At 36.6% G+C, this 233,204-nt stretch overlaps 4 protein-coding genes across 7 annotated transcripts; 2 read left to right on the top strand and 2 right to left on the bottom strand.

Annotated features, from left to right (window-relative positions):
- The first annotated feature begins 6,237 nt into the window (after positions 1-6,237).
- Positions 6,238-18,493, top strand: LOC126820627 (transmembrane protein 169). The gene is made up of 2 exons (XM_050548713.2): positions 6,238-6,329; positions 8,930-18,493. The coding sequence occupies exon 2, from the start codon at positions 8,965-8,967 to the stop codon at positions 9,574-9,576; it is 612 nt and encodes a 203-aa protein (XP_050404670.1). The 5' UTR covers positions 6,238-6,329; positions 8,930-8,964; the 3' UTR covers positions 9,577-18,493.
- Positions 18,494-19,885: 1,392 nt separating this feature from the next.
- Positions 19,886-185,542, bottom strand: LOC126820601 (F-box/LRR-repeat protein 7). 4 transcript variants are annotated; one of them, XM_050548667.2, is made up of 5 exons: positions 185,348-185,542; positions 179,727-180,008; positions 177,229-178,956; positions 26,532-27,299; positions 19,886-22,168 (listed from the first exon to the last, which is right to left on the bottom strand). In XM_050548667.2, the coding sequence occupies exons 1-5, from the start codon at positions 185,379-185,381 to the stop codon at positions 21,435-21,437; spliced, it is 3,546 nt and encodes a 1,181-aa protein (XP_050404624.2). In that variant the 5' UTR covers positions 185,382-185,542; the 3' UTR covers positions 19,886-21,434. The 4 variants fall into 4 exon arrangements, with proteins under 4 accessions (XP_050404624.2, XP_050404628.2, XP_050404625.2 ...); XM_050548671.2 differs by lacking the exons at positions 177,229-178,956; positions 179,727-180,008; positions 185,348-185,542 and adding exons at positions 37,400-37,546; positions 41,206-41,436; XM_050548668.2 differs by lacking the exons at positions 177,229-178,956; positions 179,727-180,008; positions 185,348-185,542 and adding an exon at positions 100,287-101,791.
- Positions 185,543-208,165: 22,623 nt separating this feature from the next.
- Positions 208,166-213,610, bottom strand: LOC126820618 (probable cytosolic iron-sulfur protein assembly protein CIAO1 homolog). Its single transcript, XM_050548701.2, has 4 exons — positions 213,531-213,610; positions 212,149-212,341; positions 210,223-210,500; positions 208,166-208,835 (listed from the first exon to the last, which is right to left on the bottom strand). The coding sequence occupies exons 2-4, from the start codon at positions 212,262-212,264 to the stop codon at positions 208,228-208,230; spliced, it is 1,002 nt and encodes a 333-aa protein (XP_050404658.2). The 5' UTR covers positions 212,265-212,341; positions 213,531-213,610; the 3' UTR covers positions 208,166-208,227.
- Positions 213,611-213,837: 227 nt separating this feature from the next.
- On the top strand, positions 213,838-220,877 carry LOC126820623 (ras suppressor protein 1). The gene is made up of 8 exons (XM_050548706.2): positions 213,838-214,063; positions 214,597-214,647; positions 214,943-215,063; positions 215,883-216,001; positions 216,435-216,517; positions 217,031-217,145; positions 218,095-218,227; positions 218,899-220,877. The coding sequence occupies exons 1-8, from the start codon at positions 213,955-213,957 to the stop codon at positions 218,987-218,989; spliced, it is 822 nt and encodes a 273-aa protein (XP_050404663.2). The 5' UTR covers positions 213,838-213,954; the 3' UTR covers positions 218,990-220,877.
- Positions 220,878-233,204: the final 12,327 nt, after the last annotated feature.

Here is a 233,204-nt window from a genome sequence, read left to right as displayed (position 1 = left end):
TTTATATCCAACAAATCAAACGGCTAATCTATTATTATTATTATTACAGCATATTTATAGTGCACCCTTTCATATAACATGTTCAGGGGCACTTTACAAAGTGACAATGTAAATCATAAATAAACAAGATTAAAGCCTGATTTAATAAATGTGTTTTAAGTTGTTTTTTTAAAGGAAACTAAATGGTAGATTATTCCATAAAACAGGTGTTTGATAACTAAAAGAGCGCTGACCATAAGAGACTAGTTGAACAGTTTTGGGGCTTTAAAAGATATCACTATACAAGCCAGTTTTTCAAAGCTCAAATTAGTAAAAATTGCTATGCGTTCAGTAATGAAATAGGAACGCATCAATGAATATTTACTCTTGCGTGTGAGCGTAACCTTACGGACACGATAGTTCTTAACAAAATCGCCGATCGGTAGTCAAACTTGACTAAGCGCGCGGACACTTGATGAAAATATGAGGACATATTCATATATTTTCTAATTTATATATATTCACCACAACAATAATTATATCGGTCCATGTAAATGATGTTCACTTTCATACTGTGTCACAGATTCGCAGTACTTTGTACGTTCTTGTAAAATTATTAATAAATAACATGAATTCCCATGCGTAGTAGTCCTACTCAATTTTACTCATGTTATAAGTGTTTTCTGACCATCAGAATTCTACACCCCCACCCCCAAAACAATATCGATATGTACCCCACTGACTATAATGTTCTCAGCATAAGATTAATATAATACTTGTCCACAAGATACAGTCTAAAGCAAAGGTTACTTTAAGTGGTACAGGGTGGAGGTCCTGACGAGGACAGCTGTCTAGTCTATTGGACGGGACAAACAAGAGGCCCCGTGTACACATTGGCGTGCACGTAAAAGATCACTTGGAATTCAATATAAGAGTAAAGCTTAATAGCGCTGTCCGGGCAAAGTTTCCCTCATAGCACAATGTATGGCATAAGCCCGTCTTCATCTTCATTAGCCCCGTCGGCGCAGAACAGTAGGACTTTAAACCCCATTTCTCTCCATGGGTGCATGAAGATATCAGTATCCATGTAAAATAACTCTTGACGGTTGAAATTTCATATAAGAGATGTAGTGCCGCTATTAAAGCAAAATTTCCCTTCTGGCATACTGCATTCATTAGGCATTTCAATGCGTTTCACTGGCAAATCCAGATTAAGATTCTGTCGATCCCTGCACGTTTATTTTCCCACCCCAAAGCCCCCCCCCCCCCCCCCCAAAGAAAAGAAAAAAACCCACCAGCAACCGGTACTTTCAAGACCAGCAACAGGATTTCGAAGAAGAATAGGCGGGACCGCCGATGTCCTGCCAAAATGTACCATCATTATATTACAAATGACTTGGGTAAAGATTTAAAAAAAAAACCAAATTATATTTCAATTGACATTGGTGGAAATTAAAATTGACTTAGGTTAAAATTATAAAATAAACCAAATTATATTAAAATTGTCTTTTGTGAATATTAAAAAAAATAAATGATATTATCTTTCATGTCCCTTATCAGCCGCCGTATGCTTATTATATAGTCCATTGTACGCGCTTTTTTTTTCTATTAATATTTTATCGTTGATCAGCCAATACTAATTATTTCCGCACTGTCTTGTATGATATGATTTTCTTCGTTCATGACCCGTGTACTGATTTCAAAATGTTCATTATGTCTTATATATTGGATAAAAGAACCCCATATTTTCACGACAAGGTAATAACATCAATATTTAGTGAAATGGACCAACACTGAATTCAAATTCGTGATTTTAATTTCGAGTATTATTGAAAATAATTATTGAATAAGAGGGTTATATTGGTTATTGATCCTTTAACGTCTCATTTGATATACATATATATATCCAGAAATATTAACACAATCCTAAAGCTGCACTACTTTGTTTCACGGTAAACGATGAAAAGATAAAAGGTATGCCGACACAAACTGATTTCAACACTGGTTTAATAACATTTTAACATTTTAAAGTACTTTTCGTCCGTCTTGGGACTATTCATAAATAATGTCATTGTATAAAGATGGGCAGTATATTATATTTATACATATTTACATAGTAACACGGTGGTTTTAATTGGCTATAGTTACCATTGTCTATGGTTACATAGTATATCGTTAACTAATAGAAAACATATACACACGTGTGTTAATCTGTGGTATATGGGTTCAATTTAGGAACAATGAATGGAAGATAATCATGGGATAGATTTAAGAAAATTAATGAAGCTAATGGCCAATTGTTACTTATTGACTATTAAGTCGAGGAACGTATTTTTTAATAAAATGGTTTTCCATTAATTTCCTTTTCGTGGTGTCATCGACTTTCATTTTATAAAAAGGGAAAATTTGGAATTTTACTTGTGGGTGTTGTGCACATTTAAAGATATGTCTATTTACAAATAAGGGCCCATTTTCAATATTACAATCCCGTCGATGGTTGCGTACTGTATCCCGTAGATGCGTGGACGTCTCCCCTATGTAAAAATTTAGACACCCATTGCAAGTCAAGACATATATGAGATTTTTTGTGTCACAATTCATATTGTCGTTGACACTAAACGTAAATTTATGAAAATTATATTTGTTAATTGACGTAATATGGTCGCAACATTTACATCGAAGATCCAAGCATTCAGATACATAAAAGCCGGTCCTTGTGATAGATGAATTGAATTTTGCTTTGGTTAGGAGGCGTTTGTGATTAGGTGGCTGTCTTTGTGATTTAATGAAATGAACATTATCACATTTCGTTCTGAGGTTGTCGTTTGATGCCAGGAGTGACTTGCTTTCGTACAATGTTTTAAAGACGTTGGGATGTTGGGGGTTATGAGTAGCGACAAAGGTAATGATATTATCCGAATCGTCTTTTACTTTAGTAGCCCTCAGTGTTTGGATATCAATTGCCAAAGCCTTATTTATCCCAACTTCTATTACCTCGAGGGGGTAATACTGTTTCAATAAATTTCTTTTTAGCTCACCTAATCTGAAAACCCGGAGATCTTCATCTATCACAGATATATTATGTAAGATTTAGATAAAGAGCTAGCCATTCTTGCTATAATAGTTCGAAAATATACTCAGCCAAATTAAAAACTTGACACTGATGAATTTCAACACATTTTTTTTCTGGTAAGTCAAATAAATTTTAAAGTGTTTCTAACGATAGTAAGTAGTAAGAAGCCTTTAATTTCATAAAATTGTAAAGTCACGTGGATCACGTGACTTTTGAGCATATAAAGATGAAAAACCTGAAAAACACGTGCAAACACAAACTCGTGAGGTCAATCGATGCAAGTTTGCTTAAACTGAACACGCACACGTAACTTGAACTGGAAAAACAAATTAAAATTGTTATTTTCATCTTTGTTAGAAAATGTCGCGCCTTTCAAATGTAGAACGTCTACGTGCTATAGGTAGGCTCTATGCTGGTCAGTCTGTGGTCACTATTGCAAGAGCCTTTAATTGTTCACGCCAGACAATAATTAATCTTAGAATGAGAGTGCTTCAAACTGGAACTATTGCCGACCGCCCAAGGGCGGGAGCGCCACGTGTGATGTCGCTCCAGGAAGATCAAGCAATACGATTACGTCATTCTAGCAACAGATTTGTCACTGCAACCTCCACAAGTAGAGAGATGTTTGGTGGAAGGGTAACTGCACAAACTGTTAGAAATCGCTTGCAGGCTGCTGGTCTTCGAGCTCGGAGGCCCTATAATGGACCAATATGGACACCTCTTCATCGCCGTTACCGACTTGTATGGGCCACAAGACACATAAGATTTACTCAAAGACAGTGGAATTCGGTTGTCTTTAGTGATGAATCTCGATTCACTTTGAGATTTGCCGATGGCAGGGTCCGAGTGTACCGCAGACGAGGTGAACGTTACGCTCAAGTATGCGTCAGAGAAGTTGAGCGATTTGGTGGCGGCAGCGTCATGGTTTGGGGTTCTTTTTGTGCACATGGACGTTCTCCTCTTGTTGTTGTCCAAGGGAACTTAAATGCTGTCCAGTACAGGGATCAGATTTTGCAACCTGTTCTTCTTCCGTTTATGCAGAGACATGGGCCTGGACTAACGTTTCAACAAGACAATGCTCGACCCCATACAGCAATTGCTACCCAGAATTTTTTAAGAAATTCCGGTGTCCAAGTCCTGGATTGGCCGTCGCTTAGCCCCGACCTTAATCCTATTGAACACATCGGGTACGAACTAGGTCGACGTGTTCGTCAGCAAGTGAATCCACCACTGACGTTGCAGGACCTTCAACATGCTCTTGCTGAGCAGTGGCGACGTCTTCCTCGGGTAGTGTTTACTAATGTTCTGAGATCCATGAGAAGACGTTGTGTGGCTGTACGAGACGCTAGAGGAGGCCACAACCGTTACTAAACACTTTATTCCGATTGTTCTCCATGTCTGTGAATTTCATTTTGGGGGGTACTGTGACATCACGAACGTTATCAATGTCAAGGACTTTCGGCGAGACGTATTCTTGATTTCTGTTGATGTCAAGGTCGTCTGTGCACAACATAACACTAAAATAGTTGCCTTAAACCAAACATTAAAAATCTAGTCCCAAAAATCCCGAGTGTCAAGTTTTTAATTTGTCTGAGTATAGATCACGCAAAATGAATATATTGAACATTCCATCGCCTTTGAAGGTTTGGCAAGATGTGTGCATTAGTTGCATCCATTGGCCCACGCAGTTTTGGTGATGCCAGAGAGAGAGAGAGAGAGAGAGAGAGAGGGAGAGAGAGTTTAACGTCCAGTCGACACAAACTAGGTCATTTCGGGACTAAAACATGGTTCAATTTTAATTCAATAATTCTCTTGTGCGTGTAGAGGTCTTTGGCAGTGGGGGGAAATCGGAAGACCCTGGGAAAGCCCACGAGGTAAGACAGGCGACCCTACTCCTTGTCACGTACAATCGGGGAATCAAAACACCGATAGTTAACTCAGTGACATACCTATGATACAGCGCGTACGCGCTTACCATTTAGCCATCCACCGTGAATCCCGGGACCATCCCCTTGATACGATAGGTTCATATATAGTGCATGTACCCAGAAACTTGAGAAAGAAAGACGTTTTTAATGTGTGAATTATGTCGTCACCCTGGTATTTTATAATAGTGTAAATTCTGAAGATTCAACCATTTTTTCATGCGTCAAGTGTCTACTGGAGTTTTGAAAATATATTTTACCGTGGGATGTTATTATACTAATGAAACGTTTAGTAAGCTGCCCTAATGGCGGTGGGGTGTTCGGTAACAAAATATATCTCTACATTTCAAAATCAAAGACTAGGCGAAAGAGAGAGAGAGAGAGAGAGAGAGAGAGAGAGAGAGAGATGTGTTTAACGTCCACTCGACACAACTAGGTCATTTCGGGACTAACATATGGTTTAATTTTATTTCAATAATTCGCTTGCGCATAGGGGTCTTTAGCAGTGGGAGGAAACCAGAGGACCCGGAGAAAACCTACGAGGTTGGACAGGCGACCCTACTCCTTAAGTCACGTACAACCGGGGAATCGAAAGCACGCTAGTTGACTCAATGACAGACCTTATGATACAGCGCGCACTATACTGATGAAACGTTTAGTAAGCTGCCCTAATGGCGGTGTGGTGTTCGGTAAAAAAAAAATCAAAGACTAGGCCTACACAATATAAAGCAAAATAACATCGGTATAGTAGGCTATATTCTAAGGTTTTATATTATATGACGTTTACGGTGATATATTCACAGAAATGCCACAACGGTATCACCATCCATCAACCAATAGTTTTGTTAAAGAGTAGACCGTTACAATTTTGGCGAAATGACTAATATGTGTGGACGAGTTAACTGAATAATTTGTGTGGCCGAGTGTGACATATTATGGATGACTTAACCTTACAACAATTCCTATATCTGTCAATCAAGACGTCAAATAAGTTTATTGACTTTATGTAAATTTTCTCACTACAGACAAAACACTTATCTAAGTAATCAGTTATCTCGTCAATTCTCATTTGAAATATTCATGAATTATTGTCAAAAGGTGAAATCAAGCAGGATGACTCATCGTTCGTTAACGTTGAAGCGATCGAAGAAGCCGACCGGAAATTAACATTATTCAATTTTTTGTCGCTTATATCATTAAAATATCTTGATTATCCAGTCATTGTAAAAGAAATTGAACTTAAAATAGTGTCTGGTTATTCTAGATTTCTACATGTTGACATTTTGTCTATTGTTCAATCTGTAAGACGTCGATAAAAGATGAATTCTGTTGCTTACATCTATCATTCTAAGGTAAAATGGTTTCCCTTGTTTATGATCGAACTATCAGAGAAAATATGCAGTTTGCAATATGAATAAAGTTCTCTGTTGCTAACCTCGGTATTTGCCTACTATCATGTTAATGCTGTCTGAACAGCAGTGAATGGAAAGCATCATCAGTCTTCATTCAGTCACTAAGTCAGTAACATACTTACATAGGGACTGACATAGTTCAGTTTTCCTTCTAAGTTCCAGAGTTCCCACTCTGGTGACTGGCTGGCAGGGATTAGTAGCGTACTGACTCACTGGAAACCAATTGGTCTAAAAAAAGCAAAATGTATTCTGCTTAAACTTTGTCCTTGTGAGTCACTACCCGTTAATATTAAGTTCCAAATATTTGGTTAGGATAAATCCCGGTTGAGTTGGCACTATTGAAATTGGTGTGCAGTCATGATTAGTCACCCTTTTAATATCCCCTGAAATTTCAAGTTGTGTAACTGCTAGCACCTCCAAGATTTAGTAGCCAGACATTGATTTATTGAACTGTTAATGTTATTGGCATGTTCATATGTGTAAGAATGCATGTTTTGACTTCTGGAATTTGATGAAAAGTATGCTACATAAATTGTAGCCTCAAATGCCACTGTCTGGGCAAAATTCTCCTTAGCCCACAATTACATGTATGTAGAAAAAATAAACAACTTATCACTGATAGTGGTAAAGTATGGACTCCATTTTCCCATTTGTCAAAAAAAAAAGGGGGTGGGGTGGGTGGGTTGAAAAGAATGAGGTTAAAAAGGCTCACAAACTCATTCTCCTTTATTTTTTAATCAAACTGCATTGGTTACGGGAGCAGGTCGTTTCATCCCACTACCGGTTCACCCCGGGCTGTTTCATCCGGGCTGTTTCATCCCAAATTTACACGGGTCCTTTCATCCCACTTATATCGAGTCGTTTCATCCCACAAATTTAAAAACCGGTATTACATGAATTTTTAATATTTTATTTATACATTAATACCAATAACAATATGTCAATGCAATTTTATCATGAATAGTTGGTTTCACTATAACTATGGAATTGTTTAGTTTCATTAGCTTCTGCGCAATTTAGTTGATTATTTAATAATACGTATAGAGCCCATGATGTATTTTGGCGAGTGATTAAGCTGTCAATATGTAATTATAAAATACCTTTTTATAAAGAAGATAAATGATGTTAGACATCATAAACTAACAAACAATACGAATAAACAATACGAATATACAGCGGTGAACTAATCTCGGTCGGTAATCAACAAAAATCGACGAGTAAAACTTATTCATTCCATACATTATTGTTTATTTAACAATAAGTAAGTGTTTAACAGTTTATTTAACAATAAGTACAACTCAGTTAATTGACTGCTATTATAATAACAAGGGGGATGAAACAGCCCGGGATGAAACAGCCCGATAAAAAATTAGGTTGGGATGAAACAGCCCGGGGTGAAACGGTTGTGGGATGAACTGACCTGCATCCATTGGTTACCTACATGTACATGTCAATGTATAAGTTTTCGATTGAAGTTTAAGATTCTTCTATAAATTTTCAAGGCATACATTAAATGGTATGGCACCATTTTCTTTGAACTTTCAGTCTAGGAAACAGTTTCTCCACCACTAGGGCTAATAAACATGGCCGTACATTGTAGGCTATTCCATGCAGTTTGCTATTATTTCAAATTCTAACTGTCAACTATTCTTTTAGGAGCACGCCAAACTTAAGCCTACACAAGACCTTGGTATTCTGTATCAATCCTAAACTCTGTTCTTGCCAGTCCGTCTGTCGTACACAACTGACACGGGGATACCATGTCAGAAAATCCAGTGCATCTTTCTTAGTCAACACCGCGAGCAAAACCAAGACATGGCTTAGAGAGCCAGTGCCAAAAGCTGGCAGTGGACATATTAGCCGAATCATTTGTCTGAATCGTTCCGCTGAATCAATCGGCGCCAAATATTTTTTCGGCCGAATGGGTGGACACACCAGTCGATTGTATCACCTTTCACATCACATGATTAAACATGGTGGCGTCTATGTGTTCAAACAATCACGTGACTTCTCAATATGGGTGGATGATGAGTGGTGATTGGCTAATGAATTCTACAATCATAGCCGAATCATTTGTCTGAATCGTTCCGCTGAATCAATCGGCGCCAAATATTTTCGGCCGAATGGGTGGACACACCAGTCGATTGTATCACCTTTCACATCACATGATTAAACATGGTGACGTCTATGTGTTCAAACAATCACGTGACTTCTCAATATGGGTGGATGATGAGTGGTGATTGGCTAATGAATTCTACAATCGTCCGAATGTTTCGGCGATGCGGACACATCAGGCGAATATAATTCGGCCGAATGAAAATTCGACCAAATATACCAAACATGTTTGATTCGGGTGAATTATTCGACGGCCAAATAATAGTGGACACACCAGCCAAATGTGGACGCCGATTGATTCGGCCGAATCATTAGGCTAGTGTGTCCACCGCTTTATTTAGTCCTCTGAGCCAATGGCATTGTTCAGAATTTTAGAAAAATCCTGTTATTTACCCTTGTTTTATTGTGTGAATTATATCTTTTAGAATTGAAAAATGGAAAGTGAATACATGTAGAAAAGATGGCTGAAGAAAAAGAATGGATAGAATTGACCAAACCACTGTCCAAGAAACCATCATCAATAGAAACTAAGAATGGTCAGCTTATTACTCTGCCTGGAACTGTAACCCAGGGTTACCAGACAGGAGAAACAGTGGACGTACAGCTGGATCTATCAGATCACGAGTTGAAACGACTTGCGAACAAAGAGAAGAGTGAAAAATGTGGTTGTGGCTTGAGACAAGGGGTCCATATAGTTCTATTTTCTGTAATATTTGTACCAATATCATGGATTATGTCCCTTTGCATGGCGTTTTATATGGGGGCCATTACGTTATATAACATATACCTATATTACAGTGAGGAAAGAACAATATGGCATAAATTAACCGTTTGTCCACTACTTATACTAACATTCCCGTTTACTGTTGGGTTATCTGCCCTTGGCGTGGCTTTTTACGCATGTGTACTTCAAGTTTCATGGCGTTACAAATCGTGGTTGAGAGAAGTTTTAGATTTTGAGAAAGGATTTTATGGTTGGTTGTGCTTAAAGACTGATCTACCCCACTGTGCTCCATATGATGTTGTGATATTAGATGAATCAGTTTTAACTCTACAAGATCCTGTTACTTAAACTCGACTATCTCTAAAATCGATAATAAAATATGCGACTCAGCACATTTTTATACGCTCTAACGTGGAATAAGACTCGTTGAAAAATCTGTAAATGTATAATATTTATTGGAGTGGCTTGTATAGATTGGTCACTTTAACAGAAGGACTATTTATATGGAATACGATCACTGGTTTATAATAAACGATGTTTCGACAAGTGTTCTCTTATAGAAATGTTACACCATATGATTGTGTTCCTTATAAATGATCGTTTTGTTCTTCTTACAAACTGTTTGGCTGTTGTTGACATTATTGTTACCATATTTTTCGGAGTATAAGTCGATACTCTTTTTCGCAGAAGTTCGGCCTTCGTCTTATGCCCCGCTTCGACTTCTGTACGGATGAAGGTAAAAAAAAAAATGTCAGTTACCATCTCTCCACAATGCCGCACACACTATCGTCTAAAACAAAAATACTTTAAATTACACCTGATTTTTTATTTTTAGGCCTATTTAATATTATGGGCCAATTTATCTTGGCATACACCGGCACAGTATACAGTCATGAATTTCAATAATAGATTGATACCGTAGAGTTGAAAAACATCCGTCTTATATACCGCTTCGACTTATGGATGGAGGTTGGAAAAACAGTAAAATATGCCGATTCGACTTATACTCCACATCAATTTATATCCCGTAAAATATGGTAAACATAATCTCCAACCTTTGATAACGTAAGTACTTCCAATCTGTAGCCAAACAAATATTCATTTGTGCCATTAATACACCAATTATGCCAAATTGGTACATAGAGACTTATAGCCACATTGGTATACAGACAACTCATCCTAAGACAACTCATCCCAATATAAGACAACCCATCCCAACTTTAAAACATGGGTCAAGATATAAGACAACTCATCCGAACAAATATAAGTGCTAGTTATATTTGTTTTAATGCAATTGCTTTCTTTGAAGACCACTCAGATCATTCTGATTTTGTTATAAAAATGTGTTATCTTAAAATTGATATTATTGTTTTAATAAAATTGATATTGTTGTTTTAAATTTTAAGTTGTTTTAAGTTTTGGGCCCTCTGTATACTTATCATAGTGTATACATTTCAATTCCTTCTTTGAACCATACATATATATAACTGAAAATGTTGGCCCGAGTCGTGCTGATTGTTTCCATATCATTGTCTGATAGAAATTTGTCAGAATATGACATATCCTTATCTTTATGTATGAGTTTCAGTATAGCTGATATCTTGGGATGAGTTGTCTTCCAACTTGGGATGAGTTGTCTTCTAACTTGGGATGAGTTGTCTTGAGATGACTTGTCTTTGGGATGAGTTGTCAGGTATTCAGAACATTGATTTAAGATAATTATTTAAATTAACAACTATTATTTTAAGAAAATTGGACATCAAATTTAATAATGAAATTACTTTGAGATCTCAAATAAAATGAGTAGTCCCAGATTTAAACAAAATATATTTTTACCTGATAAACGAGACTATCAAACTACAACATGCTTTTGGACATGGTTATCCAGAGACTATGATGTTGTCAATCAAAATGAAATAGACCATGTGTATTTTTGTGTATGAGCTTCAGATAGTTGTAGTAGACCAGAGAATCATTTGAAGAGCCCCGGGGAAGAACGATCTAAGTCACTTTTTCAACGAACCCCAGTTAATGGTGCCATCTGGTAGCAAATTGTATAAGCTTTCTGTGGAACAATCAATTTCAGGTAAAAACAATTGGCGTCACATCGAACCAAGGCCCCTCTGAAATGGCCTCCCGGACAAATAAGTTCATCGTACCCTTTATTTGACCTTAATTTGGCTGAAAAGTGGAAGTCAATTGTTGTACTGGTAATTATGATTAGCACTAAACATCATTTTGAAGTTGTAACTAAACCCACTCATTGTTCTGTTTGCATCAATCATTCTCGTCCAAAAGTCTGTTTTGCCTTCTATGCGAAAAGACGAAAATGTGACTTAGATCGTTCTTCCCCTGGACTCTTCATTTGGATATAATCCCTCTGTGAGCTTATAATAACTCTTGCGTTTAAAGTTTTTTGTTAGCAATTTCCAAACTTAACCCATTCCACAAAGTAATTACTTTAGCATTCAAACATCCAGCTTTGACTTGAGCATTCAAACACCTGGGAACTTGATTTTAAGATTGAAACACCCAACTTGATTTTAACATTCAAACACCAAACTTGGATTTGAACATTCAAACACCCAGCTTGGTTTTGAGCGTTCAAACAACCCACTTTGATGTTTGCATTTAAACAACCAGCTTTGATGTTAGTATTCTAACACCCAGATTTGTTTTGAGCATTCAACACCCAGCTTTGAATAGAACAATCAAACACCCAGCATGGCATTAAGCATTCAAACACCCAGCTTTAATTTTATAGAATTTAAACAAATAGCTTTCTACATTTAAATGAGCAATCTGATTTTTATCAGGGATCAAAACCTGTGATGGAAATTTATGTTCATTATACAGAGCCTTAGGCCTAAATCATTAATGTTTAATGATTTTTATTTTATGCCATATAGTACAGAACTTAATTTCTTATATTGAAATTTGTCATAAGCTTTTAGAATGACTGAGCCATATACAATATCAATCTGATTAAGATACATTTCTATGTTTCGTTTCGTTATTTTATACTTTCGATGGGCTACACTACATGAAGATCTGACCAATTGTACTGGGAGGTCGCATCAGGGGTCATACGAACAACTTCTGACCCTATAACGTCAGACATTGATTAATCAATCAGCGTTGACGTTTCTATTGGTTTACCCACAGTTCTATGCAGAGCACGCCAAGAACTCGTCATAACAGACTGTTTCATTGGATAATCCCTCACATCAACTAGAACGCCTGTTATATAACAACTCTCCCAGATCCTAGTGTCGTGAAGACAAGTAAAACGAAATTTTGAACTACAAAAAAACGAAACGAAATAGGGTCTGTGTTTTAATCAGATTGTATGTACATGTATTCTTTTTGTATTATATAATATAGGCATACTTTACTTACAATGTAGTATTACAGTGTAGTATATCACTGCTTACTAGTCATAATAACACTTTTAATATTATATTTTAATGAGCTTTCTGTATTTAAATGGTTTCATGCTGTTGTATAATTGTTATGGTCTGAAGAGTTATTTCCCCTTACTAACAAATTTCTAACAATTGTACTGGGTCCTGTTTCTTGAAATCTTAACTACAGATAAAATCCAAATTTTAGTACATACTTCAGTTTTGATTGGCAAAGCACTAAAATCAATCTAATATTATCCAATCAAATTACTAAAATTTGGATTTTATCTTAGTTAAAATTTCGTGAAACAGGCCCCAGAATATAAAGTTATTTAGACAAGCAAATTATTTTCTCTTAATAATTTAAAAAATCCACATGACATCCTTGGCTTTTGCATCTTACAGTGAATTAAACTCAATAAATCATTATTGTCAATGATTTCCTACCAGGGGCCTGTTTCATGAAATTTTAACTAACATAAAATCCAAACTTTAGTAATATGATTGGATAATATTAGATTGATTTTAGTTAAGATTTCGAGAAACAGGGCCCAGGATACTAGTAAATTCAGGGTATTTCATTATTACCACAAATATAGTTTTTGAAAGGATACTAGTAAATTAAGGGTCAATTAAAGGGAGATAAGTCAGTAGTTTGTCATTATTTGATTATTACCACAAATATAGTTTTTGAAATCTACACCTATCTGGATTTTTACCCATGTTATTATACAAAGGGTGTGTTTTTTTTTATATTTTTTTTGTATTAATTTAGTTGATTGTATATATATATATATATTGTGACACTTTATCAATGGCAAGGGAGGGGGGGGGGGGATATATAGGCCTAGCCGGTTTCCCAATTCTATTCTTATTGAATGAAATTTAGTTTTAAAAAAAATCATTGTCAACGGCTTGGCTTGGGACAGATAAAACATGAATTTAATGTCATATAATAACCAATCGGATTAAAATACAGATCTGTGTATAAAAATTGGGTTAATGCTACAAATTTTGTGTTTTTTTGACTGGTTAGCTAGTTTTGACTGGTTAGCTAGTTTTGACTGGTTAGCTAGTTTTGACTGGTTAGCTAGTTTTGAAGTGAAAACTCATACATGTGTGTGGTGCTGAAATAATTTGGCAATGACATGAGTTCAGATTGAATGAGGCCCAACACACATGTATAATATATGGTTAGTTAACATATTAATGCTCAGTGTATATTGCACATGTTGCCAAACTAATTATTGCTCATAAAATCAGTTTATTATTTGACAGATGAGATATTTGGTAAAATGTCATTTCTACCTCACTAATGTAAAGGTGCACAATATTTTTATTTATTTAGCTTTCTGGATCAGGTAATGTGAAGTCAGATATATTTATCATTAGCAGTTCTTTTTGAATGTTAAAGATACATTATGGAAGACTAGATACAGAGCTGGCAGTTAAACTATAATAGTTAAAAACTAGATAATGTAAAGGGAATATGCTCAAAATTTCAGTCAAATTGATCCATTGTGAACCGCGATATTAGTGTTTGAAATTTAGGCCTAGCCTCGATCATCATTATTATACGATTAAAAACATAGTCTCTATTATCCATTTTTGGATTAAATCATCAGTGAGCGTTGAGCAGGAAATTGGATTCAAATCCAGTAAATATCCAACACATAAGATGAGTTGATTATGATCTGGATAAGTTAATTAATGTCTAATTAATAGTTTATATAACATTTCAGACCTAAAGAAAGACCCGCAATAGGCTGATTTAGCTCTTGCATAATGCATGTTTAATATAAGCTGACTAGCAGAAGTCAAACTTCAATGAAATTTGTTATCTTAGGTAGAATTTAGTATTGGGTATAGAAGCACAATGGAAAGAAATACTCCAAAACATGACATAAGGCCACTCAAAATTGATTTTTTGCTGTTCAGGAATACCTATCAAGAGTTTGCCTCCTGTTTCTTGGGGAAAAATCTAACTTAGACACAAAGACTATTTGGTTGTTCTTCTCAAAAGGTTTCAGTTCCTTATATTTTAGTTTGGAAATTTGGAATAAAAATCGTTCACATGATCAAGTGGCTAATTATTTATTAAGACACTAAACAACTAAAAATTAAATCTTTATGGACAAAATAAATAATGAATGATAATTAGTTTAGTTCTGAAAAATTAATATTTATAAACTTTCACGGAGGGTTAAAATTTGGAGATTCAAATTCAGTAACAAATCAAAGCAACCTATATAATGTTCTTTCACAACATTTGGTGCTGGGCTTAGTTTTTATTTTTTGATTTCAATTTTAATTAGGTGGTATGCAGGGTCTAGATTTTTTTTATAAATAGAACGTTTCATCATACATAGTTTATATTTAAAGTGATAATATTTTTACAGTAGATATCTTAGAGCTTTTGGGGTGTGTTATTTCTTTTAGTTCAAAGACCTTTATTCAAAAAAAAAAAACAATATAACTTAACTATTTTTATAACCCATGCTTTTCATTTGTACTATAGTTTTGACTCAACCAGTGAAATGCCAGTATCCTTAAAACAGTTTTGGTGAATCAGGCTGCTTGAGAAATAACTTAAAAGTGAGCAGACAAAATAAGGTTTTGTTTTTAGTTAAAGATACATTATGGAAGATTAGATAAAGAGCTGGCCGTTAAAAACTTGATAATGTAAAGGGAATTTGCTGAAAATTTCAGTCAACTTGCTCCATTGTGAACCAAGATTTTAGCGATTGAATTTTCGGCCTAGCCTCGATCATCATTACTAAAGTCGATATGATAAAAAACATAGTCTTGATTATCCTATTCATGATTAAATCTTGAATGGAAGTCGAATAGCTAATCGGAACCTAATCCAATAAACATCGCAGACTAGCGAGAGTTGATTATGGTCTGGATAAGTTAATTAATGTCTAATTAATAATTTAGATAACATTTCAGGCCTAAAGAAAGACCTGCAATAGGCAGATTTAGCTCTTGCATGATGTATGTTTAATCAAATAGTTAACAGTTCAGAAATCTCTCATTTTTGAAGTGTATAGAAATGCTTGTTTTAGTAAAAATCAAAAGGGTAACAATTGTTCAGATATATATCTCATTTGAGGTATACACAAAACTGGCGTGGTTTCGAATCCCCAGTTGTACGTGACAAGGAGTAGGGTCGCCTGTCCAACATCGTGGGTTTTCTCTGGGTCCTCCGGTTTCCTCCCACTGCTAAAGATCCCTACGCGCAAGCGAATTATTGAAATAAAATTAAACCATATGTTAGTCCCGAAATGACCTAGTTTGTGTCGAGTGGACGTTAAACCCCATTTCTCTCTCTCTCTTGTTTTGCAAAGTTATTAGAAAAGCAAGTTTTCATGATTATCATTGGCATTATTTTATTTGATATTTGGATGCAATAAATGTCTAAATATTGTATTATGCTTCAATAATTTTAAAATATTAGTGATTTAAATTATTACATAGATTATATGTGAATTGTGGGTTTTATCCACAGGACTTGTCACTTTTTTTGTATATGTCAAATATATTTATAAAATGTTGTGATTTTTTTCTGTCCATCCACTCTAAATATTATTTTAATTTTTATCTTGTGTTTTGTATCAAATTATATACTGTTTATGAACAGATATCTTACTACCATTTTATGCGCTGAGAAGTCACTTTAAGGCTAGATCTATTTCTTAAGGCCAGCTCAATTTTTGTCAAGGTTGCTGTGAAATGTAAATACGGTTAAGGCATGTGATTGTTGGCGAGATTGTAGGTTAGGGTAAGCATTGGGACTAGGTCAAGGGTTAGGGTTGGGGTTGGGATTAATGCTAGCCCTGTTTACATCTCGTGACCTATGCCGAAAAAATTGAGCTGGCCTCATCATTTAGCACTAATGGTCACTATGAGGCATTTCGTTGTAACATGGTGTCACTTTTCTGTGATATCACCCTTGGTGGGAGTGGCCGTAAAAAACTCCAGGAACGAACAAACGAACCATAACTTCAGTGTGTTCCAGGGCAGTGTTATAGTGAAACTCTTGATTACAAGATAAAAACATGTCTTCAATGGACCTAAGTATAGACCGTGTAGAGAAACCCTAATTGCAGTGTTTCCGAGCTTAGTAGTTGGGGGTCCATGAAGTCAACGTGGTCCGAGAAAAAAGATAGCCATGTAAAAATTCAATATGAATTGTTGATATTCGGACAATGGATTTCAGTAACTGATGTTCGGGTCACTTGAATAGGCATGGCAATCATCTGTTATGGGTTGATGTACCACGTCGAAAGTCCACGGTTTTGATAAGAATGACTATTAAGATGACATGTTTTTGATTTGTATTGGAAATCTGACTGTACAGAGTAAATGCCGATGCTGTAGTCTCAGAGATTTTTTAAAATTCCCAAAGGGATCCGCAAGTAGAACGAGTTTTGGAACCACTGTCTTAATGTATAATACTTCAGAGCCAATAGAACCAAAATAAGCGTTAAAGTGAAGCCTTAATATTATAATCAAATTGTAATTAATATGTTTAGTGTTGTTGCATTACCATTCTTAAAGTTGCAATTTCATATTTTTACGTTATATTTTTAAAATTTATTAAAATAAAGCCTTAAAATAGATGGTATCTATAAACAGTCCTACCTTGTTAAAGAATAATCCTATTAACCCTATAATTCACTATTGCCGGTTGAGAAATTGGCGAAAATATCATAGAATAGAAAACAAGGGAGGTAATTGTGTTATTTCCGGTGTAAATGAGTTTTAAGTGTGAGAATGACACCTATGATCGTATAATAGTGAGTTGACAACATATTGAGCAAAAGACATAGAAATAATTATATTTTGACTTTCTTAGAAAATATGAAATTGTAACTTTAAAATACGGTGAGAATAATATTGTACTGAAATAGTTTGAAAAACTTTGTGTATGTGGTAAATCTTTTGCTTGGTCTAGCTTACTTGTTTGATTGCTAAAAATATAATAGACACTTTTATATGGATTACTTATAACTTCAGTATTTATTGTTTCAACGTTCCTGATGACGTAGTGGGTGAGACACTGGCTCGCTAGCTTCGAGGTCGTGTGTTCAATCTCTGCATTGGCCGAGAAAGTTCATCGGGATTTTCCGACATGGTTTCTCCTGGTCATTGGTGCAGGATGGAGGGTCTGACAAGGACAGCTGTCTAGTCGTTCAGATGGGACGAAAACCCAGATCCTATGTATACATTGGCATGCACAGAAAATATCCATTGGCAGTTGGAATTCGATATAAGAGTAGGCCATAGTGCCGCTGTCCAGGCAAAATTTCAGTCATAGTACACTGTATGGCGTATGCCTGTCTTCAACAGCCCAGTTGGTGCAGAAAAGTAGGATGTCAAACATGATAATGATTCAATAACTATGGATAAATCTTGAAAGGAAAAATACAGAAGTTTAATAATCCATGTTATGGTGTCATGTGTTTTATTCCTCTCCTCAGTTCCCGCTAAATGATTATCATCTCCATGTACAGAAACATGGGATTCTGAGAACCTGGGCCCTTATTCACGAAATTTTAACTTAAGATAAAATCCAAATTTTAGTAGATACCTCAATTTTGATTGGCTAAGCACAAAAATCAATCTAATATTATCCAATCAAATTACTAAAATTTGAATTTTATCTCAGTTAAGTTTTCGTGAATAAGGGCCCGGTTGTATACTTTTAACCCACATTTTAAATGGATTTCGATGTAAATGACAAATATATTATGGTTGTGTCTCTCTATTGCCTTGTTATCTGACTATATTCTATTAGACGTCCCACTTTCTGTATTTTAATATGTAACGGCATTAAATGCTTCTCCTTTTTCTAACTTTAGTTTGTTGTTATTTATTATGATAGTGTTTTTATTATATCCAACGAAGAAATGAAGTCTAGAAGATTCTACGGTGAGTTTTGTGCTCGTTATAGCAGTAGTACGATTCGTTCACCCTCCGTGCGCCGTACATTTGTTTGGAAATACAATGTATATATTTTGACAAGATACGAATGGGAATAGGCCAGTTTTGTGTCTGGTGTACCTCTATATCCCACAAGAATGTCCCGACAGACAACTTTTGGATTCCTTGGTCCGATAGACAGAGTTTGGAATGCTTTATCCGACACACAACTTTTGGATTTACTGGTGCGACGAACAACTTTTGGATTGCTCCGTCTGACAGACAACTTTTGGATTGCTTGGCCCGTTTCCTATGCGTATTCCGAGTAATCGACGTCGATTGAGCAGTTGGGAAGGGACGAAATGGTGTGGGATTCATCTCCAGATCTTCCCAGGGGCTAAGACGATTGCCGCATGCAGTAAGCATTTTTATCTACAGGACCCGCTGTGTTTTGGAGGGTTTTAAATATTTGACAAAATTTTATTCATGGATAGTGCCGGAAATATATTGCATTATTATTATTGCCCCAAAATAGATCGTTTTAGTTGGACAATGGCTTATTTTACCAGAAACACACCCCGTTAGATATCTTTTGGAAAGATACAGCACAATTCAATTCCACCTTATGCTACGGGAGCTGCCATTATTATAAATCTGTCTCAAAAATTCCGCTTGAAGCATTTCGTTTAGCATGTTCATAAAACTACCTGACCTTTTGTTTGTCTTTAAGAAAAAAAAATTGACACCGATATAATGGGAAGCTGTAATATCTTCATATGTATCAAAGGGGGGGGGGGTGTCCGAACCGAATGATTAGCACGTGCGCGCTGTATCATAAGTTCTGTCATTGAGTTAACTGCATGGTTTCGATTCCTCGGTTGTACGTGACAAGGACTGGGGTCGTCTGACCAACCTCGTGGGTTTTCTCAGGGTCCTCTGATTTCCTTCCACTGCTAAAGACCCCTAGACACAAGCGAATTATTGAAATAAAAAATTGGACCATGTTAGTCCCGAAATGACCTAGTTTATGTCGACGTTACACCCCCCCCCCCACCCTGCAGGGGATATGACTTCATTAAGAAATGATTATCTATCCATAGTACATATACATTTAACATGTGGGTGTTGGTGCATCGTCGTTGATGTTGTCAGTACCAAGATTCCAAAAGGGTTCGTACTTGTCCCACTATGCTAATGAGTCATATGCATGCACACAATGATCCTGTTAAAATATCAGGAACTTGTTGTAACGGTCACGTGTTATCCTCTATTTGTCGAAATTCAGTGCCGCCATTTATATCCCAAATCATTAAACAGTGTACAAATAGTTCTTTATATTTTTATTGGTTTTGATTTGTTATAGAAACATGTCTATAACATGGTTACTATAGAAACACATATAGCATTTTTAACATGTTTACCATGGAAACATTGGTAACAGTTGATCATGATTACTATAGAAACATATCTATAACAGGGGTTTATGATCTGTATTTAACTTATATATTTACAAAACAATGTTGTATTTATTAACAATATATACATTTAAATTTATACAATTTAATAATATATTTGTACATATGTACTCAATTTCCGTCTTCATCAGAACAGTAGGACGTGAAACTCCATTTCATTTGTATTCAATTCTTTGTCAAAGAGGCGATAAGCTAGAATAAGTTGTTGTCATTAATCAGCTTCTATCATACTAAATGTTTAATATGGATATTTATTTAGAAATTTCTTAATAGTTTAAGCTCCGGTACTTGCAGTATTCTTGATTAAAAGCTATTTAGGAACTCGAATTTTCAAACTGCGTATTTGAGGAATGTGGAGGATGTTTGTAAGATTCGATGTTCATAATTTAACAATATTTATACCCTTAATTTCGCGTTATATTGGGGCAGCCTAGTGTTACAACAGAGTTGATGCCGACGATAACCCCCAGTTACCATTACTATTACCCCAGGGCCGTTGATTGAGATAATAAAAATACAGTACCTTAAATACTCAGGGGCAATTTAAACACGTTATTCAGAACTCAAAACATAGCTATAGACAGAAGGTTCCGACTTCACTGTTCGGAAACTATAAAGGAATGTTTTCGAGTTTATTTTGCATACTAGTATTTCTGGATTTGGGTTGCTTTACCATCCCAATCGCTCGTCCGTTCTTAGATATACAGAAATATTATTTCAAACATTTCAAGCTATATCAAATAGAGTGTTTTGCTTTTATTCAACGCTTTCTTTTTTACTTTGTGGTACTAGCACCATACGGTGCCTAGTTACCACTGGCGTTCTATTCGTCTCCTCTTCTGGACAGTCCGTAGCCGTTCATGAAGGGAATCAACCGTTCACGAAGGGAATCAACGCTTGCTTTCACCTAGAGGTGTCTAACTACGACTGGCATTCTCTTCTTCTGAACAGTCCGTAACCGCGTTCATGGCCCAAATCAACCTTTGGTGATTACAGTATTGACAGAATCTCGCTGGTAACCACGAGGCTGTTCTGGGCGTAGTCGAACTTATTGTTAGAGATTCTTAATAAAATTAATTAATTGTGGAGACATAAATATCTCAGAGCATGAAAAATACATTAAACTGAAATAAAAGAACATTAAAGGAACTTATTACGCTGATTAAAAATACATTTAAAGCTGTTGATGTAACCTGCACTATTTTGTTCGTATGGCGTTTAATAAATAAATTATTTAAAAAATACAGATCTTGGGGGGGGGGGGGATATCCAAAACACCACAGGGGACTCTTGTAAGGGATTATAAGTTATTCGTTAGACCCATTGTTCAACGTTACTGGTATAAGTTATTCGGTAAACGTACACAGAATATAACGAAATAAACACTTGTGGATTTCTTTCAATAAAAAGCTGGGTTTGTGTGCTCTATAATACAACGTCTACAGTACCGCTTCACTAACTTGTAACCCTCCACAGAAATATTACAATCCTGAATGTTCAATTGTTGTAGTCCCCGACAATGATAAGACAACTGAACGACACCCTTGTCCGTTATCTGATCACATGATTTCAAACTTAATTTACGCAACTGCGGACAGTTTTGAGATAGCACCAATAAGCCTTCGTCGGTTATATCACATTTCCCAACGTCCAACGACCTCATCCGCGGACAATTCACAGAAAGTAGTTCTAGAGATTCATCAGAAACCCCTTCACACCCGCGAACGTTTAAATAACGTAATTTAGAACAGAACTTCGCCAAATAGCGCACACCAACGTCTGACATACGATCACATTTAGCGACACTTAAATATCGTAAATTTTCTCCTAGTTTTGAAAGGTCTCTTAGTCCAAGATCTGTGATTTTACGACAGTCTGAAACACTGAGTTCACGCAGAGTGCTGCAGTAATTGGCTAGATATTGCATGGATTCGTCAGTGAGGCGCACACAGCGTCGTAAATATAGAAACTGCAACTGAGAACAATGCATGGCGATGATTCCCAAACCTTCGTCATCCAGAGCAAAACAATCCGTCATATCTAAATATCGTAGGTAAATCTGTTGTTGGTGACGTGGTGTTCCATGTGATACAGCTCCTTCCAGTAAACTTATACACGTGACCGATGAACAACCTATAAAAATACAACAGCAAAAGATTAATTACTTGCTTTTGTTCATGAATATCACAGAACGGGTAAACCGAAACAATCAAAGCTATAAAAGAACTTTTTTAATTATTAAAATAATTGTTCTTGATTATCATTTTATAACCCTCATCATTTACAGCTACCCGAAGCTTACAAAAGACACACGTAATCGTCTTCTTTTTGGACCGGAAGTGTAGAACAACGGAAGTTAAATAGTTATGGTTGTCAGGGTCGTTCTACTGTATGATATAAATACACATCAGGTGCAATGATTGTTAGTTTGTGATAATCGTTAATAAGAATAAAAATATAATTTAGGGTAGAAACAGATATAGTCAAGAGTTTACCACAACCAAGGGAGATAATATTTAAACAAGGGGAGATAATAAAGATAATTTTATGATTAATGAATGACATTATAGGAAAAAAAATGTTGGAAGTAAATGAAGCCCGAGCCAGGCAGAGAAAAGGGATGAAAGACTTACCTTAATGAACAGAATATCTATCATAATACCAATTAACATTTACTTTAGTTTAAGTGTATTAAGCCCTGTTCACACGTCATACACACGTCATATTGTCCATCTCATAGTATGGCCAACATAACATTACCAGAGAATATTTTGCCAAAGTTTTAAAACATTCACAGCCTCTTGTTAGCCATTTGACTGCACATTAACATTATAACTGAGTGGATACTAAACCTTTATCTTTGAAACATTCCTTATGGCATCATCTGTTATTTTATCATACCACCTGTGCATGTGCATTTCATGTCTTCATTCAGTACGCACATGCAGACGAATGTATATAGTTCATCCGGTATTGGAGCATGGAGCATGATCTAAACTTTGATCCACAAAGCTAATAATTTGAAATTACTTACCGTGAAGATTTGGTTTAACAAGTGTTAAGTAAGAACAGATTACAAAAGATGGCGTGCAGAAAGTTGAAATATTAAAGAAAACAAAAACATTCAAAGTTAGCGAATGATTAAAATAGATATAACTATATCATTTCTTGGTCATTGACTTGCTTTAAATAACAACCATAGTCTTCGCTCAGCGGCGAATTTCTTACGATTCAAGCAAGATGCCGAAATTAAATAGAATGTATTTGTTAGAACCGATAGTTAGCTTTAAACAATGCCAAAATCTAACTTTCTTGAGAGTTCAACTTTTCCAGTTTTTAATATTTGTTTTACAGCCGAATAAAAATAGAAAATATTTTGTAGATTTTGGATCTGCAAACCAAACTTTTACAGGGAAATGAAACAATAGCCCAGAAAATTATTGCTAACATTATGTTGTTGAATTTTTGAGTTATGGGCCTTTGTTTTAAGTCAACCGTTCCAAGAAATAATATGTCTATAGCATTTGATAAGAGATAATGATCAGGCCAGTGCGAATAAGACATGCATGTGAACATATCATAAAGCAAATTAAGAAATCTATTTATAAAAACGACTAGTCGTTGGTATAGAAAATATACCTAGTAGGTATCAATCAACACATGAATATTTTTTAGCTTTAATCCATTTTTGAAACCGGTTTTTAAACAAGAACGAGCGTACTATTGACCGGGAACCGAGCTATCGATGCACATTTGTCCAAGGAACAAGCAGGCCCAGTACTCGAATTGACAGATGATTATCGCCCCAAAGAAACAGTTTTTTTAAGCAAGGAGGAACGTACTATGGACCAGGAACCGATCATGACGTCATCGCTACCTTCTTGTGACGCCAATCGATGTGCATTTGTCCAAGGAACAAGCAAACCCAGTACTTGAATTGACAGATGCTTAGAATTTTAACGATGGGTATCGCCCAAAGAATAAGAAGAGCAGCAAGACGAGTAGCGCTCGAAACATAGTTTCTGGTCCTAAAATGTTTCCATATAATTTCTACAACTCTTCCAGGACTAGATAGTTTTTATAAATAGATACGGTACCGGATATAAAACTAATATAGAGAAGTCAGCAATCGTGAAAAAATTAACCATATAGCTACAAGATATATTATACCATTTCACGATAATCTTTCACTATATATATATTTATCAACTACAATAAGATTGCGCATACAACTTGTGCTGATAAAGGGTCGAATAAATTACTTCTACAACTGGTAAGAAACAGGAATCTAGTCCTTCGGATGGGGTTAACGTAAATAAAACCTTATCAGTTCCAATTGGTTAAAAAGTAGGCGGAAGCACCGCGCTGATCGGATACAATTTTAGCCATAAATCATGCCCGTCTGATTTTATTATTAATTGTAAAATATATTAGAAAGGGGCTGTAATAGTTTTATTTATCTAATATCTGTTTTCATGGCACTACGGGTATCTATATAACTAAAAGTAACTAACTATCTATACGCCCATAGCTTAAATAAAATCCGTCGTTTCAACCCTCTTAATCAATATTTAAAAATAGATCATTTCAAGATTAGGAAATTTTCTCCCAATTATTGCTTGTAGTTTTTATGTAAATTTGTTAAGTTGGCATCAACACGTGTTTTACAACCAATCAGGGAGCTAATATATAGGCCAATTTATTTTTGCGAAAATCTATTAAAGATACATCCCAATGTAAACAATATGGTTTTGACACATGGAAGTTATTCGATTAGGTATTGATTATGAAATTTTGAAGAAATTGAAGGCCATCTAAAAGTAAGAAAATCAAATATTATTTACCAAATATTTGCTACTTTCGATTGCGGTCACACTCTTACATGCGTTCGGAAATATTCGTTTAAGAAATTAACAAGTTTGGCAAATCATTAAAAAAAGATTATGATGACAAGACATTTTACCAGCACGAGTTTTATGCAATCAAATGAAAGTTTCCACATATTCTTTACATCATTTTAACCAAAACGCTTTCAGTTCAGTATAAACTGACCAATGGCCTCGTACTTGGATTTAAACTCTCAACCAACGAAAAGGCTGCATTCTTAAAATATTTTAGTTTATGTTTTCGTGAATAAGGCCCCCTGGGGCTTTTAAATAATCATGAATTTAGTTCGGGGTGCAATTAGTTAACTAATGGCGAAGCCATTGATCATTATCCAAAGACACATCCTTACTAGATCCGTGCTTACAGCAAACTTGGGACTTAAATTGAGGTTTTGATGCAAAATGATTCTGAAGAATACATGTCAACTCTGTACTAGTCTAGATGTTATTTAAATAGCATGCTAATCATACGAAATAAATATACCACAACAGTCTATATTCTATTTACACCATAGTATACACTGTAAAGGACGGAGAGCAGGGAGGTCGTAATAATCTTTATGCAATCTCACTTAAAAGTCATCGCCAATCTCCGTTATATTACGCTTGTCCTCGGCAATGACCGTTACCTTACGTTTGGCTTCCGGTCTTTCCCGTGACACCCGAACAAATAAGGTGCTGAATCAAGCAGATCTTGTGAACTTCTCGAATGAGAAGTGGTATCAGATGTTATTGAAAGTTGATATTTGAACTTATTTGGGTCCATGGTCACCAAGAAGACTGTGCTCACGTTTAATGTTTTGGGTTGACATAGTGATCTGACTAGCAGTATTCGTTCAATGTTTTGAGTGGACCGAGTGATCGGTCTACAAGTATTCGTTCAATGTTTTGGGTGGACCGAGTAATCTGTCTAGCAGTATTCGTTCAATGTTTTGGGTAGACCAAGTGATCTGTCTAGCAGTGTTCGTTCAATGTTTTGGGTGGACCGCGTGATCTGTCTACCAGTATTCGTTCAATGAACTATCGGAGACCTTACTGCTCTCGATCCTTTAAAACATTTAATCATGAACTATAGCCACGAGCAGAATCTATAAAATTAAAAATAAAAGTTGAGGTAGTCGTATAGAGAGTCATTTTCAGAATCATGAAATTTTAATAAAAATAATTTCATATTGTAATAGCAAACTCTTTAATCTGAACGTGAAAGTTTAATTCAAGTAATTTCATATAATAGCAGTAAACGCTTTAAACAATTTTCTTTCGTGCTAATTATGGAAATAAGCACTAGCGATTGTAATTTATATACCGCCAATCTGGTCGATATATCATACGTTAACCAAAGCATTTTGAAACTGAACATGTCTCTCTATACAGAATACGACGTTTCTATACGTTTGAGAAAGATACCATTACTGGGTAGTTTTCATGACGATGGTTGGCCATGTTTGAAGGTTTCGGGATTTGTTAGAATCCGTGGTATACTGCTAACTATTAAAGGGGAAAAACGAACGAGGCCTGTTATTAAAGGGGAACGAGGCCCCTACGTTTCAGCATCTGAAAAATGACATATTTTATTATGTTTTATGGTGGCGTTTGGGAACAATAATTACCTGTAAGATCGAAATGTTCCAGATTTACACAGTTAGAAACCAGCTCAAATACAGCTGTGTTCGTTACATTATGACATCCCTGTAATCCAATATGGCGGAGTTCCGGACAGCGTTTAGCGATTGTCTGAAGACCTTTGTCCGTTAACTGTTCACAGCCGTTTAAATTAATTCGTTCTAATATCACACAGACATACGGCGTATTATAACCTAAACGCTTCGTCAGAATTTTCAAAGCTTTGTCCACGTTAATGTTTTTGTTGTTGATGACGATCTTCGTCCATAAAAATGGCTCCCACACATATTCGTACCACTGACGAGAGACCCGAGAACACCGACACAGATGGTCACTGGGAAGGTAGGATAAAATCTTTAGCACGATGTCATCTGATAATAGTTCGAAGGGAGATGGTCGGGTATGTTTCCCTTTAGAGGAGAGAAACAACTTGGTCGTATCCTGTAAATCTATAGTGACAGATTTATTCACAAGTTTGTCTCGTGGACTGATATGTTTTTGTTTATACGTTGCCGTGGTTACTGGGCTCTGACGCTGTTTATTGATGTGCATCTGCACGTAATGATTGGAAGACCTCGGGGAGTCGAGATTACTGGCCCAGGATACGCTTTTTCTACCAGAGTCTTCCGATGTTTTGTCCGATCCCGCGTTATCTCCCTTGAACGTGGACATATTGGTTTGTGGGTAGTATGATGCCACATCTGACGCGATACCGGAACTGGAGTCATGAGCTGATTCGACCTTGTCATTTGGATCTGCAAATAGAAAAACAGAGGATTTGTGAGTATAAAAAGAAATTCATGTATAAGGATCGCATAATTGTGACCACATCAAGGGTTCTATCTATCGGGAATGTTGAGTTAGAGTTATCTACTCTTATCCCACGTGCTGTCTTACTAGGCGTGTTGGAATTCACCCCCACACTAGACGTCCTGAATATAGGCTCTTCCATAAACAATAACTGTTAATGGATCTTAAAAAGGTTTAATCTGGGATATCACTTCGCTGGAAGCGGATATGAAATACAACTAGTGCACACAATTAACGACGTTGTGTTTATTGTGTCATTGTTGTGCGATGATATGATATCACTTCGCTGGAAGCGGATATGAAATACAACTAGTGCACACAATTAACGACGTTGTGTTTATTGTGTCATTGTTGTGCGATGATATGATATCACTTCGCTGGAAGCGGATAAGAAATACAACTAGTGCACACAATTAACGACGTTGTGTTTATTGTGTCATTGTTGTGCGATGATATGATATCACTTCGCTGGAAGCGGATATGAAATACAACTAGTGCACACAATTAACGACGTTGTGTTTATTGTGTCATTGTTGTGCGATGATATGATATCACTTCGCTGGAAGCGGATATGAAATACAACTAGTGCACACAATTAACGACGTTGTGTTTATTGTGTCATTGTTGTGCGATGATATGATATCACTTCGCTGGAAGCGGATATGAAATACAACTAGTGCACACAATTAATGACGTTGTGTTTATTGTGTCATTGTTGTGTCATGATGTTAAGTTTTATTGTTTAAGGCACCTGTAAATATATTGTTGCTTGTACTATATTTATTGTCCGGTTTTAACGGTCTCGTTTTGTGGTCAGTCAATTTGATTTTTGTAAATGGTGTGCTAGTTCTATGTTTATTGGGCCGTCTAGCTTTAGTGTCTTTCTGTGGTTTTGTTAATTGACGGGTGCCTAATGATCAGTTTTATTTTATACTTTGTAAACAATGGTATGCTAAATTGATAATGTTGAACTTGTTGTTACTGTATTATCTGTTAAAATGTGTTCAGTTTGTTAAAGTAGCTAAGTCTCTATATATCATCTAAAGTCTTCGAAATTGAAAACACGAATTATTTGTCAATTTAAATTAACATTGATATGGGCTTCTGATATCCAATATTTAAGACAAAATACCCATCGTGTACCCTAATGCGTTTCAGTGCCATTTGTAACAAGGGACTCGAAGAACGAGGCTAGACATATTCCACAATTCATGTCGAACGGTGACGTCATATTCTTATCTGGAGGCTGGAAAAAAACCAGACGCTAGAGATTGTCATTCGATTGAGACTTCTGGCATAATTCTTGCTCTGTATTATCTGTTAATATCTGTCTGGCCAAATTGTTAATAATTATATTAGATTTGTAAGGCGTTATCCTTGTTAAAAGCAAAGGGGCAAATTAAAGCACCGATTTATAGAATTTGTAGAAAAGCTTCGTATTAAGACAGTATTTATTGTAATCCTTATAAGACATACAGAAACAGATTTCACAAATTAAAAACACTTATACTACTTCTGAATTTATTAATATGCAATATTAATAAATTCAGAAGTAGTATATGCATATAAGTTTTTTTTTAAAGTATTTATTGGTTAATTAAAGATAAATTATGTAAGATTTAGCCATTCTTGCTATAATAGTTCGAAAAAAGATAAAGTAAAATGAATAATTTGAAAATTTTATTCATATTAGCGACGATATTAGCCTTTGAAGGTTTTACAAGACGTGTGCAGTAATTTTAACCACCGTACTGGTTGTTCGAAGCTAAGTCCCGCTCCTCCATTTTAAGCTTAAATCAATATATCGCTGAACTATTCTAATCTATTTAATATCGGAGAAATCGGATGCCATCGAGTGTTGATTATGGCCTGGATAAGTTAATTAATGTATCATTAAAAATTTAATTAACATTTCAGGCCTAAAGAAAGACCTACAATAGACAGATTTAGCTCTTGCATAATGTATGTTTAATTGTTACCTATTTTTGTAAATTAACCTTCTGTATATTATATTCATCATTATTTGTTTGAAAACGTTGAGAAATACCCCGCTTTAAGTAAAATAGTAATTGTTTTCCATATAAAGTTTTTGTGCTTATTACGTGTGTCAATTGCTAAATGCCGCTCAAAGAAGAATATAGTATTTGTGCTTTGGTGTGAAAGTTCAGTGTCCAAATCCTTTGTTTTTTGTTTTATTTCTCGTACAATAATCGCCCAGGTGTGATAACTCAACCAGATGTGATAACAAGCTCTTGACCATTCGACTTAAATTCACTTAAAGAGCAGATTGTCTCCCATTCTTGCTCCACGTTTAGTCCCACGGTGGTAGAAGATTGGTTAATATTGACTCGTACAGACAAACATAGCAGCCATTGTTCACGTTCTTTCATACTAACAACATTAGTTGTCCACGACCTGATTCATGTCGCTTCGACTGGGTTAAATGTGCCGACTTTAAACAAATTCTTCAAATTAATCAAAGAGGCCAAAATGATCCACCAAATAACCTTATGTAACGTGATTATACATATTAGTAAGTGCAGTTGTACCACACCACGCGTTAACAAAATACACAAGACAAGACACGCCATATACACAAACATTACACATTAAATGAAATAAAAGTTGAACGTCCTACTGTTCGGCCCCGAACTTGGCTAATGAAGACGGACCTACGCCATACAGTGTGTTATGAGGGAATTATGCCCGGACAGCGGCACTGCAGCCTACTCTTACATAGAATTCAAGGGATCTTTTACGTGCACGCCAATGTGTACAAGGTTTGTCGTCCCATCCGAACGACTAGACAGATGTCTTTGTCAGGCCCTCAGTCCTGCACCACTGACAAGGGGAAACCACGTCGGCGCGCTTTACAGTCCCGGTTTTGTAGTGAATATTATAGGAGAAAGGTAGTGAATATTACGGGGGATGATATGAGGATTAAATTCATTGCGTTATTTATATACCATGGGTCGTTCCCAAAGTGCATTCCACAGTTCCGCAAGGTTCCGTGAGACAAGTGGGAATTCATGGGTTCCACGAAACAAAAATATAATACAAAAATTCATGGGTTCCGAGAGACAAAAATATAATACATAAATTCATAGGTTCCGCAAGATAAAAAATTCAACATGAATCCACATTTCCAGTCAATCTTGGAGTCTCAGAAGCCAAAGAATTCTTCCCATTAGTTTTATTAAACTAAACCTAAATATAATCAAATCAGTATTTGTATTTGTGAGATGTAAGATATTACGTTTAATGATGACTTACTGGATCACGTGGATAAGTGGGTAAGACGCTGGGCCGCTAGCCTGGAGGTCGGGTATGCGATCCCTGCATTGGCCGAGAAAGTTCATCCAGATTTTCCGGCGTGGTTTCCCCTTGTCAGTGATGCAGGACGGAGGGCCTGACAAGGACAGCTATCTAGTCATTCGGATGGGACGAAAAACCGAGGTCCCGTGTACAAATTGGCGTGCACGTAAAAAATCCCTTAGCAGTTGGAATTCGATATAAGAGTAGGCCGTAGCGCCGCTACTCGGGCAAAATTTCCCTCATAGCACACTGTATGGCGTATGGCCGTCTTCATTAGCCCAGTGTAGGAGCAAAACAGTAAGACGTTAAACTCCATTTCATTTCATTTCACTTATTAATAAAAAGAACATTTTATAAAATTCTGGTAGCAAATCCTTGACAGAAACCTAATCCAAAATGTCCAAAAACTTGAGAAAGATCAAGAATGTTTGAAATGTAAAATATTATGTAAAATGTCACTGAAGGCGAAGAAAGTTTTGTCACTATCGATTTCCAACATAAAAATTTGACATTTTCACCGTTTCTTTTGTTTAATAACATGTATATCACCATGGATACGACATCCTGGGTAAACATTGCCAATAGCAACGGTGTTGAATCGCCATAAATCCACAACTATTGGGTTAGAGTAAGCGATTTAAAGACAGATTTTCTAGATTTATTTCCTAAATCTGTAAGAGTAAGGAATTGTGACGAGATTATCCGGTATTTTCCTCCAAGTTTATTGTGTTTAACCCCGGCTTTATTTCCGGTCAACAACCAATATTACAGATTTAAAATTCCAGTGTTAGATCTTAGGATGAAGGCTCTGAAATATTCTGATCCAAAGGTGTAATAAAAATATTCGCAAATTATTATCAATATGCATGGAAAAATATTATCAAGAAAATATAAATATCTCAATAAAATATCAAGTTTCAGGTCTTTAAAACAAGTTTGCCAACGACATGTGTAAATTATGATTGGGGTGATATGTCAAAAACAGAGAAACCAAAATGGTGGGAAACTTTCACCAACAGTTGCTGTTAGAGATTATAAAAGATTAACGTTATTGAAGAATACAGGGGCGTTGATGAGAGAAAGACTTTAAGAGAAGGCATGATTGTGTGGGACAAAAATGGTTGGAGAATTATGACCCAGAGAATTATCAACAGAATATAACTGTCAATACAATATTATATTCAGGTCTTTGGGTGGAGGTATTAGCTATGAATGTCAATACAATATTAGTTTCAGGACTTTGGGGGAGGTCAATATGAATGTCAATACAATATTAGTTTCAGGACTTTGGGGGAGGTCAATATGAATGTCAATACAATATTAGTTTCAGGACTTTGGGGGGGAGGTCAATATGAATGTCAATAAAATATTAGATTCAGGGGTTTGGGTGGAGGTATTAGCTATGAATGTCAATACAATATTAGTTTCAGGACTTTGGGGGGAGGTCAATATGAATGTCAATAAAATATTATATTCAGGTCTTTGGGTGGAGGTATTAGCTATGAATGTCAATACAATATTAGTTTCAGGACTTTGGGGGGAGGTCAATATGAATGTCAATACAATATTAGTTTCGGATCTTTGGGTGGAGGTGTTAGCTATAGTTTAAATAGAATATTATTTCCTTGACTAATATCAAAAGGATTAGGCACAACTTTCATAACCTTAGAGTAACCCTTTCCTTTAATCTAAGTCAAAAACCTACGACGTTAGTAAATCTGCCTATTGCAGGTCTTTCTTTAAGCGTGAAATGTTATATAAATTATTCATTAGACATTAATTAAATCAGTTTATATACATTTATATTACATTGTTATATGCGTTGCGACCCATTTATATCCATTTATAGGTATCAAAAAATAGCGATTTAGCTTCTTTAAGGTATTTTATATATTTAATTAAGGGGGTTGGGGTGTGTGTGGGGTGCATGGCCCAATGGTTAGCACGTGCGCGCTGTATCATAAGGTCTGTCAGTGAGTCAACTGGCTGTACGTGACAAGGAATAGGGTTGCCTTTCCAACCTCGTGGATTTTCTCCGGGTCCCCCAGTTTCCTCCCACTGCTAAAGACCCCTACGCGCAAGCGAATTATTGAAATAAAAATGAACCATGTGTTAGTCACGAAATTTACCTAGTTTGTATCGAGTGGACGTTAAACCCCATCTCTCTCTCTCTCTCTCTCTCTCTCTCTCTATATATATATATATATATTTAATTAAAAACCAGCATTTACAAAAAAAAAAAAAAAAAAACCCAAATTTTCGGACACCCACATTTATAAGTCCATCACATAATCCAATCCCGAAATACAACACCTCAATATGAAATAGTTGAAATGTCAGTGACTAATGAGAAAAATTAAGACGTAGTCGCTAATGACGAAATGGGTGTATCGCGAAATTTATATGGCGATTTCGTTACAGTAAGAGTAAACAGTATAATTGGAAGTCATTTTGTAATCGGGGATACCATTCGTCGTTGGTAATGAATGAATGAATTAATTAAATGGGGTGAAACGTCCTGCTGTTCTGCTCCGACTTGGATAATGAAGACGGGCATACGTCATACAGTGTGCTATGGGGGGGGGGGGATTTTACCCGGAAAGAGGCGCTACGGTCTACTCTTATATCGAATTCTAACGGCCAAGGATCTTTTACGTGCATGCAAATTTGTACACGGGGTCTGGGTTTTCGCCCCATTTAAACGACTATACGTTGTCCCTTGCCAGGCATTATGCACTGCGCCACTGGGGGAGCCACGCCGGTCTCCCCCGATGAACTTTCTCGGCCTGCGATAATTACTGGATTAAAATCCAATCTGCAGCTCAACGCTCATTCATGATTAAATAAAAAAATGGATAATCGAGACTATGCCTTTTTTTATCATACCGACTTTAGTAATGATGATTGAGGGTAGGCCCAAAATTCAATCGCTAATCTCGGCCTGCAATAATTACTTGATTAAAATCCAATCTGCAGCTCAACGCTCATTCATGATTAAATCAAAAACTGGATAATCGAGACTATGCTTTTTTTTATCGGACCGACTTTAGTAATGATGATCGAGGGTAGGCCCAAAATTCAATCGCTAAATTCTCGGTTCAGAGTGGATCAATTTGACTGTCATTTTCAACAAATTCTCTTAACATTATCTAGTTTTTAACTATCATATTGAGAACTGCCAGCTATTTATCTAATCTCCCATAAGGTATCTTTAAGACTCTTTTATAAAACAAAACATATTCATTAACGGTAAGACATAAAGAAACGGGGGAAAAGAAAGAAAAGAAAATCAGAGAAAATTCAGTTTTCATGTCCATCAGCATCACATTGAAGCCAAAATAAATTCAATCCAAACTTGATCTCTTCCGAGGAAATATTTCAAGCATTTTACTAGCATTTATTTTGTGCGGTTTATTGAGAATTGTATCGAGTGGTAATGTTCATAGAATCAACATCATCTTTAGATTAACACAACATAAATTCTCCAGCAAATGTTAAACATCGTGCTTACACATTGCTAGCTTCCACTTCAAGGATACACGAAGGAGTCCATCGTTTAAATATTTCCCTTCTTCCTGACAAAATATCGTTTACTTTTGTATTTTTTTGCCAGAGTATTTGAATCACCCGTTTTAAGCTTTTCCCCAGTTCCCCAATGTTGTTGACATTTTGATTTTTTGGATGTTTTACTTGGCGTGATTGACCCTATGTCCCCGAGATTGAATTCATCCTACTTCTGCCAGGAGACTACATGATGTCTTACCGAGGTGTCGGTCTAGACTTAAACTAAGCTATTGGGGTGGGAAACTAATTGTAATATAGAAAATCACTTGATCAGATCAAACAGACTTTTAATCTTGATCAACCTTAATTTAAGCTTTTGCCACACCTCCTTTAGATTAATTTGTTTCTTTACAATAGTTCCTTTTTTTAAAAGGAGGAAATTGCTAACAAGCGGGACCCTTAAAACCCTTCTTGGTGATATTTTAGGTATCAGGTATCAGATTTTTAGATTTATTTGCTAATCAACAATAAGGGCTCTAAAATAATCACTTAAAAAAAAAGAAAGAAAAAAAAAGCTTTTTCAGTAAAGGGTTTAACTAAGAGATTGACATCAAGCAGAACCTGCGAAACTCCCTTTCACAACTAATCCCTTCTCCGTGAATTTCATTGATGTACATGTATTTAATAAGTAAATTGTGTGTGTGTATTACTTCTCATAATGCTAACTGATATACTAATATATATGTATGAACAATATTTAATTGATATTATGTGTAATGTAATAATATAAACAAACAATTACAATTATAATATCAATTGCCATGTGTTAATCTGTATCCGCCATCTAATATATTTATACTATATTTAATGTAATAATATAAATAAACAAATACAATTATAATATCAATTGCCATGTGTTAAACAGTATCCGCTATCTAATTATATTTATACTATATTTAATGTAATAATATAAATAAACAAATACAATTATAATATCAATTGCCATGTGTTAAACAGTATCCGCCATCTAATTATATTTATACTATATGTAATGCAAATACCTATATACATACACACATTAAATGAACAATTACTCATCATTCATTCATTGGGTAAGATTAGATGAAGAGCTGACATTTCTCTCTATAATAGTTTTAAAAAAGATAATGAAAACAAAATATGCTGAAATATCGAATTTTAGACTAGTCTCGGTCGTCATTATTGACGTTGGTATGATAAAGTCTCGATTATCCATTTTTATGTTAAATCATCCATCACAAAATATATTCAAATCCAGTAAATGTCGCAGGCTAACGATGGCAGGAGAGTTGATTAAGGTCTGGATAAGTTAATTAATGTCTAATTAATCAATGAGATAACATTTCAGGTTCAACGAAAAACCGATAATAGGCAGATTTAGCTCTTGCATAATGTATCTTTAAGAACTAGTTTTTCCTTTCTATCTTTATTAAGTTAATCAAGACAACCTTATAAAATCGATTACGTACACCCTTTTTTTGACAAGTGGGAATATGCTAAGTGTGCTCTGTGTTAGAGCAAGGGACAAAAGAAATACATATGTCTTTAGCTTGGATAACCTTAACTTAAAATTAAATGGAATTGCATCCTCAAAAAACCGACATTGTACATAAGTTGCCTATTCCGGAGGTATTATTCGAATAGAGGCTATTTATCTTAGCCATGTTGTAAGTAAAACCCCAGTACCTGCTAGCAACAAGTATTACCATACGAAAAGTCGGTACCCGGTAATCACTATTAGTTACCATTCTAAAAGTTGGTACCTGGTAATCACTATTAGTTACCATTAAAGTTACTACCCGGTAATCACTATTAGTTACCATTAAAGTTACTACCCGGTAATCACTATTAGTTACCATTCTAAAAGTCACTACCCGGTAATAACTATTAGTTACCATTCTAAAAGTCACTACCCGGTAATCACTATTAGTTACCATTGTAAAAGTTACTACCCGGTAAACACTATTAGCTATAAGTCGGTACCCGGTAATCACTATTACTTACCATTCTAAACGTCGCTACCCGGTAATCACTATTAGTTACCATTCTAAACGTTACTACCCGGTAATCCCTATTAGTGACCATTGTAAAAGTTACTACCCGGTAATCACTATTAGTTATACCATTCTAAAAGTTATTACCCGGTAATTACTTTTAGTTACCGGTAATCACTATTAGTTACCATTCTAAACGTTACTACCCGATAATCACCATTAGTTACCATTCAAACATCAATACCTGGTAATCGCTATTTGTTACCATTCTAAAAATCACAATTTGAAGATTTGATGGACCAATGTATCGGACCAAGGCCGTCAGGTGGTAATACGTGTGTCTGTTTAGGAGTTTGGATGGGCAACGCCCAGAGATCGTAACTACACAGTTAGATGACATTCAGTTGCTGTCCGACAATACTACCTCCACCCCCAAATAAAATTACCATGCATTAGTCCCAAAATAAATGAATACTTCCATTCGTTTTTGTATTTAGGAGGAAATCATAATGACGAGAATCCACTGTTGTATATATACATTTTAATCTACTTCAAACAGCATTACAGACCAAAAATAAACAAATATTGTGTTGATGAGACTTAAGTTCAATTAATTTTTAATTTATATATTTAGAGGAAATCTCACCAGGACAAACTGATAAGATAACTCTGTTGTATTTTATACATTTTAATCAACTTTCTGGTTATCAAAATATATTCTGGTAATCAATATATATATTCTGAGTTGATGAAAATAGGAATTAAACACAGCTGGGGATTAACTGGTTCTATGTCCACTTTTTTGTTAAATTGAGAAAATGAGTGTGAAGTTTGGCGTCACTGAATTTTGAAATTCTATGAATTTTTACCAAATTTCCACAGTTAATGAAGATATCAATATAAGAAGCTAGCAGAGTGCGTGGTATTTCTTGATGCAGTGTGATTCAATTTGGTCAAACTGAAATACGATAAATAGAGATAGGACTTTGTGGTTTGCAAACTGTAATGAATTTGTCAGGAACATGGAGATAGATCTTTGTGTACCAAGAAGGTCTGAATCATATAGTTGTAAAGAGGTGTTTTTCCATAAATCTCATAAAATTCTGATAAATATCAAACAGCAGACATGCACAAAAACCCAAGAAAAGGCGATTGAAATCTGGAACAAGTTTAAAATATGAACAGAAACTTACCATGGAAGTATACTCCGTGCATTTTTAATTCTGTTGAATAATAATCCATGACGCTAAGGCAGCGTCCGCCATCCTCACTTTTAATACACTAAAACACAACTCAACGCTGCACAACTCACAGGAAGGATATGCCTCACCAGAAACAAACTATTGAAAATTTTCGAGATCAATTTGTGGATATAAAAAATGAAAAATAGAATTTTGGAACTCGGAACTGGTGTCCCTAAGTCAACAACACCTGCACCATTTTTTCCCAAAATTTTCAAACAATTTCATTGACCAATTTTGTGCTTAAAACAAGTCAACAAAACTTTAAAAAGGAATCCACAATTTTAAGCTGCTGCTCAACCAAGATTTATCAATTTTCTATAATCTACGTAAAACATAAACACGAACAAAAGTGTCACAAAGTTTGCAAGGGGAATTGGGTCAGCTTTAAAGAAAGGCGTATATTTATGGAGAGAATTACAGACGACTTTTTAGAAAGTTAAAAAATATGCAGGCTCTAAATCAAATTCTTGCTAAACGATTTGAATCCTACAAGACAGTAAGAAATTAATTGGTGTCTTTATTTTGGTAATATGTTGCTTTAGGGATTAAACATAAATATAAAGTCAGGGTCACACTATCAATTGTTTGTCAGAAAATCGTAACGGTTTTACAGTTGTCCAACCTTGCGTCTAAAAGTTGACAGCCTTAAATTCTGAAGTCAAAAGGCTGCCAAGGGCCCCGATTTATAGACTGTGCTGATGGTACCATACTGGGTTACGAGGTCTATTCTTCACTTTTTATCTTGTGGGCAGTTCGTTTGTCTCCGGAATTAACCGGGCTAGTGCACGAATTGGACAACTCTTAAATCGTAACAATTGATTAACAAAATATATCTACAGTGTAACCCTGGCTTTACGATATTGAGATGTGGTTTTAAACAAGCTAAAACATGCTGGATTATACGAGTAGATATATGCCAATAATACCCCACTACCCTTTATACCGTAATTATTTAAGGTTTAATGCTCAAATTACGACAGCACAGGCCTATACATATGATACTTATACTTATAATGGAAGCCAATTAAAACTATATACATGTAGTATGGACATTAAGGTTATGTTACAGTGTCTTAAATTGACAGTAAAAAAACATTTGTCAAGTCCTTTAATATGCAAATGAAAGAGGAAATTCCACGATTAACAACACTCGAAATAACATAGAAATAAAGAAAACTAAAATAACAGACTTGTCAGGACAAATCGTCATTTTTCATCAATCGGCACAATCTCGGCAAAACTGTTTTCAGCTCAGAACTTCTTTAAAATACAGTGAAAATAATTATACAAGAATAAGGATATAGGAGGATTCAAAGACAAACAACACCATGCCACAACAGAACAATAAACCAACCTGATAAAACTGCAATTCGCCATCAAGATTTGAAGGAAGAGACTAAGAAAACTAGAAGCTAAAGCTCTAGGAGATTATTCGACAGACCTTACCTGCTACCGTATAGAATTATAAATTGCATGTCATTGTTTAATACCTTTCCTAACCAACCTTTCAATCTGCTAAGAGGTTCAAATTAATCTTCTACAAATCACCCGGATTTGGCCACTACTTCATTCAATATAATTGTTTAGTAAACCAATTGTAGGCTACTCTATAAAACTACCAAAATACCTACCCTGTCCATGGTCACTGATCGACCTCAAAAACTACCAAATTCGACTATATACAACAACTAAATTCACGAGCAAAAAGGTTTCACAAGTCTAGACTGTATTAAGAGAGTGGGAAATCGAATGTTGTTTAAGATGACTTTTGTCGTTATTGTTGTTTTTTTTTCAAATAAAACGTAATATTACAATACGTTTTGGACCATCTGACACCACATTACTTTAATAAAATTTAAAACTTGGAACATAGTTAATTTTTTTTTCTTATTCTGTTTGGTCAACAGTCTAAACTTCCGAGGGACCATTTTTACTGATGTGGAGGCTTACAGCTATTGCTTGGTTCCCATTATCGTGGTTTTAATCGCGGTGATCCTATCAAGTCTTATCAAATATTGAGGTCAGTCGTAACAATCGTGTTGATCGTATCAAAACGTATCCAAACGTATCTGCACGTACCAGATCGTGGACTCAATAGGGGCAATCGTATTGTAATGCATCGCACGACAGTGGGAAGCAAGCATACGTGAAGCCCATGTTATGTGGATACATGTACAATTAACATTCAAGGAGTCGCTTGAAAAAAAGACCTATTCTACAAGGCGGAATCGAGGTCAATAAAGTGCAAAAGAAGCGAATTATAAACAAAATTCAAAATGTCTACCTTGATGTGAGACAACAGAGTCGGTGTCTGTAAAGACTCACATTTTATTTTTAGAATTTAATTAAATTATTCAAAACAGTGAATATATATGTATATATAAACAATATCTAGACAATCAACCAAAATGCCACATAAACCAAAGTGATATTAAAATAAATCATCCAAGTTTACCTACATTTATCATAACCCTAAAGCCTTGAATAGAATATAGGCGGTTAATATATGGAATATAATAGAATATAGGCAGTAGATATAATAGAATATAGGCAGTAAATAATAGAATATAGGCAGTTAATATCAATATATTGAATATAATAGAATACGGGTCAAATTGATTATACGATTATATAGTCAAGCATACTTCATAAATATGATGCTGTTTTTCTAAATATATAGATAGCTCTGTAAAATACGATATCTTTAGATATTAATGATTTATTTTTTGGAAGCAATATAATCAACTCACGAGATTTGTAAAATCCCCTTCTAAATTCGTATGGCAGGCTCATGAATGAAATAAGAACATGTTGTCTCTCTTCCTATTCGAACGAATAGACACTTTCTTTGTCAGCCCTATCGGCACCACATCTAACGAATGAGAACCGGTTTGTAATAATCCAAACGTTTTTTCGCAGGCCCCAGTCATTTTAGTTGAGGAACTCTTGTATAAATCTTGGATACTGAAAATACCTCTTTCACAACGGCATCGAATTTTACAGAGCTTTTTGGTATTTGCTATCTTTACAATTATTAAGTCAACCATGCGATATTGATACATTCCTGTCTAACATATTTTCAGAAATATTTCTATTTAAAAAAAATTATCAAAGAATGAAAAATACATGAGATAATTTGGTTATTAAAAGTTGTTTTTGTAACGATACAGACATCGGAAATCCCAAAACTCTATTAAATAAATGACAATCTAATGAAAGTAGTATAAAAATTGCATTTCGTTGTCTCCTCTGTTACTGCAAAACCAAAAATGAAACGATATTGCGATCCAAAACATTTCTTTATAGAATGAAAATAAAAATAATATTATATTTCCTTTTCGTTTATTCGGCTGTTTCATTTTGCACTACATTGTAATGCATGATCCAACACATGGAACGAAATTGCCATTTGATATTTAAACAGTTTGCTTGAAAGGTTAGTCTGACTTTATAATTTAAAGAAAACAAACCAGCATTCCGACAATAATACTAGCTTCATATTTTACAGACAGCTAAATACCAGTTTAATACGCTTTTTGGCAATTACATATGTTTAATGATATATAAGCTCTGTATAAAGTCTTTACTGTTTATCCAGAGTTTCGATTTGTTAAACTTAATAAGAAAATAGAAAACTTTCAGAATGGAAAGTTCTCAATTTAAATTAGCAAAAAATAACCATTTTGAAAAGTTCGAGCATGCCATGATCAATAATTCAAACTCAAAAAAGAGGAAACTATATAAAGAAAATGTACCTTAATGATTTTTACAAGTAAATTGTTTGAAAATGATATCCAAAAACAGAGAATCAATAGTTACACAAGAATATAGATTCTCAGCTAAAAACCAAACATAAAAAATGCACAGAATTCCAACGGAACGATTCGAAGATAAAATAATAACATAGCAAACTACTGGAGTCCAAAATTTGCTAAATCCATGGAGAGGTATCCTTCTATACGTCAATGAGTCAGGCAGTCGTTTAAACTAAGAAACCTTGGATACTGCTAACGATTGAAGATGTTAGTCTTACAGTGTTTGAACAGTTGAAACATGTCAACAGCAAGACATCCCTGTAGCCGATACAAGGAATGTTTACTGGTAACAGATCTAGCGAATAACTTCAGATTTTCTTACTTCAAAGAAAGATCAAGATAACAAACACGATCAGCTTGTCCACAAATCCCCTTTCATCACCCCCACCCCTTTTATTACACTATAAATAATTACTGTGAAGTACATTTGAGCACAAATTCAACATTGTCCTTGTCAAAACCCCATACCCTTTACCGAACCCTTAGAGAGTCCATTGGTTTAATTCGGCCAAAACCAAACAACAATTATATTTTAGTATGTATTATGATGAAAGAAGACGAATTAATATGGGGAAGAAGGAGAGGGTGGGTTTAGGCGGAGGCGAACACTCGACACCCTTGACCAGATCCCAACAGGCCTATTGGTCGAATCGAATTCGGCACAAATCGAGTAACAATTACATTTTTAGCGTGTGTCATGATAAAAGAAGGCTAGTTTTAGTTTAGACGGAGACGAATGTGTGAGCATTAAAGATGAGACGATATTTATAATCCTAGAGTACACGTGGGATTTTACAGTCAATATGAGTCGTGATATACAGGGACGATATTTATAATCTTAGAGAAGAGATCAGACCTTACTGTCAATACAACTAGTGATACAAGTTAAAGCATCGATACACTAACTTCACTCTTAAGTTAAATCCTTTTTATATACCAACTTTTACTGACTCTCCAACATTTGATCAATTCCCAAAGAACATAGGCAATTATTTTTAAACTAATAATTCGATAATGTTGACACGTCTTGGGTCCTATTGATCTGGGGACATGTTTATTGCACAATAAAACTGGGAACAGGAAATGTTTATCCCTTAAATATGCACTGGGCTTTGGTGGTTGAATATTTGGTTGTGCTTTCTGTACCTGGTTCAAATTGCAATTATATGATCCGTATCTTGTCGCGATGTAGTTACTTGGACACTGTCCTTTAAACCTTTTGTGTCTGATATTGAAATGAGTTCAAGATATCTCGTTAATAAAAGCAAGTCTCACTACCTCAAGTAAAAATAGATGGCGTAACAAGATTTTTTGCGTAAAACGAAACAGTAATTTGTTTCAGCAATATAGCGGGGTATGGTCAGATGACCTCACTTCAAGAACACGTGATTTAATTCTAGTCAATAAAACACTACCGTTAAAACTCAACAAGTTCTTTAAAATGTCAACAAACTTAAACAAAGAGATATTTAGCTTTCGGTTTAATTGTTTTGTTTCTGGGGTAATTTTAGTCGACATTTCGATTTGATGGATGGAGTTAAATCACGAAATACTAGTACACGAGAAATTTATCTCAAAAAACGATATTAAATTCCCGACTCATTCGGTATATCATCTATTATTCTTGGCTAGTCCCGTATAGAAAGGCTTTACGTAAGACATGTATTCCTGTTAAGATTTAACGAAAAGCCGTTCGGGCTCTCGAACGCCCTTCCAACCTTCCGCCACGCAATAAACCAGGAATTGATTTGTCGCATTGCTATGTAGCTTTGATACGGGAGGTCATGATTGTTGTTTATCAAATATTGTAGTTTATGAAAACATGTGATACGGATGTTGTCTACAGAATATCAATAAATGTTTCAAACATGCCACGATCTATTTACCCCATTTATTGATGCTAGATGGAATAAACATACCATACACTAAGCATGAACTCTAGTTATAAATAATAAAAAGTACTAATTAAAATGTTTATTGTGACACTCCCAGGTTACACGTGACAAGGAGTAGGGTCGCCTGTCCAACATCGTGGTTATCTCCGGGTGCTCCGGTTTCCCCTCGCTGCTAAAGACTGCTACGCGCAAGCAAATTATAGAAATAAAATTGAACCATGTGTTAGTCCCGAAATGACCTAGTTTGTGTCGAATGGATGTTAAACTCTCTCTCTCTCTGATTTGATTTAAATCGTATATGTCAAGTAGATTTGGCTTCTGAAATCCAAGACTAAATTATTCCGTAGACACAATATGATATCTTAATTCACATCTTACATTTTAAACGTCATTTGATGATCGAAATATTCTATAGAGCTTTATTGTGCTTTTATGACAGTATACTTCTGAACTTCATTGATAATTATTACTCCACAATTTCAATAACCAAGTTGTGTGTCATAAGTTTCGTTGTAGTTTATTGCATTTTAAAATATAATCCAATCAAAATGTACCAGGTGTATAAAACAAGTAACAACATAGTCTACTCTGTACACGACACTCGTTAAGGACTCGGGTAACATACCATTCAATATTTTAAAGAGTGTTTAGAACAGACGTATTTCACCCTTGTTCAGAGTTTATTTGTAAATCTGAATGGGTACTTACATCCTAATTGTCAGTCACACTAGTTGACACCAATTATAAGCAAATATTCATAATGTATTTTTTGTTCAATACAAAATCAATTCAAACACCCTAAACATGTCTATTCAGTTGATCATGGAGTGTAAATATACCTTGGATAATATTCAACTCAAATCTATTTCAATTATCACCTCGTGTTGTTGGAAATTTTTTCGTTTCAAAATAGAACAGCTTTTTAAATACATTACTAGAATAAAATTATTATTGTGAACTAGAAACCAGTTATTGAACTGTGATACAAGATAAGATCAGAATCATCACAAATTCTATAAATAAAAAAAATCACTAGTCAGAAAAAATAATTGCCCTTCAATGTGGACCCAACCACCTCGTGTTTCCCCAAACTGTATACCAAAATTTAAATGATTTTAAATCATATAATTTAGAAATTGTAACTTGAAAATATTTTAGAAGATCAAACGATTCGTACACAAGTTTATCAGTTTTTTGTAAAACTGAAACAAAGTTTACGATTTTATTTTATCTGAAAAGGAAGTTTTCAGAGTACATGTAATTAAGTAGAACTAGAACTATAAAAAGTGTATTAAACATTTGTTAGCCATTAAATGATTATCCTATCTCGTACACGGAACTTGTCACTAACTACAACTATTGCATAAAAAATACGATTGTTATTAACATGAATTTAGGAGAAGGTGTTTCTAAGTTGCTAAAATTTTATCCAATCTTATTGTGTTATACTGTAAAAAAAAAAACACGTTTAAGATAACAAAAGTGATTCTTTGAACTTGAAGAGACGGTAGCTTTAAATTTTAAAAAATGAATAAATTTGTCGATAGATTGGTAATAAAAACGTATATGCGGTCAAATGTGAGATCTACCGCGTGATAAAGAGCCTGTGTAGCTAGGATATCAACACCGAATAACTGACAGGTATCGAGGTATATTATGTGTAGTTATTTAATCAGTTGGGGTGTTCGGCAAACTTTCAATATGACTCATTGCACTTAAATCAGTTCAATTAAATTCCGTGGCATTCATCTGACCTTTGAATAAAACCAAATATGCCAATTCAATGAAATGGAGTGGTGTTTCTCAACGCGACCGGGCTAATAAAGAAAATAATGAAAGCGGTTCTGAACCATCCACCAAACAATAGAATATTATGTAGTTATTAGTTTGATCAACTTCGACTAAGACTCATTTAATTATACTATACAGAATTCAATGCAACCTTAAAACTTTAAGGAATTCTTATGATTATTTATTTAAATAAATCCTGTTCGGTGGGAAAATAGTTAAGTGTATTTAATATAACATAAAATACAAAACAAACAAACTTCAATTTTAAAAAAAATTTTTAAAAAATAAAGTCCAGAAAACTTTAAATTCTATTTTTTTAAACCACCTCAAAAGTACTTGAAGCCAATATAAAGTAGCACTTGACGAGTTATCTCCCCACGAAGTGCTTGAAAAATCGTATAATAACTAATTTCATAATAATAAACAGATAATAGTAAGCGTGTTTATTAAGTGTTTTATAACTTTACATATGACGAACATATCCAATAAACGATAATGTAAGTATTTTAATATTGAAGAATAAACACTCCCCGATAATACATGAAGACAGGACGACAAAATAAGTAGTTATCTCCCCTGACTGTTGCACGCTTGTGAATCGTGCAAATAAATCCATTTTCTTTTCGCTGTTTTAGTATTTTATTTCTAAACATACACAAATACAAATCATTTGGGAAATTGACTACGGGGGTAAAACACACATTAGCCCAACCCTACTCCCTTTCGTCCCACGGCTAACTTTCTAATGGATTTACATGTACATATATTTTGTATAATCTTTGAATGGCATTTAGCAAATGGACATAAGGTACTCAACACAGTTCTATTGATAACTATGGATATAACAAGCACTATCTTATATAGATTTCGCTAGTCGTTATCAAGCATACAAATTCACACGATTGCTAATTTATGGTTTCTGTTATCATTGTTAATGTACCTATATTTTCACATTTTTTACTTATTTGAATATTGGTATATGCTTGATAATGACCAGTGAAATCTTGTCAAAACATCGTGTGTATATAATATAGTGATTGTTATCCATAGAACTGTGTTGTGTTATACAGATATTTGAATTATATTCTAGAAGCGTGTTGTCTTCATCGTGACTAACTTATTAGTTTAACATTAGCTGGACAAATAACTGATTAAAAAATATACAAATAATCAGCTGTAAACTTGTCAATCATCCAACCATTGATATTCTATTTATATAATATTATCAAACTCAGAATTGTCTGGTGTAAATTTAATTTGTCGTCATGACAGGTTAAAAACAAAACCACAACATCAGTTGGTAGCTGTGTGAATTTCCCTAATCAATCAGTAGGTGACAAGGAGTAGGGTCGCCTGTTCAACCACGTGGGTTTTCTTCGGGTCCTCCTGTTTCCTCCCACTCCTAAAGACCCCTACGCGCAAGCGAATTATTGGAATAAAATTGAACCATATGTTAGTCCCGAAATGACCTAGTTTGTGACGAGTTGGCGTTACCCCCCCCCTCTCTCTCTGTCTAGAAATAATAATTATACATGTTTTTTTACATGACACTCGTCACTGTTTATGGCTAATTAAAGAGCGAGGGGGTATGGAAAGAGAAAGTATTTCCTGCCAAATACACGACACTCGCCAGTACCCATATAACCAATTTGACTGGGATTCTTTAGGGGGAGTTTTGGGGTGTTCTAGAAAACGTAAGTATACCTCGCCTCGGACACGACACCCATAGCTCCATGGAGTGGCAGTTTATCATGGTGTGTATAATCCTGACCTGCCTTAAGCTGTACAGGTATGTCTCTATAATCAGGTGTGATAAACGATGTTTATTCTACTTTATTAAGATAGATGGACGTCTTGTTGCCGCCAGCTATAGTTTTATTTCTATTTTATCATCAGAGGATAAGTTTTACAATACGCCTTCGCTGTATACTCAATGTTAAATTTTCTTAACCAGAAGCTGTTTTTGTATATTTTTATTGATTTGGGTTTAACTTTCGTTGTAAATAATATAAAATTAATTAAATGGAATATTAATTTCAATTAAAAATGACGTAACGAAATTAAACAGACGTCATATAGAACAGGTTATCCAGCCTGAAACAAACACCAGAATGGGAATGCCATCGTTTTAATATGACCGGCGATTTTAAAAGGACTAACAAATATCTCATGTCTTTTTAGAACACCCCACGTCACTTATTGTCGAAATATCGATGAATGAGATATCTATCGATTCAAGTTTAATAATAAAAATTAATAAAAATTAATTTGTATTCCCTAAGCCTAGCGCCATATATCGTGTATATTATATCGAATGGACATTATTATCGAATATATATATTGGCACATTGCTTGTGATAGTTCCATATTGTGTATACGTATATAGAATGTACATTATTAGCGAATATATATTGACACATTGTTTGTGATAGTTCCATATCGTGTATATATAAAATGGACATTATTATCGAATATATATTGGCACATTCCTTGTGATATCGAACTTCAATAAAAACAATTCTCATTCTCTAATGCGATAACCCCGGTTCTTTATAGACAATAACCCAAATAACATGTCATAACTTTCTGATATTATATTGATCTCGAATCTATATACAATATAAACAGTCACACATCATATAGATCTGTACAAAAAGGCTGAAGTCAGACATGAAAGTGTTTCTATTGTCCGGGGGTTATTGATGTGGAACTAAGCCATATTGATCCAATAAAAACACTATATTTCTGTATAAAACCAATCTTCTACTTGGTTACCCCGCATATTGACTCGTTTATTCATAACCTTTATAATACCTTAAACCTACTTTCCTTCATATAGATAATAACTGAATTATATGAGTCTTAATAGATTTCAAATAAAAGAGACGAATTCGTGTAATCATTTTGTAATTATGAGTAAGTAAGATTTAAAATAGTATAGAATGTTTTAATAATAAAATTTTTGAAGTTGGATTTCGTTTTTGTGGTAGAACAAGTATAAATGTAAAATAGTCAATTTTGATTTGACTCAGAATTCTAGTCAAAACGTACCTCAGTAATATTCAGTAATTGTTATATAGAGAATACTAATCAAAACGTCCCTCAGTAATATTTAGTAATTGTTATATAGGGAATACTAATCAAAACATCCATCAGTAATAAACAGTAATTGTCACATAGAGAATACTAGTCGAAATGTCGCAAAAAGAGAATTCTAGTAGAAACGTCGCTCAATAATAAACATAGAATTACTTAACAAAGACTAAGGGTAGCCCTTTCGAATCGTCGCTCAGTAATATACAATAATTGTTATATAGAGCATACTAGTCGAAATGTCGCAAATAGAGAATTCTAGTAGAAGCGTCGCTCAATAATAAACATAGAATTACTTAACAAAGACTAGGGTAGCCAAGCCGAAACGTCGTTCAGTAATATACAGTAATAATTGGTATATAGAAGATTCTAGTCGAAACGTCGCTAGGTAATAAACAGCAATTGTTCAGTAGAAAATTCTAGTCGAAACGTCATTCAATAATAAATATAGAATTACTTGATAAGGACTAGGGTAGCCCAGCCGAAACGTCACTCGGTAATATACAGTAATTGGTATGTAGAAAATTCTAGTCGAAACGTCGCTCAGTATTAAACTAAGAAATCTTGATAAAGACTTGAGTAACCAAGCCCAATTGTCGCTCAGTAAAAAACAGTTGATATATTCAATATAATAATGTCCTGATTCCAGCCATTGGAATAATTTGTTGAAAATGTCAAGTGTCTTGCTATGTATATTTAATAATATATGATATAAAGTTACCACATAATAAAATGGAGTGATCAAATTTAATTGTATCTTGTGGTCGATAATCAGTGGTTATTTCATGTCAAGTGTCTTGCTATGTATATTTAATAAAGTTACCGGATAATAAAATGAAGTGATTAAATTGACTTGTATCATGAGTCGGTAATCAGTGATTATTTCATGCCCTGTGTTAATATTATATAATCATCAGGTTATAGTATCAAATCATAATAATTATGACAAGCAATTTAATCATGCGACGTTATCACGTTAATTCAAGATTAAATCAGTTAACATTATTAAGACGTATAGATATAATGTAACTAATCATATACAATATTTGCAAGGTACGATTATCACACACCATAACTGATAAAATGACTGACTGATGATACAATTCTCCGTTCTTACAATTCTTATTTAATCTTTCACAAGTACCAAATATTTTAGCCCTACTGGTTCTAGTTGTTTTTTTCTAATGGACCCATTTGGCTTTCTGGCTAGCATGCATCTGATCTGTTGCCTTTGTGTGTGTGTGTGTGTGTGTGTGTGTGAAAGAGAGAGGGGGGGGGGAGAAGGGGGGGGGGGGAGAAGGGGGGGGGGGTAGAGGCAGTTAAAGTGGAGTGAGACCACTTTCGAGCTATTCTGAACTACCTATTATTTGGTATGAGACCACTTTAGGGTTACATTTGTATTATTACATAAATGAAACGAAAATAGGGTTTAACGTCCTACTTTTCTGCACCAACTTGGCTAATATATATATGACATAGTATTAATCATTTATATCAAAACAGAACCCATAAGACTAGATTCATCAAGAATTGATTATATTCGCAATAGTAGATCCATTGTAAAAGTTTATCCCAACGATGCCTGTATGCAAGTTTTACTAGCGATCAATACGAAGGTCAACTTCAAGCTGTTGTCTACAATCAAAATTTAATATTTCACAAATAACTACCTATGTTTATAGCTTGACATTTTCAATTTATCATAAAGGTTTACAACTATTATTCTGCTTAGACGTTCACCATTCATAAATATTCTAATGAGTTTATTTATTGATAAAAAACACAATACAACAAAAAACATCAAATTACCCACCATAGCATTGGCAAAAGATGTTATGCTAAATATCTTCAGTTTATATGATTTTAAATGGAATATTAAGTTATCACAATAGTCCCGCATTAATCTTTGAATGGCATTTAGCGATTGAAAAATATAACACAATACAGTTCTATGGATAACAATCACTATGGTTTCTGTTATTATTATTCAATGTACCTATATATAACACTATCATACTTGGTTTCCTCATTTGTAATTTCTATGCTTGATAACGACCAGTGAAATCTTGTCGAAACGTCGTGTGTATATAATATAGTGATTGTTATCCATAGAACTGTGTTGTGTTATAGTCCCCATTAAAGATACGTTAGTTAAGAGTTTAATAAAGAGTTGGCCATTCTTGTTATAATAATTCAAAAATAGATGATAAAAAAAAGAAAATATTGAAAATTTCAGTCAAATTATTTCATTCTCAGCCAAGTTATCATTGTTTGTAGTTTTGGCAAGATGTGTGCAAAGTGGTAACCAGGGCACTGGTATAATCGGGACTTAGCCTCGCTTTCCCATTTTTAAATGGCAAACCGTTTTAATCTAGTTGAAATCTTGAGTATCCGATGCCATCGAGAGTTGATTATGGTCTTGTTTTGTTAATAAATGTCTAACATTTCAGGCCTAAAGAAAGACCTGCTAAAGATACATTTACCTCTTGCATAATGTATGTTTAACTAAAGGCATATTTCGGGAAACACGGACACATAAAACCTGTGCGGATCCTTCTGACAAATTTGTTTCTTTAGTTTATTGCATAGAAACTAGGTATGAATGAAAATGGAGAAGTTATAATGTTTTAATAACTAGGCCTACCGACGACAATATTTACACTAGATATACAAAACTCACGTTTATCCTTCATAGATATTAAAATTCAAATTTGAATTAAAAATATTAAATATTTCAGGCAAAGGACCACCAGTGTTTGGTTTATATTAAGTCAATATTTGACATGAAAGAAAAGAAAATGTTAGTAAAAATAATGCCGACGGGAAATAAGGTCTAAATGATACTAAACTAATATTTACTTAGACATTTTGAACCCCCTAGAAAAGTTGTTGGGGTATTGTAAGGTAAATCTTAAGTCCCCTAGAAAAGTTGTGGCTGTATTGTGTCGGGGTATATAAGTGTTGTATATAGTTGTAAAGGTGTTTCATATAATAATATGTATATTAGCCAAGGGTATGATATAGTTACTCATATTACATGGTAATAAAATGTATATTTACGCATGTACATATTCCTTGAGCACCGGATACAGATTCAGAATATATTAACAGTTTAACAGATAACATGAAAATGTTTAAGTACTTTATAAAATTGTTACTCGCAGTTTATTATGGTATAAACGAGAAATTGCACATTGAATAGTAACCCAAAGACATGGTATTCTTATTCTACTTAAATCACTTAATACCACTTCTCGTGTTACTTCAGATGCCCGTGTAGCTGCTGTGACATGTGGGAGGGGGAAGTGGGAGAGGGGGGCGTTGACACATGCCAGTACGGGAGCGGAGTTGCGTTCCGAGATGATATTGAATAATTCCGAGCGAAATACGCGAATTAAAGCATTCGATTAATAAGGACCACATTCAACAGAAATAACTGCATCTTAGAATTGATCGGTAATGGGGACAGTTGTTATAATTTAATAACATTTTGGGGAATAGTAACCTCAACCCTAACCCTTACCCTTGTAAGAGGTGTAATAGGTAAATTGGGCCCAAGTTCAATCTTCTAAAAAAGGGTTAGGGTTAGTATCCCCCCAAATAGTCATTTATATAAAGCGGCCATTGGAGACTCCGGAAATTCCCGAACCTCTCCAACCGGCCTATTATTAGCAACTTTTAAATTTAGAGATGTTTCTAATGCAATAAAGTTTTTAACACCGCTGGTCTCCATGTGCTAAATATTTCATCTCTCATCTCAAAATATGTGTAAGTTTCAGATGGTAATCGGTTAATATAATTGCAATACCGACAAGGAGAACGATAACAGAAAACGCTGATAAATAGTGCTGTTGTTCATTTTTAAAATTTAAATCTTATCTAATTTAATAAATCATTACAGGTGTTTAACACCTTTGTCCTATACATCATAAATATGAAAACACCCCATAAATTATCTACCTATGTCATGTAACACTGTAACGCGAAAATATTTTATCATTCATATCGAAAATGGTCTAAAATTTTAATATAATAAATTGTTGAACATTTAAATTTAAGATTTATCTTGTCTAATAAAGTGTTTAACACCTTCGTCCTGTACATTATTAATATAGAAATATGCCATAAATTATTTTCTTGTTGAGCCATTTAACGACTTGTTAGGTAGCGATATTATGTACTTGAGAAGTCATTAAATTATGTTTTTAAAGGCTAAATCTGTCTAAAGCGTCATTAAATTATGTTTTTAAAAGCTAAATCTGTCTAAAGCGTCATTAAATTAACTCAAGTGTTAAATATATGCTGTTTTATTGTGTAATATACGATGTCTTACAACTTCTCAGCATAATAACTTACATGTACCAATAATATTTCATTATTGCGCATTTATAACACAGGTTGCATTTTATACATTTCACTACATACCACCATCAGAGAGAGAGAGAGAGAGAGAGAGAGAGAGAGAGACTAGGTCCTTTCGGGACTAACACAGGCTTCAATTATTTTATTTCAATAATTCGCTTGGAGGGGTGTATGGCAATGAGAGGAAACTGGAGGAAATCCAAGAGGTTGGAAAGGCGACCCTACTTCTTGTCACGTACAAGAGGGGAAAGAAAACCACGCCACTTGATTCAATCACAGATCTTTTGATTACACGCACACGCGTTAAACCACCAGATCACCCACCCCGCGATGAACCTCCATTAGCCTCTCTGCCAATAAAGTTAATAATTTTTATACACGAGACGTGGTGCCGGGTGTTCGCACACCAATGTTTACACGGGACCGCGATTTTTCGTCTCATCCTAAAAACTATACGTTGTACCTTGCCAGGTCCCTTGTTCTGTACCACTGACAAGAGTGAACTACGCCGGAAAATCCCTATGAACCTCCTCGGCCAACTAAGGGATCGATCACGGGACCTCCAGGTTAGTGAGCCAACGTCTTATTCACTGGGCCACATCTACCCTTGGTAAATATCCTACACAATCGTACGTAATTGAAGAATAATTATACTTAATTGTCCTGAATTAAACGTTAAGATGCCTTAAAAAATATAATTGCTCTCTTGTCAAAAACAGTTTGTCAACATGAAAAAGAGCAGGTAGCGACATGCAGATACCAGAAGAGATTTTTAAAAAAAATTTGATCCACTAGAAAATTTCGTCTCTAAAGAAAATTTGATGTTAAAATTTTTGTCAAGATTTACCGAAGCTTGACATAAGTTACCTCGAATTTCAAACAAGATTTTAATCTAAAGTGAACTCTAGTCTTTTAAGAGTGTCCTCGATCAACAAGACACTACTTGGTCAAATATGTGCACATGTATTTAAAATAATTATATCTCTCTTAAAATCCTGATTTTTTTTTTATTTGTGTAACATAAAGTGGTGTTTTTTTTAGATTTAGGGCAGGAATGCTTAAGTCGCTGTGATTTTGATATGGTGGTATAATAATAGACGGGCCATTAATGCGAACTGGCAAGAGTCGTAATATGTAAACTTGTTTGCAGCCTAGAATTAACGTGACATGATCTATTAAACTGCTTAAGCATTAATAAAATGGAAACATCAACTTGTTAGCTTAATTGGAAAATTAGAAAAGTTATTTTGATAAATCATAATCTTCGCCATTACAGAATTCATGTCCACTTTAAAATAGAGATTTGTGAGTGCCTTGTTAAACGCGACTATGGTCTATTCTGATTCCCCCTTCAAAGTCTCTAGATTAACAGATAAAAATCAAATTTGCATTTTAATAGTGCAATTTAACCATTCATTCATCTGGAAAACATAACTGAATAAATTAATGGAAAAAAAATTCCCAAATCTAAAAAATCCAAAATCTGCACATAGTGAAAAAATGACATCTCAACAGTGCGTAGATTATACACCCAATTCAACATTTTTTAAAATGGACGGAAATAAGAATCAACGCAGATATTAAAAATTTAAAACAAAGTTTCTATGATACAATATGCCAATCGCTGCATTAATTATAGATAAAATTGAATTCAACATTTCTTAAAATGGACGGAAATAAGGATCACTGGATATATTAAAATTTTTAAACAACGTTTCTTTGAAACAATATGTCAATTGCTGCATTAATTATCAATAGAAGTAAATAATATAATGTTTCTATATTATATTACAAGTCAATATTTTACTTGCTTCATTAATTATCAACAGAAGTTTAGATGACACTAAATAGTCCAATCTAATGTCAACCGGACAGAACAATTATTCCAGTAATGAACACAAGTACCAGAAATAAACAAAAGGAAATAACAACATAAGGTTTTAATATTTTATAATATCCTTTCTCTGATTGAATACTGTATTTCTTCCATGAATTGTCAACACACGTCTGGAAAAAGAAACTCATAGTCTCGAACAAACCAGACTATTTAAGACAATGGAAACCGTACAGAGAAATCTTCTCACCTGGTTCTGCATAAATAATTGATGACGGTTCTGATTAAAATGACTCATGTTACTAATTATTGCAGTTCTCATAAGTAGCTTGTTATACACTAGATGGTCAATAGCTTGTTATAACTAGCTTGTTATAACTAGGGAATCAATAAAATAAGAAAAAGAACATTAATTAATGAACCGAAGACTAACACCATTAGGACTGAACAATAGCCTGCTACTTTTCAATTGGAAAATTATTTACAATCAGGATGTCGATTGTTAACATTACACATCAAGTACAACTGAAAACCAGAAACTGATAGCTGTGAAATTCCCCACACGACACCTAGTCACTACTCATTGCTATTATTTTTGTTGTTGATATTTGGGAATAACAGAAAAATGTACATCCATATCTACATTTGTCGAGCATCTAAAATCAACCATACTTGACTATATCATTATTTGAAGACAGCACAGGGACATTATTGACTGACGAAGCGAGTAACCTTAGAAATCATTTGATTGATGTTCTATCTGCACGTCGTCTTTCTTCGTCAACGATCTCAATAGTTTATCTGATTTTACCTGCACGTATCGTAACAATCGTTAAATAATATCGATTTATCCTAGGTTAGTTGGTGATAAGGAACCAGTGGAAGTTTAGGAAACAGAATCAAACAAATATAACAGGAAAATAAGGATTCAAATGATTAATACTAATAGCTTGTTATAACTAGGGAATCAATAAAAGTAAAGAAAGAAAACAGTAATTAATGGCACGAACACTAAAACCATTATGTCTAAGTAATGATCCGTCTACTTTTCAAGGAATTAAATGATAAATAAATAAAAACACAAAGACCATTTATATGGAATACAATAACATAACACTATTTGAAACGTTAACATCAGCTAAAAGTCGTAAATTTTGTCCCTTTTTTATTGATAAGAAGCTAAACATTTTTTATTTGCACCAAGTAACTCGTGGACATTTTTTACTTGACATAAATCAGAACATCTAAATTCCACTGTCCAAGTTATAAATACCAATAAAACAATACTAAACGACAAGAAAAACTTTCAAAGGGCAATAAAAGATGACATTATTATTATACATATAATATTCATATTATAAATGTACCATGTGTCCACTGTGTTACCCTGTCTAGGTTTACAGATCAAATACCACAAACAATAAAACATATCTAAACACCAATAAAACCCTTTAAAAACTATAAAAAGATGCTATAACAACGTCTTTGATGCCATCAGATTTATAAAAAGATGGTGGCTAATACCTGTACCAGGTACATTGTGATATGGCTGTCAATCATTTTTACACCTGTATATGTCATGTCAGGTCATATAACAATCACTTAATAACTACATATATGTCTTTACTGTTATACTCTCTTTTTTAGATATACCTTTTTAGAAACACCTGCTACTTCTGTTCCAATGATTTTTTGTCTATATGGAGGGTTCCTGGATTTATATAATATGTTTCTGGGCCCCTGTGGTCGGATTGTTTTAATGATTTAATAATTAAATCCCGTTTTTTAAATTTCAGTAAAACATGGCAGAAGAGAGTCTGGTAACAAACAACACGTTCAAGATGCTCTGACATTTGGAAATGGAAACTAGAGTCGGCTGTGGTGCCGCTGCCAGGATACAACTGCCCTCAAAGTACTCTACATGACGTATACCCGTCTTCATAAACCCGGTTGGTGCAGAAGAATAAGATGTTAAACCCTATTGCATGGTCTCAGTTCAAATATACAATTACAACCCTGACAGCTGAACATTCCCCGTGGATATAGTATATGTACAATTGAAGATACCATTACAATTATCCGTGGATATAGTATATGTACAATTGAATAGTGTATATTTTACAATGTGACTATCAAAATGACAAACACAAATACTCAGAACGGAACATATCCTAACGACCAATTCTACACTGATAAGGGCAGTAATTTTATCTCGTATTCTCGTGTAATTTAACGAGATTTTAATCTGACGGTATTAGTTTCCTGGTGTAGTGAAATCACGTGGATATTATCACCCTAAAAATATGTCATACATCCACATATTTGTTAAACTAAATTAAATAAATATAAGCATGGTAGTTTTATCAGCGGTTCCAAAGGTTATTTGTAGGGGGGCATCTTAAATTCTTATTTAGATTTAAATATCTAATTTTGTCTGTTGGTGCTCATTGGTTTTAGCTTTCTGAAATACGTGTCAGGTTATTGCTTTATCATCTGGGCACATTGTATTGGCAAAAATAAAATAGAATACATAAATATAACCATAAAGATTATTGTCCAATATGATTAGAAAATCAGTCAATTTCGATCTGTTTTATTTCCGATGAAACAAAATATCCGAAACGAAATTGTAATTACTATCTAGAGTAATTTAATTGTAACCAGTTGAGACTATTGTTGGTACAGAGAATATAGACAAGATTATAAGGAAGAGAACTAATGGATATTTTTTTTATCAAGAATGTTTCATTATTTGTGATTCAATGTTATAAATGTCTGTCATTTTTAAAAAAAAAAATGTCCGATGTCACATACCTCTTTATCTTGGACTTTACTAATATCTCATAGGAACAAGACGTTTAGCCTCAAGCACTGTATAACCCTATTATAAACTGGATGAAAGGGAAAGGGATTCTTTATGTATAGAAAACCAACTTTATGACCTTATGATAATTGGATGCAGACCGCTATGTTATGTATATATGCTAACATTACAATAACTGAACGGGGGACATCTCATTCTAGGTAGAAAAAAACTATCTTCATAAAGTCAAACAAGTTAAAAATCAAAGGTGACCATGGTTATAAATTTTACATCCAATTTGCTGTTTATTTATCTCATTTTTGTTGTCTTATAAAAATATTTCACACTTTCAAAAAAAAAATTTGGGGTGCTGAATGAAGTTGTTACTGTCATTTCAGAACTATTAAAAACAAAAATTGACATCATTAATTTACATTTCGTTGGAAATTGTAAACCTTAATATTTACAAAGTGAGAGAGAGATAGAGAAATGGGGTTTAACGACACAAAGTAGGTCATTTCGGGACTAACATATTGTTTTTTAATTTTATTTCAATAATTCGCTTGCTCGTAGGGGTCTTTAGCAGTGGGAGGAAACCGGAGGACCCGGAGAAAACCCACGAGGTTGGACAGGCGACCCTACTCCTTGTCACGCACAACCGTGAATTCGAAACCATGCCAGTTGACCCAATGGCACGCCTTTTGATACAGCGCGCACGTGCTAACCATTCAGCTATCCAACCCCCCTATTTACAAAGTAGTGGCTTCCATAAATGTTTTGTTTATTTCACAAATCGTATTGCAAACGTGACATGCTGTCTCAAATCAATAGCAATACCCAGCTAGCACAAGATTTTCTTTTTCAAAGACCAACTTCATTACAACTTATGACGAAACATGATTTCTGGTCCTGATTTTTCTGTAATCCATCAACCATGACTAAATCTGTAATCCCATCTTCAAATCACCTTAAACACTTCCAAATCTTTCATCCAACTTTTAATTTCTAGTGTCAATATGTCAGCCGCTGAAGGTGCTCAAGTTGTCGACCATTTTAATTAGTTATGTCAATATCTCCTAAACTTGATCAATTGACGTTTGAACATTTTTACACCTGAATAAAGTTTTACCTGTAGATCTATACACGTGACGTGTTGATTAACATCTGGCCTTACAATCTTTCTTTCAAGAATTGGTCTCTGAATCTATGAACGCTACATCAATGGATAATTCCTCTGATTTGTTAAGATACATAATAAATTTGTTTTTGATATGCGTGATATGGGGTTTAACGTCCACTCGACACAAACTAGGTCATTTCGGGACTAACATATAGTTTAATTTTATTTACATCATTCGCTTGCGCGTAGGGGTCTTTAGCAGTGGGAGGTAACCGGAGGACCCGGAGAAAACCCACGAGATTGGACAGGCGACCCTACTCCTTGCCACGTACAACCGGGGATTCGAAACCACGTTTTGTTTTGGACGCGATGCAATTATGTATAAAGATGTATAAAGGTGCCATGATTACTTTCTGCTCCGAAACATGACCAAAATATTAACGATACATTATGGGAGATAAGATAAAGAGATGGCAGTTCTCGCTACAATAGTTAAAAACTTGATAGTGTAAAGGTAATTTGCTGAAAATTTCAGTCAAATTGATCCACTATGAGCCGAGAAAGAAGCGTGTGAAATTTTTGCATAGTCTCGGTCATCATTACTAAAATCATAAATATAAACAGCATAGTCTCGATTATCCGCTTTTATTGATTTAATTATCAATAGCCGTTAGCGGCATATAGGAATCTAATCCAGCCAACATCGAAGGCTAGCCTTGACATTGATAATTTAGATAACATTTCAGGCCTAAAGAAAGACTTGTAATAAGCAGGTTTTGCTCTTGCATAATACATGTTTAATTTCTGCTCCGAAACATGACCAAAATATTAATAAATCTGCACAATTCCTTATTAGGAAATAATGTACAGACGTTTCGGGGATTTTATCATTTCCAAAGAGATGTCATTTGATTGTACGATGTTTCGGGAATTTATTGCCGATTTCCCAAGAGATGTCACTCCAAATATCAGTAAATCTGAACAATTCCCTATTAGGAAATACATGTACAAAATTTACGGTGCTCTAGGAATTTAAAAAATGGAATTTTGTGAGAAGAATGTCATCAAAGCTTGTAAATTTCATGTTAAATGTTGGCTTGAAAACGAGGTAAATTAACAGAGCTTTGACAAGTCTTGACATTTGGTACGCTATTTACCCTTCTCATTAACAACATTTACTAACGCCGTGAAAATTCGTTTAATGTTCAACCAAATAACATGAGAGTTAATTAACATCTTTTCAAGATCCTGAGACTAACACAGCAATTTTCATGCGGACTACAGGCGTCATTTTTGGACTAAAATAGTAATGTTGATAGACGATTACAGACGTCATTTTTTTGACTAAGATAGTAATATTAACAGACGATTACAAACGCCACATTTTGACTAAGACAGTAATATTGACAGACGATTACAAATACCATTTTTTGACTAAGATAGTAATATTGACAGACGATTACAGACGCCATTTTTTGACTAAGATAGTGATGTTGATAGACGATTACTGGCGCCATTATTAAATTAACATAGCAATTTTCAAAGACGATTACAGACAATTTTGACGGAAGATTGATGATGTTCTTTTGAAACTAATATAGCAAATTTTCATGGAAATATTACAAAGGTCACAGGGACGTTCTAATTTACCCTATAAATTTCATGAATTTTATTTATGAGAATATCGTTTGACCTAAAGAAATTTACTCCTTGTACACACTTTACTGACGCCATTATGAGACTTACGCACATGTAGCAATTTTCATGGACGATTAGAAAGTCCACAGAGACGCAAGCTAATTTTATTAAGTGTGGCTAAACTATAAAGTTAAACGATGTTTATGTGGGAGAACATGTTTTGTGACCTAAGGTAGGCTAAGAGTTTCCATGTCTAATTTGATGAATATCTACCCGTCGAGTCAGTCATCTAAATAAAGAAATAACGCAATATGGCAATTTATACTTTTAATGGTATCATAAAACATAGTTTATGGGCTGTAGTGTAAATTCAAGGGAGATTTAATTCAATAATTGAAAACATTATGTTATTTATAAACAAATAACCGAACTAGAAGTGGTAACATGTGTTTAACAAAGACTAAAAGTCAATTGGTGAGGCGATAGTTTGCATAAGGGTTATAGAAATGAAATGAAATTGGGTTTAACGTCCTAATGTTCTGCTCCGACTGGGCTAATGAAGACGACCATACGCCATACAGTGTACTATGAGGGAAATTTTGTCTGGGCAGCGGCACTATGACCTACTCGTATATCGAATTCAAACTGCCAAGGGGTCTTTTACGTGCACGTCCCACCCGAGCGACTCACGAGTGTTATAAACCGTAACACAAATGGTTTCTTAGAGTAAACATGCAGAAATTAGTTTTTCGCTTGTACACAAGACTAAAAGCTAACTGATGGGCGATAGTGTGTTCAAGAGTTAGAAACAGAAATATAAACGTATACACAAATTATATTATTTTTTTCTTTCTTGTATAGACTAGTCTAGATATGTGGCTAAATGAATACCTGTAGAGCAATGAACAATATTTAGTCAGTAAATGTAATATGTATGCCTTATAGTCTGAACATATCAATTTTTATTACAAATATATTGTAAGCGATAGCCTCTCATTCTTTTCAAATGTAAATACAAAACTTCACGAGACCATAAAATATATAAATAGATTCTGTTTATGATAATCAGAAAATACAAAAAAAAAACTAACAGTAATAAATATCGTATTTAGTAGGACACATTATTATTTCAAAGATATAGCCAAGCTTGTAATCTATTTTTTGCGTGATAAAGACGAGAGAAGCCGCGTCGCAACGTCGCCAGAACTCAAAAGTTAAAAAAATCGGATAGCTACGCGTACGTTGATAAAGCTAGTGTACCTTCCTGATTCATTATTAAGGACCACTATTGGTTTCTGTGGTAGGGATTGACAAGGGACAAGGGAAGTTATCCTTTCAATTTAAACGCTCACAACAGATGAGGGGTGGGGGGTGAGGATTGAGGAGGGTGGGGGACAAGAAAAAATATCTTTATAATTTAAACACACACACCGGTTTCTGCTTTTATTGGCAGTTTTTGCAGCATAGCTATTATTGTACATTCTGTGGCTAAGCTTGAAAAGGCCGTATTTTATATAGTAAATTATAAAAATTTGGTTATCTTGTCAATCTTTTGCAGCATATTTTATTGTACCACCCATGGTGACTAAGCTTGTTATAAAACAGCCAAATCTAAAACAGTTTCACAATAAAATGTAACTTGTGTACACCAAAGTAAACTGGACAGCAGAGAAAATGTAAAAAGAAAAAAATAGGATAAAAAAAAAGTCAAACAATTTATGCAAATTAAAGAGAAACCTATCCTTTAGCAATTTCAATAACAGCTTTAATTAAAGTCACATTCTAGACTTTGTGTGTTTTAAGTCACGATTCAAAGAAATTCACCGTCTAATTACAACATTCTAGTTTTCCTACTTAACCTGTTATTTTACATCCAGGTAACCTTTGACCCCCGTGTACAGGTAATATAATAACAACAGGTACATCTCAGGTAAAAGTGAAATCTGCTTTGTTTGGCATTAAGTAATTGAAAAGTATCATTTACTTGATAAACACGAGAGTAACATCGTCGAAACGTTGCATGTTATAAACCAGTAATTGTTATTCCATAAATAGTTTTTTAGTGTGTAAATGTGAAATATCTGAAATAGAATATGATGTAGACACTATGTTTTTTTTTAAATATCGTGAAAGAATGTGAATAACAGACACAAGATCGGGTGTCAGTGTACACAAAAGGCGTTGTTGTGCATGATGTGTGTAACGTTGAATTCAGGTTCATAAAAAAACCTTTGAAAAAGAAAGAACAGGGCCCCGAAGACCTCTACGTGTCTTTGGCCAAACTAGAAGCAAAAACGAAGGACAGAAAATGTTGTGTCTGCACTACAGGTGCTTTTTTATGTTTCTTGATCAGTTTGGAACTGTTTACATATTCGCAGTCGTGGCGGCAATAATAGCGACGAATACTTAACGAATGCAGAAACATTCACATGAATAACTGACAACTAAGATGTATATGCATAATACAAGTAAACAGTATTTGTTATGAAAGCTATAATATGGATATGAATATTATAAATTGCAATATATACAACAAGTAATAGTTACACATTATATATACTTTGAATATGCTGTTTTATGTTCATCTCCCCATCGTCAATTGCATTTTTCGGACAAAATCTAATCATCGCTAAAATAAACCCACATTGATTATTCAACATTTAATTAAGAAAACCAATTTCAAATAATATAAACGGTAGATATGTTTTATTAATAATAGTTTAGCAGTATGCAAGCTTATGAAGTATGCTGTGTTTATCTAATACACGCTATGTTCCGTTGCTAAAATGCAATCACATCGATTATTTAACATTTAATAACGAAAACTAGATATGTTTTGTTAATAATAATATGCACATTTATGAACTGTACTGTATTACTAGAGAAATGAAATGAAATGAGGTTTAACGCCCGCTGCTCTGCTCCGAATAGACTAGATGGAGACGGATATTACTATAGAGTATATTATTTATATAATGCACGATATTATTAATCTCATAACATAATGAATAATCTATGTTTTGTTAATAATAATTTAATATTATATATGTTTATGAAATGTAATGCATAACTATAGAGTAGGTCCTATATTATTTATATACATGTAATGCACGATATTAATAATTCATAATTTATGTTTTGTTAACAGCAATTCCATAAAATAATGCACAACCTATGTTTTGTTAAAAAATAGTTTAACAGTATGCATCTTTCGGAGCTGCAATGTGCAAACCATAGACATTATTGTTTATGTAATGCGCGATATTAATAATATATATAATAAGATAATGCATATTTCATGTTTTTTTTTAAATAATAGTTTATCATTATGCATGTTTATTAGCTGTAATGTGCAAACCATAGAGTATATTTTTCATGTAATGAACGATATTAATAATATCATAACATAATGCATAATTCACGTTTTTTAAATAATAGTTTAATATTATGCATGTTTATGAAGTTTAATATATATTTATGTAATGCACGATATTAATAATATTATAATATATTATTTATTTTTTTTGTTAATAATAATTCAACAGTATGCCTGCCTATGAAATGTAAAGTGTTAATGTAATGCACGCTATGTTCCGTCGGTAAAATGTATGTAATGTGCTAAACTGGAGTATTTATGTCTGTAATGCACAATATGCTTTTTGTTGACAAATACTATACATGTAGGTAATATGTATTCTATATGTATATATCACAGACAATAACTCTACAATTGCTATAACTATATCTAAACATGTAGATAATATATATTCTATATATAAGAACTTTACAACTGATATAAACTGTATATAAATATGTATGCATTACAGCTATATATATATCACAGATAATAACTTCACAATTGATATAAACTATGACTATATACATCATACACATGATTAACTATATTAAATTAAGTTGTAATAAAATCGTCGGGACTAGACGGGTCGACAGGAGACTATTATATAACCATTACATACTGTTATTATAATATTATCATATATATTTCATAAGGTGTGGTATATTAAACTCTTTAGTACTGAGATCGAGTTCTCAACGGAGCAAGGTCCTTGATCAGATGTGGCATATACTATTTAGTGCAAATCGAATACTGCGATCAAATTCTCAACTCTGTCTACACGAGGCAATGTATATGTTCTAATTTATCTGTTTAGTATAACCTGAATCAAAGTCTAAACTGGTTAAACAAGGTGTCGTACACGGGGCAGGATATTATATTTACCCTTTTTTATATCATGGGACATTACATACATCTAAAAACAATACTTAGTTAATGATGATCAATCATCAGAAACATGTCACTTACTACCACGAAGGTGACCTTCATTAATATAAAATTTATAAAAATGATTATGGTTGATTACGGTTATGTTAAACTTATGTTCGGGATAAAAACTTATGTTCGGAATAAAAACTTTTATGTTCGGAATATAAACTTATGTTCGAAAAAAAAACTATGTTCGGAATATAAACTTATGTTCGTAATAAAAACAAACAAGATATGTTTAGTTCATTTGGGGACTAACAATGTTTTGTTTACTTTAATAAGAAAAAAACAAGACAACAAATATTTGAAAATAGACAAGAAAAAAACACCAATGATCAACAAAATACCCCTTAAAACAATGATACACAATAAAGTAAATTGTAACAACTTGGTCTATATTTCTTAAATACGATATGACAAGCCAGAATATCGAGTTGTCAATGTCTGTCTGTTATATTTCTCGTCTCCATCAAAAATATTTTAAATATATGTGAAATGTTCAAGTTTTCTCCTCTAAATATTTGTCTCACATTCCAAACAAAACTACAAAATTATTGATATCCATTTCTGGCGTTGTTCCGCTTGAAGGTTACGATCGTGTAAGTTACGATCATGTAGGTTATGGTCACGTGGATTACGATTATGTGTTTTCTGATCAAGTGGGTTACGATTATGTCTTTTCTGATCAAGTAGGTTACGATCCTGTTTAGGTTACGGTCATGTAGAGGTTACGGTCATGTAAAGGTTACAATCAAGTATATGGATTATAATCATGTAGGTTACGATCATATAGGTTACGATCATGTAGATTACGATCATATAGGTCACGATCATGTAGGTTACGATCATATAGGTTACGATCATGTAGATTACGATCATATAGGTCACGATCATGTAGGTTACGACCATGTAGGTTACCATCATACAGGTTACGATCATGTAGATTACGATCATATAGGTCACAATCATGTAGGTTACGATCATGTAGGTTACGATCATACAGGTTACGATCATGTAGGTTATCGTTATGTAGGTTACGATCATGTAGGTTACGATCATGTAGGTTATCGTTATGTAGGTTACGATCATGTACGTGTAAATTACGATCATGTAGATTATCTTCCTGTAGGTTACGATCATGTACGTGTATTTTACGATCAAGTAATTCGATAGTACAACTGTAAAACAAGAACCTGGAATCCTATCAGGCCTTCTATAAATATAAGGATACACTGCCTCGTATACGGCACTCGTTATTACTTACAGCGACAGCAAGTGGTTGTGCACGTAAAAGAACCCTTGGCAGTTGAAGAAGAGTGGGCACACTACATGGAGTATGTCATTCTTCAGTATCCCGGTTGGAGCACAAAATAGAGACGTTTAACACCATTTCATTTCATTTAAGAAATCGTAGATACTTGGTTTTGTATATCCTCGGCGCCTTCATCAGACATACCCGACAAATTGTTTAATAATACAAAAAAGTACCATGTCATTTTAATTTTGAGTATAATATTGAGCATGAATATAACTCGAGTTACCTGAGGACACGATGGAAATTATCGATTGAAGAAAGCGCAAAAACACACACATTAAATATTTCATATATATGTACCTACCTAGTCCAAATAAATCATTTAAAACACCTGTCCAATTAGTGGCTATCGGTGCCTTTGATCTATAATTCACTGGATACATTGTATATGATATATACAGGTATTTATAGGTAATCCATGGTTTATCAGAATACAACTGGGCACTATTAGCTATATATCCTACTCTTGCTACTGTCACTGTTATAACTGATATATCAGGTCGCGTACACACGATACGGGCTATACAGCGACAGACGCATCAGAGGATATAATAGAGTCACGTGATCCCAGGTAAAAATTACCATATGTTGAGAGCGAATTAGTATAATGTTAAAGAAAGGGTTAGAATAGGTATTAGGGTTTTAGGTATTATGGTGTTAGACAGGTAGCACCTTATATATAATCCCTATAACTACCTATCACTATAATATCGTATACCTGTATTTAATACCTCATACCTGTAATTAGCGGGCAAATATTGATACCAGGTAATATGAGGATAATGAATACCTATCGACAAAGTTTAAATCGTTTCTAATCACCCACGACATAGGTTTTTAAATACCTAATAATTTACTAAAGACAAAACTATGTTTCTAATCCCCCCACAACATAAGGTTTTAAGTGCCCAATAATTTATTAATGACGAGACTAATATGTTCCTAATTGTCTAGATTATAAGTTTCAAATATCTAACAATTTATAACTTAAGTGTCTAATCACATATTCCAACAGATTTATAAATCAGAGATCATAATTAAAGCTGGGTGGGAAATGAACATGAAATGATATGGGGTTTAGCTTTCTTTTTTCCAGCACCAACTGGGTAGATATATATGTACATGTCCTATTTAGGGAACGGGGTTTTACATAGGGTTGCACCTGTTCCCCAGCTCCATTCAGATAGCCTGAATGAGACATTGTTATAAAAAATATGAAGACGGACATACGGCATACTGTCTACTATGAGGGAAATTTCTCCAGGACAGCTGCGTTTCCGCCTACTTTTGATCGAATTCCAACAGTAATATTCAAACAGATTTGTAAAAAAAAAGAGTTCACAATTAAATCTACTGATTAGGTGGGTATATTTTATACCCCGGTTGGTGCAGAAAAGTAGGCCGTCATTCATTCATTCGTAGATGTTTTAAACTAAGAAAATAAAACGATGAGCTTTTCTTTGAGAGCAAAAGTAAGCTTTACTCAAATTCCAGTCGATCGTTGCCTATGGTAAAATATTCAGTTAAATATCAATGACTTCGGCGTAGATTAAGCGAAAAATCTGTAACTCAGCGGAGAGAGAGAGAGAGAGAGAGAGAGAGAGAGATGGGGTTTAACGTCCACTCGACACAAACTAGGCTAAATATATTACTGACAAGGTATAAATATATATAAGGGGTGACGTTTTCTAGTTATTGAATAACAGAGAAATGGTTATATCCATATATACCACGTGTTATTAAAGAGAAGTAGTTATATCCATATATACCTTGTGTTACGAACTTATTGTTACTCAACTTTATAACTCAGATATTTCTAGCCTAACCTAGCTGACATTTAAAGAATTAAGAATAATTTGTATCGATCACCCATTTGAAATTTCAAATAAGCCATCATTGGATAAAACAGGGTTAAACCACCGATTAATCTGAACGTCTTAAAACTTAAAATTAAGAGAAGAGCAAAGTTTCTGATTATCAAGAGTCTGAGATGGGTTAAACCAGGTTTCAACCAGTAATTAAGCCATTTAGAGATAGACATAGTTTCTGATAATGAAAATTCCGAGATAGGTTAAACTGGGTTTCAACCACTGATTAAGCCATTTAGAGATAACAAAGTTTCTGATAATGAAAATTCCGAGATGGGTTAAACTGGGTTTCAACCACTGATTAAGCTATTTAGAGATAGACAAAGTTTCTGATTATATGAGTAATTAGAAACAACATTGTATCAGTTTAAAGACTTATTGTTATCAACTATATATCAGTAAGGGAAGTAGACTCGACTTATCTAGACGTATTGTGGTCAATAGTATATCAGTAAGGAAAGTAAACGTATTGTTTACAATAGTATATTAGTAAGGAAAGTAGACTTGAGTTATCTAATCTCAGGTATTTGGGAATATTTAAAGAGATATCGCTGATTTAATAACCTTTATGTTTTATCTATTAAGAACGGTATTTTAATCTTTTGTTATATAACCCCACCCCTCTCAAACATTCCATTATTTAATATTAACCATTTAGTGTTCATTTCGCATATAAATATTTGATTGTGTGTTATAACATTAATCATGGTGTTGGTCAATTTCTAGCGGGGTTGTCCTTGTCAGGTGTACATAACCAAGGACCTGGTAGAGAGAGAGAGAGAGAGAGAGAGAGAGAGAGAGATGGATTTAACGTCCACTCGACACAAACTAGGCCAAATGGTTAGCGCTTTTCGCGTTGTATCATAAGGTCTGCCATTGAGTTAGCTGGCGTGGTTTCGATTCCCTGGTTGACAAGGAGTTGGGTCGTTTATCCAACCTCGTGGGGTTTCTCTCCGGGTCCTCCGGTTTCCTACCACTGCTAAAGACCCCTACGCGCAAGCGAATTATTGAAATAAAATTGAACCATATGTTAGTTCCGAAATGACCTCGCTTGTGTCGAGTGAACGTTAAGCCCCACCCCCCTCCCCCTCTCTCTCTCTATCTATCTAAAATCTACAATGAAGAACTCTATAACCGTTTTTGTCTTCTAGGGCGAAAGGCCCCACCTAGACGGATATTGGCTACGTATACATGTTTTAAATAAGATTCTGACACCAACAACATTAAATCAACAACGGGATTCCATCTTTTAATTCCAAATAAACTCAAACCATCTTCTAGATCTTTGCCAATTGTTATTTTTTATTGGGGATTCAAATATTCCGCAAATGTTACGACAGGATTTTCTAGTGGGACGTTTTCAGTAGAAAAATCATCCATTTATCTCTGCCAGATATTGACATCACTGAAACGTTATTCTAATACATCCGAATAAAAAAAATGACCGCACAGAAACCACAACGAATACCAGAAATAAAAAAAAGTGTTTTTATTGTTTTATTGTAGAAAGTTTTCTCTTCAGGTAAACACACGTAGATACATCGCATTGATATTTTACCTGTTCATCTACAGAAGATCAAAGGGACCTCTGTTTACACCTAGTACAAGGTAAATACTCCTTTTAACAAAAGATAAACAAAAACCGTCTACTGCCTTGACAATGCAGAAAATTGTTGTTTGATTTTGGGATGTTACTTTTACTTGAGTTTTTTGTTTTCTGTAAAGATTCTGCATTTCGCACATTTTCAATAAAACGAAAAAGGAACCCAAGTAATAAATACATGACGAACAATACTAATGTCATCTATAGAAGACATCCCGCTTGTAATTTGACGAGATGAAGACAATGCTTATCATATAATTAATTGGCATCATTAACTGGTTAACGAAGATCAACACTATGGAAGACCAAACAACTCTTTATTCAGTTTTTTAGTCCTTATTTCTTAATTCATAGTCCTTAATTAAAAACACTGAATAACGAGCTGTTTTGTCTTCCGTACAATACAGCGATTGACTTTATTTTCAATTAGAATTAAGAAGGGTTCTAAAATCACAACTTAATTGTTTGCGCTACTTTATATAGTTTATATGATTAAATGGTCGCAATATGATTTTAATTGAAATTAAATGAAATGGGGTTTATCGTCCTACTCTTCTGCACCAACCGGGAAAATGAAGATGTGCATGTCTACTTTCAGTTCTATACAAAAATGCGATTGAATGGCGGCAATTAACATAATTATAAATGGAATGGGGTTTACCGTTCTACTTTTCAACACAGCCGGAATAATGAATATAGGTATAGACCATGTGGGACGAGGGACATAATGAAGATAGGTATAGACCATGTGGGACGAGGGACATAATGAAGATAGGTATAGACCATGTGGGACGAGGGACATAATGAAGATAGGTATAGGCCGTGTGGGACGAGGGACATAATGAAGATAGGTATAGGCCGTGTGGGACGAGGGACATAATGAAGATAGGTATAGGCCGTGTGGGACGAGGGACATAATGAAGATAGGTATAGGCCGTGTGGGACGAGGGACATAATGAAGATAGGTATAGGCCGTGTGGGACGAGGGACATAATGAAGATAGGTATAGGCCGAGTGGGACGAGGGACATAATGAAGATAGGTATAGGCCGTGTGGGACGAGGGACATAATGAAGATAGGTATAGGCCGTGTGGGACGAGGGACATAATGAAGATAGGTATAGGCCGTGTGGGACGAGGGACATAATGAAGATAGGTATAGGCCGTGTGGGACGAGGGACATAATGAAGATAGGTATAGGCCGTGTGGGACGAGGGACATAATGAAGATAGGTATAGGCCGTGTGGGACGAGGGACATAATGAAGATAGGTATAGGCCGTGTGGGACGAGGGACATAATGAAGATAGGTATAGGCCGTGTGGGACGAGGGACATAATGAAGTTAGGTATAGGCCGTGTGGGACGAGGGATATAATGAAGATAGGTATAGGCCGTGTGGGACGAGGGATATAAAGAAGATAGGTATAGGTATTATCGTATGGGACGAAGGACATACTGCCGATATATATAGACCATACCGCATGGGACGGGAGATAATACTGAGGATAGGTTGTGGGACGAGGGACATAATGAAGATAGGTATAGGCCATGCCGTGTGGGACGAGGGACATAGTTTAAAGCTCGTTTCTATTAATAAGTGATACAGCAGACAATATCCCGTAGTTATAGCCACGCTGTGGGCCATTTTAGATGGGTGTTCGCTTAACAGGTAAAACAAATTAAATGAACAATAAAAACGTTAGAGAGGTGTGGGATAATTCAGTTTATAGACCAGGGTGCTAATTTAACTAAATACCAGACACCTCAACCCAACAGGCTCATCTGGTGACCGAATTGTTGCCTCTATGATCTGATAATCTTGGTTAAGCTTAATCCACGACTAATCCACCTGTAATAGATTATCAGCACACCTGTAAACAGAGGTCTTTAATCTAGCCGGACCCAATCCAAGTATGTATTGATCGAGGTGATAAGCCAACACGACACTGGAAGGTATCCCAAATTTGGATCTGGGCAGCGATTTCCTTTGTCGTGTTCCCTCTTCTCTCAACCACTTACTAACTTCCATATCCCCATTGTTGAAGGTGGGGAGAGAGAGAGAGAGAGAGAGAGAGAGAGAGAGAGAGAGAGGTGAAATAAAATGAAATAAAATGGGGTTTAACGTATTACTGCTCTGCTCCGACTGGGCTAATGAAGACGGACATACGCCATACAATGTGCTAATAGGGAAATTTTGCCCGGACAGCGGCACTATGGTCTACTCCTATTTCAAATTCAAATTGTCAAGGGTTATTTTACGTGCACGCCAATGAGTACACGGGACCCCCAGGTTACCGAGCCAGTATCCTATACACTGAGCCACCGGGGCTCCTGAGGAGGTACATGTAGATGGGAACAAGGGCTGTAGGTATGGGTATACTTATAAGATGAAAGACAGGCAGGTAGTTATAATGGAGGCTAGAATAGCATCATTAGACGTGTTCTTATCTGGATAAATACTATATAAACACCAGGTTAGCGAGCCAGCATCCTACTCACTGAGCTTCCGTGGCTGCTGAAGTGGGGGGTTGAGAGCAAGGATTGTAGGTATAAGTATAAATGTAGGATGAAAGTAAGGCAGGTAGGTATAATGGAGGCATCAATAGACGTGTTCTTATCTAGATAAATACTATATAAACACCAGCGTCATGGTCCATTTAATGTTTAACCATGAGATAAATATATTCTATAATAATCTCTTTCTACTTCACGACATGGCTACCATAATTATATCTATATACTAGAGCCTCCATCCCTTATTTAATATACTGAAAGAAACCCTCTTCCATTCCTTGGCTGTTTATCTGGTAATCACAATGTACTGGTAATCATGCATACTACTGTATGAACACAACTCAACCATCAGGAACATGGTCATACAAATTTGAAATAGGTCGTTTAGTCTTAACGATTGGAAATCGAAGGAAATGAAATGAATTGGGTTTAACGTCCTACTGTTCTACTCATATATATTGGCCTAATGAAGACGAGCATACGCCATATCGAATTCCAACTGCCAAGGGATCTTTTACGTGCATGTCAATGGATGAGACCTCGGTTTTTGTATTATCCGAACGACTAGACAGCTGTCCTTGCCAGGCCTTCCGTTCTGCAACACTGACAAGGGGAAACCACATCGGGAAATCCCGATGAACTTCGTTGGCCAATGATGGGATCGAACACCCGATCTCCAGACTAGCGAGCCAGCGTCTTACCCACTTAGCCACCGTGGTTCCCGGAAATCGAAGGAACGTAGGTAGTCAGTAACATCGCTTATGGGCAAGAATACCCCCCACCAACGTTAACCATCAGTGACGTGACCATACAAATGGGTTGCCAACTCTTAACGGCTGGAAATTGAAGGAAAGTAGTCGGTAATGTCGCGGTACTGGCAAGAACCCCCTCCCCCTCCTTTCCACATACACCCCCACATTGCAGCCTGGACACAGTAAATAAACAACCGTAATTCATATTATCCAGGTAAAGTCTTGAGACGATAATCTATATTATGTAATAAACCAAAATCTTGTTACAAGAAGATAACACGAAGCAGGATATGCATACTCTTTCCGGGAGTCCTCTGTACAAATTGTTTCATCCGTGAAAGTTATGTTCTCTTGTTGTGATTTGTTAATATAACTGACAACTTTAATCACTCTGACATTGTCTGTGCTGTGTAATATTCATACATAGGTCACATTTCTATGTAGGCTACACTATAATGACGTATGCTTGGTGTGTAGCGCAGTGTGTATAGCGCTGACTACCAAAGTTCTGGGTCCGATGTCGGGACGGTCCTCGGGATTTGCGTATCTGGTTTCCTTAGTCAGTGGTACAGGAAAATGGACCTTGCAATGACAAACATCTGGTCGTTAGTGTGTGAGAGAGAAATGGGGTTTAACGTTCACTCGACACAAATTAGGTCATTTCGGGACTAAAACAAGGTTCAATTTTATTTCAATAATTCGCTTGCGCTTGGGGGTCTGTAGCAGTGGAAGGAACCCGGAGGACCCAGAGAAAACCCATGGTGTTGGACAGGCGACCTTACTCCTTGTCACGTACAATCGAAACCACCGCTGCTGAAGGACGTTAAGTTGCATTATCTTCCAAGCTGACCTACCATTTGATCATGCAACACAGGTTTATAGACTATCTCCTTTCAGCTGGTTGCTATAGTTTTTATAACAATTTTCCCAACTTTATCCCCTCGTCTTATCTCTATAATATCATCTATATAATATGTATGTATGGTATATTATGTCTTATATACCACCTATGTCTACAGATATACGATATACCCACGTTATTTATTGTAACATTATCATCAACCACTGAACCCGAACTACAGCAGTATTTAAACACGACGTGATCACAAACATTAAAGTTTTTTTACAAACCAAATGTAAGATGTTATCACGGTGAGTTTTTCTATATAAAACCATTAAACTCAACAATACAATAGATTTAAATGCCCTCCTTCGACACTTGGTGATGTAGCAGAAATGATGTCATGACATGGGTTTTTAAAAAGTCCTAACTTTATGCACCAAAATGGGCATACACCATGCAGTATGCTATGAAGGACAATTATGGCGTTTCTGTTTACGCCTCTATAAATTCCTACAACCAAGTGTTCTTTTACGAACGACTAGACATACATGAGCCGATCCAAATTCATTTCGGTATTACAGCCGGAAATAGGTCTTTCGACTACTTTTGTTGAAAGCCAAATATTTATATGAAGTGTTATCAACTAGACGTAGAGATCCACTTCACATGAATTGAAATGAAATGGAGGTTAACGTCCTACTGTTTTGCTCCGACTGGGCTAATGAAGACGGGCATACGCCATACAACTGCCAACGGATTTTTTATGTGCACGCCAATGTGTACACGGAGCCTCGGTTTTTTGTCCCATCCGAACGACTAGACAGCTGCCATTGCCAGTCTTTTCGTCCTGCACCAGTGACGAGGGGAAACCACGCCACAAAACCCCGATGAACTTTCTCGACCAACACTGGGAGCAAACCCGCGACCTGCAGGCTAGCGATCCAGCGTCTTACTTACTTAGCCACCGTGGCTCCCATCAGTTATAAAAGAACTTACTACAGTAACATTTTCAACCTTCAGTTCAACCGATAAATCACATGTAGAATATATTCAGTAACTAAGATTGAATGATAAATACAAGCATAGACAACGATCACTACATATCTTTAGGACTTTAAAACGGGAAAACATTAAAAATCAGCCAACCCAGAAAATTTATCGACCACGAAAGAATAAAAACCGTTGCATTGTAAGACAGACCTATACTGTTTCAACCTAGTAATTCTCTACGCCTTTTTGCAGGGGGTTGGATGGTCGAATGGTCGAATGGTTAGCACGTGCGTGCTGTATCATGAGGCCTGTCATTGAGTCAACTGGCGTGGTTTCGAATCCCCGGTTGTACGTGACAAGGAGTAGGGTCGCCTGTCCAACCTCGTGGGTTTTCTCCGGGTCCTCCGGTTTCCTCCCACTGCTAAAGACACCTACGCGCAAGCGAATTATTGAAATAAAAAAATAAACGGTATGTTAGTCCCGAAATGACCTAGTTTGTGTCGAGTGGACGTTAAACCCCATTTCTCTCTCTCTCGCTAACCATCTTGATTTTTTAAAACAGGGTTAAATTCAATATACAAGCCTGTGTATCATTTTCGTAAGTGATTTCCACAATTCATGTCTGCTTACTTCCAGATCCTCAAAATGAGGAATATTCCCCACAATATGACAGCCACTGTTCTGTAATACACTCCTCTACAAGTGAGCAGAAATAGCAAGGTTAGAAAGGAGGAGGAGGGGAGGGGGGTGTCTTTAGCCTCTTGTGTTGTCTTCTATCCCGTAACACCGGGTCCTAAAACTGAAGTTCTATCTATTGGCCGGCAGTGTATACCCACTCAACAATGCGTTATACTAATTATTGGCTATGACCCTCTACCCCCTTAAATCCCCCAAATATTAAACGCACACCACCAAACCCGAATTAAAAATTTGATTGTTTATAGATAATTTAATGGCACAATGTCAAACTTAGAGTCATGTCAGTATTAAGGTATTAGAAGTTTTGGTGAAATCTATAGCTCCGTTGGACAGCTGATTCACACGTGATCGACAGGTACAGGTAACTTGTATTACAATAGTCTATACATGCTAATACCCACGTTTCCTTAACAAATGCTTCTGATGAATACGAGCTATTGTTGAAGATCTACTAATAGGCTTTCATATCATAATACCCCCGTTATACCTGGTCCTGGGAACCTAGACACCTGTCTTTATATTATTATATATATTACCTGGTTTTCAATTAGATTGTTTACTAATATTCTAACTATATGGATATACGCAGCCAATATTGTTGACTAATATTAAGATCTGGTTCAAATTGTGTTTTTATTCTACAGGTATTCTACAGGTATTCTGCAGGTATTCTACCTATTATGATATACACATCCAATATTGTTGACTTATATTATTATTTGATTAAAATTATGTATATTACACTAAAGGTCAGAGAGAGCAATATGTCAAAACTTCCATCATAATAATACAATACATCTCAATAATACTATAATATAATCTTTATACAGGTCAGTGAACTCAAAGAAAGCTTGCTTATTTTCAGTATAAAGCAATTATAGATAAGTTATTGGGTATAATGTGAAAGCAACCCATGTCAAATATGAGTCCATTGCATGCTTTAAAAAGGGCAGCTGTAGACGAGCGTTAAGGGCAATGAACCCTCCAATAGGATGTCCCCTGTTCAAATATCTTTGAGAACCGAGAAGGATCGTGGGTGTTTGTCAGGGCTGTAGGGGTGACAAGAGCAGGGATGACAAGAACAGTGTGTTATACCTACTAGGTAAAAATTATCATCCATTTTGGCGGAAAAAAAATGAAAGCCAGTGTGAGCCCTGTTACCTAGTCTTTTGGACGGTATGATAAACCAAAGTCCACCAGTGTAGTCCTACACATTGGCTTGTTCGTAAAACAATCCTTGACAGTTGAACTTCGACGAAGAATAGGTTGTGAAACGCTGCTGTTTGGCTAGACTGGCACACATGACCAGAAGCAGTAACCGTGTGTTAATCCCAAAATGTCCAAAGAATCATGCTTTAAACAGTATGCCTCATTTTGTACCTGGCACTCTGTTGTGCAATACTCTTTCATGGATTTTTGCACGCCTGTCTTAACGACTTTCTCATTTAAACAAATCATATTTACTTGTTAATTATTGTTTGGAGAGTTACCCGAAGTCACCAAAAAAACCCAGGTAGCGCGTAACTCTTGTTGGCTTTATATTTGTAGCCTTTCTTAAGTATAAAAAAAGGTTCTGTAAAAGGAATTGAAATCCTATTTATCGAAGCCTAATAGCTTATCCCAGATGTATTTCAACTTTTAAAGTTGTATTAATTGCAAATACTTGACATTTAACTCGACCTCGGGAGATTTAACCAGTTTGTAACATATCCAGTGGTAATGAGCTGCTGGGGAAATGCCAGACCACTTTATCTTGTTTCAAGCCAAGACCTAGTTCATCAGTACTTGCAAAAGGAAATGAAATGGGGTTTAACGTCCGATTTTTATGCACCAACCGGGATAATGAGGACGGATTGGCAAACGCAAGGTACACCAACCTGAATAATGAGGACGGACTGGCAAACGCAAGGTTTCGCAACCTGGATAATGAGGACGGGCTGCCGAAGGAAAGTTTCACCAACGTGGATAATGAGGACGGTCTGGCAAATGCAGGGTTCACCAACCGGGATAATAAGGACGGACTGGTAAACGCAAGGTTCACCAACCTGAATAATGAGGACGGACTGGTAAATGCAAGGTTCACCAACCTGAATAATGAGGACGGACTGGCAAACGTAGGTTCAATTATTTTAATCTATTGAATTCAGTTAACAAACAGGAACCTTTTGATTTTGGACCAGGAACTGGTCGCTAACCGCCTCTCCTTGTTCTTCTTCTTGGGGTCACGCTCTCCGAAAAACCCTAGGGCTCCGACAATTCAAGAACGATCGACAAGAAAATTGGCATGCTTGTTATTTCAACAATTCGGCATCGATTTTGGTGAATTAGATTTTTGAATGTCATCCAACAACATGGTCAGTTCCTGGTCCATAATACGATCGTACTTGGGTTTTTGTTCTGTTAATCGAGATTATGCTGGACGGCTTTCTCGTCTATTGATCGATCATAGTTTAGCTAAGTACAAACGAATGTGTTTTAGTTGGAATCATAGCTGGTTTAAACAATATTTTATTTCTATTATATCATGATTATTTACAATACTGATATAGTTTGACGGAACTGAACACACCTCGCGGGTTCTTTCAGACTGGACTCAGTTGCATTCCAATCGAGGGTAGTAGCAGACGACACTTTGTATTTGAAGTAGAAGGACACAAGATGTCTGGCACCATTTTATTTTTGTTCTTCAATTCACCGGATTTTTATTTAACAGGTTAAGTATGTTTGATCGATTGTACTTTTCGCCAGGGGGTGGGGCAAAAGCCCTGGTCACGCCACTTGGTGGTAACAAATGACCTCATGCCAAGATGCACCTTAACAATCTATTCGTTTTAAACAGAATGTCGTCCTGGTAACCTAACAAGAGTAGCCTAATCAATGACAAGATTCGTGGCGCCCAGCACCAGATCGAACTTGGCAAACAAGCGCAAAACACATCAAACCATTCCACATGTCACCCAATTTAAAGATCCCTAAAAAAAATTGAACGTGTTCGTGTTGGAATAGCTGCACGTAATGTCATGACAACCTGACGTATATCTTAACCCAACCTAAATCAACATTATCTCACGTCAGAGCCATCTTATACATCTACGGTATCCTATAAATCTAACATGTTGTTTGTTTTAAGATCAACTTATCTGTATTCTTAAATTTCTGTGTTTGAATTAAATGTTTTTGGAGGAAATAAAATGAAATATGGTTTACACCCAACCGAGTTGGCTTAAGAAGTCGACAAGTGCTTAGAAAATTAAATTTGTTACACGTACCAGAATCGTCTTGTAGTTTAATATCTAAGGGGGCGGGGGGTGTATGCTTGACAGTGTCAAAATGGGGTGATGAAGTGTGCTTTGAGGCAAATTTTGCCCAGAAGCGACACCAAGGCCTACTCCCAAATGTCAAGGGATCTTTAAAGTTCACACCAAATTGTACACGGGAACTCGATTTTTCGTCCCATCCAAACGACTATACATATTTCATTGAATCATCACACACACTATTGAACTGCTAAACTAAAGCGAAATAATCATGTGTAACATGTCAAATAAAATCTTAAATCAACCCTTTTTGTATCTCAATATAGTCGTAAAAATACTAGTACATTTAAACTAAATAAAGCTATTTATTTATAATCTTAAATCGACGCCATTTTTATTTCAATAAAGTTGTAAAAATAATCATGTGTAATGTCAAATATAATCTTAAATCGACGCCATTTTTATTTCAATAAAGTCGTAAAAATACTAGTACATTTAAAGTAAATACGTCTATTACTCTTTAGCGAATAGGGCGTCAATATCATGTCTTATAATAAAAATTTCTAGTCATTGTATACAGCTGTATTGACTTAGACGTATTAAACTTGAACAATTACACCTGTAGAACATTAATTAAACAAACATTGACCTTTACTCAATTAAAGAAATGACATTATCATCTTAACTGTACCACCCAAAAATACTGGAAATATTCTCAGGCATGTATTGTGGGAGTATGAGAGGGGTGCGAGCATCTAATGGGCGACAGGCTGCGAACCAACGAAGTTGTAAGGATCAGGGTTGGGACCAGAAGGCGTCCGGGTAGCCATGGAGGATCAAGGTTGTGGTAATTCAACATTGGACCAGAAAGCGTCCGGGTAGCCAGGATCAGGTTTGGGATAATTCAACATGGGCCCAAAAGGAGTCCGGGTAGCCAGGATCAGGGTTGGGATAATTCATAAAGGAACCAGAAGGCGTCCGTGTAGCCAGGATCAGAGATAAGTCAACATTCGACCAGAAGGCGTCCGGGTAGCCATAGGAAACATCTGACCAACTCGATCACTAGGACAGTGTCATCCAATACGCTGGATCATTAAGAAAATGTCGTCCAATCACGACTGGCCTTTTATGGCAAGTTTCTTCGGAAATACTAGTCTTTAATGTAATCTTAGATGGAAGCGAAAGTTATCCCCCAGCTATAGCATTATTAATCGCCACAGAACACATATTCTGCTTTCTGTGATATACATCACTTGTAGCAGTTCATGTAGCAATTGGACACTTCAGATGTGTATTTTACGCTAACAGATACAGATCCTTTAAACCATAGAAATATATACTGTATATATTTCTATGTTTAAACCGAGGATCGTTGTCTTGAGTTTCCCTTCTCTTGGGGGTTTGGGTGGCCGAATGATCAGCGCGTTCGCGTTGTATCATAAGGTCTGTCATTGAGTCAACTGGCATGGTTTCGATTGTAAAGACCCCTACGCGCAGCGAATTATTGAAATAATATTGAACCAAATGTTAGTCCCGAAATGACCTAATTTGTATCGAGCGGACGTTAACCCCCTCTCTCTCTCTCTCTCTCTCTCTCTCTCTCTCTCTCTCCTTTTGCAGTTTAAGTGCAACCCGTCATTTTTATTTCCCGAAAGAACGAGTCCTTTATTGAAACAAAGGCAAATTAAATTAAACTGAAGATTTCCGCATATTTTGTTTCTAAATGATGTGAATCAGGATATAAGAAACCAACGACATGATTTATATTCAAAACATCCATTGTACACCCCCACGTAACACATATTTTAAATGGCTGACTTCACTACCGTTAATCTCGACAAAATAACTGGCATGAATGAAACCCCAACTTCTACTTGCATAAGTTAACTTAATGACCTTATTTTAGACAAGGAAATTAATGAGTTATTCAAGACACGCGGCAACACGTGGGTTACGAATGTAAATAAACATACGTTACTAAAATACACCCATAAATATTCGGTTGATTCTTTTATTTTGTGAAATAGTTATATGTATTAAAGGAGCTAAGTCGCTAATATTTTGGATATAGAAATGGACACAAATGAGTCGCAACGCATATATAATGTAATATGAATGCATATAAACTGATTTACATTCGATCCTTTCTGTTTTACTGTAATTTCTAATCAGTTACGCTTTGCGAAATACGCCAGAAGTCTCAATCGAATGGCAATCTCTAGCGTCGGGTTATTTTAGTCTACACCGATAGTATGTATTGCGCATACTCTCCAGATAAAAAAATGGCATCGCCGTTTGACATGACTTGAGGAATTTGTCTAGCCACGTTCCTCGAATCCTTTGTTACAAATGGCGCTGAAGCGCATTATGGCACACGATTCGTGTACCAATGGTAAAATGTTTATTTTGTCTTAAATATACATTATGCAAGAACTAAACCTGTCTAATGCAGGTCTTTCTTTAGGCCTGAAATATTACCTAAAATATTAATGAAACATTAATTAACTTATCCAGACCATAATCAACCCTCGATGTCATCGCTAGCCTATGATACTGGATGTGAATCAGATCTGCTGCTCATTGATGATTAAATCAAGAAATGGATAATCGAGACTATGCCCTTTATCGTACCGCTTTAGTAATGATGATCGCGGCTAGGCCTAAAATTCAATCACTAAATTCTCGGTTCAGAGTGGATCAATTTGACTGAAATTTTCCGCAAATTCCCTTTACATTATCTAGTTTGTAACTTCAATAATGTATCTTTAAATACTGGATATCCGAAGTCCATCCGTCTATTTCACAATCATTTAGTTGTTAATACCAATATCGTTTCTCAATGAGAAAAACAACTACAGGCCGAAATCAAATGACTTCCTAAGGATTTATTAATGAACTTTCATGAGGATAAACAATAGATCAGCGACTGTAATCAATGAATGTGTATATATGTAGATAATTATAGATATATATATAGAAACACGATATGATATAGTAGGCCATCTATCATCATTGATAACAAAAAATTTCAATGGAATGAATGAGTATAAGCTTGTACTAGACACTATTTTATGGTAATACGTGAAATAAATATGTTAATTTACACTCGCGAAATATGAGAAGCTTTTATTACAAATGTCACTTTTTAAAATACGTTCTCATAAAATCTAATTTATTCTTTTCATCTTTTGTCGGTTAGATACTCCTGAAGTATAGTATACTAATATCTTATACACATATAATTAGGCATATAACTTTATAATAAGTAAGACAAGCCTTGAAGGCGGCGAGTCAAACAGTATTTTTTTATTTTATAAAATGAAATGAAATGGGGTTTAATGTCCTACTGTTCTGCCATCGACTTTGCTAATGAAGACCGGCATACGCAATTAATGTGCTATGAGGGACATTTTGCCTGGACAGCAGCGCTACGGTCTAGTCTTATATCGAATTCAAACTATAAAGGGTTTTTTTACGTGCAAATTCTTTAAAACAACATTCTAAGTATAATAATGACTAATCAAGTATACTAATATCTTGGAGCGAGAGAGAGAGAGAGAGAGAGAGAGATAGGGAGAGGGGGGGGGTAACGTTCACTCGACACAAACTAGGTCATTTCGGGACTAACATATGGTTCAATTTTATTTCAATAATTCGCTTGCGCGTAGGGGTCTTTAGTAGTGAGAGGAAACCGGAGAAAACCCACGAGGTTGGTCTCTTACACTCAAATAATTAAGTATCACTTTATGTAGCGTTACAGTGAAGATAGGCTTGAATGTTACACTTGAATGGTTTTTTTTACGATTTTCAAAAATCTAAAGTATATTGTATATTAACGACTAACCATGTATGGTAGGTTCTCATGCCTAAAGTAAGGAAGTAGGGGCTGATAGTCGGTTCTGTTTATTTCAAATATTCAAGAGTATGCCCCTTATGTACTGAACCCTTAATACACGCCGCTTTTTGAAGTCGTTTTGATAAATAGCATAGGACCTATATTGTTATTCGATTATATACTTAATTAATACATAAATGACTTTTAATAATAATTTATTGAACCGTACACCACTTGACTGTAACTTAATTTATTAATTTCGACCTAATTATTCTGTTCATTGAGCCACAATTCATCATTGAACTGTTGATAGAAGATACTCTCAATACGGTAAACACTGTAAGGGACGTAACTCTACTTTACAAGGTGATCTCCCCTTGACAATTAAAATATCGAAATACTGCTGAAAGACAGGACGAAGATTACTAATTAATTTAAACTTGATATACGAATGTATATAATGTATGTGCAGCCAATAGTTTACCTAATAAAGACGCGTTAATCCACATAAACATTAATTATTAGTATTGAAATGGGAGACAACTCCTCTGTTACAAAGTTTTAAAATATCTTGATCACTGCTACTTTTTCTTTGAGCCAAGAGTTCTACGGAAACATTACTAATACTCCGGTTATAGGTAGTTCATCTTGCCGAAGGATAGCGGGGTGACAAAATATAAATTATCCGTGAATGAAGTTATTACTGCTTTTAAGGAATGCTATTTAGAACTTGTTGCCCACATTTAATTATCACTCTGAATAATTTCATATGTTGGTGCACTGTTTAAGATTGCTTGAGAAAAACAACAGCCCAGCTGTGCCACGCAACAGTTCACACTCCCTCGTTAAGTACCTATGTAATCAACTTGTGCTCGTGTTTTAGCGTGGATTAAGTTTGTTAGTCGACATGTGGCCAGAGTTTACGGCTCAAAACTCGCCACCAAGTTAATATGAATTAGATTTTAAGATGGCGTGTTTGGTTTTTCATCAGTAAATAAATAAAAAGACGGAGTGAGTTGTTTGTTATCGGCGCACAAAACTTCAACAATCGCAACTCGTAACTTTCTACTCGACTCCACGGGTCAAGAGGTCAGCTGACGTACAACGTGTTACAATAAATAAACACAGACAATATCTACTCCCTTTGACATAATCCAATAAATTTGTAGTCTCGGTCACCCAGAACCCCCTAGTCTTCAACGTAATATTCGTAGAATATTTGTCTGGATGATAGAGGCTAATAAATTTGTTGTTCATGTCTTATTCTGTTTATCTGCACAAACACAAAAAAAAAAAAAAAAAAAAAAATGAATAAGAAGAAAAGCTATTCATCTCATGACTAATATAGGATTTTTGGGTTTGTTATCCTTTTTACAAAAAGGCGAATATTGTTACATTTACAGTTGTTAGAAAAACTTGATACAAAAACATAAAGAAAAGACGTGGTGTTTATAGCGTGCTTCTTTTCTACGCCAAGTGGTGTAAAGAAGTCGGTATAAAAATAAAACAATATAATAATGGTCAGCCAAGGCGCTCTAAACATCTATTGTAACATAGGCTTATCATTGAAATGAAAAGAAATGGGGTTTAACGTTCTACTGTTCTACTCCAACTGGGCTAATTAAGACGGGCATACGCCACACAGTGTGCTATGAGACAAAGTTTGCCGGGGCAGCGGCATTACGGTCTACTCTCTAATATCGAATTACAACTGCCAATGGATCTTGTATGTGCATGCTAATGTGTACACGGGACCACGGTTTTCCATCCCACCCGAAGGAATAGATATTGTCACATGTCAGAACGTCTGTCCTGCACCAATGATAAGGAGGAACCACGCCGGAAAAATCCAGATGAATTTTCTCGATCAAAACCGGGATTGAACACGAGATTTCCACGTTAGCCATCAAACGTATTACTCATGGCTTCCGTTTATCATTGATAAATCCTTTACAACCAATGGTGATTCCAAATAAACTGTCCTTGGTTGAAATAAAAGGACAGAGTGAGTTATGTAAAGAATATGACGATAATATCATGGACCTTATAATGATAATATATTTTGTCGTTTCCTGATGGACAGGGAGTTAGAATTTGCTTCTCTGTGATTAATTTCGTTTCCCAAAATAACAATCTACGGTAGATTTGTTATGATTTCGTTTTTGTATACTACCAGCTCTAATGCCTAAAAGAGATGCGTTACTGGGTAAGGCCCATTATCCATGTATGCGTTCTTGTGGCGTTTCCGCGCGCGTTTGTACCGTTACATGAAACGGTCCCATTACATGAAACACCGCGATCTGGTAGGTGTAGATACGTTCGGATACGTTTCGATACGATCAACACGATTGCTACAACTGTCCTCAAGAAATAAGCCCTGATAGGATCACCACGATTAAAACCACGATATCAATCGTAGAAAGAATCGTGATATTAAGAACCTAGCATTAGGCAAGTAATATCCCAAATTAATTAACTAAATGAACTGGGTAAGTATCCGCATCAGTGAAATAAAACCGTCCAGGCCTTGTTTAAATGATGAATGTTAGATGACAGAAGGTTTTATATTAAAGGTGATTTATCAAGATAGAAATAATCTTACTATTGTTATAAACAGACAGACAGGGATGACTATTACTGAGACTTAATATAATTTAGGGATTATTTTGATACATTTGGGGTCGCTGAGGGACGCGATCTCATGATTCGTTGAGAAAATTGGTTGATTTGCTGCATCGGCATATTACAGTCTCTTGTCGTCAGCGTTGATCTCTATTTGTCAAAAAACGGTTTCATTAAGTTCAGTAATTCAACAAATTTCAACTGTCAAGGGTTCATGTACGTGCACGCCGACTTTCAAGTGTTCCTATACGTGCACGCCAACTGTCAAGGGTTCCTGTACGTGTACGCCTCCTGTCAAGGGTTCCTGTACGTGCACGTCAACTGTCAAGGGTTCCTGTACGTGCACGTCAACTGTCAAGGGTTCCTGTACGTGCACGCCAACTGTCAAGGGTTCCTGTACGGGATTTAACGTCCTACAGTTTTGCTCCTACTGGCTAATGAAGGCGGGCATACGCCATGTAGTGTGCTCTGAGTGACATTTTGCCCGGACAGCGACGCTACGGCCTATTCTTATATCGAATTCCATCTGTCTGGAGTTCTTTTACATGCACGCCAATGTGTACACTAGACGTTTGTTTCTCGTCCAATCCGAACGACTATACGTTGTCCCTTGTCACGCCCGTCGTCCTACACCACTGACAAGAAGGAACCACTCCGGTGAGTCCCGATGAACTTTCTCGCCAATCGAGATTCCAGTAACGTGACTGCAAGACAACAGCTGTCCCGCAGACATCGTACTTTACACCCAAAAATACAACGACGAGGTTTAACTCCCGCTTCCATCCACTGTGACATCGCAGACAAAACTATCCACCTGAATATCTCAAGAAAGCAAACTTCCAGCAAGTGGTATTTGATTGGTTGAAAACATCCAATGAACAAATACCACGGTGTTTAATCTTGTACCAACTGTATTGATACAGGATAAACTATTGGTTTAATGATTTTAAAATAAAAACAGAGAAAAGAATGACAAAAAAAGGCAAGAAAAATGTGGCGTATGTTTTTACTGTCGACTCATGTTGGATTCCAAGAAGAAAAACGAGACAGAAGACTGTAAAAGACAATGGCATGCTTTATTCAAAAAGGCGACCTGGAATTAGTATAAGCTTGTACTAGACACTATTTTATGGTAATACGTGAAATAAATATGTTAATTTACACTCGCGAAATATGAGAAGCTTTTATTACAAATGTCACTTTTTAAAATACGTTCTCATAAAATCTAATTTATTCTTTTCATCTTTTGTCGGTTAGATACTCCTGAAGTATAGTATACTAATATCTTATACACATATAATTAGGCATATAACTTTATAATAAGTAAGACAAGCCTTGAAGGCGGCGAGTCAAACAGTATTTTTTTATTTTATAAAATGAAATGAAATGGGGTTTAATGTCCTACTGTTCTGCCATCGACTTTGCTAATGAAGACCGGCATACGCAATTAATGTGCTATGAGGGACATTTTGCCTGGACAGCAGCGCTACGGTCTAGTCTTATATCGAATTCAAACTATAAAGGGTTTTTTTACGTGCAAATTCTTTAAAACAACATTCTAAGTATAATAATGACTAATCAAGTATACTAATATCTTGGAGCGAGAGAGAGAGAGAGAGAGAGAGAGATAGGGAGAGGGGGGGGGTAACGTTCACTCGACACAAACTAGGTCATTTCGGGACTAACATATGGTTCAATTTTATTTCAATAATTCGCTTGCGCGTAGGGGTCTTTAGTAGTGAGAGGAAACCGGAGAAAACCCACGAGGTTGGTCTCTTACACTCAAATAATTAAGTATCACTTTATGTAGCGTTACAGTGAAGATAGGCTTGAATGTTACACTTGAATGGTTTTTTTTACGATTTTCAAAAATCTAAAGTATATTGTATATTAACGACTAACCATGTATGGTAGGTTCTCATGCCTAAAGTAAGGAAGTAGGGGCTGATAGTCGGTTCTGTTTATTTCAAATATTCAAGAGTATGCCCCTTATGTACTGAACCCTTAATACACGCCGCTTTTTGAAGTCGTTTTGATAAATAGCATAGGACCTATATTGTTATTCGATTATATACTTAATTAATACATAAATGACTTTTAATAATAATTTATTGAACCGTACACCACTTGACTGTAACTTAATTTATTAATTTCGACCTAATTATTCTGTTCATTGAGCCACAATTCATCATTGAACTGTTGATAGAAGATACTCTCAATACGGTAAACACTGTAAGGGACGTAACTCTACTTTACAAGGTGATCTCCCCTTGACAATTAAAATATCGAAATACTGCTGAAAGACAGGACGAAGATTACTAATTAATTTAAACTTGATATACGAATGTATATAATGTATGTGCAGCCAATAGTTTACCTAATAAAGACGCGTTAATCCACATAAACATTAATTATTAGTATTGAAATGGGAGACAACTCCTCTGTTACAAAGTTTTAAAATATCTTGATCACTGCTACTTTTTCTTTGAGCCAAGAGTTCTACGGAAACATTACTAATACTCCGGTTATAGGTAGTTCATCTTGCCGAAGGATAGCGGGGTGACAAAATATAAATTATCCGTGAATGAAGTTATTACTGCTTTTAAGGAATGCTATTTAGAACTTGTTGCCCACATTTAATTATCACTCTGAATAATTTCATATGTTGGTGCACTGTTTAAGATTGCTTGAGAAAAACAACAGCCCAGCTGTGCCACGCAACAGTTCACACTCCCTCGTTAAGTACCTATGTAATCAACTTGTGCTCGTGTTTTAGCGTGGATTAAGTTTGTTAGTCGACATGTGGCCAGAGTTTACGGCTCAAAACTCGCCACCAAGTTAATATGAATTAGATTTTAAGATGGCGTGTTTGGTTTTTCATCAGTAAATAAATAAAAAGACGGAGTGAGTTGTTTGTTATCGGCGCACAAAACTTCAACAATCGCAACTCGTAACTTTCTACTCGACTCCACGGGTCAAGAGGTCAGCTGACGTACAACGTGTTACAATAAATAAACACAGACAATATCTACTCCCTTTGACATAATCCAATAAATTTGTAGTCTCGGTCACCCAGAACCCCCTAGTCTTCAACGTAATATTCGTAGAATATTTGTCTGGATGATAGAGGCTAATAAATTTGTTGTTCATGTCTTATTCTGTTTATCTGCACAAACACAAAAAAAAAAAAAAAAAAAAAAATGAATAAGAAGAAAAGCTATTCATCTCATGACTAATATAGGATTTTTGGGTTTGTTATCCTTTTTACAAAAAGGCGAATATTGTTACATTTACAGTTGTTAGAAAAACTTGATACAAAAACATAAAGAAAAGACGTGGTGTTTATAGCGTGCTTCTTTTCTACGCCAAGTGGTGTAAAGAAGTCGGTATAAAAATAAAACAATATAATAATGGTCAGCCAAGGCGCTCTAAACATCTATTGTAACATAGGCTTATCATTGAAATGAAAAGAAATGGGGTTTAACGTTCTACTGTTCTACTCCAACTGGGCTAATTAAGACGGGCATACGCCACACAGTGTGCTATGAGACAAAGTTTGCCGGGGCAGCGGCATTACGGTCTACTCTCTAATATCGAATTACAACTGCCAATGGATCTTGTATGTGCATGCTAATGTGTACACGGGACCACGGTTTTCCATCCCACCCGAAGGAATAGATATTGTCACATGTCAGAACGTCTGTCCTGCACCAATGATAAGGAGGAACCACGCCGGAAAAATCCAGATGAATTTTCTCGATCAAAACCGGGATTGAACACGAGATTTCCACGTTAGCCATCAAACGTATTACTCATGGCTTCCGTTTATCATTGATAAATCCTTTACAACCAATGGTGATTCCAAATAAACTGTCCTTGGTTGAAATAAAAGGACAGAGTGAGTTATGTAAAGAATATGACGATAATATCATGGACCTTATAATGATAATATATTTTGTCGTTTCCTGATGGACAGGGAGTTAGAATTTGCTTCTCTGTGATTAATTTCGTTTCCCAAAATAACAATCTACGGTAGATTTGTTATGATTTCGTTTTTGTATACTACCAGCTCTAATGCCTAAAAGAGATGCGTTACTGGGTAAGGCCCATTATCCATGTATGCGTTCTTGTGGCGTTTCCGCGCGCGTTTGTACCGTTACATGAAACGGTCCCATTACATGAAACACCGCGATCTGGTAGGTGTAGATACGTTCGGATACGTTTCGATACGATCAACACGATTGCTACAACTGTCCTCAAGAAATAAGCCCTGATAGGATCACCACGATTAAAACCACGATATCAATCGTAGAAAGAATCGTGATATTAAGAACCTAGCATTAGGCAAGTAATATCCCAAATTAATTAACTAAATGAACTGGGTAAGTATCCGCATCAGTGAAATAAAACCGTCCAGGCCTTGTTTAAATGATGAATGTTAGATGACAGAAGGTTTTATATTAAAGGTGATTTATCAAGATAGAAATAATCTTACTATTGTTATAAACAGACAGACAGGGATGACTATTACTGAGACTTAATATAATTTAGGGATTATTTTGATACATTTGGGGTCGCTGAGGGACGCGATCTCATGATTCGTTGAGAAAATTGGTTGATTTGCTGCATCGGCATATTACAGTCTCTTGTCGTCAGCGTTGATCTCTATTTGTCAAAAAACGGTTTCATTAAGTTCAGTAATTCAACAAATTTCAACTGTCAAGGGTTCATGTACGTGCACGCCGACTTTCAAGTGTTCCTATACGTGCACGCCAACTGTCAAGGGTTCCTGTACGTGTACGCCTCCTGTCAAGGGTTCCTGTACGTGCACGTCAACTGTCAAGGGTTCCTGTACGTGCACGTCAACTGTCAAGGGTTCCTGTACGTGCACGCCAACTGTCAAGGGTTCCTGTACGGGATTTAACGTCCTACAGTTTTGCTCCTACTGGCTAATGAAGGCGGGCATACGCCATGTAGTGTGCTCTGAGTGACATTTTGCCCGGACAGCGACGCTACGGCCTATTCTTATATCGAATTCCATCTGTCTGGAGTTCTTTTACATGCACGCCAATGTGTACACTAGACGTTTGTTTCTCGTCCAATCCGAACGACTATACGTTGTCCCTTGTCACGCCCGTCGTCCTACACCACTGACAAGAAGGAACCACTCCGGTGAGTCCCGATGAACTTTCTCGCCAATCGAGATTCCAGTAACGTGACTGCAAGACAACAGCTGTCCCGCAGACATCGTACTTTACACCCAAAAATACAACGACGAGGTTTAACTCCCGCTTCCATCCACTGTGACATCGCAGACAAAACTATCCACCTGAATATCTCAAGAAAGCAAACTTCCAGCAAGTGGTATTTGATTGGTTGAAAACATCCAATGAACAAATACCACGGTGTTTAATCTTGTACCAACTGTATTGATACAGGATAAACTATTGGTTTAATGATTTTAAAATAAAAACAGAGAAAAGAATGACAAAAAAAGGCAAGAAAAATGTGGCGTATGTTTTTACTGTCGACTCATGTTGGATTCCAAGAAGAAAAACGAGACAGAAGACTGTAAAAGACAATGGCATGCTTTATTCAAAAAGGCGACCTGGAATTAAAGTAGACACCAAAAAATGGCGTGAAAGTACCACAATGTACCGACATCTTTATGTGAAGAATTTGAAACAGGTTATAATTATTTGTAGTTTCTCAGAAACTGGAGATCAACTTGGAAATAAAATGAAATGAAATAGGGTTAATGTCCTACTGCTTTGCTAATGAAGACAGACATACACCATACAGTGTGCCATGAAGGCAATTTTGCCTGGACAGCGGCGCTATGACCTACTCTTAAATCGAACTGGCAAGAGATCTTTTACGTGCACGCCAATGTGTACACGAGACCTCGATTTTTCGTCCCATCCGAACGACTAGACGGCTGTCCTTGCCAGGCCCTCCGCCCTACACCATCACGATCAACTTGGACTAAAATATCGGGGGCCTAATAAATGTGTTCCTTCAGCTGTGTAGTTTTTAAAAAAAAAACCCATCTTATCCTATTTCTGCATCTAAAACGGATAAAACAAAGTTTACTATCTTATAAAAAGATACATTCTATTGGAGAGGAAACGTTCTGTAAGTCGACATTTAAGACGAAATGTGTGTTCTTTATCTCACAGAGAGTGACGTTATTTGTTTTAACAAAATAAATATTTCTGAAAATCGGAAAAGAACTAAGTTAGCGAATTTCTTTATTTAAACAGGATATCTGAATGGGATTGGAGAACAGGGCTAGCCTATATGTAAAACCCCTCTCCCTAAAACAAAGTCAGTTAAAATGCCAATATTATGAATAGCCCACCTTACATTGTTTCTCTAAATCCACCAAGTGTAAAATATAGCTCAAATACTGTTTATACAGAATTCACAAACAACCGGCTTTTATTTGATTTTTGATTACGTTTGAGAATCAATTTCAACAACTGTTAAACGATCTATCCAATTGTGCTCAGAACATACACAAAGGCAAACATTGTTCACGATAGTAAAACTTCTTTTCCTCTTTAAAAATGGAGGGCGAGCAAGTTATACATTCTTAACATAAAAATACAAATTTAGGAATAAATATTTCAAATGCGTTTGATCTTTTAGGTAAATACCCAGAGGAAGCAGAATAAAGGAAAAATGTGTAGTTGGTTTTTCTTGTAAATTCGTGTGTGAATTGTTTCGTGTTAAACAAGAAATTATCTCCTTTGTTTTAACATTTAAGTAGAATATTAAACCTAGGGTATGAAATTCATCAAGGAGACACTTAGGCAACAGATGATTCTAAGTTTAAATACAAATTAAAAAGACCAAGACATTATTGTGCGCAAGTTTTCTTAGTACCAAATACAGATCGCGCCTTATTTTCTGTTGTGTAGTCAAGTCTTTCATTTTCGCAACAAAAACTTATAATGCCACGTTTGGCGCAGCTATCCTTTTTTAGGACGTGAGATTTTCTCTCATAGCGCAAAATCACTACGCGCAAACTATTGTTGAATTTAAAATTGAACCATGTTAGTCCCTAAATGACCATAGTTTATGTCGAGTGAACGTTAACTCAACCTCTCCCTCCCTCTCCCTCACACAGCGAATTATTGAAATAAAATTCAACCATGTTAGTCCCAAAATGACCTAGTTTATGTCGAGTGGACGTTGAGTGCCCCCCCCCCCTTTCTCTCTCACAGCGAATTATTGAAATAAAATTCAACATGTTAGTACCAAAATGACCTAATTTATGCTGAGTGAACGTTAAGCTCTCCCTGATTGTCTGTTCTGTGGTATGGCTATCTATTTGAAACATGTACGTCTATAGATAAAGTTTGTACTGAGTTAAAACTGTTTTACTGCAAGCTAACCATTAAAGTAAAATTAGTTGACTAATCCGCATATTCTTTTGAAATACACATTTAATCGTACACACCAAATCAACATAATAGTTTAACTCAAATCAAAGAGGTTGGGTTTCTTTAAGCATTCATTAACTAGATATTCAGTATACGTGTATATCAAGAATATATGATACGTTAAATTATAATCTGCATTCATCGTAATCTGTGTGTATCAAGTATATTATCAAGGATACACGTGCAGCTATATATATTTTGGGTGTCCCCCCTTTGCCGGCAGGCTTTGATGTCAAATTTTGCCGATATTCCAGAGTTAATCCTAGAACAATGGTGTTATAAATTATAGTCCATATTTTTTTAAAGAATAAAACTGTATTGATTTTAACAAATTTAACTTTTATTAAATAACATTGAATAATTTACACATTGATTTTAACAAATTTAACATTTTTGTTGAACATTTCCAATGGACGGCATTTGGTCTGCTTGACCTTATTCGGTACTTGTATATTTTTATGCAATGGTATTATAATCTATTGTCATGGCAATCCTTTATGCTATGTTTACAAAACTTATTCATATATACATCTGAAGACGCGTATTGATTTAGGGGCAGACAACTAGCTAATCATTTTGCGTATATGCAAATCAAAAAGTAGAAGTGGTTATATTTTTAAAACGAAAGTAGCGTAATTGCTGCTATGTACAAATAAAAAAATAGACAACATCTTTATGTAAGCTGTTCCGTGTCTTTTCTGATCGTTTTAATGCAGTTGAGGTTATTTGATTAGTCGTTATTTACATGCCAACATGCACATCTTTGTGTAACCACGTTTTTTATTTTATGTTTAATAGAACAGATGTATAGACATGCAGCTCTTTATTTAAGAGTTTCGTTACTCGGATGTATTTCTATCTGTTTAATGTTACCTGGTTTCTTTTGATGTGTAAATAGATACCTGTATATACCTGTATCCAAGTAGAAGAATATTGTAGACATGTAACTGAGTTACCTTGTTTATATACGCACAGATTACACTTTACCTGTTTGCCTTCTTTATTTATTTTGTTAAACAAATTTCAAAGATATCTTTGATTATCCCCAGGTACATCTTACCTGTTCCTTGTGTGCACTGATATATGTACATATATACCTACAGGTTCACGAGAGATAGATAGAGAGAGAGATGGAGAGAGATAGAGAGAGAGAGAGTTAGTTCGACAAAAACTAGATCATTTCGGGACTAACCTATGGTTCAATTTTATATCAACCCACAAGGTTGAAAGGCGACCCAACCTCTTGTCATGTACAGGCGGGGGATCGAAACCACGCCACTTGACTCAATGATAAACCTTCAAAAGCGCACGCGTTCGCCATTCAGACCCCCCACCCCATACCACAAGACATACAAGGCAATGTAATCGACAAATACTTTTATGTGTTATTCGATTCAAATCAAAAATATCTAGCCATTTTTACATTAACTAAATACCGACGTTTTAAAAGAAAATGTATTTAAAAGTAGTGTATTTGGTTCCATGCTTGCAGTTAAACACAAATTTTAGCTACGTGAACTCGTCTTTATGAGAAGCGGTGTTTCCAATAATATTTCATATCAAAAGTTCAAATCATCGTTATGTTTTCGTGATCATATGCTCTGAGAAAATTCTTTATCAGATGCCAAAATGATCACTTGAACATACATCCTCATGCACACACTAAGTTCATGATAAAGTTACCTGCTTTAAGATGTATTGATTTAAAACAATGACTCTCTAATACAACATTACAGCGTTGCCAATTAATTTCCTACTCATTTGGGTGCAGAAAAGTAAGACAATAAACCCCATTTCATTTCATTTCCAAATCATTTGTAACAATACTTGACGAGAAAGGTGCCAAAACACACCCTTGTTACACGCCTATCTCGTAATCTGTTATTACGGTCCAAGAATTTGACGGACATACTTAAACGGAATAACTTGTCTCTCTTCCAATCGACTTTATGACCTTTGATGATACTTGAAACCATATTTCATAGGTTTAATCAAACTTTATCGGCAACTAAGAGTCCTTTAAAATAAAAAGTTATTATAGAATATCCATAATGGGTATTTAAAGTGTTTAAATCTGATAGCGTCAAGTAATTTGACATTTTATTGTAGCGACTACTTTATATTCATTAATATTCATTAAATTATATTTTATGGCCAGTGGAATGTCTGTAAAGTGATACTTTAAAGGTCACAGTAAGCGCCGTGACCTACTAGCAAAGATTACCCTTTTTAAAGCGATAAATTTGATATGTACTTTAATCGAGAATTTTGTTACTTTTAATCTAATGACAAGCTGTTTTGCGTTTCAATGTATGTCTTATGTGTTCTTATAGTTGTGGCGATTTTGTTTTCTCTTGTCGAAATATTGATGACCTAGTTTGTGTTGAGTGGACATTAAACTCCATTCCTCCAAAATTCAGTAGTGGTGGGTTTCGTATACCAGGCAGGTTGTTTCACGTTCCGTAAAGCAGACTTTGTGTACTATACTTTATTGGAGTTTGTGTATACGTTAAACACTAACTTAAAAGCAATGTTATTACTAGTAGCATTCAGACCTAATCGAAGTAGAATTCAAATTCATCGAATCGAGAATTAAAGATTACTGAACAATTCAATTCGGTGATTGAATAGAAATGCCACTCACTTAAAACACCTTTAATTGTAAACATTGTTATCAGAGGGAGGGAGTAAACAAGCCCCTAGGGCACGGCTCTGTTTAACCCTTACACTTTAAACTCTAAATAATAGTGTGGACCCTACAGTTTCTCACGTTAACCCACACACTCTTATCATTTATTACATCACACTCCCCCCTTTGACGTGAAATTTGCATCTGATTGATCAAATGGTTTTGATGTTTAAAATCCAATCCTAGTTTCTTTTAAGGTCTTACCCCCTGCCAGTATCACAGATCAGAACGTTAATTACACGATTATTGAAGCGGGTGTAACATCAAAACCATTAATTACCTATTGTTATAACTATTATCCTACACCACCAAATAGAGAAGCGCCCACGCATCAAATGCAAAGTTACTAAACCATGTATATGTCAGGTACTTGAATCTGGAAACAAAAGAAGCAAGTAGATGCACTCTAAAAGATGTAGTATTCGTATAATTGCCAACACTTGTCTCTCATCCTTTCACCCAACTAATTAAGAGTAGGTGGGTCCAGGTCGTGTACGAAACAGAATATTCTAAATCTACTTAATTTCATTTCCGTTACTGAGCTGCGTTTCGACTAGGACAGCTGTCTAGTCGTTCGGATGGGACGAAGAACCCAGGTCCCGTGTACACATTGGCGTGCACGAAAAAGATCCCTTTGCAGTTGGAATTCGATATAAGAGTAGGCCATAGTGCCGCTGCCCGGGTAAAATTTCCCTCATAGCACTTTGTTTGGCGTATGCCCGTCTTCCTTAGCACAGTCGGAGCAGAACAGTAGGACGTTAAACCCCATTTCATTTAATCTTTATCCAGCAATGTTACTTTAACTGTCACATCTCCATATTTATAAGAAAGATGAGATTACAATATATGTTTGTTATAAAGAATTTAGTTTGTTGAAGTAGAATGTTAACAACTGCAATATATTTGTATGATTATAAACAAATATTTGAATTCGTGGAGTGTAATGCCCGTTTCTTTCTCAGATATAAAACTCCTAATCAAATAAATAAGATCTGAAGAAGAGACATTGTACAAACTGCAGAACAATTGTATTCGCTTGATTTGATCTGACAAACACATGATGACAAGTTATAGACCCCATACCGAATCAAGTTTCTGTTTATTTTAGGGAATGGACGGCGCATGAAAAGAAATAGTTTCATGGTTTAGGGGCCAGCGGTTTATTTTAAAAAAGGGATTAGAGATGGGAAAACAACAAAATAAAACAAACGAAACGCAGAAAGATAAACATTGGACAATAATCAAAATATCTTGAAAGGTCAGGGGTTAATAGAAAAGGGACTAGAATGAGGGGGTTGATAAGGGTTCAATGAATGGAAATGTAAGAAGGGGTCAACGAACGTGATCCGTGTTACTGTATCTTTGGGGTTAGGGGTTAATTTAATGATGGCGTGTATAAAAAGTTAATAGATGTGTTGAGCTACTGATTAATGTTGATGTATCGTGAAGTATCGCGAGATATCAAATGTTAAAGAATAAATAAAATCAACAAAGAGCAAAGAGTTCAATTTAAGGGGTTATTGGACCGGGGTTTGTTTTTGTAGCCTAAGAATCAAGTACATGTTCACAAAGCTGTCTATTATGTGGTTCGACCACAAATAAGGTTCACTGCTTAAATTGTGCTGAAAATTATGAATTACACCCTTGAGCTGACTTGATAGATAAATGCATTGGGATATAATTATTTGGAGTACTAGTGGAGAGAGAGAGAGAGAAAGATTAAAAGAAATCGCATGTCCTAGGAAGAAAGATAGTTGCACGAATTCATGGCATATTTCTCTTTTGCGAAAGGACTTAATTTGAATACAGCTGACAAAATGCGATATATATTTGGGCAGTGTGTCTTTAGCTGTGGGGGGGGGGGGGGTGAAAACTGACTTTGGATAAATTTTACATGTAATTTGTTTTAGAAGCACACCAGAAATGACTATTACTTAATGGCGTCGATATCAATGTTGTACAATATTTCAGGTACATTTGTATTGAACATGAAATTTATTGTTCTTGTACATGGAAGTTATACATTATTATACTTGTATCGATAAAACCAAGCTGTAAACATACTGCAATACGGTATTGTTTGTTCTGGAGTAGCTGTAATACAAAAACCTCTCTGGCGTTATTAGCTATATCGATGTCACTTTTATTAATATTAACAGCTTGACATGTCGACAGGTTGACTTAATACCAAACTTTATCACAATTCATGATTCAAGTGTTGACTCCAAGACCACATATTGCATTGCTTTTGTTGAGTTTTAACAATGTCAGTGTTAAGATTGGGTTATAATCAGAAATTAATTTGACATATGCTTAACGATGTTTTAAAGACCCCTCGTCACGTGGTTATCGATTGACAGGTAGTCTTGTAAAATGTCAGTGTTTTATATTTTGATTATAGAATCATAATTTGATAAATGACTCTTGGATCAGTTCAATCTGATTAAAACACAGATCCGATTTCAATTCGTTTTTTTATAGTTCAAAATTTCGTTTTACTTGTCTTTACTACACTAGGATCCGAAAGAGTTGTTATATTAGCGGCGTTTTGGTTGAAGTGAGGGATAAGCCAATGAAACGGTCTGTTACAGCGTTGTTATATTACCGGCGTCTTGGTTGAAGTTAGGGATAAGCCAATGAAATGGTCTGTTACGGCGACGTCTTGGCATGCCATGCATGGAACTTTGGGTAAACCACTAGAAACGTCAACACTGAATGACAATGAATATCTGACGTCACAGGGTCAAAAGCCGCTCGTACGATCCCTGACACGACCTTCGAATACAACCTGTCGGATCTTCATGTAGTGTAGGCCGTCGAAAGTATAAAAAAAACGAAACGAAGTATAGATCTGTATCTGAATCAGATTGGGATCAATCTTTCGATAATAATATAATTAGTTCAGTTTAGGATAAGACTAAAGTGAACCAAGAATAAAAACATTTAGTTTATAGTAGAATTTAATGCTTTGTCGTAGATTATGAAGATTTGTAATAGTACATTATGCTGATTTATGGAAGACTTGTATTAAAATATGTTAATTTGTATTAAAATGTGTTAATTTGTAGTAAAATGTGTTTATTTGTAGTAAAATGTGATTATTTGTAGTAAAATGTGTTAATTTGTAGTAAAAAGTGTTAATTTATAGTAAAAAGTGTTAATTTATAGTAAAATGTGATTATTTGTAATAAAATGTGTTGATTTGTGTCGAAACAATTGTTAATTTGTAGTAACATAGGACTACTTACTTTCAATTGAATTCATTTTCTGAAAATGACTCATTTGGAGGTGGTGGAAAACTAGGCTTTTTAAAAGGCTTTCTTATGGGTTTATAGTGAAATTATTGACATTTCTGGCGTATTTAGAAACAAATTTCTCTTAAATCAATAGATGCTTTCTGCTCTATCTTATTTTACTTTAGCCATTGGCAATATTGTTAGCAGTATCATCGTGTCAAATGAAATATTGCATTTGTTATAAGACAAAGTAAACTTGAACCTTTTAGTAATGTAAATATTACTACATCTAATAGAATAGAATTAAACATCCACTTCCACACAGAGTAATATCGCAGAGAAAACATGAAGTAAATATTACATGTATAATGTGTGTATATCGTGAAACATTGTAATAATATCATACCATATGAACCAATCAGATGAAATGTACGTGAATAAAGGAAATAATTGTATGCTAAAACGTTGATATGGATTGGATCTTTGTAAATAAATGATAAAACAATGATATCGATTGGACAAAAATTAAACAAATAAAAATCAAGACAATGCCATTGATTGGGTATGAATATTGACGTTTGTGTTATTAGTTCCCTGGTACGAAGAATGAAACTGTTTAATTTTAAGACAATGGCACGATAAAGCCAATATAATAATCTATTATCTAAACGTATTAGAATAATTGTTTTGGTAAAATGTTTGTTTGTTATTCCGGTCGCTACAAGTAACGTTGATGGATTGACATAGAATTAAGAGGTCGCAGTTGATTGTTTTCTAACATTATTGGATTCATCAATCCAGAAAAGGACTTGGGATCCGAGACCATTGAAAGAGCGGTGCGGGAGAGGGGGATGTTTTTTTCCCTATTTGGCGCGAAAAATGTTATGAAAACTGTCTGTAAATGGTGCTTTCTAGAGTAGATTATATTATGACGTTTCTAGCTCAAGCACCAATTTATTGTGTGGCATAAAATCGAGAATAAAAAGGGATCATTCAACCTAGTAAGGGTCCCACACGTCGTAAGATCATTATCTTCTTTAGGAGCCCTCCAGCCTACCAGCCTCACAGTTACATGTAGGTCTCAGTCTATGCCTGTCTCAATCTGATTAAAATACAGATATATATTTCGTTTCGGGTTTTTGTAAAGTTTCAACGATCCCCAACTTTGTGTTAAAACAAGTATAACAGAATTTTGAAGGGTACCAACCGATACGATATAAGATCCGTGTTTTACCCGTGGATTCCTTAGAACAATGTTTAATATGCGTTTCATTTTGACGGTTTAAATTAATATTACGTCCAAATATTCAAGAATATCTGCTCATGAAAAGTACAAGTCATCGAACATGAACAAAATTTCGCTATGCATGCAGTTAAACCGGACATAAAGCCCATCACATCAACGCATTACTTTAAAATGGCAGCTGCACTATTACGGTTAAGAAAACGTGACGTGTATGTGTTACGAAACGTCGTTATTAAATAATAGAGAAGTAGTTATATCCATATATACCTTGTGTTGTGTTTTGTTATGAATTTTCAGATTATCGTCCTAAGTTGGTTCGCATTAAAATGTGACATTAATTACTAGTGAATGTCCCTTTAACATGATTATCACTATTCGATCCTGGAAGTCATTAAAGGGAATGTATAAGGATGTATTTCTCTTGTTACATATAATGCCTTAGTTATTATATTGTCTTTAAGTCATCAAATTAACGAATTATTGATCAGTGAATATCAGATTAATTTGTAAATCAAAACAAATCGGATTAATATCAGCAAGAAACTACAAATTAATACAAAAGTAAACGAATAGTATAATGATTATGTACATTGAAATCAGTGGAGTGGTTGGAAAGGGTCTCGGTCCACAAATTGTTTGTGGGTAGCACATCCTTGGGGTTGCGCTTAACACTTAGAGCTCCGGTGAGCTGCCATTACTGATTGGCACAGTGTTTTACGATTGTAATGATTGTAATGGCCTTTATGTTTATTTGTTTCAGGGCTATATTTATGCTTGTATTCCATATTGTGACGGGGTAGAGTGATTTTAATATGCCAGGGACAAGCCTGACGTCATTTTGAGCAGGTTATCCAGACTAATATGAATATTGTACTTGTAGTTGCATGTTTTGTATTGTGGACCTGTGTAGTCGTGATTAAATAGTGTTGTTAGTATTTCTTTTTGTTGTTACTCTGTATTCCATATTGTTACTAAATAACCGGCTCCAATTACGTAAGATACAAGCCTTAATCTAAAATATTTTAAGAATACACCCTTTTCATTGGACAGGAGCTACAATTTTGTGCTATGATTTTAGTATTCAGTCAATAAACCCTCAGTATTCTTAAGATATTTGAGATTAAGTTTTTTATGAATAAGGTCCAAGCGTCGTTTAGAGCAGATTATCCAGTCCAACATAAATGCCGTACTTGTACTTCAATGTTTTGTGTTGGTGTGAGATTGCTACGTATCTGTTTGTTAGTATTAAATTTCCAGGTCAAAATATAATAATTTCACCCTACCTGACATCACATGTATAGATTCGTATGTATTATCAGTTTCATTCCCGCCATAATCACAGCACGTGCTTCTTACATCATCACTGCTGACATCTTCCAGGGGATCATTGGGAACATAATCAGAATCTGTTACGTCATAGCCGTATTTTATTAATAACTTTCTATGTTTGTCAATAACAGAATTATAACCATCGTTCGTTTGTTGATATACCGTGTCATTGATTCCATAGAGCTCGGATTTAGTATCACGTGGCCTGTCATTGACTTCCGGTTGGCTACCAACCAAACCAAAATCTCGACCATACATTTCACTTGCTGATCCACTACCGGAGCTATGGCTACCACTATAGTCCCCGTTTCGACCATATAGTTCTCCTTTCGAATCATATAAATCGAGGCTTCGACCAAGAAATTCGCCATTTCGACTACACATAACTCGATTTGCCTCAAAAAATTCTCTATTCGTTACACTTTGCTTATTATTTCGAACATTTTTGTCACGGGTTTTGGCATCCATTCGGTCATTTTTACGAATTTGTTCATCGCTTGTCCCTTTTCCGGTCATTGATCTGCTTACCCCTGGTGAACTCCAGTGTTCGTACTTGTAGCCTCGCAACAGATTAACGTGACCTTGACGTCTAAGGTTATCATTGGAGTCAAGGTTCAACAACCGAGGGCTGGGGTCATGACACTGTCGTCCTTGACCTATCAATTTCCTTAAATCCACGCATTTATAAGGTTTGACCTGTGATTTCTGCGGATGTACTTGAATCGACTCGTACGTATTATCTGTTTCGTTTCCGTCTCCGTCATAATCGTCATTCATAGCCGGAATTGAGGCGTATGTCGCATTGTCGCGCTCTTTATTGTTGACATGGTAACCCAATGAAACAGCCATCTTGCTTTTTCTTCGATTAAACACAGATATGTCGAATAGATCCATTCACAGAATCTAATGACTTATTACACAGGCGCCACTAGATATGATCATAACCCATTATAACTCCATGAACAAGAGGTCCAAATCTTCAAATTAGGCGATCGTTAGTTTCGAGACGAGTTAATATCCGGAATCCATTAAAATCCCATCAATAACCAAATTTCATACGACAATCATGAGGCTTTATTTGGCAAGATTTCTTATTAGTCGGGATGCAATCTATAACCAAAATTAATCAGGCTTAAATCAAGTTAAATCCAGTTCCAACCAACCGCAGACGTTCACAAAAAATATGTTGTTAATCCCCCAATCGCACAATCACTTATTCCGATATAATGTGGAAAACGAAAGTAGCCCGTGGAGAAATATTGATATGTTTAATACGTCAAGGTGTCAAAAACCAGATTTAACATACAACTGTTAATCCACGCGTCAATCAAATTTACATCACGTGGTATAAGATAGTAATCCCGCAGATAATAAAATAAAAATGTCTACCATGAGGTGAGGAGAATCTCACTGAGTTATTGAATGTCACTAATCTATGTAATCCATCCTGTAAATCAAACTGAAATAAAAACATAATCCAACATTAAAATAATATATCGGCATTTCATATGGTATGATATCCTGTTGCTTAACGGTTCGGCAATTCAGGAAATCAGGTTTCGATTAACAATCCGGCTACTTTCTAGAAACATCAATTGCCGTTAATGGGTACAATTAATACATGTACAAAAAAGACAAAGACAAATACTGAATAGAAACCAACAAAAGAAGAAGAAGAAGAAGAAGACATACAGAGCACTATTTGAAAATACTAAATCAATCTGTACTGTCAAACAGAAGATAATAGAATTCACCAAAATGGGTTGACAGACATTCGAATATCTTCTTAGATGGACGTATTTTAGCTGAATGTGAGATGTCACCTTTAGTAGATTTGTTGCAAATGTTCATATACTTTATCGATCAAAAAAGGACATTTATTTCAATTCATAGAAATCCAATCTAAATTTAAACCAACACGTGCATTGATTTGTTACAAATCCCGGACATAATATAAGCCTTTTGTGTAAGATATTGACATAAACTACATCTTTCAAATAAAGGACATTTACTACAAAGCGAGAGAGAGAGAGAGAGAGTTTAACGTCCACTCGACACAAGCTAGGTCATTTCGGCACTAACAGGTGGTTCTATTTTATTTCAATAATTCGCTTGCTTGTAGAGATCTTTAGCCGTGGGAGGAAATTGGAGGACCCGCAGAAAACTTACGAGGTTGGACAGGCGACCCTACCCCTTGTCACGTATAGGAGGGGTAATCGGAACCTCACAAGTTGACTCAATGACAGCCCTTATTATTCAGCGCGAACGCGCTAATCATTCGGCCATCCAACCATCAACATTTATTACAATATCAGATTTAAATTCATAGAACTCAAATCGAAATATAAACCAAAACATGCTTTGATTTGTCACAAATTATGTTTAAATCAGCGTGCTGTAATCTATTTTTTTAAAAAATAAATATTCCATTGTACAAATAATATTTATTGCTTAGTGTTGATAATAAGAATACGAATTTCTCCAGCTTAAAGGATTTGTGACAAATGTTATGCTATGTAACCCATAAACAAAACAGACTCGATATTAACAAAGACCAGATCGATATTGAACACTTACACGAATTTGATCACATCGCAATCTCAACAAGATTCTGTTGTTAAGACACGTCTCAAATATTTAACAATAAACAACAAGATTCGATATAAACCAAGGCATAATCTATAGTGTAAATAAATGTATTTTAGCGCTGAATACTATTATTCGAAGAACTAATTTGAAACATTACAGAAGAACATGGCAAAAGTGTCAAATTTTAAAAAAGGTCCAAATATCAAATCCTTACTTCAATTAAGTGCTGACAAGTATGACAAAGTCGTCGATGGTGAACTTATTTAAAAAAAAATGGCAAAAGTGTCAAATTTAAAAAAAAATCCAAATATCAAATCCTAACTTCAATGAAGTGCTAACAAGTATAACAAAGTCGTCGATGGTGAACTTATTTTTTTTAAAAAAACCCAAAAAACCCCAAAACAACAACGAAAAAAACAACAAAAGCACTGCATGCAAGGGTGTCAAATGTAAAAAAAAGAGAATCACAAATATAAAATAAATAAAGATTTTTATCCAAAATCAACTCAACCCCAAACCATAATCTTGCAACAAGACAACACCCCGGTAACGATGTAACATTTTAAAATGTTATGCAATGCCAAAATTTAAAACATTAAAGAATACCACTGCAAAAGTGTTAAATTTCTAAACAAATTCCCAAATGTCAAAATTTAAAAATTCAAAAGATTTCTCCAAATATCACAATTTAATACAAATCAAATGAAAACCATAAATTTGCCACAGGACAACATCCCTGACACAGATTCGAAGGAGTTTGTGTATGTGGACATGAATTTTATCACCATCCCGAACAAGAGTCTTTTGTTCGATCACGTCTTCGGTAATCTCCAAATATTATGATATAACGTTTGGCCCCTGGAATGCTCCAGTTAAAAGTTTGATTTATTCCAAGATATTCTTCACCTGCAGCCTTTGTTTACATTGTACCTGAGGTTTTTTGTCCGACAATAAAGCAGATTAATATGTGTTTTTGTATTATTGTTTTCTTAACGCCACGTTTCTATGCACTGTACATGTAGACCCGTAATTATATAACTATAATACGGTTGATCTGTTTGGGGAAATCAACATATGGTTGATCTGTTTGGGAAAAGCAACATAATCCTCGTAAAGGGCAAGATCAAAATGATAGTTCCTGGACATCGCCCGGTGGTGGGATTAGGACATAGCAAAGCAGGATAAGATGGTTGGAATATGGTGAGAAAACTCTACCTATTGCAAGACATCAGCCACCACTACCCAAAAGTACTGTAAGACTACAGGGGCCCGTTTCTCGAAATCTTAACTAAAGATATCCAAATTTTAGTAGATACTTCAATTTTGATTGGCTTAGCACTAAAATCAATCTAATATTATCCAATCATTAACTAAAATTTGGATTTTATGTTAGTTAAAATTTCGTGAAACGGGCCCCTGATCCAAGTTATTCGACCTTGGATTATGATGGATAGTATTCACACCCCCTCGCGACAGAAGGGTGATCGTCCCACATAACGGGGTAAATAGCTAGCGATCTCTTGACTATGAAAATGACATACAGTATGTCGACGGTCAGTCAGAGTTTAGTATGATAAATATCCTAATATCAAGTGACAAGATTTGGTTGTTTGGCTGTTAACCTGTAGAATGTAAACAAAGCTACCGGTGTTAAAATCCCATACAAATAAAACATCAGCTGATTCACATTAATTATCATTATTAATCCATTCAAATCAGCCACGTCTAGTCTTGGCTTGCTAGCTATGGGCATTAACAAACTTCCAAAACAATCTTATAACAAGTTCCCACATTTCTCAAATACAATGCTTGAAAACCCGAATTAATTGGCTAGAAAATTAACGATTGTCAATAGCAAGTGACATTACAGAGTGATATTACACACAATGGCTATTATTCAAGAATATTACAAGTATGGGAGCTTAAAATTGTTAGAATTTCTAAATTAATAAAGCTAGGTTCCCGCTGTCGTGCGATGCGTTACGACCTGGCACTTCGATACGACCAACACGATTGCTACGACTGACCTCAATCTATGATAAGACCTGATAGGATGACCACGATTACCCCACGATTAAAACCGCGATTTCAATCGCAGCACGAATCGTGATAGTGGGAGCCTAGCATAAACATATTCAACATTTAGTATGATCAAAGACTGATTCAAAACAACAAAGTATTATGTCTTGTATGGACTCATTACTATACATAGTTATACTGCATACATCGATATAACCTTCAGCTGAATATGTAGTAAGAATCACCATTGTCAGAGTTAACAAAACTCCAGTAAATGGGTATCTCTATTTTTCTGATCTTGGCTATACAATGGACCTTTATAATACATGTATTTTAAGGTCCGTACCTATAAACACTTTGTTTTTGTTCGCCACATGTAATCCAAAATAAAGTCTTGCTCGTAATAGTAAACTAAAAAGTCCGATTGCATTTTGTAATCTGTATGGTAGAATTAGATTAAAATAGTTACACATACACAACAGACCTACCTCGTTATAAAAACTTTGAAATTCAAAATGAATTAAATTCTTAAACCCACTTGAAGCTCGTTCACAGATTAAACAAATCTTATTTAAATAATCTGATTTCGATCTTGAATTACAATATCCACATCAACGTAAACAAACATTTATCACACATTTACCTTCTTTTGGGAAAAACAGGATGCAAGTAATTCCGTAAATTCACTTTAAATCACCAATAACACAGAATTAAGTGATTTACAAAAAATCAAACTTCCTTGGTATCAAGAGGTTAAAATCCAGAAACATTAAGTGAATAAACAAACTAAAGAAGAGAGACGTAGACGTTATCTTGGTTATAGTTGAAGACGATTTGACCTGACTAACATCACCGACTTCAATCATCCCTCACTCTATAAAACACGTGGTCTGGGTTGACACGCCTACTAATCACTATACAGGCGACTCGCTGTGTGGGTAATCCCCCGACTTGTTACAATTAAACTTGGTCCTATTATACTCGTCACGGTATGATTTGAATTATCTGATCTCAACGCCAATATATATTTTCCTTTTCCTAACTTAAGAATGACCAACAATACACCTAAGATAGAATAGTTGCAATTCCCGTTTTGCGACGGGAAATTACGTAAATGAAAATACCGATAACACTATTTTTATTTCCATATTTAACCTTGAACTCTACATTCAGGTGACTGCAAATTTAGTAGGAGAAATAGGTAGTAGTGCTAGTAGTATCTGAAAGAACTGCGATCAACTTAATCTCTGGACGGATCAGGGATATCAATTTGACAAGGGCTTTGTCTGTTCCACGGTCCCTATTAAGAAATTTGCCTGAATCTCTACTTCAGGGTTTCTCGGAGACCCAGATCACAGCGATTCCCTTGCGATCCAAGATTTCCTCAATTCCTCCTCTCCCATCTAGTAAAGTGTTTCACCATTATACTTTTACAGTGGTACACCCCAAGAATTGACCAGTTCCAAACGGGATTAAATGGGAAGCAGCAGTTTTTTTGTGAAATGTTAATTCGTGATTGCACTTTTTCAAATTGGTATTTCATGACCTGGGGGATATGAGGTCGAAGGATGACTAGACTGCACATACAGTGCACCAGCGCAGTTTGAGGGAATCAATCAACAGTCTTAACGTATGTGGTAATAACGGGATTTGTCTGTTAATCAAATGCTTTCTAAACATATTTTCATGAAACTAAAGACATTTTGATATTTGCATTAACTTCCGCACACAGATTTAAAACATAATGCAGGTGAAGCTCAATAGAGATTTCGATCTGCTATCTTAAGGCAATCCTTCCACTTAAAAGGATTAAAAACTGGTAATCTTCTTATATGCTGTTGTAAGATTGTCCACATTGTTTAAGAAGCGCAGATATATAATCGAAAGGTTTTTCTTTGGGGTATACCACCTTTCGTGGAATAGCGTGTAAAACACCTATAGTAGAATTGACAAGCTTGAAGGTAAAGAATTCAAAGTATTTTCCCAGTCAAACAAAAGGAATTAATTTATAGATCTCACCCAATACAAATAATGAAAGTTTTTAAACGATAAAAATCTATATCGTCCCTGCTTCTTATATTTTAAATAAAATCACATGTTCCATATTTAAAGATGTCACCAACTATTATAAGAATGTGATGACGTACAAATGATGAATCAGTAAATTAGTAGCCAACGTGATTGATTTGTAGATGTCCACATCTCATTAACATTTGTTGTAAATAAATAGCTAGAATATTCAACCGAGGTCGACTCCATGGCATTGATCGGCTTGGTTTGTTTACCCCTTGTCCCTTGCCAGACCCTCTGTCCTGCGTCGGGGAGTTGGATGGCAGAATGGTTAGCGCGTGCGCGTTGAATCCTAAGGTCTATCTTTGAGTCAAATGGCGTGGTTTCGATTCCTCGGTTGTACGTGACAAGGAGTATGATCGCCTGTCCAACCTCGTGGGTTTTCTCGGGGTCCGGTTTCCTCCCACTGCTAAAGACCCCTACGTGGAAGGGAATTATTGAAATAAATCTGAACCACATGTTAGTCCCAAAATGACCTAGTTTGTGTCTAGTGGACGTTAAATCCCATTTCTCTCTCCCTCCCTCCCCGTCCTGCAACAGTGACAAGAGAGAATCACGTCGGAAATACCGGATGAACTTTCTCACAGAACATAGGGATCGAACACTAGACCTCGAGGTAAACGAGCAAAATTCTTACTCGCAGAGCTACCGCTTCAAAACAAACCAGCTGATAAAGAACAATGCAATCAATAAATTTATTTTCGACTCACACCAAAGATATCTAGCAATTTTAAGACAAATGTCAACTTCTGTGGGTAGATGGTGTCAGCCGTTAAATAGATGCCTTTATCTGAATTGTTTCAATGACATTTAATAACTGAACTGGAAATTCACAGAAAAATACTACAAACGACTATGGACTACAATTACTGATGATAACTGAGCGACGTTCGACTAGGCTTCTATAATCCTTATCAAACAATAGACCATCGTTTGTTATAATTTTTCTAAAGCTTTTTATACACATATCATTATTATTTTATAAAGACTAAAGAAGAATTGGAAACGCCGCTTACTAATAAAGGGTAGTTATATTCGATAGAATTCAGACAAATGTCAACTACTGGGAGAACATCTTGGCTTGTGGTGATCTGTTTTTTCAATATCATAATTAGTGACGTCTTTAATTAGTTACTTTATTCACAACCCTGTTTGTGAATATCAATATTGTGATACCAGACAAGCTTATCAATGTTAGAGAGAGAGAGAGAGAGAGAGAGAGAGAGAGAGGAGGATGAATGGGGTTTAACGTCCGGACAGCGGCTCTATGGCCTACTCTTATAACGAATTCCAACTGCCAAGGGATCTTTTACGAGTAACTGGATGCTGTTCCTTGCCAGGTCTTCCGTTGTGCACTACTAACAAGGGTGAATCAAGCTGAAAAATGTCGGGAAGAGAGAGAGATAAAGAGAGAAAGTGCGAGAGGGAGAGAGTTTAACGTCCACTCGACACAAACTAGGTCATTTCAGGACTAACATATGGTTCAATTTTAGGACACCGGAGGACGCGGAGAAAACCCACCCTACTCCTTGTCACGTACAGTCGAAAAATCGAAACCACGCCTGCTGACACAATGACAGACCTTATGATACAGCGCGCACACACTAACCATCCGGCCATCCAACCCCCTCTTATCAACGTTATAAAAACTATCAACACAAATAAATCATTTCTCGGAAACATCTTATATTTACCGATTAGATTTTAGACTATGGCCAAAAATAACCACATATGTCATTTAAATCGTTTTTAATTGCACAAAAATTAAAATCTTTTTGCAAATCTACTAAAATATGTTTGTTTTGATCATGTCCTAGGGTCATTCATTGTTGATTAAATTATTGTTGAAAATCTACTACACAAGTTTTGTTTAGTTCATGTCCTAGGGGTAGCCATTTCTTTTCGTGGAAAGTCCACGTGTTAAAAACAATTCAATTTGTCCAGTTGAACCAGGAGTCTGGACTTTGTTTGAGGTGAGATCACGTTCGGCTTTTGTTAAAACAGGAGTTCATACCTAGTCTCAATTGACCGACGGCCACAACAAGCTGCTAATACATTCATTACCAATTGGCAACGAGGTGGGCAATATTCCCGATAGGTCAATATACTTGACACCGTTTATTTGTTAACTTGTAAAGACAATAAACACATCCTTGAGAGACGCCATCTGGTCAGTGTTTTTGTAATTCGAACAGAAAGCAACTAAGTATTACACGCGCATATATTTATGTTATAAATTATTTTTGATTAGTCATTTTTTAAAGGTACAGATCCGTTTTAATTGGCCCCTCGGTGCATAAAAGCAGGGCGTTAAATCCCTATTTCATTTTATTTCTGTAGGACGTTAAACACCATATCATTATTTTATAAAAAGCAGGATTTTCCGGTGTGATCCCCCTTGTCAGTGATGCAGGACGGAGGGCGTGACTAGGACAGCTGTCTAGTCGTTCGGGTGGGACGAAAAACCGAGGTCTCGTGTACACATTGGCGTGCACGTAAAAGGTCCCTTGACGGTTGGAATTCGATAAAAGAGTAGGCCGTAGTACCGCTGTCCGGGTAAAATTTCCCTCATACCACACTGTATGGCGTATGGCCGTCTTCATTAGCCCAGTCGGAGCAGAACAGTAGGGCGTTAAACCCCATTTCATTTCATTTCATTTATAAAAACAGATACACATTTGGACCATGATGCGTATCTCCAGACGGCACGACTGCGCCTTTATCCACGGGGATGGCGGCTGCGATCCTACTCCTTGTCACGTATAACCAGGGAATCGAAACCACACCAGTTGGCTCAATGACAGGCCTTATGATACAACGCGCACGTGCTAACCATTCGGCCATCCCCCCTCCCATCCCGGTAAATCAAAAGAACTTTCTCGGCCAACACAGGACTCGAACCCATGTGAACTATTTTAATACGTGCCTGTAAGTAGATAACTCTAACCGACCACAGAATTGTTTCAAAGTCAGATAAAAAGAATTTCAGCAAAGACACGACATGTGTGGTAATGATCTTAAAAATTCACTTTTAAAAAACCCCAACTCTCTCCAAATATTCACTTTTAAAATTGACGTGAAATCTGTGTTTTTGAGGGGAAAGGTTATTTAAATGTTAAGTTTAGTTTACTGGAGGATAACTTGAATTTTATAAATTGTTTTAAAGACTAGTAAGAAATCTCCATATTAGGATCGCTTCGAGTACCAAATTGAATTGATACATTGTTCAAGGTGATATTTTAAAGACTAGCATATTTATCCATATTAGGGTCGATCGGGGGATTATTTTATTACTAGAAGCCCATATTAGGGCTGAATAAGAAACTGTTTATTGAAGCCGTAGTGGCTGCTGGTGGGGGGGGGGGGCGCTTCGAGCTCTAGCTGACCGGTCACCTCTGGCTTTTGGGTGTGGTTGCGATCCCTGGTGCTAGTGTATGTGGGTGGCTTAGAGATGGAGGCGCCAAGCATAATAAAATAATGTCCTGTACGGACACAATGTCCTTCATAGCCCACTACATAGCGTATACCCATCTTCATTAGCCTGGTTGGTACAGAAAGGTAGAGGTCTAAATCCCCATTTCATTCTATTTTTCATCAATCTGATTAAAATACTGGGCCCTTATTCACGAAAACTTAAACTAAGATACAATCGAAATTTTAAGAAATACTGCAATTCGATTGGCTGACCAATATGCAAATTGATTTTACTGGTCAGCCAATCGAATTGCAGTATTTCTTAAAATTTCGACTGTATCTTAGTTTAAGTTTTCGTGAATAAGGGCCCAGATCTATATTTCGTTTCGTTGTTTTTTAATACTTTTGATGGCCTACACCGTAAAGACAGGTAAAACGAAATTTTGAACTATAACAAACGGAACGAAATAGGATATGTGTTTTAATCAGATTGATTTTTCATTAGACAATGGTAATCCACTAAAAATATGTAGGTATTTGAAGGATGGACAGGTATCATATAATTGATGTTTTATTTACACCAAAACCTACTCGTCAACAATCAAACAACCACCTGACAGTAATCCGGATTACTCCCTTAATTCGACCCCTTCTTTTATCACACCAGCCCCTGAAATACTTCCAACAATCGACCGAGTGAATAAAGGGGATTAGACGGATTGATTTCATTTTTCACAGAGATTAAATCTAACTTTCACGAGGTAAGGCATGCAGAGGTGTTATATTTATATCAATGGGTGACAAGTGTGAGTGTTCTCGGGAGGTCGAGTGATTGAGTTGAATGGAATGCAATCAGGATCGAAATTCAGTTTTTACTTCAACAGGGGTGAAGGTCGACTGCACCTTTGGTTGGCTTTATATATATTATACAAAAGTCAAGCCGGGCCCCGAGTTCATAAAACATTCTTAGACTTCAGTTAAGAATTTAGTTAAAAATGTTTGCATTATTTCAATTAAAATACAACCATTTATAAAACTTTTGTTTTAATGTATCAAATACATCAATAAGAAACTATGTAAAGTTTTGTGTTACTGGATCAAAGATATTTCTCATAAACCGTGATTGAAAGTTGAGTACATTTGTAACTGACTCTAACCAAGTTTCATACTGTTCGTACTTGAACTGACGAAGCCTTGGCCCTTTTAAAAAGTTAATCGCCCAGGGAACAACAAAATTACCAAGTATATTGGACCAGATGAACTCCTTGAAAAGCACTGAAAGAATCAGTACGCTTGGCAAGTTTTGCATATACTGTAGTTTAACTTGAGCTGTCTGTTATAACTGAATTTTCCAATCATGCTGAATCTAAAGAGAGAGAGAGAGAGAGAGAGAGATGGGGGTTTAACGTCCACTCGACACAAACTAGGTCATTTCGGGACTAACATATAGTTCAATTTTATTGCAATAACTCGCTTGCGCGTAGGGGTCTTCAGCTATGGGAGGAAACCAGGGGACACGGAGAAAACCCACGAGGTCGACCAGGCGACACTACTCCTTGTCACGTACAACCGGGGAATCGAAACCACGCCAGTTGACTCAATGACAGATCTTATGATACAGCGCGCACGCGCTAACCATTCGTCCATCCAGCCCCCTTCCCCTTCCCTGAATCTAAAGTTAAATAAAACACTAAACTGTGTGGAAAAATACAGAAATTTTATAAAATCGACATTTCATGTTTCATTCACTAACGAGTGAGAGACCTGATATAGCTATGGCTTTAACGTCAAATCAGCCTCAGTTGGCTAATAATTATTAAGTACGAGCGTACAATACGACCCAAAACGGGAGCCATCTTGGAAATGTGGCGTCATATAAAAAAAACCCCAAAAAACACAAATGGTTGAAGTTGTCTACGATATCACCCTTGGTGGAAGTGGGCGTTAAACGCCAGGATCGACCGACTGTAAAAGCACACTCATGCCATGTCTCACGTCGATTGTATTGGAACTGGCGGAGTCTTTGGCTTTATTATTAAGTGCGCCGGTTCCAGTAATGGAAGCATTTCTTGGTTCAAACAAACAAAAATGCAAAGTGCGCAAATTTATATGCCCTTGCGAGCAGAAGAATACAAACTTAATAACAAACCTATACAAAGTGGTAGAACAGAAAAAACTTCAGAAATAACAAAAAATAACGATTAACCAGCTTCTTGGAAGGATAAAAGTAGTTCTATACTTAATGAACCATAATCGATCTAGACGCGGTTTTCTCAAGAGGTACAACAACATTTCCTTTCTTAACTTTTCAAAATGTCTATTCTTATCTTCGCATCAATCAATTTCTGTACAAGTCTTAATCATGCAAATTAACCAATCTTCTTTCTAATTACCCTCTTACTAATTAGTTTAATTAACGTCAGGGAGGAGTTAATTGGTTGGTTTCAAGCATCACTGATTTGGATAATTAATTTGTCGGGTTTTTTTCTGCGTTTTTTTGTCAATAATTTATCATTTGACTGCAGGTTTTCTTATAACACATGCTGCGTGCAGGTTCAGGCCAACGCTATCAGGTACACGCGAGCATGTTTGAAGTATGGCATGTACATCCTATATTGTGGAATAATGGCAGATCCCACGCATGCTCTATTCGTAAATTATTCAGGGAATTATAGGGAATTATAACGTTTTTCTTTAACGAACCATAAATAGCCCAACATGTCACAATCACCCGACGAAAATGTTAAAGGAAAGGCATCTATAGGCTGCTAGGTCATTGTCCTGGGTGATTTCCCTAATGTATGCCTGTTACTACAAAATCTTAAATATCACGACCAAAATTCAATAAGATCGCAAAAAGGCCAAAAGAAAGATTTGCCATTGTATTAGACGAACTACATTCATACCTTTACACCGAACCAAGGAGAAATAATTACTAATATTAGTCCATAGGTCTAAATACACCTAGTCCAAACTCCACAATTATGATCTATTTAAATGAAATGAAATTGAGTTTAACGTTCTACTATTCTGCTCAGACCGGGCTGATGAAGACGGACACACTCCATGCTGTGTGGTATGAGGGAAATTTTGCCCGGGTAGCAGCACTATGGCCTACTGTTATATCCAATTTCATCTCCCAAATGATCTGTTGCACGCACACCAATGTATACACGGCACCTCGGGTTTTAGTCCCGTCCAAACGATTAGACAGCTGTCCTTGTCAGCCCCCCCCCCACCGTCCTGCACCACTGACAATGGGAAACCACGTCGGAAAATCCCGTTGAACTTTCGCGGTCAATGGAGGGATCGAACACGTAACGTCCAGGCTAGCGAGCCAGCGTCTTACACACTTAGCCATCGTGGCTCCCGGGTCTTTTTAAAACTCCATGCGTCCTGGGTAAATTTGTAAATTAGAACAACAAACGGTCCAAATTAGTGTTACTCGGGTAATATCGAAGACAACAACCGTGAATAATCAATGTTTGTATACTATATGGAATTATTACTTATTTCAACGAAAGACTTAGCGGATCAGCTCAAAATAAATATTTGTAGATATAAGTCGATTGATGATAAAATAAATAATGAAATCTTTATTTTAAGAATTAGATTATAATCGAAGCCTCTTCAAAACAAAATAGTTCATAATAACTTCAGAATTAGATTACAATAGAAGTCTCTTTTAAACAAAATAGTTCACACTAATTTCAGAATTAGATTACAATAGAAGTCTCTTTTAAACAAACTAGTTCACATTAATTTCAGAATTAGATTACAATAGAAGTCTCTGTTGAACAATATACCCTTCACATTAATTAGGCGCGGAGTAATACACAATGGCGACGCCTTGAATAAACTTAAACACACTCCATATAAAAATAAAAACACATCGTAACAATAAAGCTTCTAAGGCTAATTAAATCGTAACCAAAAGAAAAACAACATAAAAGAAAAGTGCAACTTGAGAAAAGAAGTTCCCGACTAATGATCAAATTAAATAAAAGGGTTGTACCGTTCTTTTGAATCTAATCTGATTCAATTTCCACTTTCCTTTCATCTCTCTGTTGCTTCATCAACAATGGCCACTATTGTCGCCCTGTGTTATTATTTCAGAAGGTAATGTTATCTATAAAACTAGCTGTTTATTTTTTTAGTTATAAATCTATTTTTACAGGTGTTTGTTGAAAAGGTAGTAATGCAATTGGTCTAACTACGTCGAGGCATTTTGAAGGGATGAATGGAGTTTAACGTCCCGAAATGACATAGTTTGTGTCGAGTGGACGTTAAACCCCATCTCTCTCTCTCGTTGAGCTTAACGCGAATGAAATGACAGTTTCATACACGTTAGTGTCTAGAATATTTCTTACACAATAACAAGTATAATGTATACAGCCTTATTAGAGGGCCCGACACGAGGACTATAAAAATGATGTTCCACACCAATGATGTAAAGAATTACTCAAGTATTATAATATCCTCTTTATCACACATCAGTTATTGTAACTGAACTAAATACACCATTACACATCACCTATTGTACCCTTGGCGTCTTCAATTTCAACATTAATAAGGTGTCAGAATATTACAAATACTTAAATAACGTTTGTGACGTGGGCAGCAAAACTTGAATAACGTTCGTTATATGGATAGAAAGACACAAATAATGTTTGCTTTATGATCAGCAAGACTCGAAGGATAGCAAGACCATATAGCAAACTTTACTCAATATTATACGGACAGCAAGAGTTAGATACCGTTTTTTATATGGACAATAAGACTTAAAGCGGAAATTGCAAATTTTCAAGTTATATTTTCAAAATGTATTAAAATAAAGCCTTAAAATAGACGGTATCCATAAACAGTCCTACCTTGTTAAAGAATAATCCTATTAATCCTATAATTCGCTATTGTCAGCTGAGAAATTGGGAAAAATATCATTTTTAACTTCAAATTACAACGTTGGAAAAGGCTGCCCGATGTTGTCAATAGCAAAACAGGGGAGGTAATTGTGTTGTTATTTCATGTTTCATAGATTGTTAAGGGTGGGAAATAATGCCGATGATCGTATAATAGTGATTTGATAACCTATTGAGCAAAAGACATAGAAATAATTATGTTTTGACTTTCTTAGAAAATTTGAAATTCTCGCTTTAAATAAAGCTTGTTATATGAACAGCAAAACTTTGATACCGTTTGTTATAATGGAAATGAAATGAAATGAGGTTTAACCAAAAGTCAACAGGGCAAAAGCAAGACATGCCAATATATTAGATGAAGTACATGTACATTCGTACCATTATACCGAACTAAGGAGAAATAATTACTAATGTTACCCCATAGACCTAAATGCACCTAGCCCTAACTCGAAATTATGGTCGTTTTAAATAAAATGAAATGAATGGGGTGTAACGTCCAACTGCTCTGCTCCGACTGGGCTAATGTAGACAAGCATATGCCATGCAGTGTCCTTTGAGGGTAAATGTGCACTACGTCCTACTCGTTTATGCACAACAAGACTTAAATGAAATGAAATGGGATTTAACGTCCTACTGTTCTGCTCCTAAACTGGGCTAATGAAGACGAGAAATTTTCCCCGGGCAGCGGCGCTACGGCCTACTCTTATATCGAATTCCAACTGCCAAGGGATATTTTACGTGCACGCCAATATGTACACGGGACCTCGGTTTTCGTCCCATCCGGACGACTAGACAGCTGTCCTTGTCAGGCCCTCCGTCCTGCATCACTGACAAGGTGAAACCACGGGGGAAACCACGGCGGAAAATCTGGATGAACTTTCTCGGCCAATGCAGGGATCGAACACACGAACTCCAGGCTAGCGAGCCAGCGTCTTACCCACTTAGCCAAGACTTAAATGACGTTTGTTATATGAACTACAAGACTTGGATAACGCTTGTTATATGGACAAAAACTGGACTATAAGTTCGAATAAAAACTAACCGTGTCATGCGATATCAGATTTAAGATGTTTATTTAAATTGAACATTAAAAAAAGATTTGAATACGTATCCTGCTTTTATGAATAGCCCATTGGTGTTTTTATTTTTAACTTTTGCGATGATGAAGCAAACCCACAAGCCTCCTCAATAGATAATAAAATATTCCCTTCTATCTAAAACCATTTAATGACATCTATAAATATATTTTTTTCTATTAATTAATAACGACGAAAGACGTTGATAAACAAATGATGATATCGCACACGACTAGATTTAACGGTATTCAATTTATCTTTTATAACATACATTTTCTCACGCGATATGTTTGGGCGTATATCATCTAACAGTTCTTAAAAACTTCAATTATACAGGAATGCATTTTTTTTTGTTACTTTTTAAATACTATCGATCTAAAGTGTCACAGTTACAAAAAAAAAATATCGGTTTTTTTTCTATTAGGACATTGATTCTCCATCTGGCCCCGAATTCACAAAGCATTCTGAGACTTCAGTTAAGAATTTATAAAGGGCTATAGCTTTGTTAAAGATACATTATGTAAGATGTAGGTAAATATAATGTAAATTCAAAATTTCATTCAAGTTACTTCATTCTGAGCCAAGTTATCACTGTTTGTAGTTTTGACAAGATGTGTGCATTGTGGTAACCAGGGCATTGGTATATTCGAGACTTAGCCCCGCTTTCCCATTTTTAAATTATATTTTTAAATGGCGAACCGTTCTAATCTAGTTTAAATCTCGAGTATCCGATGCCATCTAGAGTTGATTATGGTGTTATTCTATTCATTGATGTCTAAGTAATAGTTTAAAAAACATTTCATTCCCAAAGAAAGACCTGCAATAGGCAGGTTTAGCTGTTTAAAATAAGACGAACTCGGAGCTTGGTCTTGAATGACCGCACCTAGCCAGCTCTCTACTTTACTACACGTTGTGTATACAAAAATGTCCCTACGTGTTGTTCTTGGGGGCGACTCTCCTCGAAAAAAACTCTTAGGGTACCGCCAGTCAAAGTGCAATCGGCATGAAAATTGGTTTGCTTGTTTAATAAACAATTGTTCACCGATTGCCAACTTCGATTTTTGACTTGCTATAGTACGCATGTACCTGTACTTGTTTATGTCGTTTTCTTGTCCCATCGGGAAGATTGAATTTGCTATTAACGACATGGCTATATAGTTTAAAATATCCAATCGTCCTGTTCTATATTCGTAATAGTAAGTGCAAGAAGACAGCATTACACGCAAAACAAAACCGACAAGACAATCCTACGGACTGACAAAATACATGTCGTTTTCTTTTCGCTATTAACGACATGATTATATAGTTTAAAATATCGAATCGTCCTGTTCGAAATTCGTAATAATTCGCAAGAGGACAGCATTACACGCAAAACAAAACAGACAAGATAAACCTGCGGACAAGACAAACTACATAGACACTGCAAGAAATAAACAACAAATAACAAATCAAGTGAATGGGTCAAGTGACCAGTCGCCAGTGTCCACTGTGCTGAACTGTCCCGGGCTGGTTATGATACAGACTTCACTCAAAATGAAAAATGAAGATTCACAAGGAAGATATAACAGAAATAATACGACCTGTCTTGGCGGTGGTCTCTCGATAGTCAACAAGTTAACTCGTCAGTAAAGTTAACTACAATTAGTGATTGGTTTTATATGCAAAAAAATGATATACCAATTCCCGTTAGAGTTCACACATTTTAGCCTCACTTGAATGTAGCTTAATAGAGAAGGAGATGGGGTTTAACGTCCACTCGACACAAACTAGGTCATTTCAGGACTAACATATGGTTCAATTTTTATTTCAATAATTCACTTGCGCGTAGGGATCTTTAACAGTGGGAGGAAACCGGAGGACCCGGAGAAAACCCAAGAGGTTGTATAGGTGACCCTAGTCCTTGTCACGTACAACATGCGAATCGAAACCACGCCAGTTGACTCAATAACGGACCTTATGATACAGCGTACACATGCTAACCATCCAACCTAAATAGGTTAATAAAACAAATTTGATTTAGAAGGTTTTTAGACTATAAACATATTGATCAGTCATCTAGATAACACAATAGTTAAAAACTAGATAATGTAAAGGGTATTTGCTGAAACTTTCAGTCAAATTGATCCACTCTGAATCACCGATTGAATTTTCGGCCTAGCCTCGATCATCATTACTAATGTCGGTATGATAAAAAACATAGTTTCGATTATCCATATCATGATTAAATCATGAATGAAAGTTGAGAAGCAAATCGGATCCTAATCCAGTAAATCTCGCAGGCTAGCGATGACATCGAAAGTTGATTATGGTCTCGATAAGCGATTAATGTCTAATTAATAATTTAGATAACATTTCATGCCCAAAGAAAGACCTGCAATAGGCCAGATTTAGCTCTTTCATAATGTATGTTTAAGAAATAAGACTTTAACCTAATTTTAAAAGACTATTTCTACATTAAAAAATAAGACTTTAACCTGAATTTAAAAGACTTCAAAATTAAGAAATAAGTTTTAACCTGATTTTAAAAGACTCAGAAAGGCGACGAATATGGTACCTTGGAACTAAAGGAACTCATGGCTGCTGGAATTTGACGAAGAGTAGGCATGCGTATCCTGTCTTCATTAGCTGGACTGGGTGGAGACTAGTAGTAGTTAAACCCCAGTTCAGCTCATTTAGGATACAATCACACGTTAACTCGATTTTAGCTAGATTGGTGCAGTTCAGTTCATTTAGGATACAATTTCTACATTAAGACCCATCTTCATTATCCCAGTCGGTGCGGAAAATAGGACATAAAACCACATTTCATTTCATTTCTACATTAAGAAATGTTAACCTGATTTTATTTTAGGTTGACAATACGGTTGACATGTCTACAATACTTGAACCAGAAGGAGAGAGAAGTCTGACCTATAAACCACAGGTCACCGGCTTTTGGTTAAAATTTCAATATTTTATACATTGACCTAAATTATAAACCCTGTACACTAAAACTCCACTAAAATATCAATTTAATCCCTTTTTATTGACATCGATTTGAAAACATAGTCGATATAACACCTATCATTGGTATGTCATCCATATAGTACCCAATATCTACCAACTTCGATTTTAAAAATAGTCAATATGCCAGTTGTCATCGATTTAATAAAATCCAATATTCGAAAAAAAATATATATCAATTGGTTTACGATATTCATATTCGATTCTTAAAATAACATATATCGTATCAGCCGCCATTATGTATAAACCCTACCCTAATCCAGAGTCCGGTTGCGCAAATATATAGGATTAGAAACTTCCTACAGTAAAAATCACTTGATCATCAATATTATATCCATTAGTCGATATCATTATACCACCATATATTGTACGATATTCATATTTTATCTTAGCTGGCTCGCTAGCCTGGAGGTCGCGAGTTCGCTCTCGGTGTTGGCCGAGAAAGTTCATCGGGATGTTCGGGGTGGTTTCCTCTTGTCACTTGTGGAGGACGGATGGCCTGAAAATGTGTACACGGGACCCCGAGTTTTCACCTCTTTCGAACGACTAGACAGATGTCTTTGTCAGGTCGTCCGTCCTGCACTACTGACAAGGGGGAACCACGCCGGCCGGAAAATCCCGAGGAACTTTCTCGGCTAACACCAGGAGCGAACCCGTGACCTCCTGGCTAGCGAGTCATCGTCCTATCCACGTAGCCACCGTGGCTCCACGTTTCGATATGATCAACACGATTGCCACGACTGACCACATTATATGAAAAGACCTAATGAGTAATAGGATCACCACGATTACTCCATGATTAAAACCACGATTTCAATCGTAGCGCAAATTGTGATAATGGAGACCTATATAGCATTAGACACAGGATACAGACCACACGCAACAAGACAATAAAATCTGAACCAAGGAGTACTTTTCCTTGATACGGACTCGTGTTACATTGGCAGCTAACGTTAAAGACCCATCGACAGCTGTGCAGTCACAGCTTATTGTATTTATAATATAACCACGTTTTAATCCCAAAAGATCTACGTCAAATGCATTCTGTACACATAGATCCACCTGCTGCACACTTCGAGAATAGATCTCTGACCTAAATGGCCGCCATATCCAAAAAGATCTACGTCAATTGTTGACGATACGTTAAACTCAGATACGATTAATCGTTAACCCATTTCAATGTTAATATAACATTTGGCAGTCAAGTGTAAAGAACAGTTGATTTACTCAAGTCAATAGTTTCCAATGTTAATAAAAACTCTATTGGACTCTGGGTCATATTTAAGGTTTAGCACGTATGGTAACACATCCATCGACTTATCACCATTGACTTGCCACGAAATTCAATAAACTTCACAAATGTTGTCTTCTCACATATACCAATAACATGGATATTAGTATAAAAAGGTACTCCAAAATAATTAGTTCTGAGTGGACATTTATAACATTCCATTATACTAAGCAAATTTAGTAAGCAAATTCGCAATTAATATTTATATTTGTCCTGGTCATACGGGAGATATGTTGACACATATTTTGCACGCTTCGCAAGAAATCACAGAGTGAGAGAAAGAGAGAAAGAGAGAGAGAGAGGGAGGGAAGGGGGTAACGTACACTCGACACAAACTAGGTCATTTCGGGACTAACATATGGTTCAATTTTTATTTCAATTATTCGCTTGCGCGTTGGGTCTTTAGCCGTTGGAGGAAACCGAAGGACCCGGCCGGAGGACCCGGAGAAAACCTACGAGGTTGGGCAAGCGACTCTACTCCTTGTCACGCCAGTTGACTCGATGACAGACCTTATGTTACAGCGCTCACGTGCTAACCATTCAGACACCCCACCCCCACCCCGGTCTTTCAAGACACTGTGGGGGAAATAAACAGTCACTGGTTTTAAGACAATAATAAACGTTATGGTGAAACACTGACCACCAGTTCTTAATACAAACATTTTTCAATCTTGATCCACCAGTCTCCCCAAATGGATTTAAAACTGGTGGGCCGAAAATGTAGGGAATATTCCATCGAAAAACACTGCTGGTTGACTGTTGAACCTCTTCAGTTCTTATGTAAATAAATAACCTACACTATTGGGAAAACGAAACAAGTTACTTGTTTTAAGACAACATGTAAAAATCACCCGAGACAACTAAAACTAGTTTTGTATAAAAGATAAAAGGCATCACATGGGAATGCGAGTGATTATCGTCCACACGTAGCCTTAGTTGATCAAACCTGAAACCAAACTACGACTTTTGATGAGCGCATTTGATGGCCGGTGAATTCATTCTAAACTACAATATTTTGAAAGCTGAATCTCAAAACGGAATATCAGGCCAATAATAGTTCAATAAAGATGTAAAATATTCATACAGATATGATGGATGGCTAAATCTATTTAAATGCCAGCTCCATTTTTGTCAAGGTCGTTGAGAATGTAAATAAGGTTAGGGCATGTTATTGTTGGTGAGACTATATGTTAGGGGGTTGGGTTAGCCTTGAGGGTAGGCACTGGGTCAGGGTTAGGGTTAAGATTAGCGTTAGCCCTATTTACATCTCGTGACCTATGACGAAAAATTGAGCTGGCCTTATCATTTAGCACTAACCATGACGAACTGACAATTCAGGTGCATTCGGATTCCTCTGCAATAGGTATAAGCAAGCCTATTCTCTTGATGTCCCTTTTAATCAAAGCCGATGGATTATTGACTAATCAATGTGTGTCATATTTAAGCGTGGAAAGAGTGGTGAAAATTAAATATTATCCGAAAAATGGCCGACCGGAAGTACCTTAAACATACATTATGCAACAGCTAAATCTGTCTATTGCAGGTCTTTATTTAGGCGTCAAATGTTATATAAACTATTAATTAGACATATTAACAAAACAAGACCATAATCAACTCTCGATGGCATCGGACACTCGAGATTTTAACTAGATTAGAATGGTTTGCCATTTAAAAATTTAATTCAAAAATGGGAAAACGAGGCTTAGTCTCGAATATACCAGTGCCCTGGTTACCACAATGCACACATCTTGTCAAAACTACAAACAGTGATAACGTGGCCCAGAATGAAGTAATTTGAATGAAATTTTCAATATTTTCATTTTACATTATATATTTTTGAGCTATTATAGCAAGAATGGTCAGCTCTTTATCTAAATCTTACATAATGTATCTTTAATGTGCAAATTCTACCGAAACATATGATGTATATCATAATAAAATATTGTTTAAAAAAAAAAAAAAAAATATCATAATCCAATATATGGAAGTTCATTAATACATTTTATGAAAGAAATTTGATTTCGGCCTCAGACATTTATTTTTCTCTCAATTAGTACGCGTGGCTACCACGTCTATGCTTACTTTTTTCTAGAACATCTGATACCACTTATCATGCGTACGAAGATAATGTGCCATAAGGCTACACAGAAACCCGTAAGAATGGGTATACCATAATAGGTAATCTTGCGATCTGCGTACCTTTTTCACGAAGCAGCATATCGCCACTCTTTCAAGAACACTAGATACCACTTCTCAATTAGGATATAGAGAAACATGTATGACTATGCAGACCGACATATTTCTTTATCTAGCGATCTCTAAACAGCTCATGTATATTCAAAACTTCTATACATGCCCAATTGAACACATGTATTTAATATCTACCACATATATAGAACATCTTATAACACTTCTCAATTAGGATATAGAGAAACCTGTATGAGTATGCAGACCGACATATTTCTTTATCTGGCGATCTCTTAACATCCCATGTATATTCAAAACTTCTATACATGCCCGATTTAACACATGTATAATACCTACCACATACCTATATCCAATTTTAATATCTAGACATACTTATATTCTATCAATCTATCTGGTCTACCCCCATACCTATACATATCTAACTATATATATTCACTCATTCATTACATATATCAACTCGACCGAATCGTCTAAAGAATATCCACTTTAATAGATCTTACAACGTTGGCGTCTAGCTCTAATTTCACTAACCTACTACTATTTTCTCCCAAATCATTAAATAACATTAATACGGGGCTTTTTGTGAACAGAATTCTTTTGTCGATAGAAATTCTTTTTTTAAATACACATTTGGCAATAATATTAGAACCTAGAGCGTCATCTTCTAGCTTGAATTTCACTAACCTACTAACATATTTTCCAAAATCATTAAAAATATTAATACGGGGACAATAACAACTGACTTTACAAGACCCCAGAGCTTGCACTAATCTACTACAACTTTTTAAAATCATTAATACCAGGACTTTTGTCCTCAGAATTCATTTTTTTGAAAAACCCGAAAAGTAGACAATTTTTAGAAAAGCAAATCAGCAACATTAGATGTATATATAAAAATTATATAACTGCGTACACTGAAAATGATATACGTGATTTAAATTCATGGTCTGCACCGAAACAAAATTGACAAATTGACAATTATATACGTTCGTACACTAAAAATGCTTATACGTGATTTCTATTCATCAAAAATAAGATCCACAAAGCTAAAACAAGAAAAAAAAACCCCAAAAAACTCCATTACTTCAACCATATTCAGAAGCTTATACACATGGACATTTTACAAGATATATCACAGTTGTGACAGTGGGAAAATGACCTATATTACAGCATGATTGAATGTCTACATTAGAGTAGAGATAGCATTAAAATTATCTATTAGACACCGTGATGGAACGTCTATACACATGGACATTACACAAGATATATCACAGTTGCAGAAGTGGGAAAATGGCCTATAGTACATCATGATTGAATGTCCGTATCAGAGTAAAGATAGCATAGACGGCAGCAAGACTAAAACCTTTAAAAAATAGACGCAAGCCGTTGAAAAACCCAGATGAAAAATCAAACCTTGATGAAAATTCATGAGGTGTTAAAACCTGATGAAGTAACAACTAGGGACAGGAGTAGGAGAAGAAAAGAATGTAAATTTTACGGGACTAGGTGACGTCCCCTTAGAAGTGACCGCCACACCATAAATTATGGTTACCCAATAAACGACTCTATCAAAGATATCCGACTGCATTATAAAGGTGGCGATTGTATAAGGGCCTAAGCGTCCAGGTGATGAATAAGGCTGATATACTGGACCAGTAGCCCTTCATCAAGTCTACATGCAGAAAAGGATAAGACAACCAGGTAAAATTGAGACTAAATAGGGCTAAGACAATGATAATGTTGTGGTTCATTACTTCCTTAACCAACAGAAATATTGTCAGCTGGTTCAGATATATTTAATATAAAAGAAGAGGGACCCATGAGTTCAGCATCTATAAGCTATTTCCAAACAGTAGAGATACCGACCCTGGCCACAGTAAATTACAATCGTGGTTTGGTCTCTGGGCAAAATGTATCATTTTTATGGGTTACAAAATAAGAAAAGATATGTCGGTCTCTGGATAAAATATTATATGTTAAAGTGCTACGCGAGAGAGAGAGAGAGAGAGAGAGAGAGAGAGAGCAATATATATAAAAGAAACGATAATGTACAAACAAAAACATACCTGTTTATATTTTTAAATTAAAAATAGCACGTCTCTTAAAACTAAAGTTTGTTATTTACAATAAAGATAAATAATTAAATATCCCTTCACTTCCTGGAAAGGATAATCCGTGGATGATTAGCTGACTAGGACGGGTTTTTAGTGTCCGCTTGATATCCGCTTGAAATCCAACACGCGTTACAAAATCATCAGAACTGTCAACACATGTTATAGGATTTGACAATACACGACAGTATACCACTCTGTCTAGGCCATCACTGATACCTGGCCACTAGGGGGCGATACAATACAATATAACAACCAATCAATAAACTGGATAACTTATGAATGAAGTCAGCTTCACAATAGGAGACGGGAGACACGTTTAAGATTTTAACATGATAAAAATATGTATTTAACGGGTGATAATCACTCGCTACTGAAAGACGAGAGACGATGTTTGAAATCTTGCCTACGTTATGAACGTCTTGTTGAAACGAACGTTAAACCACATCAGACATTTAGAATTTTAACATAACATATGTGTTGGAAAGTGATAATAATTTTGTTATTGAGAGCCAATGTTTGAAATCATTTCTGCGATATGAATCTCGCGACAAAGCGTACGATAATCGACAGTCAGACATTTAAGATTTTAACATGGTAACATTAGTATGTATAAGAAAGTGATAATCATTTTGTTACTGAGAGACAATGCTTAAAATCTTGTCGGCGATATGAACCTAGTGACAAAGCGAACGTTAAATGACAGTCAGAAATTTAAGATTTTAACATGATAACATATGTATAAGAAAGTAATAATCATTTATTGCTGAGAGGCGATGTTTAAAATCGTGTCAAACCATAAAAGACTTTAAAATGATAACATAATGTATAAGAAAGTGATAATCATTTATTGCTGAGAGGCGATGTTTAAAATATTGTCTGCGATATGAACCTCATAAAAAAGCGGATGTTAAACAAAATAAGATTTTAACATGATAACTATGTATAAGAAAGTGATAATCATTTATTGCTGAGAGGCGATGTTTAAAATATTGTCTGCGATATGAACCTCATAACAAAGCGGATGTTAAACAAAATAAGATTTTAACATGATAACTATGTATAAGAAAGTGATAATCATTTATTGCCGAGAGGCGATGTTTAAAATATTGTCTGCGATATGAACCTCATAACAAAGCGGATGTTAAACCATATAAGATTTTAACATGATAACTATGTAATAAGAAAGTGGAGATAAATTTCTATTAAATAGAAACCGGGGTATCTTTTGAACCTGTAGACTGTTATTTATAAGATTTATTGAAGATAAAGTCCAGGGTGATGATGGATATTTAACGACGTATTATAATGTTTTATAATATATTCTGATGTAAAGGTAGATATAAAGGATGATGTATGTGTCTAGAAGTATGTAGTCGTACTAGTTACTAATTGTTACATATCTTTAGTCTATATAGAATAATACATGCGTGATACAAAGGATGATGTATGTGTCGAGAGAGAGAGAGAGCGAGAGAGAGAGGAAGGGGTTTAACGTCCAATCGACACAAACTAGGTCATTTCGGGACTAACATATGGTTTAATTTTTTATTTCAATAATTCTCTTGCGTGTAGGTATCTTTAGCAGTGTGTGTGTGTGTGTGTGTGTGGGGGGGGGGGCAGGTGACGCGGAGAAAACCCACGAGTTTGGACGTAGCCGCATAAGTTACTAATTGCTACATATCTCTGGTCTATTATATATAAAATAAAACATCCGGGATAAATATTATTGTTAAATTGAAAGAAAAACCGTAACATAATTCTGCTATCAGTTCATGCTCTTTGGAACAGGAACTTGGCACCAAGCCTTACTCATCTTGTTCTACTTGTGGGTGCCGTTGTTCGAGAATAAAAACTAATAACAAAACATTTATATAAGTAGTATTATTATTAACATTTATAATCATCAACCATGTCTATAGTCGTTGCCCGGAGTAAACACATTCTATGTTATTACAATTTATAACCAACAACCATGTTTTTAGTCGTTGCCAGGAGTAAACACATGCTATATTATTACAATTTATAAACAACAACCACATCTATAGTCTTTGCTTCGAGTAAACACATGCTATATTATGGTCGTCTAGAACATTTTTGTTTAGTCTTTGCACCGAGTTAAAACAAACTATATTATTTTATCCTGCTTTGATTTCAGGATTTCTTTTAAGTAGAAATATTGTCTAGTTATTGTTGAAGTAGTATAATATTATTACTGCCGATTTATAAAAACAACCACGTTCACAGAGAGAGAGAGAGAGAGAGAGAGAGAGAGAGAGAGAGAGAGAGAGAGAGCAATGGGGTTTAACGTCCACTCGACACAAACCAGGTCATTTCGGGACTAACATATGGTTCAATTTTATTTCAATAAGTCGCATACGCGTAGGGGTCTTTAGCATTATGAGGAAATCGGAGGACCCGGAGAAAACCCACGAGGTTGGACAGGCGACCCTACTCCTTGTCACGTACAACCGGGGATTCGAAACCACGCCAGTTGACTCAATGACCATAATCGACTCTCGATGCCATCGTTAGCCTGCGATATTTAGTGGATTTAAATACATTTTGTAATGTATAATTTAACTGAATAACCGAGACTTGGTTTATTATCATAACGAAGTTAGTAATGACGTTCGAGGCTAGCCTTAGATTGAATCGCTAATATCTCGGTTCAGAGTGAAACAATTTTCAGCATATTCTGCTCTCATTATTTATTTTTTCACTATTATAGCGAGAACTGTCAACTCTTTATCTAATCTTTAAAGTTACAATTTCATATTTTCTAAGAAAGTCAAAACATAATTATTTCTATGTCTTTTGCTCAATAGGTTGTCAACTCACTATCATGGGATCATAGGTTATCTTTCTCACACTTAAAAATCTTCACATCGGAAATAATAACACAATTACCTCCCTATTTCCTCCCTTGTTTTCCTATTCCCCACCATGGAATAGCTATCTTCAAACGTTTGAATTTGAAGATGAAAATGATATTTTTGCAAATTTCTCAACTGGCAATAGTGAATTATAGGATTAATAGGATTATTCTTTAACAAGGTAGGCCTGTTTATAGATACCATCTATTTTAGGGCTTTATTTTAATACATTTTAAAAATATAACTTAAAAATATGAAATTGTAACTTTAACATCTTAATATCATCTACAAACCCACTGAATCTTACAAACCATCACATTTCTCAAATATAACGTTTCAAAACTCTAAAAGCTATTTTGTTAAATATATTGTCGGCGGGAAAAAGTATCTGGCCCGGAGTTCACAAATCTTTCAATCACTGTTTATGAGAAATATCTTTGATCCAGATACACACAACTTTGCACATAGTTTCTTATTTATGTATTTGATACATTAAAACAACAAAGGGTTTTTAAAGGGCTATATTTTAGTTAAAATAAGGCGAACCAGAGTGATTTTGTTGATTATATTATCTCTTTGTGGATATCACAAAATATTGTTTTATATACAAATAACAAGAGACTATAATTATTGGCCTTGTTTTACATTAATCCTCTAACCATGTTCATATTGTACTACAAGGCTTGTACATTTATATTAAGGTCAGACTGCTAGTTTATGATTTGGATGTACGTGTATATTGGAAATGAGATGAAATGGAGTTTAACGTCCTTCTGTTCTACTCCGATTAGGCTAATGAAGAAGGGCTTACGGCATACAGTGTGCCCAGACAGCGGCTCTACGACCTACTCTTATGTCGAATTCTAACTGTCAAGGGGTCTTTTACGTGCACGTCATTGTGTACACAGGAGCTCGGTTTTTGTTCCATCCGAATGACAAGACAGCTCTCCTTGTCAGGCCCTTCGTCCTGCACCGCTGGCAAGGGGACACCACGCCGGACAATCTCGTTGAACTTTCTCGGCCAATACCGGGATCGAACCCGTTACCTCCAGACTAGCGAGCCAGCGTCTTACTCACTTAGCCACCATGTCTCGATGTATATGGGAATGAAGAAGTAAAAGTGGTTAAGAATTTTAACTGGACGTGTTTTTATTTCTGATATATACACATGTACAATCCTTGAAGTACAATACTAACATGGTGCAATCCCCGGTTGTACGTGGCAAGGAGTAGGGTCGCCTGTCCAACCTCTCTCTCTCTCTCTCTCTCTCTCTCACTAACATGGTGCAGCTATTAATGTAACACAGATTCAGTATTTATCCATCTTTTATGTGTGTATCTAAAACAAGGCTGTTTTCATAAAGAAATGTTAAGATCTAAAAATCACTATGGGTTCCATTCATTTTTCCCGACAGGCTTTTCACATTAAAGCTTCCGTGCTTGGAATATTAGATCATTTATACCCGCCTCCCTCCCCCCAACTTATAATGTATATATTAAACAAACTTTTGTAAATCCAGCCTCTTAAAAACGTGAAGATATTTCGAAATACCAGATGTATATCATAATACCCACATGAACATTGCGCTATCTGTCTACAATTAGATCCGCTTGAGAATAGACACGAACCTATTTGGTCGACATTTTAATTATCTTTTCAGTGATTTAAGTCAAAAGCACTAAGCATACTGAGAGAGTTTCGAAAATTATTAATTAATTCCGTTTCTATTTCCATATGTAATGGAGTTCAAAATATTTGTGAAAATGTGTATGAAAATGATTAGAAGCTCCCAACATGTAGCACACTAATTATTCAACATGGCGGCCATTCAGGGCAGAGTTCTAATCTCAAAGTAGATAGTGGTCCGTGCGCAGAATGTCATAATACCCTGACCTGAAGTAGATTGGCAATCAGATATACCTATAATTAAATACCCTTCCTTAAAATTCAAAATCTTAATTATACCTAAAGAAAGAGATTCAGAGACACAACCCCATCTGTGGGCGTTTAACCCCGCGACCTACTAATACAAATCATTAAACACAACAATCCCACGGATCGACTTGTCTAAAAAATGTGAAATATGTGTTTGAAATATAGTTTGATGTTTTGTTATAAAAGGTATACGTGAAATTATTCACCTTGTTGACTCTTTTGTCTATCGCATATTTAAGTATATCACTCTGTCTATTATTATACCGAAACAATTCTTTAGGGGTCTAAAGTAACTGCTATAGATACAAAACCAATACACGCAGAACCACGAGAGAGAGAGAGAGAGAGAGAGAGAGAGAGGGGGGGGGCTTATTAAAAGTTATGTAGTAAACAGGAAACATTCCTTTACTGTTGTTATTTTTCCCATTGACATAATTATAAAACGGTTATAATTCAGCTGACCTTTGTCTATCTTATACATGTACATGTATATAAATATCGCTCTGTCTACTACCATACCGAAGCAATTCTTTAGGGTTCTGAATTAACTGTTATCGATACAAAACCAATACATGGAGAGCGAGCGAGCGAGAGTGAGAGAGAGAGAGGTGTTTAACGTGCACTCATCACAATTACATACAACTTTGGAATTGAAACCATGCCACTTGGCTCAACGACAGACCTTCAGATCTAACGCGCCCACCCCTTAATACACGAAGAATGGATGGAGTAGCTAGCAATTTTTGTCAGTGCGGCAGTAGTAGCTCCTACATGTTCTTAATTATCATCGCTTCTTCAAAAGTTTTTTTTTCATTTCACCTTTTGAATCTGTAAATGTTATACCTATAAATCCCTTCACGCTAATGTTTGACATCATAAAATGACATATTAACTGTTTCTAGAATGTAGATGTGTTTCTGCGACTGTTTTTGTATTCTGCTGTCACATTCATGATGTGGATATAAATTAAAATGCGGTTTAACATCTCGCTTTTCTATCACGACCAGGCTAATAAAGACAGGCATACGCCAATACAATGTGCTTTGAGGGCGAATTTCAACCGGCAAAGGTTCTTTTACGTGCACGCCAATGTGTACACGGGAACTCGGGTTTTCGTCCAAGGCCCTGCAACACTGACACGGGGACACGACACTGAAAAATCCAGAGGAACTTTCTCGTGCAACACCGGGATTGAACCTGGGACCACATGGTTAGTGAGTCAGCGCCTTAAACACTGAGACACCGTGGGCAGGATGTTAAATTGGTAATCATCTTCTTTGGAGAGCTTGACATATTTACAGTTATAGGCAAAAAAATGGACAAGGATAATGATAAATATAAATGCCAACCAGAGAGTTTATATTCTTTTCACTTACTCTTCTAACTATACCATTACAACTTTGGTTTCCCCTTGTCAGTGGTGCAGAACGAAGGGCCTGACAAGGACAGCTGTCTAGTCCTTCGGATGAGACGAAAAACCGAGGTCCCGTGTATACATTGGAATGCACGTAAAAGATCTCTTGGCAATTGGAATTCGATATAAGAGTAGGCGATAGTGCCGCTGGCCGGGCCAAATTTCCCTCATAGCACACTGTATGGCGTATGCCCGTTTTCATTAGCCCAGTATAGGAGCAGAACAGTAGGACGTTAAACCCCATTTCATTTCATTTCATTTCATTTCATTTCATTTCCATTATAACTTAAAGGGACCATCCCGATTTTAATAGCATCTCAGAAATAAAATCATGTACGTATGAAATTTAAGCGCCAAATATAGAGGAATGGTGTATTTACCTTGTCTCAAAATTTCAGCAAAACTATTAATGAGGTATTTGGACGTAAACGTCAAACCGCTTATACGGAGATGTAAACCCTTTAAAGACACGGTATAATAAAGTGATGTGGCACCGGTTTTCATTTCCAGATGAAGACTGACAGGTTTAAGTTGTTTGGAAACGTATAACGTATTGAGTTGTTTGCTCGGCCCTAAGGTAGATGATTTTAAGGGCTTTTACCACAAATTAAACAGTTTTATTCTCCAAAATATAATCGAGATTGACCCCATAAGAAAACTTGCTATAGTTAAGAAAGCCGACAGAAACATGGTGTTACTAATATATTTAGAGAGCTGAGAAAAGAGAATCAATCTCATATTGGTGACACTTTTATGGGGCGTTTATATCTGAAGATATTAATTATGGTTAATTAACCGTTATAAATAGACAACACTTAATATTCATATTGATATTATAACCATACTTAACCATATTGTTCAGTGATCGGTTAATATTCACCTTTATAACTATACTATACTTAAAGGAGAGAGGGAGAGAGAAAAATGGGGTTTAACGTCCACTCGACACAAACTAGGTCATTTCGGGACTAGCAGTGGGAGGAAACCGGAGGACCCGGAGAAAACCCACGAGGTTGGACAGGCGACCCTACTCATTGTCACGTACAACCGGGGAATCGAAACCCCGCCAGTTGACTCAATGACAGACCGTATGATGCATCACGCGCGTGCTAACCATTCGGCCATCCAACCCCCCTATACTTAAAGGGGAATTTGGTAAGATTAGATAAAGAGTCGAATGTTCTCGCTATAATAGTTAAAAAATAGATAATGTAAAGGGCATATGTTGAAAATTTCAAATTACTTCACCCGGATCCTAGTTATCAGCGAATCAATTACAGTCTATCCTCGATTGTCATTGCTACCGCTGTTACGATAATACACAAAGCCTCGATTATCCATTTTACGGTAACCGCATCAACGTATTTAAATCTACTTAACATCGGAGCAATCCGATGGCATCGAGGGTTCATTATGGTAATTAAGTTAATTAATGTTTAATTAATAATTTATATCACATTTAAGGCCTAAAGAAAGCCCCGCAATAGACAGATTTAGCTCTTACATAAAGTCTGTTTAACAAATAGAGATGATAGTCATACTGATATTCAGTCGTTCGGATGTGACGTGTATACATTGGCATGCCCGTTAAAGATCCCTTGGCAGTTGGGATTCGATATAAGAGTAGGTCGTAGCACACTGTATAAGCCTAATCGAAGCAGAAGAGTAGGACGTTAAACCCCATTTCATTCCATATTGATATTATAACCACACTAGGTTAGAGAATTATTATTGTCCATGTTTGTATTGTGAAGATTTGACCAGTGAATCCAATGAGCCTCAGCTTAACCATATCGTACATTCATAGGTTAATATGCATATTTGTATTATAAAGAATTTCAAGCGTGTTAGCCATTGGATTGAGTGATTTCTCGGTTTATTGACATATAATGGGTTACATATTTGTTTATAAGTGTATCCAAAGTGGTATAAAGTTTCTTGAGATGACTAAGTATACACGCTACAAAAACTTGGCTTGAAAAATCCCGATGATCTTTCTCGGCCATATATGTATCATAAAACTTAAACATTAAGATTGACCAAATATTTTAGCAACTGATCTGGCAAAAATCTTAGGAACGTTGCACCGAAACCATACAGTAATGATTTGCCAAAACATTAAAATACATTGACAACTTATATTGGCCGAGAGAAAATATTCGTTTAGGATTTTGAAGTTCAGCTAAAGAGATGGTGGTAGTCTTAAGATCATCGGTCCCTTTAAGTTAAACTTCAAGGGACATTTAGGAAAACATGAAATGGAATGGTGTTTAACGTCCTACTGTTCTGCTACGACTGACCTAATGCAGGAGGGTATACTCCACACAGTGTGCCATTTTGCCCGGACAGCGGCGCTACGAGCTACTCTTATATCGAATTCCAACTTCCAAGGGATCTTTAACGTACATGCCAATGTGTACACGTCCAATCCGAACGACTAGACAACTGTCTTTGTCAGGTCCTCCGTCCGACATTGGATATAGTAATAAACTATACGGTACACCAATTTCTAATTTATTTGGTCTGATGAAAAACTGCTAGCAAAATTTAGTATGATTCTATATAGGGAGTAAGTGTGTGTTATAGTTTATGACTCTATATAGTTACTCTATATTACTAGCTGTTTTCCATAAGTCCAAATAATTTAGCAATTGTTCTACCATAAGTATGTGTTAAAGTTTATGACACTATATAGTTACTAACTATATTACTAGGTGTTTTCCATAAGCCAAATAAATTAGAAATTGTTCTACCATAAGTATGTGTTATAGTTGATGACTCTCTATTTAGTTACTAAATATATTGCTAGGTGTTTTCCATAAGCCAAATAATTTAGAAAGTTTTCTACCATAAGTGTGTGTTATATTTATGACTCTTTATAATTATATAACTATATTACTAACTGTTTTCCATAAGCCCAAAAATTTAGAAATTGTTCTATAATTTATGGCTCTATATTACTACATGTATATTACTAGGTGTTTTCCATCAGCCAAACAAATTAGAAACTGTCCTATCATAAGTATGTATTATCGTTTATGACTATAATAGTTACTAATATATTACTAGATGTTTTCCATAAGTTCAAATAAATTGTTCTACCATAAGTGTGCATTATAGTTTATGACTCTATCTAGTTGCTAAATATATTCTAAAACATTTAAAAACTGTTCTATCATAAGTATGTATTATAGTTTATGACTCTATAATAGTTACTAAATATATTACTAGCGGTTTTCCATATGTCCAAATAATTTAGAAACGTGTTCTAAAATAAGTGTGTATGATAGTTTATTTAATATATCCATTTACGATTTGATCCCTGGCATGAATGGATTTTCACGTTTGGTTGAATAAAGGCATAGATTTTGTTGTAGTTTTAAAAATCGAGAACTACCCGCTCCTGTATGTAGTTCAAGATCTCTCAATCACACTTTTAATTCTTTTTTTTTATTGAAAAAAAATTCACAAATTGTAGAACATTCTGAGGATCAGAAGATTCTCTAAGATCTATTACTCTCAATGTGACAACTACGTGCAAATGTTGACGTATTTGTGTTTAAATTATAAATATTGTAATACTAGATAGAAATGAACCTTTGTTCTCTTTATTCTAGAAATGAATCAATTTATTCATAAATCAGCATATTACACGTCTTACTGCAAACACTCGACACCTCTAGCAACATCTCTGATATTTACATAATAAAACGAAGTGTACAGAACAAATATACACTATACGATCAAGTAGAAGAGAAAGCGTCTGGACTGATTACAGCTACACACTCGGTAAACACCAGGCTCTTCGCATCTTGTGAAGTTTTTTCCCTTTAATTTCTCTTAAGTCAACATAATTTGTGGCTTTCGAGTGGTAAATAGATAGGGGAGTACAGGTTATGTAACTAAATCTGCCTGTACACATAAGGTCTGTGGAAGCGATATATTGAAAATCTTTCGTATTACTTCCACGGCGTTGAGGGCGATATGTGTTATTCCAGGGGCGTGGTGACAGCCGATTTTTGCATGAGGATCAAAAGCCCACTGGAGAACAAAATCCCAATTTTTAGAAGTGGTATCAGATGTTAAAAAAGTAAGCATAGCCTGCATACTTTTTGCACAACACCTGTCACTACTTATTAAATAGGCTACACATAAGTGTTCGATACTGGTGTTGACTGAGAACACTGTGCAAACTGCGGCGGACTCCGGTACGTAACACTTAGCCTCGGCTACCGGTATACTGAACAGGAAAGAAATTCTCAAAACAAAATTGCGTCGACCGAAGAGTGTGTAGAGTTTTCAATGCAAATTTGTCCTTTGTTTAACGAAAATCGGAGCTTCAGACATTGAAAGCTTTGAATGATAAAGCACTCTTCACAGGCGTCTTCATGGGCGATGCAATTGGTAATACAGGAGCTTGAAAGTAGTTCCAATGTCGGAATTCGTCATACAACCAAGGTTAGATGTAGCGTATTGGAGTCTGCTGAGGTCTGCCGACTGGACAGAGAAAATTCCTCGGGATTTTTATGCGTGGTTCCCGATTTTATTGGTGCAGGACGGGTGGCCTGGCGTCCAGTCGTTTGGATAGTACGAAAACCGAGGTCATGTGTTCAGGTTTCGGTGGACGTAAACCCAGGGTCCTCCGGTTTCCTCCAACTGTTAAAGACCCCTACGCGCAAGCGAATTATTGAAATAAAATTGAACCATATATTAGTCCCAAAATGACCTAGATTGTGTCGAGTAGACGTTAAACCCCATTTCATTCTCTCTCATTAGTAGTCCGGTTATAGGACGTTACACCTCATTTCATTTATAAATGATGAATAAATCTTTTTTTTTTCTTTTTTTATCCATTTTCTACTTTTTATACCTAAATAGAGAAAACGGACATGACATGACCATAACACGCGTCCCTTTAACAATACACACGTGACCAATTCATAAAATCAACGACCACAAAAACCCTGACAACTGCTCTCCTGTCGATAATCTTTTTCTTATTTTATATTTTATGACTATTAATAAAACAAAGCACGTGACCTTAACAGCCTCCACCCAGCTTCTAAATGTTTTAATATTCTTTATTAACTATAGAACAAAGCTAATCTCAACTAAAGCCTTCGTTCATACAGTTAATGATATTTTCAATGGTCACTTGAGGTGACAGCTATAGTTTTTATGAACCATAAAACTAAACCGAACGACGTTAGTGGAAACGTAAACACCGGTCACTTCAACGATGTGACCCATTTCAGACTGACGGGGGAGATGAGAGCAGCTGGGGAGGAGTTCCGACCCTGTTGCCGAGGAGATCAGACTGGTTGGCGAGGACAGAAATTGGTTGTTGTTAGAATTACCCGCCCCTAAACCTACTCAACCCGTGCGCTGTCCCACTCCGCCCCTGGACTGAGAATAGACTGTCCCGACTTCAACAATCGACCAGTTAGCAACACGTGACCCATACAATAACCAATGAGTTAATCTGAAACAATGGTAATAAAAAATTGTACAATGAATTATTCAAATGATATTCTGTGCTTTGTTCATCCAGTATCATGATGTAAGCACACTTGAAAAGTGATTAAATCTTCGAATGAGCGTCGTTTCGACCACTCTAACCAGTAAGCCCCGGTTAGCATCATGGACAACGTTTCGAAACTATATAGTTTTGTTTTAGCCATAACTACTTAGCTCCTGTTAGCATCAGTTAAAACGAATGACGACATTTCGAAAACAGAGTGTTGTTTTAAAACCCTAACCAGTTACCGTCTAGCGTCATGAATGACGTTTCGAAAGCAGTTAGCTGCTAGCATCCTGAACGACGTTTCGAAAACGGTTAGCTCCTATTGGGATCATGAACAACGTTTCGAAAAAAGCTAGTTCCTATTGGGATCATGAACGACGTTTCGAAAACGGTTAGCTCCTATTGGGATCACGAACGACGTTTCGAAAAAAAACCTAGCTCCTACTAATATTATGAGGACGTTTCGAAAAAAAAAGCTAACCATTAATCATTTAACATCAGTTAAACCCCAGAGGAACAGAAGATTCTTTAAGATCTCAATCTGGTTAAAACACAGATCCTATTTCGTTTCGTTTTTATAGTTCAAAATTTCGTTTTACTTGTCTTTACTGCACTTGGATCTGGAAGAGTTGTTATTTAACACGTGTTCTGAATGGTGTCAGGGATAAGCCAATGAAACGGTCTGTTACGGCGAGCTTTAGACGTGTTTTTTTTTTTTACCGAACTGTGGGTAATTTACTAGTAACATCAATGCTGATTGGCTAATCAAATGTCTGACGTCATAAGGTCATAAGTTGGTCTTTTGACCCCTGACGTGACCTATCGCTATAACTTGTCAGATCTTCATGTAGTTTAGGCCATCGAAAGTATAAAAAAACGAAACGAAATATAGATCTGTATTTTAATCAGATTGTTAAGATCTAATACTCTCGACGTTGACAACCATTATCTGAGACGTCTGAAATAAGTACGAAATGATTTCAAGTACGAGTGATACCACCTTCGCCCAAGGGTATTGAGTTTACGTCCGTTTCTAAACGAAAAGAAAACACGACAGACACTTGACCTAAAGTAAATACTCAGCGAGTAGGCCAAGGACATAAAAATAAAAACATAATGAAATATCCAGAGATTATCAATGAGCATGATCTTTACTCGTACATAATACATAGTATTTCAAACAAGTTCAACAGGTACAAAAGAAGTGTATCATTTTTTGAAATGGCACTTGACCAGGGTGTAGGCCAAGGATACTACAGCAAAAATACAAAGAGTTGGAGATTTTCTAGTACATTTATTCAATTTTAACAAATTCAATGTGCAATTGAGTTTGACGACCGATCAACTGCGCAATTTAAGATGTTGTCCATATATCATCGTTTCCGCCTACCTCTCAATGAATTCCAACTGTCAAGGCTTCGTTCGGCGCACATCAACGGGTATATGGAAATGGAATGGGGTTTAACGTACTTCTGCTCCGACTAGGCTAACTAGTGCGCTGTGAGAGAAATTATGCCCGAGAGAGGCGCTATAGCCTACTCTTATATCGAATTCCAACTGCCAAGGCTTCTTTTCGAGCACAGCACATAAACGTGTATATAGAAAAGAAATAGGTAGGCTGATGAAGACGGGCATACGTCATACAGTGTGCTGTTAGGGAAATTATGACGGACAGTGGCACTATGGCTTACTCTTATATCTAATTCCAACTGTGAAGGGTTTTTCACGTGCACGTCAACATGTACTCGGACCTCTGTTTTTATCTACATATGTTACCCGCACACTGTTAGTCTAATAAATTAATAGACACTGAAACAACAGGAACTTATAAAGGTTTTAATAAAAATTAGAAACATATATGATACATATAATTTTCGGTTGGGGATAGCAAGGTCAAATTCGGGTATCCGAAATTACGTGGCTTCGGGACGATTTGTGGTCGTCTCTAACTATGTAATATTAATAATTACTTACAAAACACTTTCTACTACCAGACATAAAGACTAAATATAAATAAAACACTTCCTTGAGCCAGGATAATAATATCCAGTTTTCACGACGAAAAGGCTAATTATACATAAACACAGTTCGATCAAACACTGTTAAAAACCAAAGTCTTAAAACACTTCTTGAGCCAGGATATTACTATCCAGTCTAGAAGACAAAAGGCTAATGCTTGGAGTAGTAGTAGTAGTTCTTGGTGTTTAACGTCTGCTTCCACATAAGTGATATCGCAGGCAATGAGACTCAACTTATTCATCCACCTAGTAATAAAAGGTGGGGTGAAATCCTAAACTAACAGACACAAAATAAATAAAAGAACCCATGCCTCAACTAAACCAACATGACACATGGCTTACAACATGCATAAATAATAATTTGAAAGGATAAAATATACTAAATAAGACTTAAATTAAACATGCCTACTAATTAATAAATTCTTGATATACAAGAAGCTAATATTATCTCCCTTGGACAAGTCGGCATGGAATCTAAAATCCAGACACGGGTACTATCCAAAAAATATGCAGAACTTTTGACACAAAGTAGGCACCACAAAACTAAGGATAGGCACGGATAGCTAGATAATTTATCTACCAGATACATATAAGTTCCCATCAAAAATGTTTACTTACAAATTCTGCCCGCTTAATATTATAACAAACTAAGTGAAAGTACATATAAATACATAGTAAAGTTCTTGCTTGAAAATACAGTCGGCAGACACAATTAACAATAATAAAAACATAGGCAGCATGCTCAATTAGAAATATATACTCTTACACAATATAAAAATATCAAAATATTAAACAGGCGATGACTGTGCCGAGAAAACGATAGATTTTACTAGAGTAGCGATAGGTACCAAAGACTTACACCCATAGTCTAAATATAGAACTACGGAGCGCTTTTCCGGAAAACGAAATACAAATAATTAAGATAGCTACGGCTACCGGTTACACATAGATAGCCAACACCGTCTTACATTTCAGTACCAATTGGGCTACTAACAACAAAACACAAATGCCTAAGATAATGAAATGAAATGGGGTTTAACGTCCTGCGTTTCTACACCAACTGGGACAATGAACACCAGAAGATAAATATATAAGGGAATGAAATGGGGTTTAACGTTCGTGACCAGGAGTAGGAGTAGGACTGTTTGTCCAAAATCCCAATGCTAAATTGACCCTGACGCGCAAGCGAATGATATTAATCCAGAAATGATCTAGTTTGTTTCAAGGGGACGTTAAACCACATTTCTTTCATCAACCAGACTAAGAAAGAAATGACAAATGAAATGGGGATGAACGTCTTACTTTTCTGCACTACAGCGGTATGGCCTAAAATGTAATTCATACTGTCAATAGTTCTTTTACGTGCATGCCAATGTGTGCAAGTTACTTCGGGTTTTCTTCCCATACGAAAGACTAGACAGCTATCCTTGTCAGGCTCTCTTGCACCACTGACAAGGGGAAGCCACGCCGAAAATCCCAAGGAATTTTCTCGGCGAACATCGGGAGCGACCTGAGACCTCCAGGGTAGTGAGCCAGTGTCTTACACACTGAGTCACCACGACCCCCAGACTAATAAAGACGAGAAGATAGATACCTAACAACCTGTATCAATATGTTGATAAATAAACAAACTGATTGAATACTAGATCTATATATATGATATTATTCAGACTACTTCATTAATTCAAGTTCATGTGAGCACCTGAATGACCCTGTTATTCAGTACACCGACCGATCGACCCACCACATGGTTTCATATTAATTTGCTTGTAAAACTGAATATATATTATTTTCTGTCTACATGTTGCATCAGTTCATGGGACAAAATCTATAAAAGCACCGCGGTTTATTTTTTGTATTATTTTATTCACTATAAATGCGAGTAGGGGGGTCTTTATAGCTGTGGGGGGGGGGGGGGAAAGCTAGAGAACCCGAACAAAAAACAAAATATGAGGTTAGACAGGCAATCCTTGTCAGGGACAAACTGGGAATCGAAACCACGCCACTTGACTCAATGCCAGACCTTATGGTCTAATGCGCAGGCTTTAAACCATTCAGCCGCCCAAAACCCCAGTGATGCAAAGGAAATGAAATGAAATGAAATGAAATGGGGTTTAACGTCCTACTGTTCTGCTCCTAACCTGGGCTAATGAAGACGGGCATACGCCATACAGTGTGCTATGAGGGAAATTTTGCCCGGACAGCGGCACTACGGCCTACTCTTATATCGAATTACAACTGCCAAGGGATCTTTTACGTGCATTCCAATGTATACACGGGACCTCGGTTTTTCGTCCAATCCGAACGACTAGACAGCTTTCCTTGTCAGCCCCTCCGTCCTGCATCACTGACAAGGGAGAACCACGCCGGAAAATCTGGATGAACTTTCTCGGCCAATGCAGGGATCGAACACCCGACCTCCAGGCTAGCGAGCTAGCGTCCTACCTACTTAGCCACTGTGATCCCCGTGATGCAAAGGAGTTCAATCTAGAGAATACTGGAGACAATAAGTCACCCTGCAGACTTCCGATTAATATTAATTATTGTGTCGTTATTGTTTTGTCTTTTTATTTCCGGCGTGGTTCTCCCTTGTCAGTGATGCACGCCACAAGGAAAGCTGGCGTGCACGTAAAAGATCCCTTGGCAGTTTGAATTCGATATAAGAGTAGGCCGTAGTGCCGCTGTCCGGGCAAAATTTCCCTCATAGCACACTGTATGGCGTATGCCCGTCTTCATTAGCCCAGGTTAGGAGCAGAACAGTAGGACGTTAAACCCCATTTCATTTCATTTCATTTCATTTGTCTTTTTATTTTCTGGGGGGGGGGGGGGGGAGGATGGCTGAATGATTAGCGTGCGCGCTGTATCATAAAGCCTGTCATTGAGTCAACTGGCGTGGTTTCGAATCCCCGGTTGTACGTGGCAAGGAGTAGGGTCGCCTGTCCAACCTCGTGGGTTTTCTCCGGATCCTCCGGTTTCCTCCCACTGCTAAAGACCCCTACGCGCAAGCGAATTCTTGAAACCATATGATAGTCCCGAAATGACCTTGTTTGTGTCGAGTGGACGTTAAACCTCATTTCTCTCTCTCTCTTTATTTTCTGATTTTCGACCTTTTTAATTGTCTTTATTTTGTACACTTTGATCATGAGTTAAATGTTGGATTAATCTTATCATATGTTAATAAATCATATGCCAATCTTACAATGCCATCTTTAAATGGTTCCCCATAACGTTTTTTTTTTTCTGTGGAGGGAGGGGGGGGGGTAAAATTCAGTTGACACGGGTAGTGCTTAACCTTAGCAGAAAATGCTTTGATCGAACACAAATGTCTAGCTTCGACTGTCACTAAATGAAATGAAATGAAATAGGGTTTAACGTCCTAAAGTTCTGCTCCGAACTGGGCTAACGAAGACGGGCATACGCCATAAGGGAAATTGTACCCGGACAGCGGTACTACGGCCTACTCTTATATCGAATTCTAACTATCATGGGATCTTTTACGTGGACGCCAATGTGTACACGGGAACACGGTTTTTCGTCCCATCCGGACGACTAGACAGTTGTCCTTGTCAGGCCATCCGTCCTGCATAATGCATCACTGACAAGGGGGGGGGGGACCACGCCAGAAAATCAGGATGAACTTTATCTGCCAATGCAGGGATCGAACACCTGACCTCCAGGGTAGCGAGCCAGCGTCCTACCTACTTGGCCACCGTGGCCCCTTCACACAAGCCATGTTAGGTGTAATGTATATAATAAAGAAAACCTTTCTACAGCCGTAAAAGTATATATAATACTAACTGTATAAATACGGAGACCGAGAAGAATAACAGTGTCATGGTATACATCTGCCTATTTCTATACAGGTCACAATTCTATGGAATACAATTACTGCTTATTACTGAGCGAAGTTTCGACTAGGCTTCTCTAGTCATTATCAAGTCTATTTCTAAACCCCAATGTTTTATTCACTTTATGGATACAAATGTTGTGTATCACAATAAAGACCTTATATGAAGAATAAACGTGAAATGTACGTGTACTGACCAAAGACGAATGTTATTGTGTTTCCGTATCATTAACTTTATTTCTTTCTTTACTTCAGATGAAAAAAGATCCTTTAGTCATGCGTGGCATTGTCGTATAGCGGGTTTATTGGGTCCGTGCTAAGCTAGAAGATAATTTGGGGCATGTGCCTCTATTGTCATCCATTCTCATTGAAGAGTATTTGAGGTTTAAGACCTGAATGTTTTCAGCTCCAGGGGATTTTATTATGAAGTTGACACCCTGCGTGTTCTATTGTGTAGATTTGAATAGAACTAGTTTTTATATACAACTGATGAACACCATAGATGATATATCAAAAGGTTTTTTTAAAATGTCCCAATAGATTTATGTAAATCTACTGATGGTGATGATATTACAAGAAAATGTGTGTCATAGAAATGGGTATCAATATCCATCTAATTTTCTAAATAAAAAGGTAGAAATTCCAATTGAAACAAAATCATGGTCATAGCGGAGTCACCGACTGGATTAGGTGGAAATAATAGCAAAGTTAGATATTAATAAATAGAGGCCAATTTACTTCTCCTACATCTTGTCAGCGATATCACTTATGTGGATGCAGACGTTAAACCACTAATATTACTGCCAGTGCCGGATTTACCATTGTGTTGAGATGTGTTTAAAATACATTATGGGAGATTAGATAAAGAGCTGACAGTTCTCACTATAATAATTAAAAACTAGATAATGTAAAGGGGATTTGCTAAAAATGTCAGTCAAATTGATCCACTCTGTACCGAGATTTTAACAATTGAATTTTCGGCCTAGTCTCGATTATCATTACTAAAGTCAATCCGATAAAACACATAGTCGCGATTATCAATTAAATTAAGAATTATGAATGGAAGTCGAACAGGAAATCGGAACCTAATCCAATAAATATCGCAGGTTAGCGATGACACCGAGAGTTGATTATGGTCTGGATATGTTAATTAATATCTAATTAATAATTTAGATATACATTTCAGGCCTAAAGAAAGACCTACAATAGGCCGATTTAGCTCTTGCATAATGTGTGTTTAAGCATAAGGCCCCGTTGGCCAGTTATGCCCTGTCTTCCTATCAAAATCCTGCTGAAATACATTAAAATATATCTTCATCGATTCAGCATAAGCTTTTGCACTGCACATATTCGTAACCTAAAGACGGGTTGTTCTACAACTTGGGCGCTTCCCTGCAAAGATATAATATATATATATTTTAAAATTGCATTAGTAAAATTGATCAGCGTTGCTCGTTTCAAACAAATCCGAGATGTTATCAGATGTTTCAGGGAAGTGTAAGCAACTCCTGCCTCATGCCAAATGAGAAGTGTTATCAGATGTTCCAGGGACGAGTAAGCAAATCCTGTCTCGTGATAAATGGAGTGACGATTTGGTTTTGGTTTTAGAAGCTATTGGGTTGATGGGCGATATTAATTTCAATTTCTATGTAATATGTGCAATGCAAGGGAGGGGGCCCAGCCAGACAGTGTTTTTCCGCTCACTTTTCACTTTCCTTCGCATTCTGTGTACACGCCAATGATTACACGGGTGGACATCGGTTACTTGTCTCACCAGAGCAAGCGTACTTTCCCTTTCTGCCCCGCAGTTTCTCCGCTCCACCCCGTGAGATCCGCGGTTTACAAATTTTATTGCGACAAGAAATAACACAGTAACAGGACTGTATTTGTTAACGGAAACGAGTTAATTATCGACGTGTATTTTCATAACTTTGTCTTATTATGAGACAACATCTGATACCCTCTACGTGGTGGTATCCACTCACCAATAACACCTTGAAACCAGCATAGTATATCTCAATAATTTACATACATAATACAAATGTATGGAGGGACATCAGGTCCAAAATTGATCTAGAGTAAAAAGAAGAAAATCAAAAATAAAATAGAAAATTCGTACCAATAAAGGTATATTTTCGTGAAGGAACTCTATGCATTTAATCTAATCTTGAATGTATCCGCTTTTCATTAACAATTTTCTCTTTTCTCTTTGATTTTCTATTTGTTACTATAGATAGTAATTTGTACCCAATATCCCACCATACAGAGACATTTTTAATTTATTTATGATGCCATCATAGTATATCTGGATAATATACAAACAGAATGCAGATTTATGGAGGAATATCCTGTCCAAAATGTGATCTAGAGTAAAACGTAGAAAATCCAAAGTAAAAGAGAAAATTCTTCTCTAAAAAGATATATTTTGGTGAAAGAAACATATAACCTTATGCATTTAATCTTGAACATTTACATGTACCTTACACTTTTCTCTTTAATTTCCTATTTGTTTTTATTCTAGATTGGTCCCCCCTTGTCAGTGATGCAGGACGAAGGGCCTGACAAGGACAGCTGTCTAGTCCTTCGGATGAGACGAAAAACCGTGGTCCCGTGTATACATTGGAATGCACGTAAATTATCCCTTGGCAGTTGGAATTCGATATAAGAGTAGGCAATAGTGCCGCTACCCGGGAAAAATTTCCCTCATAGCACACTGTATGGCGTATGCCCGTCTTCATTAGCCCAGCATAGGAGCAGAACAGTAGGACGTTAAACCCCATTTCATTAATTCTAGATCAAATTTTGAACCCGATATCCTTCCATACATATTAAGCACTTGAAAACATCATATTAGTTGAAAGAAAATGTTAGAAAAACCTGAGATAAGACATTAATAATTTATTCATGATAACCCTGTGCATATAACAGGATATATATATTATATATCTTAAAGTGGTTAATATCTCATATCCCTTTCACTAAGACACGTTACACAAACTTATCAAGACTTATACACCGCTATTGTAATATTAGCCTGTTTGGTTTAGCTCGTCTGCTGTTATCACTTCTGACAGGCGGAAATACCTCTGTATATAGTTCAAATTTTCTTCTTGATCAAATTACATAAAATTACATAAATAGAAATGGGGTTTAACGTCATAATTTCATTTTTTTCTGCGACAACCATTATATTAAAAGGACAAATACACTCTTGCTGGCTTGAAAGCTCCAGAAAATAAATAATATCTCTATCTAAGTACTAGATGTTTAAGTGTCCTACCTGTTGTGTAAATTATCCGTTACATCCTATTTTACTTGTCCAGAGGGTTCGAAAATATTTTTAAATCGAATTTTCATTTGAAAAGGTTTACGTTAGACGTTTCAAACCATTATGTTGAATTTTTCAAAATTTTTAAATAAGGTGTGTTAAGATGAAATTTGTATCATCAATTAATTGAAATACTCTAAAATAGTACAATTTGTTGACCAGAATAAAGATTGGGACACATTATTCAGTTACAACAAGAGTGGTATTGAGCCTTTAAAGACGGGCATAGTCATGTGGTTGGCTATGCATTGGGAAATGTTGCACTGGGCAGCGGCGCTTGTACGGCGGGCTACTCTTAACTCAATTCGAGAGGGAGAGAGAAATGGGGTTTAACGTCCACTCGACACAGATCATTTCGGGACTAACATATGGTTCAATTTTATTTCAATAATTTGCTTGTGCGTAGAGGTCTTTAGCAGTGGGAGGAAACCGGAGGAGCCGGAGAAAACCTACGAGATTGTACAGGCGACCCTACTCTTTGTCACGTACAAACTTAGAATCGAAACCACGCCAGTTGACTCAAGGAGAGACATTATGACACAACGCGTACGCGCTAACCATTCGGCCATCCAACCACACAAACTCGAATTCCAACTGTCAAGGGTTATTCAAATTGTACATCGCCGTTTACACGAGGATTCGGTTATTGATTTGTGCCATGCGAACGACTAGACACTACATGCCAGACCTCCTCCCTACACGGGGGGGCACGGTGGCTAAGTGGGTAAGACGCTGGCTCGCTAGCCTGGAGGTCGGGTGTTCGATCCCTGCATTGGCCGAGATATTTTCATCCAGATTTTCCGGCGTGGTTCTCCCTTGTCAGTGATGCAGGACGGAGGGGCTGACAAGGAAAGCTGTCTAGTCGTTCGGATGGGCCGATATAAGAGTTGGAATTCGATATAAGAGTAGGCCGTAGTGCCGCTGTCCGTGCAAAATTTTCCTCATAGCACACTGTATGGCGTATGACCGTCTTTATTAGCCCAGGTTAGGAGCAGAACAGTAGGACGTTAAACTCCATTTCATTTCACCATGTCAGTCTTGGTATTAAAGAAGTCAAAATTGTAAGACAGCGTAAGCGTTTGCTGAGAAAAAAAACCACTGACAGAATGACATTTGGAGAATCCTGACGTCAAAATGGTAAAATTTAGAATCTGTGATTTCATCATACATATGTTTATACAACTAACAGATAATTGCGAAAATCGTGCGAAATAGTTGTATATGTGTACTTGTACAAAATGAAAGTAGACCATAGAATATTTGTCACTTGGGTCGATTGTTTGTATAAAACGAAAGTGGCACTAGCGTTACTCAGAATTCTTGCTTTAAAATGTAATGTTCTGTGGGACCAGTTATAAATAAATATTACACATGTTTTTACAAAACGAAAGTAGAATTTTTCACTGTTTTATTAAAGTCAGTAAACCTGTCAACCTGTAGACATAGAAGTGTTAAGGGCGTAAATTACAGGTAAATCACACAGGTAAAATAATCAAGTATCAACTCAAGTGCTTGAAGTGCAACTCTCAACAATCTTTATGTACTTTCTGAACATATATCGGAACCATGTCAACAGAATACCGCGCTAATTAAGTGTTTGACGACACAGAATCAGAAAGAAATTTTAGTTCATATCAGGCTTGTTCATGTGTTTATTTCTTTTTTATAAACACAATTTTACTTAATTTGAAATTTGATTGAGGAACAAGCAAGGCCCATGTTGACCCCTCACCAGCATAGATAAATTTGATTAATGGACAAAAGTTTTTAATGTGTAATGAGAGAGAGAGAGAGAGAGAGAGAGAGAGAGAGAGAGGATTAACGTCATTTCGCGACCAACATATGATTCATTCTTTTTATTTCAATAATTCGCTTGCGCGTAGGGGTCTTTAACGGCGAGAGAAAAACCACGAGGTTGGACAGGCGACCCTACTCCTTATCACGTACAACTGGGGAGTCGAAACCACGCCAGTCGACTCAATGACAGACTCTATGATACATATGTTTTATTAATGACACAATAATTAATATTAATTGGAAGTCTGCAGGGTGACTTATTGTCTCCAGTATTCTCCGTTAACGTCCACTCGACACAAACTAGGTCATTTCGGAACTAACAAATGGGAGGAAACTGGAGGACCCGGAGAAAACCCACGAGGTTGGACAGGCGACCTTTCCTTTACTTTTTCCATTGCCATAATTATAAAACGGTTATAATTTATAATTTGGCTGACTTTAGTATGTGCTAGATGCTGTATACGATGTGCTGTATGCTCACTTCTTATTGAACACATGATATTACATAGCGAACAAATGTTTGTTGTACTTCTGTATTCCATTATAAATTAAATAATATTGGTAGAACTCGATTTGTGTAATCACTTTATTCTTGGTCTACTTATCACCAGTTAAATTTCACAACGAAATAAATTATACGAAGCCCTCTTAGATCGAAATTATATTCATACAAACTCACAAAACCTTTAATTTGCATTAATATATTAAAGGGCTATTTATGTCTAGGGTAGGTAGGTGGTCCTTTATTACAGGGTTCGTCAGAATTATTAATAAGAGGGGTCAGCTGGCCGTGAAATTTATTATTTTGACAGGGGAGGAGAGTAGAGAAGCTTAACAATGCCCTATTCATCATGCTTCATTTAACCCTCGGACATTTCTCAGTGGTGACTTAGTTATTATAAACCCGTTCGTCACCGTCAATCCATAAGGCTGCTGTCAGTTCGTCCATTTATCTTTAACGAGGTGTCCAATTAATACGGTTCAAGACAGTTCGGTCACACAGACAATGACGTCATATGATAAGTTCACACTGTTTACACTTTTAGATGTATGACATCACAGATCACTTTATGACCTATATTACGGGCTTCCGTTCACATCGTGATCAATGAAATGAAATGGGGTTTAACGTCCTACTTTTCTGCTCTAGTAGTAGAGACGTGATACCACTATCAAACATTTTTAGTGTAGCGACAAGCAGTAGGGTCGCTTGCCAACCTCGTGGGTTTTCTCCGAGTCCGATGGTTACCTCCCTATGCTAAAGACCCCTAAGCGCAAGCGAATTATTGAAATAAAATTGAACCTATAGGCTAGCCCCGAAATGACCTAGTTTGGGTCGACTGGACGTTAAACCCCATTTCTCTCCCTCTTGACTCTCTTCTTGTGTAGCCTTTAATGAGATCAACTTTTAATTCAAACAAATATATCTTGGCTGTTTTTTTTGTCGCGGTTCGAAGTTGACGGATGACGTTTTTTTTTTACAAGTCAATGGAGGGAGCAGGTGTTCTGACCTCTAAATAAACAAATCTCTAACGTTTTTTCCTGACAGACAAACTTGTGTGGTTTAATTTAGTTTAAAAAAGCATTAGATGTATAAGTTGTTGATCTGTCTTTTTTTGAGCTCCGGTGATAAATGTTGCTTTAACTGTACAGAAAAAACACCAGGTGGGCTTGTTAATAAAAAGATTTTAGGTATTTTGGGAGACCATCTGCTTAACTGTCAAAAAGTACAGACAGTACTGCCAATATTGTCTTATATACAAGTCGAGGAAAAAGTACCCAAAAATGAAATTAAATGAAATAGGGTGTCACATCATACTGCGACTGGGCTAATGAAGACGAGCATACGCCATACAGTGTGCTATGAGGGAAAGTTTGTCCGGACAGCGACACTACGGCCTACTCTTATATCGAATTTCAACGGCCAAGGGTTTTCTTACGTGCGCGCCAATGTGTACACCAGATCTCGGTTTTTCGTATCATTCGAACGACTATACCTTGTCCCCCCCCCCCCGGCCTCCGTGCTTTAATGGAGTGGAATTTAGGGTATAATTCCAACTCTGAACCTGGTAAAGTGTATGGAGTGGAATTCACGACATAATTCTAACTGTTAACCTGCTAATGGGGTAATGCATACTATCCTTATATCATTACTTCAATTCATGTAACATCTTCTTGACGATAAATTGGCTATTTACGCATGTAAAAATGCTAATTGCTATGACTTCCGTTCTTAAATATTGCAGTTAGAATTTTTATTTTGTTTTATATCCCTTAATCCTTTTAATTTATAGTCAAATAGTCAGTTTGGTTTCGTAAACATTATGGCATTTCACAAATGTTACGCGGTAAAAGGGATACCCTTCTAACCCACATTCATCATGTAAGAGGCAGGCCACCATTTATTTCCCGACTGACTTTAATGTAACTTCTGGTCGCTTTGCCAAGTTCCAAGTTTTCCCAAAATTTTCGTTGTGCTGAACGGTTTTCACCACAGACAGAGAGCAACTCATGGTCATGTCTTTACTCCAGATTTTGTATGAGGTTGATTAATTAAATATTGAGATACACAAATTGATGTAGTATACTAAAACATGTAACTATCCGCCGTACATATCCCCGCAGCCAACCCCTTAACACTGTTATCCTTTCGCCACTAAACATGAATATTTAACAAAACCTGGGAGAAAATGCTAAATCAAAACCTCTTCTTCCTTTCTAGACCCAAAAATCAACAAATATGAACATGCAAGGGAATGTGCAGCGAGAGAGAGAGAATGACGTCACTGCCTATAGATAGACTGCTTTGGCCAGGCCTGACAAAAACTCGAAATGGTCACCCCCTTTCAATATTTTTTTCAGATATTTGTGACATATTGGACTCTTTGTGTTTAAAATATAAAGATTAAGATTATTGGAATGTTGAAAGAAATATTATAGCTAAGAAATGTTATTACATAAGCATATGGGCCCGATCAGCTTGGGGCGGGTAGGGGGAGGGGGGCAAAAATGGAAGTCCCCCCCCCTCCCAGAAAAGAAATAAATGTTTTGTTTGGATTTATTTTTTTTTGTGGGGGGTGGGGGACTATAATATATCTAATACATATATGTACATTTGGGCAACCGTGGTGGCTCAGTGAGTAAGACGTTGACCTAACCTGGAGATACAGTGGTCGATCCCTGCGTTGGCCAAGAAAGTTCATCGGGATTTCCCAGCCTGGTTTCCCCTTGTGAGTGGTGCAGGACATGGTCAATGTATAGTCGTTCAGATGGGACAAAAAGAGGTCCCGTGTACACACTGTAGTGCACGTAAAAGATCCCCTGGAATTCGGAATTATAGTTGGCCGTAGCCCTGTTGTCCTGGGAACATTTCCGCCATAGCGCACTGTATGGCGTATGCCCGTCTTCATTAGCCCATTTTCTATACATTTGGGGTTGGGGGTAGCTGAACTCTAACGCTTGTGGTCTACATCATAAAATCTGGCATTGGGTCATGCAAGCTCGGCTGTCCTTGTAGTGGAGTAAAAATAACATTTGACCTAGAATAAATTGCAAGAAACGTTTTTTGTCATTTTTCGACTTTATGGGACTTGTAAGTCACAAATATGAAAATCGGACAAAATCGGCCCTCAGATAAGTGTTCTACAGGGGTCAAAGTTCAAGGTCATGTCAAAATGAGGTAAAAATGAAAGAATTGTCATAAAATCCTTAATATTTGTCATAAAGTATCAAACTTAGTGTCAAACTATGGGTTTTCAGGGGTGCTGAATCCAATTCAACCATTATTTATGTGGCGCGACGTCGCTATGACGTCATGGCTTCATTTAGGAATGACGTCATGACTCTTAATTCCGCGATTTATCATCATAATAGGGCCCTAATAGAGTATCGACACTTGACTTTATACATGGGGTTATCCAGAATATCTACTAAAACTCATCCACTGTAATTATACGACAGGGTGTCAGCATACCAATTGCTCCTGCAGAAAATGCCAACAGGACCACTGTACGAACTGTATCCTACCTGAAACGGAGCAGGACAATGATGAAGATGAGGATGATATAGATTTGGATTTATTCTAAATTAAACTATAATACTTTTATTATGGATTTTTAGGGATTTTTTACAAATTAATAATTTTGTTTAAGTTAATTTATTTATGTTTCTCTGCTGTTGACAAATGCTATGTGACTATAAATCCTTAAAGTTGTTCTAATAAGAAAGGATCAGCCTTTTACTGGACTTTCTTAGTGGAACAACTTCAAGATTGTTTGTATATAGTCAGTCGTATATACGTCGCGCTTTTTACTGCAGTTGCTACTGAGCCTTCCGTAAGGTATCACCGTGCGACATATGACTGGGTAACTCGGAGTTACCTTGTCCGGAGTTACCCGATCCCGCCGTTTTTCTGATCCTCGAAAATCACTGAGTTTGGGCCCCGCCTGAGGTTAGACGCAAATGAGATTTCACCAGAATCCTTTTCAGCAGTGAAGTTTACGTTTTCATCTCTCGTTTGAGTACAAATTCGGCACAATGCGACTCTTGAAATACTACGAATAGAGTTGAAATTTTGACAAGGTATGCGACATTTTGGGTAACGCCATTTCTAGGATCGGGTAACTCCTCATGTTGTCGAAATCACCACAAATTCGGATTCCACTCCCTTGAAAACATAGTATTCGACATATTACAAGACTATGTTTGGTCGAAAAGCACGAAATACATATTTGAGGCGCCATTTTGGCCGCCATATTGGATTCTTGTGGATCATTTTTAATGTCATATTCTGACTCACAACCTACAAAAATTTATATTTAAGCCTGTGAAAGGCATTCTAAACAAACTTTTTAGTGGTGAAATGACAGAAAAACTAATATTTTGGCTAATTTTAGGTACCCCATTTTCAGGGGGTATGTACAGGGGGGGGGGGGGGGTCCGGGGTCAAATGTTTTTCTGTATTATGGATTTTGATACCCCTCCACATATTTTAAGCACCGTACCGCTTGGCTTCCAGAATATTTGTTGAATAACACACCCCCCTAATTAAATTGTCTTGCATTTGCCCTTCATTTTTATTGATATTTTTAATTGTAATAAGAGAAAATATTGTTTATAACGAAAGCTATAGTTATAATTCTTGAAACGAAATACCTAGTAGATCGGATTCTATTGAAATGGTCTCTCAAAAATGCGTTTTGTCACATTTTCTTTCCTTGATTGTCCATCCCCGATAACCCCATGTATAAAGTCAAGTGTCGATACTCTATTAGGGCCCTATTTTGATGATAAATCGCGGAATTAAGAGTCATGACTTCATTCCCAAATGACGTCATAGCGACGTCGCGCGACATATATAATGGTTGCATTGGATTCAGCACCCCTGAAAACCCATAGTTTGACACTAAGTTTGATACTTTATGACAAATATTAAGGATTTTATGACAATTCTTTCATTTTTACCTTATTTTGACATGACCTTGAACTTTGACCCCTGTAGAACACTTATCTGAGGGCCGATTTTGTCCGATTTTCATATTTGCGACTTACAAATCCCATAGCGTCGAAAAATATAAAAAAAACAATTTCTTGCAATTTATTCTCGGTCCATCACTATTTTCTGCTATTTTTACTCGACTATTGGGCTTCCTTTCACAGCTAAACAACAATAAAATGAAACCACCATGTTAGTCATGAAATGACCTAGTTAATTTCGAGTGGGCGTTTAATCTCATTGCTTTCTCTATTTATACATTTTGCTGTTTAATTTGCATATTTTTCGCTCGTATTGTCAACACAATACACTTGAAATCGGGGACTGTTCGATCAAATAACATTCTCCAGTCTTGCAAATTCATGGCGAACAAAAGGCGCATATAAAAACGAACCATACTTACAATCTACGTACAAACAAACTTGATGTAGACGTATACAGTGATGGTCTGGGGAACAGAGGCTACAAATGACCCCAATGAAGCATCGTATAATAATTTACTCATAATCAATAACTAGGTTTTAAATTTTTTAAAATAAAAAATACAAATAAAGGATTGCCATGACTAGAATACAAGTAAATGAACAATATCTTGGATCAATGAAGCGTAACATATAAAATAATTAATTTTTTGTTCAACAAAATGCCAAATAAAGTCTTTCTAGGACTGTTTACAAAACATAAGTAATTGAAAAATGTCTTTGATCAATGAAGCATAGTATAAATATTAATTCATATAAAATAATTAATTGTAAGATACCAAAAGTATTCTTGCGCTTTACAAAGACATTATACATCAAGACAATACGACATTTACATAATAAAATGAGATAACAAAGACCATACTTGATAAAATATATAAAAAAATATGTTATTCAGATAAAATAACATGTAATTAGAGATTATTATACATGTGCTCTGGATAATCTGTATAAAAGACATAACATAGAGCAAGACAATATAAAATGAGATAAGAAAGACCATACTTGATAAAATTTAAATAAAAATTGTTATTCAGATAAAATAACATGTAATCAGAAATTAAAATAGCTCTGGATAATCTACCTATTAAAAGGATCACTCGGTAAAAAAACGTATTTTAAATTAATAAGTCTTTTGGTTTAGTTTTTGAAGTAGTATTAGCCGTGGCATTACGAATTTGAATAGGTAATTTAATCTGTGCTTGTACTTAGAATGACGGGTAACTATATGATGATAATTTAAAAGAACATTGTATCAGTAATGATGTGTCAGTAGAGGATCACAGATTTCTTTTGGGTTATACTATTCAAGGTGCTCAGAAAGATAGGGGCCAAAGTATTAAGGTATTTAAACACAAATAACAATATGTTGTATCACCCGATTAGATTGTATTACATACTTCGAGAAGGTATTTGTTGAGTAATAAAACCTTCTAGTAGTTTATCGAGGGCTGGCCGTCCTTACCGCACGGTACAAATATTATCACCATTAGAAGCAACAAATTCCAGAACAAGCCAGAACTCATACCAAAATGGCCGCTTTATACAAATGAGTATTTAGGGGAATACTAACCCGAACCCTAACCCTAACCCTTTTAAGAGAAGTAAAAACTAAATTAGACCCAAATTCAGTCTTTTAAAAAGGGTTAGGGTTAGGGTTCGGGTTAGTTATCCCCAAAATTCTCATTTATATAAAGCGGCCATTTTGGACTCCGGAAGCACCCGAACCTCGATAAACTACTAGAAGGTTTTATTTGTACCGTGCGACGGCCAGCCCTCGATAAACTACTAGAAGGTTTTATTACTCAACAAATACCTTCTCGAAGTATGTAATACAATCTAATCGGGTGGTTGTATAGGCTTACTATTATAACATGTATATATGCTATTGAAGGTAGCCAGTGTAGATGACATAAGACAGGGGTCATATTATTATTATTATTTAATACATTTATATAGCGCATCTTTCACCAAAGTGTTCAGATGCACTTAACAATAACAAAGTAAAATACAATTTATAATAAAAAGAAGTTCCTAAAAATTCAATTTATAATAAAAAAGAGGTTCCTAAATAAAAAAGTAAGAAGAGAGAGACAATGTAAAAATGACATAAATTTTTTTAAAACTACCCATAAAACAGTCAAATGTGTAAAATCAGTAAAAAGCCTGTTTGAATAAATGAGTTTTCAAGTGCGATTTGAATGTAATGATGGAAGGTGATTTCCGAATAAGATAAGGTAATTTATTCCAAATTAACGGTGCATAAAATGAAAAGGCCCTCTCGCCATAGGATGCTAGTCTGGCTCGAGGTTGTACTAACTGTAAATCGTCATTAGAGGATCTTGTGTTTCTCACCGAAGTGCGGATTTGTATCAATTCAGATAAGTATGGGGGTGCAAAACCATTGAGACATTTGTATGTAATTAACAATATTTTAAAATCAATTCTGAATGATACAGGAAGCCAATGAAGGGTGTAAAGAATTGGAGTTATGTGCTCATGATAACCTACACCAGTAACCAGACGTGCTGCGGAATTTTGCAGTTTTTGTAGTTTTGAAATTAGCTTATCCGGTAGACCAGTTAACAAGGAGTTCAAACAATCAAGACGTGAAATCACAAGAGATTGAATTAAAGTTCTAGTAGCATCAACAGATAAATATTTACGTATTCTGCTGATATTGCGCAGATTATAATAGCCATTCTTACAAATATTATTAACATGATTTTCCATTGTAAAATGTGAGTCAAAGATGGCTCCTATGTTTCTTGCAGTTAGTGATGGGGATATAACAGTTTTACACACACGAATTGAAGGATCAGAGTCAACTTTACTAAGCACATTTTTAGAACCAATTTGTAGATATTCAGTTTTGTCATCGTTTAATTTAAGAAAGTTTGAAGTCATCCAATTTTTAATGTCATCTATGCACTGTTCCAGTTTTGACTTTGAAAAAATGAGATGATTGTCAACAGAGGGTTTGAATGATAGATAAATCTGAGTATCGTCAGCGTATAATTGAAAACACAGCCCATGTTTACGTACTATGTCTCCAAGAGGTGAAGTATAAAGACTAAACAGTATCGGTCCCAGAACTGATCCTTGCGGAACGCCACAAGAAAGAATGTTTTTGGGTGAAGCGTGATCACCAACTATGACTGTTTGATCTCGGTTTGTTAGATACGAAGTAATAAGTTCAAGAGCATTTTCTTTGATTCCAAACACATTATGTAGTCGATTTAGGAGTATAAGATGGTCAACAGTGTCGAAAGCTGCTGATAAGTCCAGTAGTACAAGTAGAACACATTCACTCTTATCTACAGATAAGTTGATGTCATTGTGTACACGTATGAGAGCTGTTTCAGTGCTATGGTATTTTCTGTAGGCGCTTTGGAACTTTTCCAATAAATCATGATCACTTATATGGGACACTAACTGTTTTGAAATACAACGTTCTAAAAGCTTCGATATAAAACTTAAATTAGATACTGGTCTGTAGTTTCTTTCAAGATTTATGTCAAGACTGGGCTTTTTGATTAAAGGAAAAACAATGGCATGCTTAAATACATCAGGGACACAATTTTCACTTATAGCAGAATTGATGATATCGGTAATAACCGGTGAAAACACATTAAGATTATCCACTATGAATTTGGATGGAATTGGGTCCAAGGAACAAGTGGTTTTAGAAGATTCTTTCACTAATTTTTTAATATCATTCTCACTGACAGTCTGAAACCTGCACAAAGTCGGAGGGATTTGAGAATCGCAATTGTGATTTTCACCGCCTGCTAATAGCGTTGGTTTTAATTCCGAGCGGATTCTTTGAATTTTCTCTGAAAAATAGTTTGAAAATTTACATGCAAGTTCAAATTGATTATCAGATTCTGGTAGAATTGTTTGACCATGTGTATGATCAAGAAGAGATTTTGATATTTTAAATAATTCACGTTGCTTATTTTTACTGTTTTCAATTCTATTAGAAAAATATGATTTCTTGCACTCTTTTATTTTATAGTTGAGTTCATTCTTCTTAGATTTAAAGATTTCCTTATGAACATGAAATTTGGTCTTATACCAAGTTTTCTCTGCCTTAGTTTTCGACTTTTTTAGTTCAAGTAACTCATCAGTAAACCAAGCAAATTAATCGTGCCTATAATTTTAAACTGATGCTGAAAGTTTGAATCTCTTAAATTTTACTTTGATTTTGCATAGAATTTTATATGTGGTAATTCAGTAAAGATGTGGACTGGTCATGTATCATCTTTTGTTATTTGTGGTAATTTTGTAAGATGTTGGCTGGTCATGTTCCTCAATGTATCATTTCTTGGTTATTTGTTGTAATTTTGTAAAGGTGTTGGCTGGTCATGTTCCTCGATGCATCAGCCCTTGGTCTGTCTTAAATAGAATTTTATAGGCCTATGTGATATTTTAGTAAAGACGTTGACTGGTCATGTCTCTCGATGTATCATCTCTTGGTTTGTCTAGCATATTTTGTTATTTGTGTTAATTTTGTAATGGTGTTGATTGGTCATGTTCCTTGATATCTCTTGGTCTGTCTTGCTATAGTATTTCTTTTGTGATATTTTAGTAAAGACGTTGACTGGTCATGTTCCTTGATGCATCAGCTCTTGGTCGGTCTTGCTGTCTTTTATTTATGGTAATTTAATAAAGGTACGTCCATTTTGTCACGTACCCTGATGGCATGTTCCCTGACGTGTCTTCTCTTGGCCAGTTTTGCAGTTTCACCCTCATCACGATTAATATCAAGTTCATGAATACGGCTCTTCTCTATATTGTGACCGTCCTGACGATAATGTAAAATAAGGTCACGATCATTCTTGATGTCGGATCGGATGGAGCTTTTACAAACGGCTAGCGAAGATGACGTAATGCCAATATATTTACTGCCACATTTGCATTCCAGACAATACACTTTAGGTGTTTTGATCAAACTTACTTTTTCAGCTGATTTACATATACTTTCAATTTCACTTTCACTTTCACTTTCGGTATCTTCACCGTACAGATCGTTGATCAGGTCACATATTTCCCTAGATCTTTTGAATATTTCAATTTCATCTACTTCTTCATCTACATGTTCGGCCTTTATGTAACCAGCTTCATTTTCCGTTTTTAGTTGACCGATAAGTCCACTGGCATACCGGTTCTTGCGATCTAACAGATCGGCGAGGTTGCGTAATTTCGCTGAAAGCTTGACTTCGTGATCTGCATTAGCCATTTTAACTACGCAAATATTACGTATTAATGTGTGATTTGAACAGTCTGGTCTATGATTGGTTGAAATGGACACGTGAGGTGTAAAAAAAAAAAAAAAAAATACCGTGACATCATATTATATAAATATACACATTGATTTTAAGTATTTGAAATAATATATTATACTGGTGTCATGCGCAAAACGTTTCTCGAACAATTAGTCTCTTTTTATCTAAAATTCATTATAGACGACAATTTCTACACTTAAACTTTTTGTATGTAAGGTTAGGATAAAGAGCTGACCCTTCGTGAAATAATAGTTTAAACTACAACAGGAGGGATGAAGTAGTTTAGTGTCGTTCTCGCATAGGCCATGCATTTTTAACTCATCTTGAGTAGAAACCTTGTGGGGGTGGGGGTGGGGGGCCGGAGTAATTACGAAGGGTCCAGTGCTTCAACTAAAATATTTTGAAAAATAGAAATGAAATGAAATGGGATTTAACGTTCCACTATTCTGTTCCGACTGGGATAATGAAGACTGGCGTACGTCATACAGTGTGCTATGAGGGCAATTTTACCCGGGCAGCAGCACTATGGCCTACTCTTATATCGAATACCAACTGCCATCCAGCTTATCGTTGCCAATCATTACAACAATTAATGTAAGACACTAGAATTTTTAAGAGACGTGTTTTTATCATTTCATTTTTATATCTTTATTTATATGCATAGTTATAACTATTTTTTAAATTCTAAAGGGGGGGGGGGGGGGTGCGTGCTGTATAATAAGGTCTGTCATTGGGTCAACAAGCGTGGTTTCGAATCCCGGTTGTACATGACAAGGAGTAGGGTCGCCTGTCCAACCTCGTGGGTTTTCTCCGGGTCCTATGGTTTCCTCACACTGCTAAAGACCCCTACGCGCAAGCGAATTATTGAAATAAAATTGAACTATGTGTTAGTCCCGAAATGACCTAGTTTCTGTCGAGTAGACATTAAACCCCATTTCTCATATTTGTTTTCGTATCCATATAAATTCATTGATTGTGATAGTCTGTCTCATTTTTGACCATATGTTTGGTGCCATATACCCCGCAATGACCTTGATTCAAAAACAGATAAAAATAGAATATATTGAAAGTTTCAGTCAAATTACTTTATCAGAGCGAAGTTATGATAGCTTAAAGTTTTAACACGGCAACCTCGATGGTCAAGAACCATTGCTAACTATTATAAAAAAAGCCTCGATTAACCATTATGGCGAGATTGTTCTAATCCATTCAATATCGAGGTCAACCAATTGCCCAGGGAGTTGATTAATGACTTGTCATGTGAATAACTGTTGAATAATACTTTATATAATATTTCAAGATAGAAAAAAAGACATACAATAGGCAGAGATAATGCATCTTTAATAAGGAGAGAGAGAGAGAGAAATGGGGTTTAATGTCCACTCGACACAAACTAGGTCATTTCGGGACTAACATATGGTTTAATTTTATTTCAATAATTCGCTTGCGCGTAGGGGTCTTTAGCAGTGGGAGGAAACCGGAGGACCCGGAGAAAACCCACGAGGTTGGACAGGCGACCCTACTCCTTGTCACGTACAACCGGGGATTCGAAACCACGCCAGTTGACTCAATGACAGGCCTTATGATACAGCGCGAGCATGCTAACCATTCGGCCACCCAACCCCCCCCCCCCTCTTTAATAAGGACCCAACGTTATGGCCTTTCGTTTTTACTAAAATAAGAATGACTGTTATGTTCAAAATCGGTAGGGGATCACGTGGCTAAGTGGGTAAGACGCTAGTTCGCTAGCCTTGAGGTCGGGTGTTCGATCCCTGTATTGGCCGAGAAAGTTCATCCAGATTTTCCGGCGTGGTTCTCCCTTGTCAGTGATGCTGGACGGAGGGGCTGGCAAGGAAAGCTGTCTAGTCGTTCGGATGGGACGAAAAACCGAGGTCCCGTGTACACATTGGCGTGCACGTAAAAGATCCCTTGGCAGTTGGAATTCGATATAAGAGTAGGCCGTAGTGCCGCTGTCCGGGCAAAATTTCCCTCATAGCACACTGTATGGCGTATGCCCGTCTTCATTAGCCCAGGTTAGGAGCAGAACAGTAGGACGTTAAACCCCATTTCATTTCATTTCATTTTCAAAATCGGTAAATGAGAGTCTTGATGTTCGAGTGTGTCTGAGTGGAAGCGCGTGTTGCTAGGTGATTGACTATTATAGGATGTGAAAGCAGACGCATGGTGACCGGTGAGTCAAGCCCTCGTGTGTGTGTGTAATGGGGGTTTTGATATCGTTTTTCACGATGAATTTGATGTTGACACTCAACTTTCCTTTATTATAACGGTGAATTGTGAACTCAATATATATTCTGTGTGAATGAATATGTATGGTGAATCTTTTATAAGGTGAATTTAGACCTTTTACTTGGTCATTTGTGTGATGTGATCAAACCGTGAACTGTACTTTTCTCTGAACATTTTCCTGTTTTGTATGACATTTATTTAGTTTATAATATACTATAGTTGGAAATAATATTGGTTTGTTATTGTTGATGTCAAATCACCAGTGATACAGCAAAACTACGCCCTTAACACGACCCACGGCTCACCAGTACTATAATAGGTGAAAAACGTCAAAATCTGGTCATTTTGTAAACACGTGATCATGAAGTTAGCAAGCGTGAAGCGGTGACACTTATCTTATTGTTATGTACTTTCGTACTGCAGCAACTTTTTGTTTTCTACTTTTGTGTATGATATATGGTGAAAGTATTGACTATGATAAATTAACTTTGAAAATGTCAACACGTGATAGTGATCCTCCACCAGTTTTGGAACGGGTGATAAATATTGTGAATGTGAATGAAAATGATACTCCTCCAGTGTTGCAGAATGAAGTAAACAACACTGAATCGGCAGGTAACAATAATAACCCACAGGGTGCGGGTGACAATACAGAGCCACACGGGGCCGGTGCAAATGACCATGAACATTCTATTATAAACATTACCCCAAGTGAAGATAATTATCAATCAGTTGCCAATTTTGTGCATCCGCGAGATGACATTAGACCCCAAGATAGCATTTCTAATGTACCTAGTAATAGATCAAAATCAACAACGTCTTCTACTATTCGATTAATGAATATAAAAAGACAATTAGAGTTAAAATATCAATTAAAAGTATTTCAAGAACAAAACAAAATTGAAGAAGAGAAACTGAAATTAGAGAGAAAACAGAAAGAAATCGCACTTAAAGCAAAATTGATAGCTGCTACAGATTTAGTTGAAATACAGAGTGCCGGTAGATGTAAATCTAGTGCAAAATCATCCGTGATCCCTGAACGTTCTGTGACACATAATAAACACAAAGAAAATGTTGATAAACCCTCAGCTGTAACAAATACATCCATCTTACCACAACCTGATCATACACCTACAAATATTACCATGGAATCGGTGTTGAATAAATTAATTGACAATCAAAGGGATCAAGCCTTACCCTTACATGAAATCAAACCATTTGATGGCTTAGATGTTATGACATACAGAACTTTCATTAAAAACTTTGAATTAATAGTGGAAAGGAACACTGAAGACAGTGCACGACGCCTAGAATACTTGTTGAAATACACACGCGATGATGCGCATGAAATTAGCAAGAACAGTCCATTAATGGATCCGCCTTCAAATGCATATAAAAGAGCCAAAGCATTGTTAGAAAGAGACTTTGGAAATTTACCACTTTTAGCAGCTGCTTTTTCGTCGAAAGCTGAAAGTTGGCCTAAAATCGCGTCTGGTGATCGTGTAGCTTTAAGAAAATTCTCAATATTTTTGATAAACTGTACTAATTCAAAAATTAACAATAGCGATATGAACTCAATGGATGGATTTGAATTCCTTCATATATTAGCATCAAAATTGCCAACCGCTTTACAGCAAGCTTGGATAAATAAAGTCGGTGATATTCGTGATAAAGAAGTAAGATCTCCTAAGCTCATGGACTTTGAAAATTTCGTCAGTCATATATCTCGCAATGAAAACGATCCACGAATAACAGGCCTAGGTTATCAACAGAAATCCTATCAGAATAAACAGAATAGTATGAACCCATCACATTCAAAAAGAGCCTACGCAAGTGGACTGCATCCAGTGAACTCCAGTAGTAACAGTACCTCACAAGAACCAATCAACAGAGCTTCAATACACCCATGTTTATATTGTGGTAATAACACAAACCATTCCATATTAGTATGTCGTAAATTTGGTAGTTTAAGTCCACACCAGAAATCAGATGTGGTGAAGAAATCCGGTTTGTGCTTCTCATGTTTAAACCCAGGACATATGAAACCAAATTGCCCTAATCCCCAGTGGTCAAAGTGTATGAACTGTTCTAGGTCACACCCAACAATAATGCATGACCCCACCCGTGATTCTTTTCAAAGTAACAATAGAAGTGATGTTTGTGATAAAGCAGAAAATAAACCAAAAATTACCTCCGGTTGTGCTGAAATAATAGGAAACGAACCATTAATGGCAGTGATTCCAGTTAAAATCAAAAAAAACATTGAACAGTTATCCGATTACAACATTAGCATTTGTAGATAATGGTTGCAGTGCTGTGTTTATTAGTAAAGTGTTATCCGATGCACTTCGTGTTAGAACCAAAACAACTAAAGTTTTATTAAAAACATTAAATTTAGAACAGTGGACAGATACAGAAATGGTGTTTGATTATTGGTGGTGTGAACAACAATGATTATATAGAATTACCGCAGTCTTACGTTAGAACATCAATGCCAGTGAACAAGTCAGATGCTCCAAGTCAGCAAGACATAAACAAGTATAAACATTTGCGTCATGTACAGGTGTCTGAATTGAGTGGAGAATTTTGCATTCCAGAAGTAACATTAATGATTGGTAGTAATATGCCCGCAGCTACAATGCCTCTCGAAGTTGCGATTGGTGATATCGGAGAACCGTATGCAATTAAATCTCCTCTCGGTTGGTTATTATATGGACTCCCAGGAAAATTAAGTAATGTAAACAGTTTCAGTGTTAACTTTTGTCAACTTGACTCGCGATTAGAAAAACAAGTCAAGTCTTATTTTGATTTAGAATTTGCTGAGCGCCTTAATGATGATCAAGTGAATTATTCCATTGAAGATAAACAATTTATAGATATTATGGATAAATCTGCAAAACTTGTAGATGGACATTATGAATTAGAATTACCATTAAGAAATAAAAATGTAAATGTACCTAATAACAAATTACAAGCTGAAATGTATGCTGAAAAACTTAAGAAAAAATTGTTAGTAAATGATAAGCTTCATTGTGAATATACTAAGTTTATGAATGATTTAGAATCCAAAAATTATTGTGAACATGTTCCTATTTATGATATTAATGGTTTAGATAAACGATTATGGTATATTCCCCATCACTCTGTCAAACACCCTAAAAAACATGATAAAGTAAGAATAGTCTTTAATTGTCCAATTGTATATGATAATTTCTCTTTAAACAACCACTTGTTACAAGGTCCAGACCTAACTAATAGACTTTTAAGTGTATTGATACGTTGGCGACAAGAATTATTTGCAGTCATGGCCGACATAGAATCCATGTTCTACCAAGTTAGGGTAGCTAAATCTGATTGTGACATGTTACGTTATTTATGGTGGCCAAAGGGAGATTTGACAAAACCCTTATGTGAATATAGGATGCTTGTACACGTTTTTGGTGCGACCAGTTCCCCTGCATGTGCAAATTATGCTTTAAAGAAAGTAGCATTAGATAATCAAAATGATTATAATCCGTTTGTCATTGATAATATACTTAATGATTTTTATGTAGATGATTTTCTAAAGTCAGTTAGTGATGAAATTATAGGTATTTCACTTATTCGTGATGTTTGTGAACTCTTATCTAAAGGTGGTTTTAGATTAACTAAATGGATAAGTAATAGTCGTAAATTGTTAAATTGTATTCCTGAGCAAGATCGTATTGAAGAAGTGAGAGATTTAGATTTATGTAATGATTTACCTGTTAAAAGAGCATTAGGTGTGCAGTGGTGTGTGGAAAGTGATATAATTGAATTTAAGGTTGAAATTTTAAGTTCATTAGCAACTAGACGTAATATTTTGTCTGTAATGAGTTCTATTTTCGATCCTTTTGGTATTGCCTCCCCATTTATTTTAAAGGCTAAAATTATATTGCAAAACTTATGTCGTGCAAAATTAACATGGGATGAACCCATTCCTTCTGAATGGAATATTAAGTGGTGTGAATGGCTTAGTCAATTAAGTAATTTAGAACAATTAAGAATACAAAGGTGTCTTAAGCCTTATAATTTTGGCAACATTGTAAATACTCAATTACACCATTTTGCTGATGCAAGTCAGGACGGTTATGGTACAGTGACATATATACGATTCTTAAATGACAGTGGTAGTGTGCATACCGCTTTTGTGTTAGCTAGATCGCGTGTGGCACCCTTAAAGCCCCACACTATTGTGAAGTTAGAGCTTTCTGCAGCAACTTCTCTTGTAAGAATAAATACTATGTTGAATCGTGAATTCTCAATTCCAATAGACCGTGAAATATTTTGGACTGACAGTCAAACAGTGCTGAAATATGTAAACAATAATACGTCGCGATATCCAGTATTTGTGAGTAACAGAATCGCTGTTATACGTGATGGATCCAATGTTAGTGATTGGAGATACGTTCCGTCTAAAATGAACCCTGCAGATTATTGTTCAAGAGGACTTGGTGCAACTGAACTCTCAAGTAAAAGGTGGCTTGAAGCACCAGAGTTTCTACATAATCCTGAAACAGAGTGGCCTGAAAATTACAATGTAAATAATGAGACTTGTGACAATGAAATCAAGGTGAACAGTGTGAAATGTGAAAATGACTGTGTGACTCAGTTATTTCAGAAGTACTCTGATTGGGTTAAACTAAAACGTTGCGTGTCGTGGTGGATGCGCTTAAAGGCGATTCTTAAACTTAAAGCAAAGAAACAGTCAATACCCGATGATTTGTGTAAACATTCCTTATCTCATGAAGAAATTGTCAATTCAGAAAGTGTAATTTTAAGATATGTTCAAAACTCATGTAATTCAAAGGAAATAGATGTCCTTAAGAACGACAGCAGTGAGAAGTGTGTGACATCGAATAGTGATATTTCCAGTTTAGATCCCATATTAAAGGACAATCTTTTACGCGTCGGTGGTCGATTACGAAATAGTAATATTCCTTATAATGCTAAGCACCAAATAATATTACCCAAAAATTGTCATATTTCGTGGTTAATTGTGAAACATATTCACAAAGTTGTAGGACATCAAGGTATGAATCATACTGTATCAGAACTTAGACAAAAATTTTGGATAATAAAAGCTGGACTTCTAGTGAAAAACTTCATTAGAAATTGTGTGACATGTCGAAAATCTAATTCCCGTGTATGTGAACAGAAAATGGCAGACATTCCAGTGTCAAGACTTATTCCGGATGAGAAACCATTTAGTAGAGTGGGCATAGATTATTTTGGCCCGTTTTGTGTAAAAGTAGGTCGTTCGGTGAGGAAGAAATATGGTGTAATATTCACCTGTCTCGCTTCTCGTGCAATACATATAGAGGTGGCAGACACGTTGGACACTGATTCGTGTGTAAGTGCAATTCGCCGATTTATTGCTCGACGAGGTTATCCAGTTGAAATATTTTCTGATAATGGGACCAATCTTATCGCTGCAAACAAAGAATTGAAATCTTCATTACAACAGTTAGATCAAAATGTGTTAAATCATTTCTCTGCTAGATATAGTTTCAAATGGAACTTTAACCCTCCTGCCGCATCCCATTTTGGTGCCATATGGGAAAGACAAATTCGTACCATAAGAAAGATTTTACAAGCTATTTTATGTGATCAGTATTTAAAAACGTGTCAAAGTGAAGAACAATTGCGAACTTTCATGTGTGAAGTAGAGGCTATAATTAACAGTCGTCCACTTACCAAAACTTCAGACAATCCTAATGATTTAGATGTAATTACCCCAAATTCCATATTATTGTATGATAATAATGTATTACTTCCCATAGGTACTTTTAGTGAAAGAGATCTTTATGCTAAAAGACGGTGGCGACAGGTACAATACCTGTCAGACTTGTTCTGGAAACGTTGGACTAAAGAATATTTACCCTCCCTTCAGAAACGCCAAAAATGGTTAAAACCCCTTAAGAATATTGCAATAGGTGATATTGTCTTAGTTGTCGATAGTATGTCGCCAAGAGCTTCTTGGACTATGGGTAAAGTAGTTGAAACTTATCCAAATAAGCTTGGATTGGTAAGAAGTGTCAAATTGAAAACAGAGACTGGTTTTTTAGTAAGACCAATTGATAAGTTGTGTCTCTTGTTAGAACAAGAAAATTAGTGGTGTAATTGTAATCATTACTAGTATTAGTTATATTTATACATATACATACAAGTAAATGTCTTTGGTGAAAGGTGTAATGTGGATTTGGTGACTATAACTTACATGTAATTAGAATCAGAATTTGAATTATGCTATTAGTATTTTGTAGTTTATTTAAAGGTCAAGTGTGACAGACTTTAATATGATATATTAAAATAACTCAGTATTTGTGTGATGGTGATAAGATGTTATACATGTTCTTAAGTGTAAAATAATATCTAGTTATTATTATTATTAACTACAGTATTCATATTTAGTGTAACATTTTGTGTTAAAGGTATTAATATTTGAATTTAGTTTTAAGTTAATAATGATGATTCATTATTTGTTTATATTTGAACATATAAGTATTTGTATCTCATTATGTATAATTCGATAGGGGCCGGTTATCGTTATGTTCAAAATCGGTAAATGAGAGTCTTGATGTTCGAGTGTGTCTGAGTGGAAGCGCGTGTTGCTAGGTGATTGACTATTATAGGATGTGAAAGCAGACGCATGGTGACCGGTGAGCCAAGCCCTCGTGTGTGTGTGTAATGGGGGTTTTGATATCGTTTTTCACGATGAATTTGATGTTGACACTCAACTTTCCTTTATTATAACGGTGAATTGTGAACTCAATATATATTCTGTGTGAATGAATATGTATGGTGAATCTTTTATAAGGTGAATTTAGACCTTTTACTTGGTCATTTGTGTGATGTGATCAAACCGTGAACTGTACTTTTCTCTGAACATTTTCCTGTTTTGTATGACATTTATTTAGTTTATAATATACTATAGTTGGAAATAATATTGGTTTGTTATTGTTGATGTCGAATCACCAGTGATACAGCAAAACTACGCCCTTAACACGACCCACGGCTCACCAGTACTATAATGACGTTTTCTTTTTTTATTCCATTTCCTCTTGAGGATGGTCGGGCTCGAATAATAGAAAAGGTGCGTTGTCTCACGTTGATTTACATATCTATGTGCCGCAAATCCGTTTAAATATATACGAACAATGTCAGCACGCACAAAACAGACAAGCAGACGAAATATCTGGCACTTGCCGGGTGTAAATAAAATCATATGACATAAACAATTAGCCCTGTGGTGTGGATTGGACGACATCGTACTGTTCTGTATGAGTGAACTCACGCGGTGGATTTGTTTATTAAACGTTACAAAACATAATATCATATTAATAATATCCCTATATCCGTCTCTTTGGTCAGGTTTTCAGCCAAACGACCATGCCTGAACAAGACAGAGCGCTAAACATACACCAATTCTGTATTATTAATATATAGACCAGCGAGCATATGGAACCAATTACATCACTTACGGTTTTGATAGAAAATAATTTCTCGCTGTGCGTATTCTGCAAGGGCGATTCTTTCTGAATATATACTCTTCAAAAAAAGTAAGGTATATTGAAATGCAAATACCTATGCAGGTTGTGATATGATAAATAGTCATGGACACCTGACATGCTTTGAGAGTATGTTCACAGATGATCGAAGAACTTATCGCCCCAGCAGAACCACTGTGCTGCACATGCGACACACAATAGCGCCATACCCGTGGGAGGGGTTCATTGTCAAATTTGACACTTCAAGGAAGGGTTGATAAAAACTGCCGCGTGCTGGTTTATCTATTCATGTTAGCATTCCTATCGGGTCTTGCATAAGGTTTACTGTTAAGCGTATCTTTGCTTTAATGTATTACGTTTATTTTCATCGGGAGACGTGTTCGTCGACGTCAACGTCAACCCACAACACTGCAAGAATTGGCCGTGGCACTGCCAGGGGAGTGGGTCAGATTGCCCCAAAACGTGATTGAACGATTGATTAGGAGCATGCCACGACGAATTGCTGAATGTCTGAGGATTGGTGGAGCAATTACTCATTATTAAGACGGAAATCAAAAACGTCCATTTTCACTTTTGACGGTGTATCTCTTTGCGAGTGAAATGGGGCCGTCAGATAAGCCGCCCATATGAACTGTTTATGTTCATGTGTTGCCAATTGGCCCGTTATTAACATACACTGGTTACCTCTAATAAAAACAGCAGTGCATTTCCGCAGTTTTGTATTGTTTCTGAATATCCCCTACTTTCTTTGAAGAGTATATATTTAAAATCCATTGAAACCTTGTTGACCTTCCCCTTTAACTTTCCGATAATTGCAGTCTTTTCAACCACAAAGACCCCAACATGTCATAATCTGATGACAGTTCGGAAGGGGATTGACCATTTACAGGCCGTGATGTCATTTTCCTATGCGATTCGTGATTTCCCGGTGCCTGGTCTCCACCACCAACCCATCTATCCTCTGTTCCACTTACTTGATAACTACTAGTAATTAAACATGTTGTACAGGTGGTATCTGTCGAAAAAACAGCTAGAGAGACAGAAATGGGGTTTAACGTCCACTCGACACAAACTAAGTCATTTCGGGAATAACATATGGTTCAATTTGATTTCAATAATTCGCTTGCGCGTAGGGGTCTTTAGCAGTGGGAGGAAACCGGAGGACCCGGAGAAAACCCACGAGGTTGGACAGCGACCCTACTCCTTGTCACGTACAACGGGGGGTTTCGAGAAAAAAAACAACAAATAACTCTGTAGAAGTGTTGGCCCAGTGGTGTCCGAGTCCTGCTTTCGCCGGAGACGTTCATCGGGGTGGTCCGGCGTATCTGTCGACAAACTGCAACGGACTCACTGCATATCGTAGAAGTCTTGATTATCCATTTTTACGGTAAATCATTAACCGTCGTTGAACCGCAGATCGGTTTTAAATCTGTTGAAAATCTAGACTGTACGATGGCATCGAGAGTTGATTATGGTCTTGATAAGTTAATTAATGTCTAATTAATGATTTATATAACGTTTAAGGCCTAAAGAAAGAACTGCAACAGGCAGGTTTAGCTCTTGCATAATGCCTGTTTATTCCACAGAAACATTCGAATTCCTTTCATTAGGTATCTTTATCAGTCTACAGAAAGATTCGAATTCCTTTCATGAAATATATTTATCAATCTACAGAAAGATCCGAATTCCTTTCACGAAATGTATTTATTTATTTAAAGGGACTATCCCGATTTCAAAAGGGTCTCAAAAATAAAAGTCGGAGTACGTATGCAATTTAAGCGCCAAAATATAGAGGAATGGTGTATTTACCTTCTCTCAAAATTTCAGCTCAAAATATTGAGACTTTCGGACGTGAACGCCAAAACTGCTTATCCGGACACGTAACCCTTTTAAGATTTCGGGTCAGTTTTTTCGTTGGGTAACCTGATAATCGATTCCCGTTCCTTGAGAGGTCTATATTGTGAATGACCCATGTGCTCTACTTGATAACGAAAAGTAAATTTCACCTACACATTATTATTATAATATAAAAGTCTGGGACACCGGTCTCCATTTCCAGGTGAAGATTGACGGGTTTAAGTTGTTTGAAAACGTATCACAAATATTGAGTTAGTGGCTCGATCCTTAGCTAAAGGAATTTAAGGGTTTTTAATACAAAATTAAGCAGTTTTATTCTCCAAAAAATATCGGGATTAGCCCTTTAAAGAAAGATTCGAATATCATTTTCATGTTTAATTACATCTACACAAGTGGATTATATGAAATATCAAGACCAAAATTAATCAATGTCTAGTCTCCAATTCAAATTATAACAGATCTATTTGGTTTATTTAACTTTATTAAACTACAGACAGTTTCCATTTGTCCTCTATTGCATTATATGAGACATTTAGATCATCTTTTTAAATGAAAATTAATCCATGTCTAGTCTTCATTCAGACTTGACACGTAAACAACAAAACAATAAATACCCGGTTTGATTTTTTTTAAAATCCATAAAATGCTCGAGTTATTTGCATGTCTTCTCTATTTAACAAATTGAACATGTGGATTATATGTTATATATTTTTTTTACTCGTTTTTTACTCTCAAGTATTCTTTGATACTTAGCGAGAGTGAGTGAGAGAGAGAGAGAGAGAGAGAGAGAGGGGGGGGGAGGTAACGTCCACTTCACACAAACTAGGTCATTGATGATACAGCGCGCACGTGCTATATATTAGGCCATCCACCCCCACCCCCCTTGACACTTAGCAGGGGTTTGGGTGGCGCGTTGTATCATAAGGTCTTTCATTGAGTCAAGTCGTGGCGTGGTTTCGATTTCCCGCTTCTACGTAAAAAAGGAGTAGGGCCGACTGACCATCCTCGTGGGTTTTCTCCCGGTCCTCCGATTTCCTCCCATTGCTAAAGATCCCTACGCTCAAGCGAATTATTGAAATTATTGCGTCCACTCGACACAAACTATACATTTGGGGACTAACATTTGGTTTAATTTTATTTCAATAATTCGCTTGCGTAGGGGTCTTTAGCAGTGGGAGGAAAACCAGGAGGACCTCGGTTGTACGTGAAAAGGAATAGGGTCGCCTGTAAAACCTCGTGGGTTTTCTCCGGGTCCCCCGGTTTCCACTGCTAAAAAAACACTACGCGCAAGCGAATAATAGAAATAAAATTGAACCATGTGTTGGTCCCGAGGTGACCTAGTTTGTGTCGAGTGGACGTTAAACCCCATTTCTCTCCCTCTCTCTCCCTTCACAAATGAAAATTAATCTATGTCTAGTCTTCTTTCCGATTTTGGCTAAGTGGGTAAGACGCTGGCTCGCTAGCCTGGAGGTCGGGTGTTCGATCCCTGCTTTGGCCGAGAAAGTTCATCCAGATTTTCCGGCGTGGTTTCCCCTTGTGAGTGATGCAGGACGGGGGGGGGGGGGGCTGACAAGGACAGCTGTCTAGTCCTTCGGATGAGACGAAAAAACGAGGCCCCATGTATAGATTGGAATGCACGTAAAAGATCCCCTGGCAGTTGGAATTCTATATAAGAGTAGGTGATAGTGCCGCTGCCCGGGCAAATTTTCCTCATAGCACACTGTATGGCCTATGCCCGTCTTCATTAGCCAAGTTCTGAGCAAAACAGTAGTACTTTAAACCCCATTTCATTTCATTTTCTTTCCTACTTAACAAATACTGTCATAAGAGAAAAAAAAAAGTCTGTTTAACCTGGTGAACCTATTATGGAGGATTAGCCCACTTTAAATCTATTCCCACGGATAAATATAAAGTTTTAATCGAACTATGTATTAATCATAATATGAATAACATTAACAAAGAACAACCCCAAGTCAAGAACCAACTTAATAAATGGATTTTCAATGTTTAATACTTTAAACCCTTTCTTCAGCTCAACTTCAATAAGACGAATTTTTATCCGTTCACAGCTTCAACCCTGTGATTAACTTTCAATGAAGTCGAGTACGTTTTATACGAAACTATTTTCCTTCTAAATCTATTTCTCGTGTCGATCTTTTCTCCCCCATTCATAGAAAACTACTTGAAATTGTCTTCTTATTGCGTGCTTTCTATTTTTTTATTCAACCATATTTTCTATTTACTCTGTCAAAGAAATCTTATTCACATTATTAACGTATATGTGTATTTACACTTCTTTCATAATTTTTTTAAATTTTTTTACCTGAGAAACAAATAAAAAAAAAGAAAAAAAAGAAAAGGTTTTTCTAGTATTTAGTCGCCTTTGTGTTTATTTACAATCCATTTCTGTAAATAAAAGAAAAATAAAAAAATTATTTATTATTTCCTTTTCAAATTTTTCTTTTACATATTCTTAGTTTTATTTTTAAAGGAACCACCCTCAAAGCTTTCAAAATTAACTTTAAGTTCTTATTTCAATTCTATATTTGCACGGTGATTATGTTTTTGAGTTGCTTGTAATAAACCTAACAATGCTATTTATTTAAATAGAACGTGAGAATTAACGTCTCCTATTCACCATAAAAAAATCTAATAACATAAATTTAATTGAATTAAAGCAGGATGTATGGGAAATAAAACGTTCTATCAATTTTATATTGCTGTTTTCTATGGAAGACCAAATGGTTCAATATTAATGATTTGTGATTCTACTGTCCAGTTCAGACATTTTATATAGGACATAATATTGTAAGCTAATAGCACATACGGACAAGAGAGAGAGAGAGAGAGAGAGAGAGATGCGCTTCTTCTTAAAAGGTAGTAAACGTTAACTCGGCATAAATTAGGTCATTTCGGGACTAACATATGGTTGAATTTGATTTCAATAATTCGCTTGCGCGTAGTTTTCTTGAGCTGTGAGAGGAAATCAGAGACCTGGAGAAAAGTTTGTCACGTATAAGCGGGGAATTGAAACCACACATTTTCAGACCTTGTGATCTAACGCGCACGCGTGAAACTATTCGGTCACCCAGTCCTCCTAATACCGCACGTACATAGAGATAGCAATATATAAAAATATATATGTCCGACCAAATAATGTAAGTAATAAATTATGAGAAATGTTTATAAAACGAAAGACAAATCGAGATAATGTAACAAAATGGATTCTTGACAAACACTTGACTTCATTATTTAAAAAGGGACATCAGTGTCTTCAGACACGCTTTAAAATAGTATTAATCTTCAACAGACACTAATAAAAGATGCTTTGTCCTTAAATGGTTACTTAAAGCAATTTGTGTAGTTTCCTAGACAAAGAGAAATAGTTTTTGACATTGTTGTTTTTAATGTGTAATAAATGAGCCGTAAAACGCGATCTCGAGTTCATATTATATCATGCTATGCACAAAAGAGACTTTATTAAAGTAGTTAATGTGGCTATCGAAAACCTGAGTCAAACATCCATGAGATAATCCGAAACAGTTGAGAAACAGAATCCCAGTCTCGGCTTCCAGAGAGAAGTTTACCGTTCGTTTCTCTCTGGGGAATCACGCCGACCATTAATCAGTCTGAATTCGGTGCCTAAGCTCCTCGCTCAGTGGCCGGTTATTAGCTGGATTTCTCGACAATTAGCCATTGGTTCGTCGCATGAATTACATATTAATGACCCTTGGAACATTTTCTACATCTTGATATCAAAAGTTCATTCGAAAACAGCCGATTTGCTGATTTACCGGGGACTATTTTTAGCGCGCAATGTGACAATCTTAACCCCTCAGAGAGACGTTTACCGTTCGTTTCTGTTTGGGGAAATCAGCAAATCGGCTTTTTTCGACTGAAATTTGAAGGCAAGATGTGGAAAATATTCTAAGGATCATTAATATGTAACTCACGCCACGAACCGATGCATAATTGTCGAGAAATCGGCAGCTTAGGAACCGAATTCAGACTGACTAATGGCCGGCGTGAGCCGAGATTGACAGAATCCGACTAGAACTAGTCACACTCACACATATGGTTTAGTATTTTGGTAAAATTTATATGTTCGTAAAATGTGTTACGAAATACGACTACAAGAAAAGATACCGGGGTGCATAAAACACATTTTTGTTGGTCTCCGGATAAAATGTTTTATGCTAAAGGAGCTAAATTGCTATTCTTTGGCTAAATTGCTAGAAATGGACACAAATGGGTCGCAACGCATATAATAATGTATAATGAATATATATAAACTGATTTACACTCAATCGTTTCTGCTTTTAACGTAATGTCTATTCAGTTATGTTCGGCGAAATACGCGAATAGTATGAATTAAATGACAGTCTTTGGTGTCTAGTTATTCCAGTCTACGATTATTCCAGTACACGATGCGTGTACCAATTTTAATTTTTTTTATTGTATTTTAAAAATAGGATATCAGAAGCCAAACTTTTCACGGTAAAATCAGAACATCAGTGTTGATTTAAGTTGACCAATAAGTCGTGTTTGCAATGTCGAAGACTGTGGATGCTATTGAGTTAAAGACTTAGCCCCTTTAAAGTGTTACACAACTGCTGTCATTGCATCTCATGAAGCAGAATTGATCGTATTACAGCGTTGCTTTAATTGCATTTAGAAGATTCAGAAGAGGAAATGTTCATGGTTATAATTAATCATCGTCACCATCGGCATCGTCATCAGCATGGTTATAATTGGTGTAAAAATAAGTCTTTGTTCGTCGGTGATTTGAGACTAAAGCGTTATTGTCCCTTTCAAAGGATCCCCACTATTAAAACTGTTCATTCTTCATGTGGGCTTTATACACCGATAATGAAAGGGAAATAACTCCATTTATGTTTACAAACACTATTCAACATATTTGAATGAATTTGAGGAACAGGCGTAGCCCTCCTCTTCTTTGCCTAAATTGTAACATAATCTTTTCGTGATAAATCTTATTATAACTTGAATTACAAATCAGATGGGAAAATGTTGTGTTTTAAAATTTATTACAAATTGTATGCTATATTGGAATATGGTGATGTTGTAATATATGGTATTATTTGTATTATATGGTGATTTTTGTAATATCAAGGGATATTTTGTAATATATGGCAATATTTTGTAATATCATGGTGTTATTTTGTAGTATATGGTGATATTTTGTATATGGTGATATATGGTGATATTTTGTAATATGTGGTCTTATTTTGTTATACATATGGTTATATTTTGTAATATATGGTAATATTTTGTGATTTTTGTAATTAATATGGTGATTTTTGTAATACATATGGTGATTTTTGTAAAACATATGGGGATATTGGTAATATATTTGTAATAGATACATGTATGGTTATGTTATGGATTATTTGTAATATCTTGTAATATATATTGTAATATTGTGTAATACATATGGTGGCATTTGTAATATATGGTGATATTTGTAATATACTCTTCACAAAAGTAGGGGATATTCAGAAACAATACAAGACTGCGGAAATGCACTGCTGTTTTTATTAGAGGTAACCAGTGTATGTTAATAATAGGCCAAGTGCCTACACATGAACATAAACACTTCATATGGGCGGCTTATCTGACGGCCCCATTTCACTCGCAAAGAGATACACTGTCAAAACTTTTGACTCAAAAGTGAAAATGGACGTTTCTGATTTTTGTCTTAATAATGAGTAATTGCTCCACGAATCCTCGGGCATTCAGCAATTCGTCGTGGCATGCTCCTAATCAACCGTCCAATCACGATTTGGGGCAATCTGACCCACTCCTCTTGCAGTGCCACGGCCAATTCTTGCAGTATTGTCGGTTGACATTGACGTCGACGAACACGTCTCCCGATCAAATTAAACGTAACACACTGAAGCAAAGATACGCTAAACAGTAAATCTTATACAAGAACTGATAGCAAAGCAAATATGGATAGATAAACCAGCACGCGGCAGTTTTTATCAACCCTTCATTGAACTGTCAAATTTGACGATGAACCCCTCCCACGGGTATGGCGCTATTGCGTGTCGCATGTGTAGCACAGTGGTTCTGCTGGGGCGATAAGTTCTTCATCTGTGAACATACTCTCAAAGTATGTCAAGTGTCCATGACTATCATATCACAACCTGCATAGGTATTTGCATTTGAATATCCCCTACTCTTTTTGAAGAGTATACATGTATACACATGTTCTGCAATATATTGTGTATGTTGTGTTATTATGTGCAATATTTTATAATACATATTGTGATATTATTTATACATTGTAAACTTAAAAGCGTATCATAAAATTCAAACTTCTTGTTCCAAACATTTCTATAGTTTCCGGCGTGTTTTCCCCTTGTCAGTGGTGCAGAAAGGGGGTAGGACAAGGAGAGCTGTCTTGTTGTTCGGATGGGACGAAACACCATGGTCCCTTGTACACATTTGCGTGCACATAAAAGATCCCTTGGTAGTTGGAATTCGATAAACATGTAGACTGTAGTGCCGCTGTCCGGGCAATATTTTCCTCATAGCACGCTGCATGGCGTATGCCCGTCTTCATTAGCTCAGTCGAAGCAGAACAGTAGGACGTTAAACCCCATTTCATTTTTTCTATAATATTGTTTTTTTTTTAATGTGAAATAAAAACCCACACAGACTTGACTATGAGACAGTCAAGAGATGGCATTGGGAAATATTATTCACATGGTATCTTATCCAATCTCCGTTATACATGTCTTCAAATTCTGGAAAGAGAGGTAGAGAGAGAGAGAGAGAACGAGAGAGAGAGAGAGAGAGAGAGATGGGGTTAAACGCGGGAGGAAACCGGAAGATCCGGAGAAAACCCAAGAGGACAGGCGATCCTACTCCTTGTCACGTACAAGCAGGGAATCGAAACCACGCCACGTGACTCAATGACAGACCTTATGACCCATACCACACGCATTAAACCATTCGCCCCACCACACCCCGTCTTTGGAAAGAAGTTTGAATTTTACATAAACGGAGCAGAGATAAACATGCATGCACTTACCTCCAAAATCATCTTTCATAAACCTGTCATTTATTCCATCTCTCCGCATCTCGTAGTTTGTTTCTTTTCCAGAATCAGTGCTTCGATCTCTACTTTTACCCAATGTTGATCTTCTCTGCCATCGACATCGACACCGCTTTGATCGAATTCTCAACCTATTAAATCTCAAGCTGTCCGAGTTAAGACGATCTATTGATGATTTTCCTCGACCTGAAGAAATTGTCTGTTTTCTTGATTCTTCTAGTTGGTTTCGTCTCTTGTTGACCCGATCATTGTTGTATCCATTGGTTCCGAAGTGACCCTTGGAATTTCCTGTTTCTTTGTCACCGATGACAGAATCGCTTATATTTAATTTTTCGAAATTAATCTCTGATATAAAAAGATTCTCCTGGTTTGGATTGAGCACACTGCTTGTTTGGCTGAAGCAATTTTCATGGCGGCCAATAAAAGGTTCATCCATATCATCGGCTAATGGAAGGATGTCTGAACGCCATCTTCTGAGTCCTAACTCACGATCTCCCTCTGTGCGGAAACGGGGATAGCGCGAGACCACAAGGCGTTGGTTCAGTTCAGGTTTTAGTGCTAAATGGGCGTTTGCAATAAATTCCAACCTTGGATCATTACGTTTAACGGGATTCGAACGCAAATCGGTGTGTCTAAGGTTACGGACACCACCCGGTTCACTTCCGGTAAAACTTTCTGAACACACATGATCGACAACATTAATTGTGGATCTGTTTCTTAAACTTTGGTCCGTATTATAAAAGCTACGGATATAGGTTTGTTCATTGATGCTGGGTTCGCAGATCGGAATGACACTACTGTCCGATGTATCATTCCTATGGTAACTTTTTACAAAACCACGATTCACGCCTAAGATATTAACATTGTCTTTCCTGACTTGACGTTCATCATTTCTTTCATCTACGTTCGAAGAATATTTTATCCATTCGCACGTGTTCGTAAATTTATCGTCTATACTTGAACAACTCCGAGTAACTCTTTTACCATTGCGCACGTGATCAATGATGTCACCAGAGCTCTTCGTCGAAATGTGTTCGGAGCTACGATTCTTACTGAAGTGCGATTCAAAACTTTCTTGGCTTGAATGAAGAGAACTACGTCCCGATTCCAGACTGAATTTACTGGATTTATAACGCGGAGTCCTCGGTGAACTAGACTCACTGGTGCTGCAGTGGTCATTCATACTCCCGACTAAAGATTCAACACTAGCTTGGCTCGATTCAAATATTTCACTACGATCTGTAATAAACAGCTGGTTCGTGTTACCATGGTACCGGTTGTTTTGGCAACCAGAACGTGGACTGGTGTTACCACTATTGGGATGTAAGCTCTCGTCACTTGAATTCAGTCCAGAATCGAAACTTTGTTGGCTTGCACAGAACAACTCATTGTCGTCTTCCAAAAAGCAAATGCAAATTCCAAGTGGTGGGACTTGATCACTCATATTCGCCGTTTTCTTAATTGATTTGTGACAATTGTTCGAAACGCACTTAGGTTTAATTTGTTTATTGTTATGTCGGAAGTATTTCTGATTGTGTCTCGAATCCAAGGAGTTGCTCCTGTCAACGCCATATCGATTCTTCACGTTGTAACGCCCTGGTTTCAATGTGTTCAGTTTATCGGTTTGTTTTGAATTCACCGTTCTAATAGCGTGTGTGTCTTTGATGTAAATGTGTCTCTCTACATAATCAGGACAATACACTCCTGAAAATATAAAGAATATACAAGCGATTTGATGCGGTTTTTAACCCTAGCCGTAACACCAACTCTAACGACACGGCAACATTCTGTTTGTTTGTTTTTTAAAATTCATTTCCGGTAAGTAAATGGGATACGGGAAATGAAATGAAATATGGTTTAACGGTCGGTATTGCTATACACTTACGAGGCTAATGACGACCAGCATACGTCATAAAGTGTGCTTTGAAGGAAATTTTGCCCAGGCATCGTCGGTTCGTACAATTATTCATCGAATAGGCCAACGTGTATACCAGACCTTGTTTTCCGTACCACCCGAATGACTACACGATGTTCCTTGCCAGCCCCCCCCACCCCCGTCCTACACCAATGTCGAGTGGAAATCACATTGAAAATTAAAGAGAAAATTTCTCGGCCAACACAGGGATCAAACTTGTGGTGAATGAGCTTGCTCCAGTGACATCCTGGATAAGCCTATATGTAACGCCCATAAACTATTTACCATACTAGGTAGCGGGGGGGGGGGAGGGTACCGCGTGCGTGCTAGATCTTAAGGTCCGTGGAGTGAAGTGGTTTCGATTCCCCGCTTGTATGTGACAAGGATTGGGGTCGCCTGTCCAACCGCGTGAATTTCTCCGGGTCACTCGTTTTCCTCCAACTGCTGAATTATTGAAATAAAATTAAACCTTATGTTAGTTCCGAAATGACCTAGTTTGTGTCGAGTGGACGTTAAACCCTATTTCTGTCTGCCTGCCCATACTATATAAATACTTTACCATGACATGAAATCCTTTCTTCTATCAATTGTTCTTCTTCAGCTGAATCAACGTATCTCTGAAATCCAGGAAGATGTTGACTGGGTTGTCCTAAATACCCTGCTTCTCTGGCATAGAGGCAACGTGGGACATCACCAATTGTAGATCTCCTGATAGTACGACGATCTGCCTGATGTTTATTTCGATTATGAGCGGAGAATGTTGAATCTTCTTTGATTTTAAGTAAATCCCATTCAGGTATTGGCAACATGAAGGCGATGCCATGATTATCATCTTCCTCATCTACAAAAAAAGCAATACCATTATCATAAATCGAAATACTAGTAGCTTATTATACCGTGACTAAATATTATCATACGAACATTAAATCGAATACCCTCCACTGTTAAGAGTTGGGGGGTTGGATGGCCGACTGGTTAGCGCGTGCGCGTTGTATCGTAAGGTCTATCATTGGTTCCTGGCATGGTTTCGATTCCCCGGTTGTACGTGACAATGAGTAGGGTCGCCTGTCCAACCTAGTGGGTTTTCTCCGTGTCCCCCGGTTACCTCTCACTGCTAAAGACCCCTACGCGCAAGCGAATTATTGAAATAAAATTGAACCATATGACCTAGTTTGTGTCAAGAGGACTTTACACCCCCACTCTCCCTCCCTCTCCCCCTCCCTCTCTCTCTCTCTCTCTCTCTCTCTGTCAAGAGTTATTTGACGTGCAAAGCAAGATCAACACGGGACCTCAGTTTTTCATTTCATGTATACATTGGCGTGCACGTAAAAGAACCCTTGAATGTTGAAAGTCGCCTAAGAGTAGGCAATAGCGCATGGCGTATGTCCGACTTCATTAGCTCAGTTCTTGCAGGAAAAGTAGGACGTTAAACCCAATTTCATTTATATATATATTTATAAATAATTTTATATTTACAAAGCGGTAGGATACGGAAGCTGTGTTTAATGGTGCGGAGGGGGGGGGGGGGCGTAATCAATATAGGTCTGTCATTGAGTCAACTAGCGTGGTTTCCATTCCCCGGTTGTACGCGACAAGGAGTAGGGACCCTGTACAACCTCGTGGGTTTTCTCTAGCTCCTTCGGTTTCCCCCCACTACTAAAGATCCCTACGCGTAAGCGAATTGTAGAGATAAATTTGAACTATATGTTAGTTCCGAAATCTGACGTTACTCTCTCTCTCTCTCTCTCTCTCTCTTTAATCGAGATAGAAATAAAACATTTACGTAACTTTTACAATAACTAGCCAAACTTATGATTAAGACACACACAAAAAAATACTTCAAAGGAAATGGTACACGGTTAGATTGCTATAAAACTAGGCGAGAAAGTTTACATGGAGGGAGAATAAATTCTTTGTATCATTAATTAATCTCCTCTTCCTCCCCCCTAGTTCTAGTACTTGTTTACAATCAGATTTCATCTCGTGTTTTAATCTTCAAGTAAAATGTAAACCGTGTTTAAATCAAACATGAGAGTTAGTTTAACATCCGATGACAAATGGGGAAATTTATTGATCCTTCTGCAGTTCAACAAAACCTGAAAAACGATACAAATAGGGTATAACCTGGGGTGAACCACGCTATAGTCAATGATTAACTTTCAAAGATCCTGCTATATTCAACCCCCAAATGAAACACGGTATATTCAATGATCAACATTCAAAGATCATTCTATATTCGACGCCCGACTGAACCACGGTATTGTCAATGATCAACTTTCAAAGATCCTGCCATGTTTGACCCCCAGTTGAACCACAATATAATAAATGATCAACAATATCAAAGATCAACTCTCAATGATCCGTCTATCGTCGACTGTGTGCGCGTTGGATCAGAAGATCTGTTATTGGTCAAGTGGTGTATGTTCGATTCGCTGCTTGTACGTGACAAGGATTAAACTCGTGGGTCACCCGGTTTCCTCGCATTGCTAAAGACCCCTATTCGCAAGCCAATTATTAAAATATAATGCTCGATAGAATGTTAACCGTAATGTTCGATAGAGTGTTCGATTTCAAGATTGGCGTAATGTTCGATATAATATTCTATGTAATTGCTGGTTGACTCGATGTAATGTTCGATGTAATATTTAACGTAATGTTCGATAATATATTATCCGATGTCGATTTAACTAATGTTCGATGTATCATATAAGATATAAATGTTCGATATAATGTTCAGTGCAATGTTCGATATAATGTTCAATATAATGTTCAGTGCAATGTTCGATATAATGTTCAGTGCAATGTTCGATACAAATAGTCGATGCAATGTTCGCTGCAACTCTCTATATAATATTCGATGTAACGTTCGCGAATCTGTATCGGGTGTATTTGAACACAGAATCTGCTCTGTATAAATTATGTTATAATAATAATATAATAATAGTAATTGTTTTTTAATTTATGATTTGGTTAAGGGGTTTACCAGGCATTCCCTTCTACTCCTGGCCAAGACAAAGACCGGGCTTGTTAGATGGCGCTTGTTGAAAGGTAAACGCAGGGTTTATCGAATGCTAAGATCATTCTAAAATCAACATATAGCAAACATCTTCATTCGTTGTCATTATTTCAAGTATGTTACTTCATCGATTTTTAAATCAATCGAGTTAAATTCGGATCAAATCGATCGAATTCCCATTTGCTCGACTGATACTTTATTTGACGACGGGTGCTAATTTTTCGATCGCCAGTATATGAGAAAACAAACCCCACAATTTTGACAGCAGTACATGTTTTAGAAGCGAAAGCCTTTCAAATTCTATTCATTTCGGAATGTGTATGCGTGTGTAGCGTACCACTCAACTTTAATGGCTTATTTCTCCGTGGATTGACAAATCTGTAAAACGTACAGTGTGGACCTGCCTTGAATCTCCTTATTTATAGTGGACAGGGGGTATTCAAAAGGTTCGCGCCATTCGAAGGCGTACAGTGTAAACCTGCCCTGAATCTCTATATTTTTATACGGGTCAGTGTAGTTACATTTCTACCATTTCACCAACCGCTCTTCAACATTCCAACTACTTCAACCAATAAAACTAACAGATTTACTGTCCACTTAGTCAACTTTACTAACATAGTTAGTTACTCTCTCGCAGGTGGGGTTGTATCATAAGGTCTGTCATTGAGTCAATGAAAAACGGCTTGAGAATTTATAAAATTGTAATGCGTGCTGTGCCTTTTTTGTTTTGCAATATTTCCAAGAGCTTTTATATATTTAATTCTAGAGATTCTCACAAAACGTGGACAGGCTCACATTGGCATATTCTGTTTCTCCGTTTCTTTTTTTAGGTTTTTTTTTATTTCCGACAGTCACCGAGACGAACGAATAAATCCACCAAGTATGTCAATGGCTTTAGCGTGATTTGAGATGTCGTGCAGCCATTTTAAACATTTTGAAATGATCAGCAACTCAAATCCTTCAGAGTTTGAAGTACTCAATAAACTGTCCATGGTTTCTCCCTACACGATCAAATCATTTTCAAACACGTTTCGAGGGTTCTATACATTACTCCCTTGCGTTTTGGGAAAGGAGATGAAAATATTCCTATCGTAAATTGATACCCGGAAATTATCTTATTAAATATCGCAATAATTTTTAATGTAATTCACATGGCGAGCTTCCCCACTGCTAAAGACCCATACACGCAAGCGAATTATTGAAATAAAAATTGAACTATATGTTAGTCCCGAAATGACCTAGTTTGTGTCGAGTGGACGTTACCCCCCCCCCCTCTCTCTCTCTCTCTCTCTGATTCCTAACCATAACCAGATTTGGCGGAAAACCCGAGAATAAAGTATATGTTAGTCTTAAAAACATACACGTTGTTAAGTATTGGCGGGAATTGTAACCACATATTTTCCCACCTGATTTTATTCAATGACTTTTTTGCTGGAATTTTAAGAAAATATTCTTAAAATTGTGTCAAATTTCTTTGGCCGACATCATGAACATCTGCTGTTCCAAATCTTCATCGACAGGAAATTTAGTGACAATCAAACAATTTTTTTGTTAAAAATGAGTCAACAATTTTATTGCCAAATTTCATATCAACTCAAACACTGGAAAATTTACCCCCAAATTATTACACTGCATCTAAACACTTAGCTAGCTCACTCTGTTCCTTCCAATGCAGAATTTCACGAATTTTTAAATTTCAAATAAAAAACCGCATAATTCGATATCTTAATTCAATTTACCCTGTGGCATTGTTTGATCATTCAGGGGAGAGAAGCAGGTAAATATTTATATTGTCAAATTTAGGATAAATTCAAGCCAAGGTGTTGGAATTGTAACAGCCCATTGATTAATTGGGTGTTTATTCAAAATAGACCATAAAATAGAAATGTAACGAAACAGGGTTTAACGTCCTTCTGTACTGCATCAACCGGGATAATGGAGACCGGCATACATGTATATCATTTTTTTTTATATATTGAGTGAACTGAAATGAAATGAAATGGGGTTTAATGTCCTACTATTCTGCTCCGAACTGGGCTAATGAAGAAGGGCACACGCCATACAGGGAAATTGTGCCCGGACAGCGACACTACGGCCTACTCTTGTATCGAATTCCAACTGTCAAGGGATCTTTTACGTGCACGTCAATGTGTACACGGGACCTCGGTCTTTCGTCTCATCCGAACAACTAGACAGCTGGCCTTGTTAGTATTTTGAATGAAGCTTGTTTTAATTAATAATACAGGCCCAAGACTGTGGTCGCTTACGGTTGGCCCCTGGATCTATGCACTTAAATTTATATTTGTTTGCATTGTTTGTGTAGTTTGTTTTGTCCGCGGGTTTGCGGGAATGGATGGCCGAATGGTTAGGCGTGCGCGTTGTATAATAAGGTCTGTCATTGAGTCAACTGACGAGGTATCGATTCCCCGGTTGTACGTGACAAGGAGTGGGGTGGCCTGTCCAGCCTCGTGCGTTTTCTCCGGGTCCATACGTTAGTCCTGAAAAATGACCTAACCCATCTCTCTCTCTTTCTCTCTCTCTCTCTCTCTCTCTCTCTCTACCAGGACTTCTTACAAGTACCACCCAACCCTGTTGATATCTTCGGGAATAAACTAAAACAGGCCAGGACATTTTATATTTATCGACAGTGGCACTACGGCCTTCTCTTATATCGAATTCAAACTGGTGCTTGGCTTTTTGTCCAATCCGACCGACTAGATAGCTGTCCTTGCCAGGTCCTCCATTCTGCACCATTGACAAGAGGGGTCCTCTCTGCAAAACCGCGAGGAAATTCCAAGCCAGTGGCTTACTCACTGAACCACGCAGCGCGATTGGTAGATATAACATTCCGTACAACAGACGATAAAATGAGACTCATTTATTCCACTCATTAAGGCGGGGTGGGGTGGGGGGGTAGGGGGGGGGGGGGTAATGTAAGTTCCATTCGTCTTTTAGAACGTGGAAACAATTATGTTTTTTAATATCCTAATTATTTTGATGGATTAGACATTTCACACACGTGAATATTGTTCAAATTATAATGGATTCGGCTGCCTTCTTGTACCAAGTGAAACTAGGCTGCCTTCTTATACTAAGTGAAACTAGGGATAGAACTTTAAACAACACGTCATCTTTCTTCCAGTAAGAGTTAGCATATTACTTACCTGCAGTATTTTTATGACTATTTGCGGCACCCATTCTGTTTATTACACGTGGCTGATTTAGTTATTACACACGGCTGTTGTAGTTATTATACTTGGCTGTTGTAGTTAATACACTCGGCTGTTGTAGTTAATACACTCGGCTGTTGTATTTGATACACGTCAAACTGTTACAGTTAATACACTGGACTATTTTCTAGTTATTACACTATAGTTACACTATACGTGGGTGTTCTAGTTATTACACGTCAAAGTGTTCTTAATTATTCCAAATGGATGTTTGGGTCAACAATCCTCGTTATTACACCTGAAAGTTCTACTTATTATATTGTCGCTGTTTTAGTTAACACACGTGGCTGTTCTGGTTATTATCTGTGTTTCTATGGTAACGTGTTGTTTTAAAACAAAATCAAAATGTTACTTTTTTAAGATTTATCCTTTGATATCCTTCTGTGAACCAATTTAATATTTTACAAATCCGTTGGTCAGCAATAAATATCCGTTTCTTTATAATGTTTCTCAATAGTTTTAACATCTGTCACATCGTCTTTACTCTGGTGTTAGATAAAAAGCAAACAACACAGCTTAGGAGGGGTGATGGTATGCTCTTGTTTCTTCTAGACTAAAAACGTTTCGGCAAAGTTACAAGTACTGCACACGATCTTCACTATTCGTTGCAATAGTCGTGGTGTGCTGTTGTTTCGTCTAAACTGAAAAGGTTTCGGCGAAGTTAGAAGTACTTGACACAATATCCACTATTCATATTATAGGGGTTTTTTTTCGTGTCAGAAGATCATTTCTGAAAAAAAAGAAGAATTAATTGATTTTAGTATGTAAGAAATGAAATGAAATGGGGTTTAACATCCTACAGTTCTGCTCCGAACTGGGCTAATGAAGACGGGCATACGCCATACAGTGTGCTGTAAAGGAAATTTTGCCCGGACAGCGGCACTGCGACCTACTCTTATATCGAATTCCAAATGTCAAGGGATCTTTTACGCGCACGCTAATGTGTACACGAGCCCTCGACTTTTTGTCCAATCCGAACGACTAGACAGCTGTCTTTGTCAGGCCCTCCGTCCTGCAACACTGACAAGGCGGAACCACGCCGGAAAATCTGGATGAACTTTCTCGGCCAATGCAGGGGTCAAACACCCGACCTCCAGGCTAGCGAACCAGCGTCTTACTTACTTAATGCTGCCGCACGGGCAAAATTTCCCAAAGAGTTAAAACTGCTTAAAGAGAAACTCCAATCGATTTAAGTCTATAACTCGGTACCGTCAAACGGGATTAATATTGTGATCTTAAAGTGCGTTTGGGATATATTTAGAAAGTATCGAGCAAAGATATTCTGTGGCTGTTTTAACATTTGCGGGCAATACACAAGAGTTTGAAATGGATTCTTTTGGACAGCAAAAAAGATTAGGATTAAATGTTGCTCTCTTTAACAAAACCATTGTTTTAAATACAAAAAAATATTCCATGCACACTTTTCTGTTTCTTGTGACAATATCAGATTATTTTAGCTTCGTGACCAATGGGCCAACGACTTGGTGGTTAAGACACGTCCATAGAATGACAACAAGGTCATTGATTGGTTTGCCTAGCTTTTATGTTATATTATGTCTACCATTGAGACTTTTTATGTTCCAGTTTTAGTTTTTTGTTCAGCTAGCTATAGAGTTTATATATTAGGTCTATGTCCACGGAATCCTGGCATAAACGCGTCACATGAATAACGTGGTTCCCCCTTGTCAGTGATGCAGGACAGAGGGCCTGACAAGGACAACTGTCTAGTCATTCGGATGATACGAAAACCCGAGGTCCCGTGTACACATTGGCGTGCACGTAAAAGATCCCTTGAAAGTTGGAATTCGATATAAGAGTAGCCGTAGTGCCGCTGTCCGGGCAAAATTTCCCTCATTGCACACTGTAAGGCGTATGCCCGTCTTCATTAGCCCAGTTCGGGGTAAAACAGTAGGAAGTTAAACCCCATTTCATTTCATTTCATTTCATTTCGTCACATGAATAATGCATCGTCACCGCGACTCTAACAATCTGATTAAAATACAGATCTATATTTCGTTTCGTTTTTTTATACTTCCGATTAAAACACAGATCCTATTTCGTTTCGTTTTTTATAGTTCAAAATTAGACAAGTAAAACGAAATTTTGAACTATAAAAACGAAACGAAATAGGATCTGTGTTTTAACCAGATTGCGGCTCTAACTGAATAAAACACCGTCATAATATCAAGGGAACCACGGTGGCTCTAACTGAATAATACATCGTCAAAATATCAAGCATGTCATTTCATATTATTAAGCAACTGCGACACGCGTACGGTACTGCAACTGCGTTGGTAAATTTCGGCAGGATGAATAACATTTTTGAAAGATTTAAAGAGGAATTATCATTTTCAAGAAGCAATTTTAAAATATTGGAAATATTACTGACGACGAAATTTCTTTCAAGGTACCCCCCCCCCCACTGCCCGCGTCCTGGTCCCCTCTCACACCCCTTTACAGAACCAAGGCGAAAAAGCTATTCAATAGAATGAATGATTTTTGTTGGTTCTTGGCCTCATGACAGCTCTGACCGTAAATTGTAATTTGCGTGATCCGTGCATTTTGATTGGTTATTAGATGAATCCTCGTCATCTTGTATTCAGCGTCGGTAGACTAATATAATAATAATAATTGCCTTATATAGCGCTACATTATGTCCAATCAGGGGCGAATTGGGCCATCGGGGGATCGGGCGATCGCCAGAAGGGCCGGTTGGACAAAAAACTGAAAAAAATAATTTTGTCCAATTCGTCTAAAAAAAACTTTTTCTGCTGAACATTATATGGGGGGGGGGGGGGTATTGGACCGGCCATGGAGCGATGATGATCATGTTGTATGTGGCCGGTGGCTTTAAGGGCATGCCATCACTGGAGTCTGGAATGGGCTGGTATAATAGACTTTCTGGGTCGGGTGTGCTGGGTGTGGGCCGGAATTCGGAATCCTGCATAATATGACGTTATGATGATTTCACAGGTTGATGGTTGTAAATTACTTGCAGGTCGGGGTTTTGGCCTAAATTAATCGATTTATGAGATATATTATTTGACAGAGATTATAATCAGATATGCCACTAAATCGCATATTTGGGGTTCATTTTTCAAAATTTTCCCGGCGGAAAGCCCTCGGACCCCCCGTCCGGGCTCCGCGGTCTGTAAACAGGGGCTGCTCCGACACGGGAGCCCGGGCCGGTTTCCGGCCCCCATCCGCCCCTGTGTCCAATGGTCATTTCTAAGCGCTGTTCAGCTTCAGCCACATTGTATATTATGTGGAAAGTATCTCTAGTGTATATTTATGATCACACCTTATTAAAAAGATAAGTTTTTAAAACAGATTTAAATTCTGTAAATGAGGGTAATTCCCGGATTCTTTTGGAAGATAATTCCAGAGAATTGCACCATTAACAGGGAAAGAATATTTTCCACGTAGCTTATTATTATATTTCGGTGCAGATAGTAATGTTTTATCATTCGAGGATCTGAGGTTGCGGCGTATCTGTACATCACTATACAGTGTAAACATCTGTTTCATATAGCTGGGAGCGGATATAGAGAAGAGACTTTTATATACAGTCGTTAGGATTTTATATTCAATTCGCAATCTAACTGGCAGCCAATGTAATTCCTTTAGTTTGTCACTGATGTGTTCACGTCTCGGTGTTTTAGTCATTAGTCTAGCAGCATTGTTTTGTGCAACTTGCAACCTATCCAGAGAGAATTTAGGTGCTCCAGCTAGAAGAGCATTTGCATAGTCAAGTTGGGAAATAACTAATCCAGACCCGTCACAAATAAGGGACGCAATAATTAATACATGACAGAAAATACTGATTAACCAGGGCTTTACATATTCCCAAGGCAATGGTTGACAGTTTATTAATAAACTAATAATATTCGTCACCATTGCTTCGAGAATACGGGGTTTTGATAAGATGGTTCATACCTTCGTTCGTCGTTGCTTAAATTAATTATGTCTTAATTTCACAATTTAGCATTGCACACGAAACGATATAGATAAAAACCACTACCACTAAAAAGATGCATTGTGTAAAAGCTAAATCTGCCTATTACAGGTCTTTCTTAAATTGGCTTCAAGTGTTAAATAATTATTTAGACATTTATTCACATGACAAGCCTATAATCAAGTCTCCGGGCCATCGGATGGCCGAGATAGAAATGGATTTGAAAATCCGCAAAATTTAACACGTTAACGATAGACTGGATAATCGAAGCTTAGTGTTTGTTGTCAAGTACCGTTCCTTATACGATATGAAACGATCTACGCTACATCTCGGCCCACAATAAAGTAGTTTGACTGAAATTTTCAACATATTCATTTTTCATTATCTATTTATGAACTATTATAGCAAGAACGACCAGCTCTTTATCACAATCTTACACTTGTGCGGACACGTCGCACGAAAAACATTGTCGACAATAAGGGGTAATCTAAGACCCCAGACATAAATTGGTTTTTGGATGCATAATTTTATTCAAATACGATCAAACTACAGCTTCATATAAAGACTGAATAATAATCAATCAAAGTAAAAAAATATTTGAGGTATTAACAGTGACGATATGAATTATAGGGTATTTTTGAAACCATACAAATCTACAAATAACTTAATTGTCATTTCCATGCAGAATCGTCTTTTTATGAGGTTGGTAGTGTACCTAGATTTGTTTTCAGATCTAGATTTCTAGAATGACCAACAAAATAACACCAGTAAGAAAGATTCCAAATACGAAGCTAGCACCGAACACAGAATAGATTAGACATTTGTAACTGCAGCAAAATGTTGAAAGGAAAGGGTGGGGGGTCCACAAGATCCCTAGTGTCCGATAATGTCATATTCGTAGTTTCTTTTCAAATGATGAATTTTGCCACTGCCTCACTTCCGTTCTATTTGCAGCATTATACTCGACATTAAAGTAGCTCGTCTCTAATTCAATATCATCCAAAGTCTTCGACATTGAAAACACGAATTCTTTGTCAATTTAAATCAACATTGAAGTGGTGATTTAACCGCGAAGAGATGGGCTTCTGATATCCGATATTTAAGACAAAATAAACATTTTACCATTGGTACACGAGTCGTGTACCATAATGCGTTTCAGCGCCATTTGTAACAAGGAACTCGAAGAACGAGACTATACATATTCCACAACTCATGTCAAACGTTGACGCCATATTCAGGAGAGCATGCGCAATAAATACTAACGGTGAAGACTTAAATAACCAGACGCTAGAGATTGTGCCATTCGACTAAGACTTCTGGGTGTATTTTGCCGAACACAACTGATATGAAATTAGAGTAAAAATGGAAACGATTGAATCTAAATCAGTTTATATACATTCATAATACATCATTATAAGCGTTGCGACAAATTTCTGTTAATTTCTACGTACCAAATATTGACGATTTAGCTCCTTTAAGTAGCTGACAATGTATAAAATTCTCGCTAGACAATTATGAACCACTTCCTCTCAAACGTTAAGGTTATGGTCGTGGGGTCCCGAAATACCCCTTGAACGCACACGGGTTAAGTTGACGAGGCGGTAAACCTCATTCCATTCAAAATAAATAATGTTTATCCTACCACTTGTTTGTCATCAAAAATATTCTACGTGTATTTACTATCAGATTTTATTTTGTTATCGTATAGCCAATATTCAATTTTTAAAAATCTATTATTTATTCCTTCCGTTTTCCTCGCTAAGATTTTTTTTCTATTTTTTTAAATTCTTAAAGGTTAAATCCATATATGGCTAGTTCTTCACCGGTTTACCCAGATTTAAAGAAAACTATTTCGTTAAATAATATCAAATATTCATTTTGTATAATGATCAGCCAAATAAGTTATAAAATTCCATTTACTAACAGAATATTCATCCATGCCTTAATTCACAAAGGTTTTAAAAACTAATAATTTAATATTCTCGGATTCAGTTAAATCTAACACGGGATAGGTTAATTTATGTTCACTGAAGTCATTGCAACAGATAATGATTAATTTCCTTTAACTTACCATGACATGACGTATAAAACAAATTTAATCCATATACGCCTTATTTTCATAAAGCTGGGATTTATGTTCACTTGCCATACTGTGTCATTGACAATTTAATTACAACAGAGAATGATTAATTTTCTTTAACTTACCATGACATGACGTATAAAACAAATTTAATCCATATACGCCTTATTTTTATAAAGCTGTGGCATTAGAAACAGTCTTGTGAGATCAACATCAGCACATGGTAAATGATTGTACCGAATGGTTATCATCATTGTTAGACTGACACTCACTCTCAAATTGTTACTCTTCCCGCTTTGACTCTGATATCTCCATTCGGCAATCTCCGTAAAAGTTCGTTGAATCTTAAAGGGTATCAACACTGTTTAAACACGGGTCTCACCATGTCGTTTTACAACGGGCAGGTTTTACTCCTAACTCTCACTCTTAATCGTACGCGATGGAGACAGATTAGGACGCCGTCTGTTGACACCAAGCCAGAAAGTGAGTCGGTGTTTGTTTCCTCTCTATTGATCAGTCCATTGATTGGCATACCTCACGGAACTCTCTATACCTCCAATACTCTTTATCATTAAATTAACTCGTTTTTACCGAGGGGGGATTTGTAACAAGGTTTAAGAACGTACGTGGGATTTCTAGTCGTTTAAAATAAACTTTGTGAATTTTGTAAGGACTCAGCATTTTAACATTTTGTGGAATTTTTCTGAAGTTTTGTTTTATCTTTTGAATTCGGGTTCTTTCTTGCGTGGCGTTCGTATTATTAGAAAATCGTGAAAACATTTTAGAAAAGACAATTGCAGGTTCAGATTGTTTGGTTTGTGGAAGAAATAACAAGAAAATGGACATGCGCAACATATAATAAAACTTCAGCACCAGGAATCTGAAAACAACTAACCGTCTACCGTCGTTACGTGACCAAGAAATTCTGCAGCGGGTCGGGGGGTTGGATGGCTGAATGGTTAGCGTGCGCGCGCTGTATCATAAAGTCTGTCATTGAGTCGACTGGCGTGGTTTCGAATCCCCGGTTGTACGTGACAAGGAGTGGTGTCGCCTGTCCAATCTCTTGGGTTTTCTCCTGGTCCTCCGGTTTCCTACCACTGCTAAAAAAATTTTTTTAGCGCAAGCGAATTATTGAAATAAAATTGAACCATATGTTAGTCCCGAAATGACCTAGTTTGTGCCATGTCTCTCCAGTTTTCTGCAGCAGCCGGACTAATGGGGACTGGCATACGTAATACATGTTGTTAGGGACATTTTTCCCGAAAAGCGCGCCGTTTCCATCTACTCTTCGTCGAATTCTAGTTGTCAAGGGTTTTTTTATGTGCACGGGGACATGTAGACGAGGCCTTGTCCCTTCTAAACGATTAGACACGGTTTCTTGACAGACCCTCCACCGGTGACAAAGAGAAACCACATTGAAATCACCAGAGGAACTTTCTCAGCCAACACGCCGTTTCCATCTATTCTTCGTCGAATTCCAGTTGTCAAGGGTTCTTTTACGTGCACGGGAACATGTAGACGAGGCCTTGTCCCATCTAAACGATTAGACACGGTTTCTTGACAGACCCTCCACCGGTGACAAAGAGAAACCACATTGAAATCACCAGAGGAACTTTCTCAGCCAACACGCCGTTTCCATCTATTCTTCGTCGAATTCCAGTTGTCAAGGGTTCTTTTACGTGCACGGGAACATGTAGACGAGGCCTTGTCCCATCTAAACGATTAGACACGGTTTCTTGCCAGATCCTCCACCGGTAGCAAAGAGAAACCACATTGAAATCACCAGAGGAACTTTCTCAGTCAACACCGGGATCGAACTATGGTTTATGAGGCAGCACCTAGCTTCCATACCTCAAGATAGTCGCGATGGTTCAGTGAATAAGACACTGGCTCGCTAACCAGGTGGTCTCGGGTTCGCTGTTGGCCGAGGAAGTTCCTTGGGATTCTCCGACGTGGGTTCACCTTGTCAGTGGTACAGGACGGAGGGACCAGCAAGGAACAATGTCTAGTCGCTCGGATGGGGCAAAATAACCCGAGATCCCGTGTATGGCGTATACGGTATCCGGGAAAGATTTTCCCCATTACAATTAATGTACACCTATATGTATAGGTTAAGCACGAGACTGGGGTTATGCTGGGGAAAGAAAGACTGAAGAAAATAACCCGAGAAAAAGAAAAACCTCAGCCGAGGTTTTTCTTTCGAGGGTTTTGTCTGAAGTCTTTCTTCCCCAGCATAACCGAAATCGAGGACTTTATCTTGCTTATAAACCGTTATGTTTTCATGTATGTAAAATGAAAATATCCCCGAATTCCAGCAAAAAATCCACTCGAAACAAACTAGGTCATTTCGGGACTAACACATAGTTCAATTTTATTTCATTAATTCTTTAGCAGTGGGAGGAAACCGGAGGACCCGGAGAAAACCCACGCCTTGTCACGTACATCCGGGGAATCGAAACCACACAAGTTGACTCAATGACAGACCGTATGATACAGCGCGCACGTGCTAACCATTCGGCCACCCAACCTACTTATACGTTTATAAATAGCTAATACAAATGATTGTATGTTAATCTCAAAATGGCCTGAGTCAATTATCGTCAAAACGTTAAACAGCTTTTCTATCCTACAACCTGTCTATCCTGGTAAATTGTGACCGAAACGTAAACAGCGTTTTCAAAACCTCCATACAAGATTAATGTAGCCGTGTACTATTTATTGAACTCGAATTGAAAGACGGAAAATGCGGAATTAATTAGGTTAATCCGTTCCCACAGAGAAACGAACTTGATAAACGCTCGTAACATTTTAGTCATCCAAGAAGACGACTTGCAAATGTCCTTGTCTTCGTTTGTCAGTCTGTCTAGTATAAGTTATTTCTTCGCGGCTACACATCTGTTACGTCGCTTAGGAAGAGGGGTTTCAATAGGAAGGGGGTTTTAATAGGGGATGTTTCAATAGGAAGAGGGGTTTAAATAGATTTTAATAGGGAAAGTGTTTTTAATAGTGGGGGGGGGGGGGGGTACTCGTAAGATGGGTTTTAATTATGAGAGGGGCTTTAATAGGAAGAACGGTTTTAATTATGAGAGTGTTTTTTTTTATAGGATAGCGGTTTTAATTATAAGAGGGTTTTTTTTTATAGGAAGAGCGGTTTTAATTATAAGAGGGTTTTTTTTATAGGAAGAGCGGTTTTAATTGTAAGAGAGGCTTTAGTAGGAAGATGGGTTTTAATTGTGAAAGGGGTTTTAATAGGAAGAGTGGTTTTAATTATAAGAGGGGTGTTAATGGGAAGAGGGGTTTTAATAGGAGGGGTGATTTTAATAGGAAGAGTGGGTTTAATTGTGAGAAGGGTTTTAATAGGAAGAGGGATTTTACTTGTGAGAGGGGTTTTGATAAGAAGTAAGGTTTTAATTGTGAGAGGGGTTGGGGTAAAATGGGGATAGGGATTTTAATAGTTAGAGGGTTTTAATACTGAGATGTATTTTAATACGGTTAGAGGTTTCAATAAAAATAGGGATTGTAATAGGAAGAAGGGTATTAAGGGGAGAGACAATTTACAGGGAAAGAGGGGTTAAATTAGAGAGTGCAATTTAATAAGGAGGGGGATGATAATACATGGAGGGCGTTTTCAAATGCTAGAGGTTATTTTTTTAATGTTTTAATGGGGATAGAGGTCTTAATAGGGAGAGGGCTATTAATCGGGAGAGGAGGTTGGATGGTCGAATGGTTAGCACGTGCGCGCTGTATCTTAAGGTCTGTCATTGAGTTAACTGGCGTCGTGTCGAATCCCCGGTTGTACGTGACAAGGAGTAAGGTTGCCTGTCCAAACTTGTGGGTTTACTCCGGGTCGTCCGGTTTCCTCCCAGTGCTAAAGACCCCTACCCCCCTCCCTCTCTCTCTCTCTCTCTCTCTCTGTCTTTGTCTTTAATGGGAAGAGAGGTTTTTATTAGAGGGGGCTTTCAATATGAAGAGGGGCTTTAACAGGGCGAGAATTTGTGATATGGTGTGAGCGAAAGATAAAACCACACGGAAATATCTAAAACTAGACAAGACAGGAAAACATGACAGAAGATCGCACCTGGCGAAAATAAATAAAAAATCTTAATATCAACATTTAAATCCCTCGTGTATTAAATAACATGAAAACTAAAATAATTTAAATCTTTTCATTGGTTGCTTTCAAATACTTGCGATTAATATCATTACATCATACCTCGCAGTTTGTTATAGAGTTTGTGTCTCTAAGATAAAAATCCATAGAAATATTTGTAATTGATATCATGCAATCACATTTCAAACTAGAACGCGCTTCACATACTAAGGGAGGCATGGCTGACAGGTGACTGCCTTGGTGCCCTTTGACCCCAAGGTGATCTTCCACAAGATTAGCTTCAGCTATCGAAATCCAAGTTCAAACTATAACTCCGTAGAGCTATTAGTGGTGAGTGTTTTGCTTGAAACAGGGTATGCTTCAGGGGCGGATCCAGGAATTTTTGCAGGAGGGGGTTTGCCAGGTTCCTGAGAAAATGTATCCCCCCCCCCCACCTCGGCTTGAAATGTTTTGAGAAATACATGGTCTTTATCGTCATTTTGGCGTATATACATACACATTGATCTTTTTAAACAGAGAAATCCATCATCCTGTTTGACGTCATTTTTTATTATGAATTAATACGATAACATTGTGATTCAATTTTATTGATGCAAAGCATTAATTGTGATATCACAAATGTCTATATCATTATCTCGCCCTTTGATAGAGTGGTTCGTGCAAATAACAAAAATCCAATAAACGAGCTATATTTGGGGCTTATTTTAAAAAATATGATACCATTAAAATCATCATTCATTAACAATTAAACTATTGCTAAGTTGGATATTTGTGTGATTTGGCCATTTGAATGGGATTTTCTAATTATATGGAAAAGTTGATCGCCCAAGTAGCGTTACAGCGGTAGATTTTTTCATTAAAAAGAGTTATGTTTCTTGGTCACATCAAAGTTTCAAATTTTGCTCTGGAAAACGAATTCTTAATTTCCGCAGTCGGCTTTCTTCGTTTTTTTTACGTACGTACAATTAACAATTGAATTTAACATTTGTACGCGTGCGCAGCCCTTCGTTAGAGAGAGAGAGAGAGAGAGAGATGTATTCTGAGCTGATTTACAAACGCGGTATGTAGAGATTGCTTACCGTACTCATATTGTAGATGTTAAATATCCTTTATGATAATCCTATTTTGTTTCAAATAATTATCACAAATATAAAAATCATACACATCAAAAACAGAGGAGCACACGACATGCGCAAAGAAAAAAAGCCTTAAGCATTTTCAAATCGGTTCGGCAGCAGTGGTCCAAATGTCTAGCATTGCATCCGGAATTCCGTATAAGAATCTACTTAGAAGTCAAAAATGCGACTCCTACACATTGTGCTCTAAACTGTGTTATAAATTATAGAATAAACCGTAAATCAATTGAACCTATTTCAAAGTGGAACTGCATGCCTTTTGATATGATTGGGCTATTTGTCGCGCCAAATAATCCAAAACTAGAAGTCGATACGTGACAATGCGTCTCGAAAAATTCTTTGATCTGTTATATGATTAGAAAATTCTGTTATTAAAAACAACCGGCATGACAATGACTACATAATAAGTTGGGAGTTCTACAATAGGGATCTTTTAGTGAAATGTTAGAGAAATTTAAGTTTAAATATATCCTTTGTGTTTGAATTACCACTTATGGTTGGTTGCGTCGTATGACTCGTATTATGTATCAATCTGGAAATTTCTGTTTTATAGCTATTGTTCTCGAAAGTAAGACGCATAATTTACGCATCGTGTCGCGTTTTCATATTTTTAATAATTATGAAACAGTCAATGCGCGTCTTTTTGGTTATATTTCAGTTCTAGAAAAATGAGTTGTTGCTGGATTTATAATAACTGAAACGTTTTGTAACCACCATGTTAGAAATGGCAAATGCATAAGGATACTAAACACGAATGGCATAGCCATAATGGCACATCCTCCTATTAAATTTGACACAAAACCGGAGGCCAAATTCGCAGCCCCCTAAAATGATTAGAATCAGAGTCTTGTGATCAGTACCGTAATTTTATTTTAATCATACACGTCTGGTTAATCGAGACTAGGGAAAATAATTTCGTTCAATTAATTTCCAGTCTCAATTTTTTTCTGCGTATTTAGAGCTAGCAACAATGTAACTTCTAAAGTAACTAAAGCGCCCACTAACAACAGAGTTTTACGGTTAAATAAAAGTAACTTTCACAGTCTTGCAGTGTCGGCATGTTGCCACGAGAGTGGATTTAAAAGATAGAAAAAGGGCGAAACTACATGAGTTGACTCTGAACCGAGAACCGTTACAATATATACGTCATTGGTTACAATCAACTAACTTAGAAATTAAATCGCCGAGTTTTAGCCAAAATTTTAATCTAGTTCTTAACTACTTATTTTTAAAAGTCCAACGAGTAAAGAATAATTTTTTACATGGCTTCATAGATAAATAAGTGAATGAATATTGTCACGTGAATGTCTATTTTGGGCGACTGTTTGCTGCTTACAGTGCACGAGCGAGCCCGTGAGAGCACTTTTCTCATAAACGAAGTTTTGATCCGCGTGACAACATGCTGTTAAAACAGGTCAGTTTATATAGTACAGATAATTGAGTGTGTGGGCCACTCTACCTTTGAGTGCCCATCCTGTCCCACATCTGACGACAAAGGATAAAGCACAATTATGACACTTTTCTTATAAAAAAGTTTGTGCTTACTGTTTCTGTAACACTTGATACCACTTCCAGTCGCAGTCGCATATTTAACGTGAATAATAATGAACCTGGTTTTAATTTGAATAATAACGAATCTCCGTCTAACTTTGTCTCGACCGATTGTCTCTTATAAAACACCGTCTCAACTGATTTTTCTCTTCTATAAAACTCTTTCTCGGCACATTTTCTCTTGTATAAAGCACTTTGTCACCCAATAATACATTCTACAGTAGATATCGCTTGTGAGATAAATTTTATAATCTACTGGTTACATGAATTTGATTGGTCAATCAAAAAGGAACTACTTTTTTTTTATTTTCAAAGAACAGTTCATTTTTTTATTTTTATTAAAAGTAACTTCTTTCTTATTAAAAAGGAAATATTTTATTTAATTGGCCTTGATGGAAACACTGGGTCAGTATAAAGGACTTTGCAATGGTTGAATTGCTGTAAAAAAAATGATGTATAACTACGCCGTAATGTAATTAGGTTCATTAAAAGTGAAATCTATAGCAAAAAATTATATTTATATATTTGTGCATGTAAGAAGGGATTGGGTGATAATTAAAATCTCCTACGAGTCTTTTTTGATACCAAAAAATATCAACACAAGTCGATAAAGTAAAAAAAAAAAAAAAAAAACTCGGCAGAGCCTCGTTTATTTTTACTTTATCGACTTGTGCTGATATTTTTTGATATCAAAAAAGACTCGTAGGAGATACTCTATATCTCGACCAACTGCCTCTTCTATAAAACACTATCTCGACCGACTGTTTCCGATATAATACACTATCTCGACTGATTTCTCGTGTATAAAACATTTTCTCAGCAGATTGTCTCATGTATATAACACTATCTCGGCTGATTTCTCTGGTATAAAACACTTTCTCGACAGATTGTCTCTTGTAAAAAACGCTTTCTCGACTCATTTCTCTCTTGTATAAAACGAGGGATTGAATGGCTGTATCATAAGGTCTGAATTGAGTCAACTGGCATGGTTTCGATTTCCCGGTTGTACGTGACAAGGAGTAGGGTCGTCTCCGGATCCGTCGGTTTCCTCCCACTGCTAAAGACCGCTACGCGCAAGCGAATTATTGAAATAAAATTGAACCATATGTTAGTTCCTCCCGAAATGACCTAGTTTGTGTCGAGTGGATGTTAAACCCCATTTCGCTCTCTTTCTCTCTTGTTTAAAACACTATCTCGACCGATTGTCTCTTTTATAAAACACTATCTCGACTAATTGTCGCTTGCATAAAACACTATCTCGACAGATTGTCCCTTGTACAAAACACTATCTCGACCGATTGTCTCTTTTATAAAACATTATCTCGACTAATTGTCGCTTGCATAAAACACTATCTCGACAGATTGTCCCTTGTACAAAACACTATCTCGACAGATTGTCCCTTGTACAAAACACTATCTCGACCGATTGTCTCTTTTATAAAACACTATCTCGACTAATTCTCGCTTGCATAAAACACTATCTCGACAGATTGTCCCTTGTACAAAACACTATCTCGACCGATTGTCTCTTTTATAAAACATTATCTCGACTAATTGTCGCTTGCATAAAACACTATCTCGACAGATTGTCCCTTGTACAAAACACTATCTCGACCGATTGTCTCTTTTATAAAACACTATCTCGACTAATTGTCGCTTGCATAAAACACTATCTAGACAGATTGTCTCTTGTACAAAACACTATCTCGACCGATTGTCTCTTTTATAAAACACTATCTCGACTAATTGTCGCTTGCATAAAACACCATCTCGACAGATTGTCCCTTGTACAAAACACTATCTCGACCGATTGTCTCTTTTATAAAACACTATCTCGACTAATTGTCGCTTGCATAAAACACCATCTCGACAGATTGTCCCTTGTACAAAACACTATCTCGACCGATTGTCTCGACTGATTCTCTTTTGTATAAAACACTATCTCGACCGATTGTCTCTTTTATAAAACACTACCTCGGCTGATTCTCTTTTGTATAAAACACTATCTCGACCGATTGTCTCTTTTATAAAACACTACCTCGGCTAATTCACTTTTGTATAAAACACTATCTCAGCCGATTGTCTCTTGTATAAAACACTACCTCGACTGATTCTCTTTTGTATAAAACACTATCTCGGCCGATTGTCTCTTGTATAAAACGCTATCTCGACAGACTGTCTCTTACGATAAAATCCTCGCCATATTTAATTTGGATCACTATCTGGGATTTTCTAGCCTAACAATTGATTAGTTTTAAAAGCGAGTGAAGATTCGCCCGGTTTTTGTGAGTTTAATTCAGATAAAGTTTGATAATCGTAGCCAAGATAAATATTTCAAACCACCGGGGATTACGTCACGTCGTTCTGGTATATACCCGTTACAATTATACGTGTATTAAGATAACAACCGCGGCTTCGGATCTTAAGCTTGTCTTTTGCGTGAGCCAACAAATTACGTCGAGGAATATTCTAGGGCTGTGAAAGGAAATGGAATGGGGTTGAATGTCTTACTGTTCTACTCCGACTGGGGTAATAAAAACGGCATTAAGTCATACAGTGTGCTATGAGGGACATTTTGCCCGGACATCGATTCCAACTGCCAAGAGATCTTTTACGTACACGCCAGTGTGTAGACGGGGCCTCATTTTTTCGTACTTTCCGAACGACTATACGTTATGCCTTGCCAGGTCCTCTGTCTTGCACCACTGACACGGTTTCAACCACGGTGGAAAATCCCGATGAACACGAGACTCCCGGTTTAGACATCCAACGTCTTACTCACTGAGACACCGCGGCCCCGGAATGTGTAAGGGAACCTAAAAGACAGAGCGTTGGGTATTCATTTACATTTACCATCTCATTTACACTGCGTCTGGTCGGAGTTTAAAGTCATTTCGGGACTGACATATGGTATAGTTTCTTTCAATAATGCCTTGGGGTTGGATGGCCGAATCGTTAGCACGTGCGCGCTGTATCATAAAGCCTGTCATTGAATTAACTGGCGTGGTTTCGAATCCCCGGTTGTACGTGACAAGGCGTAGGGTTGCCTGTCCAACCTCGTGGGTTTTCTCCGGGTCCTCCGGTTTCCTCCCACTGCTAAAGACCCCTACGCGCAAGCGAATTATTGAAATAAAATTAAACCATATGTAAGTCCCGAAATGACCTAGTCTGTGTCGAGTGGACGTTAAACCCCATTTATCTCTCTCTCTCTCCCTTGGACCAGGGCCGATTGTGGGACCAGGGCCCTGTTTCACAAAAACTTAAAACTAAAATTTTAAATTTTTTGCGTTTCACGAAGATCGATTGTAACTTCAAATACAAATTTAATAGATTTTAGTTAAAACTGCTTGAGCCCGTGCAGTGCACAATTCCGGCGAGGGCACTTTGGGTGTAAGCATAAACGCTTCAGAACTGAAAACTCTTGCCAGGTAGAACTAATGGTTACAATGCCAATGGGGAGGGTTTTATACGTTGTAGCAATGTTTGCACATGGTTACACAGTTTATTTCACATTATTCGTTTTGAAATGTATTAGTCTCATGCTATGAAAAGAAATTGAATGAGAATTGTTTTATGAATGATAGTATAATTATGTGTCCTGAGCCATTGGCAATATCATCATTATTCACAATCTATATACATATTTGTGACTCGTTTGTCTGTCTGTCTGTCTGTCTGTCTGTTCGGGTTTGGCGGCTACACTAGGTCTACCCCGAGTCTGAAATTTGGGATATAGGGGTAGCTCGGACCGGGGAGTAACATAGGCCAGGAGGCGTTAGTCTACCACTTCCGGTTTCGGAGTTATGACCCCCGAGCGAAGCCGGTCTTTTCGGGGTTGGCGGCTACACTAGGTCTGCCCCGAGTTTGAAATTTGGGGTATAGGGGTAGCTCGGACCGGGGAGTAACATAGGCCAGGTGGCGTTAGTCTACCACTTCCGGTTTCGGAGTTATGACCCCCGAGCGAAGCCGGTCTGTTCGGGGTTGGCGGCTACACTAGGTCTGCCCCGAGTCTGAAATCTGGGGCATAGGGGTAGCTCGGACTGGGGAGTAGCATAGGCCAGGTGGCGTTAGTCTACCACTTTCGGTTTCGGAGTTATGACCCCCGAGCGAAGTCTGTCTGTTCGGGGTTAACGGTTACATTAGGTCTGCCTCGAGTCTGAAATTTGGGGTATAGGGGTAGCTCGGACCAGGGAGTAACATAAGCCAGGTGGCGTTAGTCTACCACTTCCGGTTTCGGAGTTATGACCCCCGAGCGAAGTCTGCCTGTTCGGGGTTGGCGGCTACACTAGGTCTACCCCGAGTCTGAAATTTGTGGTATAGGGGTAGCTCGGACCGGGGAGTAACATAGGCCAGGTGGCGTTAGTCTACCACTTTCGGTTTCAGAGTTATGACCCCCGAGCGAAGCCGGGTATCCTGCTAGTATATCTATATGTCACAATAGATCAAACAAAGCAGCTCTAATCAATGTGGGAGCCACGGTGGCTAGGTGGGTAAGGCGCTGGCTCGCTAGCCTGGAGGTCGGGTGTTCGATCCCTGCATTGGCCGAGAAAGTTCATCCAGATTTTCCGGCGTGGTTCTCCCTTGTCAGTGATGCAGGACGGAGGGGCTGACAAGGAAAGCTGTCTAGTCGTTCGGATGGGACGAAAAACCGAGGTCCCGTGTACACATTGGCGTGCACGTAAAAGATCCCTTGACAGTTGGAATTCGATATAAGAGTGGGCCGTAGTGCCGCTGTCCGTGCAAAATTTCCCTCATAGCAGACTGTATACCCGTCTTTATTAGCCCAGTCGGAGCAAAACAGTAGGACGTTAAACCCCATTTCATTTCATTTCTAATCAATGTGGTTTCGAATCCCCGGTTGTACGTGACAAGGAGTAGGGTCGCTTGTCCAACCTCGTGGGTTTTCTCCGGGTCCTCTGGTTTCCTCCCACTGCTAAAGACCCCTATGCGCAAGCGAATTATTGAAATAAAATTAAACCATGTTAGTCCCGAAATGATCTAGTTTGTGTCGAGTGGACTTTAAACCCCATTTCTCTCTCTCTCTTTCTCTAATCAATGTTTGTTAATGTCGTGATTGTAAGTTGTCCAAAGTTAATTCGTTTTAGTTAAAATTTTCCCTAAAATACTTTTGTGAAACGCCACTTTTTTAAGTTAAGATACAATTTTATATTATTTTAGTGGATTTTATCTAAAATGCTTATTGGAAGTTTAGTTTAAGACGATTTTAAGGAGATTTACGTTTTTGTGAAACAGAGCCCAGGCCCCAAGTCCGTTAGACTACTCACCTCCTAACCCCGGTTTTCGAAATAAAAGATGGAGAGGGTGGGGCCAACACCGAGGAGCGATTTAAACGTGCTATTTTATCAGGAGGTCCCGTGTTCGATCCCTGTGTTGTTCGAGAAAGTTTATGGGGATTTTCCGGTGTGGTTTTCTCTTGTTAGTGGTGCAGGACAGGCGGCCTGGCAACAGACAACTTATAGTCTGCCGGATGGGACAACAGAAACGGGGTCTTGTGTACACATTTGCGTGCACGTAAAAGATCCCTTGAAATTGGAATTCAATATCAGAGTAAGCCGTAGTACCGCTGTCCGAACGAAATTTCCCTCATAGCAGACTGTACGATGTATACCCGTCTTTATTAGCCCAGTCGGAGCAGAAAAGTAGGACGTTCATAGCACACTGTATGACGTATACCCGTCTTTATTAGCCCAGTCGGAGCAGAAAAGTAGGACGTTAAACCCCATTTCATTCATAGCACACTGTATGACGTATACCCGTCTTTATTAGCCCAGTCGGAGCAGAAAGGTAGGACGTTAAACCCCATTTCATTCATAAAGACTTATCGCCCCTGTACTGAGTCGTGTTCTTAATCTGGGTTAAGTTAAGTTAATCTTGCATGGATCCCATGATTGATAATGTCACGGGGGGGGGGGGCTTGCATCAACAGTGACAATGGGGCATATTCTGGTCAATGTCCGTCACGCTTACACAAATGCAATTTGTACGTCAGTATGGGTATATAGATTTATTTGGCAAAAAAACTATTCAGCTTTCATATAAATAGGACAAAAGCTGAGGGCTCTAGAGGGCCCAAAAACTTTCTACCTTTCACAGTTTGCGTAAAAGGCAAGGGCCAAAACGTCAAAATGGAAATCCGATGCGCAACAAAATCGATCTCCCAAGATCTTTTGATCCTTAAAGTAGCTAAGTCTCTAACTCAATATCATACAAAGTCTTTAACATTGAAAACATGAATTATTTGTCAATTTAAATCAACATTGGTGTTGTGATCATGCCAGGAAAAGGTAGTCTTCTGATATCGAATAAACATTTTATCATTGGTACACGAATCGTGAACAAAATGCGTTTCAGCGCCATTTGTAACAAGGGACAAGAAAGATCGAGGCTAGACATTCCTCAAACCATGTCAAACGATGACGCAATATTCTTATCTGGAGAGCATGCGCAATAGATTGGAATAACCAGACGCTAGAGATTGCCACTCAATTGAGAATCCTGGTGTATCTCGTCGAACATAACTGATTTGAAATTAAATTGAATGTAAATCAGTTTATATACATTCAGATTACATTATTATATTTCTTGTCAACATCTAAGTCCCAGATATTAGCGATTTAGCTCCTTCAAACATGTATGTTACGTTTCATCTAAATCGATGCGCACTAAATCGAATAATTCTACCTATAAATTGTCCACAAACAAACATGAGCGGACGTGCGACAACATGTGATTGAATAAAGCCGAAAATGGCAGTCATTTTGAAAACTCTAGTAACTAACGGGGGTTTCTTAATAAATGAAATTAATTGAAGTTTAACGTCCTACTGTTCTGCTCCGAACTGGGCTAATGAAGATGGGAATACGCCATACATGCTGTGAGGGAAATTTTGCCCGGAAAGCTGTACTACGGCCTACTCTTATATCGAATTTCAATTGTCAAGGAATCTTTTACACGGGTCCTCGGTTTTTCGTACCATTCGAACGATTAGACAGCTGTCCTTGTCAGGGCCTCCGTCCTGCGTCAATGACGGGGGGGGGGGGCAACGCCGGAAAATCTGGATGAACTGTCTTGGCGAATGTATAGATCGAACAAATGACCTCCAGGCTAGCGAGCCAGCGTCTTACCTACTTACCACCCCTACATAAATGATCATAAACGGACACCCCATGCAAATTTTGGTGCTTGTATCCAGATTCGAAAGATCTGTACAATTAGCCACGCCTTATGTTATATAACGAAAGTAGGGGTCCGATGGTGAGGTCTCGTATGTAATAGAAAGAATCCCCAAAAGTCAATTTCCAAACGTTTTAATTGCCACAGGGGCGTATCTAGGAATTTTGAAAAGGGGGGGGGGGGCGCCGCAAAATGAGGGCACTGACCGCGGAGACGGGGCACGCCGCTGAGAGGCGATTTTTTGGGGGGGTGGGGGGTCCCAAGAAAATTATCCGTCATTTCCTTGCATCTGTAGCCATTCCAAGAGCTATTTGGCTGATATTTTCGTCTAAGTATACGTTCGGAAATCGTTGAAAAATAGCCTTAAAATCGAGCAAAAAAGCCAGTTGAACATGCGACTCGAAAATTGTCATGGCGAGCGAGGCATTATGATTGGAAAAAAGACGAATCTATTCCCTAGCCACTTCACTATTTAAGCCTTGTAACTTGTACTTTGTACTGTCCACACATGAAACAATGCTACATCAAGTTGCACTCATGTGCGTCGGTGATGGGCATAAGTGTATACGCCGCCGATTCCACAAGATGTCTGTCTATAGCCACTCGATAGGATTAGGGCACCGTCAGCTAAACAACAAGAATTCGTTTGAAAGTGAAAGCATTAATTAGACCAGACTAGTGTGTTTGAATCGATGGTTTGAGTCATTTGGGATCCCTGCAACGGGTTGGGAACGGACATATTTGGGTCTGAGAAAGGGCACTTTCAGCAGTAAGAAAGGGCACTGTCGAAAATTAGGGGCGCCCCCCCCCCCCTTAAATCCGCCTCTGTGCCAGACAACTAACACATGAAGGAAGAATATCTTTAATAATCTTTGTTTCTCACGTGACTTTACTGAGTAAGAATACACTTTGTATTTGTTGTTAGACGCCGTCCATTTATCATATCTACCCAAGTTCTTGAATTACCCACTGTCTTTTTCGGTAGTTTATTTGTACTATCACCTGGACGTTAGTCATAACATCAACACATATAAGATGCGCTTCTTACGTCATCCGAGGTTACGGGCTGCCAGTTAGGGATACTCTTACATTTTTGTCCTTTGGGCGGCCCATGGCTGTTTTTCGGGGAATCCAGTGTTTTTCTAGTAAGATTTGTTGGCCCTATTTTCCAAATAATACCAAATATGCCATACTTTTTTTGGAAATAATTACCATATAAATAGTTTCGTGGGAATGTATCTTTTTAGTCGGTCATTACCTTCAAGATATATTATCTACAGACGTAATACATGTTCTTTCATTCATTGCCATTGGGAACAAAAAGTCCGTTCAAACAGGTCTATTAAAGGGAGGGAACTCTGATTTAATTCATTCAAAAGTGGCCAAGTTTTTGTACACTCCAGAGACGTACCATTAAAATAGATTCTACAAAGTCATTGGCCAACTTTTTCTGATCACAATTATCCAGTCTCAGTTGACCATGAGGATGCAGGTAGACCTGGTAGCATTTTACACAAACTACAGAAGTGTCCATTTTCAAAAGTTGATAGTTTGCAAAACCTTTAAAAGAATAGAAGAGGCAGGACAGGTTGAAGGGGGTTGGGATAGACTAGTTGTCTAGAGTGTCACCTCTGGCTTACAGTTGTGGTTTCAATCCCTGGTGTGAGTGTATGTTGCTTGGAGATAGGGGCGCCTTCTCAACCTCGTGGGTTTACTCCGGGTACTCTGGTTTCTTCCCGTAGGAAAGACCCCCTTGCGCATGTGCTAAGATATTAATAAAAAATAAAGACGACTTGTCTGCAATATCACCTTGGGTGGAAGCGGACGTTAAACACTAAGCACATGGACAGGCCACTTGTTCTGTGTAGCTGCTGGATCAAACGATGATTTGATAACGGGTCTTTTAACCCGAAATGTCATGAAGATGAATAAACCACCCCTCATTTCTACCCAAGTCTGTTTTTGTACTGCTGTTGATCAGTTATTTTAAATATCTATGTGGTCATTCTTAAACAGGCATTATGCAAGAGCAGGACCGTAACTAGCTCAGAGTAACGAAGGGGGCCGGAAGTGTTCTCAGGGGTGCTGTAAAATTCACAGACACTGTATATCTAGGTTTTTTTTATGGTCGACAATTTTTTCAAAAGCCCCCTCCTGCGTCCCCTTTAGTTGAGGGCCTGTGCAAGAGCAAAAATGGGTTTATTGCAGGTTTTTCTTTAGGCCTGAAATGTTATTTAAATTAATAATTAGACATTAATTAACTTATCCAGACCATAATCAACTCTCAAGGCCATCGGATGCCTGTGATATTTAGTGGATTCAAATATGTTTTGTGCTGGATAAAAATGGATAATCGAGACTTCATTTATTATCGTAACAACAGTATTAATGACGATCGAGGCTACTCTATAATTATATTGCTGATTTCTTGGCTCAGAGTGAAGTAATTTGATGGAAATTTTCAACATATTCTCTTTTCATTATCTATTTTTTTTTAACTATTATAGAACTGTCAGCTCTTTATCTTTAATATGTGGGACTACATGCAAAGGAAAGAAAAGCAGAAAGAAATCCACCTGTTAGGCCAGAAAATAAACTCGGAACTATTTTCAAGGTGGATTAACACTGGATACCCATGACAACAGTGTTTGAATTTCTCTGTCATGGCATCATAGGAAACTACATGTAGTCTGGGTTGTCCAGTGATAAAATTCAAAGAGAAATATTACCGTAGATAAAATGTTTCTTTATTGTAGTAATAGACTATAAAATATTATAATATAGAATTTATTCCACATAGCGCCATAATTTTACCAGATTATCATCGCTACATGATGCCAATAAATTTGGTATTTTGGGATTCCATGACACTGAATTAACATCCTGGGAATGGGCATGATTTATCATTGTCATCAAACTAAATTTTGGTTCGTTTTTATTTGAGTCCGCATCTTCACCGAAGACGCGAATACTGTCGTCACCACACGCCGTCACAAGATGGCCGGTCACATGATTCCAATTAATATCGTAGACTGCTCGCTCGTGATACCCACTCAGAGTACAAACACATTTCCATACAGAATCGCTACCATGGGTTACTATTCCTTCCTCGTTTCCGGGGAGATATTCCTGCCATATTTTAACAGTCTTATCATCGCTGCACGAAGCTAATCTGCTTCCTGATTGATCAAAACATATCTTCCACACTGTTGAATCATGTGAAGCCAATGTTTGAAAACACGTCCAATCGTCATTATCTTCTTTATATAATTTGATTGTGTCGTCATAGCTACACGATGCTAATATCTCCTTATTTGGGTGCCATATGACATGTTTAACGTCTTGGGAATGTGACGTCATGACACTGGCACATTCAAATTCCTCATCCTCTGTCACTGAAAAAATCAAAATATAAATTTAAAGTATCATGTAGTTGTGCTGTTTTAGTAGGAGTTTCTGTATTTAATGTTTAGTTTGAGAGAGAGAGAGAAAGAGAGAGAGAGAGAGAGAGAGAGAGAGGTTTAACATCAACTCAACACAACTATGTCATTTCGGGACTAATATATGGTTTAATTTCATTTTAATAATTCGCTTGCGCATAGCGGTCTTTAGCAGTGGGAGGAAACCGAAGGACCACGAGGAAAACCCACAAGGTTAGACAGGCGACCCTACTCCTTGTCACGCCAGTTGACTCAATGACAGACCTTATGATACAGCATGCATGTGCTAACCATTCGGCCATTCCCCCCCCCCATAGCCAATGTAATTACATTAACATTATATTAACTTTCTCATTTTTAGCAATGTACTTAATTATCATTTGTCAACTTCCAAAATTACAGATAGACTTTGACATGACACAAACTAGGTCATTTTGAGACTAACATATGGTTCAATTTTATTTCAATAATTAGCTTGTGCATAGGGGGCTCGGAGGACAGACGATCCTAAAGCGTACATGTCAGACCATTTGTCCACTCAACATCCCCTCCCACAACCCATAGTGAAGTAAAATTTCATACATACAGCCATACAGGCAATCCTACTCCTTGTCACTTGTGAACGCTCTATAAAGTGAAACATGGGCCATAACTCTAGACGTAATAAACAGAAATTGCTGAAATTCAATAGGCTTCTTTGTTTCACTAATTTAAATAATGCATATAAATTTCAGAAAGATCGGAGTTAGAGCGTTCACAAGGTTCAATAAAGTGAAACAAGGGCCATAACTCTAGACGTAATAAACAGAAATTGTTGAAATTCAATAGGCTTCATCGTTTCACTAACTTAAATATTGCATATAAATTTCACAAAGATCGTATGTTTACTTTTGGCATTAGAGCGTTCACAAGGTTCAACAAAGTAAAACAAGGGCCATAACTCTAGACGTAATAAACAGAAATTATTGAAATTAAATATATCAATTTTAAAACAATTGGATGATAACTTTTGGCGTTAGAGCGTTCACAAGAAATTGTGGACGATGGACGGACAGACGGGGGCGACGGCAATATACGCCCACATTGAAATGTGGGCTGTAAAAAAGAATAAATTAAATCTTCAAAAAATATCTAAGTGGAAACAAAAAGATGTAATTAGAATTTTCATGCTAATAATTTTTTTCTGATAATTATATATTTTTTGATAATTTATATTTTAAATATATTGTCTAATGTCTAAGGGGGCCCACTTGCCACTGGGTAAGCTGACAACTTGGCCAGTCTGCCAACTGCACTCCCCCCCCCCCCCAAAACCTGCAGTGAAGTAAAATTTCATACAAACCTTCCCATATCCACACACTCTTGTCTCTACTACACGTAGCTATCAAACTACCAGAAGACGACCAGGTCACGGCTTTAACCTCATTCTCATGACCTTCTAAAGTAGCGATACTCTCAAATTCTCCTTCTTTACGACTCCATATCACCACGGTAGCATCAAAACTAGCAGACGCCAGATATTGTCCACATGGAGACCAGGTGACGTAACGAACTGTTCGTGTGTGACCGTCTGTTAAAACAGTTTTACAAATCCATTTTTCGCCTTCCTTTCCCCAGATTCTACAAAATATTACAATATATTACAAATTCATGTTTCTCTTTCCTTCCCCCAGACAAAATATTACAATTTATTCTATAACTACATGCAAATACAAGCAAATATCATTGAATACAGCCATTGAATAACCTATGGTTGCATTCAATGGCTTGTACACGTACCATTTTTTCCAGAATGATGTCACTTTCAGAATTACGTCAAACTGTAACGACGTCAACACTAGTAACCACAATATTTGTAAAAAAAGAAAGAAAAAAGGGCGGAACCTATGATGAATTTTAACGTTATTGGTGATTTTGTTTTTGATAATCTAGATAGTACAGTGTATTTTGAACTCAATGACCATAATTGAATACCGCTTGGGTTATTCAATGGTTCACTCCAGTGTATCCCTGCCGCATTCCACTCGCTAGCGCTCACGAAATACTTGCGCATGGATACACTCTCTTGAACCATTGAATAACCTGAGTGGTATTCAATGGTCATTTAGTTCTATCTATATATTACAAATTCCCCTTTCTTAGGTTCTCCTAATTATCACCAATTCATGCTTCTCCTACCTTTCCACAAGATCCTACAAAAATTACACAATATTATATACTAGCAGGATACCAAGCTTCGCCCAGGCCCCGAATTTGCATGGTGCCTAAATTCAAACTGTGCCCAAATTCGTCTCAATGACAGTTGACTCAATGACAGACCTTATGATACAGCGCGCACATGCTAACCATTCGGCTATCCAACCCCCCCTCTGAGTCAGAGACTTTTAACAATATGCAATTTTACGATAACTTCAACTGGTGTTTCTAGTTTTCAGAATTAATTGGTTAATTGAATGTCTTGCGCCAGTGGGTCAAAAGCCACTCTTATGAATCCTGAAACAACCACCCATTACAATCGGTCACATCTTCACGTCATGGAAATATCAAAAGTATAAAAACAGAACAAAATACAGATTTGTATATTAATCAGATTTCAGTTAAATCTCTAACTCGATATTGTCCATAATATTCGAAATTAAAGTCACGAAATGGAATTCAATTTTGGTCCATTTCAATCAATATTGATGCTGTTATCTTGCCATTCAACAACTGTAATGGTTAAAGGGACAATAACACTCTTGCTGGCTTGAAAGCTCCAGAAAATAAATAATATCTCTATCTAAGTACTAGATGTTTAAGTGTCCTACCTGTTGTGTAAATTATCCATTACATCCTATTTTACTTGTCCAGAGGGTTCGAAAATATTTTTAAATCGAAGTTTCATTTGAAAAGGTTTACGTTAGACGTTTCCAACCATTATGTTGAATTTTTCAAAATTTTTAAATAAGGTGTGTTAAGATGAAATTTATATCACCAATTAATTGGAATATTGTAAAATAGTACAATTTGTTGACCAGAATAAAGATTGGGACATATTATTCAGTTACAACAAGAGTGGTATTGAGCCTTTAAGCATAAAAATGGATAATCATAATAACAGTTGCAATGACAATCGAGACTACAATGTTATTAAAGAAAGTATTTCTCGGCTCAGAGTGAAATAATTTAACTGAAATTTTCAGCATATTCCTGTTACATTATCTATTTTTTTTTAATAATTATAGCGAGAACTGTCAGCTCTTTAATAAAAAAAATAAAAGAAATAAACCTGATAGTTTTATCACCACTACATGTAGCCAGTAGAGAACCAAACGGGCTCCATGAAACACACCAGACGGGTTCAATATGTCCTTCAAGCGTTGTCACTTCTTCAAGACGAGGCATCCTGTTCCCGTGTTCCGTTCTTCTTCCCTTGCTTTAATCTCCTCTACTTTCTCTCTTCCTGTCAAGATCCAAATAATCTGTAAATAAAAAATAATTACAGTAAGGCCCTACATGTAACTTTATGCTTTTGACAGTAATAATAAGCACCCAGAGTGGTCATCTTTTTTTTCTTGTTGCAATACTTTATCACTATACTTATGAGTAGGCTATTTAAATGAAAGAGAGAGAGAGAGAGAGAGTTTAACTTCCACTTGACATAAACTAGGTAATTTCGGGACTAACACATAGTTCAATTTTATTTCAATAATTCGCTTGCATGTAGGGGTCATTAGCAGTGGGACTCAGAGGAAACAGGAGGACCCGGAAAAAAAACACAAGGTTGGACAGGTGTTTTAATCACCGGAAGTGATTATTTTGGGACATGGGGTCTTTAGCAGCTACCAGAGAACCAGGAGAAAACCTCACAAGGTAGGCAACCCTACTCCTTGTCACATACAAGCAGCGAATCGAAACCATGTACCCACTTGACTAAATGACAGATCTTCTGATCCTACACGTAGACCACCTCGCGACAGGTAATAATATATCTTATTCATATACTGAGCGCCATGGAAAACGCATCACTAATGCTGTCGCCTACCGTGATGATGTCTTGCAACCAATTGTTGTTTCGAGAGCACCCACAACTTCAGCACTTCCAACAGGATAATGCACGTCCGCATACCGCCCGTTTTAGTACATGTATGGACTACCTGGCTGCTAACAAAATCAATGTCCTGGACTAGCCAGCCATGTCTCTGGACATGGCACCGATATAGCATGTCTGGGAAGAGTTTTCCATGGCGCTCAGTATATACATGTATTTAATTAAGCATCAATTGTGCTGGAAAACATTAAGATAAAACTTGTCGAAACGTTGTGCTATATGTGTATAAACCAGTGACTGATTGTTTTCCACATAAATTGTGTTGTGTTTTTTAATTGTGCTCAATCCCTAAATATATCACTTAAGGTCTAGGCCTACATCATTATATTCTTTCAGTTTCAGTGACAGCCTACTGATATTTACATAATACATTTGACTTGGTAATTTGTAAATTTAACATTTGTATTTCAACTTATATTTGGTATCTGACAGATTCTGGTGCAAACGAGAAAAGCCAGTCGTCTACGGTAATTGTGTTGTCTTTTTACACATTGTGTACATGAATACCATGCATATATTATACGATATGGTATACAGAAATAAAATCAACAAATTATTACTTTCAATCACGTTGTCTTCATCTTCGTCCTTCACCTTTAACCTGTAACCTCAATTGTCTTGATTATCCAGTAACAACAACTCTGATCAAAATACGACTGGAAGTTCAATCTAAAATATTTTTAAGATTCATACGCATTTATCTCTGAATTATTAATTAATCGATTCAGTTTTGACTCAAACGGGGATGGGTGTGATTAGTTTTTAAGTTCAAACGACCATAGTTTTATTAAGAGATATTCGCCTATATTTGAAAATCACAAAATCTACTATTGAAGTTCAATGGGACTATATTTCTTGGGTGTATTTCCGAAATAGGCGTTCCTCGGCATTTCCGGTCAAAACATTACCTTTAATGGCATGAAGGAAAGTCTCACCCAAATGGTAGAAATTTGTTAAAATTTGAAGAGTTAAAGAAATTTCAAGATGTCTGCGAAGCTGAAGAAGGCGGTGGATGAATGCCGCGACACGAATAACACGGAATTAGATCTGGTAGATCGAGGAATCCACGGTGTAATGGATGCTCCAGGACTTTGTAAGTCGGTCAAATTTTGTCGTTACTGTTCTTACTCATCATTTAGTTAGGAGAATTAATGCTAATATAGCCTCACCCTTGGATTGAAGACTGACAGAATAAAAACAACCTTTGACTTAGTAACTTGAAATTAATGCCACAAGACTAACTGTTTGGCAATTGATAATTATTAGTACATGTGAAATGATGTACCAGTAGGCCATAGCAATCGTGAAGAACCCTGTCAGAATGCGGGGGGATCGCGGTGGGTAAGACGCTGGCTGGCTAGCCTGGAGGTTGGGTGTTCGATCCCTGCATTGGCAGAGAAAGTTCAGTCAGATTTTCCGACGTGGTTTCCCCAAATGGTTAGCTGAATCATAAGGTCTGTCTTTGAGTCAATTACATGTATTGAAATATAATTAAAAAACATTTGTTAGTCCCAAAATGACCTAGTTTGTGTCGAGTGGACGTTAAACCCCATCTCTCCCTCTTTCTTTCATTAGCCCCCCATTTGATTTTCATTGCCATGTAAATATATTGTTTTATTTTTTCAGATACATTGAAACACCTGACAAGGTTGACAATCAGCCATAATAAAATAACAAGTAAGATTGATATTATTTCTACCCATAAACATATCACCTCTACTAAAGGTATTATTGTTGTGTTAGGTAGAAGTGCTACCCAAAACATATTACCTGTTAATATGCTACATGTACCCGAAAAATTGGACCTTGTGACGCCCTTCTAAAGTCATTGTCATTTGTATTGTGAGAGATTGAAATGCTACCTGAAAGATTTCATTCTGTGACACTTTCCTTAAGTCATTCGTATTGTTAGAGGTTGAAATGCTATCTGAAAGATGTCTTTCTTTTGTAATTAATTTTTTTTTTTTCCCAGCTGTTCCACCCAATGTTGTTGAGTTATACAATCTGGAGATTCTGAACCTGTTTAATAATCATATACAAGAACTACCCACACAGATTTCTTCTATGGCAAAACTCAAATATCTTAATTTAGGGTAAGATTAGTTTTGTGGCAAAACTCAAATATCTTAATTTAGGGTAAGATTAATTTTGTGGTAACACCTCCCCATCTTAATTTGGGGTAAGATTAATTCTATGGCAAAACTCAAATATCTTAATTAGGGTAAGATTAATTCTGTGGCAAAACTCAAATATCTTAATTTAGGGTAAGATTAAAGATACATTCCCAGAAAAGAATTTATCGGGTGGTTATTTCCAATAAAAGTATGGCAATTTTGGTATGTATGGAAAGTAGAAATATCCAATCTTACTAGAAAAATACTGGATTCCCTGAAAAACACTCATGGAGCGCATACAGGACAAAAATGTAAGGGTTTCCCTAATCGACAGCCCGACGATTAGTAGTGTCTGCATGGGTGACATCAAAGGTTGCATGTGGAGATTGAGTGCTTGATGTACATGTTGGTAAACTTTATGAAGAGTTAGACATACAACACTTTCTGAGATAAATATCATGGAAAAAGACGTGGGCAGTGGATAACCCGAGAATATAATTAGGCTTCAATAAATAGTCAGCGATTAAAGACAACATCGTCTTGTGTATACAATGAATCCTCCTCCCGATTTCACGCTCGTTGCTAGGTATCGAGAGAGGTGGGTCACGTGACACAAACATGACCTCTTTTGATCGATTTGTTATAGCTAGGGTATTCCCTGTTATGATAAATGAATTAGTTTGAATATGTTTTTAGTCCAAATACATCATCAAATCACCCAGTTTGTATACGGGGGAACGTATCTTTAATTCTGTGGTAAAACCTCCCCATCTTAATTTGTATTTTTTTATCTTGCAGGATGAATAAAATAACCAATTTGCCTCGTGGATTTGGTGCCTTTCCAGCTCTGGAAGTTTTAGATCTGACTTATAATAATTTAAGTGAACACAGTTTGCCTGCTAACTTCTTCTGTTTAGGTGAGTTGGTGTACAGTCAAATTGGTACACTGTAGAGTTGGTGTCCAGGTGACTTGGTACACAGTAGAGTTGGTATTCAGTCGATTTGGTACACCGTGGAGTTGGTGTCCAGTCGATTTGGTACACTGTGGAGTTGGTGTGCAGTCGAGTTGGTACACTGTAGAGTTGGTTTACAGTTGAGTGATAACATCTCAACCGCGTGAAAATACAAAGTGTTATTGTGATCAGTCGTATCTTAATTGGTCCAGTCGTTAATTGATTGATTTTCAGAAGCTTGACTACTGCCTTTTTTCAGAGATATAGTGATTCTTGAGTGATATTATCACTGATAGGAGAATTTGTTTTAAAATTGGCTCAAAGATGCTTTACTTGCTTCTTATCCCATAAAATCACTGGCATCTTTATTAAAGTCTTTATCTTATTCTGTTTCTAGATACATTAAGAGCTCTATATTTGGGAGATAATGATTTTGAAACTGTTCCACCAGAAATTGGAAGACTGAAGAATCTACAAATTGTAAGTTTTCTTGATTCAACATTCCAGGTATAAAGTTTTCTTAATTCGACATTCCAGGTATAAAGTTTTCTTAATTCGACATTTCAGGTATAAAGTTTGATACTTTTGTGTTAACTGGGTTTTAAGCCCAGTCAAATTTTTTTTTTTTTTTCATAATTATAACATAAAATGTCACAATTATGGACTCGTCGATTTTGAGTTGTTCCTTGGGTCACTTATTACAATTTTGAATTCTAAACTATAAAAATAATCTTAATTGCTCTTCTCAAATATTTTGAAATTTAAAAAAGACGCACAGCCAGCGTGAGGCTATCCATAAAGATACCAAAGATCTAAAAATCAAATTTGGCCTAATGTGATCATTTAATTTATATTTTCAATTGATATTCTAACAGAATTATTTAATGTTAATTTATATTTTCACAGGATTTATTTAGATAATGACTTAATATTAATTTATGGTTTCAGTATGATTTGTTTAGATAGTGATTTGATATTAATTCATGTTTTTAGTTGGTGTTTCGGGAGAATGATTTAATAGCCTTACCAAAAGAAATTGGTGATTTGCACAGATTAAGAGATTTACATATCCAAGGCAACAGATTAACAGTTCTACCTCCAGAATTAGGTATTTATCATTAGATACCCTAATTTTTGACACAGGTTGTTTGACTCCCTATCATTTCACACAGGTTGTTAGATTGCCTAAAATTTCACACTTAGTGTTAGACTCCCTAACATTTCACACTTGTTGGTAAACTCCCTAACATTTCACACGTTGTTAGATTCCCTAACATTTTATACTGGTAGTTATCTAACCCTAACATTTCACACTGATGGTCATAAAGTTACGTAAATCGACAGTAATGCAAATTAAAGTAATGAGTAGTAACACCACTGAAAATGAAATGGGGTTTTTAACGTCCTACTGTTCTGCTCAAGCTGAGCTTATGAAGACAGTCATACATCATACAGTGTCTTATGAGCAAAATTTTGCCTGTAGTGTTACAGCTTACTCTTATATCGAATTCTAACTATCAAGGGATCTTTTACGTGCATGCCAATGTTCACACGGGATCTCAGTTTTTCGTACCACCAGAATAACTAGACAGCTGTCCCTCCACCCTGCACCACTGACAAGGGGAAACCATGTTGGAAAATCCTGATGAAATTTCTCGGCTGACACCTGGAGCAAATCTGTGATCTCCAGGCTAGCGAGCCAGCATCTTACTCACTGAGCCATCATGGTTTTTCAAGCTCAATGCAATAAGATAATCAATTTCTTTTGTATTCTTTACAATGTATATTATGTTCACTTTATACCTGGTCTTGATATTTTTTTACTGACATTGACATTATCAAAAATCAGACCCACATAGCTGCACATACTGTGTGTCCGTAACTCAGAAACCGGAAGTGGTAGGCCGGTGTGACTCCCCTGTCCGAGTTACCCCAATACACCAAATTTCAGTCTAGGGGCAACCTTAGTGTAGCCACCAAACAAATGACAGTCACAAATTTTAATATAGATATGTTATTGCATACATTATATTTAATCTCTTTGTAATAATTTATAGGTAATTTAGATTTGGTTGGTACTAAACAAGTTTTTAAAGCTGACAATAATCCATGGGTTACTCCTATAGCTGACCAGTTTCAAGTTGGTGTATCTCATGTTTTTGATTACATCAGATCAGATACATACAAATTGTAAGTCACATTCTTTTTATGCGCCCACATTGAAATGTGGTTGTATTTTGTCATCGCCTCCGTCCGTCGGTCCGGTCTGCAAAATTGCTTGTGTCGACCCTCTAGAGGCTAAAGTTAATATCTGATTGACTTTAAATTTATATACAGTGTTTCGGGTCATGAAATGAAGAAGCCTATTGCCAGAGTTATGGCCTTGATCACTTTGGAAAATCTAGAGGCTAAAGTTACTGTCCGATATACTTTAAATTTATACACAGTGTTGATGGTCATAAGATGAAGAAGTCTATTAATTTTCAACAATTTTCAGTTCTGACCCTTGATCACTTTGGAAAATCTTGTGGACACTCTAGAGGGTAAAGTTACTATCCGATAGACTGTAACTTTATAACAGTGTATACAGTCATCAGACGAAGAATCCTATTGATTTTTGATAATTACTGCCAGGGTTGTGGCTCTCGATTACTTGAGAAATCTTGTGGAAGCACTAGAGACTAAAGTTAATATAATTTTTTACACAGTGTTTAAAGTCATGAGACAAAGAATTGAAACATTCTAATGATTTCTGATAATTATTTAAAGGGTTAGTTCAAAAATGACCTAGTTTGTGTGGAGTAGACATTTAACCCCATTTCTCTCTCTTTCGTATTATTGAACTATTTTTATTATTTCAGTTTGTATGGACGTCATCTTGCTGCTGGAGGTGCCCCACCCCCTAAAACCATTGATAAAGCCAAAAAACAGAGTCGACAGCCAGCCAAATAAATTATCTTAATAACTGAACATTTTCTATATATTCTTCAATTTCTTTAACTTTTGATATCTTTAAACTTCCATAGATATATTTTACACTGCTAATATGTGTTCAAAAAATAAATGCAAGGGTAAAGGAAACATTGTATATTTTAAAGAGGCATTATGGGAGATAAGATAAAGAGCTGGCAGTTCCCACAATAATAGTGAAAAACTAGATAATGTAAAGGGAATTTGTTGAAAATTTCAGTCAAATTGATCTACTCTGAACCAAGATATTAGCTTTTGAATTTTAGGCCTAGCATGATAAAAAACATAGTCTCGATTATCCATTTTTTGGATTTAATCATCAAAGAGCATTGAGCAGCAAATCAGATTCAAATCCAATGGGGATAGTACGTCATTGATAGGGGAATCGTATACCAATGCAGATAGTATGTCAATGATATGATGGGGGTATCGTATACCAATATCTATGGTACGTCAATGATAGGGGAATCGTATACCAATGACAAGAGTTACTATTGTCTATGCATGATATGTATTGTTATATCTAACGCATTATTTTTTTGTTATGTTATTTATGTGTATTACTGAAATGATTTAATCAATATTATCTCATCTCTCCATGGTCTCTAAATGGTTCATCAAAAATATTTACTCTTTCCTGACAGACATAGACAATGTAAATCATATCACAGTGCATCCAGGTGGTCGTTTAGAAAAGCCAAATACTTGAAGACGTGTTACAGATATTTCGGACAATAAGACGACTAGTAACCAGAATCAATGGACATGCCATTAAAAGTTCAGAATGTTCTGAATTGACCAAATTTCATAATAATAATGCCAATTTCAATTCTTTTTAATTGAGAAAAGCCAAATGATTTGAGGTGTGGGACAGTCCAGATAGTTCTGATTATAAGATTATTAATAAATATAAGCAGTGAGTGTTCTAGATTAAAAGTTCAGAATGTTCTGAAATGATTAAAATGTCATAGTACTGATGCAGAATTCACTTCTGTTTAAAGATACATTATGGGAGATTCGGTAACGAGTTGGCAGTTCTCACTATAATAGTTAAAAACTAAATAATGTAAAGGCAATTTGGTGAAATTTTCATTCAAATTGATCCACTATGAACCGAGAACTAAGCGACTGAAATTCCCATAAGCCTCGGTCATCATTACTAAAGTCAGTACGATAAACAGCATAGTCTCGATTATCCATTTAATCGTTTAATAGAGAAGGAAAGTTATGCAGTAAATCGGCTTACAATCCACTAAAGATCGCAGGCTAGCGCTGCCATCTAGAGTTGATTATGGCCTGGATAGGTAAATTAATGTCTAATTAATAATTTAGATAACATTTCAGGCCTAAAGAAAGACCTGAAATAGGCAGATTTAGCTCTTGCATAATGCATGTTTAACAGAGACTCCATGATAAAGTAGAATCAGATAACAGGTGTCCGATTAGAAAAGAAAGGGGGCTTTAACATGTTTATTCAAGGCTCTAGATGGACATGTCCTTGTAAAATCAGATACATAATGTCTATTCAAGGCTCTAGATGGACATGTCCGTGTAACATCAGATACATAATGTTTATGATGATTAATGGATTGATTGAATAAGGACATTTTGTAATGGTTGGGTGCCCTGTTAGTCACGATGGACCTGTCCATGGAGCATGTGTAGCATCACTGTTGAAATGAATTTAGTAATAAAGTAAATGCTATATTTATGTAGATGGAACATTTAGTTTATATAAGTGTATTTTAGTTTATACAGGTACTTGTAGTTTATAACAGGTACTTGTAGTACATATTATATTAGTGTATTTTAGTTTATAAATGGCATGATATGTATTTATATTTAAAGATTAAACTGTTTTTATATATAATTTGCATCCATTTTGATGCGAATACAGTAACAAACAACAATCGGTAAATGAAAATATCCCTTCTATCAGATTATAGAGCTTAATGTTCCAAGTAGAACATGATTTGATGAGAGAGAGAGAGAGAGAGAGTGAGAGAGAGAGTGAGAGAGAGAGAGTCGTTACAAACTATCTTACATATGGTTCAATTTTATTTCAATAATTCGCTTGCGCGTAGGGGTCTTTAGCAGTGTGGGGAGGGGGGAGGGCAGAGAAAACCCACGAGTTTGGGCAGGTTTGATAATAGATAGTGTCTGTAATTTCCAAGTGTGTCGCAAAGTATATTGACATAAAATGAAATGGCGTTTAACGTCCTACTGATCTGCACCGACTGGTCTAAAGAAGAATGACATACATTGTGCTATGGGTGAAATTTTGCCTGAACAGTCTAATTGCGGCCAACTTTTATATGCACACCAATTATGTGTACACAGGACCTCGGGTTTTCGTTCCATAAAATGACTATATTATGTCCTTGCCAGGCCCTCCACCCTGTATCACAGACAATGGGGTACCGCGCTGTTAACACCGGGATCGAACACAAAACCACCAGGTTAGCGAGCTAATCATCTTGATCACTGAGCCACAGTGGCTCAGGCAGAGAAGCGTATCTTTATAGCCCCCACTTAATCTGAATTATACGTTTGTTTGTGATTTCTGCGTATTGTGTCTTGTCCGTAATTGTGTTTTGTGTAATTGTCTGCGTGTGGTGCAGTCCCCCTGCACTTACTATTAGTGTAATAATTGTTATAAATTGTAATAATTGCTGCACTATGGGTGGCAAATAAATACATAGGCCGAGAGGGGTAACGTTTTACACCCATCAAATTGCAAAAGAAACCAATGCAGTTTCCCATATAAACTTATAAATCGTATATTATTTTACAGCTACAAACAAAAATGTTTCCGTTTTGTCCAATAAACAATTTATTGTTAGTTCGCGTAGAAAGATATGATATATTATTTTACAGCTACAAACGAAATTGTTTCCGTTTTATCCAATAAACAATTTATTGTCCGATCACGTAGAATGATAGGGTGTTGAAAGTCATTACAAATTTCCGTATTACATGGTAGACCTAAAATTATCATATAAATTAGCAATTATTGGTATATTGGTCGAGTATTTTACAGCTATAAGAAAGTCTTCATTTAATCGAAAATTTCAATAAACAATTTATTTTTAGTTCGAGGGGAAGTTGCGACAGGTGGTAGACAATATTGAAATATTGCTTAAATGTGTATTTTCCTAAACTTATTATGCAGAGCCCTGTTTCACAAAAACTTAAATCTCCTTAAAATCGTCTTAAACTAAGGTCTCACCCTAACTTAAAATAGACGAGTTTCACAAAACGATTTTAAGCATTTTAGGTACAATACACTGAAATAATATTTTAAGCTAAATTTTTATTTTAACTTAAAGGACAATATTGGCGCCAGTGATTATCACATATGTGATAGAACTGGTTAAAAACATTCCAAATAAATATTATATCACAGAGATCATTGCTACGATAGAGGCGTAATCAATGCTTCAACAATTGGAAATGACGAACGGAAAAGGAAAACACGAGTTATCCCTCTATATAACTGACTGAAGTGACGAGTGATAACAGATACATGGGCGAATTTCTGCTCACTAATAATTCCTTCGAAGACCAAAAGTTGTTATATGAGACCGTAAGAGTATATCTGACAATTCAAAAAAGTAATTGAATGTCATTAGATGAGAGAACACGAATAGAATAGAAACAGTCCGTACATTCACGCGTGTTTATTCATTCTATCCTTATAAAAACATGGTAATGCACGGACTTTTTCTATTTTTCTTTCATGTTCTCTTATCTAGTGACAGTCAATTTTTTTTTATGAATTGTCAGATATCCTTTCACAGTCTCACACAACAACTTTTGGTCTCCGAAGGAATTATTAGTGCAATAGTGGGCAGAAATTCGCCCATGTACCTGTTATTACCCGTCACTTCAATCAGTTATATAGAGGGATAACTCGTGTTTTCCATTTACGTTCGTCACTTCCGATTGTTAAAACATTGATTCCACATCTATCGTAGCATTAAAATAGTCGCGTTTCAAAAAACTATTTTAGGGACAATTTTAACTAAACCCTTTTCTAACTTAAAATCACGACACGACATTAAAAAACCTTTATTAGGGCTACGCTGTTAGATCTATTGGGACATATAGATATATTTGGAATAATGATAATACTGCCAACGGTCTGGGTCTCATAATTTTAACATACCATCTTTCAAAAAAGAAATAAAAAATATCATTCAATTTCTTTTCATAGCATGGGAAATGCAGCTACAGTCCACCCGTTTATTTTTATTGTAAGGCAATTTAAGCAATTAGATGACATCCCAAATTAGAACCCCAAGACAAAAATCACCCAAAACCCTTTGTTACTGTTTTAGATTACCATAATGATTAAAGTATAAATTATATTATTTTCAAATAATTAACAGACAACAAAGAAAAACCCTAAAAGAAAAAATTGAATTCACTTCATATCTAATGTCATGGAAAGAAATGCACTCTTCTCCAGTCTTATCTATAAAAATATCTTCGTGTAGGATGGTTTAAAATGGCCAATTTCTATAATGCTAGATATGTCATATGCAAAGTATTTACACATATGGTTTTAGGTTATGATGTTTTGTAAAAAGATAAAGCAATAATATCTAATGTGTTCATTGAACAATGTTATAGGCCTATTTGAAATTCTATTTTAATATCATAAATTTATTCTTGTTTGTTTATGAAGGCGTACGTTATTAACACAACACAAATCAGAAGCCAGATAGAGAGAGAGATGGCGTTTAACGTCCACTCGACACAAACTAGGTCATTTCGCGACTAACATGTGGATCAATTTTATTTCAATAAGTCGCTTGCGCATAGGGGTCTTTAGCAGTGGGAGGAAACCAGACGACCCGGAGAAAACCCACGAAGTTGGACAAGCAACCCCACCCCTTGTCACGTACATCCTGGGAATAGAAAACCTCGCCAGTTCACTCAATGACAGACCTTATGATACAACGCGCACACGCTAACCATTCGGCTATCCAAATATCTGAATCTACTAATTCGGGCATCGGGTTATTTCTACCTCTAGTAACTCCCTTCTCAGATAAATCCTATGCCGAACAAAATTCGAGGGGAAAGTGCTACAGGTATTAAATACTCGTGTGGTTACTCATGGTCTACATGATACCAATCTATCGGATGAGGATCTGGCGAGGTTCTCCCCAACCGAGCGCTAATGGTGCCTGTAAATGGTGCTTTCTAGGGTGTATCCTGGTGTTTCTAGCTTATGCACATTGTATTTAACAATGTAAATTCACGACTAAAAGGGGTGAGGGGCAACTACGAAAAAACATTAACTAGTTTCCGGACCCCTGAAACTACCATACTCATGTTCAGTCCATCCCTGGAATTGATACAACAAGGGCGCAAATTCTTAAAACAACTATCGAAACCACTTTTATACCGACGAAGATGGTTCAAAGACATACCAAATGAAGACGACTGCACTACAAAAGAATGCTAAACAGATGTTTGGATTTCTTAAATTTATTTTTGAGACAAAAATAGAATTAAAGCTGAAAACCTTTTTGGATGTATTTAAAAAGCAATGGCCACATGACAGAATCTGGGTTCTGTTTAAACGTCCATTTTTCTTGTGTTGTGGGTCACATTGGTGGGTCCTATTTCATAGACTGTTAAAGTCAAAATCGTAGAATAAGTTCGGTGTATTTTATTTTCAAATGTGACGCGCATTTTGTACACATGTACTGTTGGGCGTTCATCCAGCAATTTGACCTAAAAGTCCACACAAATCATCAAACATTGGGATTTTATTACAACTGTGGTCCTTTATATATGACATGTCTTGGGTGTGGAAAGAAGCCGCATAATCCGGAGAGAACCCACAAGGTTAGACAGGTGACCGTACAAACCAACGATAGACACCACAACACGTGTCTAATTGACAACTTGGCCAGACTGCCATTTAACCCACCAGTGGTTGGTAAACGCTTTGAGAATGATATTTCCATGTGTTATTGGGCACATTGGTGTCTTTTGGGTCCGTTATCATAGACTGTGGTCCTCTATATATGGCCTGTCTTGAGTGTGGAAAGAAGCCGCATAACCCGGATAGAACCCACAAGGTTAGTCAGGTGACCGACACGCTTGGCCTCGTACAAACCAACGATAGAAACCACAACACGTGTCTAAATGACAAGTTGGCCACTCTGCAATGTAACACTATCTTAGTGATAACAATAGACCAGTTTAGTAAATAAAGGATTTATTTACATCAGGTATATAACACACCTACATACAAAATAATACAGGAACTTAAACTAATATACAAGAACTAGACTATACTGGAACTAAACTACATCGGAACATATATAACTATATTAATTCCACCATTCTGCCCCTCTGTCAAGGCAGCGGCTGAACTCGGATGAGTCCATACGCCGATCTCTCCGTCCCAGTCTGATCGTCTCAGTTATATATCTTCTGATCACAGATAAGCTCATGGTCATACATGCAATTGTCTCTTTTATCTCGTCATGGCATGCTTACTGACCAGTACGTTTTTCCTTTGAAGTAATGCGGAGCTTGTACACAGTGCATGTGTAGCTTTTAAAGGACATATTGACATAATTACATGTTTAATTATACAACACAGACAATCGTGACTTAAAGTGCATACAGAGTTAAAAGGTCAATATTATATATATTATCAAGAAGCATGGCTGGAGGTCACTAAGTTCTAAGCACCTAAATGACCGTTCAATTTGAGGAAAGTTAAAGAGTACTTTGTTACACGGTTTGAGAATGGCATTTTGACTTTCTTTCAATTTGTAAGTTATTAACATTAAAGATGTAGTAATTAAGTTTAATAATTACAAACTATATAATGAAAAGGCAGTATCAGTCTAATCACTTCATTCTGAGCGAGGTTGGGGCGGTTTTGAGAAAAGCGAAGTCTGGATTGTCATTGTTGTTTGTGTTACGTCTAGGATAAAGCACGAGACTGAGGTTATGCTGGGGAAAGAAAGGCTGAAGAAAAACAAAACGAGAAAAAGAAAAACCGAGGTCGGCAGTCCGAGGTTTTTCTTTCGAGGGTTTTTTCTGAAGTCTTCCTTTCCCAGCATAACCGAAGTCGAGGACTTTATCTTGCTTATAAACCTTCTATGTTTACATGTACGTAAAATGAGAATATCCCAGAATTTCCATAAGAACAACCTTATATCATGTTTTCTTACGAAAAAAACCTACCCGGCTGGAAGAATAACCCACTACAGGTTTGAGGAAAAACTTTCAGTCAGAAGAATAACCCCAAATTCTCCTGTATATATTTAAAGCCGCCCTCGAGTTTCAGACCGCAAGTTATAGGTTTATAAGATAGTCTAATTAATAATTTAGATCTAAGGTCTACAGAAAGACTTGCAATAGGCAGATTTAGCTCTTATGCATCTTTAAATCGATTTGACGTATTATACAACTCTATTTTGATTAGCATATTCATGGCAGTATAATTTAGTGGTGTCAGCGAATAAATGTAATGATGACACGTGTACAGCAGATGTTTATAAACCTATATAAATATCGTGCTGTTTGGTTTTAATTTTGTTATACAGAGAATATCCTTTGGGTGCTGTAAATTTGGAATCCAGGGTAAGTTTGATTCGATTAACGGGGCTTAGTGAATAATGTGCTAGCATGCTAACTTGGAACTTGGAGATACCTGGATCGTTATCGGCGTTGGCCGAGAGAAGTCTCGTGATTTTCGGGCGTGGTTTTCCTTTGTCAGTGGTGCAGGAAGGTGCGACCTAAACGGAAAACCGACGTCTCGTCAATACATTAGCATGTACGTGGAATGAAATAGGGGTTAACGTGCTATTGCACCGACTGGGCTAACGAGGCAAATTTTGACAGGGCAGCGGCACTGCCATCTCCTCCAAAGAGTATTTTAACATGTACGCCAAGCCAAAATGTACACAGTGTACAATGTCCGTGTATAACGTGTCATATTGGCAGGTTGATCTTGGTTGCTGTTTGTCTGTATTTCCAAAACGTTGTATGATGAAAATTATTAAATAAGATGGGTTTTTTTGGCTTACCGAAGATGAAGTGTGCTAGTAAATTGCTTGTTTTCTGGTGCTCAGCGATGTTAGTTTATGAATCCGAAGCATGTTGGCGTATGGAAAAGAATCCTCCTGGTAAGTGGACAGCCATCAATTAGAAAGTCTTTTATTTCAAGGGGTCGCGGGATCGAATACCGTCGTATGCCAAGAGGTAACTTCAGGAATTTTGCAGGAAATTGTGTCTACCTTTTCGGAATGGAAAACCCAAGGTATTGTGTTGAAATTCGCACTGTATGTAAAATGTCCCTTAGCAGGTTTAATTCGAAGACGGGTAGACAGAAAATAGACGCAACGAAATACAATCTGCCAAATGTTAATCCACCTGTACAGGTATATTATGTTCACTTCGATTTATGTCTATTACAGGTAAATTGCTTCCTTCAATTCATGTGTATTACAGGTGCTGATTCACCATGTATAATACTTGGGGCTCATTTAAATGTTGGAAAAACTGCAATTTACCGCCCTAAATGTGTCAAGTACATTTGCGAAAAGGATGCGATTTTAGTCTGTAGGTACGATTGTCTTTTTAAGATACAAACGTGGGATCGAATATATGTTGAATCCATCTTAGGTCAGTATTTTGGGACAGATCAGTCAACAGTTCCAGATAACTTGTCATGGACAGAATGCAATAGGTCTGTAGATCAAACTAATGCTGAGATAATGTCGATTCAACAGTCGACAGCTTAGGCTGAAAACGAAAACTAGAATTCAAATGAATACAGGGCTGTGTCCAGGTGGGGACACCGTCACGTTGTGTGTGAGATCTCATTTCTGTTCCATTAAGCGCATACATATATTAGGATTAGATTTAAGTAAGGCCAAAATGGCGGCTATGCTTTGCACGTTTGTGTGGTCGACATTATTTCAACGAATGTAAGAGACAAAACAATGTTATTTGCCAACAGCAGGTGTCCGGAGCCCCTCTCGATTCGCGTTTGCTATGCAGCCTTACATCGTTTCTTCCCAACCCCAAAATCTCATAAACCATTAATGTTGCCGTTATTAATTGACGGTTGAGTCACTCACTAACAAATCTAGTCCTAAAATAAGTTACCAAAAACTGATGTTTTCTATGGAAAACAGTATTTTTTATCGGGGGCTCCCTTTCGACATTGATTCTCTTGTCGACTTCAAGCACCGAAAAAGCCATTACTTTTCATTTTTTTAAAAATAATTTTACGAATACCACTACCACCGCCACATTACGTCAAATGTTATGAAAATATGGTCCTTCGTTTCAGGTTGGAAGGATGCAGCAAACGTATAGGTATGGGTATATAAAGAAGGACGACAAATTCCACCATCTGCGACGAAAAAACGTGTCCTGGCGAAAACTAGTAACGTTGTCAATAAAATAATTATTTTGACTATTCGTCTTGTTTAATATTTGGAATGCACTGATTTGATTCTAGTAGTGTCGTTCCATATCCTTCCGGAAAAAAAGTAAATTTAGAATGAAAATCCAACCAGTGTGTAAAATCATGTATGAAATTGTATTTCTACTCGTGTTTATGTTAATTCAGTTGAATATTGAGTTACATTCCTTTACATATTCCGATTCAAATTGAGTTACACATTCCGTTTCAAATTGAGTTACATATTCCGTTCCAAATTGTTATACATATTCCGTTTCAAATTGAGTTACATATTCCGTTTTAAATTGAGTTACATATCCAGTTGTAGTTACATACTGAGTTGGCATTTCAGGTTTTTAATGCACAATAACATATAATGTTTTCCAGATTTTTTAAGGTCGATTTCCCGCCTTTCTGAAAATTGACCCACTTGACATGGAATGACACTATATCGAATTCCAACTGCCAAGGGATCTTTACGTGCATGCCAATTTGTGCACGGGACATCGGTTTTTTCATTCCACCCGAACAACTAGACAGCTGTCCTTGTCAGGAAACCAAGCCGGAAAATTCCAATGAACTTTCTCGGCCAACACCGGGTTCAATTTTTGACTATAATCTGAATAAAGAATGTGGATTTTGATTCTTGATAATCACAGCGCGATTATTTTACTTTCCCAGCTCCTTGAGTCAAGTGTTTGTGGTTTCAATCCCAGACTTGTACGTGATAAGATGTAGGGTTGCCTTCCTAACCTCGTGTGTTTTCTTCGGGTAATCAGGTTTTCTAACGAGCCCTGCACTCAAGCAAATTATTGAAATAAAATATATCGTACGTCAGTCCAGCAATTTTCGGAAATGTATTGCTGGCTTTAAATACTTTAATGGCGTTCCGAATAGAAATGAAATGGAATGGGGTTCAAAATCCTACTGTTCTGCTCCTACTTGGCTAATGAAGACAGGCATACGCCATGCAGTGTGCTATGAGGTGAATTTTGCCTGCTCTTATTTCTAACTGTCAAGGGTTCTTTTACATGCACGCCAATGTGTACACGGACCTCAGAATTTCGTCCCATCCCAAAGATTATACGTTGTCCCTTACATCACTGACAATTGGAAACTTTCTTGGCCAAGGCGGGGATCGAAGACGGGACCTCAGGGTTAGAGAGCCAACGTCCTGCTCACTTCAACATGGTGTTTTATATGTTTGACACGTCAGACAATGTGAAGGATGGAAATGACATATATCACTATTTTTATAACATCAATTATAATATCACTTTGCAATAATAGGATTGTTGTCATACCCCCACCCCATCCGTCCCCTTGATCAATGATGGCCCCTTAAGGTGTCTGACCCCTGAAAACAGTAGGTTTTACCCATAAAGTTGTGCCCTCAGTATATTTATTGTACATAGAATTTGATAGTACGGTCACTATAATTATGTAGGACTGAGGTTGTAGGTAATGAAAGTGATTGCTATGACCAAACCTCCTGTTTAAAGTAGCCATGGTTAATGACCTGGTAATCAGCAACGAACTATAGCTTTAACCGAGATGCTCAAAAATCACCTACTGCCCGTATTGTCAGTCCGCCAAGGTCGCTACCATTGCTTCACATGACAACGCCGATTATTGCAAAAAGTATAATATTGTAAATACAGATATAAAATTCATGCTGTGGGACAGATATATGCTGTAATGACTAAGCTTTCTTTCCGATTGGGGTGATGGTGGGGGGACTGGATGACCGAATGGTTAACGATTGCAAGTTGTATCATAAGGTCTGTCATTGAGTCAACTGGCGTGGGTTCAATTCCCCGGTTGTACGTGACAAGGAGTAGGGTACATGTCCAACCTCGTGGGTTTTCTCCGGGTCCTCCGGTTTCCTCCCACTGCTAAAGACCCCTACGCCCAACGAATTATTAAAATAAAATTGAACCATATGTTAGTCCCGAAATGACTCAGTTTGTGTCCAGTGGAAGTTAAACCCCATTTGTCTCTGTCTTTCTGATTGATCGGCGAAGGTTTCCAAAAGGCCATGCCTGACGTCGCCCAGTGGCAATATAGAAATTACGTCAACTACGTACAATGGTATTCTAGACGTGGCCTCAGCAAAACAGCTTGTCACTGTTTCAAATATTACTGAATGTAATCGTTCGCCTAATGAGCCGCCATTACGACAACTTCTTGGGATGACTATGTTCTCCAAGACGTCGATTATAGTGTACGTTAAGAGTAGCAACTGGTGCGTTTGGAGAGACGGAGAGCGAGAGAGGGAGAGTTTAACGTCCACTCGACATAAACTAGGTAATTTCGGGACTAACATATAGTTTAATTTTATTTCATTAATTCGCTTACGCGTAGGGGTCTTTAGCAGTGGGCGGAAACGGAGGACCCGAGAAAACCCACGAGGTTTGACAGGTGCTTTAATCACCGGAAGTTAAATTAATTACTGAGTAATGAGCTGCCACCAAAACAACGATTATACTAGTGCATGTTACAAGCAGCAACGTCATAAATGACGTGTAGCACCGGAAGTTAAATTAATTACTCAGTAATGAGCTGCCACTAAGACAACGATTATACTAGTGCATGTTGAGAGCAGCAACGTCCTAATTGCTGCGCGTAGCACCGTAAGTTAAATTAATTACTCTGTATTTTTAAAAATATTTTAATGCATTCACATAATAGCAAGATTATATTTGATTAAGTTATCTATATAATATACTGTCAAAATATTGGTTAAATAATTACCATTACCATTATATCCAAAACAATCAAAAAATATTTACAAAATCATAGATATAAATCAAAAACATGCAGTTAAAAGCTATCTAACCAGATACATTACAAATCTAATTTGATATACATTTCTTAAAATATAAAGCCGTCCGAAAATATCAAATATGAATTGGAAATGCTTGTATGATTCGTACTATGTAAAACGTGAAAAATATATAAATAAAACACGTCCATATAATTCTTACATTATCATAAATAAAGTCTAAGCGGGGTAACTAGTCCCAAAACAAGATGTTGTGCAAATGAAATTAATTCAAGAATGTCATTTCAAAAAACCCATTTGATTGCATACCAGTTCAATATTCAACACTCTTATATTTTTTGTTGTAAAATTTGTCTCTTCATGGGACATATCTATGTTTTTTAAATTAATCCTAATTCGTCATCACGATTCATGTTATTTTTATATTAATGCAAATATTATGGAATTTATCGCGAGAAGGGGCGCAACTCTTACTCGACTTGGCCAGAAGATACTGGATAATAAACCACATTAAAAACCAAACTCCCGGTTACGCATGTGCAATGAACTTTTCGTCAAATATTGACAACGGCCCCAGACCCTCTGTACGTTGAAGACTAGGAGGTTCTGGGTGTTATACAGACTATACACTATTCTCGGTCCTAGTTTTAGGACTAGTTACCTCCCTTAGAATTTATTTACGATAATGTAAAAGACCGGATAATCTAGCCAATGACCTATTATTCTCAAATGTTGACAACGCATCCAGACTAATATTGGTAGAATATTTTGCTGGGTGAAAGAGATTAACTATACACTGCAGCCCAACTCCAAACATTATCGACCATATTTGTAAGTGTAGTGCTTAGAAAGATTTATATTGATATTAAAACAAGTATTGTCAATGACATCAACTAAATATGTTAAGAAAAACCAAACCGTACATGAGAGAGAGAGAGAGAAATGGGGTTTAACGTCCACTCGACACAAACTAGGTCATTTCGGGACTAACATATGGTTTAATTTTATTTGCATAATTCGCTTACGCGTAGGGGTCTTTAGCAGTGGGAGGAAACCGGAGGACCCGGAGAAAACCCACGAGGTTGGACAGGCGACCCTACTCCTTGCCACGTACAACCGGGGATTCAAACCGTACATACAGTAAATTATATGACAAAACATTATGTACGCCTATATTGATTAGCAATAAACATTCATATAATGCAAGGTTCCCACTGTCACAATTCGTGCTACGGTTGAAATCGTGGTTTTTAATCGTGAAGTAATCGTGTTGATCCTATCGGGTCTTATCATATATTGAGGTCAGTCGTAACAATCGTGTTGACCGTATCGAAACGTATATGGACGGAGCGGACCGTGGACTCAACAGGGACAATCCTATCGTATCACATCGCACGACAATGAGGACCTGGTATAAGTACCGCTTCTAGGACCGGATTCATACATTTGGTGACTCTTATGCTTGTCTTTCACGTGGGCTACGAATATTAAGAATCGCCCCGAATAGTGGCGAATCGGAATTATTCGAAATTCGTGGCGTTTCGGCAAAAAAATCAAAAAGATCTTAGAGAATCTGAGGTAGCTTCGTCGCAGTTACGAATATTTTACGAAAGAATCATCTATACGAACTTAAGCGATTCAATTACGAATGAGTTACGGATATGCCTAATTGCTTACGAATATGCCGAATTCAGTTACAAATGAGACCGATAAAGCTACGAAAAGTTTACGATATTTGGCACTATTCATCAAAGAATCGAATAGAAAGCTGTTACGGACGATAAGAATTGGTTACGACGTGTTTACAAAACATCTACCAACTCCAAAATTCGTAGACCGTCCACGAAAGTTTTTGACAAACACTTTTGTGGTCGAACTACGAACAATACGAAATAGAAAGAACCAAATAAGAACCACTCAAACTTCAAGAAACGTCTACGATTTATCTACGAACAGGAAAA

This window comes from Patella vulgata, chromosome 5 (assembly GCF_932274485.2).
Source record: "Patella vulgata chromosome 5, xgPatVulg1.2, whole genome shotgun sequence".
In the NCBI taxonomy this organism is placed as follows: domain Eukaryota; kingdom Metazoa; phylum Mollusca; class Gastropoda; family Patellidae; genus Patella; species Patella vulgata.
The sequence above is the reverse complement of the archived record's forward strand: the minus strand, read 5'-3'. Positions and strand labels throughout refer to the sequence as shown.

Bases quoted from the DNA above. Each gene is read 5' to 3' on its own strand.
- LOC126820623 (XM_050548706.2), top strand. From the start codon at position 213,955: ATGTCTGCGAAGCTGAAGAAGGCGGTGGATGAATGCCGCGACACGAAT. The intron at 214,648-214,942 runs GTAAGATTGATA...TTTTTTTCCCAG, and splicing joins CAGCCATAATAAAATAACAA to CTGTTCCACCCAATGTTGTT. The intron at 217,146-218,094 runs GTATTTATCATT...AATAATTTATAG, and splicing joins AGTTCTACCTCCAGAATTAG to GTAATTTAGATTTGGTTGGT.
- LOC126820601 (XM_050548667.2), bottom strand. From the start codon at position 185,381: ATGGGTGCCGCAAATAGTCATAAAAATACTGCAG. The intron at 180,009-185,347 runs GTAAGTAATATG...CTTTTTTTGTAG, and splicing joins TAGTCATAAAAATACTGCAG to ATGAGGAAGATGATAATCAT. The intron at 22,169-26,531 runs GTAATTATTGTT...GTATTTTTATAG, and splicing joins GGAACATTTCGATCTTACAG to GTTGTTCATCGGTCACGTGT.
- LOC126820618 (XM_050548701.2), bottom strand. From the start codon at position 212,264: ATGCCTCGTCTTGAAGAAGTGACAACGCTTGAAGGACATATTGAACCC. The intron at 210,501-212,148 runs GTTTATTTCTTT...AATATTTTGTAG, and splicing joins AGTGGTGATAAAACTATCAG to AATCTGGGGAAAGGAAGGCG. The intron at 208,836-210,222 runs GTTTGTATGAAA...TGATTTTTTCAG, and splicing joins GAGTGTGTGGATATGGGAAG to TGACAGAGGATGAGGAATTT.
- LOC126820627 (XM_050548713.2), top strand. From the start codon at position 8,965: ATGGCTGAAGAAAAAGAATGGATAGAATTGACCAAACCACTGTCCAAG.